The sequence below is a fragment of the Bubalus bubalis genome, chromosome 4, assembly GCF_019923935.1.
Source record: "Bubalus bubalis isolate 160015118507 breed Murrah chromosome 4, NDDB_SH_1, whole genome shotgun sequence".
NCBI classification, from domain to species: domain Eukaryota; kingdom Metazoa; phylum Chordata; class Mammalia; order Artiodactyla; family Bovidae; genus Bubalus; species Bubalus bubalis.
The window spans coordinates 100,487,407-100,775,764 of NC_059160.1; the positions used below are offsets into that span (position 1 = coordinate 100,487,407).

At 40.0% G+C, this 288,358-nt stretch overlaps 1 protein-coding gene, 2 non-coding genes and 1 pseudogene across 9 annotated transcripts; 2 read left to right on the top strand and 2 right to left on the bottom strand.

Annotated features, from left to right (window-relative positions):
* Positions 1-77,814: 77,814 nt before the first annotated feature.
* Positions 77,815-77,932, bottom strand: LOC112584843. Its single transcript, XR_003109238.1, has one exon. It is a non-coding gene; the product is annotated as a 5S ribosomal RNA (ribosomal RNA).
* A 12,457-nt stretch (positions 77,933-90,389) lies between these two features.
* Positions 90,390-225,744, top strand: ATP2B1 (ATPase plasma membrane Ca2+ transporting 1). Of its 7 annotated transcripts, none has more exons than XM_025284346.3 (22): positions 90,390-90,785; positions 152,497-152,924; positions 164,851-165,048; positions 170,544-170,798; positions 170,887-171,012; positions 175,098-175,238; positions 177,677-177,715; positions 178,459-178,620; positions 180,243-180,457; positions 183,491-183,733; positions 185,820-186,061; positions 188,598-188,835; positions 193,575-193,754; positions 194,402-194,489; positions 194,852-194,958; positions 208,923-209,114; positions 209,352-209,565; positions 209,992-210,203; positions 211,622-211,729; positions 213,640-213,822; positions 214,211-214,297; positions 222,463-225,744. In XM_025284346.3, the coding sequence occupies exons 2-22, from the start codon at positions 152,717-152,719 to the stop codon at positions 222,772-222,774; spliced, it is 3,750 nt and encodes a 1,249-aa protein (XP_025140131.1). In that variant the 5' UTR covers positions 90,390-90,785; positions 152,497-152,716; the 3' UTR covers positions 222,775-225,744. The 7 variants fall into 7 exon arrangements, with proteins under 7 accessions (XP_025140131.1, XP_006067086.1, XP_025140134.1 ...); XM_006067024.4 differs by lacking the exon at positions 90,390-90,785 and adding an exon at positions 91,186-91,407; XM_025284349.3 differs by lacking the exon at positions 90,390-90,785 and adding an exon at positions 91,186-91,407 and having other exon boundaries at positions 214,211-214,362; positions 222,463-222,507.
* LOC112584838 lies at positions 195,810-195,942 on the bottom strand. Its single transcript, XR_003109233.1, has one exon. It is a non-coding gene; the product is annotated as a small nucleolar RNA snR80 (small nucleolar RNA).
* Positions 225,745-258,006: 32,262 nt separating the features above from the next.
* On the top strand, positions 258,007-258,384 carry LOC102394826 (annotated as a pseudogene).
* The last annotated feature ends 29,974 nt before the right edge of the window (positions 258,385-288,358 follow it).

Below are 288,358 nucleotides of genomic sequence, written 5' to 3' on the forward strand. Positions count from 1 at the left end.
GAAGTGATATTATGTGCCCAACTTTTGGATTGTGTGTCTATGGAAGTCAATAGGGCAATAGTAAAGGATAATTCAAAACTAGTAATATTTTTCAGAATTATCACAGTCAATATCTACAAATGTTCTATAGGAATCAAACTTTCATTTAACTAACACTGACACTATGTGTATAAGTTGTATAAACATCATATCAGTGCCATCAAGACATAAAATAATGTATTCCATGATGCCTACTGTCCACATTGGCTCAGCATTCTCTGACTTGTATGATACTATACAGAATTATACAACATTGTGCCCTGCATCTTCCCTTTAAGCTCAAAAACATTTTCACCTATTTATGAGAGAAAAAGTGAACGTGTTAGCTGCTCAGTCGCTTCTGACTCTTTGAGACCCCATGGACTGTAGCCCACCAGGCTCTTCTGTCCATGGAATTCTCCAGGTGAGAATACCAGAGTGGGTAGCCATTCCCTTTTCCAGGGGCTCTTCCCAACCCAGGGATTGAATCCATGTCTCTTGCATTGCAGGCAGATTCTTTACTACCTGAGCCACACATCTAAGCAAAGCATTCTTTTGCTGCCCTACAACATATTCCCTTCATATAGCTGACACCCCTGAGCATACAGGTACAAAACCATCATGGCCACATGGCCACTGGTTCTTGCTGGCTCCCAGCTCCTCCCTAAGCAGTAGATAGGCAGAGACAGGCAGCTAGAAAGAAAGTGAGAGGGCAAAGTCACCTGAGTTGACCTTTTGTGTCAAAAGTGCTTCACCTCCCCCACATTCAGCAGAGAGCTCACAGAAAGCATCCTCACGTATGTCTGTGATAAAAGCTGCCTTTGCCTGAGCACTTGCTGTGTGAATGAGGTCACTTTAACAAGCACAGTAGAAGTGATATAATGAAGAGATGTGGGTCTTTTCCTCATTAAGACATCACGTAAAACATAGAATGAGCTATGGTCCCTCCTGAGGAAACTTAGACATTTTAAATTCATAGTTATCATTACACATTCAAAGATAATCAGCAGCAGCAGCCTTACCTTGGATATATTGAGGCACGAAGGGAAAATGGAGCATAGGAAATTGCTTACCTAGTTCACAAAGGTACTGAGAAGCTTAATGCTTGAACTCAAAGCACTTGAACTGAAGACACAAAGCGTTATCTTCTTAGCATGCCATTCTGACAGACGTCCATATGGTCCCATCTTCCACTAATTGGACTTAGATGTTGCATGCATTTGATGATTGTGATAATGGGTGATCTGATTAACAGCCTCTCCGTAGGTCATTTTGTCCACAAATAAAATTGTCTTTATCCTATAGGAGAAAATGTTTCTCAGCTTGAAATAATCTGATTTGCCACCACAGGTTACAAACGATGCCTTGGGCTTGTGGTGTGCAAAAATGTCTTCAAGTCAAGTGCCTGTCTTAAGAGGTTTCTTTAAAAAAGAGAATGGAAGCCTCCATTTGTACCACGTGACACGATCTTATCTGTTGTCTAGACTGTATTACCAATTCAGATCCTCTACTGTTGGGTGAATTGAGTTTAAAGGTAGATAAAGCAAAGCTATAGTTACACTACGTAAACTGATCTGGAAAAAAGAAAATTTAACAGTTTACCTACCATGAGATTGTGCACAGTACTTGTGTTCATTCACTTAGTTCTAGAAATCTTATATAATTCGTACTCAGCACGAGTGTGTGAATTTTGTAATTACTCATAATTAAATTGTGGCTTATTTGAGAACGACAGAGAGTCAAAAGTTCATGAAGTTTGTTATCTACATCTCAGACTGTAAAGTAAATAGGTCAAGTTTTCAGAGTTGCATTTTTTTTCTTCTTTTTTCTTTTTTTTTTACTTTATTTTTTAATTGCAGGACAATTGCTTTACAATGTTGTGTTGGTTTCTGCCATACAACAATGCAAATCAGCCATGATTATACACACATCACCTCCCTCTTGAGCCTCCCTCCACAGAGAGGCATTATTTTAACCCGTCAATAAGAGAAAAAAATTGCAATACCTTGTGACTTTTCAATGTTCTTATTAAACTATTTAATAAAATCTGAAAATGTAAGTTTAAATTGTTCATTGCTTACAAACTAGTTTTCCTTTAAGAACTATATACCGTTCAAGTTTTTCATTCCTACCTTATATTATTGTGAAAGTATTTCTGTTTGAACAATGAGTATTTGGCAATAATCATCTTCCCTAGGGTCATAGCCATTCTGATAAAAGTTTAAGAGATGAATTAAGGTCTCCTTCTCAATAAAGCAGGTATTGATGAAGCTATACATATGTATATGTATGTGGGAGTCAGGCCCTCAGAAAAGGCGATCCATTATCTCTGTGCTATAAGCCAAAGACATATACAGAAACTCACATAACTCTCCCTTCACCCATCCAAAAAGAGGCAAAAAAAAAAAAAAAAAAAAGGAAGAAGATTGATAACTATAGCCTGTTCTATCTCCCTCAGAAGGAAAAATACACAGTACCTTAAAATGAGAAAACGGTAAATTCCTATTACTTCCAACAACTACAAAAGAACTATGGAGTATATTATTTTTGAAAACTATGCATAAATCCAATAAGATTTTTCCAAGAAATGGGCAAATTTCGAAAACTCAATCTAACACAGTTAAAAAGATATAAGATCTTGATGTATATGTAACTATTTGAGGAAAGTTCTTAGATTTTTTTTCCAGTAACAGAGCTGTACCTTTGCTAAAAGCTTTTTGACTTCAATTAGCTGAGTATTTACTTGGAAAGGAATCCCAATACTGAATGGGAAAGGAAAGATTAAAAATGTGGAGGGACAAACACTCATTTCATTCAAAAACCCTTGACCTGTATGTGGTTTCCTAGGGGATCTGGATACTGGTACTATTCATATTTATCTCTCACTGCTTTTCAGAACATAAACTGTAATGTCATTCTTATAAAATTTCCTTACAGCTATGGGAATCTCCATCCTATTTTGCCTCTCAGCTAACTCGGCTTTATTATTTACCATTGGTGGGTCCATAATTCATGAAACGTATCATTCTTTTCAATTCTTCTTATTTTTATCTTTATCTCTTATTCTCAATTTTATTAAAAATTCATTCATCCAACATTGTATTTACAAAGATATCCTCAGGCCTAGTTAACCAGCTGATGCTATTGTGTTGCTGCAAAAGGGAGGTCTTAGAATTTATTTCGTGGAAATGAAGATTGTTTCCCTTCTGGAAGGATCAATCAGTGCAGTCTTTTTGTGTCAAGCTTAATGAAAGTGAAAGGTCCAGTCATTTAAAAATGAATAAACTGAGCTTAGACTCTTAGACAACACCTACTTACCCATGAAAAGAGACCACCATGATCTGGAAACTTAAGAAACTGATTCAAAAATGACTATTTGATATTAGTTTTAATTTTCTACAGTAATCCACCATTCATTACTTTTTAAAATATTCAATCTTATATACTGTGTCCTGTAGGAATGTTGCACCGTTTGGATAAAAAATATAAACGAAGCTATAGTTTCGTCACATTATTCAATTAATATTAGCACTACCAATAAAGAGCCAATGGTGAAAAAGGAGATAAACTTCAGTATCTACTGGTATACTTCTGTTACATTCGCCATCAATTATTTCAGTCTTCATTAATTAGTTATATGAGACACAAACATGTGTTCTTCAAGGAGTTGGTCTCATTATAATTAGATAAGTATGGCTTTGTAGGGATCTACTCAGCATATTATGTAACTCATATACAGGACAGCTTGTATTAACTCTATTATAATTCCAATACATTGTTAAACAGGAATCTCATTGATAGAGAAGTGACAAAGGAATAAAGTTCTCTCAGTGTAAGCACATTTTTGAAACAAAGAGAATGAAAGAATCCTGGGAGAATGTTTGGGATAAAAGAATATCAAGCATGTTGTCATTTTTCATATGCTTTAATAGCTTGGTTATAAATTTAGCTGGACACTAACACAGCTTTAAGGAGAAGGCAATGGCACCCCACTCCAGTACTCTTGCCTGGAAAATCCCATGGACAGAGGAGCCTGGTAGGCTGAAGTCCATGGGGTCGCAAAGAGTCGGACACAACTGAGTGACTTCACTTTCACTTTTCACTTTCAAGCATTGGAGAAGGAAATGGCAACCCACTTCAGAGTTCTTGCCTGGAGAATCCCAGAGACGGCAGAGCCTGTTGGGCTGCAGTCTATGGGGCTGCACAGAGTCGGATACGACTGAAGTGACTTAGCAGCAGCAGCAACACAGCTTTAAATCTGATGACAGGTAATTTTTACTCAGCTCTTAGTGACAAGCTGGAGTCACTGGTCTTTTACACTCTGTATTACATATCAGACATCGGTAAATGAGTTTTTTATTTGTCTAAGTGGCCTTTTAGTTTTCAAACAACTTTAGGATTTGCTCCAATTATTTGCTCCAAATATTGGAATCATTACATTATAAGTGTTATCCAGTTAATTGAAAAGGCAACCATGGTTTTTAATATGTGAATTTAGGGGGAGTGCCATTCAAGGAAATAAGACTTGTAAAACTATTTCTCAAGTCACTTTGAAATCTACAGTCTACCTATAACTTGCACTTAGAACCCTGCCATGGTCAAAATTACAATGGTCCAGACTGCATCATTAGACCTAACATCTTACTGCACTAAAGGGAATGAAACCTTGTCTAAGAGGCTGTGCTGTAAATGGTATCAGCCTCCTGACTTAGGAATCAGCTTCACAGAATTGTCTTCTCTGTCAAGTATGACATACACTAGAGACTGAAATTGATTGGTAGTTTACAGAAGAAAGATATAACCTTCAGATTGGATAACCAAAACTTTCTCAGAAAATCTCTTCTGAAAGTCAAAATCCTTTTATAATCTTAGCAAACAATGATCAGCTGGAAGATTAAGACATTACTAGGTTTTTCCTAGAAGATCAGTTAAAAGGGTGGTTATTTTTCCTGTTTTATCCAATAATAGTTTTTTTTTCCTTTTTTATCCAAAAGATAAAATAGATCATTTTAAAATCATAAATATTTTAACTGTTTTTCACAGAAAAATAATTACGATCGTTCTCTATTTTTAATGTTTTCAAGTACTTATGGAAATTCACATATTTCGGACAATTCAGGTAAAAATTCCTATGTAACCATGTTTAAAAGACCCTGCATCCTGTCCCCAAAGAGAAAATGAAAACAATATCCAAACTTCAATGCAGGAGACCCGGGTTCGATCCCTGGGTCAGGAAGATCCCCCACCTGGAGAAGAGAATGCTACCCACTCCAGTATTTTTGCCTGGAGAATTCCATGGGCAGAGGAGCCCAACAGGCTATAGTCCGTGGGATTGCAAAGAGTCGGACACAACTGAGCAATGAACACTAGGACTACAGTTTACAACTTCCTTCATATTCTGGCTTTTATGTTTGCAATTTCCTTTCATGCTTTATTCCTCCTCACTCACCCTATAGAATCCAGCCACACTGATCTCTCAGCTCTACAACCATATCTAGCCCTCCCCTAGCTTTCCCCTCTTCTTGGAATGCTTATCTTTCCTCTCTTTGAATGGTCGCTTGCTTATCACTCAGGCCTCAGCTTAAATATCACCTTCCCAGTCAGGTCTTTCCCAGTAATTTGTCACAATAGGAACCCTCCTTGTTAGCTCCTATTTGAGGAATAGGGATAGTTCCTTGCTTGTGTTTTTCTTAACACATACCATCATTTGTCATTTGCCTGGTTATTTGACCTCCATCTCATTGCATGCTCCATGGCAAGGGGATCAGAATGTGTAGTTCTATACTGTAATGTGAGTACATATCCCTGTGCCTGCCTTTGGTAAATTCTCAATAAACATTTGTTCAGTAAATTAATTGATGCCCAAGAAGAGGTCATCCTGGAAAATTATTTTATGTCTTTATGTTGGCAAGTCATTTCTTTTTAAACTCTAATGCTGAGAATGCTGCCTCTGTCACCACCATATAAATTAAGTCCTTGCAAAGCAATTCATTCTACAAAGTTATTTTAAAATGTTTTAGGGACTCAGTTCAGTTCAGTCTCTCAGTCGTGTTCGACTCTTTGCAACCCCATGGATGGAAGCACACCAGGCCTCCCTTTCCATCACCAGCTCCCAGAGTTTACTCAAACTCATGTCCATTGAGTTGGTGATGCCATCTAACCATCTCATCCTCTGTCATCCCCTTCTCTTCCCACCTTCAATCTTTCCCAGCATCAGGGTCTTTTCAAATGAGTCACTTCTTTGTATCAGGTGGCCAAAGTGTTGGAGTTTCAGCCTCAACATAAGTCTTTCCAGTGAACACTCAGGACTGATTTCCTTTAGGATGGACTGGTTGGATCGCTTTGCAGTCCAAGGGACTCTCAAGAGTCTTCTCCAACACCACAGTTCAAAAGCATCAATTCTTCGGCACTCAGCTTTCTTTATAGCCCAACTCTCACATCCATACATGACTACTGGGAAAACCATAGCTTTGACTAGACAGACTTTGTTGGTAAAGTAATGTCTCTGCTTTTTAATATGTTATCTAGTTTGGTCATATATTTTCTTCCAAGGAGCAAGCATCTTTTAATTTCATGGCTGCAATCACCATCTGCACTGATTTTGGAGCCCAAAAAATAAAGTCTGCCACTGTTTCCACTGTTTCTCCATCTATTTCCCATGAAGTGATGGGACCAGATGCCATGATCTTTGTTTTCTGAATGCTGAGCTTTAAGCCAACTTTTTCACTCTCCTCTTTCACTCTCATCAAGAGGCTCTTTAGTTCTTCTTCACTTTCTGCCATAAGGGTGGTGTCATCTGCATATGTGAGGTTACTGATATTTCTCCTGGCAGTCTTGATTCCAGCTTGTGTTTCTTCCAGTCCAGCGTTTCTCATGATGTACACTGCATATAAGTTAAATAAGCAGGGTGACAATATACAGCCTTGACATACTCCTTTCCCTCTTTGAAACCAGTCTGTTGTTCCATGTCCAGTTCTAACTGTTGCTTCCTGACCTGCATACAGATTTCTCAAGAGGTAGGTCAGGTAGTGTGGTATTCCCATCTCTTTAAGAATTTTCCTGAGTTTGTTGTGATCCACACAGTCAAAGGCTTTGGCATAGTCAATAAAGCAGAAGTAGATGTTTCTCTGGAACTCTGTTGCTTCTTTGATGATCCAGCAGACGTTGGCAATTTGACCTCTGGTTCCTCTGCCTCTTCTCAATCCAGCTTGAACATCTGAAAGTTCACGGTTCACATACTGTTGAAGCCTGGCTTTAGGGACTACCTATCACCAATAAAATTAAGTTCAAGATCCTTATCCTAACACACAAGGCCTCTAGAACTGGTGTCTAGAGCCCTTCCCAGTGCTGCACTGCCCCCATGCCCTGCTTCCTTCTTCACACTCTGATAACGGCCAGCCGTGCCAAGCCCTATGCCTATGAATGAGCAGGCACTCCACAAGTATTTGCTAAGTCAACTGCTAGCAGTTTCCTGCATACTCCTGCCTGTTTGGGTAGTGTCAGCTGAGACTGGAGAGCTAGTCAGAGACCAGATCTAGAAAGATGTGAATATGACATGTTAGGGATTAAAGCCTTTAAAGCTTTAATGGGAAGCAATGCAAGGGCTCTGATCAGGGGAATGACATAAGGAAGGACTGCTCAGAAAGAAGTAGCATGTGTATCCTTCAGCATTGGCGTAACTTAGCATGTCTTTATGTGATTAGCTCTAAGGGTGATTTAATAGCCCCCCACGAGAGTCAGGGGCAGAGTCTGGAAAATATTTCTAGCTGGTAGTTTCCACTTGAATTGCATCTTGTACACTTTCAGTTCTGTCTTTTATGGAGCATGTAAGTTCTGAGTAACCTCCGAAGTCACTCAAGTAAAAATAAATCAAGAAGGATTGTGTTTTATACTTCACGTCCTTGCGTGTCCTTAGGCAGGAAGAAAGACAGGCTTGGAGGGTCTGTGTCTTTCCCAGTCATTTATCTTGAAAATGTCTGAAGCAACATTGAACTTTCAAGGATTTTAATTAAGGTATATTTTCCCAAGTCGGAGAAGGAAACATAGGGACAAACAAAAACCTCCCTGTTTGGGTACAAGTAGCTCTAAAATTTATATATTATCTCTCAAAGTGTCATATACTGATATAATATTTGCTAATGTTTATGCTGATAATGGCTACACATATTTGAATAAGAAATGCAAGGATAGATTTTATTATCATCATCAAAGAACTCCTCATAAAAAGTTTTTTAAGCATCTTTTGATAACTTTTTGATAATAACTATGCACTAAATTAATCATAAATTGTTTATTTCCTCAGCAGTAAGGATTATTACTTGGTATTTGAGCTCCTTTTTTTAATAGCTTAGGTATTAAAACTTCTCTGTGACTGTCAGCTAGAATCAGTTTTACTCATTTGTCAAAATAATCGAGCTAATTTGACAGCATAAACAAACGTGTGCAAAGAAAAAGGTACATTGTTCTTTAGAGATATCCAGCAGCTATGCAATGACTGGGCATTACATTTCTCATTTTTCAAAAATAAATTCCTATGACTATCATAAAATCTGAATTAAAAATCAGTGCTTTCCAGAACCTCATGAAATAATCTGCAGGTGCTAAACATGCTGATAGCCGCTGAGCTGAGAGCAAAGTTAACATGTCAAAACTGGTTGCATTTTGGAATATTCTAACATCTGGGCCTCAAGTTGGATGTGTATGGATAAACCTCAGCTTCTCACGGCTCAGAAGAGGACGAGTATGAAAAAGAAACAGAGGCAATCAGAAGTTTGCAGGAGCAGGCCAGGCACCATCTGGGCTATGTAGGAGGACTGCTGGGGAAAGGGAACATGATGGCATATGCTATAAAAGTACAGATTGTAAAGAAGGGTAGCACCCTTGTTTTGCAGACAAGTAACTACATTTATGTTGCAAAAGAGCCCTCTAAGACTCAGGAGGAAAAAACCACTCTGGTTTCAGGTTAGCTGTATTGCAATGTTCTCTACTGAAGGATGGGGAGGGGATGGCGATGCATACCAATTATAGCCCAACAGGTATAAATAAGTGTTGATGGGTGTAAATCTCTTTAACAATTGATTAAGAATCTTAGAGGAGGAACCGTGTCTAAAATGTCTCCTGCCTTCCTCACAGAAATGCAATGCTGGGCTCGTGAGAGTGTCAGAAGCTCTGTATTTGAAACTCAGAGCATCTGGGTTTAATTACCATCTGTGCTTTTGTGAGAAAGTCAGCCTCTCAGCCTAACTCCTCATCTGCAAAAGAAAAAAAATAATAATAAGGAAGTGGATGGTTAATTCCAGTCCTGCTTGGGTTTTTTAGGATTTTTGTCAGAGTTAATAGATTAATATGTGTGAAGATGTCACATAAACTGTAAAAAGCTCCACTGCTAGAAGGCAATGATATTATACCTGGAGCAGAAGATCAACAAACAGTTGTTGGTAGACTGGTTTCAAGATTAGGATTTATTCATGACTCATCTATGGAAGGATTCCTTTCCATTTACTTCAGGGCTCTCAACCCCAGCACTGTTGACATTATGAACCAGATAATTCTTTGCTGAAATGTGGAACGTGAGGGGTGGGGATTGCCTGTGCATTGTAGAATGTTGAGAAACCAAACATCACACTATATCTAGCCCTAGATGTCAATAGCGGCCTCCCCTCCCCACTCTTATGAAGTAAGACCAACAAAAACACGTGCACGCTCAGTCGCTTCAGTCACGTCTGACTCTTGGTGACCTTACAGACTGTAGCCCACCAGGCTCGTCTCTCCATGGGTTCTCCAGGCAAGAATACTGGAGTGGGTTGCCATACCCTTCTCCAGGTGATTGTCTCAGCCCAGGGATCAAATCCACATCTCCTGAGTCTCCTGCATTGCAGGCAGATTCTTTACTGACTGAAGCACCTGGGAAGCCCAAAAGTGTCCACAGACATCACTAAATGTTCCCAGGTCGGGGTGGGGTACAGGGGGCCAAACCATCTCACAGCTGAGAACCACTGATTTAACCTAGAGACAAAATCCCATTATTTTCTGAAAAAAAAACATTAATGATAACAGCAGTAGTCATCTGTGATTACTCTGTGGAAGGCACCCAGCTAAACTATTTGCCTATATTAACTTCTTTAATCTTATAACAGCAAGGAGGTTCGAGTAATCCTCATTTTACAGAAGAAGAAATGGAGGCTTAAAGGGTTGAAGCCACTTGCCCAGGTTCAAAATCAGAATAAAGCAGAGCTTGCGTCTGGATGCTGCTCTGTAGGATTTCAGAGTCTTCACTCTTAACCACCCCTCCTGTTCATGCTCACGTGAGATAAGCTGATCAAAACAGCCCCACTCTCTGTTGAACATAAGACAGACTTGCAGAGGTGAAGCTGACAGAAGGATTAAAGCACACAGCTTTCTAAAGGCTGTAGCTGCTTGGTAAATATTATTTATATGAACCATGAAACTAGGCTAGGCATTAAAAAAAAATAGGCATGTCTGAAGAAAAATAGGCAGCAAGTCCTAACATATTCATGCATAATCATCATTTAATTCAATATAAACCATTTTTTATTGAGAAATTGTATTTTCTTTGTAAATATTTATATTTTCTTATTTCAGTGATGTGGAAAGAGATGAAGCTTCCAAAAGTAGGAAGCAACACTGGTAAGGGTAGGTTGATTAAACTACATCTTACTCGATGGATATGAGGGTGGAAAGCCTTCTTATGGGACCAAGAAGCTCAGGGCAAAGGCTGTTGTTCATTAAGCATCTATGTGGGTTTGTTTTGCCAGGTGCTTAGCAAAAGTTAATGCCCTATGACTTAATATCTAGGATCTAGGCTCTTTCAAAATACAGAAGCTGTCGATATTATTCCCAATTCCCAAACCCAAAAATGTAGACAAGGTAAAGTTGACCAATACATATCAAGTCACAGAAATCAAGTGAAGGCAAAAGAAAACTTTAATTACAGAAGGATGTATAACTCAGATCATTCTCCTTGTACTGTCAATCATTAATGTCCCCTGAAATAGTAACCTGAGTAGCAAAGGTATTTAGTTTCTTAAGAGATCCACCCCTCATGGATGGTTCCTTCTCAACTGACCGTTGAACAAGACTGTAACTGCTAATTCACTACAAGGAAACCTGATTGCATTTTCTTCCAACTTCTATTATGCTCCCCTAAATCAACCAGAATTCCTAACTTTACAAGTTGATACACATGTTTATTTCCTCCAAGAATAATCTTGAACTTTATAAATGTGAAGAGAATTTCTTGCTACCAATAACAAGAAACAGTCCAGTGTTCCCATAGGGTCCAGAAGATCTGGTCCTTCCCCAGTCAGAGACCCAAGTCTGAGTATATGCATGAAGGGTGTGGTTACAGTCTTGTTCTCATCTTCCCAGCCAGTATCACACATGTATGGTCAGTTCCCCACGGTCACCCTTGCACTTTTAAGAGATGGTCCTGAGGGGAAGCGCCTGCCTCTGGGCTTGCCCCCAGAAGCCATTCTATTCCTGTTGGTTTCCTTGTGCCCCCTTGCTGCTATTCATCTGATTCAGATGAGCTGTCAGATAATGCAGGTGCCTGAATTCTGTAGGAGATGACTATGTAAGTCAGGATTCTTTCTGTTACAAAGGACAGAAACCCAGCTCAAATTTGTTTAGGAAGAACTGGGAAGTTATTCTCTTTCCTAAATGAAAAAGTTTAGGCATGAACCCTTCCAAAACATGGGCCCAGAGTTTTTAAGTTACAAAGAATGTTTACATTTATTGGATTGCTATTAATAGATAATGGACATCGGTAGGTAGGTAGATAGATAGATAGATAAAGAAGTACACGGATGGGCAGGACAGGTCTTACCTTCATCTTCTAGATGTCATTAAATGATGTGCTCAAGGTCTCTCAGCTAGTAAATTGCACAGCTGATTACTAGTTGACTCCAGTTGCTGTGAATCCTAAACACTGTGTATTTCCCAGCGTAGCCTATCTTGAAAGGATTGTATTAGACAATAGCCTTATCCTCAAGATATCTAATTAATAGCAGAAAAAAAAAAAAAAAAACTGATGCCCTTGAAAGCAGTTTTGTGTGAAAAACCGATTTGTGCTTTACTAGCCATCTATGGGGTCGCACAGAGTCGGACACGACTGAAGCAACTTAGCAGCAGCAGGAGTACTATTTCTTTTCTTTTCATAAGAGGAATTCTACAGGACTGTTTTGTGGAACTTCTAACAGCATGTGCAAAGTAGAAGTGGACTTGCTTTTGTCCCTATCACACTAAACGGACCAGCAGAGGACCATATCACTGTCGTTGGTATGTCACGGTCGTGGTGCCGTTGCCAGCAGCAATCACAAGCACCTTGAGAGTGCTCCTAGCTCGGGCCTGGGGGCCTCTGCAGGGTCTCAGAAGCCAGCACTGCTTTCATGCATCATCATATCCCTGACAGCAAGTGTAATCTTAGTTGAATTAATGGAGAACAAGTCCTGATGGGACATAAAATCTGAAGAATGAGTAGAGGGAAAACGGAACTCTGCAGACTTTACGAGGGCCATGACTGTAGATATTATTCTTTTTTGAGAGCGTAATGAAAATGAATCATTTCTTGAAGTTCCCATTGGTTATAAATGAAGATTACTAATTGATGAAGGACACATATAAGTTACCCTATTGTTGTGGAGCTGTATAAAGTTTCAGCAAAATTAAAATGAAAAAGTACCGCTCCTCCACCTGCACTGTAAATTCCATCCCCCGTCACACCCTAGGGGGCTTTTTGCCATCAAATACCCGCTCTTCACTTGTAGGTTTACTCAATGTAAAATTACAGCCATCGGTCCCAATATTAAAACAATCCTGGCTCATCCTTTTATCCCCCTATAACAACCACATTCTTTCCTTCCATTCAGAAACTAAAGTCTAAACTCATTGTCTCCACTTCTTCATTTCTCATTCATTTTTCATACTGTGACTCGGTTTTCATACCCTCTATTCTGCTAAACTTGTTCTTGCCAGTTTCTGATACCATATACTAATTTCAGTTTCAAAGTATTCTTCTTATCCCTTATCTTATTTGACCTCTCTCTGGCATCTGGCATTATAACTCTGGTCTTAAAACTCTCTCCCTGGAAGACCACATTCCCTCGATTTCCCCTATTTACCCCTTCTCACTGAAAGCATCTCTCTCTTAAATGCTATTATTCCCCAAGGCTGCATTGTCAACAGTCTTTTCTGTCTACATACTCTGTTAGGAAATCTTATATACTCCTATGCCTTCAATGAGTATTGATTTAACATCTCCCAAATCTTGGTCTCCATCAATAAATCCACAAACACTTCAGCTATCCTGCGATTTCAGCATGCCCTAAATCAGTTGCATTGTATTAAATCCCACCAATATTCACATCATTGACTCCCTGTCCCCATGAATACCAGTATTATCTATCCACATTGGAAACTTCAGTCATTCCAGATTATTCTGCCAAATCCTTTCAATTCTACTTTCTAAGTATTTCTTGTATTTGGCCCATTTTCCCCATGCTCACTGCTGCTCTCAAAATATTTCTCCTGGTTATTATGAAAAAGCCTTTTATTTGGTCCACCTGTGTATGATCCACCTACTCACTTGCCCCCATTTCCCTATCACCACTCAATTCATCTCTAAAACAAGCTGTCAAAGGCCATTCTAAAAACCAAATCTGATCATGCCATTTTTGTGCCTAAAATACTTCAATGGTTCCACATTACCTCAAGGATGAAATTTTAACTCTGTAGTATGTCTAGCATATAAGGCCTTTCATTATCTGGCATCTCACAGACATATTGATCTCTATATTTACAGCCCTAGTACAAGATAGGCCTTTGATAAGCACCTACTGAATGAATGAGTGAATGAAAGAATTCTGGAAAAGATATCCTTAGATTTTAAAAAAATGTTATGTTGACTTTATTTATCTTCAACAAATAATAACTTTTATCCAGGGACTTCCTTGGAAGTCCAGTGGTTAAAACATTGTCTTCTGATGCAGAGGGTGCAAGTTTGATCCCTGATCAGGAAGCTAAGATCCCACATGCCTCATGGCCAAAAAAACAAAATATAAAACAGAAGCAATATTGTAACAAATTCAATAAGGCTTTAAAAATAGTCCACATCAAAAAAAAAAACTTTAAAAAATAATTTTTAGTCATATATAAATTCACATAGCTTCTTTATTTTAAAACTTAACATGTATCATCCAAAAAAATAGGGTCTTATTTTGCTTCTTTTTTTTAGGAAATAAATCTTTTAGGGAAAACATCTAATAAGATATTTTAGAATATCCCACAAATATATGAGGAACTCCTGAACTTGTAAATGGGCCATGTTCCAAACATTCTTTTATAACTTGATTCTGTGAAACTTGGAATGCATTTTCTCGTAGAAACAATGTTTTATATATTTTATTTAATTTAGACTTAAATTATTTTAAAATGATTTAAGGTAGTATATAATAAAATGCACATGTCATAAACTATTAGAGTAATGAAAGAAAGTCTATTAACAATATATTTGGCCTATGGAAAGTAATTATATCATAAATCTCATAAGCCTACACTAACCCAAAACCACATAGAAATAACTGAGAATCTTGTCAGCCAATACAATATGAAAGGGAGAAAATTATGAGATTCTTTTTTCTTTTTTGCTTTTTAAACCTTTTTTTAAGTTCTTATTGTCTAAAATGATATATACTAATTCATCAGGAGACTCATTTTCTTTGTACTAAATTCTCAGAAATTTTTCACATGGACACATACAAGGAATGTTTAATAAACTGTTAGGCAAATGTGGTCTAATAGAATAAACAAAAATACTATACATAGAGCTATCATCAGTGAACCTGAGAACATATTTCATTATATTCCTATAAAGGCATTTCTGTAAGCAATTCAAGTAATATATACCCATATCTCTGATGCTATAACTTTATATGGAATCAAATCTGGTCATAGCCAGCATGTATCATTTAGAAGGTGTGTACATGCAACGTCTCATTTAATCTTCACAAAAGCTTTTGTGGTTAGTACAATTACTACCATTCCCATTTTACAGATGAGAAAACTGAGGCAAAGAAGTGCATAACTTGCCCAGTTCACACAGCAACGTTGGTAATATTCCTCCTACCTTTTTTCTCCTTCAAATATTAATGATCTCATTCAAGAATTCAAAAGCAGTTGAATAACAAAATTCTTGAGCTTGAGCTCAAGACTCAAAATTCTTGAGTCTGTTGTCTTTAAGATGAGTTGCACCACTCCTGCCTTTCCAATGTTATCTAACTCTTTTATCCTCTTTCCTCAGTGAATTTTTATAAAGAAGTAGAATGCCTCTTACCAACCAAACGTCTTCCCCACACATTAGGGCTTTGCACTTGGAAAAAACCCCTCTACCTAGAAAATATTTCCCAAAACTCTTTCCATGACTGACGCTTTCATGTAACCAGATCCCAGCAGAAGTCAAACTAGTTCCTCCTTGACCACACAATCTAGAGATGCCTACTCAGATACTCTCTAATGCATCACTAGATTTTATTTTCAGTCTGTTTATTGGCACTTCCTTTATTCTGTTCTCATAACCCCTAGAATTGTGATAACAGAAATATACTGTGAACCATAAATGCAAGGGTCACACTTGTAATTTTGAACTCTCTAGTGGTCACACCAAAATATATATGTATAAAGAAATTTTATTCATTTTAGTAATATATTTTCTCTAACTCAGTATATCTCAAATATTACCATTTCAATAGCAAACAATAAAAAATTTAAAGAAATATTTAACATTCTTTTTTCATGCTAAGTATTCAAAATCCAGGGTTTATTTTATATTGGCAGCACATTGAAATTCAAATGAGCCATATTTCAGGTTCTCAGTAGCCACATTCAAATGTTCACTAGCTTCATGGGGCTGTTGGCTGCCATACTAGACAGAACAATTTAAAATGTAAACTCTTATTCGCAGGTATATCTCTAGAACCTAGATTAGCATAGTAATGTCTGCCCTTTGGGTGCTCATAATGCTATGGAATGAATGAAAGAATGTGGAATATGTGGAATATAAGTGTTCTATAATGCCTATATTCTGTTCGTGCCAAATTTGCCCATGGCAGAGATGACATTGTCTTATATAATTTTAGATGAATGCTAATACCTTGATTCAGCTAGTGAACTGATTGCAGATGTCTGACTTCCATAACTGAACAAGAGTAAATGTATGTTGTTTTTAAGTAATTGAGTTTGTGATAATTTGTTATAGCAGCCATAAGAAACTAAGACACTTATTGATCTGTCAAGCCACCTCATACTAGATATAATTCTCTGATAGCTTGCAAAAATATTTTCATCACGATATCCACTCCTCTCTGTGTCCATACCCCTTTGCCATGTGAATTAGCAGATTCTCTCCTTAAGAGGTACGGTTGGTTTCTTCACACTATCTGTTGCTTTGGCCAGTAGAATGCTGCAGAAGCAACATTCTGCCAGCTCCTAGTCTGGGCCTCAGGAGAGCTTGCGTGCTTTCTTCCTCTCATCCGGAACCCTCTGTATTTCCATGTGAATAAGCCTGGCCTATCCCACTGGATGCAAGAGACAAGGGACCCAGGTGTCCTCCATTGTCCAACCTGACAGTGAACCATCGGCTGAACCTATGAGTGAGGTCATCTTAGGCCAACCAACTCTCGGTTGACCTTCCAACAGCTGACTGTGGACAAACGTGCAATATCCACAGAGATCAAAATAACTGCCTAGCTGAGCCTAGCCCAGATTCCTAGCCTATAGAACTGTGAGCCCCAAAAATTGTTGTTTAAAGCTGCTAACTGTTGGGGTAGCTTGTTATGCAGCAATAAATAACCGATGTACTCCCATAAAGCAAATTCTTTCTACATGTGCTCAACCTTCCCATACAAATTCAGAGAAGGAGTCTGCCAAAAAAAGAACAGTTTGTAGTCTCACTTGGGGACAGTGCCAACTACTCCATTTCTTACTGGAACTCTATAGAGCTAAAATGTTCTACAGAAGCAACATTTCATCATGTTGAGTATCTCAATGAATACTTGGCTAAGACCAACCACTCACCATATATCACAGTAGAGATAATACAAACCTGGAATTTCAAGGTAGATATGAGTATATAACTGATCTAAACATTTGTTAAGTATCTTGTTTCCTGCCAAATACAATTTTGAGTGACATTAAATCCTTTTTTCCCAGTAAAGATGAATTTGTTACAGATATATCTTTGATAACTATAAGAATTAACCTGTTGAATAGGTCAGTTCCATTCAGTTCAGTTCACTTGCTCAGTCGTGTCCACCTCTTTGTGACCCCATGAACTGCAGCATGCCAGGCCTCCCTGTCCATCACTAACTCCCGGAGTTCACTCAAACTCATGTCCATCAAGTAGGTGATGCCATCCAGCCATCTCACCCTCTGTTGTCCCCTTCTCCTCCTGCCCCCAATCCTTCCTAGCATCAGAGACTTTTCCAATGAGTCAACTCTTCGCATGAGGTGGCCAAAGTATTGGAGTTTCAGCTTTAGCATCAGTCCTTCCAATGAACACCCAGGACTGATCTCCTTTAGGATGAACTGGTTGGACCTCCTTGCAGTCCAAGGGACTCTCAAGAGTCTTCTTCAACACCACAGTTCAAAAGCATCAATTCTTCGGCACTCAGCTTTCTTCACAGTCCAACTCTCACATCCATACATGACCACTGGAAAAACCATAGCCTTGACTAGGTGGACCTTTGTGGGCAAAGTAATGTCTCTGCTTTTGAATATGCTATCTAGATTGGTCATAACTTTCCTTCCAAGGAGTGAGCGTCTTTTAATTTCATGGGTGAAATCACAATCTGCAGTGATTTTGGAGCCCAAAAAAAATAAAGTCTGCCACTGTTTCCACTGTTTCCCCATCTATTTCCCATGAAGTGATGGGACCAGATGCCATGATCTTCGTTTTCTGAATGTTGAGCTTTAAGCCAACTTTTTCACTCTCCTCTTTCACTCTCATCAAGAGGCTTTTTAGTTCCTCTTCACTTTCTGCCATAAGGGTGGTGTCATCTGCATATGTGAGGTTGTTGATATTTCTCCCGGCAATCTTGATTCCAGCTTGTGCTTTTTCCAGCCCAGCGTTTCTCATGATGTACTCTGCATAGAAGTTAAATAAGCAGGGTGACAATATACAGCCTTGACGTACTCCTTTTCCTATTTGGAACCAGTCTGTTGTTCCATGTCCAGTTCTAACTGTTGCTTCCTAACCTGCATATAGGTTTCTCAAGACGCAGGTCAGGTGGTCTGGTATTCCCATCTGTTTCAGAATTTTCCACAGTTTATTGTGATCCACACAGTCAAAGGCTTTGACATAGTCAATAAAGCAGAAATAGATGTTTCTCTGGAACTCTCTTGCTTTTTCAATGACCCAGCAGATGTTGGCAATTTGATCTCTGGTTTCTCTGCCTTTTCTAAAACCAGCTTGAACATCTGGAAGTTCACAGTTCACGTATTGCTGAAGCCTGGCTTGGAGAATTTTGAGCATTACTTTACTAGCATGTGAGATGAGTGCAATTGTGCAGTAGTTTGAGCATTCTTTGGCATTGCCTTTCTTTGGGATTAGAATGAAAACTGACGTTTTCCAGTCCCGTGGCCACTGCTGAGTTTTCCAAATTTGCTGGCATATTGAGTGCAGCATTTTCACAGCATCATCTTTCAGGATTTGAAATAGTTCAACTGGAATTCCATCACCTCCACTAGCTTTGTTCGTAGTGATGCTTTCTAAGGCCCACTTGACTTCACATTCCAGGATGTCTGCCTCTAGGTGAGTGATCACACCATACTGATTATCTGGGTCACGAAGATCTTTTTTGTACAATTCTTCTGTGTATTCTTGCCACCTCTTCTTAATATCTTATCGAGCCCATCATTGCATGACACGTTCCCTTGGTATCTCTAAGTTTCTTGAAGAGGTCTCTAGTCTTTCCCATTCTGCTGTTTTCCTCTATTTCTTTGCATTGATCACTGAGGAAGGCTTTCTTATCTCTCCTTGCTATTCTTCAGAACAGTGCATTCAGATGCTTCTATCTTTCCTTTTCTCCTTTGCTTTTCCCTTCTCTTCTTTTCACAGCTATTTGTAAGGCCTCCTCAGACAGCCATTTTTGCTTTTTTGCATTTCTTTTCCATGCAGATAGTCTTGATCTCTGTCTCCTGTACAATGTCATGAACCTCCGTCCATAGTTCATCAGGCACTCTGTCTATTGGATCTAGTCCCTTAAATCTATTTGTCACTTCCACTGGATAATCGTAAGGGATTTGATTTAGGTCATACCTGAATGGTCTAGTGGTTTTCCCTACTTTCTTCAATTTAAGTCTGAATTCAGCAATAAGAAGTTCATGATCTGAGCCACAGTCAGCTCCCGGTCTTGTTTTTGCTGACTGTATAGAGCTTCTCCATCTTTGGCTGCAAAGAATATAATCAATCTGAATTCGTGATGTCCATGTGTAGAGTCTTCTCTTTTGCTGTTGGAAGAGGGTGTTTGCTATGACCAGTGTGTTCTCTTGGCAAAAGTCTGTTAGCCCCTGCTTCATTCCATATTCCAAGGCCAAATTTGCCTGTTACTCCAGGTGTTTCTTGACTTCCTACTTTTGCATTCCAGGCCCCTATAATGAAAAGGACATCTTTTTTGCATGTTTGTTCTAAAAGGTCTTGTAGGTCTTCAAAGAACCATTCAACTTCAGCTTCTTCAGCATTACTGGTCAGGGCATAGACTTGGATTACTGTGATACTGAATGGTTTCCCTTGAAAATGAAGAGATCATTCTGTCGTTTTTGAGACTGCATCCAAGTACTGCATTTCAGACTCTCTTGTTGACCATGATGGCTACTCCATTTCTTCTAAGGGATTCCTGCCCACAGGAGATATAATGGTCATCTGAGTTAAATTCACCTATTCCAGTCCATTTTAGTTTGCTGATTCATAGAATGTCGATGTTCACACTTGCCATCTCCTGTTTGACCACTTCCAGCTTTCCTTGATTCATGGACCTAACATTCTGGGTTCCTGTGCAATATTGTTCCTTACAGCATCAGACCTTGCTTCTATCTCTAGTCACATCCACAACTGGGTGTTGTTTTGCTTTGACTCCATTCCATCATTCTTTCTGGAGTTATTTCTCCACTGATCTCCAGTATGCAGTATGTTTCTGGAAATCAGAGGAAATATTGCCATTTATATTTTTAGTGTTTAGCAGTTAATTAGATTTTAGTTGTAGTTAATTAAGTTCTGGTATGCAGAAACACTCCAGCTTATCTAGTCAGAAACATGACTAATACAGAGGAACAGGTATACACAAAGTTTGAGGAGCAAGATCTAGTCTTAGCTTCCAGAAATGATTCCCAGGTATAACAATGAACCCGTGTGGGAACTGCTGTTTCTCCATCAGAAATCTAGAAAATAGGAAAAATGCAATTGCTCGTTTCAAGAACACACCATCTTAACCATAATCCACACAAAGCAAAATGGATGGTCTATATCCTGCTTCTCAACACTCAAGAAGTTAGGCACAACCACACCTCTTGCAGAAAAACAAATGTTTCACAACCAAACATTTCATAAACAAACTTGTGCAAAGTAACAACAGAAGCACAATAACCTCATTTCTGACTTCCAAAAATTATATTTGGAAAATCCCAAATATAAGGGAAATGGTGAAATGTAGGCATTGACTTCCAGCCACTTCTTTCCAATAATGCGTGATCCATAGGTTGGAGTGATGTTGGGTGAGCCAAAGAAAGGTAATTTTACAATGCTGCTAATTCACTCACAGGCCCCAGATGGGATCATTCACCTCACTAAAGCTAATTAAAAAGTTAATTCCATTAGAAGAACTCCTAAAACCAATCCTCTCAGAAGACATAGCATTTACTGAGAAGTCAATGATTAGTAATAGCTAATAAAACTATACATTTATATATGACTATATATCATATTTGAGGGCTTCCCTGGTAGTTCAGATGGTAAAGAATCTGCCTGCAATGCAGGAGATGTGGGTTCAATACCTGAGTGAGGAAGATCCTCTGGGGAAGGAAATGGCCACCTATTTCAGTATTCTTGCCTGGAGAATCCCATGGACAGAGGAGCCTGACCGTCTACAGTCCATAGGGTCACAAAGACATGACTGAGAGATTAACACTTTCCAAATGTTGTTAGAAATGAAGTGATATGCACATTCTAATGATTTCATCAATAAGAGATTGAATCATCCCTGAAATAAGAACAATGTGTTGGTCCTTAGACTGTCCTCAGACTCACAGCTCTCCCTCTTGCTCTTCTGCTCTGCTCTACGTGCAGAAGGGCTGTTTCACACACTGTTTTTCCCAGACTCCTTTGTCAACTGCTCTTTTGCTGGATGTGGTCAATGAGAAATGCTGAACAGAGGATGGGAAAGGAAGAGAGAAGGGAGGTCATTTCTCCCACTCTGCCTTGAGGATCATCTCTGGCAGCATATATATTTCCTCCTTGACTCCAGCTATCATTAAAAAGCCCATCTTGGTTTCACCTTCCTTTAGATAACCCTGAACACTAGGCTCTGATAATACTACCTCCTCCTTGAGAGTCTCCAGCAGTTGCTAATCTGCATGATGATTTCTGTTTTCCTGATTGGACTCTGGCTGATAAAATTATTGCAATAATTCTTTTGAGTTGATCTGCAGTTTTTTTCCCCCGCCTTGGGGCAAGAGATAGTTGGTACTTGGCCTGTGATTCAAAATCAACTTTAGTGATTGTCTTTTTTTGCCCTAATTTTTATTTACTTCTGGCTGTGCTGGGTCTTCGTTGCTGTTCAGGGACTTTTCACTAGTTGCAGTGAGTGGGGGCTACTCTTCATTGCAGTGTGAAGGCTTCTCTTGTTGCAGAGCACAGGCTCTAGGGTGCATGGGCTTCAGTAGCTGCCGAGTGTGGGCTCAGTACTTGTGGCTCCCAGACCCTAGAGCACAGGCTTAATAGTTGCGGCACATGGGCTCAGTCACTCAGCAGCTTGTGGGATCTTCCCGGACCAGGGATCAAACCTGCACTGGCAGGCGGATTCTTTACCACTGAGCCACAAGGGATATCCAGTGACTGTCTTTTTTTTCAATGTGAGTTTATTAACTTTTCCTAGTGATCTAGTGTGTGTGGATCAAGGATTTCCTTTCACATATGAAACATAATTGGGATAATAAAAGGGTTCTGTAAGTGCTTAGTTAGGAGTCAAAAGCCAGTCTGCCTTCTCTGTTTGTTTCTCAACCTGGTTCTCCATCAGAATAGTATGCTGCTGCTGCTTCTGCTGCTAAGTGGCTTCAGTCGTCTCCGACTGTGTGCGACCCATAGACGGCAGCCCACCAGGCTCCCCCGTCCCTGGGATTCTCCAGGCAAGAACACTGGAGTGGGTTGCCATTTCCTTCTCCAATGCATAAAAGTGAAAAGTGAAAGTGAAGTCGCTCAGTCGTGTCCGACTCCTAGCGACCCCATGGACTGTAGCCTACCAGGCTCCTCTGTCCATGGGATTTTCCAGGCAAGAGTACTGGAGTGGGTTGCCATTGCCTTCAGTATGGAGAGTCTTAAAAATTATTTCCACCAAGGAGATTCTGATTTAAATAATCTAGGATGAACAATTTTTACAGTAATGGTCCCCAGATCAGTGGCATCAGTATTACCTAGGAACTAGTTACAAAAGCAAAATGTGGGTTCTCCCCCCTACCCCATAATGACTGAATCAAAAACTTCTTGAGGTTGGCACAGGAAATCTTTGTTTCAACAAGCCTACCAGGTATTTTGATGTACACTGAACTTTTAACTGCCACTATTCTAAAACTGGTGCTTCTCAAATGGCTCAGTGGGTAATGAACTGCTTATAACACAGATATGGGTTCAATCCCTGGGTCAGGAAGATCCCCTGGAGGAGGGCATGGCAACCCACTCTAGTATTCTTGCCTGGAGAATCCCACAAACAGAGGAGCCTGGTGGGCTACAGTCCATAGGGTCGCAAAGAGTTGGACACGACTGAAGCAACTGAGCATGGGCACGCACATCCTAAAACGACCCGGGTGATGCTGGTGTGCAGTGGAGTTTAAGAACCACTGGTTTGGGAATAAACTATCTATAAGATCATAACTTTAATTAAACATGCAATTATGTAATACCTGCCACGTTTTGGAGTTTCCTGTTGCCCAAGAAAACAACTGAAAGTGAGATTATTAATAACACTTGAAACTATGCAGAAAGATGATGCATTAAAACTAAAAGTTGTAAGAACCACAAACATTCAATCACAGAGAATACAAAAAGGAAAATATATTATGAAATCTCTTCTTTCTGAATTGAAAATAGCTAGCTAGATAGTAAATGTGCTTCAACAATAAGGCTGAAATCCATTGCAGAATGCAGGTCCAATTAACCAACATACATTTCTCCAACTTGTCTTTAATCACACTAATGGCACAAAGTCTTTGCTAGAGATGGTTTTAGATATCATATAATCCAGCATTTTGCAACCAGTAATTCATGGACCCAAGAGCTCACAAAAGTTTTCTGGCAAGGTAGTAGCTGAAGGACGTGAATAACAGTAGCTCCAACTCAAAGTAGCATAACTGGTCAAGCACACAGGCTCACTCATTTTAGGTCCACGGCTAAGGACGGTTTCAGGTGCAGTTTGCCCCAGCTCCATTTCTCTGCCATTCTCTTGGTTTCACTCTCCTCCTTATGTCAATCGACTTTGACTCCAAACTTGATGTCCGTCATTGTAGCAAAACAGCTGCAGCAGTATCAGGCCTCTCATCACATCCCATACCATCCAAAGAGAAAGTGTCACTCCAGATAAACGCTGAAGAATGACAAGGATTCTCTTTTTCTAGAAATCCTTGAAAAATATATTCTGGTTTTCCTTTAGCCCAGGTGGGTTTATGGGACCTAATCCTTGTGGTCCAGAGAATGAACTGGACCTCGATCAGGGCCAAGTCCTAGAGCTAGGGTTGAAGTTGTTTTCTCATGAGACAAATGGAAAACTAAGATACTACTGCCATAGGAAAATGCAATGAATGCCAAGAAGCCTGAAATGGCAAGTGTCTGCCATACATGGGCGAGGGGGAGTGTTTTAAAATTGAAAAGTAAAATAATTGTTCAGATGTTTTCTTTCAAATTAGATGCATCTTAGAGCCTCCAACAGTTTATCAGATGACCATTCATGGCAGCCAGTGGATATCAGAGGGATACTCTCAAGACTCATTCAGTCAGTTTACTATCTAGATTAATACTACTAGTTTAATGCTTTATTTGTTCTTCACCTTAAGATAATTTTTATTCTTAGTTGTGTATTGTATAATTTAGCATCTACAAGGGACTGCTGTTTCAAGACAAAAAGGTATACATATTGATGTGTTGTTCATGTTCACCCGGCACCTTCTGATGATAGAACCACAGTTTTCTTATACGAGGGTACCAACACTTTGGGACTTAGCAGGTGGCTCAGTGGTAAAGAATCCACCTTCCAACTCGAGAGATGCAGGAGACATGGATTCTATCCCTGGGTTGGGAAGATCCCCTGGAGAAGGAAATGACAACCCACTCCAGTATCCTTGCCTGGGAAATCCCATGGACAGAATAGCCTGATGGCTATACAGTCAATGGGGTCACAAAGATTCGGACATGACTGAAAGACTGAGCACAGCACCAGCACCTCTTTCCTAGTGGGCACAGTATAAGCAGGACTAGGGTTTCCCTGGTGGCTCAGTGGTAAAGAACCCTCCTGCCAATGCAGGAGACGCAAGAGATGTGGGTTTGATCCCTGGGTCGGGAAGATTCCCTAGAAAATGAAATGGCAACCCACACCAGTATTCTTGCCCAGGGAAATCCCATGGATAGAGGAGCCTGGCGGGCTACAAAAGAGTCAGACACAATTTAACAGCTAAATAGCAACAACATCAATCACGATGTCCCTCTATCCCATAATCAAGCAGTGAACATGGGACTTGCAACCTTTTCCTGGGACAGGAAAGAATGACAGAGCTGATTCATCTCTGCGATGATACCTTAACACGACGATTAAATTACCTACTGCTCACAAAGCCCAAGAGCTTTCCAGGTTCTTGCTGTTTCTAACCTGGCCCTTGAGCATCCTTGGATGTGTGAGTCACCCGTGGCCTTCCAGTCAATTCTCTTTTTGTTTGAGTTTTTCAAGAATAGGTTTCTATGGTTTGCAACATATAATCCTGAAAAGAAGCATAAAAATGATAATTACGAACATTTCCTTTAAAATGATCAACACTAAATTAATAAATTGCATATCTGATCAAAAAAATTTATACAATGCTTGAATGTACCTCTAGTACTTTAAAAATCATTGTTGAAAGGGAAAACCTAATAACATTTTATCCAATCTGACTTATAATTTTTTAGGTATAAAATCTTTCTAAACTCTCAATGTGTTATTTGTGGATGAGTGGTTGGGAATAGCAGCTTGAAGCCTTCTCTTTTATCTTACCATTTAGAAACAAAAGAAAAAAATTATGAAAATAAGCTAGCTTCTTTTTTAAAGGAAAACTGCTTTAAATGTTAAAATTCTAAGTATAGCTACAAAAGTGGCTTTTTGTCAAGGTTTGATGCATACTAGGCAGTAAAATTTTAGTATATATTTTAATATGTATTTAATCCCCAAAGAAACATGATGTAATATTATTTTTAGTTGATTCACCAGCAGATTATGCTTTTTCTCATACAATAAAATTCAGGAAAACTAAAGAGAATTAAGCTTTTTCTGAATAAGTCATGGGAATGTAATGTACAGAACAACTATAGTTAATGATACTCTATTGTGCATTTGAAAGTTGCTGAGAGAGTTGATCTCAAAAGTCCTCATCACAAGAAAAAAAAATTCTGTAGCTATGTATGGCTATGGATATCCACTATAGTTGTCATGGTGATCATTTTGCAATATATTCAAATATCAAATCATCATGATGTGGTACACCCGAAACTAATAGAATATTGTATTATACCTCAATTATAAAAATAAAATTTAAATGCTTTCTAAAGCCAAATGGTATATTTAAATATATGGTGACTAATGCACAATATATACAAAGCAATATTAAGAAAAAGAATAAAAATGTGGATAGTGCTCTTTGAAGACATACTGATTTGGAAGTCTTCCTTGCCTTTCGAATCTACATTTCACACAGATAATAATTATTTTTAACTTCTAGGCACTTTCTATAGATTATTTATCTCACTGAGAGGTGTTCAAGTCAAAAAGAAAGCTGGGAAACACTGATATACCTCCTTACTTGACAGGAACCAGAGAGGTCACACAGATAACCCTGAGAGGTGAGATACAAGCAGAGTTCCTTGGATTCAGGGCCCATCAGACACTCTTACTTTCTGCCACCACAAATGCACTCTAGCACTTGTAGAAAAGCAAATTCTCATCAGCTTCTAGGCAATGTCTGTAACTTGTCAGTTCCAAAACCATGCACTTCTATGTAATTACATATACGATTGCCTGCGAACCTCCAGATGAAGTTTTGTGTTGAACCCCCACATTTTGAGGCTAAAATCTAGAGCAGTTGCCCAGGATCCACGGCCCATAGGTTGATTTAAGACCTTCTCAATATTGAGTGATATTGCTAAATTAAGATTTCATACATCTGACTTTAGAGATTGAACTTCTAATATTTAAAAGAGGTGTGGAACTGACTGCCCTCCTCTAATTCTCTACTAGAAGTTTGCTGGGACACCAAGGCAGGGAACCAAGAATGGACAGAGACTGTGTCCCTTTGGTTGCTTCTGTCACCCCAACTAGCCACTTTTGAATATTTCTGCTGCCACAGCTGTCTCTGATGAAACTGATACATAAACTTCCAATAATCAGGACCCCATGGCATTGAGAGTAACAAAGAATAATTCCAAGTTCCTAGACAAGACTGTTCCCCTTGTAAAATGGGCTGCCCTGATAAGCAGAGGAAGGGTAGACTTAGAAGGTTGGAGAAGATAACAATATCATACTATTAGTGAAGTGAAAGTCGCTCAGTCCTGTCCGACTCTTTGCGACCCCATGGACTGCATAGTCCATAGAATTCTCCAGGCCAGAATACTAGAGTGGGTAGCCTTTCCCTTCTCCAGGGGATCTTCCCAACTCAGGGATCAAACCCAGGTATCCTGCATTGCAGGCAGATTCTTTACCAGCTGAGCCACAAGGGAAGCCCAAGAATACTGGAGTGGGTAGCCTAGCCCTTTTCCAGTGGATCTTCCCAACCCAGGAATCGGACCAGGGTCTCCTGCATCACATTTGGATTCTATACCAACTGAGCTATGAGGGAAGCCCCAAACTGTTAGAATACCTGTCAAAATTTTATGTTAGCTTCAATAGGAACCTGATCTGACTCCTGTGATATGATGAATGTCATGTGGCTAACAAAAACCTCATTTTAGACCAAGAGTTTCCATGTTCCTCTAGATAAGCCAAGAATCCTAAGCATAAAAAAAAAAATTAAATTAATAAACAGACAAGAAAGTAGAGGAAGAGTTTTAATCAACTGTAGTATCCACCAACTGTAGTACTCCACCCAGTTGATTAGAATTCCTGTCATGTTTTATTTCTGAAAGGATGGCCAAAAGATACATATTTTATCAATTATTTAATTTTATTTTTTTGGTGAGAACATTCAAGTTCTACTCTCTTAGGCGTATTTTTTAATTGTATGATTCAATATATATTCACTGTGTTATATATTAGACTCTCGGCTCTTGCTGATAACTGAAAGTTTGTATCCCTTTACCAACTTTATTCCCCCAGGTCAGATTTATTCCTGACTTTATTTTATTTTATTTTAATTGAAGTAGAGTTGATTTACAATATTGTTAGTTTTTGGTGTACAACAAAGTGATTCAGTTATTTGGTTTTCAGATTCTTTTCCATTATAGGTTATTATAAGATGTTGAATATAGTTCCCTGTGCTATATAGGAAATCCTTATGGTTTATCTCTTTTATATATAGAAGTGTGTATCTGTTCATCCTGTACTCCTAATTTATCCCCCCTTTTCCTTTTTGGTAACTATAGGTTTGTTCTCTATATCTCTAGATTCCACATATAAGTGGATACCATATTATATTTGCCTTTCACTGTCTGACTTACTTCACTTTGTATAATAATCTCTGGGTCCATCCATGTGGTGACTGCAAATGGCATTATTTCATTCTTTTCATGACTAAGTAATATTCCAGTGTGTGTGTGTGAGAGAGAGTGTATGTGTATGTTCAGATACACACATCTTCTTTATCGATTCCTTCTGTTGGTGAACACTTTGAAAAGACACATTTCTTCTTCAGCACTCTGCAAGCAGGTCTAGAATCCAAGTGAATTTTCCCTCACCCCTCTCTTATTCTAAAATTTAGGATTCAGGCCTAATGTTCATCTCTATTTCCCCTCTGATCTGCCTTTCACTTAAATTCCAGACCACTACCACAACAGTGTTTGACCTCCTCGACAGTTTAATCTCTGGGCTTCTGTCAGCATGGAGCCCATAAGAAGTTGCCAGTGTTGCCCTTTTGTGGTTTATCAACCTGACAGTCAGGTCCTTGTGGCATCCCACAAAAATCTACTTAATTGATAATATCCTTGAACTGTGGTAGTAATACCAGTAGATCTCCACTTGCAGAGTTTTAGTTGGAGATACCAATCACACATCTTCTTTGGCCACATGGAAGCATAAATTCAAAATCTTTATAAAAATGTGCCATAGAATCAAATTTAATCTAGATTAGTATCTGACTCCATTGTGTAGTAAACACCATGTGATAAGTAAAATCTCCCAATATTTTTCCTGCTAATGATTGCTGTGTTTCTTTAAGTTTCCTAAGAACTCTTCTTTCCTAAGAAAGCTATGACAACAAAAAGGAAGTGGGGATGGATATGATCACCACAAGATTTGCCATTTTTAGGGCCTTTATATCTTAGTGATGTAGGCACGAAAGTTATGTGTTTAATATTAACTGGACCCACCTGAATCAGGGAATGTCTATGCTTACTTTTTCAGCTCTGAAATTCTGCTCTCTGATCTTTTCCTTTTTTGGCTGTGGTGGGTCTTCCTTGCTGCATGCAGGCTTTCTCTAGTTGCAGGGAACGGGGAGTACCTCTGGTTGTGGTGCGCAAGCTTCTCATGGCAGTGGCTTATCTTGTCGCAGAACACAGGCTCTAGGAGCACTGGCTTCAGTAGTTACGGCGCATGAGCTCAGTAGCTGTGGCTCATGGGATCTAGAGTGCTGGCTCAGTAGGTGTGGTGCACAGGATTAGCTGCTCTGTAGCATGTGGGATTGTCCCGGACCAGGGATCGATCTGGTGTCCCTTGCATTGCAAAGCAGATTCTTAACTGCCGAACCACCAGGGAAGCCCTGCTCTCTGATCTTTGAAGTTAGAGTTTTTGTCAGAGAAAGCAAGAGGATTATTCATTAAGATTGTGGAATGTATGGTAGGCTGAATGTACCACCGGTAATGCAAATGCCATATTAAATGTGAAACCACATTTATGGAAAAGAAAAGGGGAGCTTTCAGGGAGCAAAAATGCACCAGAATATAGAACATGCTTCAGATGTCTAGGAATAGCAGAGTTAAAATGTCTGTATATTAGCAGATGGGGAAAATTACAGAATAATATTTGACAAAAACTTTTATTTCATACTTCTACTATTTGTCCAGTTTCTTCCTTCCTTCCTTCCTTTCTTTCTTTCTCTTCCTTCGTTTCTATAAGATCATATATTAATCTGTTGCTTTTAATATATTCTAGTTCTGTTCATGTTTCCCTTTCTTTGACTCTATGGGTACCAAAAATAGTTTGCCTTTCTGATCACTGAATGGAAACTTTTTTGTGTAAATTCTGAAACCTGGACCCTATGATATTGAATATAGTCTTTCAGGGAGACTGAACTGAAAATCTTCACAAAATTACTTTTCAATTACAATATCCTTCTGTGCAATATGGGATATGATTTCTTATCCAAAGTTTTCAAGTTAATTAATTTGTGAATTTGCTATATTGCATACTCTTTGATCAACATGAATACCAAATAAGTGAAATTATTTACCTAGTCACTTTAGGTTTCCAAAGAGAAAAATCTCTATATATTGTGGGTACGATAACCAGTCCATGCATAATCCATTTTAGCTGATCAGCTGTCGGGCTGACTGCAGGTCTCTCTATCTCAGACAGCCCAGGTAGCACAATGGAAAGGCCCTGGATGAGGAGCCAGAAGCTCAAATATCAGCTCCACAGTGTCCCTGGGAAAATCTCTCAGCCCTTATAACTCTCAGTTTTTTCATCTGTAAAATAGGATAAAAATATCTTCCGGTCTGCCCAGCTGGATTGTTAGAAGAATCAGAGAAGACAGTGCATGTGAAAGCATTTTGCAATGCAAGGCATTTGGGATACAATTTTACTTAACTAGTAGTTGATATTCTCCTGCTTTAAAGCCACATTGTCAGAAAATGAAGCAATTAGTTATGGCAGTTCATATATATCCCAAAGCTAATCTTGACATAAAAACATCAAGTTCAAAGGCTCAAACCATGTGGCCTGTCCTTAAGCCTGAAAATTATTCAATGTTTTGTAAAGCTGAGATCAGTCCATTGGTGGCTCAGGATGGTATCAGCAGCAGGCCAGAGATACTCAGCTTTAGCTGGAGACCAGTTTTATGCTGTCCTCAATATTACAGTGTTTCAGCTACCACATGTTACAACCCTGTGGGCTGGTTGATAAGAAAAATGAGGCAGGATGCAAACACCTGGGGCTCAGCTACCCTAGTGAGGTTAAGTCACTGTTAGGAATTGGGAGGCATTTCAGCAAGGGCTCTCACATTTATTTAAACTGATTTTAGCCTAAAGGTAAACTATTAACCTGCTTAAGGAGCAACTAAATTAGAGTAGCAATGTAGTTTCTCAATTCAGTTATCAGAAGGACCTGGCAGGAACCTTGTCCGTGAATGAAGACATGGCCACTTTGTCACCTAGGTATTCAACCTGGGACAAGTTATTTTTCAGAAAGTGATAGCATCATCTTATGTTTATCTGGTCTTTGGGATTGAAGGGGTATAGCTCTATGAGAACATGACCGGTAGAAACGGAACCAGCTCAAACATTAGCATCATGACAGCAGTCTCACTGCCAGTGGTTAAAATTTCAGCTTTCAGTTTTCAGATATTAAAATAGCAAGAACAGTTTCTACAAATGAACTGATATTTTTCCCTACCTTTGCCACTTCACAACCACATTATATCTGGAAGCCAAGATATGGGACCATGACTTTGAGGGTTTCCATTAGCAGGTTGGTTTGCATGGCTAGATGAAGATGTCTGGGGGAGTCCAAATCTCATTTACCACGAGGCTCCTTTTTATTTTTCCATTCACCTTCTGTATTGTATAACACAACAAAGTTAAATAGCATAGATTCCCAGGTTGAGGGCTAGCAATAGACTAGACCAAGTCTACTAGAGGATGTGCAGTGGAGAAGCAGAAATTTTAATAAAATGCAGGGAGCAGGGGTAGAAAATCTGATGTTTTAATTAGTTCTACCTCTTCCAGGCTTCTGATAGTTGTACAGTTATTTTCTGCTTTATCACCATGAGCTTGTTCAAGTAAAACAGTAATTAATAAAGCTTTAGACTGCCCTTCCCAACAATTAAAAGAAATCTGCAAGCAGAATTATTATATCATTTTATCACAGCCATTTAAAAAAAATAGGGTAATATAATTAGCAAATTGAGACTGACCTGTGACATGTCCAAGCACTTTCTTAACTGATAAATCAGGAAATAAACCAAGCATTTCTGGAGTCCCTCCAAGTACTAATACTCTATGCTTCTATTTCAAATGGCAAAGGGATGCAGACAGCTCTCGAATTAACTGGGATGAAATTAATGTATCTAACATAACTGATAATACTAAAACCTAATTTTATCTATTTATTTTTGGCTCTTCTTTCCCTAAATGTCTTTTTCTCTTCTTCCTGCTTATTTTTTGGTAGCTGCACAAATGGAAATGAAAGGCCAAATGGATGGCATAGACAGAAGAGATGTGGGTCAAAAAATACAAACTTTCAGTCATAGGTAGAGTAAGTTCTGAAGATCAAATGTACAGCATGAGGGCTACTGCTAATAACATGGTATTGCATACTTGGAAGTTGCTGACACTAGATCTTCACCTTTATCACCCCCCCCCCAAAAAAAATACTATGTGAGTGATGAACATGTTTATTTTATTGGTGTTGGTAGTTACTCTGCAACATATATGTGTATCAAATCATCGTGCTGCACACTAATTATATACAATTATATTTGTCAATTAATCAATAAATGTGTGGGTAGGGGGACAAACAGCTGATCTCTCAATAGTAAAGCACTGGCCATTATCCGGATTCCACAAAACCACTTATGAAATTTATTGAAAATTCCTCCTAAATCTATCTTTACTGTAAGTGGATTCGGCCTTAAAATGTTTCAGGTGAGATCCTACCTAGGGTTGCTTGCCTTCTAACCAAAGGATTTATTTAACATTGTTGATGAGTTTTCATGCCCCGCCCCCGCGCCCCCCGCCGCCCATTCACGGAAGAGAGACACAGCATTGACAAGTCTGCTCCGGTCCATTGCGCTACTAGTTGGCCTCCATCCTGACCTAGAAGGAACATCTTCAAAGCTGAACGTTAATTTAGAGTCTGTTCCAGGTCAGTCCTTGGCATCTTTGCTCAGAAGACCTATAAATGCCAACCTCAACAAAAATAAACACAAGCCCATTAGGAAATGGACTAAGACCATTCATCATTTAGCATAAGACAAATAGCACAGCCTATCAAATGATGAACCTACCACTCAAAACTGAGTACAAAATAGCATTTCCAAAATGTTTTAGTAGGTAATATCCTATCAAAAGGTATAGGGTTTACATATGACCAACAAACAAATTAATGTACAATTGAAATAACATAGTAGAAAACTCTAAGTGTAATGATCTTGTGATATAGTCTGAGTTTGGAATGCTTTAAAATAACAAATTGTAATTTCGGGCATTTCACTACAAATTATCCTTCATACCTGGCACAATTTAAGATACAAAGATGCATGTCTGGGTTATGGTGAAATTTTTATTATCATAAAAACAATAAGCTGCAAAACATTAAAACATGACTAGTAATCTACCATCTCAGTTTTTGAAACACTTTCAAATATCTCCATAAATGGAGAGATTTTTAGAGTTATCAAGTAGGTACAGGATTTTCTTGACCAGTAAATTCTTATAGAATGAAGCTAATTTATACTCATTTTTCAATATCTAAAAGAACTACAAATTTAAATTAGCAAACTATATTGTACACTCGTATTGATAAGCATGTCCTTGGTGGTTCATATATAAATATTTTAGATACTTTTTTGCATCCCTTGGAGAACTGGATTAGAGGACACTTTTCTGAGGTCTTTCTTTAACCATAAGGGGCTGGTCCAGATAAAAAGTCTGTCTCATGTGGCTTACAAACCAGGAGACTCCTGTTGTCACCTGGGCAGGTATTGCTTCTGCTATTAGGCATGCTAATACTCCAACACTGAGTAAGTAAAGAGGGAAATGAGGTCAGGACTGGGCAGGGACAAAGCTGGGAGAAACCAACCCAGCTCCAGGGCTGGCGCCCAAGGAGGTAGTCTACAGTCAAATGACCAGTCCAAAAGGGCACAGTGATCCTCCAGCGTGGTTGCAGTCATCAGCACCTGAGATCCACTGAGAAGGTACAGTTTGGCAAAATGAGGATTCAGGCAGCAGGTGGCCTGCCAAGACAGATGCCTCTGTCACCACAGAACCTGTGTCAGTCAAGGTCGTACAGGAATCACACTCAGGTTAGGAAAATTCAAGAAAGTTTAAGTAAGGGACTATTTCAAAAGTTGTAGGATGAAATCAAAAGGGAAAATACAATTCCCCAGTAACTGAAAATGAAAGTGTTAGTCACTCAGTCATGTCTGACTCTTTGTGACCACATGGAATCCACCAGGTTCCTCTGTCCGTGGAATTCTCCAGGCAAGAATACTGGAATGGGTTACCATTCCCTTCTCCAAGGGATCTTCCCTACCCAGAGATCAAACCTGGGTCTCCTGCATTGCAGGCAGATTTTTACCATCTGAGCCACCAGGGAAGCCCCAGTACCTAGCTAGGCTATAACCATCCCTAGCCAGAAGGGGTGAGAAGTGAAAGCAGTTCCTAGAGTCTGAAAACAGAGGACCACCTGAAACAGAGCTCTGACCTTCTGTGGAAGGAGGCAGCGGCTCAAGGTAGCCTCAGAGGGAAGAATCCAGAGATATAAATGTATAAATTCTGGCCAAACCCAGCCAGAACCAAAGGGTGAGGATTGGTAGGTTCATATGGGTCAGTATGGACGAGAGAGGAAGAATGCAAGGTGGAAGAGGGTGGAAAAGAGTCTGGCAGAGCAAACAAAAAAAATAGTGACATAAACAGGATCCCCCCAAATATGTGGGAGTCTAGGGATGAGGGTCCAGCATCCAGAGAAGGGCCAACAGAGGGAAGCAGAATATTACAGCCCTCATCAAAAAAAAAAAAAAATACAGAAATTGAGTCAGAGGACTCCACCCACGTAGGAAGTCAGATGCTAACCATCAAACCAAGTCTGCTGGCACATGCTCTGCCAGAGATGTGGGAGGAGGAGAAAGTCCCCAGGCATGCTGGAGGACTGGCTGCAGAGCAGAAACGCTCATCCTAGATTCAGCTCACTGATGCCTTTAGTACTTTCTGCCTGGATCAGGACTCACAGAAGAACAAGTCAGGATTGAGACTAGTGAAGACCAGCACATGGGCCACTGAGCAAACAGGAAGGAAAAGAAGTATCAAGGCTATCAGAGACTGTATTATAATGGTCCCTGCAGGAAGCAGATGACACATTCAAGTTGGGAAACATAAGGAGAGTTTACAAAGGTGTGGGAAGAACGTAGGAAATCCTGAGAATCTACACGGGATGTGTGCTCCACCTCTGGGCTTGGGACAGCAAGGGGAGGGGGTCGTTACAAAAGCCGTAACTGCAGCCTGAGAGATGCCCCCAGCCTCCAACTGAGGGACATTATAGGCCCTAGGATGGAAGGAGGGTGGCCACCTACGGAGAAGAAATCAAAGGGGCATATCCCTGGACGCACTCTCCACCCTCTTCAGTTCTTCTGCAGGACTCCCCATTGACCAAACCCACTCTGCCACCAGAGGACCAGCTTAACTAGTCCTTATAGGTCAATGTTGTAGGCCGCAAAGAAGGATGCAGAAGGTTGGGACAGGGACACAGCAAAGCTGATAAAAATTATCCAGCACAGGCTGTCATGCCATCCTGGTGACAAATAATGAGGTTCTTCCCATGGGATACTTATCCTTTACAAAGGAAAAATAGTAACTTCACAGTAAAAGATACTAGCAGACTCCACCTTGACTAGATGATCAAGTTAGCATCACCAGATACAGGTCAAAGTGGTATCACGTGCCTCCCTGTATGATTCACTTGGAAGAAATGTGCACCAGAGTCTAATTATGAAGACTCATCAGACTAACCCAGGCCAAGGGGCAGCTTGCAAAACAATTAGTCCATCCACTTCAGAAATGTCAGTGTCATGAAAGGCTAAGAAAGACTGCACAGTCGTTCCTGGTGAAAGGAGACTAAAGAGACAAGGTGGCTGAATGCGGTGCACGACAGTGTTTTCTCCTGCTACAAGGACATTGCAGGACACGCTGTGAATTTTGAATTAGGTCTGTAAATCAGGTAACAGTGTTATATCTGTGTTAATTTCCTGATTTTGACTGTTGTACTGCAGTTATGTAATAAAAAGCCCTTGTTTTTTAAAAATACATAATGAGGTATTGAGGTGTAAAGATGCCCTGTGTCTACCCTCAAACAGTTCAGGGGGGAAAAGGCACAGAGAGAAAGAAAAGACAGAAAATACTATAAAATGGTAAAATGTGGGGAATTCGGGTGATGGATATATAATAGTTCCTTTACTATTTTTACAATTTTTCTTTAAGTAGAAAATTATGTCAAAATGAGGATAAAGATAAAAGTGCTGAGCCCTTGAGCTGGTGCAATAGCGGTGGGGTTAGAGAGAAAGGAACATATACAAGAACAATGTGGGAGGGAACATGGATCTGATTTAAGCGATGAATTATGTGGGAGGAGTCTACAGTGGGCATACACATATGGTTTTGGCCACTGCATAGTACAGAATATCGTCATTTTTGATACTGTTAGCATTAGTTGTTAAGTTGTCTGAATAATATATCAAACGTGCCCTGGCTAAAATTTAAATGTCTATTTCTATAATTAGCTATTTTCATATCAGATTGACACAGTCATTTAAATATTAGTAGATTCAAAACAAGATCCTAAATATTGCCATCATCAATAGTAGTAAGACTTTAATTCTTTCCCCCGGAAGAGCAAGCAATTGCGAATTTACCCAGCCAAAGGGCGAAAGAATGCCCCTGCCAAATCAGTCCCTCTTCTCCAGGGATACAGAGCCTATTAGAGCTCTTTCTGAACATCAGAAGAACATTTAGAATGCAAAATAACTCAGACCTGTGAGAGAGCAGTTACCTGAAACTTATATTGGAAGTCATTTGTAAGAGAGAGCATTCCAAACTCTTCTCCCATGTAAAACACAAAGTTGAGAAAGAAAGACATATGTCTTAAAGGCTTCCATCAATCTCAAGTAGTCGCCAATATGAGAAATTAGCCCCATTTCTCTGATCATCCCATGTGTCCTATCTCAGGGTACAAAGCCCAGTTTTTTAAGGCATAGTCTATTCAACAAATTCAACAAACATGTACCGAACACTTAGCATTACATCAGCTTTCAATCAGCGTCAGATTTACGGGTAGGTATAACCCACACTTGGCAGGAAAAGGAGACTTAGGGGTCTAACTTTTGTGCTGTATTTCTCATAATAGTGTAAGTTTTGTGTGACTAATTGTGATTATGGATTTAGTGCCTAGTGAATATGAGTTTTATCTGTTTTCATTACTCCGAGTCCTAGTGAGATATTTGTTATAACTGAAATACCTCAATATTGATGGATTCTATTGAACAAGCAGCAGCTGGTGCACCCACACTCAACTACTGGGCTTAGAAGGGAATGATATTGAGGTGAAATAGGCAACTGATTACTAATTGATTGTCGTTTTGAGATGCTTCAGGATCCCACAGATTCTGCAAGTAAAGTGAAAGTCGCTCAGTCGTGTCCAACTCTTTGCAACCCCATGGACTTAGAGTCCATGGAATTCTCCAGGCCAGAATACTGGAGTGGGTAGCCTTTCCCTTCTCTAGGGGATCTTCCCAGTCAAGGGCTCAAACCCAGGTTTCCCATATTTCAGGCAGATTCTTTACCAGCTGAGCCACCAGGGAAGCCCAGATTCCGCAAGGTTACCATTAAATCCCATAGGTAACCATTAAATCCCATAGATTCTGCAAGGTTACCATTAAAAATCCCTTCCTTTGGAATAACCACATCTATCAAGGTCTCCTTTAAAATGCAAATACCCTTAAGGTATGTCAATAATACAAAAGGGTAAATCAATTTATTAACTATTATTGAGTCCCTTGGACTGCAAGGAGATCCAACCAGTCCATTCTAAAGGAGATCAGCCCTGGGATTTCTTTGGAAGGAATGATGCTAAAGCTGAAACTCCAGTACTTTGGCCACCTCATGTGAAGAGTTGACTCATTGGAAAAGACCTTGATGCTGGGAGAGATTGGGGGCAGGAGGAGAAGGGGACGACAGAGGATGAGATGGCTGGATGGCATCACTGACTCGATGGACGTGAGTCTGAGTGAACTCTGAGAGTTGGTGATGGACAGGGAGGCCTGGCGTGCTGCGATTCATGGGGTCGCCAAGAGTTGGACACGACTGAGCGACTGAACTGAACTGAACTGATCAAGGATGAGGATAATATAAGGGTATTTTCAGGTGTGAAAGGGGAAGATTTTAAAATGGAGAAAAGGGTGGAGAATAGGGAAGTGCAACGTTATAGAGAAAGAAAAAAAAAAATCTGCCTACTTCACAGCTTTCCCTGGAACTGGCCGCAAAACTAAGGTCGTTGAGTGTATGGTGTGTTTTCTTTAACTTTGTCCAATCGAGAAATTTTTTCCAAGGCTACAATCTACATTCCCCAAATTTTGACGAACACATTGTATCAGAATGAGAGTTGAGGAGCAAGAGTGCAGGAACTTAAATAATAACTAGAATTTCCAGAGCCCATGCTTTTAAATGTGGAAAGTAACATCAAAGTCATAAAATAATCCAGGAAGTTTGTTTATCTTCCCTATTTGCTTACCTTCCTATGACCTGCCATTTCTAGCATTCTCCCTGCCAAAAACAAAGTTTTGTGCTGACCACATAAAAGAGCATCACTGAAATCTACGGCTGTTTGGAAGAATATCTCCAAGCATGGGGCTGAACTTCTTCAATTAATTTTCAAAGAACATTTCCTTCCATCGAGATATGTTTGGGATTTCAGGATTCAAAGCACTGTACCTTAAGCTTCATTTTCAAACTGAGCATCCTCTTTAATTTTTCTCGTCACACAGAGTGTGCACATAGTGGAGAGCTCCCTGGGACCTGTGTCTGATCAGAGCCCACAGTTCAGCAGGAGGGATCTTCCAACCAAGATCTAAAGGTAAACCCCAAGTGTTCTCATGAACACACTCTGGATAATGGCTTATATTTAATCACTTCATGTGCTGCCTCTCTTTCTCTCTGGTAACTTCTATTTTAATTTTCATCTTTAGTGATCAAAAAAAGAGCAAAGAAAAACTTACAATAATTTTTCTTCTAGTTTTTTTTCATTGGATCTACATTTCTAAATTTTTCCCACTCTGTTTCCTAAACCTAACATCATGTTATATGCCAGTTATAACTCGATTTTTAAAATAATTAAAATGTTTTTTAAATTTTAAAAATTTGATAGAATATAATAAAATCCAGAAGGGTCAACTCTCTGGTCAGGCCCCACATATGCAAAATAGCATAATGCTTTCTATCTCACATAGTCATGGTAGCACATGAAGTTATATTACATACGAATCTTGCACAGAATGGACACTTAGTAAATAGTTTTTCAGTCATGTCTGACTCTTTGCAACCCCATGGACTGTAGCTTGCCAAACTCCTCTGTCCCTGGAATTCTCCAAGCAAGAATACTGGAGTGGATAACCATTCCCTTCTCCAACTTAAGTCTGCTGCATTGAAGGCCGATTCTTTACCACTGCCCCACCTGGGAAGCCCAAACAGTAGCTATTATTTTCTAAGACTGGCATTTTAATAGCTGGCAATTCAAGAGCAAGATAGAGCCTGATAATGCTAAGAACATCAATGATAGCAGTTAGCTTATGGATGCTGCTTAATAATTTCTGATGCATTTTATACAATAATCACACAAGTCTGTGAGGTAGATGGATAGTGTGATTATATTAGTTTTTCATTGCTGCATAACAAATGGCCACATATTTACTGAATTAAATGATACAAATATATTATCTTATAGCTCTCCATGTAAGAATTCCAACAGGGGTCTCACCAAGCTAAAATCAAGGTGTCCGTAGGGCTGTGTTTCCTTCTGGAGGCTTTGGGGAGAATTGAATTCCTTGCTTACCCAGGTTGTGAGTGGAATTTAGTTCCTTGCAGTCGTAGGACTAAGGTCCCCATTTCCTTGCTGGTTGTCAACTGACAGCCATTCCAGCTTCCAGAGGCTTCCTGATTGCTCAGCCCATGGCCTCTTCCCTCCATCAAAGCCAGCAATATTAGGATGAGTCCCATTCATTTTTTTCAGGCTTTGCTGGTGGTTCAGACAGTAAAGAATCTACCTGTGATGCAGAAGACCCAGGCTTGATCCTTGGGAGAGATCCCCTGGAGAAGGGAATGGCAAACCACTCCGTATTCTTGCCTGAACAGGGAAGCCTGGCAGGCTACAGTCCATAGGGTCACAAAGCATCAGATATGACTGAAACAACTAACACTTTCAGACTTGCAATCACTTTTTAAATCTTTCCTGCCTCATCTGGCACAACATCTTTCTGATTTCAGTCAGGAAAATGTTTGTTTTAAATGTTTGTGTGATTAGATTGGGCCCACTTGAATACTCCAGGATAACTCTCCATCTCAGAGTCCATGTCTTTAATCACATCTGCAAAGCCCCTTTTATCATGTAACATAGCACATTCACAAGTGCTAGGGATTAAGACATAGACATCTTGGGAGATGGAGAAGGGCATGGCAACCCACTCCAGCATTCTTGCCTGGAGAACTCCATGGACAGAGGAGCCTGGCCAGCTACAGTCCATGGGGTCACAAAGAGCTGAACACAACTGAGTAACTAATACAACAACAACATCTTGGGAGATTCATTAGTTTTCCTCCCACTGTTATCATTATCCACATTTTCAAGAAGAATAATGAAGATCAAAGAGAATAAAAGCCTTGCAAAGAATGCACAATAAGCAGCAAAGAATGGACTCAAATCCCCAAGTTGTTTTACTCCAAACCCAAGTCAATGTTCTTCCAACAGTTTTTTCTCAGAAAGGCAATTTGGCATTTTTTGCTCTTCCATCGTCCCTCCCTCCCACCCACATGTAAACCCACACTTCCATTAACTATATTTAAGGCTGACATTCTTCAGGAATTAATGCATTTTCCAAAGCTTCCAAAAAGAAGCCAAAGTTTAGCTGCATTTCTACTGATTTTGATGTAATTTCTTCCAGGACTTACACCATTGAAAGTATTATTTTGCCAACAATTGGATACTTTCAGCTGGAGCCATAAAGAAAATATATTTTCTGATGGGCTGAGCACTAAAAGAAGTTTATGTCATGGTACATTTAGGTTATCTCACAATTCTTCTCAAAAGATGTACTTAACAATTTGATATGAAATGTTCAACATTCATTTGAGATAGGACTGATCACTTCACATTTCCTAGAAAATAGTATTTCCAGGCTCCTATCTTGTTACTAGAATTTAGAAACATAATTTCAAATTTATTTCCATGTGATTTCAGTTGACCAGTAAGTGTTTATTAAACCCATTAATAAATATGAAATGTTGATAGGCAACTCAAGGGAATATATGATTAAATGGAAAATTGTAGAGCCCCCACTGTAGCCTGAAAACAATCATGTTCCTGAAATCTAAGGCGACTATTCTGACTAGAGTAGAAAATGCTCTTTAAAGAAAGATGAACAGTAAATTCAGGTTGGTTGTATGCAGAAATATAGAGAACCTGGTAAAGCCTGGCCATAATCAGTCATATACAAGAAAAAAAAAAAACTAAAATAAATGTTTTTATTTTTTAAAAATCCTGAAAAATAAAAGTCATCAGTTTATGCAATTTGATGTATTTCTATAAATTACAAAATTAAATCAATAAAACTCATTTGTAAAAAGGCCAGACCATGGAGTAGATGCAAAGCAAAATAGAGACATTAAAATTTTTTAATTTTAATTTAAAATTTAAGACACTTAAATTTTAAGTGAAATTTAAGCAAAATTAGTCTGACAACAGTACCCAATCTGAACTGTAAGTGGAAGAAAATAAGGACCGGTAAAGAGCCAAATGCTTTCCAGCCATCTCAGTCCGTGATAATGAAGGCAGTGTAATTGAATAGTTGACTGGCTCTCAGTTCAGTTCAGTCACTCAGTCATGTCCAACTCTTTGTGACCCCATGAATCTCAGCACGCCAGGCCTCCCTGTCCATCACCAACTCCCGGAGTTCACCCAGATTCATGTCCATCGAGTCGATGATGCCATCCAGCCGTCTCATCCTCTGTCGTCCCCTTCTCCTCCTGCCCTTAATCTCTCCCAGCACCAGGGTCTTTTCCAATGAGTTAACTCTTCACATGAGGTGGCCAAAGTATTGGAGTTTAAGCTTCAGCATCAGTCCTTCCAAAGAACACCCAGGGCTGATCTCCTTTACAATGGTTGGATCTGGTTGGATCTCCTTGCAGTCCAAGGGACTCTCAAGAGTCTTCTCCAACACCACAGTTCAAAAGCATCAATTCCTCGGCACTCAGCTTTCTTCACAGTCCAACTCTCACATCCATATATGACCACAGGAAAAACCATAGCCTTGACTAGACGGACCTTTGTTGGCAAAGTAATGTCTCCGCTTTTTAATATGCTATCTAGGTTGGTCATAACTTTCCTTCCAAGGAGTAAGCGTCTTTTAATTTCATGGCTGCAGTCACCATCTGCAGTGATTTTGGAGCCCCCAGAAAATAAAGTCAGCCACTGTTTACACTTTTACTCATCTATTTCCCATGAAGTGATGGGACCAGATGCCATGATCGTCATCTTCTGAATGTTGAGCTTTAAGCCAACTTTTCCTCTCTCCTCTTTCACTTTCATCAAGAAGCTCTTTAGTTCTTCTTCACTTTCTGCCATAAGGGTGGTGTCATCTGCATATCTGAGGTGATTGATATTTCTCCCGGCAATCTTGATTCCAGCTTGTGCTTCTTCCAGCCCAGTGTTTCTCATGATGTACTCTGCATATAAGTTAAATAAGCAGGGTGACAATAAACAGCCTTGACGAACTCCTTTTCCTATTTGGAATCAGTCTGTTGTTCCATGTCCAGGTCTAACTGTTGTTTCCTGACCTGCATACAGGTTTCTCAAGAGGCAGGTCAAGTGGTCTGGTATTCCCATCTTTTTCAGAACTGTCCACATTTTATTGTGATCCACACAGTCAAAGGCTTTGGCATAGTCAATAAAGCAGAAAATAGATGTTTTTCTGGAACTCTCTTGCTTTTTCGATGATCCAGCAGATGTTGGCAATTTGATCTCTGGTTTCTCTGCCTTTTCTAAAACCAGCTTGAACATCTGGAAGTTCAGGGTTCACGTATTGCTGAAGCCTGGCTTGGAGAATTTTGAGCATTACTTTACTAGCACGTGCTGCTGCTGCTAATTCGCTTCAGTCGTGTCAGACTCTGTGCGACCCCACAGACGGCAGCCCACCAGACTCCCCCATCCCTGGGATTCTCCAGGCAAGAACACTGGAGTGGGTTGCCATTTCCTTCTCCAATGCATGAAAGTGCAAAGTGAAAGTGAAGTCCCTCAGTCATGTCCGACTCTTAGCAACCCCATGAACCACAGCCCACCAGGCTCCTCCATCCATGGGATTTTCCAAGCAGGAGTAGTAGAGTGGGGTGCCATTGCCTCCTCCGACTAGCGTGTGAGATGAGTGCAATTGTGTGGTAGTTTGAGCATTCTTGACTAGCTCTAGAGTCTGACAAATATTGGGCCAAATTCTGGCTTTTTCCTTACCAGCTCTTTGCCTTTGAGCAAGACACTTGATTACTTTAAGACTCCATGTTTTCATCTATAAAATTGAGATGATGATATTATCCAATTCATGGAATTGTCAGGAGAATTAAATGAGCTGCTATATAAGAAGCACATAGCATCCAGCAAGTAGAAAACACCCAGTAACTTTTAACTGCCATTATTATCATGATTATTAACAATGGTGGCAATGAAATAGAAAGAGAAGAGACAAGGGTCATTTTGAAGGCAATATGATTAGGACACAGTAAGTACCCACAGACTTTCAACTTATCACTAACACTTAATTGTTTAGGAAGTTGGTACAACCTAAAATCTGACTCAATCTAGATCTTCACTCCAAATACGTCACCCTAAATCATTTCTGTCTACATAGGGCAAAATATGGTCAGGATTGTACTCTAAAGACCTCCAATTTAACAAGGCTGTCCAACAGAACTTTCTACAGTGAAATAAATGTTCTATATTGGAACTGTGCAATATGATAGACACTAGCCACATGTGGCTATTGAAACATAGAAGTGTGGCTAGTGAAGCTGAAGCTGAATATTTTGGCCATCTGATGCAAAGAGCCAGTTCATTGGAAAAGACCTGATGCTGGGAAAGATTGAGGGCAAGAGGAGAAGCGGGCAACAGAGCATAAGATGGTTGGATGACATCACCAACTCAATGAACATGAATTTGAGCAAGCTCCAGGAGATAATGAAGGATAGGGAAGGCTAGCATGCTACAGTCCATAGCGTAAGTCCATATTCTAGGGTCACAAAGAGTTGGACACGACTTAGCAACTGAACAACAAGTGCAACTAAGGAACTATTTCTTTAAAATTTTAGTTAATTTCATCTTATTAATTAATCAGCAAATTTAATTTTAATTAAAAGTGAATGTCCACATGTGGCTGACAGCTACCTCCCTAGACATGGGCACAGCTGCTATGATAGCCAAGATAGTCTGTGATCAGGATGTGAACCCTTCAGTGCAAATGTACGGGGTGTTGCTGGCTGGTGGCTCTGAGTACAGAGGAGGTGTTCATAAGATGACTCCAAAAGCTGGAGTAGACTAGAACAAAAGCTGAGGCCATGATCGTCTTAGAGCTAGAAAGCCCAACTCTTCACTGTACAATTCAAAGCTAACTATTGAATATGTTTACATTATCCAATAGTTTACATAAATTTGAAGGATGGGTAGAGAAAAGGAAATGAATTAGGAGGTAAGAAAATGAAATGGGGGACACTAAAGACAAAAAGTCCAATTTCCAATCATGAAGAAGTTGGGGTCGACCCGCTCCTCTCAGTCTCTGTGCACAAGTGAAACTCGAGATGGAGGAAGAAACAAGTAGTTTGATTTCACTTCCTTTTTTTTGCCTTCTCCATCTATTTGTCCACTTCACTTCCAATTTTAACCCTTCAGCTAACTGTTTCCCTCCTCTGTCTTCTTCCCTAATAGTGACAGCACAGAAAGTAACACAAACATTCTGGAAAGTTCATTCTGTCTTTCCTAAGAGAAGCAGAGGAAACAGGGTAGGACAGATGGAGAAACTGTGATTCAGTTGAACCAAAGGCCTCAGCTGATCCCTCGGAGGGTGTGCTGGTGGAAGAGCTTGAGTGGCCCCTTCAAAAGGTCATGGATAGTCCTGAACTGAAGCAAAGAGACTAGTCCTTTTAATTTTCCACAGCCCCAGTACCAGATAGTTCCGGAATGCAGGCTGTGCCTGGGGCAAAGGCATAGACTTGAGCAAGGCAGCTTCCCTTTGGCAGAGAAAGAGGGAATTCCTGGAGAGGAAACTGACTATCTCAGCAACCGACACTCCAGGCTGTTGACAGACAGAAAGAGCCCATAAATGTGGGGCAGAGGAGGGAGGCGGCAGGGCCGCAGCCACTGAGGTTGGGTCCCAGTCTTTGCCACCAGGAAGTGAACTGGAACCATCCACTCTGCTGTGGTTGGGTGGGATAGCTTTTAAACCACCCCTGAGGAAAAGGTTTATGTCTCTTTCTTAATGTCTCCAAGGAGCTCTTTCAGAATGTGATATGCCCTTTAACACTGATCAGCAACATTCATAGTTAGGAAGTTCTTTCTGATATCTAACCTAAATCTCTCCTACTTCAATTTCAAACTACTCCCTTTCCATCCTTAATGAATTAGGAAAAATCTGGTAATCACTGTCACTTACCTTATAATTTTCATGTTTAACTTTATCAGAATTTACTAATAACATTCTCTCCTACGTGGCATTTTCTCCCACTTAGCTATTGCCTGCTTTTTAACTCTTGAGAAATATTGTTTAATCTTTTTAGTACATTTTCTAGAGTCTTTATTCCTTTATTTATGGAGCTTCTTTATTCCATAAAGTATGGCAAACTTAATGAGTCTTTAAAACACCATGATTAATGAAGTCTTTGTTCAGACGTTTGGCATATTACAACCTAACATGGGTTAGCTTTCAAATTGCCTTTAACTATCCCAACATTAAAAATGTATATCAGATTGTTTAACCTCAAGGAAGAAGTAATTTTCCCATGAGACCTATTTATAAAGTAGAATAGTATCTTCCCTTATAGGGGAAGCTAAGGTAAACTCTTAAGGACAAGTCTCAAGTACAAAATGTTCTTAATGTTCACTCTCTCCAAAAAATCTTTAAAATAACAAGACTCATTTTGCCTATTAGAATTTGGTTTTGAAAGACAAATATCTTATTATTAGCTCAGTAATCAATACTTGGGAAGTTACTCTTTTTTCTGAGTGCAGTCTCCATAATCCCATTGGCTAATGTGAGTATTTTGTCATGTAATATCTTTCCTGACGTGTACAAAATTAGAAGGAAAAAAATGAATAGAGCTTCCTGACAGATTTTTCTGTTAGTATGTAGACTTCAAAAGAATTACAGGAAAAACAGCTCAAATTTTGTTTTTTAAGGAACATATGGAGAAAACACAAAAAAAGAAAATTCATTTTCTACCTGATATGTCAAAAATAAAGACAATTTAAAACAATTACAGTGGTTTCTATATTCTATTTAAGTGTAAATTTTATATTTATACATGGGAAGTACATCATATATACTTGTATTTGGGGACACAGCCTCCTTAAATGGACCTCTGCCTGATACTTCTATCATCTCCTTCTAAAAGTTGACTACCCACAAATGCATGTCAATTGGAGAGTCTCTTGACACTGTAATTTGGGTCTCCTCTGGCCTGTAGGTATGGTGACTATCACCTCTGCCTCTTGGATTTATAGCCCTTGAAAAAGTGAAAGTCACTCAGTCGTGCCCGACTCTTTGCGACCCCATGGACTATACTGTCCATGGAATTCTCCAGGCCAGAATACTGGAGTGTTTGCCTTTCCTTTCTCCAGGGGATCTTCCCAACCCAGGGATCGAACCCAGGTCTCCCGCATTGCAGGCAGATTCTTTACTAGCTGAGCCACAAGGGAAGCCTATCAGTTCAGTTCAGTTCAGTTCATTCAGTCGCTCAGTCGTGTCCGACTCTTTGTGACCCCATGAATCGCAGCACGCCAGGCCTCCCTGTCCATCACCAACTCGTGGAGTTCACTCAGACTCACGTCCATCGAGTCAGTGATGCCATCCAGCCATCTCATCCTCTGTCGTCCCCTTCTCCTCCTGCCCCCAATCCCTCCCAGTATCAGAGTCTTTTCCAATGAGTCAACTCTTCACATGAGGTGGCCAAAGTACTGGAGTTTCAGCTTTAGCATCATTCCTTCCAAAGAAATCCCAGGGCTGATCTCCTTCAGAATGGACTGGTTGGATCTCCTTGCAGTCCAAGGGACTCTCAAGAGTCTTCTCCAACACCACAGTTCAAATGCATCAATTCTTCAGCGCTCAGCCTTCTTCACAGTCCAACTCTCACATCCATACATGACCACAGGAAAAACCACAGCCTTGACTAGACGAAACTTTGTTGGCAAAGTAATGTCTCTGCTTTTCAATATGCTATCTAGGTTGGACATAACTTTCCTTCCAAGGAGCAAGCGTCTTCTAATTTCATGGCTTGCAGTCACCATCTGCAGTGATTTTGGAGCCCCAAAAAATAAAGTCTGACACTGTTTCCCCTGTTTCCCCATCTATTTCCCATGAAGTGATGGGACCGGAGCCATGATCTTTGTTTTCTGAATGTTGAGCTTTAAGCCAACTTTTTCACTCTCCACTTTCACTTTCATCAAGAGGCTTTTTAGTTCCTCTTCACTTTCTGCCATAAGGGTGGTGTCATCTGCATATCTGAAGGTGATTGATATTTCTCCCAGCAATCTTGATTCCAGCTTGTGTTTCTTCCAGACCAGCGTTTCTCATGATGTACTCTGCATATAAGTTAAATAAGCAGGGTGACAATATACAGCCTTGACGTACTCCTTTTCCTATCTGGAACCAGTCTGTTGTTCCATGTCCAGGTCTAACTGTTGCTTCCTGACCTGCATACAAATTTCTCAAGAGGCAGATCGGGTGGTCTGGTATTCCCATCTCTTTCAGAATTTTCCACAGTTTACTGTGATCCACATAGTCAAAGGATTTGGCATAGTCAATAAAGCAGAAATAGATGTTTTTCTGGAACTCTCTTGCTTTTTCCATGATCCAGCGGATGTTGGCAATTTGATCTCTGGTTCCTCTGCCTTTTCTAAAACCAACTTGAACATCACCTATATCTTCTCCCAATTCTGACTATGAGCCCTGGGTTTACTCCTCTGATGCTGCTGTTCCCACAGGCTGGGAAGAGCAGCTGAGCTGTTTCACAAAATCCCTTTGCACAAAAATATCTTCCCCATTTCTTCTCAGTCATACATTCAGATGTGAAGAATACTTTATATTTGGGTGATAGGTACTGTCTAGGTACTAATTTATTTAATTCCATACTAAACTTATAAGTACTATTGTTACTATTCTACATTTTAGAAAATTAAATTCAGAGAAATTAAATATCTTACCCAAGCCACATACCAGTAAAGGACGGAGACAAAATTTGAATAGGTATTTCTGACCCTCCTGCACAAGTGTTTCCCATTATCCACTGTATATCCCCAGCCATATGTAGGCAGGACAGCTTAGTGGTGCAAAGGGACGGAGGAGTTAAACTGTTAAAAGTGTTTCAAAACCGCTTCTCAGTTTATGACCTACTTGGCATCTCTACACTCCAGGTCCATGATGTGTAAAATGGATATAATATTAATAATAGTGAATAGTTCGTAGAGTTGGTATAAGTATTAAATGTGACTGGGTGTAAGGTAATGGTTAGCATGTAGTTTCATTAAATTCGCTATTATTATGATGTTATTTTTAACACGCACTAAGAAGATCCTGTGCTGTGTGTTTAGTTGCTCAGTCATGTCCGACTCTTTGCGGCCCCATGGACTGTAGCCCGCCAGGTTCCTCTGTCCATGGAATTCTCGAGGCAAGAATACTAGAGTGGGTTGCTATCTCCTTCTCCAAGGCATCTTCCTGACCCAGGGGTTGAACCCATGTGTCCTCTGTATCCTGCACTGCAGGAAGATCTTTTACCCACTGAGCCACCAGGGAAGCCCCAAGAAGGTGCTGGTGGTGGTGGTTTAGTCACTAAGTTGTGTCTGACCCTTTGAGACCCCATGGACTGTAGCCCGCCAGGCTCCTCTGTCCATGGGATTTTCCAGGCAAGGGTACTAGAGTGGGTTGCCATTTCCTTCTCCCAAGAAGATCCTACTGAAAACCAAATGATATAAAAGTGGAAGAGGGGCAGTAATACATTAATTCAACAGCCCATGTGGAGTTTGAAAGCTGGTAACTAGTCACCTAGCAGATCTGTAGGGAAATGGATAAGAGCAGGTGTATTTGACTGTTGGACAAGGTAGATCTCCATCAAGGTAGTGCTATGGTGGACAATGACTGGGAGCAAGGGACACTAGAAGCCCACATTTAAAGTTATATATGTGGGAAAATAATTATAAAACTACTTGGAGTTATATATGGGACCTGTATTAAATCTAAGCCTTAAATTTTTATTATTTCCTAATTTGGTCAAGGTCTGGTGCTTAGTAAAGTCCAGAGAGTGTTTGACAGCATTCCAAATACCCTTTACTCGTTTTGATTTGACTTTCAACTTCTTTACTTAACATTCTCTTTCTTTGTCGGCACCTCAGAGGAGATAGCCTGCCTAAGTAGCAGATTTCATGGCAGCCTTCAACTCTATACTGGTACCAAGATCTTAAAACTCTCTGATCAGCTTATCACACTTTAAGAATAAAGCCTTGGTGGCATGATCAAATGCTGAGATTCCACTGAGAACTTCACCTAGGATTTTAATCTGACTCCCTGTACATGCTAGTTGCAAGCATATAAAAAATTTTTATTGGTTGGTAGTGATTCACTTTCACTTTTTCACTTTCATGCATTGGAGAAGGAAATGGCAACCCACTCCAGTGTTCTTGCCTGGAGAATCCCAGGGGCAGGAGAGCCTGGTGGGCTGACGTCTATGGGGTCACACAGAGTCGGACACGACTGAAGTGACTTAGCAGCAGCAGCAGTGATTCCTTATGTAAAAAATTAAATCATGCAGAGGAAAGGGCCATGAAAGTGACTAAATCTTCAGAAGAAAGATGAAACCATTTATATCTTTACTTTTCCAATTGGTGCACAGTCAGAGGAATTTAGATTCCCAGTAACAGTTCAATAAGCATTCTATTAGTGTAGTAGGAACTTGAATGCCTACTTCATAACACAAAACCAATGGATGTGCACCATATTATTATGAATTCCTCAGTGAATTTTTAGTAATATCTAACATTCATTCTTTTTGTGTCCCTCCAATAAAATAAACCTTAATAGTAAGAATGAGTATGCTATAACAACATGTGTTTTTGTTAGTGTATCAAAAGCACCAACTAACAGTATTTTAATCTAAATTCTATCAATTTATAGTGAACCCTACTTCACTGGTTATTGTTGATTAGTTGCTAAGTTGTGTCCCATTCTTTGTGACCCTATGGACTGTAGCCCACTAGGCTCCTCTGTCCATGGGATTCTTCAGGCAAAAATACTGGAGTGCATTGCCATGATTCACTTCCCAGCCCAAGGATTGAACTTGCATCTCCTGTGGCTCCTGCATTGCTGGCAGATTCTTTACAGCTGAGCCACCAGAGGATCCCAGGGCAAAAAAAAAAAAAAAAAAATGGCCTGGATTCAACAAACCACACAGAATGGGAGTAAAAGAAAAGGTGTGAGTAAAATGGGAGTAAAAGCAAGGTGTGAGATGAATTAAAAGGGCCATCAAAATAATGGAGGCATGGTGAAGCCAGAAAGAAACCAAATACTATTTTGTGGAACCAATATGATTTAAATGCAAAGAGCAAAGGACAGAGGCAATCCCAAGAATTAGAATTACCTGTATGATGATGGCATGTGTGTGTGCATGTGTAGAAATGGAACCTCAAAAAGGCTGAGTAAGGTCACAGTGTTATGGCAGAATGTGATTCAAAGCTAAGTCTTCAGCTTTGAATTTGGTGTACAGCAAAAGGGCATGGTTCTTCTCTAAATACACCATGAACAAAGGAATAGGATCTGCTAGATAGTGTCCTGATAAAAGAGAAAAGATACAAGATACAATAGAAAAAGACATCACTATCTTTAAAGAGTAAAAACACAATAGGAAATAAGAATAATGTTAAGACAAATAATAAGATATAAGCTGGATAAATATATGCTAAAAAGATATATAGGAAAGATGCACTCAGAGTGCGTAGCATTGTTTTTAATATATCATTTGTTAACACAGAGTCCAAAAATTATCTCATATTCTGTGATAATATTAGGAGTACGCCCTGAAGTCAAAAAAAGATTAAGTGATAAGATATTTTAAATCTGAAATTTTAATATTTTCCATATTATTTAGAAATTGAATGTGATGTTTTTCCATCCAAGAGTGTCAAACGTTCTCTACCTCTGTAGACATGTTGTTCTTGAACATTTATCTCAGAACAGAGCCATCATCAACTCACAACTTAGTCATGAAGTTCAAGAACTGAAACCCAGAGACTTGTCCATATAAATGAACGTGTTTAACCTGTGCAGCATGACAGAAATGAAAATGTTTCTTTCTAATGGATGAATCATAGCATAATACAGACCTTCCCACAAAAGAACTTGACACTTTTTAAACATGCAATTTTAAAACCATTTAGTAAGCACAAAAGATTTCAGTTAATGTTAAATTTAGGAGAAGTAATTCACAGTAAAAGTCCTTCGCTGGAATTTGACTCTACATTTCAGCTGTCCTCAACCTTGACCATGTATCAGAATGACTTGCAAAGCTTTATAAAAACACCTGCTGAGTCAGAACCTCCGAAGGTGCAGTCTGGACTTACTTGTCTGGAAAAAAAAAAATTCTACAAGTGACTTAAATGCACAAACAAGATTGAGACTTCTGATATAAGCAATTCATAAACACATAAATGGTTCTTCAGTCACTTTTCTCTGTGGGGAATTAGGATATTGCCATGCAAACCTAAAAACTAAAGTGTTCCCTGACAAGGAGAGTTTGACCACTTCTCAGAAGAGTTACCTCAGTTCCACAGAACAGCTGTAATTCCACAATCTGTGCACCTCCAGGCGATCCCACTTTCAGCAGCTGCGATAAATTCCAAGCATATTTCCAATGCAAACCACCCCAGCCTTTGAATCTAAATCCCTCCAACTCTCTCCTAAACTTTAACTGTGTAAGTGTAGTTCAACTTTCCATTTGCCTGTATTAGTCAGCTAGAATGGTTTAAAGATTTATAGATAGAAAAGCTCACATATGATTCATATTTTACTGTAATCAAATATTAACTGGGTTGCTCATGCTTCCAAGTATTTGTCTACTAGGGACACTTGAAAATGATTATTTTCAATGAATCTGGGCTTTTTTTTTTTTCTTTGAAAAGTGATAGTTGACCTTAATAAATATTTATTGGCATTCTCCTATGGTTGGACATAGTGACATGCACTGGAAATATAATAATGCCCTTAATCTGCTCATATTCTAATAGGAGAGCATTCACTTGACAAATATTTATTGAATGGAAGCAAAGACATATAAGATGTAATCTCTGCATTCTGGGACATCCCAGTTTACATGGAGAGGTAGATTTATACACAGAACTTCCTCTTCCATTTGCTAAGTGTCATGACAAAAGTATTATAAGGTGCTATGTGATCACAAAGGAAAAGCTGTCTATATGGGGAAAGTCAGTACATGCTCTTTAGAGAAAGTGTCATCTACAGTGGAAGAACAAATGGAATTTTCCAGGGGAAAAGAAAGAGTATTCTGAACAAAAGTAGTACATGCAAGTCAGAAATAAGAAAATCATGGCACTCTTATGGAAGAATGACTTCATGGAATATTTAGCCACAAGACTCACCAGCTCTTTCTCCATTGCCATCATTGCTATCATACTTGATGACCGCACCAGAGCTGTAGATAACCATCCAGTTGCCCGTCTCTAAGCTCTTAGTTCCAGTCATCATACAGAAAGGTAAAATGATGGAGAATGGCTGTCTCTGCCACACTGTCTTTGAAATAGGATGTCAGTCTTCTCCTGCCTTTGGACTCAGACTTGAACTAGACCACAAGCTCTCCTGGGTCTCCAGCTTACTGACCACAGCTCTTGGCACCTCTTAGCTTCCATAACCATGTAAGCCAATTTCTTATAATATGCATCTGTACATGTGTGTATTCATGCATAAGTGTGTGTGTGTCTTATGAGTTCTGTTTTTCTATAGGACCCAGACTAATACAATAAGCATCAATAAACAAAATGGATGAATGAATAATGGTATGTATAGTTAAAATATGGTGGGGGAATAAGGATATGAAGCTAAAGAGATATCAATAATAATAATACCACAAATAGATTATGCCTTAATTATGTGCAAGATACTCAGTCAAAAACTTTTTAAGTGAGCAATCTCATTTAATCTTCAAAACACTATGAGATGTGTGTTTTTATTAGCTCCATTTTAGGGAGAAAGTCACTGAAGCTGAGAGAGATGAGGTAAATTTCTAAGGTCACATTATTAAAAATGTTTCGTTTTAATTCATTTCCAAAATAGAAATACTTTTCTTCATTATTTCAGTTCTGTTAAATCAATGAACTAATCAAGCAGCAAGAATGTACTGAGCCCACTATTATGTGCCCTTCGTGATTTCCTCTCAGGAAATGAAGCTGCTGACGCTAAGCGCAGGCATCTCCTTGGCTTCAAGAAACATCAGGTCAAAACTACTCCAAACACATGATGCCTCTGGACAACCTTCCATTTTTCAGTTCTATAACTAGCTACTTGCAATAGAAATAAGTAATTATAAGAGCAAAATAACTACTAATTACAAGCAGCTGTAAATAAGAAAAACTGAGTTCAATGAAGCATATAACCCATGTGTTCCATTTCAGAAATGTGCTGTCCAGGTCATTAGTAACATGGGAATCATTTTTTACTCTAGAAACCAAGAAGTCTGTCCCTGGTAGACTTATAAAATAAAAACACCTTTTTTCCCCCTCACACAGCCATCTAGACCATGAATTAGCCAACTTTCCCCATAAAAGACCACAAAGTAAATATTGTAGGCTTTGTGGGCCATATAGTCTCTATTACACTATTCAACTCTGTAGCTGCAGCATGCCAGACAGCCATAGACAATAAGTAAATTGGCATGCTTAGACATCCAATCAAACCGTATTTCTGAAAATAGATGGTCAGCTGGATTTGGCCTGAAGGTTGTAGATTGCCCAATCCCTGGTCTGCAACATTTGATACCGTATTCCCAGATTAGAAAACATAAGTAGTCTACTCACTCTGATGAAAATTACTAATTGATGAGATCTAATCTGATGAATACTAGTATATATCCAAAAGAATAGGTTGAGAATGGGTAAAATGTAGTAATGTTTACAGGTTTGTGTCTCTACTTGAGCCTAAAGTAAATAAATAACTAATAAAGAACCTGTGTCATTAAAGAATCAGAGCGGTTATCGTTTTAAGACAGGACTCTATCATTTATGTCAACATCATCTTTCATTGGCAGGTTCTTAAACATTAGTGGTTCCTTCACATAAATTCCACTTTATTATGGATATTTATGTATCATAGACAAATCAGATTTGTTATTTACCCCATGATTTGGTGACTTGTAAACTTGTGAACTGAAACATAGAAATCAATTAGATAAAACCACCTGCAATTTAGTTTTTAGGTTATTTCTAAGTGGTACCACAGATTTCAAAGGTAATGACTTAGACATCAGAAAATCTGCATTGGCAGGTGATTTTGAATTTTGAAAGATTACAGGAGAATGTTTTTAAAATTATAATAAAATTATCTGAGTCATAAACCCATTAATATTTAGATTATAATCAAATATTAAATCTTTCAATTTAAAACATCATTTTTAACCACCAAAAAAAAAATCATGTAGCTAAAACTATTTTAATTCCCCTTAAAATTGCATTAATATTAGTAAACAACACTTTTTTTTTTTGCTTTACACATTTTTTATAGATTTATAAAACCTATAGTATTTTGTTAACACTTCAGGTTGAAAATGAGATCTTGTTAACACATTATACTGGGATTTTATTGCTATAGGAACTGAAAGAACCTTCAAAAGCTATCTGGTTTAGGCCTTAACTTTCAGTATAGAGTCGTTAAACTTTAATTTCCAAAGTGAATTCCACAGAATGCAAGTACCACTATTTAAAAATAAAACAACAACAACAACAACAACAACAAAAACACATGCTTTGTGTTGTTTTATTTTATTCAATAAGACGGATAATTTCTAAGTTCAACTAAGTTTAGGAAACTCTTGGTTAATCTTAAACAGGATTCAAAGCTGATCTTCAGAAAATCTATTCTTCTGGAATATAATTTACTCTATTTGCCCTAATTACTACCCTCAGAAGTTTTATGTAAGGCTTGGGTTAGCATTTGGAAGAAAACAGCATTCCTTGTCTGGCAGGGGTAGACCAAGGATGTCCTGGGGGCAGAACAAAAGTCTCTGTCAACTTTTTCTTTCCAAACTATTGAAAGAGATTGACAAGCAGGTTCATGCACTGCCAATAGAGAAGGCCTTCTCTAATCCATGTACATGAGTCTCATTCTTAACTTTGGTTCAGAGACTTGAATAGTAAATCATTACCAATCAACAAAATTATATTTATCAGTTTAAAACTACGCCATATGCTATACTACTGTTATTATTATTTTGAGTTATAAATTAGGAGAGAGTTGCTAGAGCCTGTGGAATTTTTTAAATAAACAACAAAAGTACATTGAGGCAAAAAAAATTTTTTCATCTTTATTTTACATTACAAAGTGGATAGTGACAATAATCTTTGAACAACCAAAGGGCTGTTTGTGGAACAGGTGAGCACATTAGAGAAAAATCATTTGTCTTTCTTGCCATAGTGACAATGCTTTGCGAGTTAAATATACATTTTTTTCAAATATTGTCTCACTCATTTTCATACTTCATAAGCATAACTTCTGTACATAACAACACCTGTCAGTTGATTATCAAGTGCTTACATGAAAACAATAAAAATGTGGTTAGAAACTACCAAAAAAGAGAGAGAGAAAATCTTATTTCTTAACTTTATAAGAGAAAGAGTGTGGTTAACAAAATAGTGTGTTTTAAAGTAACAAATGTCCTGTTGAGACAACTAAGTCCATCAATGGTTGTTTGAGAATATAATGTAATATATTTTTAAAGTCTTATAAAATCAGGTATTATATGAAGAATAAAATAAATAAAATAATAAAGAATAAAATCTTTATTATATGATGAGTTGAACATCATATGCCCTAATTTAAAATTGCCTTATAAATTCTGAAGCCCTCTTTTTATGTAGAAAGGCAGGAGGGACAGATCAACTAGAAGAAAAAAGTAGAGACTGGTCTCTGGGAAGAAGTAAGTTGAAAAAAACAGAAACATCAGAAAGAGACCTTTAAGAAGATTTTAAAAAGAAGGGCATTGGGAGAGACATGAAAGAATAGAAAACAAGAAGAAAGAAAAAGAAGAAAACAGGGCTTCCCTAGTGGTCCAGTGATTAAGAATCCGCCTTGCAGTACAGGGAACACCAGTTCAATCCCTGGACCGGGAAGATCCCACATGTCTGGGAGCACCTAAGCCCATGCACCACACCTAGCATGCATGCCTAGACCCTGTGCCTTACAGCAAGAGAAATCGTGGCAATAAGATGCCTGTGCACCACTAGGAAAAGTAGCCCCCACTCACCGCAACTCGAGAAAGCCTTTGTGCAGCAACGAAGACCAAGAGCAGCTAAAAATAAACATGTTTTTTTTAAAAAGAGAAAAAGAAGGCAAAGAGGATAGTAAAGGAATCAAAATAGATTTCTATCTAATACAATGTGCCTTATTTTTCCTCCACACCCCCCACCAAAAAAAAACTATTTTGAAGAGAAAGATGGCTAAAAATTATATAAAACACAAACTGTAACCACCCAAGAACTGCAGAACTGAAACTTTTCTGTTACCAAATAGCCCTATTGCTTCACAATAATATGCCCTGCCTGGCATTTCTGGAACACAAAGATCAGTCTATCTGCTATTTGATCTGCTATCTGATCCCATGGCTCACTTCCTGCTCCTTCCCTCGGTGCATGCCCCGTGTCCTGAGGAATATACTAGACACGGTTGGCTCAGTACTGGAAGTAAAGCTTTGAGAAAAGGAGTATCTAGGTCCATAGGTAGCACAGGAGGATCGTGGGAATTTTGTAACCATCAATGTAGTAAGTAATTTAGGCAAGTGTCACCAATGGATGCTGAAACCTTGGTCTCAAAGTATTACTCCGCAGACTTACTAATTAAAAGGGGGAAAGCTTATCTTTACAAAGGAGAAATCTGGCAGTCACCATCTTAAACAAGTAACCAAACTAAGCACCACCAACAGGGGAACAACTTGACATTCAGACCTCTGTACTATTCCTGCCCAAAATATTTTAACCTAAACCGAACTATGAGGAAACAATCAAACAAATACAGAATTTAGGACACTCTGCATGACAAGTGACCTGACTTCTCACAAAAGATAATAGCATAAAAGATAAAAAATGAGGAAACTGTTCTGTGAAAAAAGATAAAAGATAGACTACCCAAATGCTATGCATGATCCTAGATTGGTTCCTAGATAGAAAAAAATAGAGCAATAAAAAATAGGGGGACAGTTATAGAAATGTAAATACAGATGATATATTAGGTGATGTCACTGAATCATTATTATTAGTTTTTTAGGTGTGAAAAGATTTATTATGTAGGAGATGTCCTTATTCTTAAGAGATGCAGGCTAAATATACTTGGAGGTGACAGGATGTCTGCAACTTACTTTCAAATAGGTCACCAAAAAACTCTGTGTGTGTGTGTGTGTGAAGACATAAATCAAATGTGGCAAAATATAATTGGTGAACAAGTGTTTGTTGTGCTATTATAAATTGTTCATAGGTTTAAAGCATTTGAAATAAAAAGCTGGACAGCAAGGTGGTGTTAGGAAATTGTGAGCCTTAAAGTCAGAGAGCCTGGAAGCTCAAACTGGTACCTCTCTCTTGGCCGCTCCAGCCCCTTGAGATTGAAAAGGATTACCTCACTGATCTCCTCATAAGATTGCTCTAAAGATGTGTAATGTATATGAAGAGGTGTTTGTAAACTATAAAGCACCCTAGAATTGTCAACTTGCAGTCCAAGGATACAAGACAGGGTGCCGTGCATTTGGATAAGGGAAAAATTACACCTTTGCTTTCTGTAGTCTCTAAGTGAAATTTATCACTTTTTCCAATTATACACATAGGCATGACTTACATGTCTTGCGTCAAGTACAGAGTAAGAGATCAACACATGTTAGCTCTATTATTGCTGCAGTTAATTGTTTCAAATTGCACAAATGAGGGTCATGAAAAGCATGAGTCAGTCATGGGGTTCTTCGAATCTCGCATCCTCTTTTTCTTCCACATCTTAAAGGACGCACCCACTCTGAGCCGATACCCTGTGACAGATGCTGTATCTCTGACTCATGCTTTCCATGGCCCTTTCTGGTGCAGCTTTAGAATGAATTGCACTGAAAACAGAGCTAACTCAGTGCGTTCGAAACTGAACTCCTGGTCTCCCCTCAACCTATCCCCTCTTCCAAAAAATACTGCTCACTCAGAGCACACTTCCATAATGGCACTCCATCTGTCCAGCTACTTAAGTCAAAAATGTTAGAGTCGTCTTGACTTTTCTTTTCTCCACTCACTTCTACTTTTTCAGAATATTCTGTCAGTTTTAACTTTAAAATACATTTTAAAATCTAATCATTTCCCTTCACCTCTACTGCTACTATCCTGGCCCAAACCACCATCATCTCTCACCTAGAGATGATTCAACAGTCTGCTGAGAAGTCTCCTATTTCTTCTCTTGCTCCCTGTGCTATCCATGTAGAATTACCCTTTTACAATGCGTCACACCATGGCATTACTCTCCTGACAACCTTGCGATGGCTCCCATTTCCAAATAAAAACAAAACTCCTTCAAGTGATATCAAGAACTGACCTCCCCTTATGTCTGTGACCACAGCTCCTACCACTCTCCCTCTACCCCACCCACTCACTTTGACCCAGCCACACTGGCCTCCTTGTGGTCCCTTCAACATGCCAAGCATGCTCCCGCCTTAGAACCTGCATACTGACTGTTTTCTAGATATTCATGTGGTTAATTCTATCATCTCCATGTCTCTGCTCAAGTCACCTCCTTAGAAATGCCCATGCAGACAATTTGATGTACAATAGCACCCCACCTTAGGATGTCTAATCTGTCCTTACCCTGTTCTTCTTTTTGTGCCTATAGTACTTATCACCTTTTAACATAGGAGTAATTTAATTACATGTGATCTATCTCTTCCTACTAGATTATAAGCTCCATAGAGGCAAAGATCTTTTTTGTTTATTCATACATTTTTTTTAATTCATGAGTTTGTTACACAATTCATAGATGTTGCCAAGAATGTGGAGAAAAGGGAAACTTTATACACTGTTAGTGAGAATGTACATTGGTACAGCCACTATGGAAAACAGAATGGAGGTTACTCAAAAAACTGAAAATAGCACTACCATATGACCCAGCAGTTCTACTCCTGGGTATACATCTGAAAAAAAAACAAAAACACTGACTCAAAAAGGTACATGCAGCCCAATGTCCATGGCAGCATTATTTACAATTGCCATGGAAGCAACCTGTGTCCATCAACAGATGAACAGATAAAGGAAATGTAGTGTATGTATGCAATGGAATACTGCCCAGCCATAAAAAAGAATGAAATTTTGTCATTTGCAGCACCATGAACAGACTTGGAGGATATTATGCTAAGAAACATAAGTCAAAGAAAGAAAGACATATACTGTATGATATCACTTATATATGAAATCTAAAAAGTAAAATAAAGCAGCGAATATAACAAAAAAGAAACAGACTCATAGATAGAGAACAAACTAGAGATTACCAGTGGGGAAAGGGAAGCAGGGAGGGCACGGTTGAAGTAGGGGATTAGAGGTACAAACCACTATGTATCAAATAGATGATCTACAAGGATATATTATACATCATAAGGAATATAGCTAATATTTTATAATAACTGTGAATAGAATATAACCTTCAAAAATTGTGAATCACTATGTTGTACACCTAAAACTTAAATAACATTGAACATCATTTATACCTCATTTTAAAAATTGTGTGTTTATTTATTTATTTTTATTGGGTTGTTTGTTCAGTTTGTGTGTGTGTGTGTGTGTGATAAACCCCACATAATATAATGCTTACTACGGTAACCGTTTTTTAATGTATAGTTCCGTTATGTTAACTACCTTCGTAGTGTTGTGCAACCATCGCCATACTACCATTTTCAGAACTCTTTTCATCTTGCAAAACTCAAACTCTGTACCCATTAAACAATACCTCCCCACTTCTGTTTGCTCATGCTCTGTAAGTGCCTACCACATAGGTACTTAATAATTTTTTGTGGACTTAATGAATGATTGCATGTCACAAAACTTCAGATGTCATCTCCATGGAAAATATTTCCAAATCTGTGGGCTTCCTTCATAGCTCAGTTGGTAAAGAATCCACCTGCAATGCAGGAGACCCTGGTTCAATTCCAGGATCGGGAAGATCCCCTGGAGAAGGGATAGGCTACCCACTCCAGTATTCTTGGGCTTCCCTTGTGGCTCAGCTGGTAAAGAATCTGCCTGCAATGTGGGAGACCTGGGTTCGATCCCTGGGTTGGGAAGACCCCCTGGAGAAGGGAAAGGCTACCCACTCCAGTACTCTGGCCTGGAGAATGCCATGGACTGTATAGTCCATGGAGTGGCAAAGAGTCAGACAAGACTGAGCGACTTTCACTTTCACTTTCACTTTCAATGAATGATTGCCTGTCACAAAACTTCAGATGTCATCTCCATGGGAAATATTTCCAAATGTTTAACTCAAATAGGCTCTATTTCGAATTCCCCCCATTCTGTCTAAATTATCCTCTTCCTTGTACATAAATTGGACTGTGTGCCTTTTACATCTTTATATTTTCCAACATCATTATCAGATTATCTTAAACAGCAAATGTTTACTATAAGTCTAATAAGTGAATAAATGACTGAATGCCAGAGTCATGGTTGTTGGGCCTCCCACTACTTCAAAACCCAAACACATGTTTTAGCACCTCCTGCCTGGTCCCACATGCGCCAGCGTGTGTTAAAGCTGAGATGTTCTCAGTAGGAAGGAAAGAGGCCGCCAGCTAGAAAACACACAGAACTATATTTTTAATATAGTTAAAACCCTAAAAACCAAGGTTTACCATGGCATACTGATGGCCTGACTTTAAGATGCCAGTGCTTTAAGGACCAGAAGATGAGAAAAGATGGAAAGTGAGGAAGAATTGAGCCAGTATATTTACATTGGGAATTGGGAATTTAAAACAAACAAAAACAGGCTTCCAAGAGTTCTAACTGCTGAAGAATATACCAGCCCCCTTGAGAGAAAAATCGATTTGGAAAGCCTTGGAAACCATGGTTGACACTCTCTCACCCAAAAAGAAAGGGATGATGAACCACCCCATGTAACATAGGAAAGAGGTCAATGTGTTTCGAATCCATCCTGTGATACCTGTTCACAGCGGTGTGGAAGAGAGCATTTTAAGACATATGATTATATCCCTCAACTTGACTTCCTCCCAGGCCCTAGGAAGTGCTGCAGATTCTTTTGGAGAAGTGCCTGTAAATAAGTCAGGCTGATGCTGGGATCGGGAAGCAGAGCTGTGAACAACGGTGAGACGGGATCACCTGCACACCCCTGAGAGAAAGGAGGGGGTGACAGAGCTGTAGTGAGAGGATAGACCCAAGCCAGTAGCAGGTGGAGAATGAGCGTTGGCAACAGGAACAAATCCTAAATGGCCACGGTGGGGAGGGCCTGAGCAAGGAGACATGGGGAGGCTGAGAGGTCCAGGGGCTTAAATAGGTAGAACCCTGGAAGCCCTTTTTTATCCCTCCTGCCCTACAGGGCTATTGTTCCAAGGAAAGCAGAAGCACAATTAGATCAACTCAACTGAATTGTCTCTTCTTTGAACTGAAGTTTGAACCATAAAATGGGTCATAGGAGGTCTGTGCGTCCTAACTCATAGATATTCTGTATTCCAAAATTTCATACTGGTTGAACTTTTTCATCAAACTGTGGGTTAAACCTCTCCATACCATTAGATCTAAAAAGTTGAAACTGACTTCTGATAGCTGTCGAACAAAGTGATACAGTCCCTTCATGTTCCAGACCCTTGTTCCTCATCCAGGGCCTCTATTTTTAAAAGCTTCCCTTGTGACATCTAGATAAAAAGCTGTAGGATTTGGGGGTAAAAGAGTAGGAGGCTATGTGGTGACAGAAAAATGCTTTGACTCTCATAAGCTCCTTCAACGGGCCTCAGCCCAAACTCACAACAGAGATTTGGAGCCTGCACACCATGAAAAACACACATCAGAAAATTCCTCCACCACCTCCTTCTTTCATCTGCTTCAAATTTGAAGATTGCCACCTCTTCTTATTTAGCATCTGATGGTGCATCTTCAAATTGTTACTAATATTTCTAAGAAATTTTTTTCTAGTGTTTCTCCCTTAGCTCCGAAGAGAGTGGCCTACACTTGGGGGGAAAACACCAACCAGGCCCACAGTGTCCTTCCAGGGAAGGAAATAGGAAATCAGACACTAGAGTAATGTTGCAGGATAGAAAAAAAATTGAAATTCAATTTTACTCAGTAATTGAATTCTATGCCACACTCCCTCCAGGGCCTGTGATTCTGAAGAATTTGTCTTCATTTCTAAAGGTTGAAAGAAAGTCTTGAAAGAGGAGATTAGAGATTAGGGATGTAATTAAAGATTGGGTGGACTGGCAATGGAAACTCAAGGTAAAGGTTCCACACTGACAATTTGGGGGGGAAAAAAAATAGTTTTCAAAAAGGGTATCTTCTTGGCCATTTGTTGAAATTTGCATTATTACCAGATAAATGATGTTAGGAAAGATGGTGAGGCAGTGGGGGAGGGGCTAGTCCATATTAATTGCCTTTCCAAGAGCCATTCTTTCTTCTTTTTGTTTAAAGAATCCTGGCTTTATGGCCAGCTTTAGGAATTAATCATAGTCTACACTAGAGGAAGACAATTTTTTTTTTTTTAATAAAAAGCCAGGTAATAAATATTTTGGGGCTTTGCAGTTCATATGATCTCTCACAACCCATTGTACTACAGTTTTGCCACTGTAGTACAAAACAACCGTAGGCAGTATGTATGTGAATGGGTGTGGCTGTGTTCCAATAAAACTTTATTCATAAAAACAGGCATCAGTCTGGGTTTGGTCTAGGACCATAGTTTGTCAAGCCCTTATCTAAGGCAACAAAGCAACTCCAATCCTTTATGCCAGTGATTGATCTTGTTATACGTAAGTGACCTACTTTTGCTGAGTATGAAATATGAGGAAGTGAGTTAAAGAGGTTTCTGAAAAAACATTTCTTTCATAATAAAAGAGAGAGGGTGTAAGAAAAAAGTGTTTTGAGTCCTTCCCTCCTTGTTTTCCTTTGAACACTTGTCTGAGGGCATGATGCTTGAAGTTGCGGGCGCCATCTTGTCCTCATGAGGTGCTAAATTGGAAAATAAAAGCCAACAGCTGAGAGTGGTGGAATGGCAGAAAGGAAAGAGCTAGGATTCTTATTAAATCACTGAACTGCCATTTATCTCCAGATTTCTTGTTGGGAAAACAATATCCTGAGATTAAGTCATTGTAGTCCTAGTTTTCTGTTACTTGCACCTGAAAGCATTCTTAATTGATATATTCACAGAAGCTCAAAATGTAAATGGAATAAGTTTTAATAGTACCTTTAAATTCTTTTGAATATTTGGGATATTTTCTGCCTTTGCATTGGAGCATGAGCTCATACAAAATGAAAATAAGGACTACCCAAAAAAAGTACAGAATTGCCACTGTTGAAGGTGTGGAGATTACACCAGTGCTCTCCATGGAGGAGTCACCATGACTATAAAAGAGGTTATTTTTACATATAAAATCATTTTAGATCAGGTTTTATTAACAAAGGAGAGGAGAGTTTGGGGATATGAATAAAGGCAGCTAATAATGACTGCCACATCAATACAATTACTGAAATTATTATTGATAATTTTGAATTGTCAAATAGAAGTTAAATTATGTGGTTTCTGTTTAAGAATTCAGGGAAGTCCACTAACTATTGTAAAAGTTTTTTGTGTAATTAAACCAAAAAGAGTTTTATGTTCTTCAGAATGCTCAGCATAAGTGGACTCATGTCCCCTTATATTCACTCAGTAGATGTTTACTGATAGTATTATAGTTTTACTTCAACCCTTTCCCTTTCTTTGTGGCCTCCGGGTGTTTCCATATGCTATTTCCTCTAAATGGAACATTCTCCCTTCTAATCCTACCTTCCCATTTCTCAATCTCGCTGACTCTAACTCACTTTCAGGTCTCAGATAAACGTTATTGCCTCAGGAAAACCTTTTTCTAACCCCATATGATTACATTATGTATTTTCATGGCTGCCTGTCATCCACCTATCATTATGCTCATTGTTCTATACTATAATTATTTTCTTGATTATCCATCTTTGTCACTTATATGCTCCACGAGTTCTAAGATAATGTCTGCTTTATACATCAGAATCTAGCAGACTGCCTGCCCCATGTTGCATATATACTTGTTGACTAAAGAAATTAATGAGATGTCATATAAACTGTGAAAAAAGAACGCTAAACACAGACCTAACATAAATGATTAATACTGCAAAGTGGCTAAGGCTACTACCGAGTCATGAACAAGATGCTACAGTATACGGAACAGTGAGTTTAACTCATGTCTTGAAAAATGTGTTGACCAGGTAGAGCATTTCATGCAGAAGAGATAATAGTTACAAAAGACTACTAAAATCCTGAATCAAGGTAATTGTAGTGGGAGGGGGGGACTGGAAATTCAGATATATTTTGAAAGTAGAATCAATATGGTGTGTTGAGAGATTGGTCGAGAATATTGAGGAAACAAGTGTTCAAAATGACTTCTGCCTTTTTACCTGAGGCAACTAGAGTAGTAACAACACCGTTTATTAAGTATGGATTAAAAGAGAAGTACATGTTTGGAAAGCCAAGAAAGTTAGCTAAGCTTAGGATAAACAGAATTTGGGGATTTGGGGAAACTTTTGGGTATAGACAATAAGAAATCAGAAGTTTGAAGTGGAAGACATATTTGAGGGAATCCAAGGAGCACTGGGGTCTTCCCTGGTAGAGAATCCGCCTGCAATGTAGGAGACCTTGGTTCAATTCCTGGGTTGGGAAAATCCCCTGGAGAAGGGATAGGCTACCCTCTCCAGTATTCTTAGGCTTCCCTGGTGGCTCAGTCTGTAAGGAATCTGCCTGCAGTGAAAGAGACCCAGGTTCAATCTTTGGGTAGGGAAGATCACCTGGAGAAGGGAATGGCAACCCACTCCAGTATTCCTGCTTGGAAAATCCCATGAACAGAGGAGACCAGTGGGCTACAGTCCATGGAGTCATAAGAGTCAGACACGGCTGAGCATCTAACACACACATGGAGCACAGAAGATAGTTGAAAACAGGGATCCAAATGAGACCAAGCCCAACTCATCTGTAAAAATATGGCATGATTATACAGCTACAATTGCTTCATCAAAACAAAAACAGCTTCACTTAGACATCCAAAAGAATTGATGCTTCCTTCAGCTGAGTTGCCCCAGGAAGCCCTACATTCATGCTGTCTCTGCTGCTACTACTGCTAAAAATATTTTCAACACTTTTTTTTGGAGCCATCCTTTGAAAAATGAAAAGAGTATTCTTTTGAACATCCTCAGTGATGGCAAATCTTCATTATTTAGTATAACTTTTATGGGGGCGGGGGAGGAAGAAAAACTTCAGGGCTAAGTCTGATGAATAAAGGAAATGAATAATCATATTATTATCTAAGATCATTTTGATTTAAAAAAAGGGAGTAGCAATAGCAAGAAATTTTCTTCTATGACTTATAACTGAATTTTAAAGCAATTTTAATTCAATAAATATTTCTGCAGTGTCTATAGGCTAAGCACTGTGCTCTCTGTGCACAGTATCAAAAAGGAAGCTGCTGATATGTTTTGAGCCATAGCATTTGAGTAAGAAGCATCATTTGAATAAATATTAAGGTCCCCCAGTTGATTCCCTTGAGAGGTATATTACTTAAAGAAGTGTTATATCTTCCTAGCTTCCTCATGGTTGGGCCAAATGCCTCTTTACCATCTTCCAAAACTCTATGTGCATATCTCTTTGATAGCACATTTATATAATATTGTTATCTACATATAACATGTAGGTTTACTTCACAAGAGTATCATTATTTTACTCTTCACTACCATGCCCGACACAGAGCAGTGGTTAATAATTGCTTGCTCATTGAATAGGTAGGTGGATTAATGAGTGAGTGAGTAAGTGAAGCATAATTGAATTTCTGCTCAAATGGCTCAAAAAAGTCTTTCCCCACCAGCTGACCTAAATATCTACACACAGCTATCCCTGTCCGTCTCTGTTTTTATTTGCTTTACTTTTCATCCAGAGTATTTATGTGTATCTGAAATTATGTATGTGCTATCTATTTTTTATTGTCTGTCTCCCTCAGTGGAATGTAGCCTTCATGAGAACAATGGCCTTGCCTGGGTTATTCACAGATGCATCCCCCAAGTGTCTACAACAGCTACTGGCAGAATACTTTCTTTTTAAATAAATAGGTGCATTTTCAGTTATATGTTGTTATGTAATAAATTACCCCAAAATGTAGTGGCTTAAAACAAAAACAATTTTATTATATCTCATGCTTTTGAGGGTCAGGAATTAGGGCAAGGGTCAGTTGGGAGATTCTTCTAGCAACTGAGGACCTTCAGTGATATTCATTTTGGAGGTGGGCTAATCTGGAGGATCCAAGACAGATATGCTCACATTTCTGACTCCTTGGCAGAGATAACTAGAAGGCTGGGCTTCGATGGGCCTGATGACCCAAGGGCCTACATCTGACTGTCCAAGATGGAGTTCTCAAGGCAATCAGGTTTCTTCCTCAGTGGTTGAGAGCTTCTAAATGAACATTCAAAGAGGTATAGGCAAAAGATTCAAGACTTTCTGTTAGTTAGCTTCCCATATCCCACTCCATCTATTCATCAAGCAAGTCACCAAGTCTAGCCTATATTCAAGAGAAGGAGAATTGGACTCCATGTCTCAAAGGGAGGGTTAGCAAAGAATACATGGTCATTTTTTAATCTTCTATGTTGCATGAAGAAAAAATAATGAATATGTAAAATTGGGTAAGGGTCGAAAACATTGATTGCTAGATAAGCCAGCCATAAGTAGCCAAGAGAAAATAAATTACAACCCAGACTTCTTTTCTCTACCCACAGAAAGACCAATTTTTAGCAAACTCCTAGAATATGGGACCTATTAAACACTCTCTATATGTCGGCCACTCAAGTGACTACTTGACACATATTCTTTGACTTGGTCCTCACAAAAACCACACTATGGTGTCAACTATAGTCACCCACATTTTACAGATGGAGAAACTGAGGCACAGATACATCAAGTCGTTGTTTAAGATATTAATACACAATTAGTGAGTGGTAGGAACCCAAGTAGTTCAACTCTAGAGCCTACCTTCTTATCCATTAAGCTATAGTGCTCTCAAGGTAGGCATCATAATATATTGCAAGACTGATATTTCTCCTTAAGAAAGAGGAGGAAGGGCCTATTCAAAGAAAGAGACAAGAATGTGAGCTTTCAAATCAGCTCTTTGTCATAACCCTGGCTCTTCCTAGTAGTAACTGTGCAACTGTGGGCAAGTTATTTCTTAATTACTCATCTGTAAAACTGGGATGATGGTATCTAGTTTGTAGGATACAGTGAAGATGAAAGTGAATATTTCAAAGTGCCTAGAATAGAGTCATCACTTAGAAAGACTTAAAAAGTGTTAGTTCCTTTCTCAAATACCTAATGAGTGCCCTACTTGTAGGGAAAATCAATCCCATTGTGTGTCACAATTTTTTCAGAAGTTTTCCTGGCATAATTAAATATTTATTCTGAAAGAAAAAAAAGATGCTCCAAAAATTTAGACTTATCCTTAGTGGTAAAGAACCCACCTGCCAGTGCAGGAGATGCAAGAGACTTGGGTTCAATCACTGGGTCGGGAAGATTCCCTGGAGGAGGAAATGGTAACCCACTCCAGTATTCTTGCCTGGGGAATCCCATGGACAGAAGAGCCTGGTGGGCTACAGTCCATGGGGTCGCAAAGAGTCGGACACAACTTAGCGACTAAACAACAACAAGCTTCACCAGTTCAGTTTCTGCCCTATCTAGTGTGGATGATAGAATCAATTCTATTAAAATTGACACAGTAGTAACGGCCTGTCAACAACATTGTTCAGTGGTAACAGAAGTCGTTGTAGAAAAGACTTACTTTTTAGTTAGAATGAGCTGTAAAATTAAACTGTAAAGAAAAATGCTCTAGATTTAGTACCTAGTTCCGTGTTCTACTAAGTATCACGGGGGAGAGATGGTGGTATTAGAATATCAGCATTTCTAACTTTCATAATCTTACTACTATGATTAGCATGAATATTTTATTACTGATAGTGTATAGTCATGGTTTGGTAAGAAAACTTTCTTTTCTACAGCTAAAAGCACAAAATTGGTACTTGGCCACTTATAACTGTTATGTATAACAATGCACACTACTATTTTAAGTCTTAAATTAGCTACTTGCCTGAAAAATAACAGAGAATATCAATTGCATTTACCATGCTCAAATTCTGTACTCTCTTAAAAGCGAGGAGAAATAAACTCGAGAGCAAACAGGCAGCCCAAGTATACGGAACATAAGGGCACCATTAGCCTAGGGAAGAAATAGGACAGCTTGTGGTGACGGAAGGAAAAAGCTTGTAACTATCAGAAGAAGGAGGAGGAAAAAGTAGATACAAGTCAAGTGCAGAATATTTCAGCGTTGAGGTGATGACAAATACAAAAGATGGAAACACTCTTGAATTCTAATAATGCTATATTTACAACCACCTCACTTGAAGACCAGAATTGTTGCCTGGAATATATTTCATAATTACCTAAATTATAGAACCAGAGTATGAATCTTAGAATAGAAGGATCACTCTAAAGCAACAGGATATGACAATTACAGAAGAGACACGAGCAGGGAAACAAAGTCTGATTATTCCAATCTTCTTGAAAATACGAAGTTTTTTGTTTGTTTTTTTTTACAAATAAGACCAGCAGAAGCACCGGAATTTTGAAGAGAAAGATTTCAGAGAGGACCTTAAGAGAAATGTGGAAGATCAAGGAGACTGCCTAGACTTTGAGAAATCAGTCTTTGAGCAGGAAACTGTTGACACAGGAATCGAATGTGATAGGCAATTGTTAGGTTGGTGCAGAAGTAATTGCGATTTTTGCATTGTTGAAATTTGCCCTTTGATATTGGAAGGCGTTCTATATAAATGTGGTTATGTTACACATCATTTTAATGTGCTTTTCTCACTTTATGTTTTTTGCTAATGACTTATCACTTGCTGTTTATTTTATATTTATTTTAGACTATGAAAATAACATTAGACAAAAAGTAAATTCGAGTGGTTTTCTTATTTGAGTTCAAAATGAGTTGTTGAGCAGTGAAGACAACTTACAACATCAACAAAGCATTTGGCCCAGGAACTGCTAATGAACATATAGAGCAGCCGTGATTCAAGAAGTTTTGCAAAGGAGACAAGAAACTTTAAGATGAGGAGTGCAGTGACTAGCCATCAGAAGTTGACAAGGAAGCTGATCCTCTTACAACTACGTGAGAAGTTACCCAAGAACTCAACGTTGACCATTCTACGATTTGGCATTTGAAGCAAATCAGAAAGGTGAAAACCTAGATAAGTGGGTGCCTTGTGAACTGACTGAAAAAAAAACATTTCATTTTGAAAAGTCATCTTCTCTTTTTGTACGCAACAACAATGAACCATTTCTCGATTGGACTGTGATGTGCAGCAAAAAGTGGATTGTATATGACAACCAGTGATGACCAACTCAGTGGTTGGATGGAGAATAAGTTCCAAAGTTCTTCCCAAAGCCAAACTTATACCAAAAAAGGTCATGCTCACTGTTCGGTGGTGGTCTACTGCTGGCCTGATCCACTACAGCTTTCTGAATCCTGGCAAAACCATTACATCTGAAAATTATACTCAGCAAATCGATGAGATGCACTGAAAACTGCAATGCCTGCAGTCGGCATTGGTCAACAGAATGGGCCCAATTCTTCTCTACTGCAATGCCCGACCACACATCACACAACCAAGGCTTCAAAAGTTGAACAAACTGGGCTACGAAGTTTTGCCTCATCCTCTACATTCGCCTGACCTCTCACCAACTGACTAACACTTCAAGCATCTTGACAACTTTTTGCAGGGAAAACACTTCCACAACCAGTAGGATGCAGAAAATGCTTTCCCAAAATTTCATCTGAACCAGAAGCCCAGATTTTTATGCTATAATAATAAACACACTTGTTTTTTGTTAGCAAAAATGTGTTGATTGTAATGGTTCCTATTTTGATTAATAAAGATGTGTTTGAGCCTAGTTATAATGATTTGAAATTAACGGTCCGAAACTGTAATTACGTTTGCACCAACCTAATATTAAGCAAAGCTTTTACAGCCAATGTCTTACAAAGGAGACACAAATCTCTGTTAATTGTATAATAAGTGCATTTCTAAAAGCCACCTATGAATTAGCCAGTGGAGGTCAATTAAAGGGATAATGGTCTACTCTTTGCCTATTAAGTTTTTGTTCACCAAATCTGGAAGGCAAGCAAGAAAATCAAAAGAAAGTGGACTCGTGGATGGTATTCAAGCCCTATAGAACTCAATCTTTCTTTATAGTCATGGAAAATTTTGTGTATTATTGCACTGGGAATTTTTGTGATTAGCACACCCATTAAATGAGATACAGTGGAAAAGTGACAGGGGTGGAGGGAAATATGAAAGACACATACTTATCAATGTCCTGAGTCATCATTGTGGCAAGAATATGAATCAGCTGATTGCCACACATCCTGGTTTTTTGTTTTGTTTCTTTTTTTAAAGGCAAGAAGAGAGGTCAAGTGTACACAATAGAAAATAATGAATGACAGTTCAGATCTAGTATTACAGTGGGCAGTTTTGGAAAGAAAGTGTTATAAAGTTGGCAGTTCCTTGGGTGTTCTTTGATTTGAGACTCACCCAAAGGAGTGCCTGTTTTCTAATGAAAAATATGTCTCCTATTTATTGAGGAGTCTAAAATTCACACCATCCTTTATCATTTTAGGTTTATGGAAGGAAAGAAAGACCCTAGGTCTGTTGGGGTGAGGCCAGAGTGGAGCACCAGGAAGGAGTCTGGGCAACAGGAAAATGCTTTGTATTCAATGGAAGACACAGAAAGGGCAGCAGCGGAGAGGAAAAGAAGTCTTAACATCTTACTAATGGAGAAATATCAGTAACCTCAGATATGCAGATGACACCACCCTTATGGCAGAAAGTGAAGAGGAACTAAAAAGCCTCTTGATGAAAGTGAAAGAGGAGAGTGAAAAAGTTGGCTTAAAGCTCAACATTCAGAAAACGAAGATCATGGCATCTGGTCCCATCATTTCATGGGAAATAGATGGGGAAACAGTGGAAACAGTGGCAGACTTTATTTTTGGGGGCTCCAAAATCACTGCAGATGGTGACTGCAGCCATGAAATTAAAAGACGCTTACTCTTTGGAACGAAAGTTATGACCAACCTAGATAGCATATTGAAAAGCAGAGACATTACTTTGCCAACAAAGGTCCATCTAGTCAAGGCTATGGTTTTTCCAGTGGTCATGTATGGATATGAGAGTTGGACTGTGAAGAAAGCTGAGTGCCAAAGAATTGATGGTTTTGAACTGTGGTGTTGGAGAAGACTCTTGAGAGTCCCTTGGACTGCAAGGAGATCCAACCAGTCCATTCTGAAGGAGATCAGCCCTGGGTGTTCTTTGGAAGGAATGATGCTAAAGCTGAAACTCCAGTACTTTGGCCACCTCATGTGAAGAGTTGACTCATTGGAAAAGACTTTGATGCTGGGAGGGATTGGGGGCAGGAGGAAGAGGGGACGACAGAGGATGAGATGGCTGGATGGCATCACCGACTTGATGGACGTGAATTTGAGTGAACTCCGGGAGTTGGGGAAGGATAGAGAGGACTGGCGTGCTGTGATTCATGGGGTCACAAAGAGTCAGACACGACTGAGTGACTGAACTGAACTGAATATTGTCCAAAAATTTGGTCCAAAGGGAATAAGAGTGATATTTTCAATCCTTTTATCTCACTCACTGAATTGGTAATTTTGGCCTCAAATATTTTTGCCACTTACTAAGTTGTGTTTTGTGTATTTATTAGGAAGCTTTTTTTTTTTTTTAAGGAAACACTTGCTCCTTTCCTGATCGTTCCTTTTTAATTACCATTAACGACTATTAATTTTGACAACTTTCAGCTTCAGATGGAGTAAGTGCCTTAATATGGAGATTAAGTATTAAGTATTAAATTGCTAAGTCGTGTCTGACTCTTTGTGACCCCATGGACTGTAGCCCACCAGGGTTCTCTGTCCATGGATTTCCCAGACAAGAATACTGGAGTGGATTGCCATTTCATTCTCTGGGGATCTTCCCAACCCAAGAATAGAACCCAGGTCTCCTGCATTGCAGGCAGACTCTTACTATCTGAGCCATCAAGGAAGCCCAAAGATTTGTATCAAATCCAAAATACATTTTAACCTAAATCTTTGGAGTTTGGTTCAGATAGAATGTTTATAGGAAACATAGGTATATACTACAGAAACTTCTGTATAGATAGAACTTTCAAATATATATGCTATCTCTATCTTTCTTTATCTAGATATATAGAGAAAGAAACAAACAAATGTATATGCTCATTTAGAGCATTAACTTATTATCTCAAGACACTCTATCTAGACAATTAATCTTGTATGGATGTGAGAGCTGGGCAATAAAAAAGGCTGAGAGTCAAAAAACTGATGCCCTTGAACTGTGGTGCTCAAGAGAACCACAAGAGAACTTCTCAAGAGAAGACTCTTGAGAGTCCCTTGGATATCAAGGAGATCAAGCCAGTTGATCCTAAAGGAATCAACCCTGAATATTCATTAGGAGGACTGATGCCGAAGCTGAAGCTCCAGTACTTTGACCATCTTATGTGAGAAGCCGACTCACTGGAAAAGACCCTGATGCTGAGAAAGAATGGAAGTAGGAAGAGAGGGGGATGACAAAGGATGAGATGGTTGGATGGTATCGTCAACTCAACAGACATGAGTTTGAGCAAACTGCAGGAGATAGTGAAGGACAGGGGAGCCTGGCATGCTGCAGTTCACCGAGTCGAAAAGAGTCAGAAACGACTCAGTGACTGAAGGACAACAAGATGAGGAATTATTTACGTGATTATTGGAAAATTACTATGGCCCTCTGTAAGTTACTGAAGAAACAGAAGAAAACCTATAGATTTCATCTTTAGAGAAGTAGTTCATTTAAAATGACTCTCTGATAGTTTAACTTTCTAGTAATACAAATGTAAATAGGACTTTTCTTTGAGTAAAAAGGGTTAGAGATAATGAGATTCCAATCCTCTATTCAATGCAAAAGTCCCCAACAGTTAAAAATGCAGATTTTACTGAAAGGCTTCCCTTTTCCAGAGATGAGGAACTCACTACTTTGTAAGCATAGAATTCCAACCTTAAGCTGAGATAAGTTTGAATTCTTCTTCTCCATTGTCTTTCTACCCCTCCAATTCAGTTAATCTCAGAGTGCTTTAGAGTCCAACTCCTTAATATTTTCCTCAATCTCCATGCCCATCACCACTGCCCTGTTTTACACACTCAACACTTGCAACTGCATTACTGAAATAGCCTAAACTTCCCAAGGAGTTGTCTCCACCCCTTCCAACCATTAATTCATGATGCTATCAGAGTAGCTTTTTAAAACATACATCTGATCCTCTGCTGCTTAAAACCATACTTCTTCAATTTATAGTAAAGACTTTGGTCCCAGCCTACCTTATTCTTCCTCTCCAAACTCATTCCTATATCTAACCTCAGTTCAGTTCATTTCAGTTGCTCAGTCATGTCTGACTCTTTGCAACCCCATGGACTGCAGCACACCAGGCCTCCCTGTCCATCACCAACTCCCAGAGTTTTCTCAAACTCATGCCCATTGAGTTGATGATGCCATCCAGCATCATCCTCATCCTCTGTTGTCCCCTTCTCCTCCTGCCCCCATCTTTCCCAGTATGAGGGCCTTTTCAAAAGAGTCAGTTATTCGCATCAAGTGGTCAAAGGATTGGAGTTTCAGCTTCAGCATCAGTCCTTCCAATGAATACTCAGGACTGATTTACTTTAGGATAGACTGATTGGATCTCCTTGCAGTCCAAGGGACTCTCAAGAGTCTTCTCCAACACCACAGTTCAAAACCATCAATTCTTTGGCACTCAGCTTTCTCCATAGTCCAACTCTCACATCCATACATAACCATTGGAAAAAACCATAGCCTTGACTAGATGGACTTTTGTTGGCAAAGTAATGTCTCTGCTTTTTAATATGCTGTCTAGGTTGGTCATAACTTTCCTTCCAAGGAGTAAGCATCTTTTAATTTCATGGCCGCAATCACCATCTGCAGTGATTTTGGAGCCCAGAAAAATAAAGTCTGATACTGTTTGCACTGTCTCCCCATCTATTTGCCATGAAGTGATGGGACCGGATGCCATGATCTTTGTTTTCTGAATGTTGAGCTTTAAGCTAAGTTTTTCACTCTCCTCTTTCACTTTCATCAAGAGGCTCTTTAGTTCTTCTTCACTTTCTGCCATAAGGGTGATGTCATCTGCATATCTGAGGTGATTGATATTTCTCCCAGCAATCTTGATCCCAGTTTGTGGGTCATCCAGACCAGCGTTTTTCATGATGTACTCTGCATATAAGTTAAATAAGCAGGGTGACAATATACAGCCTTGACGTACTCCTTCCCCTATTTGGAACTAGTCTGTTGTTCCATGTCCAGTTCTAACTGTTGCTTCCTGACCTGCATATAGGTTTCTCAAGAGGCAGGTCAGGTGGTCTGGTATTCCCATCTCTTGAAGAATTTTCCACAGTTTATTGTAATCCACACAGTCAAAGGCTTTGGCATAGTCAATAAAGCAGAAATAGATGTTTCTCTGGAACTCTCTTCCTTTTTCGATGATCCAGGAGATGTTGGCAATTTGACCTCTGGTTCCTGTGCCTTTTCTAAAACCAGCTTGAACATCTGGTAGTTCACGGTTCATGTATTGTTGAAGCCTGGCTTGGAAAATTTTGAGCATTACTTTATTAGAATGTGATATGAGTGCAATTGTGCCGTAGTTTGAGCATTCTCTGGCACTGCCTTTCTTTGAGATTGTAATGAAAACTGACTTTTTCCAGTCCTGTGGCCACTGCTGAGTTTTCCAAATTTGCTGGCATATTGAGTGCAGCACTTTCACAGCATCATCTTTTAGGATTTGGAATAGCTCAACTGGAATTCCATCACCTCCACTAGCTTTGCTCATAGTGATGCTTCCTAAGGCCCACTTGACTTCACATTCCAAGATGTCCGGCTCTAGGTGATTGATCACACCATTGTGATTATGTGGGTCATGAAGATCTTTTTGGATAGTTCTTCTGTATATTCTTGCCGCTTCTTAATACCTTCTGCTTCTGTTAAGTCCATACAATTTCTGTCCTTTATTGAGCCCATCTCAATATGAAATGTTCCCTTGATGTCTCTAATTTTCTTGAAGAGATCTCTAGTCTTTCCCATTCTATTGTTTTCCTCTATTTCTTTGCATTAATCCCTGAGGAAGGCTTTCTTATCTCTCCTTGTTATTCTTTGGAACTCTGCATTCAGATGTTTATATCTTTCCTTTTCTCGTTTACTTTTCGCTTGTCTTCTCTTCACAGCTATTTGTAAGACCTCCTCAGACAGCCATTTTGCTTTTTTGCATTTCTTTTCTATGGGGATGGTCTTGATCCCTGTCTCCTGTATAATATCACGAACCTCCATTCATAGTTCATCAGGCACTCTGTCTATCAAATCTAGTCCCTTAAATCTATTTCTCACTTCCACTGTATAATCATAAGGGATTTGATTTAGGTCATACCTGAATGGTCTCGTGGTTTTCCCTACATTCTTCAATTTAAGTCTGAATTTGGCAATAAGGAGTTCATGATCTGAGCCACAGTCAGCTCCCTGTCTTGTTTTTGCTGGCTGTTTAGAGCTTCTCCATCTTTGGCTGCAAGGAATATAATCATTCTGATTTCGGTGTTGACCATCTGGTGATGTCCATGTGTAGAGTCTTCTCTTGTGTTGTTGGAAGAGGGTGTTTGCTATGACCAGTGCATTCTCTTGTCAAAACTCTATTAGCCTTTGCCCTGTTTCATTCTGTACTCCAAAGCCAAATTTGCCTGTTACTCCAGGTGTTTCTTGACTTTGTACTTCTGCATTCCAATCACCTACAATGAAAAGGACATCTTTTTGGGATGTTAGTTCTAGAATGTCTTGTAGTTCTTCATAGAACCGTTCAACTTCAGCTTCTTCAGCATTACTGGTCAGGGTATAGACTTGGATTACCATGATGTTGAATGGTTTGCCTTGGAATCGAACAAAGATCATTCTGTTGTTTTTGAGATTGCATCCAAGTACTGCATTTCAGACTCTTTTGTTGACTATGATGGCTACCCCATTTCTTCTAAGGGATTCTTGCCTACAGTAGTAGATATAACGGTCATCGAGCTACTTCACTTTCATTTTTCACTTTCATGCATTGGAGAAGGAAATGGCAACCCACTCCAGTGTTCTTGCCTGGAGAATCCCAGGGATGGGGGAGCCTGGTGGGCTGCCGTCTATGGGGTCGCACACAGTCGGACATGACTGAAGCGACTTAGCAGCAGCAGGGACCTAACATTCCAGGTTCCTATGCAATATTGCTCTTTACAGCATCGGACCTTGCTTCCATACCAGTCACTTCCACAACTGTGGATTGTTTTTGGTTTGGGGTGTTTTTGGTTTGGCTCTGTCTCTTCATTCTTTCTGGAGTTATTTCTTCACTGATCTCCAGTAACAGATTGGGCACCTAACCAACCTGGGGAGTTCATCTTTCAGTGTCCTATTTTTGCCTTTTCAAACTGTTCATAGGGTTCTCAAGGCAAGAATACTGAAGTGGTTTGCCATTCCCTTCTCAAGTGGACCACATTTTGTCAGAACTCTCCACCGTGACCTGTCTGTCTTGGGTGGCCCTACATGGCATGCTCATAGTTTCACTGAGTTAGACAAGGCTGTGCTCCATGTGATTAAAGTGATTAGTTTTCTGTGATTGTGGTTTTCAGTCTGTCGGCCCTCTGATGGAGAAGGATAAGAGGCTCATGTAAGCTTCCAGATGGGAGAGACTGACTGAGGGGGAAACTGGGTCTAGTTCTGATGGGTGGGGCATGCTCAGTAAATCATTAATCCAATTTTCTGTTGATGGATGGAGCTGTGTTCCTTTCCTGCTATTTGAAGTGAAGTGAAGTCGCTCAGTTGTGTCTGACTCTTTGCGACCCCATGGACTGTAGCCTACAAGGCTCCTCTGTCCATGGAATTTTCCAGGCAAGAGTACTGGAGTGGGTTGCCATTTCCTTCTCCAGGGGATCTTCTCGGCCCAGGAAATGAACCCGGGTCTCCAGCATTGCAGGCAGACGCTTTACTGTCTGAGCCACCAGGGAAGCCTAAGATTTAAAAAAAAAAAAAAAAAAGCCTACAGCACCAGGCATTCCCAGGTGGCCTCCCATCCAAGTACTAACAGGCCCGACCCTGCTTAGCTTCCGAGATCAGACGAGATCGGGCACGTTCAGGGTGGTATGGCCGTAGACTCCTGCTATTTACCTGGGGCCAAACTATGGTGGAGATAATGAAGATAATGGTGACCTCCTTCAAAAGGTCCCATGCATGTACTGCTACACTCAGTGCCCCCAACCCTCCAGCAGGCCACCACTGACACATGCCTCCACTGGAGACTCCTAGACACTCACAAGCAAGTGAATGTCTATATCTAACCTCAGTTACATCCTGTACTCCAGCACTGTGAATAACCTAATAATTTGTAAAGAGCTAGCATTTCCTCATGCCTCCCTATCTTTCTATGTGTGATTCCTTCTATCTGAAATGTCTCCTCAACCTTCTTATGGCTAAGCTAATTTTTCAAAAATCAGCTTTGATATCATTTCCCCTGTGAAGCTGTCACAGTCTATAGGCATACCTTGCACTCCTCACATTGAATTAGAATTGTTTTTCTTCTTTGGTTTTCCCACTAGATTGTGAGCCTTGTATCTCATCTCCTATGGTACCTATATTACTATTTTTTCCTGTTGTTCAGTCATGTTCAATTCTTTGTGACCCCATGGACTGCAGCTTGCCAGGCTCCTCTGTCCTTCACTATCTCCTGGAATTTGTTCAAATTCCTCTGCATTGTGTCTGTGATACTATCTAACTATCTCATCCTGTGCCGCCCCCTGCTCCTTTTGCTTTCCATCTTTCCCAGCATGGGTGTCTTTTCCATGAGTTGGCTCTAGTACTATTATAGGAACTGAACTATAGCTAGGTACTCAGTTTTGAATGAACATGGGAAATTTTTTCTGTTAAGCCAAAAATTATTTGAAGACAGCTATTATGATATTAAAAAGCAGAGATATTACCTTGCCAACAAACGTCCATCTAGTCAAGGCTATGGTTTTTCCAGTGGTCATGTATGGATGTGAGAGTTGGACTGTGAGGAAAGCTGAGTGCCGAGGAATTGATGCTTTTGAACTGTGGTGTTGAAGAAGACTCTTGAGAGTCCCTTGGACTGCAAGGAGATCCAACCAGTCCATCCTAAAGGAGACCAGTCCTGGGTGTTCATTAGAAGGACTGATGCTGAGGCTGAAACTCCAATACTTTGGCCACATCATGTGAAGAGTTGACTCATTGGAAAAGACCCTGATGCTGGGAGGGATTGGGGGCAGGAGAAAAAGGGGACAACAGAGGATGAGATGGCTGGATGGCATCTCTGACTCGATGCACATGAGTTTGGGGGAACTCTGGGAGTTGGTGATGAACAGGGAGGCCTGGCGTGCTGTGATTCATGGGGTCGCAGAGAGTCAGACACGACTGATGGGCTGAACTGAACTGAACTGAACTGAACTGATTATGACTAAGGGGCTTCCCAGGTGGCATTAGTGGTAAAGAACCCACCTGCCAATCAGGATACATAGGAGACTCAGGCTGGATCCCTGGGTCGGGAAGATCCCTTGGAGAAGGGCACAGCAACCCCTGCAGTATTCTTGCCCAGAGAATCCCACGGACAGGGCAGCTTTGCCGGCTACAGTCCTTAGGGTTGCAAAGAGTCCGACACGACTGAAGCGACTTGGCATGCATGTACATGTCTTAGCTTAAAAAGTTAAGACTGCTGAAAACTCTACCATGCTAATAATTAGCTCTGAAAGACCAATCCTTACAAAAGTCTTTCATTTCTACTTAGAATTATTTAGGAAGGTGTTTGCAGGATCTAGAAAGCAAATCAAATATTTAACCAAAATATGGCGTGAGTGTGCACTCAGTTGCGTTGGACTCTTTGCGACCATCCGCCAGGCTCTTCTGTCCATGGGGATTCCCCAGCAAAAATACTGGAGTGGGTTGCTATGCCCTCCCCCAATGTATCTTCCCCACCCAGGGACTGAACCGGAGTCTCTTATTGGCAGGCGAGTTCTTTACCACTAGTGGAACCTGGGAGACTGGCGCCACCTTCTACATGGAAGAATAAGTCCCTATGGAGCAATGAGAAGAGATACGTGTACCTACTTTTCAAAAAAGGTCAACCTGTTAACAAAATCACCGTCAAACTTTCTGTGCCTTCCCAGTTTGAAAGTAGATATGGCACATGAATACCTGTGGTATTATTTTTCTATACTTAACTGTATTTTTTAAATTGTCAAAATGAAAACTAAAAATAACTTTGAAAAGCTATGCAGAAACTTTCTTTTGCCTTGCCCCACTGCTTGACTTAAATCCTTATCCATCTATTAAAGTTATAAATAAGAGTACGTACTGTATGTGAGGTTTATTTGTTTGTCAATATGAAGTGTCTACTGAGGCTTCTAGTGTATTTTTCAAAATGGTTTTTACCTCTTCCAATGTAAGTACTAAAACTATTTAACTCTTCAGAAGCTATTGTCCCTTTTTTTTTTTTTTTTTAACAGCACTGGAAGAAATGGAGGATAAGTGCTGCTCTCTCCATTTTGGATGAGTGGATGCAGTTGTAAATGCATCACTGTCTGGCTCTGTGTCTTTCTGAATCACTACATCAAGGTCCCTGAAATGGTAACATTTTATGGCCTACAAAAAGTTTCATCATTAACTACCTTCTTATCTTCTATCCTTACTCCCCACGTGTCATGCTCAGTCGTTCGGACGTGTCCAACTCTTTGAGGCCCCATGGACTGGCTCATGGAATTTTCCAAGCAAAAATACTGGCATGGGTTGTCATTTCTTCCTCCAGGGAATTTTCCTGACCAGGGATTGATCCCCGCATCTCCTGCATCAGCAGGCAGATTCTTTACCTCTTGAGTCACCTGGGAAGCCCTACGGCCCATGTATAATAACTTAAATAAGTACAGCTTTCAGAATTTATTGATAAAGTATAATTTTTGTTTACTATTTAGACTTCTAGAGATAAACTTTAAAGCCTAGTTACTAAGATTAATTAGGAGGGAAAGTATTATAATTTAAATTACTTTTGACTTACTTCTTCCAATTACTGATTTATGCTAAGTTGAGAATTGCTACATATTTTGGATATATATCTAACTGTTAGATTCTAGTGTATTTGTGGTTACCAATACGTCTTTTAGAATCTTAGAAACAATCATATAGAATATAAATTTATTTTTAAACATGCTCTCAAGGTATCTAAATCACTATTTTTGGATTGTAGTGTCAGGAGGCAATAGCCTGATTGTTTTGGTTAGAAATTCGTTGTGTGGTTTTTGCATCTATATGGAGGATCTGATAGGCTCCATCTATAATAAGCAGCTTATTCAGTATGTTAATTTTTTAAATGCTGCTCAAAAAAAGAGGCTGCCTTCTTCTGATAAACCCCAGACTTTAATAACATGTCCTCTGAATTAATTCTATAAATGCAGTACTAAAGTTCAGCACAGCGATCTAGGCTGTTTAATTAGCTCACAGCTGCACTGCTGGGATAACATTTCTTGTTGAAGAGTTAGCTTGGTTTTCATTTGGGCTCTGGTTCATAGTTCAGTGGTCATTTGAAGCATTCTTAAAGAATTGCTTGTATTTGCTTTTAAGGAAGACCATATACTCTCTTGCTTGATCATTACTCAGAAACACTTACTAGTAATCTTGTCATGATTACTTTATAGCTGTTGATTTGGCCTTAATATAATAAAGGGTGGCAATCTTCTAGACATAGAAGGAGCCTGTGGGATCAAAAAATTATCTGAGTTACTAGTTAACTAGTATGTAAGTCACACAGAGCCTAAATCTCAAGTGCTTTACTATTTCAAAATTCATTAAGCTTTTAAAATCTCCTTTTTAATGATGAATATTTGTTGTTCAGTCCCTCAATCGTGTCTAACTCTTTGTGACCCCATGGACTACTGCACACCAGGCTTCCCTGTCCTTCACCAACTTCCAGAGCTTGCTCAACCTCATGTCCATTGAGTTGGTGATGTCATCCAACCATCTTGTCCTCTGTCATCCCCTTCTCCTCCCACCTTCAATCTTTCCCAGAATCAGGGTCTTTTCTAAGAGTCAACTCTTCACATCAGGTGGCCAAAGTATTGGAGCTTCAACTTCAGCATCAGTCCTTCCAATGAATATTCAGGGTTGATTTCCTTTAGGATTGACTGGTTGGATTTCCTTTCAGTCCAAAAGACTCTCAAGAGTCTTCTCCAACACCACAGTTTGAGAGTATCAATTCTCCAGTGCTCAGCCTTCTTTATGGTCCAACTCTCACATCCATACATGACTACTGGTGATGAAGAATATAGATTATAAAATTGTAATAAAATCCCTTTTAAGCTGTATTCAATTTGACTGTATTTTCTACATTTCCCAGTGAATTGTATTGTTTGCACATATACTACAAAATATAAAGACAATATAAAATGTGGCAGATTAAATGGGAGTTGAATATAAATACATATTCATTTAATGTCTACTAGAAAACAACTACATGATTTAATTTTATACTTACAGCCACACTAGAAGACTGTCTCCATTTACACAGGGAAGAACCAAAGAATCAGAATAGTTAAGGCACTTGTTCAAAGTCACATAACTGGCAAATTTCAGAACTGGGATTTGAATCCAGGCCTGATTTCCATCAAAACTCAAGCTGTTTCTAAATGTCATACTGCCTCCTCATCAAACCCAAGTTTAAGATTCATCTTTCACATAATATTCAGTTTAATTCTCTTGGCATGAGTTTACACAATGTGTACTATACTGTCACATACTTAGGTATTTCTTTGGAATTATTTTTATTGTTACTTCATGACTTGTTGAGGCTACTGGATGCACATATTCCCTGGGTCCAGACACTATATGTTCTACTTCTTTTTATGCCTCCCAGCAAGAACTACTTTGGACAAATGATACAATCTTTTACACTGGTTTTATCTCTGATTACAGAGATATTTAGTTAAAATAGGACTACCTCAATGAAGAAGGCTGAGTGCCAAAGAATTGATGTTTTCGAATTGTGGTGCTGGAGAAGGCTCTTGAGAGTCCTTCCTTGGAAAGCAAGGAGATCCAACCAGTCAATCCTAAAGGAAATCAACCTTGAATCTTCATTGGAAGGACTGAGGCTGAAGCTGAAGCTCCAATACTTTGGCCACCTAATGCAAAGAGTCGACTCATTGGAAAAGACCCTGGTACTGGGAAAAATTGACAGGAGGAGAAGGGGGCATCAGAGAATGAGATGATTGGATGGCATCACCAACTTAATGGACATGAGTTTGAGCAAAGTCTGGGAGATAGTGAAGGAAAGGGAAGCCTAGCATGCTACAGTCCATGGTGTCACAAAGAGTCAGACATGACTTAGTGACTGAACAACCTCAAAAAACGTTCCCAGGAAGACAGAAGGCCATGTACGCATGCTTTATCAGTAGAATAATGATAGTTCAAAGAGAATTTAACACCCCAAACCAAAATGGTAAAATTTTCATCCTTGTTGGTAGATTATTTAGTGTTGAAGTATTGTTGTAGTCCTATAAATGAGGCACTATTACTTGGGGAAAATAATTTTGCTGTGATAAACTCTTTATTCAATGGTAAAGTGGCTTCATATAGCTTACACTGAAACAAGGAATGTAAGAAATATTTTAAAATTTAAATATAAAAAGTTAGGTGAATTATATAAGAAATGAAATGACAGTGACCAGACATACAACTCAATTCAGGGACTGTGTTATGATGGTAGCAGAACATTAAAAGGGGGCTAGAGTTTGGAACTGGGAAAGCCAGAGAGGCAGACAAAGTGAAAATCTTGACAAGACAAGGTAATCAGCCATCAGAGCATTTTTTTCAAGAAACAGGCATAAGTAAAATTCAAGATGAACCAGGGAGGTGGAAACTAAGCAATAAGCAAGCAGAAGTGAGTATAAATAGATGTGAGAAGTAAGTCTACTCACTGGGTCAGAAACTGGAGAGGCAAGCAGAAGATCATGAGGACACGGTCACTGGAGTTTAAAGAGCTACTGAAAAGAGTATTTACCAGCACGGTTACTGGCAGAGTGTGAGAACCCGGAAGCCATAGATTCCAAAGGAGAAAGGCAAAGCAAAGAGTCAGATCTTGGACTTCTAGGGGCTTCCCCAGTGGCTCAGATGGTAAAGAATCTGCCTGCAATGCGGGAGACCTGAGTTCGTTCCCTGTGTCGGGAAGATCCCCTGGAGAAGGAAAGGGCAACTCACTCCAGTATTCTTGCCTTGAGAATTCCACAGACAGAGGAGCCTGGCAGGCTACAGTCCATGGGGTCAAAAGAGTCGGACACAGTTGTGGTGACTAACACTTTCACTCACTGGACTTCTAGCCTGCAGAATTGTAAGAAAGTAAAGTACCTTAAGTCATCCATCCAGCATGTGGTGTGTTATTATGGCAGCCCTGGCTGACTAATACAGTCCAATTATCAATGCCCATGACCATCCCTACTGAGAACTGCACCAGACTCCCCTGAACTCTTAACAACTGTAACCACAATGGGAAACCCCATCTCTGAGTCATCAGGGAATATTGTGCAAACCTACATTGCTATAAAATTGTATGCTAAATTTGCCTGGGCCTTGGGTAACATTTTATCCTTTGCTCACCCTTCAGTTTCTTTCACCAGCCCATTCCAGTCCTTCCTTAACCTTATTCAGTTCTGGCTTATGACGGTAAACACCTATGACTGTATAATGAATATTAAGATGGCATTTGTGTGCCTGTGGCACCCCTCCTCTAAACTTCAAGTTTTACTTTTCTCACACTCTTTTCTTCTTGCCTTTTTCTTCTACATCAGAGAAAGAGATGCTGCTTTTTCTTTCCAAGGTGACTCCCCTCTGTTTTAGAACCTATCTTATTCTGATCTGCACACTCCCCAGCATTATCAGCTTTCCTCACCATCAAAACCACATATATCAACAAACTGACTTTCTCTGACCTGGTTTTTGATGATTGGTAAATTGGCTTTTTTTTTTTTTCAACATAGCTCACCCTTGAACACATGGGTTTGGGTTCACTTATACGTGGATTTTTTTTTTTTTTTTTTTTTTTGGTACATACATATACTATAGTACTGCTCCATTTGCAGTTGATTGGATCTGAGGATTCAGAACCTCTGGCACAGAAGGAGGGCTGACTCTAAAGTTGTAGGTGGATTTTCAACTTCTGGGAGTGTGGGTGCTCCTTAACAGCTGTGTTGTTCAAGGTTTAACTTTATTTCTACCTGGAAGAAAAAAAAAAGACCCTGAAAGGAGTTCCCTCAGGTCACCAGAATAAAAGAACAAGGCAGTGAATAAACATTTAGAATTCATCATTGGAGAGGTGATAGTTCATTTGTTTATTCATTTCAAACTAATTTTATTTTAATCACCTATTATGTGCCAGATCTTATTAAGCCTGGCATGTAATAAATGTTTAATAAAAGTTTCTTTGTATAAAAAGATAGATTAATTACTATGTCGATGCTAATGCCTCCTAAGAAGGTATTGTCCATGTTTTCCTTCCTTAGTAAGCTGGTAGGATAACTGTCAAGATCAACAAATGATTAATGAATAAATTAATGATTAACATTATCCTTACCCTCAAGGGTCTGAAGTCATGCAAATGGGTAAATTTTATGAAAGTTTGGATAGAAATGCTCAAGTAGAAGAACTTACTGTTGGAAACAGGGAAAGACAAATAAGAACTAATGAAAAACACAATAAGAGATTGTCATGACAAAGGGGGAAACAGAGACTGTGAGGTGCATCAAAGTCACCTAAAGGAACTGCCAAAAATGTAGATCCTGTAGGTCCTCTCCAAACAGTCTGAATCAGAAGCTCTGCCACTCCGGCTCCAGGAACCTGAACTGCTAAGTTCACACAGGTGATTCTGCCCTACATTCTAATATCTTGAGAAACAAAGGAGGAGTTTCAAAGGAAAGGTAGGCAATAAAGAAAAATTATATAAAACCATTGTGGTGCTGGAGAAGACTCTTGAGAGTCCCTTGGACAGCAAGGAGATCCAACCAGTCAATCCTAAAGGAAATCAACCCTGAATATTCATTGGAAAGACTGATGCTGAAGCTCTAATACTTTGGCCACCTGATGGGAAGAGACAACTCACTGAAAAAGACTCTAATGATGGGAATGATTGAGGGCAGGAGAAGGGGGCGGCAGAGGATGAGATGGTTGGATGACATCACCAACTCAATGGACGTGAGTTTGAGTAAACTCCGGGAGATAGTGAAGGACAAGGAAGACTGGTGTGCTGCAGTTTACCGGGGTCACAAAGAATCAGACACAATTTAGTGACTGAACAACAACAACAACAACAACAACATAAGCACTAAATAATCTGAAAAATGTAAAATGTACCACAGATCTGAGAAAATCCTTCTGATTTTCCTATTTTTAGCATAAAAAGATACTGAAGTAAACACAGATCAGGGAGGGTGGAGCAGAAAGCTGTGAGTCTGGACCCTTGATGTCTGTGTTCAACAGCTAAATCAATCATATTATCACCTACCCCTGAACTTTTAGTGTGAGAATAAGTCCCTACTTATTAATTAAATAAAAATGTTTTTTCTTGTTTATAGCACATTCACTTTGTAATAAGGGATAAAGACTACATGCTTACTAATAATAATGACAACATTTATTGAGCATTTAGTACACACCAAATATTCTAAGAGCTGTACATAAACAACTCACCAAACGTCACAACAAGCCTAGATGCACCGTAACTCACCATTACTAATGGAAAAATAAATGAGTTACTCAAGGTGAAATATAACAAAGGTAGAAATCTGTTTCATAGATAATAAAGTGTTAGTCGATCAGTTGTGTCCAACTCTTTGTTACCCATGGACTGTAGCCCACCAGGCTCCTCTGTCCATGAAATTCTCCAAGCAAGAATTACTGGAGTGGGTTGCCATTTACTTCTCCAGGGGATCTTGCCAACCCAGAGATTGAACCTGGGTCTCCTGTATTGCAGGCAGATTCTTTACTACCTGAGCCAGCAGGGAAGCCCATAGATAATACAAGGATAGGAAAATGGACATGGTAAACCTGTTTATTCTCAGTACATTTCCTGGCATTTCTATTGCCCATCTTATTTTGCATTAATTTGAATCTGCTAGACATTTTGTGGCACAAATCAGGTCCAAATCCTCCTGTAGGAAGTCTTCCTCAACATTTAAGTAAGAGCTCCTCCCTCTTTTTTTTGATTCTGTGGAATTTAGATTTAGTGCCATAACCCATGACCTAGATATTACATATGGGGTAGAAAAAAAAAAAAAGCCTTATACCTTGAAGAGTACAGGATGTTAAATAATTCCATCAAATTTTGACATCTAACTGTTCACATTTTTCATCTATAAAAATTTTCCATTCTGTGACTTGAAAATTCTTATTCTAGGGTTACCTGTAATCATCCATGATTTAATTCAGAACTAATAGATAACAGTTCTCTGTTGTTTTCGGCTAAGTAATGTTTCTCTTCATATCTCTCTCTGGTAATTCAGGTTAATGGAAATTTGAGAACACACACAACTACTTTCTATGAAGCATTGAATATTTTTCCTCTCCTGCCTCCGTACACCTGTCAGCTTTCTTTAACAGTCTGTGGTGATTAGAAGTGACACATTCACACATGTATAAATGTGTATTTTGGGAAATGATATGGTTTTAAAAACATGCTGCTGTTGGTATGTCTTTATTTTGTCCCCTTGCTAGATGCATGTGACAGAATTTTCAAGGGAATAAAGATTCAAATGCTTCCATTTACACTTAATTACATTGAGGGTTTTAGAAAATTCTCTCCACGAGTTATACAAGATTAGTTCATACTGAGTTGGTCAACCTATCAGAAAAGATGTCAATAGTTTAGATTTATGCCACTAAATGGAACATTTGGAAAAAACTCTGATGCTGGGAAAGATTGAAAGCAGAAGAGGGTGACACAGGATGAGATGGTTGGATGGCATCACCAGTTCAATGAACATGAACTTGGGCAAACCCTGAGAGATGGTGAGGGACACGGAAGCCTGGCGTGCTGCAATCCATGGGGTCGCCAAGAGTCGGACACGACTTGGCGACTGAACAACAAAATGGAACATACTTTTAACAGTTTGCAAAATACATCATTTTGAATACACAGTCTGTCTTCAAACAATGTTAACATTTCCAATGGTAACTTGCCATAGGATTTAAATATCTTTATATACTGTTTTCACTGTAACTAAAAAAGATATTTAAATTGTATTCAAATAATTTTGCAAAATTAAGTATTTCAACAATAAATTGTATCATTATATTGTTCTTATGTGGTGATATATCTCCGGATCAATTAAACCCATAAAATAAGTGAAGTATAAGATTAAAAGGATATGATTATATCAAACACAGTGGCATCTTGTAAGTAGCTCCATTTTTTACATAAATGCTATTTAAGCAGACCAAAACTCTTGATTTTTAACAATGAAAAATATGCCATTAAGAAGGTTTCATTGCTAAACTTTTGGGAGAAAAAGATGAATTTCCTAATTTAATGTGTACAATTATTTATATATTGCTTTCTACTTGAATGAAAATATAAAAACCAAATAACAGTATAATCATCTTAACTATGACAGTAAAAATATACTATTGCATGTAACTCACATGTCATTAAAATGCATATAAATATGTTCTGGGATAAGGAAATCCTATGGACAGAGGAGCCTGACAGGTTACAGCCCATGGGGTCACAAGAGTCGGACAGGACTTAGCGGCTAAGCCACCAGCCATATATGTATATGAGCCCCATACATGAAAACGCTATTGAAATCATGTTCTAAGGTGAAAATGTTGAGTAACTTTTCACAACCACACACTTTAACAGCATATATTTTATTATCTGCGACTGCAACAAACCCACAAAGTGAACAGATCCTAATTTAATCTATTACCCATATTTCTAGTGCACTATAGTAATGAATCATATATTACTTTAATGTCAAATTCTTGATTAAAGTAGAATACATAATTCAATTTTCTATTGGAGGAAAAGTTGGACAAAAGCCAGTGGTTCTTAAATGTCTCTAAGCTGTTTAGAAAAGTTAATCTGTTCTTCTGTTAAGAAGTTTAGAAATAGTGTCAGGAATGGCTGTTGTACCCACCACCAATTTTTAACAGTGATTAAAGACTGAGAGAAAAAAAAAAGTATCATCATGCCCAGTGCTTATTTTGCATGTCTAGGGCACAGCTCAAAATGTTGGCACTGTTTGACCTGGAAAGATACGTACATTGATAAAATTTTTTCAACAAGGTTAACTTGGGTTTTTTTTTTAAACTTTGCACATATTTAGTTTTTAATCCTTAAAAAATATTTTAAACACTATCAGAGTGAACAAATAGAATAAACTCCTTCGTATCACCTATTTGTTTTTCAGGAAGACGTTACAGACATTACTTTTTCCAGCCCTGGAGTGAGTAGAAAGGAGACTCTGATGAACTTATCTTTCTGCTCTAAGTGGCATTGAAAATAACACTGACATGGTCTCTAAAGCAGCGGCGACAGGTCAGAGGTGATGAGACGAAGACGGAGCAGGATGTCCTAGGTAAGGTACAAGTCTTTACACGTGTGTATGTGTTGTGTAGGAAAGAAAAACCGTTTTATTCTTAAAGAGGTCACTACGGTGATTTTTTATTAACTTGCAAAATCTCTTGAAGGTTGGCGAAAAACATGTTACCTTTCAGCATCTCAATTATCGCAAGTTACCCCGTGTATCACCCCTCGGCCCCCCCCCCCCCCCCCACCGCCCGCGCACCCCCCCAACCCCCGCCCCGCGGCAAAGAAGAGTGCTGGGTCGAGATGCTACAAGTGAACTAAAAGAGCCAACAGCTTGGCATAGGTAGAAAAAGCAAACACCAAACAAAAACGCGGGGATTCTGAGCGCAGACCATCACGGGCCTGTGTGCACCCGCCAAACAACTGGGTTAACCCTTTGGGCGCTGCAGCGGGGATCCCCGGAGTCTACGGGCCCGACCTGCAGGAACAGAGATGGGGCGCCCCGAGCCTGTGCGGGGTACGGGCTATCGTTCCACAAGAAGGGACCGAGTTGGGTGGCACTTTTGTCGTCCGGCGCGTGAGTCACGGCCCAAGACAGGCACTGAGTCCAGTACTGAATGGAGCAGAGAAGCGGCGAGGAAGCCGCTCTAATGTCCGCGGACGCGGGGGTCAACGTAAACCTGTCTTCGCTAGGAGGGCTCACCCTAGCACACCCGCCCGCCCGCCTGGCTCCCGGGGTCGGAGGGGCGCAGGCCCTGGGGTGGCCCCAAGGTGAAGGGTGACCAAGTCAGCCTGCGGCAGTCATCGCTTTCCCAGCGTCCACAGTCGAGGGAGCCGCCCGGAGCCGCGCTGAAACAGCGGCTGTGACTGACGGAGTCACCGCCCCCCGCGTCCGAGCCACCCCCTCTTCCCCCCACTGTCCCCCGTGCCCCCCCTGCCCCGATACGTCATGGAAACACGGACGTCAGAGCCTCTCAGCCAATCGCTGACAGCGACTGGAGGAAAGGGGCGAGCAGGAGGGGGCGGGGGCAGCGGCCGGTCGGGGCGCTCAGCGGAGGAAGAGGGAGAGGGCGCGCAGAGGCGCGAGTCCCCCGCCCCTCACTCCGGCCACCCTTTCCCCGCCGCGCGGCAAGTTCTAATCGCCGGGCGCGTGCTCGTCAGCCGGGAACGCGCTCGCCGGGTCCTCCCCTTAAACGCCCTCTCCGCGACGCTCGACTCCCAGTCTCCGTCCGAGTCGCGCTTCCTCCCGCGCGCGCGCCTGCCCGCCCCCAGGCTCCCCGCGGGCCGCGTCACGTGACCGCGCCTAGCCAAGGCGGCAGCGGCGGCGGCTCGAGCTTCGGCGGCGGCGGCGGCAGTGGCAGCGGCAGCAGCTGCGCCGCCAGCGTGGAGCGGGAGGCAAGAGGGTGTGGAGAGAAGGGAGCGCCAGACTGGAACGGGTGAGCGTCCTCCTCCCCTTGCCTCCCCCGGCAATCCTGCGGGCCACCCGGTGCAAACGGGGCCCCTGCCTGAAGCTTCGCGCAGCCCCCCTCGTGCTCGGTGGTCGGCTCTCCGGGGGCTGCGGGTCCCGCCCCGAGCGGGTCGGGCTGCGCTGTTCGCCGAGAGGGCTGTACCCCCGCCCGCCGCTGCCTTTGCGGACGGCGGCGTGAGGCCGGCGGAGCTGCCCGTGCTGAGCGCGGCGCGCCCTATGTGCGGCTCTGCGGAGCCCGGGAGGCGGGTCCTGCGGGGACGCGGGCGGCCACTCGGCGGCTGCCGGGCTCTGGGCGGGGGCCGGCCCGGGCGCCGCCTCCTCCTCCGCCGCTGCCGCCTCCTCACAGTGCAGCGTGAGTAGGGAGCCCAGGCTGGTGGACGCCGAGCCTCTCGGCTGCGCGGTCACCTCATCCTCGAGGTGCAGCCAACCCTCCGCGTGGCTCCCCGAGTCCTCCGAGCCGCCTGCGGACGAGCCGAGGACCGAGCCCTCGATCTCCGCGCTTCCCGCAGCTCCCACCGTTCTCTCCCCCGACCCTCCTGCATCCTCCCCTTTCTTTCCCCTTCGGAAAATGGTTCCTGCTGCCGGGCGAGGTGAGTCGCGGCCGCCGCCCGCCAGCGGCGGGGGCGGCTGGGCAGGTCACCTGCGGGGGAGGCCGGGCGGAACGCGGAGGTCCGGGCGTCGCGGCGGGGATCCTGACAGCTGGGTGCTCCGCGGACAGCGGCGATTCGGGAGAAGTTGGCGGGGGCGGTCCGCGGGGCCCCTCGCAGGTGGTCTCTCGCTGCGCCCGCCCCGGCAGATCGTAAAGGTGAGCGGGTTCCTCCGCGTGCGCCTCAGCGCCGTGTCCGACTGGGTGTCCCCGCCTAGGGCTCGAGGGACGGGGCTTGGTGGGACTTCGCGTCTACACCCGCAGCTTTTTGTGGCTTCTCCGAGCCTCCTCGGCCGCGCCGTAGCCCATCCTGCGGCCGGCCGCCCCCGCCCCGGCGCCTGGTGACCTTGAGGGCAGCGGTGCCCGGCAGTCTTTCCCCGCGCCCCGGGAGGGTCACCCCTCTCATCCCTGGCTTCGGCCCCACTGGCGCTCCGCGGGCGGAGAGCGGACCCCCGACTAGGGCTAGCTAATTGATGTGTGTCACACCGGACGATGATTCCCCGGGAGTTGGAGAACCGCCTTGCTTTTTTCCCTGCGCCTCCAGTCTGGCCCCCCAGGATATTCATGGTTGCTTTCGTCCGATTCGCGTTCTTAGACTTAGTTTAAAAGAAAGAAAAAAAAATCTTGTTTTCTCCACTCTTTTTGGAAGGGTCGGTAGGAACCGCATTCGCGGGGGTGGGGGGGGGGGTGTGCTCCCTAGATTCCATCCTGTAGGCGAATCCTCTGGCTAGGCTAGTTAGCGACCCCTGGTTCTGCGCCGCGGTCCCTGGCCAGGTTGGTGTCTGTGCGCATTTCATTCACCAGTTTTCTGGCACCTGGCAGATGCCAGGAGTGCGTCTCGGGACTGGCAACGCCGGGAGTGCCCGAATCCTGTGCGGTGCAGTGGTGCCGGGGCGGGCCAGAGGTGCCAGGGGGGTCTTTCAACCAGCGGAAGCCTTGATCCTCCTCTGCAGGCGTAATTGTGCCCTTCCTGGGGTGGGAGCGCAGCAGACAGCCACCTCGGGCCGCTGTTCACGCTACTTTTCTGGGTTTATTAATAATCTAATGGCCCCTGTTGGTATCGATTGCTGTTCGTGATAAATTAGTTCTATGGATTTTTCTTCCTCGGAGTGTAGGTATATGCATCTATTTGGACTGTCTTCTTTTCAACATGGAAGGCTTTGTTGTGTTTAACCTCCCCCACCTGAGGACAGTCTTATTTTAAAATAAAGCTCTTGTTCAGCGTGGGTGTATTTTATAATAAGAAGTACTTGTGAGGCTCTGCTTTGTATGAGGCTCTCCTCGGGCAGAGGGTGTGTAACCCTTTGGATAGTGGCCCACGTGAGTGAATGAGGGGCCTTCACCGCTCGCCCTGCTGCCAGCCTTCTTCCCCAGACTCCCTGCCCTTGTGTGTGGCAGAGGCGGATTGAGGGGAATTAAAGGGATTGGAGGAGAATCTGCTTTTTATACTTGAGCGTTTCATTTGGTCTCCCTGCTCCTCCCCCCCTTTTTTTCTTTTTTTGTCCTGGTGAGTTCAGATTTGAAGTAAATAGAAACATGTTCCTTAAAGGGAGCCTTTGAGAACTTGTATATGAAATAGGCTTATTTAGCCATGATTTCAGGGGGACGTTTTAGTTTCTACCTTGCTTTGCATGAGACAGTTAAATTGCTGTAATTAAGGGTGGATCTCTGTCCTGATTTTGGCTTGGGTGTAACTGCAAAGATCTTTGAAAAGTAACAGTTATTTCCTACCATACAGTCTGCAAAAGTGAGTCACAATCGGGTGAGTTGAGGACAGAGCGCCACCTTTAATTTTAAGATTTCGGCATATTCTTTTATTAAAATGGTGAATATTCAGATTACGCCTTCTTGACTTTTGTTGGAGTTGTTGTCATTACGAGCATCCCCATTTAGATGTGTAAGATGAAACTGTCTTCATTTTTTTGTATTTTGTAATTCTTCACTCCTTTAAGGGGGTTTCTGCAATTGTATGGGAAATCATGGTTTTTTCATTGAAGCCTGGTATTTAATGTAGAACTCTGAGATGAGATGAGAAACTAGATTTGATTTGTGCTTATAAAATAACAGGGACAATAATAGTTTGGATCTGTTTAGGAAAAGAAGGAAAGTAACAGTTTCATTGTAAATAGATATTTAAAACTAGGTGCCACAAATAAGGGTACTCACTAGCATGACAGTGGTTTTATAAATTTTTTTTAGCTTCTGTGCTATTAACAAATACTAAAGTAAATATGCAAAATTATTAACCTTGTTTGAATAAGGTGTAGTAATTCTTTTTTGTTTTTCATCTTCCAACAGCTTGCTTTTTATGGTTTTCGAGTTTTCCAATTACTTGTTTTTAGATAATGCAAACAAGGACTTCAGCAGGCGTACTTAACACTCAAAGTTATTGAAGACCTTATTGGGAAGGGTGGTTTCTGTGTGTGCCTTTTCTCACATGTAGCTCATATAAAAATAAATGGAGTTTTTAATGCTTAGGAAACAAATGCTCTAGTGACAGCTGAATGGATGGGATTTCCTTCCCCACCACTTGCTCCTTCCTGTCTCCCTCCCTCACAAATCAAAAACTTAAGGTACACTGTCTGTTCAGACACGGATACCTTCTGATGATTGTGACTGCAGACGTAACAGAAAAAAGAATTAGCTTTCAAGTAATGAATGAATAAATGTGTGAATATTACTAAATATAGTTTTAATCGCAAGCCACAAGGTTGTCAGCATTCCTATCTGCATTTAATTTTTAATTCAACACTTTGAGCAGTTTCTTCATAGACTACTGTAAAGCATATGTTATTGAGCCCCAGATAGTTTTATTAAGGTAAAAAAATCTGCTTGAGGTGAAAAGTAGTTTATGCTTGTAAGTCTGTGGAATATGGCCCCAGGTTAAAGGACATCATTTGAGCAATTAGGTTGATGTATGTAGAGTAATTATACAGTGTTACTCATATCTTGATAGAATCCTGATTTGGGGGTTAAATATACCGATTTCTTTTGTCTGACAGATACGTTAACTTCATTTTGGGTGCAGCGTTCTCTTACCATGTGAGCTGAATTGTATTGGTTCACAGGTTTTAAGAGGAATGGCCAGTTACAATTATTGGTGGTCTTTTGCAATACTAACCCAAAAGTATGTGAGACTCCTCTTTTTCTTTATGTTTTTACACATATATGCAGTTGAAACTGGTCATTTTCACTTTTTAATTATGAAATTTTGTAATGAATGAGCAAAAAATTAAAGGAGTAAGATCAGGATGCAGAAACTTAAGAATTAAGTTTTTGCACCTTGGTAAGAGTATTTACTTGCCCCATTGTGGGGAATATTTTTTAATAGGTGTCATGATATGTAGAAGGGTACTGTGAGAGTAGCTTATTTTGGAATATATAGAATCTGAGGTAACATGGAAGGAAAATGATACAATACATACGGGAATAATTTTCAAAGAAAAACTTAAAGATTTTTTAGTCTTTATAAATATTTTATACACACACATACACAGTTTTATTGTTAAATTTTTTATTATGGAAATTGTCCAGAATGTGAAAGTAGAATAATATACTTACTGTCCAGTTTTGACAGTTATCAATTCATGGCACATCTAATTTCATTTCTATTTTTAAACAAGAAATAGATCTATTATAAGTGGGGACATAAGACAGATGACTGAATTAAATTCTTATGTTTTTTAATTTATAATTTCTAGGATATATACAATAATGTCCAATATGTAATTGAATCTAAAAGGTCAGTTTTTATGTTCCTTGTTTCTGTAATAGTCTTTTATAGCAGGCACCTAAAGATAGTGTCTCTCAAATTTCACTCCTAATGATAATGCCTTTGAGTTATAAAATGCTTTACAGTATTTTGGAATATATTACATACTATCTCCTCTGATTCTCACAGTCAGTAATTCTGTGAAATGAGCTAAGTAGATAGCTGTACTTTTCTTGTTTTTTAGATAGGTAAAATGATTTCTCTAGGCCCTAAGGTCTTATAATACAGTCAGCAGCTAGATTAACTAGAACTGGACTCTAGGTGGCTTCTAGTTTTTGCTTCATTGCTCTTTCCATTATAAATGTTTATGTAAGTTTGTGAAAGTTATATAAGTTTATGAAAATCAGTTTCCGACCAGAGTAAATTTAATAGTGGAATATAAACAGATTTGTTTGGGTTTAACTTTATAAATTTAATCTTTACTTGTGTTTGGTATAATGTAAGTAAGCAGTTCATACCCTGATTTGCTTAACAGCTGAGTAAATGAATTTGACCATGTTTGAAGTACTATATTTTTAATATTGTGGATTGGATTATTTTTAAGTTAGGAATTTTGTTTTCAAAGACCTGTTAGTCCTTGAAATGATCAGGGTTGTCTTAAATCATGAGTTAAAACTAAAAGAGGCCTATACTGAAAATTTCTTTCAATTACTGCTGTAAATTTTTTCATGCTTTTTTTTTTCTGTCACCGCATGTTTTTTTACCTAAAGCTTTTTGAAATATTAACTTGGTACGTAACGAAGTTTGGTTTTAAAAGGTCCCAAATGAAGAGATTTTCGTTCTGGAAATCCAAAACCTTGTTGGAAATCTCACAAGAAAGGTGGTGGTTCTCTAAAATGTGTGCAAGAGGATCACCTGGGAGAGTTATTGAAAGTGCAGATTCCCTGGCATTGCCCCTGCAGATCTGATTCAGCAGATCTGAGTGGGGCCCAGCAGTCAGCATTTTGAGAAACACTGACGTTGAATTTACATCTAGGTTAAAATTATATTGCATAGTAGAGATGCCTTTATAACTTAGAAGGGTGTTATTGATTTATTTGACTTTGAACATCGGGCTTTCAAGTAGTTTTGACTATTGTAGCCAAGTTTGATTTGTGGGCTTGGTGGGTTTTGTGATAATTGTAAGGTGGGTTTTGTGATAATTGTAAAACCGGTAAATTGAAAATATTTGTGATATCTGTGTGCCTTGTCTTCTTTCAGAAGATCCATCGGTAGTTATTAAGTTACTTACTAAGCACTGTAAAAGCCCCAAGTGGAGAATGTTCTTCTCTTTGTTTTCATGCCCCAGTGTCTGCCATTTCCAAATGAGTTGAAAATGGGGGCCTATTTATGTAAAAATACTGAATGCTATGTCACTACAGTACTGTATATTTATGCTTTAGTCTAGCTCTGATTTTATGTTGAATGGAACATTTATATCAAATGTTCCTTCAAACTAAAAGGACATAAATTGGTGGATAAGTAGTGGTCCTTATTAATATCAGTTAACAAGTAGCTGTTCCTTCAGAAATAGTGTTAGTCCTTTATGATCTTTCAAGAATATTAATGACTCAAGACTAAATAATAATTTACCATTCTGTGCATGAAAACAAAAGTTACTGCTGTTTTACTTAAATGTTAAATAACAATTTATGTAGTTCAGCAATCTGCTGTAAGATTCATTTTATATAACCTGATCTGACTTTTAAACTAATTTTGTCTAATACTATATATCCCCGTATGGATTACTATTGAAGACCAGATTTAAAATGCAATTATTTTTGCTTCATTTATGACACTATAGTAAATAGCCTGTATCTGTTTTTAAAATACATTTTATATTGAACTTAATTGCAAAGCAGGTCCATCTCAAGACTGTGCTGAATATTTTTTTGTTCATTTGTTCCAAAAACTTAAGCTTATTGGCTATGCTTTAGAATATATTTAGGAATCATGGGCTGTAATTAACTAATGATTGTGGAAATTTAAACTAATAAAGATTTCTGGCAGGGAGATCCAGAAAATGTAGGTAACCCTTTTAAAGCTATTTCTTTTATTCTTTTAAAGCAATTTTTATTAAATTTTTCCTAGGACTGTGTTAATTATTCTAAACATTCATATGCAGTTACCTCTTTGGTAAGAATATTATTTAGTATTTCTCAGTTGGGTAACTTTCAACAATATGGCATCTCAATATCTGGGATACCTGCTTTATATTAATATCTTTGTCACTTGGGCCTCTGAAGGAAAAAATGATGGTTTAGTGCTTGCTTACATTGTGAAATCTGAGATTATACTCGCACTGTAAACTGGTATGACTACTGTAAAGATCTGACAAATATAGGACTAAAAGTTGCGTGCTCTGAAAAGTAGATCTTAAAAAGGATTTCACTGTTCAAAAGATGCTTTTTAAATAACTTGATTATTAGCAATGTAGATTTATTGTTCATTGTATTAACTCAGTGAGTTAGTTTGCTCCCAGAAGGATCTTAAGCAGTCTTTTACTCTCAAAATTCTTAGATCTGCTGCTTTATGCTGCTTTAATCTACCTTTGATATTTGTGCCAGAATTTTTTGTTTTGTTTTGTTTTTTACATAGTTTGCCTGCTGTCATTTCTTGACTAAAACTCTCAGTGGTTTCTCATTTTTCCCTTTATCAAGATGAAACTTGGCTCTGAAGGCCTTAGGACACTGATTCTGAGAAATATTAATAGGAGGGGGTTATGGAGGGAGAGGGCCAAAACCGAAATTTGAGTTAGGCTGGTTGATGCAGTTTCCCGTTTGGGACTTTTCCCATACTTTGATACAGTAGTATGGACTGCACCTGTCTAAATGTGTTTAGTATTTTGCTCCCTCATCCCTTTTAGTGAAGCCTCCACCTGTTACTTTTCTAAACTAGTTAGCCAGGATCACCGCTTTGCACAGCTCTAGGGGATGCTGTTCACAGTGTGAATCATGTTTCTGGGAGTTGAGAGCACTGCTTCAGTCCTGTACTGCTGCTTGCTGCGGGCCAGTCAAGTCTGGCAGTCTCTCTATGTATACTGCATATACTGTATCCCTCCTTTTGCTGTGACTTCATCCTGCTTTTCCTCTCCCCTGATAGGACCCTCGATCTCACCTATCTAAATGTTCCCATCCTTTAAAACTCAGCATTCGTCGGCCTTTCCCAGTCATCGCTCAGTAGGTCTGGTTCACATATTTTCCATCTGTTATATATCCTTTTTGTCTTTGGGATAATATGGGACTTCAGGTAAGAACTTGAGTTCTTGAGGATATATAGAGTTTTATCCCACAAATATTCAGTCAGTATTTTTTTTGTGTGTATATTGATTAGAACTTAGACATTGTGTAGCTGACATGAAGGTAAAGTAGATAAGAAGGAAGAATTTTTCTTGGGCAATTTCCAAAGGCTGTTTACCTTTGAAATTTTAACTTTGCTCAGATGAATTCATAGGACAACTTGTTTTACTTCTATATTTCATAGAGTGTTGCTAGGACAATAGAATTTAGCTTCTATGTAGGAAGTCTTTCCCCTTTCTTAGCTAACATTTGTCCTAAAACAACCAGTTTCACTTTTCTTGTAGCTTGTGACATCTTTTCCTTTCATCAGCATTGATGTTCATAAGATGTTTTTGCATCTGCTATCCATTAGCATATTGTGTGATGCAAAAATGCCATAATTCAAAGCATATATTATGTCTAAAGTAAAATATGATACCCTTGTAGTTACTCTTAATTGATAGGAATACCCTTGGAGCCAAGTTTTTAAATGTCAACTTATTGCAGATTCTTACTTTCTGAGAGTTCTTTTTCATGAATTGAGGGTGGACTTTTGGCCCATGACCTGGTGCAGTATCACTGTAGGCATCAGGAAGATGTGTAGATACATGGTTTCTGTTAAGTGCTGGAGCGCAGCATTGTGGATTTTCTTCTAAGTACCTTCCTTAGGTCAAGGCAAGAAAACCTGTCCTTGACTTTGTCATTTCTGTTGAATGCTCATGTAGTACATGGAGTCATAATTTCAAACATCTAGGCAATTAACAATTGAGGTAGATTTGGTGTATAAGCTGTTGTAGTTTTAAATGCTTTAAAAAGTAGCTCTTCATAGATTATTCACTTTCCAGCATTTAGCACCACTGAAACTGTACAGATGTAATGTAGAAAAAAGTATTGTAGAAGGAATTAATTGTTACTCACACAGGGGTGTAGACAGTTTTAGTAGTGAATAAAATTAAAGTTCTGTGAAGGCAAGTCATCAGTGGAATCCGCAGAAGTGAAATAAATGGCTTAGAGAAGGATCTTTTCCTCCTGGGACAGACATGGATGGCATTGCCATGGACTCCATGCTGCTTTGCTTACAGTTATGCAGAAGTTTGTGCGAAATTTTCAGTTCCTCTGCTGTAACACTGTCCTTTTTTTTCTACTTTTACCCCAAATCAAGTGAGTGATGCCTTAGCTACCCTTTTTTGTTTAAAAAGTGAATCACAAACTTGAGGAACTTTACTTTGCACATTCCAGATAATTAGTACTGTGATGAAGAACTGCTCAGTTCAAGGGCAAATACAGGGGGCTGAGAACAAGGAAGGTCAGCAGTGAAATGGGGAAGAGATGCTGGCAAAGTCCAGGAAAAGGAGCACCTCCAGCCTCAGACCTTCTGAATGTCAGGTTTCAGAAAAACAAACGTCAGTCAGTCAACCAGCCCTTTTTTGCATGAAGAGTGGATTTAAATTCACCTGCCCTTAAGCTTAAACTGCACTATAACCTTCTACAACTAACCTTCTAGAACTAACACCCAAAAAGATGTCCTTTTCACTATAGGGGGCTGAAATGCAAAAGTAGGAAGTCAAGAAACACTTGGAGTAACAGGCAGATTCGGCCTTGGAGTACAGAATGAAGCAGGGCAAAGGCTAATAGAGTTTTGACAAGAGAATGCACTGGTCATAGCAAACACCCTCTTCCAACAACACAAGAGAAGACTCTACACATGGACATCACCAGATGGTCAACACCGAAATCAGAATGATTATATTCCTTGCAGCCAAAGATGGAGAAATTCTACACAGGCAGCAAAAATAAGACCGGGAGCTGACTGTGGCTCAGATCATGAGCTCCTTATTGCCAAATTCAGACTTAAATTGAAGAAAGTAGGGAAAACCACGAAAACATTCAGGCATGACTTAAATCAAATCCCTTACAACTATATGGTGGAAATGACAAATAGATCCAAGGGATTAGATCTGATAGAGTGCCTGAAGAACTATGGATGGAAGTTCGTGACCTTGTACAGGAGGCAGCGATCAAGACATTCCCCAAGAAAAAGCAATGCGAAAAGGTAAAATCGTTGTCTGAGGAGGCCTTACAAATAGCTGTGAAGAGAAGAGAAGAGAAAAGCAAAGAAGAAAAGGAAAGATACGCCCATTTGAACACGGAGTTCCAAAGAATAGCAAAGAGAGATAAGAAAGCCTTCTTCAGCCATCAGTGCAAAGAAATAGAGGAAAACAATACAATGGGAAAGACTAGAGATCTCTTCAAGAAGATACCAAGGGAACTCTTCATGCATAGATGGGCACAATAAAGGACAGAAATAGTGTGGACCTAACCGAAGCAGAAGATATTAAGAAGAGATGGCAAGAATATACAGAAGAACTGTACAAAAAAGATCTTCATGACCCAGATAATCATGATGGTGTTATCAGACATCCTGGAATGTGAAGTCAAGTGGGCCTTAGGAAGCATCGCTATGAACAAAGCTAGTGGAGGTGATGGAATTCCAGTTGAGCTATTCCAAATCCTCAAAGATGATGCTGTGAAAGTGCTGCACTCAATATGCCAGCAAATTTGGAAAACTCAGCAGTGGCCACAGAACTGGAAAAGATCAGTTTTCATTCCAATCCCAAAGAAAGGCAATGCCAAAGAATGTTCAAACTACTGCACAAGTTGCAGTCATCTCTCATGCTAGCAAAGTAATGCTCAAAATTCTCCAAGCCAGGCTTCAGCAGTAGGTGAACCGTGAGCTTCCAGATGTTCAAGCTGGATTTAGAAAAGGTAGAGGAACCAGAAGCTAAATTGCCAACATCCGTTGGATCATTGAAAAAGCAAGAGAGTTCCAGGAAAACATCTGCTTTATTGACTGTGCCAAAGCCTTTGGCGGTGTAGATAACTACAAACTGTAGAATATTCTTAAAGAGATGGGATCACCTGATCTGTCTTTTGAGAAATCTGTAGGCAGGTCAAGAAGCAGCAGTTAGAACTGGACATGGAACAACAGACTGGTTCCAAATAGGAAAAGGAGTACGTCAAGGCTGCATATTGTTACCCTGCTTATTTAACTTATACGCAGAGTACATCATGAGAATGCTGGACTGGATGAAGCACAAGCTAGAATCAGGATTGCTGGGACAAATATCAATAACTTCAGATATGCAGGTGACACTACCCTTATGGCAGAAAGCAAAGAAGAACTAGAGAACCTCTTGATGAAAGTGAAAGAGGAGAGTGAAAAAGTTGGCTTAAAACTCAACAGTCAGAAAACTAAGATCATGGCATCTGGTCCCATCACTTCATGGCAAATAGATGTGGAAACAGTGACAGACTTTATTTTTGGGGACTCCAAAATCACTGCAGATGGTGACTGCAGCCATGAAATTAAAAGACACTTGCTCCTTGGAAGAAAAGTTATGACCAACCTAGACAGCATATAAAAAGCAGAGACATTACTTTGCCCACAAAGGTCTGACTAGTCAAAGCTATGTTTTTTCCTGTGGTCATGTATGGATGTGAGAGAAGAAATGTGAATGCTGAAAAATTGATGCTTTTGAATTGGTGTTGGAGAAGACGCTTGAGAGTCCCTTGGATGGCAAGGAGATCCAACTAGTCCAACTAAAGGAAATCAGTCTTGAATATTCATTGGAAGGACTGGTGCTGAAGCTGAAACTCCAATACTTTGACCACCTGATGCGAAGAACTGACTCATTTGAAAAGACCCTGATGCTGGGAAAGATTGAAGGCGGGAGGAGAAGGGGATAACAGAGGATGAGATGGTTGGTTCACATCACTGACTCAGTGGGTATGAGTTTGAGTAAACTCTGGGAGTTGATGATGGACAGGGAGGCCTGGCGTGCTGTAGTCCACTGGGTCTCAGAGTTGGACATGACTGAGCAACTGAACTGACCTGAGATATATTGAACATTGGAACTCACCTGATTCTCTTTGGCCTCTGGACTCTTGCTACATCATTCCTTTTGCCAGGAATGCCTACCTTTCTCAGAGCGTGTATATTCTTTATTTTTTTTTAATTGAATGAATTATAGTTGTTTTACAGTGTCATGTTAGTTTCAGGTGTAAAGCACAGTAATTCAGAAAACTGTCTTATCTGTATATGTATCTATAGTGATATATAGATATGACTGAATTTCCGATTCTTTCCACCTTATAGGTTGTTACAAAATAGTATAATTCCCAGTGATCTATACTCATAAAATAGTGAGTGTAGATCCTCCAGAGGATCTTCTCAACCCAGGGATCAAACACAGGTCTCCTGCATTCCAGGAGGATTATTTATCAGCTTAGCCACCAGGGAAGGCCAAGAATACTGGAGTGGGAGTATACTCTGGAGCCTATCCCTTCTCCAGCAGATCTTCCCGACCTAGGAATTGAACCGGGGTCTCCTGCATTGCAGGTGGATTCTTTACCAGCTGAGTTACCAGGGAAGCCCTATATGTGTGTGTTGTGTGTGTGTGTGTGTGTGTGTGTGTGTGTGTGTGTGTGTAGTGATATATAGATATGACTGAATTTCAGATTCTTCCCCCTTATAGGCTGTCACAAAATAGTGAGTACAGTTTCCTGTGCTGTGTAGTATGTCCTTGAGCCTATGTATCTTCATGGTATTCCTATGTGTGACTAGACCTAAAACTTCTGATTTTGGTTTTTAACTCTGTGATGTTGTTCTTAAGATCTCTCCACATTTGAAGTTGAGTTTCATCATTGCCACTAAAAAGCCAAGTGACCATGGGTACATCACTTGGTTTATTTGTTACCTCCCACAAAAGTACCAAATGCAAAATCAGAGTTCTGTTAACTTTCTTTCCTGGAATTTTGGCTTTTAAAACAATATGTATGTCTACACTAGGTGGTCTTCTCTCTCTGCCTTGTCCCAAATTTTCGATTGTTTTTTAGGTTTGCCACCTAATTTTGCCTTTAACTGATCATTTGATGTCTCATCGGTGATACGCTGTTTCATTCATGGGGACAGTTTAGCTTTTCAATAAGTATATTTATCTGAGACTTCCAGTTACAGAAGTGCCTTGTCGCTGGCATTTAACCCTCTCCCTGCCAGAGTGCACTGAAATGAGAGTGAGTGTGTGTTTTCAGTATTTGTGAAGATCCTCAGGCCCCTTCCCTCACTTTGCTTTCAAGATGCTGACCAGAGTTGAAGTGTCTTCTCTAAGGACTCTGATAAGCTCAAGAGAAAGGACCGAAAGAGTCCTAAACCAACTCTGTGTTTGCGGGAGGGGCTGTCCAAAGAGCCTGTGCCCTGCAGACCACCCTATGGTAGTGTCCCTAGTCAGAAACTCCACATGCGAGTCAGGAACTCCTATTTAACTTATTTGTGTCCTATTGTTTTCCATCAGAATTTTAAAAAAAGAAAATTTGTTACAGCCTTATTGAGGCATAATTGATGTGTAGTCCAGTGCATATATTTAAAATGAAAAACTCGAGTTTTGTTGTATGTGTATTGCAGTGAAACTCCTCCCACAGTCCCATTCATGAACACAGCCATTCCCCTAAACATTTCCTTGTACCTTTTTGTAATCAGCTTCCCTCCCTCTTCCTTTCCCACCACCTTCTTTCTAAAAACAACCACTAATCTGCTTTCTGTTGTTCTAGATTAATTTGAACTTTCTAAGGTTTATGTACATGGAATCACAAGATATGTGCTCCTGGTCTGGCTTTCATTCAGCTTAATTATTGGAAATACATCCATGCTGCATATATTAATAGTTCAACTCTTGTTACTGCTGATACTGTTTATGGTAAAACAAGAATTTTACTGTTCTTTAAAATTCCACCCCCCTCATTGATTGCATGGATATACTGCAGTTTGTTTATCCATTTGCCCATTGATGGACCTTTTGGGTTCCGGTAACTTACGGTGTCTGTTCAGATCTTCAGTCTACTTTTCCATTAGGTTGTGTTATTATTGAGTTGTCATTTCTTGGTATACTCTAAATAAAAGTACTTTGGGAAGCATGGTACTTGTGCTAGGAGTGGAGGCAGGGATGATGTTAAAAGATATCTACACATCTATATCTATAGATCTGTATCTATAGATATAGATAGATATCACCTCAAACTGGAAAAGCAAATGGGAGCGCTGCAGGTATTTTTTGTAGAAGTAGAAGTAGACACTTAAACAAAAGTCACCTGTACCTTTTGCTTCTGAATGGAGAATGGGACAAGGGGGCTGATATTTTTTAAAAGCCTTGTAGACCTGTTTCACACAAACTTTATGCATGTATACGTTTGTTGAAACTAAAAATGAAAACATGAGTGGGATGTTTGTACGTGTGGGTAAGACAGGTCTGTCTCCTGTTGTTCAGTTCTTGAGTCTGCATGCGTGTGTGTGTGCAAAGTCGCTTCAGTTGTGTCCAATTCTGTGCAGCGCTATGGACTGTAACCCGCCAGGCTCCTCTGTCTGTAGGATTCTCCAGGCAAGAATATGGAGTGGGTTGCCATGCCCTCTCCTCCAGGGGATCTTCCTGACCCAGGGATTGAACTCAGGTCTCTTGCATTTCAGACGGGTTCTTTACCACTAGGTATGTCTCCTGTTGTTTTTGAGTCTGCATGCAGTCTTGGGCAACTGAGATGCAGACTTCAGTACTACTTTGGATAAAAGAATTTATTTTCACTAAAGCGTATAAGTAAATAGTATAGACTTGATTGAATACTTGTTTCGGGAAGACAAGTCCACTTAAGTTCCCTGTTCTCTCCTTCAAGTCTTCCTCCACTTTGCAAGTTCACATTTCCCCTCCGTTATTATTAGAACAGTTGGGTGCCTTCTTTGGTTGAGTTTCCCCTGGGTTGTCGCTCAGCACCACCGCTACTCCACAGGCACGCCACGCACCTCATAGAAACATGTGAAGACATTTTTTCCAAATAATATAGCCCTGTACATATAGCCCTGTCCCAGATTAAGAGTTCATGTGATTTCTCCATTTCTTTATCTGGATAAGTATATATTCTTAATGTTAAACTTTCATCCCATGAAATGTTGATTTGTGAGAGACTTCTTTATTAATATGTTAAGGATACCATTCTGCGTGTGTGTCGTAACAGTTTACAACAAAATTCCACCCCCTTCATTAATTTCCCATCTTCTCTTTGAAGAATTTGATATTTGACAGACTTCCTTCCTCCTGCTCTTTCTTTGAAGGAAAACTCTCAAAGGGAGACAGCTGACATCCCTTGAAAGATGCTGGAATTCAGAGGGGAAAAATAAAAAAACCTATGGTTCTGTTGTCAAAGTGCCGTGAAAAATAGACCAGCTCTAAAACACACTAATTACTTTTATTGGATATAGGAAATTTAAAAGTAGTGGATAAAATGAACACTGGTATAGATCCTTTCTTTTTTTTGTTTTTTTTTAGAATTTGTTTACTTGTTTTGGCTGTGCTGGGTCTTTGTTGCTGCACGCAGGCTTTCTCTAGGCGCTGCTCTCTAGCTGTGGTGCATGGGCTTATTGCAGTGTCTTCTGTTGTGGAGCTCAGGCTGTAGGGAACGAGGGCTTCAGTAGTTCAGCACGCAGGCTCAGTAGTTGTGGCTCGCTGGCTTAGTATGGTGTGCAGCACGTGGGAACTTCTCAGCGCAGGGATTGAACTTGTGTCCCCTGTATCGGCAGGCCAATTTTTTTTTTAACCACTGAGCCATCAGGGAAGTCCTGATGTAGCTGCTCTGTATCTGCCAGATACTGTTCCAAGCAACTTGCAGATATTAACCTGTTTCAGTGAGTAGGCTCTGTGGAATTTGGGGTGAGATAGTCTCTGCCAAAAAAGATGAAAAGGGTTATTAATGGTTTTAAAAGAGAACCTTGGAATACAGTGACTTGCATAACTTTTCTACCAGTTTAAAATGTAACAACACTATAATTTTGGGAGAATACAGAAGAATTAAAAATGAAACAAAATCACTGCCTCTGAGAAATAGCCAGCTTTAACATTTTGATTTATTTTTGACCTTTAAAAAAAGTTGTACACCTGTTAGCATGCTTGAGATAATGTAGGTGTAATTTTTTGATTTAAAAAAGTTTATATCATTTTCTCCGGTTCTCAAATTTTTTTCACTAACATCATTTTAATGAAATGATAATTCATCCCACGGCTAGTCCCTTGTTCCTGGATGTTTGGGTTTAAAATTTTTTTCTTATGTTAAATAGTCCTCCAATGAACATCTGGGATTTTTTTTGTTTTTGTAGCTTTTATCTTCATTTATGATTGTTTATTTTGTAATTATTAGGTTTAAGAGATTTCCGTAGTTTGTTATCTTTGATTAACATTTTCTGCTAGCCTCATTTTCGGGAGACTGATTAAGTATTTGGGATTCTCTGTCATTTTCTACTGTGTGTATAAGTTTGTGCCATTCAGCTTCTAGGTCTTTCATTTATTTTCTCTAATTCACATAGCCCTCTTACAGTGTCATAAATTTGTTGTTGTTCTACATGTTTGACCCCTCCATGAGATGTTCACTTTGAGGACGGGGACTTAATCTATCTCTCACCTCTGGCACAGTGCCTTTTACCTGCAATGTTCTTAATGACTCTCGAATGAGCATCTTGTGACATCGAACTCCTGTGAAATGCTTGTTTTGTCTTTCTTTAGAAACTATTACACTTGCAGTGAGAATTTATCACAAGGCACTCATTGTAAGCTGAATAATATGACAGCTGAATCATACTATTGAAGATGAGAAATAGCTTGTCATAACTGTGCTGTATAGGTTTAATTCTTTCTGAAATTGTTCACCCTCCATACTTTTTTTTTAGAGTAAGATAGACTTTACTAAGAGGAGTAGAATATTAAGAAGCCCACAGAAATGGATGTTACCTTTATTATTATTTATTTCATAATGCTGATAAAGTTTTCCTAGAATGCTTCTTACAGATTAATATATCTTTTTTTTAACAGAGGAGGAAATCCTACAAAAGTTTGGCATTAAGCTTTTAAGTGCAAGTGTATGCTGAGTTAATCCAAAAAAGTGGAAGTTCTATGTTTGCATATGAAGTAAAACTTAAATAAAGGTTTAGAAAGGTGTCTTGGCAGGTTCTTCCTGTGACATCGTGGCTGATTTCTTTCTTTTTTTAATGCTCAGTCTTTGAGTGGAAAACTTAAGATTTTGGATAAATAATTTCCTTCAAGAAATAGTTACCTGATCACTGCTAGAGAGTAACGACTGTGACCTGCCGAGAAAGAGAGGCTATTCGGCACAGCTTGCAGTCCGTCGCACTTGGTGTGTCCAGAGTTCCTTCTTGGTTTCTTTTTTGGTGCAGTGATTTATCAGGTGCCGTATGCTTCCAGGGAAACCAGCGTTAAGTGTGTGCACATGTCGCTTTCCTAGTCTGATCTCTTCCTATAATTAATAGGAATACATTGTTCCCAACTATTCTAGAAGAGAGACATTTTGAAGTCAGCTGTCCAACCTTCATCTCAACGGTTTTGCTACCATCGTTTCCTGTTCCTGGAACTCTTGATGGTGATCTCTCTCCTGTCACTACTACTCTTCAAGGATTTTTTTTTTAAGTTGCAGTGAGCTCTGCTTGTATTCTACATTCAACCACAGTAGAGAGCCAGCCTGTCAGTTCGGAGTTGCGTCATGATCTTGGACTTGCCCCTGTAGTCGGTCTCCTTTTTTGATATGTACCCATAGATGAAAACTGAATGTTTCTCCAAGCCCAGGCTGTGTTGGTGAAGGTCTTTGTGCCAAAAAAAGGGAAAACTCCTTTAAGGAGCTTCTTTGGCTCCGTCCCACAAAAGTATTCAGTGCCTGGTAGCCCCAAAAGGCAGGTCTGCAGGGAGTTGAAAGTAACGTTTTGAGTGGTTTTGGGGATCTAGAGAGATTATAATTTAACTTAAAACAGAGAGATTAGAGTTATCAGAAGTCACTACATTATAGCATTGTTGAGGACTTTAGACAGCTACAGAAGTGGGATATGACCAGAGGAAAAATAGGACAGATTATGTAGTTAACTGAATGTAACCTTTTTACATTTAGTTAGTAGATAGACATCATGTATATTTGAATATTCAAAGCAGGCTTTTTTCCTCTTAAGTCCTGCCTCTTAATTACTTAGAAAGGTTAAAGGTGTAAAAGAATTAAACTGTAGTGACAAACCTCTAATGTTGAAGTCGGTAAATAATGGTGGTCTTGTCGTGGAACGCTATTTAGTAGACTGATTGCTGTCTGAAATACCTCTGAAAGGGAGAGGATGAAAGAGGAAGGAGACTAGAAGAGTGAGAGGTGTGGGATAGTTTCTCTGCTAGCCTGAAGGCTGTTGTTTATCTAACTTCCTGAACCATGTAAAACATGTAGAAAACCAGGAAATTGACAGATAGGTTCTCTTAGAAGCCAGGAGTCCAGGCATCAAATCTCTCAGTGCCTCATTCTACTTTAGGTATTTACTTGGTGTTTTTACTAGTATTTTAAATACATTTCTGTAGCATTTTGCTCACTGGTTTTCCACCACACTACAAATGAGAGCAGATTTAGAGAAACTGGAAATGTTGTCCAGAAGAAAGCAGAAATATTACCCCCCAAGTTGAAAATGGACATCTCGATAATTTGTGTTTTAATTTTGTCTTTAACGTAACTCTGAGTGCTAATGCATAAAAAGGAACTGCTGTCCTCTCTTAGTTTGATAATTTTGTGTTTTTTCTGAGAGGTGGCAAATTTTGTTTCCTTTAATTACTTTGCCTAAAAACAGAGAATCTGTATAAACTAGCTTTGGGTTTCATTGTTGCTTCTTAATTATAACTTCTAAAAGACATTTTAAGTAAAAATTGGGATTCAAATTCTCATCAGCTCGTGAAGGGTGGAATTTCCTATTTTATGGACTTAAAATGCTGGGAAGTGGAGAGAATGATTTCTGAAATATATTTAAGCCAGAGAAATATGGCATTTCTAAAATATCTTTTATTATCTTCTGTTTATCTGTCAAGTTCATACTCCTAGATAAGCAGAGTTCTTCAAGGGCTAGGTTTAACTTGGTGGTTGTCTTTGTCTCCAGGACCTAGAATAATACCTAGCACATTGTAGGTTTTTATTTTTTTCCAAAGTAATAATCTTCACTGATTACTTGCTGGTTTAATTATGTTTGAATTTTTCAAATTGTCCAAGATAATTTTGTGGTATGTTGTTGAAAGATTTTTGTGTAAAAATATTTGAAATAAACTTTTCTTTATAAGGATAAACTTCAGTTTATGGCAAATAATCTCACAAGCCGATTCTGCTGCATTTAAATAAGTGCTTTTATCATGAAGAATTTGAATATTATACTGGAAACAATCACAGACTTCAGACCATTGCTTTAGTTAAAGAAAACAGATTTGGCTTACTGGCTTTAATACTCGAGGTCATGAGGATAAAGAATCTGATTTTCTTTGATAGAAGAGGATTGATCGTGTCAGAAGCTTGTTGCAACAGTATCATTTATTCTGCATGGCAGCCCTCCAGATACGAAGACGGAATGATGGTTCCTTTCTCTGGAGCTAGAGAAACAGTCAGTTCACCTGTCCAGATGCTCGGTGGCAGAGAAGATCTGTGGACCCAGCCCTCTCATTCCCCACTCTGCTCCTCTTTCTGCTCTACAGTCTTGAGCCTCTGACATGTCACCAGAAATTTAAAGTAATACCAAGGGTTGGATTTTTTTCCTTTTCCTTTTCTTGGAATTAAAATGTTTTTGGATGATTTTTGGCATGCTTACCTGTTTCCCTAAGGTTTGACAAAAAATGTACAGGAGGCTAGAGATTTGCAGTATTCTGATTAACTCTAAATATCATCTGTGAAAAGCTAAATTTAAATCTAGTTCTGCTTAGGTTGTAGGAAGTTTTTTTTAAACTTTTTTAAAAAGTTTAAAGTGACAACAAAGATTTGATAGTATCTTGATCTTAAGAGGAGAATTTATGTTACCAGAGATATTAGGAAGTAGTAGTTGTTAATGAAATGTGTATGTCTGACAATAAGATCTATAATAGAAAAACATAACACTGGAGATTCAAGAAAGCATTCATGTCAAAATTAATGTGATAAATAGTAAATGATAAAACAGATGTTTGTTAATTTTAACAACCATAATTCTGTTGAATTCATTCCACAAGGTTGAAAATTCATTTGGGTTTAGGATGTTGACATTCTGAATTGATTGAAGTGCTTCTGTGTTATGAAACTCTGCCTTTCATAGACATTTAGCTCTGATAAACAAGTTTCTGTGATATAATTTTTTTAAACCGTGTCCCCATAACTTACAGTGTGTGAGCAATTCACTTGTTAATGAAACTTATCCATAAAATTATTTCTAATAATATATCCTTCAAAAATAATGAAGATTGCCTGTTACTGAGAGTATTTTCTTTTAAAAGTGCCCCAGACTGTAAAAGAAATTTCAGAAGAGGAGTGCTTGAAATGTTTTTAGCAATGACAGCCTTACTAGGATGAACTAAGGTATTAATAATTCTGAATGTAAAAATAGATATTTTTAGGCTATATATTTTGCTATATCAGCTATTTTTTTTATAGTCATGCTACCCAGTCATAATAAGTATCTAGGACAGAATCTAGATTTATTAGCTGCTTAGTAAATGCTTATGGGTTTCCCTTGTGGCTCAGCTGGTAAAGAGTCTGCCTGCAATGCGGGAGACCTGGGTTTGATCCCTGGGTTCGGAAGATCCCCTGGGGAAGGGAAAGGATACCCACTCCAGTATTCTGGCCTAGAGAATTCCATGGACTATACAGTCCTTAGGGTCGCAAAGAGTCGGACACAACTGAGCAACTGTCACAGTTCACACAATGCTTACTGCAAAGAAGCCAACTCTCCAGAAAGTTCATAATTGGAATTTCTATACATTTTATTTTTAAGCTACAGAGTCAAGCAGTCAATGTAATTTTAATTCAAAAAGTGAGTTCCAGGTTTGTCGTGGGATCAATACACAGTCAGTACTGACAATTACAATTTCTGTGTCTGTACTATTCAACCATTTTTCAGTATATAGAAAACACTTGCTAAACTTCCATGTATGTAATGTTGTGTGTATGGTGTAGGATAAGAGATGAAGGTTTGGATTCAAAAGAACTGTCTCCCTAATTGGTTTATGATATATTAGGTATGATAGATGAATGTAAGTATTTATAATTGCAAATTAGAGAATAAATGAGGATTAAGAAGCCATATTGATTTATATAAAATATGGCATGCATTTATACACAATGGAATGCTATTCAGCTATAAAAAAGGATCTCTTACCTTTTATGATGACATGGATAAACTTCAAGGTCATTATGCTGAATAAGTCAGATGAGGAAGACAGATACTATATGGTCTCACTTATGTATGGAATCTAAAAAAAAAAACGTTGAATTGTAGGCAAGAGAAGACTCTTGCGAATGCTTTGGATTGCAAAGAAATCAAACCAGTCAATCCTAAAGGATATCAGCTCAGAGTATTCATTGGAAGGACTGATGCTGATGCTCCAATACTTTGGTCACCTGATGCAAAGAGCCGACTCATTGGAAAAGACCCTGGTGCTGGGAAAGATTGAGGGCAGGAGGAGAAGGGGACAGCAGAGGATGAGTTCAGGGCTTCCCTGGTGTCTCAGTGGTAAAGAATCCGCCTGCCAATAAAGGAGACTCAGGTTTGATTCCTGGGTCAGGAAGACCCCTTGGAGTAGGAAATGGCAAGCCACTCCAGTATTCTTATCTGGAGAATCCCACGGACAGAGGAGCCTGGCGGACAACTGTGTGTGGGGTCGCAAAGAGTTGGACTCAACTGAGCACACGCAATACTCTCAGTATTATTTAAGTGGGGAAGGGACTAGAGGGCTAGATTGGCCACTTTCTTGATCTTACTGTCTGGTAAGTTGGCCGTGGCTAATCATTTATGAGTGGTAGGGACAGGATCATATTTACATCTGACTTAATACCCAGTTTTCAAGCAAGCTCCAGGAGTTGGTGATGAACAGGGAAGCCTGGCGTGCTGTAGTCCGTGGGGTCGCAGGGTCGGACACGACTGAGCGACTGAACTGAACCCAGTTTTCTCTTAGTGTCTATGCGTGCACACACACACTACTTGAAATATGAAACTGTTCCCAGTCATGTGGTTTCATGCTGAGACTGAGCACGAGTATTTGTGCCCTGAAGTACACGTGGTGGAAGTGCCTGTGCCTGGAGAGCGCTCTTAGGCTGGTTAGGCTGTTGATGAATCTGGTTGGTTGGCCGATGTTCATTTGTATAACATGTATAAGAAATGCATGTTTATATTTCTTAATGAAGCGTGCACTCAATGTAGCATTATTTTTCTAAGATTTCCTCTTAGGGTTTATGGCACGTTTTGTGGTGTGCTCCACATCACATTTTATTCAAGGTAAACTGGATAAAATGGGAAATATAGTTGTGATTTTTAAAATCCTTAACTGCAAACTGAAATAAAAGTGGGTGTGCTCGAAAGCATATCCCTTATCTGGTATTCTTGGAGTGAGGGGAAGATAGGGGGTGAGAATTTGAGAAAGGGGTCTAGTCTTTGCTTAGACAAGTAAAGAGTAGACCAAAGTCAAATTAGTATGGATCACAGATATGTGGAGCAGCACCATTTTGTATTTGGAAATAGACTTCCAGCAGATTAAACTGCCTATGCTTCTTACCTTCCAGGGAAGTGGGGTATAAGGCAACCCTTCCTTTATCATCTAAAAAAGGGTGAAAGAGTGACTGGAAGAATGAGTTTTACAGATGCCTAAGGAAACTCCAGACAGTTTTCTTTTAACAATGGCCAGTGTTTTCAGTTCATATCTAAAGAAAAAGAGCATCAGATTATATATTGCGTGAGGTAAAACGGAATGTAAGGGTCTGCTTAAGCTACCATGACAAAATAACCACAGACTGCGTGGATTAAACAACAGAAATTAATGTTTCTCACAGTTGCAGATACTGGAAGTCTCACAGGTGGATGTGTTGGCAAGTTGCATTTCCTCCTGAGGCCTCTCTTCGAGGCTTGTAAGTGGCTGTCTTGCTGTGCCCTTATCTGGCCTTTTCTCTCTGTGTACCTCTCTGATTTCTCTTCGAATAAGAACAGCCAGTCTGTTGGATTGGGCTTCATCTTTTTGATGGCAGGGCTTCCCTCATGCCTCAGACAGTAAAGAATCCACCTGCAATGCAGGAGACCAGGGTTTGATCCCTGGATTGGAAAGATCCTGTGGAGAAAGAAATAGCTATGCTGGGAGAAATATCAATCATCTCAGATACACAGATGACACCACCCTTATGGCAGAAAGCGAAGAACTAAAGAGCCTCTTGATGAAAGTGAAAGAGGAGAGTGAAAAAGTTGGTTTAAAACTCAACTTTCAGAAGATTAAGATCATGGCATCTGGTCCCATCACTTCATGGCAGATAGATGGAGAAACAGTGGAAACAGTGGCCAACTTTATTTTTTGGGGCTCCAAAATCACTGCAGATGGTGACTGCAGCCATGAAATTAAAAGACACTTGCTCCTTGGAAGAAAAGTTATGCCCAACCTAGACAGCATATTAAAAAGCAGAGACATTACTTTGCCAACAAAGGTCTGTCTAGTCAAAGCTATGGTTTTCCCAGTAGTCATGTATGGATGTGAGAGTTGGACTACAAAGAAAGCTGGGAGCTGAAGAATTGATGCTTTTGAACTGTGGTGTTGGAGAAGACTGTTGAGAGTCCCTTCGACTGCAAGGAGATCCAACCAGTCCATCCTAAAGGAAATCAGTCCTGAAGATTCATTGGAAGGACTGATGCTGAGGCTGAAACTCCCAATACTTTGGCCACCTGATATGAAGAAGTGACTCATTTGAAAAGACCCTGATGCTGGGAGATTGAGGGCAAGAGGAGAAGGGGACGACAGAGGATGAGAAGGTTGTATGGCATCACCGACTCAATGGATGTGAGTTTGCGTAAACTGGGAGTTGGTGATGCACAGGGAGGCCCGGTGTGCTGCAGTAGCAAAGTCAGACAAAACTGAGCCATTGAACTGAACTGATGCACTCCAGTGTTCTTGCCTGGAGAATTCCATGGACAGAGGACCCTGGTGGGGTCGCCAAAAGTGGGACATGACTAATCGACTTTCACTTACTTTATGACCATATTTAACACTAATTATCTCTTTTAAAAGCCCTGTCTCCAAAGACAGTCCCCTTTTGGGTTAGGGCTTACACATAAGAATTTTGAGGAGATCCAGTCCAGTGGTAACAGGAAAAACAAAGAAGTTCACTCTTTAAAGTGTGATTTTAGTCCATTAGAAAATGGTTCTTAAATTGTAGCATGCATCAAAATCACCCAGATGCTCATCAGAACTCATTCTTGGGTCCTGCGCATTGACTTAATGGGTCTGGAGTGGGTCTGAGAATTTGCATTTACAGTGAGCTCCAGGGTATGCTTATGCTACTGGTCTGCAGACCTTTGAGATCTCTGAGGCTGTTAGATCTCTCATTTGAATTGAGAGAAGTTGAAGAAGAATACCCCTGAGAGTTCTTGGGGTGAGCGTGACAAATGGACTGCAGTGTAGAGTAGAAGGCTTGGGGGGATGTGGGAGAAATACTGCTCACTGGTCATCAAGTTTGCTCTCAGTAAGTTAAAGAGACATTTGATTGGGTGTTGAAAGCAAGCACTTATTTATGTTGTCTGTTCCGGGAGGAGAGTGGACTCTAGACTTGGTTATTAAGGAGTTTAATTCCTAGAATATTTATCACATCCTTGCAGTCTTTCCTGAAATGCCCCCGTCTTGGGTCAGGGATTCCCTGACCATCCTATTAAATTATATCTATGAAAATACAGACTTTACCCCAAGAAAAGAGGGCAGAGGTAGGTGATAAAGTGAAAAATACAAATTAGATAGAGTGGTCTCTGATGCTTTTGCATTTAATATTTGCTAAACAGACTTTGGGGTTGAAATATAGGCAGTGACTAAAATTGGGTTGTACTTCAGAAGTTCAATTTTGTCGATTTAGAACTTGAAACAAAATTTTTTCATAGAAACAGAACTGTAACAGTGTGTGAAGAAGATCCAAAAATGGAGCTAAGTCACTAGTGCTGTCCTAGCCTGAGGTCTGGGAGTCCCCGTTTCATTAACTGAGGAGCAGGGAAGAGGGAGAGAAGCCAGGTTCCCTTCTCTCAGCCAGTCTCAGATGGACCGAGAGAACAGGAAGTTTTACAGTGTGACCATAAAGCTCCGTATTAGATACTCCAAAATAACCTAGCTTTTCTTTTAAAACATGACTCTTGGTGCGGCTGATTTTGGCTGGGTATTGAAATAGCCCTAAATCATTTTTTTCCTCGTCCTTAGAAGTTTTTATATTTTAAGACATGTATATGTGTGTATATATGTTTCATATACATATACATGTATACACGTATATGTACATATACATATATGAATTCACTATTTCACATATAAATGTGTGTGTATACGTATATGTACATATACATGTATATGTATACGTATATACATATGTATATACGTATACATACACACATATATATATGTGTGTGTGTGAAATAGTGAATTCATACTGATAGCTTCCATACCAGTCCAGCCCACAGGGCTCTTCTTTGCCTTCCCCTGTTCCATCTTTTTCTCTCTCTACTTCTACAGTGAGAAATATAGCTCCTCACATGAACACTTCTTTTGGGAACATCTGCATCCATGCCGCTATGCCAGACAGAGGTACTAAGAAATTTAAGACTTGTTTATAGTCCCCTTTCTTTTAGACAAGAGCTATGAAGTAAAAATAATACTGTGTCTGGAAGTTAACTTGCATTGTGTCCTCAAACACACTTACAGAGTTGTTTTATTCATTTGAAATACAGTTGGGCTCATTTATTTATGTTGTATCCTCTTTCAACTCCCCCAACCATTTTCATTTCAATTTTATATTTTGAGTATGTAGAACACTAATGTGCTTCCAAAACTCCACATGAAAAATGTGTACTGAAGATGAAAGTCGCTCAATTCTGTCCGACTCTTTACGACACCATGGACTATACAGTTCATGGAATTCTCTAGGCCAGAATACTGGAATGAGTAGCCTTTCCCTTCTCCAGGGGATCTTCCCAACCCAAGGTCTCTAGCATTGCAGGCAGATTCTTTACCAGCTGAGCCACAAGGGAAGCCCCAGAATACTGGAGGGATAGCTATCCCTTCTTCAGGGGATCTTCCAGACCCAGGCATCAAACCGGGGTCTCCTGCACTGCAGGCAGATTCTTTACCGACTGAGCTATCAGGAAAGCGTACTCAGAATAGTTGGTTCTTTTCCTTTTCCCTTCTGTCCCTGCTCTTTTTGCAAGTAACCAGTTTCTTTGTTTTCTGCTTTATTCTTTCTGTTTCTTCTCTGAAAAATAAACAGACATGTATCATTTGTTATTTCTCTTTCCTTACACAAAAAGTGGTGTACATAGTCTGCTTTTTTCCCCTACTCTACCTTCTCTGCACATCCCTTCATATAGGCTTGTAGAAGGCTTCTTTGGTTTTTTGTTTTTTATAGCTTCCTAGTATTTTGCCATATATTTTCTGCAATCACTGTCCTGGGTTTGGACATTTTAGGTAGTTTCTAGCATTTTGAAGTTATAAATAATGCTGTAATGAGTGTGCACACGTATTTTTATATTGTTAAGATATACTTCAAAATAAAATTTCTGTGCTGATGTGAAGCATCAGTTAATAGTAATTTTATTAGCTATTGTCTAGTTAAGGACATGCCATGCTCCGGTTATCTCTCTGCTTAATATACTACCTCAAACTTAATTGTGTAACATTCCTTTATTAAGCTTCTAGATTCTAGGTCAGAAATATGGGTAGGGGACTTTATAGTGGCTCATCTCTGCTCCACAGTGTCTGGAGCTTCCACCAGGAGTCTCAGATGGCAGGAAGGGACTAGAACTGTTAGGGACCATACTTCTTTACCCATATCTGGTGCCTGGACTGAAATTGGGTTCAGTTCAGATGGTCAACCAGAATATGTACCCATGCTCTCAGAGTGACCCTGGGCTTATTCACAGAGTTGGCAGCCTGGATTCTGAGAAGGGATACACCTGAGGAGACTGGGCATTCCAAGACAACCAGGGAGAAGCAGCACGGCGGCCGCTCCGGTACTCTGTTGAGTGGGCTGTCCAGATTCAAGGGTAGGGACTTGAACTTCATCTCTCCATGGGAGTGGTGTCCAAAAATTTGCAACTGTTTGACAGCTGCTGCCTGATGCCTTGCGTACATTGCTGGATCATAGTTTTGTTTCCTCAAAGCCTTACTAAACAATACAGCTTCCAGCTTTTGAAGTTTTATTAGCACACATGGTGCGAGATGGTGTTTCACTGTAGATTTAATTTACATTTCTCTTATAAATGACATTGAGCATATTTCCCTGTTTTTAAGGTCTGTTTTTGTATTTTAGTGTATTGTCTGACTTTTTTATAGGATATTTGGTCTTTTTCCCATCAACCTAAAAAATACCTTCAGTGTTTAAGGAAAATTAGCATTGGGACTCTGGCCTCCAAAGTGTTGGTAGAATTACTCGGAAACCTTTGAACCTGGTGCTCTTCTGTAGAGGTTTTTCTTTGGTAATGTTTTCTCTTTATCTTTGCTGTGGTCAGTTTTGATAAGCTGTATTTTCTTAAGAAATTACCCATTTCATCTAGGTTTTAAGATTTATTTTCATGGAGGCCTATAATCTATTTTTTGAAATTTCCTATGCATAGTTTTTTCCTGTTGTCGCTTTATTTTAGTATATTTGTGCATTCTTTCTACTTTGTCAGCCTGTATAACGTGTTCATTCTCTTCTTTTAACTACGTTCTCATCTTTGTCTTAGATCTGTTGTTAAGCATGTTAAAATGCTCACCCTTGAACTTTTCACTGAGAATTCCCCAAGGATCCTTTGATTTGATGAAGTTCATCATCCAGTAAATTCTTCAGGAAGGGCATGTGCATATTAATATTTCTGAGTTTTTGTGAATCCACAACTGTTCTCTTTGGTAGACTTAGTATTTGAGGGGAGGCTTGGCTGCCACAGTCTTAAACGTCTCAAAAATGCTTCTCTGCTCCACTACTGCTTCTTAGTGTTTGGGGTTTTTGTTGGTGGTGCTTGTTTTTGTCATTTTACTAAGAAATATCTTGAAGTAGATTGTTCTAGATCACCTTTCTCAGGTATACAGTGGACCCTTTCAAGGTTCAAGTTTAGATTTTCTCTTATTTCTGGAAAGATTTCTTGAACAATAGTTTTAAATATTCTGTTCCCTTTTTCTTTTCTTAAAGGACTCCAGTTATACAGTGTTGGATCGCTTGCATGTCTTATATTTCATACATTCTTTTCTGACCCTTTCTATTCCTTTCTTATTTTCGTTCTCTTATTTTCCTGCCTTTTCTTCAAATGTCTCTTATTAGATTTTCACTCAAATCCATTCTCTCCAGAGCACTTTATAATTTATTCTTAATTTCAGAAATGGTTTTATCTTTTCTTCTTTGAGATTGATCAATTCCAGTTGCGTTTCTTCCTAGAATTTTGTTCATTTCTGTTTTTAGTTTTTGAATGTTTTATTCTAGTTGATTTTTGGTTTTGTTTTCAGTGTCTTCAGGTACTTGCTTGAGGGTCTTTAATTCAATTTGAAATATCACCTTATAATTTTCTAATGTTTTGTGGGTTTTGTTGTATGATGTCATGTTTTGTGGGGAGCGTGTTCATTGGCTAAAATGTTATTTGCATTTTCTGCTTCTTTCAGTAGCTCTTGATGGAACTGATGTGATTTCCCCTATCTATTCATAGACCTTTTTTTGGACAAGGTTCTTGGTTTATAAGTGCCTTCCATCAAAATAGTAAAGTACTTTTTTTAATGAATCATGGCAGTAGTGCAGAGAATTCGGCAGGAATTTGGTTTTTTTCCTCTTTGGTTTCTTCCGGTTCCTTACATTGCCTTTCTTCACTGTTTTCTCTCTAAGGGCGGCCTCTCTTCTCTTTCAGTCTGCTTCTTCCTCAGAAGTGCTGCTTGTTTGGGCTTGCGTTTTTGTTGCTGTTGTCTTTATGTGTCACCAGTGATGCAAACTACAAAATCACAGTGTTATTTCAGCATTCGATGTTGGACCTCCTTCTCCAGCGGGTGATTTGGCCTGTGCTTCATCTGTGTCCTTAGGTCCCTTCTCTTTTTGCAGAGTCTCAGGTGCCTGTGTTATGTTCCCATAGGTTTGCCAGGGCAATGGGAGCTCTCTTGGATTTTGAGGTAATTTGAAGTTTGTGGTGTTCTGTCTCCTTATTAATACTAGAGAGGTCATGTGTGGTCTTATTTGCGCTCTTCATGTTTCTATGTATTTTGGGAAGAGAGAGATTGGGATTCAGGCTGTTACCATTATCCTCCTGACGCAGAAGTCCCAGAGGTGGTGGTGGTTGTTCAGTCGCTCAGTTGTGTCTGACTCTTTGTAACCCATTGACTGCAGCACGCCAGGCTTTCCTGTCCTTCACTGTCTCCCCAGAGCTTGCTCAAACTCATGTCCATCGAGTCGGTGATGCCATCCAACCATCTCATCCTCTGTCATCCCCTTCCCCTCCAGCCTTCAATCTTTGCTAGCATCAGGGTCTTTTCCAATGAGTCAGCTCTTCACATCAGGTGGCCAGAGTATTGGAGCTTCAGCATCAGTCCTTCCAATGAATATTCAGGACTGATTTCCTTTAGGATGGACTGGTTGGATCTCCTTGCAGTCCAAGGGACTTTCGAGAATCTTCTCCATCACTACAGTAAGCTTTTTAAAATGAAGATTCTCAGATCCTAGTCCTGGAGACTCGGATTCTGTTGGTGTATGTAGGGTGAAGTGAAAGCTGTCTAGATTAGATACAGAGCTAGTTTGGGGAACTGCTTGCCTTAGACCAAGGATTAGCAAGCTTTTTCTGTAAGGGTCAGATACTAATATTTTAGGCGTTCAAGAGCCTCTGCAGTCTTTGTTGCATATTCTGGTTTGTTTTTTTTAACCTTTTCAAACTATTTAAAAAGTCATTCTTACCTTTAGGCCTTAGAAAAACAGGGTAAAGGCAGGTTTGGCCCATAACCTGCCACAGAACATCTTCAGTTGCCTCTTTATGGATTTGGCCTGAGAGCTAGCGTTTACTGACTGATGTTGACTGTTTCCTGAGATCCTGCAACAGTGAATGTTTTCAGTGCCATATTCAGTGCCTTAAGCAGCTTTGGGTCTCCTCGGGTGTGTAAGCCGAGAGACAGGCTGAGCGACAAGCCAGAGAGCACGGAAGGGACAACGTGAAATGGAAAAGGGAAATGTAGGGTTGCCGGCTAACTGCTTCAAGAACGAAAGCACTGCATATGACTCCCATAAACCAGCTCACTTCACAATCCTGCGCTTGGATGGGTGCCTAGCACGTCGACCAGCACAGTGTGTATTACTATGGGATCAGGAGCCTCAGAGTCACAGTTATCCCTCAAGAGTTATTTGTTTAAATTTTAAGGATTTATACCAAATTTACTTTGACTTTTTGCACAGCTGACAATGAACTTTTCTGACCACGTACAGATTCAGTTGCTTCTTAAGGCAATTCTTGATTTCTGTTAGTAAGGCAGGCACAAAATAGCTTTCTATTTCCCAGGACCAGAGGGCATGTTCTTAGTCTTAAAGCTGTTATTCTATTGTCTGTAAATATATTGGAGAAAGTGCATGAATTAGTACTGTGTCGACAGCCACCCTTACCACTTCTGATTCTCCAGCAGTAGTTTTAAACAGGCTTTTATAGCACAATTTTAACGCGAGGAGCAGAGAGATCATTCTGGAAGGTGAAGTAGCATGAATAACAGTATTGTGGAGATATAGAGGTAAGAAAGAGCAAGGCTTAATTAATTAGCAGGCTCGTTATTATTAGTCTTTAGCCATCTCTGAAAGCCATTTACTGACAGGTTCTCTTTCCCCTACTGTTAGAAGACATGAAAGAAAAATGAGAGTGTTAGTCGCTCAGTCGTGTCTAACTCTTTGTGACCCCATGGACTGCAGCCCGCCAGGCTGTTCATGGGATTCTCCAGGCAAGAATACTGGAGTGGGTTGCCATTTCCTTATCCAGGGGATCTTCCAGACCCAGGGTTTGAACCCAGGTCTCCTGCATTGCAGGTGATCCTTTACCAACTGAGCCACCAAGGAAGCCCAAGAAAACATGAAATGGAGGTCAAATTGGCCCCATAAAAGTAAGGTCATTTTAAACTTCAGGAGTCACATAGCTTAATCTTTCTGTAATCCATGAGGAGATGGATTTCTATTGTAAGATCGCTGTGGTTTGAAGCATGGAGTTAAAAAAAAAGGCACTGTGTTAGTCACCTTTATTTTTGGTGACAAGTCATCCTGTTTATCTTCATTATTCACTGCTGCAGTTAGTGTGTAAATGTCTTTCACATGGACTCTTACTTTGTGTAGGAGGAAGGGACAGTTGGTAGGTTAGTGATTTTGCTTGATGCATTGTCCTTGACTCCTCCACTTTTTTGGTGGTATTATGATTTTCATTTCCTTGCCAAACAAGAAAAATGAGCAAAAGCAGTTGGATACCCTGGTGCTGTGGTCCATTTTTCATGGGAGCCAGCATAATCGTAAAATCAGATTGTATCACCTTGTAGTTAATGTTCAAAAGCCTTGCCAGGGCCCACCAGGCCCTCCATATCTGGCCCGCTCCATCTCTCCCGGTTACTCCCAGCCGGCCTCTGCCTCCTCACACACTGTGCACGGGCCACAGTGGGCTTCCTCCTGTCCCTTTGGGACCTTCCTGTTTCCTCCACAGAAGTGCTTCTTGCCTCACATGTTCTTGAGGCTTCTTCCTTGTCACTGTTGAAAGTGAAAGTCCAACTCTTTGCGACCCCATGGACTGTAGCCTGCCAGGCTCCTCCGTCCGTGGGATTCTCCAGGCCAGAATACTGGAGTGGGTAGCCTTTCCCTCCTCCAGGGAATTTTCCCAGCCCAGGGATCGAACCCAGGTCTCCTGCATTGCAGGTGGATTCTTTACCAGCTGAGCCACCAGGGAAGTCCAAGAATACTGGAGTGGGTAGCCTATCCCTTCTCCAGGGAATCTTCCAGACCCAGGAATTGGTACTGTCAAGTCTTACACTCAGCACCACCCCTACCCCATTCCCCATGATGTGTCATCAAGTGCTTTTTAAAACTTAACTGGCCAAGTGTCCTCAGTATCTAAGACTTATTCAGGGAAATGCTCAGGAGACTTTGAAGATCACTGCTGCCCTCCCTGCTTATGTGAAAGTGTTAGTCACTCAGTCGTGTCCGTCGCTTTGAAACATGGACTGTAGTCTGCCAGGCTTCTCTGTCCATGGAATTCTCCAGGCAAGCATACTGGAACAGGTTGCTGTTTCCTTCTCTGGGAATCTTCCTGACCCGGAGATTGAACCTGGGTCTCCCACATTGTAGGCAGATTCTTTATCAACTGAGCCATCAGCAAAGCCTCCAAAGAGCATTATTCAGTGTATTAAGTCACTCAGTCATATCTGACTCTTGGTGACCCCGTGGACTGCAACCCACCAGGCTCCTCTGTCCATGGGATTTCCTAGGCAACAATACTGGAGTAGGTAGCCATTCCCTTCTCCAGGGGATTTTCCCAACCCAGGGATCGAACCCTGGTCTCCCGTGTTGCATTGTACCCTTCTTTTGTAGTGTAATGTTAATGCAGGCAGGCTTTGGGTGTAGCAAACTAAAACTCCTAATATTTTTTGAAGATTTCTCCATTCTGTACTTAAGGCTCCCTCCCCCCTTAGAAAATCTAAATGCAGGGTTTAGTATTTATAATATTTCATGTTTTTCCTTTTCTGTCCTTTTTATTGAACATGTCCCCTGCCATCTGGTATCTGAGATCTCCCTTGGTTGTAGCATTTGAAGATCGTACATCTTTTACGTCTGCCTTTAGGCTTTTGATTAAAAGCATTGGACAGAATGAACATAAAATTTAATTGATGTGATAGACTACTTACTACTGGTAAGCTTAGGAATAGCCACACCTGATTTTCTGGTACTGTAGGGAAGAAGAAATGAACACTGGTGTGGTCTAATACAAGGAGAAATCAGCAAGAGCAGAAAGTGGTGAAGGAACCTGGTGATGTATTTTCAAGAAGTATAAGTGGTACTTGTCCCAGTTCACTTTTCTTTTGAAGATAGTAGGGGAGGACACACAAGAGGGTGTACTTGCTCTGTGTCATTTCAAGTCTTCAAATGAAGAAAGCATCCCTTTCGTTAGAAACTTGGTCCTGTGTTCTTCCATTTAAAGGATGGTGAATCAGATTGTGCCATTAGTGAGTTAGGAGGAGAGTATTTGAAGGACAAATTAATCTCAGTTGGAAACTATTCCTTAAAATGTTCATTAGTGTGCCAGAAAGATTTGGGGAGGGTATAATCACTGCCTCCCACTTACTAGCACACAATTGAAATTAAACTCCTGTGGATAAATCACTCAAAACAGCTGGGCTTTGCATAGGAGTATCGCAGAAGCTGGGCCCTGGATCCCTGAGAAATTCAAGGTGTTTAATAGCCCGCAGGGTGTGTATGCAGTATCATCTGGCAGTGATAAAGAAGGCGTCTGTCTGCTGGTCCTGGTGTTGCTTTCCGGGCACTACTGCTATTGTTAATAGTCAGAATTGTGAAGTCCTTTTTGGACTAGGACTGTGATTGGTTTTTTGGAGCGATAGTGGTTATTTTTTGTTTTTGAGAGAGACTTAGGAAAAAATTTTTGATCCATAATGGATACTGTTTCCTACAGAGTTTTTTTCTAAGGAGAGAAGGTGGTTTGAAACTGTAAAAAAAAAAAAGATACTTTTTTCTTTTGTTTGTGTTCTGTAGTAATAGTAGTAATAATATTGTAGTAGTAATAATAAAAATGGCTGCTTTGTGAATCTGGGAATTATAATTGTTTTAAAAATGTGAATTTAGAAGGGTACTTATCTTGTAAGACTCTGGGAGTCAGAAAATTTTATTTTGTGTTATGAGAAGTGGCCACAACTATAAAAGCCGCATCTGTTGGCAAGTTTAAACCCTTGGACAAGTATCAGTGGTGTCTTCATATAGTAGAGTAGTCCCCGATCTTTGCATACAAACTTTGTTGTCCTTTTAATTAAATAATACCTACAAAAACAGCAGCAATAGAAACACTCCTTTCACTTAAAAACTGAAATATAGGAAATGCTTATTTTTCAGATCTTTTCTAGGAGAACACTATAATTTTCAAATGCAGTTCTAGCTGGCGCTGCCACACAAAGTCTTAACAGAATCTGCTGTCAGTAATTCTGCCAGCCATCAGCTGGGGAAACCATGTCTGTAACTCTTGTGCAGCGCCTTACGTGGTTCTGTGCCATCCAAGGTGAGATACTGTTGAAGATAAATTGAAGACCTTGGGTTCTTCCCTTGAATTTGTCCTCGCAGAGCCTGCGGTGGAGGGGGAGCTTGGCAGGTTCTCTCCATGCCTTCACGTCTTTCCTCTCACAGTGCCCACCTCCAGCTTGGAGTTTGTGTTTTACATGCTGGTTACACACAAACAACAGGTTTTCAACTGCTTTCAAAGCAGACTCCTCTTTCCTACTTACTCTCTCTCCACTGAGCAAACATTGATGACAAGTCTCTGAGGTTGTAAAAACGGTTCTCTGGCCTAAATAGATCTGTTAGATATTCCTGAAGTAGTACTGTTTTCTGAGAACCTTTTATCATTGTGAAGGGAAATAATTATACATAAAAATAAGTTCTAGGTAGTTAGGGCTTTAAGGTAAAAAAGCAATAGTACATCAGTCACTGGTACCAAAACGGACTCTGGGGCAGCCTGGGAAGGACTCTTTTCTTACCTATTTTATTATAGCGGTAACTAATGGTTGAATCAGGGGCTTCCCTGGTGGCTCAGCTAGTAAAGAATCCGCCTACAGTGCGGGAGACCTGGGTTCGATCCCTGGGTTGGGAAGATCCCCTGGAGAAGGGAAAGGCTGCCCACTCCAGTATTCTGGCCTGGAGAGAGTCCATGGACTGTATAGTCCATGCATTTGCAAAGAGTCGGATACAACTGAGCGCCTTTCACTCACTCAGGTTGAATCAGGTAAAATATTTTCATGGTTATGGTCTTGAGTTGTAAGGGCCACCTTTCTGGAATATAGTAAACACTTCATTGCTTCAGTTTTAAGTTACATAAAAGTAATATTGGGGCGGCTACACATTTTATATTTGCATGGCTTTTCTACCATTATAATTAAATAGTGCCGTTTGTTCATTTAGCAAACATTCATGTGCCTACCTTGTCCCAGACCACATACTCCTCTCTGCAGGTAAAAGATGTACCCCTTAGGCTCATTGTTAATAAAGAAAGACCACAAATATTCTCAGAGTTCAGAATAATATATGTAAAAGGATGAATAGTAATGCTGCTTTCAGATACAAGTTTGCCATGGTTCATAATGGATGAGTATTTGGGCTCTGAAAGAGATTTGTTGACGTTTATGTAATATGATTCCCTGTATACAGTTACATGTATGTCTTAACTGTAAAAAGCATTGAGCATAAGCTTAACTAGTAGAATAAGTTGAGGTTTTCCTGTCTGTTTTTAATGAAGAATTCTCTTCTTGGTTTGTATAGATAACACCTTTTCCTTTTTTTAGCTTCTTTGTTTTTTCATAATGTAGTGTAATTCTTTTCACATAATGAGCTTCAGGAAATATTGATGATAATGAAAGTTCCCAATCGCTTCAACATATGACCATTCAGAATTTAAATTCCCAGAGAATTTTAGCGATGTGCTGAATTTCCGAACAGATGAACATCGCAGGTCTGTACCATGCCTCAGTATATTTGTGAATGCATATGCAAAAGCAGGGCAGAGTGGGGAGGAGCAAACCACACTGCTGGGGTGGGAATCCCAGCTCTCCATAACAGCTTTGTGACCTTGGGCACATTATTTAACCTGTTTCACTTCAGTTTCCTCAACTGTGAAATGGAAAGTAATACTGCCAATCTCATAGGGCTGTAGTGTTCCATGCAACACTATGGAAATGTTAATTATTGTTGTAACCATCATCATCATAATCATTCAATTTCATGTAAAACTGTAGCAGTGCTCTCTGTATAGTAAACACTCAAGATTGGGTGGTGTTTTTCTTACTGTTTTTGTCGTCACAGGGAACCTGCTTTTCATTTTACCTTGTGGCCAGAGCTTTCCCCCTCAGCCACCCCTGTGTTCCCTGGAATATCCCAGGTTCCTTTTTTGTTTTCTGGCAGATTTTAAAAGGTTCTAACGAGGCATACTGTTTTGAACCCTGTTAGAGCTTCATGCCCACTTTTTTCTCCTTCCCGAACTATGAATAACTAAAGGTTGAAAAGAATCAACTGATGTATACGTGTCCCAGTTGTCGTTAAATAGCTGCATGTAGTTTAATACACACAGCTAGCAGTTGTAGTGGTTTCATATCTGTATCTTCTCCAGAAGAACGTGAGGTCTGTGGATGGAGATGATTCGGTTTTGTTTCCCCTGTGGCCTCAACACCTAGCACTCAGATGCACCTTGGATGAGGGGACATGTTTGCCTGCCTGTTCTCTCCATGCTGGTGTCACTGAGGGTCTACAGGTCAGTGTAGGGGAGTGAAGACCTTCGCCTCCTCTGAAACCTGATAGAGTAGCAGAGGAGGCACGCAGTTTAGAGAGTTAGAAAAGCCCAGCTTCAGATGCTTGAATAGATGAGGAAACTAGCTGTAAGCTGTCCCCTATCTGTACCTCCTGATTGTAATTTGAAGGGAGTGACGATCGTGTTAGGTGACATTCACTCCGCCACTGTTGTTATTCGTGCCATATTCGTACTATCTACATTTCTCATTTACCCATTTAAAACTTTCTAGTCCTGGCTGGTAGGTATAAGGCCACTGCTGCCTTTTTTAGGGAGATGGTATCCTTGAGCTTCGAGTTAAAATTTGTCATCATAAAGCACAAATTCTGCCTAAGTCTCAGGGAGAAATGGTGAGTGCTTATGAAAGACACATTATTCAAGATGTCACTTTCATTCTCTTTTTAATCCTCATGACAGCCTTGAGGGGTTGAGAGCAACATATCTAATATTTATTTTGTAGACATGATCTATCACTTTTATGACAGGGTCTGGAATTCAGAGTTTAGGAGGGAATAGAAAAGATGGAAATGATGAGGTTGAGAAGGTAAAGGAATTTAGCTACTGACTGGATATTGGGGAGAGAGTGAGAGAGCAGAGGCACTTCTGAACCTAAGTGGTGGATACTCTGACTGAACTAGGAAAGAATAGAACACCGTTTCCTAAAATATTCTGTGAAACACTGGTTCCAGGAGATATTAATAGGTGCTCCATGGAGAGGGAGGGGGGAATAGTAGTTAAAAATAAGTTCAGGAAATGCTACATACATATTCCTCTCTTGTAGATTCACAAAATCGCAAGGTTATTCGAAGTCTGACTAAAGAAGGCTGTTTGCTGTGCTGACCTTTTCGCATCATAGCTATTAACATATTGTGAATTAGCCTTCTCTGGGACACCAGTTCGGAAGTCTGGTCTAGAGGAATTTGGGGATTGGTAATAGGAATGGATTGTGAGGTTTGAGCTTGAGGTTAGGACTAAACCTTAAATTACTATAAGGATTTTGGAGACGAGTGAGAAATGAGGTCTGAAATAGAGTCTTGTAGGTAAATGAAGTGAAAGCAAGAGACAAAACTTGGAAAAGGAAATACTAATATCCAGTTGAAATCCTGAACCTAAGACTATTGAATTGCGTGTGGGTCTTTCAGATAAAGGCACAGTTTTTCAGTACCACAAGTATATACAGATACCATGCTAGGCTCAGTATAATGGGGAGCATAGTAGTGTTTATATGAGAACAGATCTAGAGTCGTAACTGAGTGTTGCTGAGGTCGGAGTAGAGGACCCCAGACTTTCCTGGGATGGGTGGAGAGACAGAAAGTGGATGGGGGAGCCAGTCAGAGAAACAGAAGCAATGCTAAGAGAAAGAAATGTAAAACTGGAAAGTGCTTGTGGAGGGTGAGGGAGGCGTGTTGAACAGGATAGACAGCCAGTGGTGTAGATAAGAAAGGGATATCAGATCATTGAGGCCAGCTCCTCCGTTTTATCCATGAAGAACTGGGAATGAGGAAGGAGAGTGATTGGCTCCGGTTATGTTAGCACAGCACAGTCAGGATTAGAATCTGGACGCTTCTGTTACCTCTTTGTCCCCTGGTGATGTCAAAAGGGAAGGAAATGTTAATGATGATGTTGATGTATCTCGTCTTTTGGGAGAATGAGGACTGGCTGTCCCCCCAGGGGCCATCTCAGGATAGGGTTTATTATATCCCTTAGTAGGTTTACCATGATAAAGAGGCTGAAACTTGCAGGTTCTGAAACTCAGTTGATCTGTACTCTTAATAATCTATTTTTGGGGATCAGGCTCATGTTATCAAAGCCTCATCAGATTCATATAAAATATTAGAATGTCAGTTTATTAATTTACAGTGGGGGGAAAAAATAACTGCCTTGGGAAACAGATTCTCGAGTTCTGGCTAGCACGTTCTCTTTCCCATAGATGATGCCACATGGGAATCCACATTATAATTAGAAGGTTGCTTAGTGAGTATGTAGGCAGAGCAAGTGGTACAATCTTTGGAATGTGTACTGGAGTCAGGCTTCTCTTATGCTCTCAAAGACCAGTTACCTCATCTGGCAGATGGGGTAATAATAATAGTACCTTGTTCATAGCGTGTTGAAAGGGTTAGGTCGGATACATGGTCATTGCTTAGCATAGTTCCTGCCGCATGCATACCATCAATGTTACAGTTCTTCCCAGGTGTTGTTGTTCAGTCACTAAGTTGTGTCCGACTCTTTGTGACCTCATGGACTGCAGCACGCCAGGCTTCCCTGTCTCACCATCTCCCAACTAGGATACAGCTACTACTGGAACCTCATCGTGGCTTAGTATACTCCCCTACGTGTGTGCTAAGTCGCTTCAGTTGTGCCCAACTCTTTGCGACCCCGTGGACCATAGCCCTTCAGGCTTCTCTCTCCGAGGGGTTCTCCAGGTAAGAGTACTGGAGTGGGTTGCCATGCCCTCCTCCAGAGAATATTCCCCTAAACCCTGCTTAAATGATAAAGACCAAGTTTTCTTTTGCTGTTCTGACAGCTGTTCTTTCCTTGTTGTTTTACGGTTGACCAACCCATTTCTGACTCTTACTCTTTCCCCCTCCCACCCATTAAATTAACTCATTCGATTTAGATGATGTCTGATCTTGAGTCCTGGGATCCATTTTAACCTTTTTAGTGTGCTTGATACGGATACTCTGTTCAGTCGATCATATTAGGTTGAACCATATGAAATTGCAGATTTTCTGTTGCTTTTCATATACAAAAATGGCAGGGTCATATGGCTTAATAGAATACCTTGATTTTTAAAGTTAATTCCTTCCAAGTGGTCCCAGTAGTTTCTTTTATGAGAAGCTAAGTCTGTTGATGAATCCAGAAGTCTTTCCTTTAAATGCAGAGGTGTGTGTATACCGGTATACTTCTCTTCCTGTAACGAGGTTCTGAGAAGGTTCTTCTTTTGTATGTCTGCTTGTGTCCTTTGTGTTGTAACACCGTTTTTCCTCTTCTTTTTACATTTACTCTTTTACCTCCTCAGGCCAGCATCAAACATGTGAATGATTATTTGTAATCCCTTGATTGATAATTTACATGGTGCATTTTCTGTTTAAGTTATTAAGCCACTGTCTGCTGCCCATTGTACATTCCGTGTGTTGTGGTTCAGTTGCTCTGACTCGTCAACTCTTTGTGACCCCACGGACTGCAGCACACCAGGCTTCCCTGTCCCTTGCCATCTCCCGGAGCTTGCCCAAACTCATGTCCATTGAGTCGGTGATGCCATCCAACCATCTCATCCTCTGGAGTCCCCTTCTCCTCCTACCTTCAGTCTTCCCCAGCATCAGGGTCTTTTCCAGTGAGTCGGCTCTTTGCATCAGGTGGCCAAAGTATTGGAGCTTCAGCATCAGTCCTTTCAATGAATATTCAGGAATGATTTCCTTTAGGATGGACTGGTTTGATCTCCTTGCCATCCAGGGGACTCTCAAGAGTCTTCTTCAGCACCACCATTCAAAAGCATCAGTTCTTCAGCACGCAGCTTTCTTTATGGTCCAACTCTCACATCTGTACATGACTACTGGTTTTATATCCTAGATCGTGGCCATTAAGTTTAAAATGTTGACAGTTCCACTGAGGATACTGTGGCTCAGTACCAAAGTTGGCAGATTCCTTCATTGCACTAGAATTTCAGCATAATGCTGACTAGATCAAAGTCAGAAGGCCTGATCATTGAAGGCAAATACATCACTTTTATAATGCTCAACTAACATCCACTGGCTTTTAGGAAAAGAAAATGATCTAAAGGCTGCTCTGACAAATTGGCTATTTCTCCCTTGTGGTTTCTGGTTCTTGCCCATTTACAGTATGTGAATTCTAAATGGTGGTAATCATCATACAGACATAGATCTGTGTTTATTCCCTGAATATTGTGTCACAAAGAGTTTTCCAGGTTGGTGTTTAGATTTCCTAGTCATTATTTTTAAGTTTTGAAGAATCTCAGTGGTTAATTATCTAATTTTAATTGTGGCAAGAAAACCTTTTTCTCCCTCTGGGTGTAACTACTGTTTTTCTAAAGTAGATCAACTATTAGAAAATTCTGAATGTGATCCAGGCCTCTCACTTTTTAATTTTTAAATGCTATTGTATGTCATTATATATGAGGACATCACATTCAGATATTGAATTTAATGTCTTCATTTATTTAACAAGTATATATTATGTGCCTTCTATATTAGTAGGCTGACTTAAGTATTATACAGTGTATGCTGCATGTGACAGTTTATTGGAAACTAAAAATGTGTTATAGTGTCAGTGTTACTGCAAATTATTAATTTAACAATTAAGTAGGTATGGCTTCCCAGGTAGTGCTAGTGGTAGAGAACCCACCTGCCAATGCAGAAGACTTCAGTGATGGGGGTTCCATCCCTGAGTGGGGAGGACGCCCTGGAAGAGGGCAGTCCGATACTGGCAATCCACTCCAGTATTCTTGCCTGGAGAATCCATGGACAGAGGAGCCTGGTGGGCTGCAGTCCATGGGGTCGAAAAAGTCGGGCATGTTAACTTTACCTTGAAGGAGAGGTTAGGAGAAAGGTGAAGGAAATAGGCCAGTATTCATTAGGAAAGATGATGCTCAGAGACTTACTTGAAACATGTGCAAAGACAAAGGAGTTAGGGAGTCTGAGAGCAATACTGAAACAAATGGATGAGAGAAGGGATGTTGATTGGGTACATGACCCTACGCTGAGGCCCTCAGCATCCACGTTTCTCCTTTTGAAGACCTCTGCACAAGGGAGATGCCCACAGGCTGAATGCTGCCCAGTGTCTTACCACCATCTGAAAAGACCCCTTCCTTCTGATTGCCTTCTGGTTCCTTCATTTTACTTTTTGCTAGTGCTAAGAAAGGAAATTTCCCACATGGCTCAGTGATAAAGAATCTGCCTGCCAATACAGGAGACACAGGAGATGTGGCTTCCGTCCCTGTGTCTGGGATCCCCCAGAGGAAGAAATGGCAACCCACTCCAGTATTCTTGCCTGGAAAATTCCATGGACAGAGGAACCTGGTGGGCTACAGTCCACGAGATCACAAAGAGTCCGGAGACAACTTAGCGACTGAGCACACAAGAAAGCAAATTAAATATGTTCCGACCTTCTCAAAAGTGATAAAAATCTCTCATTAGTTTTATAAGATGATTTAAAATCATTTGTATTAAGAAATTGTCATAAAGAAATAAAAAGCCAAGAGCTTTTGAAATCTGTATGTTTTTCCCCCTGAGTACTATAATAATCTGAAGTTTTGGTTATTATGTGTATTCTTGTTTGTTTAAACACTCTGTTAGGGGAGTTTGAGGATTCTAATTGCATTGATCGCCCATAATTCAGATTAACTCTTAACCATTTTTATTCTAGTGAATAGTTAAGCAATTTATTAGCCTCTGTAAGAACTATAAAAAGAACAGTAGTTGGGATTCCCTCAGAAAGCTATAGTTGTATTTAAGAAGAAAAGATAAGGTTTCTTTCAAGAAATCTTCCAAAGATACAAGTAGATAGTGTTGTTGTTTCTTTTATCATGGTATCAATTCTTTACTGAGCTACCTCCTTATTCTTCTTTGCTCAGATGTATCCACCCTTCTGTGTTCAACCCCTTCATCCACTTTGCCCCATCCCACCTCAGTCCAGGTGTGTCCCTGACAGTGAAGCCTTTCTCTGATCCACATCCCAATTAACACTCGACGCTTTGTGTGCTCACCAAACCATTCCTGATGCTCTCTACAACAACTCATTGTGTTTGCTTGTTGTTGTTTAGTCACTGAGTCATGTCTGACTCTGCAACTCCATAAACTGCAGCACACCAGGCTTCCTGTCCTTCACCAACTCCCAGAGTTTGCTCAAAGCCATATCCATTGAATCAGTGGTGCCATCCAACCAGCTCATCCACTGCTGCCCCTTCTCTTGCCCTCAATTTTTCCCAGCATCAGGGTCTTTTCCAGTAAGTCCCCTCTTCACATCAAGTGGCCAAAGTATTGGAGCTTCAGTTTCAGTATCAGTCCTTCCAGTGAATATTCAGTTGATTTCCTTTAGCATTGTCTGGCTTGTTCTCCTTGCAGTCCAAGGGACTCTCAAGCCTCTTCTGCACCACAGTTCAAAAGCATCAATTCTTCAGCTCTCAGCCTTCTTCATGGTCCAACTCTCACATCCATACATGACTACTGGAAAAACCATACCTTTGACTAGATGGACCTTTGTCAGCAAAGTGATGTCTCTCTCTCAAACACTGTCTAGGTTTGTCATAGCTTTTCTTCTAAGGAGCAAGTGTCTTTTAATTTCATGGTTGCAGTCACTCTCTGCAGTGGTTTGGAGCCCAAGAAAGTAAAATCTGTCACTGTTTCCACTCTTTCCCCATATATTTGCCATGAAGTGATGGGACCAGATGCCAAGATCTTCATTTTTTGAATGTTGAATTTTAAGCTAGCTTTCTCACTCTCCTCTTTCACCTTCATCAAGAGGCTCTTTAGTTCCTCTTTGCTTTCTGCCATTAATGTGGTATCATCTGCATATCTGAGATTGTTGGTATTTCTCCTGGCAGTCTTGATTCCAGCTTGTTTATTTGTCTTTCTCCCTCATTTAGGCTGTAAACTTCTTGAAGAAATTGCCCTGGATATAGGGCTTTACTCAAGTATCAGTTCAGTTCAGTCGCTCAGGCATGTCCGACTCTTTGAGACCCCATGTACTGCAGCTCGCCAGGATTCCCTGTCCATCACCAACTCCTGACTAGAGTTTACTCAAACTCATGTCCATTGAGTTGGTGATGCCATCCAACCATTTCATCCTCTATCGTCCCCTTCTCCTCTCATCTTCAGTCTTTCCCAGCATCAGGGTCTTTTCAAATGAGTCAGTTCTTCACAACAGGTGGCCAGAGTATTGAAGTTTCATCTTCAGCATCAGGCCTTCCAGTGAATATTCAGGACTGATTTCCTTTAGGATGGACTGGTTGGATCTCCTTGCAGTCCAACAGACTTTCAAGAGCCTTCTCCAGCACCACAGTTCAAAAGCATCAATTCTTCAGCACTCAGCTTTCCTCATAGTCCAACTGTCACATCCATTCATGACTACTGGGAAAACCATAGCTTTGACTAGACAGACCTTTGTTGGCAGAGTAATGTCTCTGCTTTTTAATATGCTGTCTAGGTTGGTCATGACCTTTCTTCCAAGGATCAACTGTCTTTTAATTTTATGACTGCAGTTACCATCTGCAGTGATTTTTGGAGCCCCCCAAAATAAAGTCTGTCACTGTTTCCCCATCTATTTCCCATGAAGTGATGGGACCAGATTCCATGATCTTAGTTTTCTGAATGTTAAGTTTTAAGCCAGCTTTTTCACTCTCCTCTTTCACCCTCATCAAGAGCCTCTTTAGTTCCTTTTTGCTTTCTGCCATAAGGGTGGTGTCATCTCCACATCTGAGGTTATTGATATTTCTCCTGGCAATCTTGATTCCAGCCTGTGCTTCATCCAGCCCACGTTTCTCATGATGTACTCTGCATATAAATTAAAGAAGCAGGGTGACAATATACAGCCTTTACGTACTCCTTTCCTGATTTGGAACCAGTCTGTTGTTCCATGTCCAGTTCTAATTGTTGCTTCCTGACCTGCATACAGATTTCTCAAGAGGCAAGTCAGATGGTCTGGTATTCCCACCTCCTCAAGAATTTTCCACAGTTTATTGCGATCCACCCAGTCAAAGGCTTTGGCATAGTCAATAAAGCAGAAATAGATGTTTTTCTGGAATTCGCTTGCTTTTTCGATGATCCAGCGGATGTTGGCAATTTGACCTCTGGTTCCTGTGCCTTTTTTAAATCCAGCTTGAACATCTGGAAGTTCATGATTCACATACTATTGAAGCCTGGCTTGGAGAATTTTGAGCATTACTTTGCTAGCGTGTGAGATGAGTGCAGTTGTGCAGTAGTTTGAGCATTCTTTGGCATTGCTTTTCTTTGGGATCGATCCGGGTTTGATCCTCCAATCTGCATCGGAGACAGATTCTTTACCATCTGAGCCACCAGGGAAGGCCTTACTCAGGGACTTTAGGAACTTGTTTGGGACCAATAGGAACTTCAGAAAAAACAGATTCAGGAAGATAAGGATGATACTGGTGATTGAGTTTGATTTGCTGCAAGACATTCAAATGTTGAAACAGTTGAAAACATTGGCCTGGGGCTTGATCAAATCCTGCAATATAGATTATGATGTGGTATTTGCTGTTCTGAGAGGCCTATGGAGATATCCCTGGGTGAGAACTTCATTTAAGATATGGTAAAAATGTAAAAAGCCAGGAAATATGTGGGCTGAGAATTGAATAGAGACCTGGGAGAACTAAGTAAGCAAGATAATGGAGAGGAGGGAAGAAATACTGTCAAATGACACAAAAATATATGGGAGGATGAGGACTGAGAAGAAGCCTGAGATTGTTAATCACCACAAGCAGCCAACTCAGGAGTGAAGATGGATCCAGTTTGCTCATCACAATGAGTGATGATCCAGGAAGAAGAACTGAAGATCGACCTTAATCAGAGGATGGACTTACCAGCTGGCACTTATGGTAAAGAAAGTGAAAGTCGCCCAGTCATGTCCAACTCTTTGTGACCCCATGGACTGTAGCCTGCCAGGCTCCTCTTCCTTTGTCCATGGAATGCTCCAGGCCAGAATACTAGACTGGGTAGCTGTTTCCTTCTCCAGGCCATGTTCCTAACCCGCGGATTGAACTCAGGTCACCCACATTGCAGGTGCATGCTTTACCAGCTGAGCCACCAGGGTGAAGAACCCACTTGCCAGTGCAGGGAATGCAAGAGGCATGGGTTCAATCCAGGGTCCAGAAGATTCCCGGGGGTAGGAAACGGCCACCTGCTCTGTCCAGTATTCTTGCTTGTAGACTCTCATGGACGGAGGAGCCTGGCAGGCTACAGTCCATGGGGCCACAGAGAGTTGGATATGACTGAGCAGAGCGACTAAGCACAAAAGGAAAGGCGGAAAAGGAGATCTTGTTTGGCTAGCAAAATCCAGGAGAGGCTCGTTTTGGGAAGAGGAGGAGAGAACAGTCTTATGGGGTGGTATCTGAATATGGAAGTTGAAGGAACCAGTATAAAGTGGTGGTTGGGGCTTGCAGTGGCAGTTCGGGAAATAAGGTCTGGGAGTAGACTTGAGTAGCCTGGAGAGGCAGGAGCAGGAGGAAATTTAGGAGACTCTGAATAGAAAAAGGAACAGGCTCGGATATGGGAGATGTGTGAGTGGATCATATGTAACTGAGAAAAACAAGTTTCTAATGGAACTAAGAACTCAGTTTTTAAAATTTCACCCACCGCTGCTCAGCCAGTTGATACATCTTTTCAGGGGTAGGTAAGTAACCAGATGGGTGTAGGATGAGAATGAAAGCACAGAGGACAGACGAGCAAAACTGCAGTCACTGACCACTGGGAAGTGAGCCTTTTTTAGGAAGGCAAGTATGATTGATTGCCTTTGAGCCTGAAGGTCAGAATGTCTACATAAGATTCCATTCTGTATAAGAGAAATGAAGAGAAGTTGTACCAGAGAGAAAGTCTTGAATATAGAAAAGTTCCCAGTGAGCATGACTTGTAATGTGCAGCTCTACCCTTGAATAGCAGTCACAGAGTACAGATCAAAGTCTTGGAATGAAGGTCAGGAATTGTGTGAAGCCAGAGTTTAAAGGATCATCAGTGTGCTGTGATGGGGTGGTTATGATTCAACACATCCACTAATGTCCTTATTCTTTGCATTTTGGTGAGTGAACTATAAATCAACTTCTTGCCTCACATCATCTTGAAATAACCTTATATTTTAGCCAGATGCCTTGAATGCGTTGCAGAAGTGAGTTTTGATATACTGGACCGTTCTTCAGTATCCGTGGCTGGAAAATGCAAAAGACTGTCAGCTACTATCACACGGTTTAAACAAAAAAATGAGAGAAAGGAGTGGAAAAGGATCTTCTGCCCTTCAATCTGTGTTCCGTTGTTTAAATATTGGAATAAATAGTCCTTGAGATCTAGAAGTTTTAATTAAGAAAACAGACAGCTCATGTTAAATTTACAGATAAGAGTTATGCTTCCTTAAATATTGCCAACTTTATTTTTGTGAGTTTGTTCTGTGACATAATGAGCATCCTGCCTCCTTAAGCAGTTAAGTGTAGGTTCTTGTGAACTGACAGGAGAGAGAAGCTCTTAAGAACTGAGTAGGCTGGTAGAGCAGCTGGTGTGACATTCAAGTGTTCATGTTGCCTTCGAGCTCCTGAACAGAAGGGGAAAAACACGGTTTTAATTTAGAAATCGCTTTCTTGACTATAGCTGAAATGCTCCAAGCCAGTGAGGCTAGAAAAATGATAGAACATTTTGTTCTCATATTTAACTGTAGATATGTGTTCTTGTATTTGTTGGTAAGCAGCGCTGGATTATATAAAATTACTTACTTCTGAGCTTTTCAAAGGCTCAGGGGTGGGGGCAGGTAGGAGAAGGTAGATCTCTGAATTGTAGTTCTCTGTTAAATTTGTTACAGTTTGATATATTTAGTTGTTTAAAATCATTTTACGTAAATTCAGAATAAAGCAGTACGTCTTCATGTTTCTTTGAAGGAAATTGCAGTATTTGTGTAATACATCAGTATATTTGGTATTAAAAATCAAAGTAACACCTATTTTTAGAGTATGGGCTACTTTCAAATGTTCATGCAGATTAAGAATAGCATGATAAATAACTGTGAGTAATTTGTTTCTATTGTTGTTGGGAAATTTGGGGTTAAGGTGGTAATCCAACAGTTTGTTCCTTAATCCAGTTTCAGGGCATACTTATTATCTCTAATAGTGGTTGTCCAGACCAGTAGCGTCACCATCGCCAGAGAAGTTTTTCGAAATGCAAATTCTTCTTACGTCCTATCCTAGATCTACTGAACTGGAGTCAGAGATCGCAGCAGTCTGTGGATTAAGGAGCCCCTCAGGTGATTCTGATGCAGGCTGAGGTTTGAGAAGCACTCATCGGTGGTCAGGACAACCTTCCCCGAGACACAGGCATCATCGGTGTTTGGGGCAAGATGATTCCAACTGGTTTGACCCTAAAGCAAAAATATCTATAGTGAACTTGAAGATCCCTGTGTTGGGGATCATTCACATTACACTTTTATCATATATTCTGCTTAATTAAGGACTTTGATGTCATAAACAAATCATATGTGCTGGAAATGACATATCAAAAGAATAATTGTCTTATAGCTCCAGGGACGGCGGTGAAGCCCTAGTTTAACAGGAACTGTTCTGCTTTGGGCTGACAAAGTTATTTCTTCATAAACTAAAGACTAAGAGGAATGGGACCTGTAGTGGGAACTAGGATAAGGAAACTGGGTGGGTTTGTTTTTTTTTTTTTTTTTTCCACATTTTTACTAAGCCAGAGTGCTGTAGTGTGGGTTCATCATTTTAATTGAACAGTAAAATTCTGAGCTATGCAAGGAAAAAAATGAATCTTGTAAGTGCACATGCAGATAAATTTTTGCTGTTACCTACAAACTGATCTCACGCTTGCTAACTGAAAATAGATGGAAAGAAACAATTATGGTCAGGATTGCAGTGCCACCCAGTCCCTCTCCACTGATTCCCTTGACAGTTAATTCAAGAAGAGGAACAAGCAGTGAAAAAAAGAATTGGCCACCACAGATGGCACCACGGTGGGAACGGGAGTCAAACATCAGAGACATGAAGGCAACAGAACATTTCGAGAGCGAAGTGGTTAGTAATAACAGAGGTTGCCACTAGGTCAGATAAAAGGGACTAAATGTGTCCATTAGATTTAGGAACAAGAGAGGTCAGTGATCACCTTGAAGAGTTGTTTCAGTGTGGCATAGGAGCAGCAGCTAGATAGAAATGGGGTGATCTGTGAGTTGGAGATGAAACAGAAATGGCAGATTTAAGAGGATGACAGCTAGATGTGGGATTGAGGATCATTTTTCCAGTGGACTTTTATGGGTAAGATTATTTCTTTTTTATTTAGATCTAATCACTAACTTTCTTACATATTGATTTGGCATCATTTTAGCATGAGTAATCCTAACAAATTATTTCTCAAATAAATGCATCATTTCTTCTGGGCTTTGTGAAGTATTGAAACTCAGCATTATTACTTGGCAAAGAGTCTAGCACCTGGTTAAGAACCACTGCCATGTAGCAGTCATTGTATAATTTACTTGGAAATCTTAACTTACATTGTCTGAAAGAATTTAAAGGAAAGTTTGTGTATTTGCATACCAAACTACTTTGAAAACTCTTTGAATCTCATGACTTTCTCTTAACAAACTAAACACCTAGCATATTATTTTAAACAGAAGTTTAGAAGGTTTTGTTTTGCTCTGCTGTTTGAATTGGCATTGATTACTTTTCAAATAGATTTTTAGCTAAGGTTCAAAAAAGAATGTCTCTATTCAGTAAACATTGAGCACCTACTATATTCCTGAGAGTGCTGGGGGTTAAAAATAAATGGCACAAATCCTGCCTTGAGTTCACAGATCATTGGGGAAGACAGAGTGGTAAACAAATCATTGCAGCCGTGTTTAAAAGCTGTACTAGAAGAACAAATTAGCGCTCCACTATTCTAATCTACTTGCTTCCCACACTGAGAGATTTGCTAAAGCGGTCATGCTGAATTTATCACTGGCAGCATCTGTAACTTGCCCTTCCAAGTATTGTATTTAGTCTGTCTCTCAAAGACTCTGGTGGATAAGTAACTTGCTGAGAGGAGTAGGGCTAGTTTTTTTCTCAACACAGACACAGCCATGATATTCATGAATTTTGGGGAACTTATAAATCAGGCCTTGTAGATAGTGCTTATTTTCTGCTTGTCAGTTCTCATGAAGCAAATCCTGTTGGGTGGATTTTATCTTGTATATGCGTATCATTCTTTACACACCTGAGGTAAATTGCTTTTCTAAACAAGCTTAATATTTTGTGCAAGTGTGTATGTTTTCTTTAAGCCCCTTAAAATGTGATTAAAGTCAGTTAAGAGTAATATTAAAAGCAAACAGTCCCTTGGTTCTTCACAGTGTTTTAATGGAATAATTTGAATATAACAAAATCCTGTAAAAGAAACTTCCCGCCACTCATGGTCTTGTGATGTCTGTTCCTGCGTATGTATGATATTATATCATCTGCTCTTTCCTCCATTACAGTCATATATTACAATAAGTATTTAACCTGTTCAGCAATATCCAGTAAATTTTTATCATTTCTTACTAAAATTGTTTTAAGTTTTTAAAAACTTCATTTTAGGATATGAGTCAGGTATAATTTTTTTTTTCTGCAGAAGGTGACTATATAAGGAACTTGAAAGAGGGTAGTACTTTTTGTTTAAGATATGAAGATCAAAGATAAATAAATGTTCAGTATGTAGAAAGGATGCTTAGTCACTCAGTTGTGTCCAACACTTTGCCATGGTCTGTAGCCTGCCAGGCTCCTCTGTCCATGGGTTTTTTCAGGCAAGAGTACTGGAATGGATTGCCATTTCCTCTTAAGTTTAATCATAGGTATACAGTCTTCCTCCCTTAGGGAACATTTAAGGTGGGGAGTTTCAGGTTGCTCACCCTGGCTGAGAGTTACTGCTAATATCTGATGGGGTGGGGCAGGGAGGGGCTGGGTGAGGCTGGATTTCTTAATTTATGAAATAGTGCTCACAGTCAATAAAATGCCAATAGGAGCCACAGTGAGAAACAGCTATAAAGATACTGTCCCTCTTCTCATAGCTACCTGTCTACAAAGGAATTTGAGTCAATTTTTATGTTTAAAAAAAAAATGAAAATGGAGATAACTTGAGTCTTCTTTTTTGAAATGCTGCAGTCAAAAACTTCGGTCAATCAAAAGGTGTGTAACAGCTGAGGCAGTAGCGCCCATTTGAGGCACACCGCCAGCTATTTTCTCGATAGTAGCCTCTGTAGAACTTATATGTTGTTATGATTTATCCCATGTTTTAAATTTTGATCTTTTTACCCTTCTTTTAATGGTTTTTGTGAGCATTTAATGCTTGCTTTCTTTCGTTCTTTTTGGCAGTAGATGATGATGAGTATTTGGTTTCATTGCTATAAAATGAACCATCAGATTTGATCTTCAACATGCCTTTCAGTTGTTAAATTCTGATTCTTTGTTATGTAATAATTTTTTTAGCAGAATACTGGCTTTTTAAATTTTGTTCATTGTTGGTATATTGATTTAGAAACTTAAACAATTTTTATCATTAAGTGAATGAAAATTTTCTTGAGAAGATCACTAGTCTTTCCCATTCTATTGTTTTCCTCTATTTCTTTGCATTGTTCACTTAAGGCTTTCTTATCTCTCCTTGCTATTCTCTGGATCTCTGCCTTCAGTTGGGTATATTTTTCCCTTTCTCCTTTGCCTTCACTTCTCTTCTAGTATATATAGTATATGTATAAAATATATGTACAGAATATATATTTGTATAATATATATACAAATTATATATTGCATATACATACATTATTATAGACTATCTCTACAGAATATTATAGTATACATTTATAGATGTATAAGTAAATGTATATATATATATAGAATATATGTACATCTATATCTAATTCAACCTCTTTCTGCAAATACATATATATATGTATACACACACACACACACAACTAGATATATATTTACTAGTGTGTATACATACTAGTGTAGTTCAGCGTAGTGTAATGTAAAAGGTAATTTTCTTACTAAGGAACATGTGTTCCAGTGATCTAGTTAGAAAAATTTGGCAGTGATGTTGGCCATGAGCACAAGTCAAGTCAAGAATGATAAAATGCATATAAAGATATGGAAAATGTAGGGGGAAAGCTAGGTGAGCAGAGAGACATAAGTGATTTATGTAGCTCTGTGGTTCCAAAGGGCTTCCCAGATATCTCATCTGGTAAAGAATCTGCCTGCAATGCAGGAGACCCTGGTTTGATTCCTGGGTTGGGAAGATCCACTGGAGAAGAGATAGGCTACCCCCTCCAGTATTCCTGGGCTTCCCTTGTGGCTCAGCTGGTAAAGAATCCTCTTGCAATGTGGGAGACCTGGTTTCAATCCCTGAGTTGGGAAGATACCCTGGATAAGGGAAAGGCTACTCACTCTAGTATTCTAGCCAAGAGAATTCCATGGACTGTATAGTCCATGGGGTCGCAGAGTCCAACACAACTGAGTGACTTTTTTCACTTTCACTTCATTGTTCAACAAATTATAGTGTTGTTCCCAGGTTAGCAGAATTGATATTTTAGGATTGGTAAATATTCCTATTTGCTGTCTAGTTAGACATCCTTGGCCTTTGCTTGGGATTTAAAATTGAAAAGTGAAAAACCATATTTTACACTACGAAATATCCATGATGTCTTTATTTCAGTTAAAATTAATTCTATTTTTTTAAATTTCTTCACACAATGCTTTGTTATCTAACTCATGGGACACACATTTATCAATTATGCCTTACATCTCTGCAGTTCTTTGAAAAACATTCACATTCAGTTATCTTGTGTGCTCACAACAAATTATAAAGAAGAGTGAGCTAAGAGAGTTAGAAGACAGTGGAGCTTCTGACTAGAAGTCTCATGGCATTTTCAACAGTGTACAAGCACTGAATTCACTTTCTTAAGTAAGCTAATGTATACGAGGATAGAAGATAGAAGAACCTCTGCTAATATTTCACGAATTATATGATTTTGAATAATATTAGAGATTCTTTGAAAATAAGAATTCATAAATATTTACATGAAATAATACATGTAAAGCCTCAAGTTTATGCTTCTGGCAGAGTTGCTTTTATGGCACTAATTCTCAAAGAGTCAATAATTATAAACAATGTAAAATATTGTTTAAGGTATTAGGAAACGTTTTTCTCATACATTTGGAAGTCAAAAGTATGAACTAGATCTCACTGGGGTAAAATCAAGTTCCTGGGGGGCTGTGTTCCTTCCAGGCTCTTGGGGGGAATCCATTTCCTTACTTTTTCAGCCGCTAGAAGTTGGCCACATTTTTGACTTGTGACTTTGTTGTATCTTCAAAGCCAGTAGTATCTGCTTAAGTGTTTCTAAAGATGCTATCCCTCTGGTTATGATTGCTCTCCCTGCTTCTTCCACTTAAAAGGACTTTTGTACATACACTGGGCCTATCAGGAAAATCTTCCCATCTCAATAATCTCAACTGATCAGTAACTTTAATCCCATATGTATCCTTAAATTGCCTTTCCTATATTTCAGGTTCCAGTAATTAGAACATAGACATTTTAGGGGGACTATTCTGCCAACCACACAAGGCCCAGGAAGGCCAAGGAGAGCAGGAAGAAAAGGGAGAGGGTTCAACGTTTGATGGAAGGAAATAAAGGAAGCGAAATTCACATCCCCATGGCTTTTAGTCTAAAAGCAAATCCCAGTCTTTGCTGCATAGGAGGGCCATATGTCAAGCAGGAAGCTGCAGTGATATTGGTCTGCTCAAACAGAGGAAGGAGGTTAGGGCTGTTAAAGTAGCAATAAATCTAGTGGGGAAATCACAGGGGAGGCGGCTACAGATCTTCATATAAACTTTACTCCAGTCTCTCCAATACCTGAACTGCATTTGTGTGAAGGAGACTACAAAGTAACAGATGGAAGTCTGAGATAAGTAATCAGAGATTTTAGGTACTTTCCACTCTAGGGGAGAGGGGGCAGAATTTGGACTTCTGTGGTTTTTCCAGTAGTCATGTATGGATGTGAGAGTTGGACTGTGAAGAAAGTTGAGCACTGAAGAATTGATGCTTTTGAACTGCGGAGAAGTTGTTTTGAACTCCAAGTTGACTTGGAGAAGACTCTTGAGAGTCCCATGGACTGCAAGGAGGTCCAACCAATCCATCCTAAAGGAGATGAGTCCTGGGTGTTCTTTGGAAGGAATGATGCTAAAGCTGAAACTCCAGTACTTTGGCCACCTCATGCGAAGAGTTGACTCATTGGAAAAGACTCTGATGCTGGGAGGGATTGGGGGCAGGAGGAAAAGGGGATGACAGAGGATGAGATGGCTGGATGGCATCACCGACTAGATGGACGTGAGTCTGAGTGAACTCTGGGAGTTGGTGATGGACAGGGAGGCCTGGCGTGCTGTGATTCATGGGGTCGCAAAGAGTCGGACACGACTGAGCAACTGAACTGAATGAAAATAAGCTGTCTTTATCTTTAGAGGGCCCCCTGCCAAACCCCAGATCCATAATTTGTGTTCCTATAGAAGGAGTTGTGGCTTCCCTGGTGGCTTAGTGGGTAAAGTGTCTGCCTGCAATGCAGGAGACCTGGGTTCAATCCCTGGGTCAGGAAGATCCCCTGAAGAAGGAAATGGCAACCCACTCCAGTACTCTTGCCTGGAAAATCCCATGGACAGAGAAGCCTGGTAGACTACAGTCCATGGGATCGCAAAGAGTTGGACACAACTGAGCGACCTCACTTCACTTCTTCAGAAGGAGTCATGGACTAAGAATCTTTGTAAATACCTTTTTTTTTTTTTTTTTTACTTTCATGTTTACTGAGATATGTGATAGATCTAGTAAATAGAAATTTGACCTAACACTTAAGTTACTTTGGTATATGAATGAAAATTTGAAGACATTGAGTTATTTCAGTGTAGATACCGTAAGAGAAATGTTGGAATTTTTTTGCAAAAGAATATATGAAATCAGAAGTAAATTAATCACTGAATTAATTACAGAATTTGTAAGTATTAAAAAATTAAAGACTAAGATTTAGGACTGTAACTTTTTCTGTTAATTTTGGAATTTCATCCTGAGTTGGGAGTGATTTGGAAAAATCAAAATTACTTGGGAATCTTTAGTTGACTTGAAGGACACATTAAGAGATTAATGAAAGTTTAAATGAAAAGATTGGTTTCTAACAAATTTTGATTTATAACCAGTTTGCATAAATCTAAAGTTGAAATTAATGAAATGCCTTTCCTAAGCTGATGACCACAATTAGCAGATCTTCAAATTGGATGTTATGTTTCATACACTGTATACAAAAATAAGTTTTCTCATCTGGGTTATGTTGTCTTTGACCTAATCTTGTCTAAAAGGAATCTTGATTTTTAAAAGCTAAGCAGTTTAGGATCACGGGAATGGAGTGCTGAATAGAAGTTGTGTACATGTATAAAGCGTACTTAACTGCATCAGGACTGATGGTGTTATTTTTTAAAACAGGGATGGACTTTCAAGACTAGTGTATGTGTGTGTGTGTGTGTGTGTGTGTGCGTGCGCGCGTGTGTGTGTAGTCACTCAGCCATGTCCAACTCTTTGCGACCTCATGGACTGTATAGCCCACCAGGCTCCTCTATCCATGGGGATTCTCCAGGCAAGAATACTGGAGTGGGTTGCCGTGCCCTCGTCCAGGGGATCTTCCCAACCCAGAGATCAAACCCAGGTCTCCCGCGTTGCAGGCGGATTCTTGACTGAGTGAGCCACCAGGGAAGCCCTTTAGGATTTGAGTCATCACCAGAACAGCATGGGCTGTCTTCAAGATTTGAACTGTCCTCCATACATTCTTTCAGTATAGCTTCATCAACTCCAAGGGAGTCTAACTCAGCAAGGGACCCTTTATTGGTCAGAGTTCTCCCTCTCCAGAGAAAAGAAAGAACCAAGGGGAAATCTATCTGTATAGTGATTTATCATCTATAGTGATTTATCAGGAGGAATTTGCTCAGGCAGTTACAGTGACTGAGAAGTCCCACAATCTGCCATCTACAAAGTAAAGACTCAGGGAAGCTTGTGGTTTCATTCAGTTTGAAGGTCTGAGAGCCAAGGAAGTCGATGGGTAATTGCCAGCCTGAGGGCCGAAGACTGGACAGTCAGGCAGGGAGTGGGGTACAATTTACCATTTTTTGTTTTGTGTGGGTGCTCACTGGATTGGATGATGCCCACCTACATAAGAAAGAGCGGTCTGCTTCACTTAGTCTACTCATTCACGTGCTAATCTCATCCAGAAATACCCTGGTAGGCATACCCATAAATGTTTGGCCAAATACCTGAGCACCATGGGATCCAGTCAAGTTGACAAAGAATTAATAACTGTTACAGATCTGTTCCAATATGGGATAACTTGTTACTAATAAGTGCTGCCTCTGCCAAAAATCTACCTCTCTGTAACTTTCTTTCATTTCATACTAGTTGTGCCCTCCACTATAGAATACATCTAGTCACTGTTCTACACTGTAAATTTTCAAATGTTTTATGCTGTCCTTATATGAGAAATCTACAATTCAACACAAATGAACATATCTGTGAAACCGATAGACTCACAGACATAGCAAACAGACTTGCGGTTGCCTACACACAAGTGGAAGAGTGGAGAGGGGGAGAGAAGGATTCGGAGTCCGGGGTTAGCAGATGTAAACTATTATACGCAGGATGGATAAGCAACAAGGTCCTACTGTGTAGGACAGGGAACTTTATTCAGTATCCCGGGATAAAACAGAATGGAAATGAATATGAAAAAGAATATATATATATATATATAACTGATTCCTTTTGCTATATAGCAGAAATTAACACAACACTGTAAATCAGCAATACTTCAGTGAAAGTTTTTTAAAAATTTCAAATGTTTGAAAATAGCCATCTTGAGATATTCCTCTCCTAGACTAAATTCTTTCCACAACTGTAATGGACTGGTTTTCTGACGTCTTCAACATTCTCTTTATTATTTTTTACACTGTGCATCTCATGTAATTCATACCTGACCAGTGCAAAATCTAGTTGGCCTGTTGTCCATAATACACATAAAAGTTGGTGCCCCTCTTTTGTTCATTAGTCTTTTTGATGTATTCAGTCATCATATGCTTTATCTGTATAGCAGAGCCTCACCTATATTAGACTTATCATCAGAATTCTATGTTTATTTAGGTTTAGAAATCTTAACAATAAAAATTTGTTTGTTGTTGTTTAGTTGCTAAGTCATGGCCAACTCTTTTGTGGCTGTATGGACATTAGCCCACCAGGGTCCTCTGTCTGTGGGATTTCTCAGGCAAGAATACTGGAATGGGTTACCATTTCCTTCTCCAAGGGATCCTTCTAACCCAGGGGTTGAACTGCATCTCGTGCATTGGCAGGCAGATTCTTTACCACTCAGTCACCAGGGAAGCCCAACAATAAAAATAGCTCACATGCATTTACAATTTACTGTGTGCCAGGCTAAGTTCACATTGTTTTATATATAGTCACACATTTAGGGAGGTGTGTTATGTTGTGTCTGTGTTGTATGATCCTGTAACATTATAAGTGTCTACATGCAAGGCAAAGTAGAAAGGATTTGTTAACTCCCTTTGTTAGTTTTTAATACTCCTGTCATTGCTGCCTAAGACAGCTTGGGAATGGGAGGGGAAAGCACTTACATCATGTTAATTAACATCAAGCCAATGCTTTGAGTAAACTGAACCTCTGTCTTTGAATGTATACAGTTGGGTTTCTTATATGTCATATTTGTACAGTTATGTTTTTGAAATTAAATGTAAGAGATCATACCTTTGTACTAATAGTTAACGTCCCATTCCCACCTGTCTTTCCAGATTCTAATTCTGTCATCTGATAAACTTGCTGAGTTACCTAGCTGCAAGTCATCTATAGATTGGAGAAATATAACTTCTGTGTTTTCACATCACTAATAGAAGCTTAGAACAGTTGGGCATTTGAAACCCAATAATGCATTAAATAACACCTTTCAGGTTGTTCCTCTTATGCTAGTACACTTAGTTATAGTAGATATGTTTTCTTGCCTGCAGGAATCATCATGTTACTGTATAATATTAATAATCACTTTTAGAGGTCAGTGTTTCATCCAACTCCATATTTCATTACCAAATTTATTTAGCTGTCCAGCTATTTCTTTTAGTTTTTCTAATGTGTGGTATTTTTGTTGTCCTCATTATTGTTGAGTCTAAATAATATCATACAGCCATTCTGTGATCCAGAGTCAGGTGACCTTGTGAAAGAAAGCATTGATTTGTAACATTAACAAAACTGTCTGTTTATGAGCTTCACTCAGTGCTAAGACTTCATAGTCATCCTTTTGTTTTCTTTTGGGGTCCTGCCTGCCCATTCACAGTAAAGCTTATGTGTCAGTTGGAATCCATCTCATTCTTTTTGAAGACTGTAGCTATTTTTGCCCAACTTTAGTCTTAAACCATCTGTCTTTTTATGTAATAACTCAAAGATTACCAACAGTGCTTGGATCAGAGACATCATCTAGGGATTCTGGGATAAATTATGTATGGAGATAGGTGTTTTCTTTAAAACCCCCCTCTTGTGGAGCCTCAGCTTCCAAGATTTCTTCTTAAACTTTTCAAATGGAAGATCAGAATCTCTTCATGAACAATGAGAAGCAAAGGAAATGTTCTTTCTGTTGTATCTCAGTTCTAAATAGTGTATCTCTCTCTTGATTGTCATGGTGTAGCTAACAATAAAGAGCAAAGCTTTTTTGTTGTCCTTGGCATTTTTGTCAGTTTACTAGTTAGGTGACTAGAAGAGTGAATAATAGTAGGGAAGAGAAGAAAATAGAAGAGGTTATAGACAATCTAGAAATAGACAACAGTTCAATTTATCATTTGTGGGTTAATCAGTAGTTCAGATAGTCCACTTTGGGAAAGTGGTTCATTTGCATTTGGTAGTTTTCTCTGGACTTCTCTTTCTTTACACAGTAGGGGGAACTGAACATGGTGACATGTACTTTCCAAAGCCCTGAGAGTTGCAAAGTGATAGAAAAACCTCCAAAAGGAGTTTATTGACAAATAACGAAAAGATCACGGTTAGGACAGACTTTAGGTGTTGGTTGACACAAGAGCCCAAATGATCATCCCTTCCTTTTAGACGCGTTCTCAGAGGCTTTCCGCATCTCAGTTTTAAGTTCAGTAAGAAGAAACAAGTCTATTCCAGAGTCACAGTAGAAGCCCTGTTGCCACCTGTTGGCCTTTGTCAAGTCACATGCATGTGACCGAACCCATCATCCTTATGGTCAGGGCAGTATCTGGATATGGGGATGGACCATTGAGAGCTGGGGAAGGGCAGAGGTAGCAGATAACAAATACCACTCTAATGTCTATTGAATTCTCGTTTTATCATATAAATTGGTACATTTGCTGCTGTTTGACTGTTTAACCTACAAACATTTCCATTTCAGCCTGATAAAGATGAAGACTTAAAGCAGAGACAGATAGTATAAGAAACATGACTTTTGATTTGCAAATAGAGGTTTGATTCTAGCTCTGTTATGTATCCTTATTGTTGAGAAATTTAAGGGCCACCCAGTAAACAATACCCTTCTCTCCAGCGTGAATTCTGTCAAGAGAAAAGGCAAATATTGACACGTAGGAATAAAAATACTACTTTTATTACTGACAAAAGCTGAAATGAATGACTTAGGTTTTGTGTGATAACTGAGATTCTAGTATTGAACCCAGAACTAAACAGTTACTTACAACTCCACCCCAGGCATTTTGAAGGATGATACGATTTTCTACCTGGGGGTCTGCCCCTACTTATTCAGACCAGATTGCGGGAGTCTTACAGACATGTTGTTTACAAAGAAGGCAAGGAGGTGAGGAAGCTCCTTGTTCTCTGAAAATCAGTCAAGCAGTTCATTTCAGCTTGATGGTGATAGATGGGTAGGAGGCCAGAACTTGTTGAGGAAAATTTCTCTTTCTGGAAACCAGAGGAATGGTGACATACATGCTTCCAACACACAGACTGATGAATCTTAATTGTTTTATTTCTTAAATAATAATGATTTACTCTAGGATTGGTGTGATGTTCAGATGCCAAGAAATTTTAGGTAGGAAAACACAGAGATCGTAAAACTAACCACCCTCTCCAGCTTTTGAAGTTGAGTTATTATAATAATTGATGTGTGAGTATGAACCCACTTTGCCTAGGGGATGAGTAAAATTAGTAATAATTGGGCAAGCATAAGGATTTGTGAAGTGGGTGGAAGCAGGCAAAGAAAGAAAATGTCTTACAGAATTCATAACTGTCACATCCTTGTAAATTTAAGCCAAGGCCAGCGAACTTTTCCTTCCCCAGGCGTCTTTAAGCAGCGGGTAAAGAGTCAGCACCTTCGTCCGCTCTCCTGTCCAGGGGCCCTCACGTTTTGCTCTCTGACCTAGTAGTGTTGATGTCCCCTGATAGTTTGTTAGAAACAGAAATTGTGGTGCCCGCCTTAGCCGGGCTGAAACTCTGGCAGTGGGGCTGGCAGTCTGTAGTTTAACAAGTCCTCTAGCCAGTTCTGATGGGTATTGAACTGGGAGAAACACGTACCACGATTTTGCAAACATCCCTGTAACAATTCCATTGCTGAAGACTAAATGCACTTGCAAGTAATCTTTTCTAGTTCCTCATCATTAGTGACAGTGAAAGTCACTGAGTCGTGTCCGACTCTTCGCAACCCCATGGACTATACAGGCCAGAACACTGGAGTGGGTCGCCTTTTCCTACTCCAGGGGATCTTCCCAACCCAGGGATCGAACCCTAGTTTCCTGCATTGCAGGTGGATTCTTTACCACCTGAGCCACAAGGGAAGCCCAGTCATTAAGCATTTATTAAATACGGGTTTCCCTTGTAGCTCAGTTGGTAAGGAATCTGCCTGCACTGCAGGAGACCCAGGTTAGATCCCTGGGTCGGGAAGATCCCCTGGAGAAGGAAATGACTACCCATTCCGGTATCCTTGCTTGGAAAATCTCGTGGACAGAGGAGCCTGGTGGGCTGCTGTCCATGGGGTCACAAAGACCTGGACACGACTGAGTGACTAACGCTTACTTACTTAAATATGGGGAATTCTGGGGAGCAGAAGAAATTGAGTAGGTAAAATTGAGCTTAGTCTTGAATGTCCAACAGATATTAACATTAAGCCTGTATTTTCATCATATAGGTTTAGATAGAGTGGCACAGTGGTTATTTAAAAGACTAAATAGAACCTCAAAATGTAGAAGGGATTGGTTATAGGAGATAATAGAATGAGAAAGAAACTAGAGGGTAGTGATTGTAATCTGTGTAGGACACTTGAAGATGGAGGAGAAAAGGGGATGTACAGAAGAGGCTTTTCAAAGGAACGATTAACTGAGCTCAGTTAACTCACTGAAGCTGAGGTGGACAGAATCAAAGATGATTTAAGAGCTGAGGCCCACATGATTAAGATAATGATAGTTGGGAAGGAGCTTTCCAATTAAGGAATAAAGTGAATCCATTGTCAGGCGTGTTAACTTTGTGGTCCTAGTTTAAAAGGACATATATTGAGAAGGAAAAGTTGAGAGCTCGTTTTCAGTTGGTTTAGAGTAAGAGGAGAACTTGAAAGCACATTTGTCCCTTGGTGTTGGCAGGAGATTGGTTCTAGGCCAAAACGGCCCCCAACCTCCCAATACCAAAATCTGCAGATGCTCATGTGGGCCATCTATCTATGGGTTCCACATTTGCCCATTCAGCCAACGGATTGTTGTGAAGAAAATTACAGTAATGTATTCATTCATTCTTGAAATGCTTACTGAATGTCTACCATGGGTCCGGCACAGTTCTAGGTTCTCAGGATATAAAAATGGACCAACCCGTGCCCAGCCTTCGGAACTAATGTTGTGGGTGGAGGGAGACAACAAATAAGTAAATAAATGAACAAAATAATTTCAGGTAATAACTAAGGGCCAGCAAAGAAAATAGAGTAACAGTGAAGAGTGGCTAAGGGGTAGAGGATTTCTTTAGATAGTTAGTCCGTGAGGACCTGAGCTGGCAACATGTGACAGAAACCAGTTGAAAAATGTGAAACAGGTGAAAGATAGTTTTAGGAAGCCAAGAGGTGCTGGCATCACAGAGTGCCCAAGGAGAACTGCAGGAAAGCATGTGAGAAGGTTCGTGGTGCTTTTTGCCTTTTCAGGCACTCTTCCATATGAAAGGTTTGGAGAGAGAGGATAGTGTCTATTTGAAGGAACATGGGCTTAGAGGCATCCTACGTCATTCATGTCAGGCATTTGTTGGCTGTGTAGAAACTCCTCAATTTATCTGAGGCCTATTCTTCCTCAGTAGAGTAAGGAGTAATAACACCTCATGGGATTAAATTGTGATGATTAAGTGAGAGAATGAATTTAAAGCCGCTAATATATTGCTTGTAACACGTGCTTAATGATAACTATTAATAATCTCGATTGGTCATGTGAAATACAGTTTTATTTAATAATGGTGAAATATCATGTCTCTTGATACACAGTTTTATTTAGAAGTTATAGTTTGAACTTTTATCATGCAAAATGTTTTAAGGGGTGCAAGACTGTTATTTTTGCAGTTAAATGATATATTTTGATTAGGGATCTGATGACACTTAAAGTATGCTTATATGCATAACACTCTCAGATGGATTTTACTCACTTTAAATATTTTCTTCTTACAGATATGTACCTCTCATGACTGATAGGAAGAAACTAGTCATGGGCCAAAGGTCAAGATACTTCCCTGGGAAATGCTGCTGATGCTCCTTTACAAAGTCATACAATGAATGTTTGGTTTAAGAAAGATTTTCCTATTTAAGAGATTTTCATCTTGGAAATATATCAAGTGAAAATTATAGAGTTTTTTGGGAAACATTTTCCTCCTAATAAATTATACCTGTAATGGGCGACATGGCAAACAACTCAGTTGCATATGGTGGAGTAAAAAACTCTTTGAAGGAAGCTAATCACGATGGAGACTTTGGAATTACACTCGCAGAGCTTCGGGCCCTCATGGAGCTCAGGTCCACAGACGCATTACGGAAAATACAGGAAAGCTATGGAGACGTCTATGGAATCTGCGCCAGGTTAAAAACATCTCCCAATGAAGGTGAGCTGTATTATGTCCCTTTTTAGTACTTTGTTCAGCAAGTGCTGTGATTGACTCATAAAGAAGCATGCTTAGATTGTCTTAGCTGTTGTTTGATGATGCCATTCTTTTTTAACATTTAAGATGGGCTAGCTGTCAGATTCGGAGAAGGCAATGGCACCCCACTCCAGTACTCTTGCCTGGAAAATCCCGTGGACGGAGGAGCCTGGTGGGCTGCAGTCCATGGGATCGCTGAGGGTCGGACACGACTAAGTGGCTTCACTTTCACTTTTCACTTTCATGCATTGGAGAAGGAAATGGCAACCCACTCCAGAGTTCTTGCCTGGAGAATCCCAGGGACGGCAGAGCCTGGTGGGCTGCTGTCTATGGGGTCGCACAGAGTTGGACACGACTAGAGCAACTTAGCAGCAGCAGCAGCAGCTATCAGATTGGTGTAAAGTAACTTTAGATCAAAAAATAGTATTGCACAGTAATTTATTTTAAGTCGGTGGGAGGAAGGATTTTGTACTGTCACACATGTTGCTGCTTGTTTATTAAAGAGCATGGTTGTCTTTCCACTTGAGCTTTGGAGGGTGGAACCAGACTTGGTAGTTCCCAGGAGATTCTGTAGAAATAAACCCTGCTCACTATCCTTCATTTTGCCAGGCAGCTTAAAATAGTTTTCACTGCCTGTAGCTGATTGAGTTGTTGTTTTTTTTGTTGTTTTTTTTTTTTTTAAAAAAAACAACAAAAAAACCTAAAACTTTAGCAATTTGTTCAGAAGGTACCAGAGCAAATGGAGTAGATTAGATGGCAATTTTTTATTTAGCAGACATTTCCTTTGATTAAAAATAGTTTTCAATCTTAGAATTATATTCAATTTCCGTGTTCAAAGAAGTCTTTGGTTTCATAATTCTTGATTTGTAGTAAATTTATTTTTGAGAAGCAGAAGAATTCCTTATAACTTCATTACATTATAATCTTTGAAGTGTTTTCAAAGGATGACCTTTTTTTATACACTGATCATGTTAAACATGAAATTAAGGTTAGGGAGTTTCAGGATGGCATTTCTGCACACTGCAAAGGAAGCGGCAGGCAAATATATGAAGGTGAGTGTTTGGTGGTTACAGTTTATTTTAGTAAGAATAGGTGGTTAGTAACGTTAAAAGTTTAAAGGATATTAGTATATATCCTTTATATCTTTATGTAGAAAGGAGTATCTGTCTAAAGCCAGTTCTAGAGAAATCATTTTTCCGGAAGCATCTTATGCTGTGCCACTACTTGTGATAAATTTTGGGATCATAGCAAAAAGTTATTTCCAAAATTGTCAAAGAATTTTAAATCATAGCAAAAGATTCTTTGAAGCCTTTATATAATTCTATGTGAATTGCTCATTGTTTTAATGATGGGTACTTACTTTAATTTTTCTGAGGAAGCTGATGTCAATATTCCCATTTCCTTAAAGGGCTTCCTCAGGTCACTTGGAGCATGTTCTTTTTTCTGTAAAGTCTTCCAGATGGTCTGGATCTTTTCCTCAGGTCAGAACCACTGGAAACATCTCAGTTACACCTTAAATATGCTGTACCATTTTAAGAGCTGCTTCAGGGAATCGGAAACAGACACGTGGGCTTGAATCGATGTAATATGACAAAATTGGAGCTTGTTCTTTATACAAGTCTTACTTTAAAGTTTTAGCTAACTTCATATGACTTTAGAGATTTGTATGTTACTTATGCTATTCTCAGTTGGTTGATTCAGTAGTTTAACCATCTGTACTTAACTACATTTAATCTAAAACCTAATCATTGGATGTTTCAGTATCACCAAATTGATCAAAAGCATTAACATTTTTTAAAAACCCTCAGTATAACCGAAAGTGATACTGAACTGTACTTTGAAACCTGCCCTTAACTGCACTTTCCCCAACCATAGCTCTGTGTTTCCCTAGTTAATCAGAACTTTTGTCTTCTCATAACTAAAAATCCCTCCATGGTGTGTTATTTTTAATGGACTTAGTTTCTGTTTAGTTTGCACTGCAGTTGCTTTTCTTCTCTTATTTCAGGCAGCGCTCCTTACACTGATTTTGGTTTAATTAGTGAAGTTTCTTAAATTAACTGAAAAGTTAAACCTAATACATTAGTTTCTAAATTTAGGGGAAGGGAATGATTATGTACCTCTCTTGTGACATGGTGGAAGTTGTGTATAATCTGTAGAAATAGTCAACACTCAAAATTGTGTGTTTTATTGCTGTTTTGTGCTATTAAACAAGTGAATGCTGTATCCGCCTCGTTTACTAGAGCACTCTTGCTCATCTCTCTCCTAGTATAGTGAATTTAATTTTTGTCAAAATTTGTACAGACTTTTGTCTTCTACTCTTTATATATAAGCTTGTCATTGTGAAATATTCTTTTAAAGAATTTTGTAAGCATTATATTTGTACTTACACTCCTTATAAGAATAAATATAAACAACAGCAGCTTTCACAACAATGTCATTTCCAAAGAAATAGTTCTAGTTTAATTTAGAAATAACTCACTCAGAAAGCTAATGAATATTTTGTCACTGATCAACTAGGCAAATAATAACAAGTGACTCATCATTGGGGAGGTTTTATGCCCGAGTGAAATGATCTAGACAATAAGTAGCCTTTTGTTAGTATGATCTGCTTATGATCATGGAAAGTGAGATAGAAATACGATTCTTCAGCGTACAGGAATTTTGTTTAGGTAAAACTGATGCTTATGTGTCCCTTTAGTTGTTTCATTCATTAATTTCTTCATTGATAACATATAATCTTTCAGATCTAGGTCATTGTCGTATGTATTATATAATCCCTAAAAAAAGAATTAGTGTTGGGAGTTGTAAGTGTATAATTAAATTACATTCCAATTTCAGAGATGTTAATACAAGGTAAGAATATGTGTGTTTTAGAGTTGATTTATTGTGTTTATTGGGTATCTTCTATCTGATTGTCACTTTTCTAGGCTCTGGGCATGTGCATGTATGCTAAGTCGCTTCAGTCTTGTCAAACTCTTTGTGACACTGTGGACTGTAGCCCGCCAGGCTCCTCTGTCCATGGGATTCTCCAGGCAAGAATAGTGGAGTGGGTTGCTATTTCTTTCTCCAGGAGATCTTCCCAACTCAGGGATCAAACCAGTATGGTTCTTTACCACTGGCACTACCTGGGAAGCCCTCTGGGCATACATCAATGAATAAAACAAAACTGCCTGCCTTATTTTTCCACCTGGGAGACAAGTTCACAGGACAAATAAATGAGATGTGGGAAGGGAAAAAAAAATGAGATGTATGTTATGTTAGTGACGTATGGCTAAGAGAAAACTGGAGAAGAAAAATCAGAAATAGTAGGGATGTAGATCTTAGATTGCTCTAAAGTCTGGAGGAACAGTTTAAGATGTTAAGAACAACAGAATGGTTTTTGTGCCACCTTGGTAGTTAGCACTAAGAAATATTTACTTATCCTAACAACGACCCTATCCAATTTACAGCCCAAGAACCCACAGCATAGAAAGGTTAAGCAGCTTTGCTGAAGTCTTACAGCCTATAAGCCCAGAGGAAGGACTCAAACCTAGACATTCTAGCTACAGAGACCATGCTTTTAACTGCTATAGTGTACTGCCTGTTGTAAAAGCTCACCTCATTCATTTTGCTTGCAAAAGAGTTGAGATACTGAGAATGGAGTATCTGTGTTCTCTCTTCACAATAGTTTTTTGTTTTGTTTTGTTTTGGATGACAAGAATTACATAATAAAAAAAAATGGGGGTTTATCAGTCAATGTTTAAAATATGCCCTACTTAAGAAGTTGTGTTTCTGTGCTTTCTCATTTGGCCTGCTATCTCACTGCTTGTTTTCTAGCAGACTAGTACTCGACTGAGTTTGAACCTTACTGTTCATGTACTGATCAATAGGAAGTGTTTGAAGCTAGATATGATTTTCATATTAAAAATTTCCTCAGTTTGGTTCAGTTGCTCAGTTGTGTCCGACTCTTTGCAACCCCATGGACTAGTGGTTCTGATTGATCATCTTCACTCTTAAAAGAATTAGAACTATAAATTTCAGGGTAAACTGGAATTGTGACTTATTCATATTTTTAGTTTTATCTGTTACCAAGCACCTAGCTTACAGTCCCCAGACTCCAAGAAAGAACTTTTATGCCAAAACAACCTTGTAACAAAATGACCTAACTGTATAAAATTGTCATTACAGTTTTGTTCTTCTGTATCATTACTGTTTCCTTACATTAACTTTCTCATTTCCTATTCTAAACCTTCTCTCCTGATCTTTTTATGTTTACACTAGCTGTTGGTATCCTTTCCATTTTCATGTGTTCCTTGTGTTATCTATAGTATATTTTTTATTGGATGGTAGAATAGAGTCTAGTAGTAAGATTTACAGAGTGCAGATCTCAGCCCTTGGTATCATTTCTTATTTGTAGCACTGTATTAAGCAAAGGATAAAAATGAATTCATAAAAATTAGACAGGTACTGAATGGTCTTCTGTAAGAGGCATGGCTTTGTGGATTTATAAAGGGTAGGAAAGCAAAAAGAGACACCAGACTTTCTAAGGTGGGGGTTGCTAAAATTAGAAGAGAACAAAGGGAGAGAGAAAAAAAAAAGGAAATAAGGAAAGGAAACAGTGGTAGAGAGAAACAAAAGTAGCGTATGGTAGGAAGCAGGAGAGCCAGCAGCAGTTGTCCCTGGCTGACTGATGTCTCCATAATGTTTCAGATGGCAGTTTCTGTTTGCACTGGCTGTAATGAGGCTGTTGGTCACCTTGTGCTTTGGCCATGTCTTCATGATGTAATATAACAAAACGGGCATTCACACATGGAAATGTATTTTAACTCCCTAAAGACATCAGCCTTCGCCCGGGATAAATCCTTATTGATTTAGAGGCTGCTGCAGGAACACAGTGATTCCCTGATGCGTGTGTTTGGTGATACCAGTCGGCATAGCCATTTTAGGCACTCGACAAGGATCTGCATGGTGGTGATATGCCAGCCACGTATGTTCTAATACTTGTATACAGGTACCAGTGAGGGTGTTCTATTGATGACTCTGTGTGACCTTGTCCTAGACATTTATTCCTGCTATGATAATTACATACCCCAATTTAAAAATATAGAGAATTATACATTTAATACTTGCTCTGGTTACCAGTTTTCATTGCTTATGAGTTTCTTGAAGATAATTGCAATACCGACTCCTCCTCAAATCTTGTAGCATATACATAATTTGGTAAAGTTGTACTCGATAGAGTCTGAAGCAGCATCGCGTTGTTCATTTTTTCAGGTTCAATTTTTTTGAATATAATATTTCCCTCTCAAAGCTTCTCTTCTGCTTTCATAACACTGGACTCTCAAGGTTTGCTTTTTCCTGTCTGACCGGTTTCATCCGCCTCCCGTGCTTTCCTTTCCATGTCGCCTTGGGTTTCCGATCGTGGGGCACTCGCCTCTTCATCTCTGCCCTCTCCCTGGGTGATGCTCTCCGCTTCTAAGACTTCCCATCTGACTCTGACATCTGTGGCGCCAGTCCAGGCTTTTCTCACAGGCTTTGGAGCCAAAAGCTCAGTTGCTAGTAGGCATCTTCATTTCCCCAGCCTCTCCAGACTTTCCCTTCGGAGAGGATACTCCCCCATCCCCCCTCTCTGATGAAACTGTCGCCCACCTTGCTAGGCAGACTTGACTTTGATAGGAGTCTTCGCCTGTTCTTACTCATTGGGTCGACAAGGCATGGAAACGCCGTGACGCCTGCCTCTCAACTCAAGGGTATCTGCTCGTCTACCTCCCCACCACCCTGGTTGAGGCTGCTGTCTTTCTCTCGCATAATTCAGGTAACAGCATACTAACGGGTGTTTTTTCCTGTCTGCCTTCGCACTGCCTGTCACTTTCCTGCTGAAAGCTGGTAGAGGTTTTGCACTCGCACTTAGAAGGAAGTTCAGACTTCTCACTTACATTAACAAATTTCTTTGGGGTCTGGCTCCTGCTTACTTCATCTCATCTCTTGTCTCCCCCTCAGTGTTTGAGGCATAGCAAAATTTTCAGTTTTCTGAAATACTGTTGTGCCAAGCTCATTCTTATTTCCGGTCTTGTGATGTCTTCACCTTAAATATGCTACCTCACCCTTCCTGTGACTGTCTCTTAATCATTCCTGAGATCTCAGGTTTGGTATCTTATATTTCCCTTATCCACCCCAGCTCCCTAAATTTGGATTCCAGCTCCTTTTGCGGGCTTCTGTTAGCATCCTCACCATGCCCATCGTTACTGCTTAACACTCTGGGTTGTGATTAACTGATTGCTTGTCGGTCTGCCCCACCAAACTACGAGTTCCTTGAAGGCAAGTGCCAGAGAAAGGCATCCCGTCTGACTCATTTCCCTTTGTGTGTTTGTGCTTCTCCTTATCTGGCCTGCAGTTGGCATTCAGGAACAAAGTCTGAGTTTGACTTCAGAAAGTGTTTCACTTAAATTTGAGGGGAGTCTCCTTCTTTTTTGAAATTGAGAAGATGATGAGAATATTGATCTGCTTTTCAAAAAGAGTCAACACAGATCTGCACATCCTTTCTCGATCTGCATCTTTTCCTGTGTTGCTGCTGTAGGGTCACTAAGTTGTGCCCAATTCTTTGCGACCCTGTGAACTGTAGCCCACCAGGCTTCTGTGTCCATGGGATTTCCCAGGCAAGAATACTGGAATGGGTTGCCATTTCCTCCTCTAGGGGATCTTCCTGACCCAGGGATCAAACCCGCGTCTCTTGCATTGGCAGGTGGATTCTTGACCTCTGTGCCACTTGGGAAGCTATGTTTTCCTGTGACCCTCACTAAAAGAAGGCATTGCTGTTCCACAGACAGAACACACTTACAAATGCTGACATAATCTCAAGTAGAAGATTTGAGATTAGGATGTGCTGTGTATTAGCCATGGTTTTCAGTTAAATCCACCTGCTTTCTCCATTTCAGTGCTCTTTCCTCTTCATTTTCTAAATTGAGACATGGCTTTATTAGACTCTGTTGGAATGCTACATTTTCTGGTAAAACATCAGTATCTTGATAGCGTTGCATTTTTTCCCATAATCTGTCTCTTTCAAATATACAGACAGTATTCTTGAGCCATTATCTATTCATAGAATGGTGGATCCAGACCCCAAAAGCATAAATTCTGAGGCTACTTTTAAGGGTTTTTAATCTATTTTCGAATCTGTTTCCTCTTTGTGAAGCTAACTGGGCCATTGAAAGGTCAATGCCTTGGCCTCATCCCTGCTCCACTACAATCTATGGAGCCAATAGGTCTAGGCAGAAGAGTTCTCATTCTGTTTATCTGTAATTTTTTCTAAATGATTTGATACCATATTGCATCTGTTTTTAAAGCTAGGACCGTGTAGTCTCATTGCCAGTTTCAACAGGGCTTGCCTTTCTCTTGCCCACACGCTTTGCTTTTCTCCCTCCTCACAGTGGGAATGTCTTCCCATACCTGTAGTAGCCTGACACCCATGCCCTGGCCTCCATTTCCCCTGGCTTCTTCAGAGGTTTGCTCTAGATTAACCATCTCTGTCACCAGTGTGGTCATTTCCATTGCTAAATAACTTGCCTTAATATCTGTCACTCATCTTTAAGAAAGCAGAATGGTTTTATTTATCCATTTTGTAGTAAAGAGCAAAATAAAATAAAGAGGTAAAGCATTAAGGTAAAACGTGGCACTGAGGGCAGCAGCGCTGTATTTTTCCTTCGTGTGCGTGTGTGCAGTCGTGTCCAACTCTGCGCGACCCCATGACCTGTAGCCCACCAGGCTCCTCTGCCCGTGGGATTTTCCAGGCGAGACTGCAGAGGTGGGTTGCCATTTTATTTTCACCTTTACTATGTTTTACCTTGACTGCTTTATTTCTTGTCATTGCATCACACGCCTGGCAGTTACCTGTGCTCACTGTTTCCACTTAACTCATTCCCAGACTTGCTTCCAAGCCGCCTCTCGAAGGTTCCTTATCAAAGTCATCAGCCCCCGTCTAGTGCAGGCCAGTTGTCCCATCTGTCTTCACTTTATTCCACCTTTACAACACCATTTGATAGGATCGCACATCATCCTTTTTAAAAACTGCCTTTCTGTGGTACTCCATGAACATGTGTCTCTGTGTGTGTCCCCCATTTCTTCGCAGTTGCCTTTGGTGTTTTGAGAACCCTCTCTGACCATCAAATGTTGGAGTGCTCCAAGGCTCCCACCTCAGTCTGGCTTCCTTCTTCTCAGTGTACTCTAGCTTTCCAGGGGCTGCCATTAGGCCCATGGCTCCAGAATCATCTGTATAATGAGATTCTCTGGCTCAGATCTCTCCCTGAGTTCTGAATATGGATAACCAGCCATCTACTAGACATTTCCACCTCTTTGTTTAATGGGCATATCATGTTTAAACCTGTAAAGCAGAACCATGAACTCCTGCCTCCCCTTTTCCACCCAGTTCTGCTGTTCCCAAAGCCTGCCTTATCTTGATAAATGTCTCTATCTTCCATCCATGTAGGTGCATGGGCAAAAAAGAATCTAGGTATCGTGCTTTATCAGAGAAGGCAATGGCACCCCACTCCAGTACTCTTGCTTGGAAAATCCCATGGACAGAGGAGCCTGTTAGGCTACAGTCCATGGGGTCGCTAAGAGTCGGACACGACTGAGTGACTTCACTTTCACTTTTCACTTTCATGCATTGGAGAAGGAAATGGCAACCTACTCCAGTGTTCTTGCCTGGAGAATCCCAGGGACGGCGGGGCCTGGTGGGCTGCCGTCTATGGGGTCGCACAGAGTCGGACATGACTGAAGTGACTTAGCATAGCATAGCTTCGTGCTTTATCCCTTTTTTCCCCCCCTTTCATCCTCATCCAGTCCTTCCACAAGTTCTATCTGATTTCCTTACAAGATACCTGGAAGACTCAGGGGCTCTGCCTCTGTTTTTGAAACCCAGAGCCAACCACCACCACCTCATTTTGTACTGTAGAGACCAGTGGTCTCCCAGCTGGTCTTTTCCTCCGCTCGCATGCATGCTCTTCAGTTTGTCCTTCAGTCAGTTTAAATGAGATTCGTTATCACTACCGTCCTTTAAAGCCTTCTAGTGGTTCCCATTGCACTTAGAATAAATGCCAGTCCTCTCTCTATTATTTTAATTCTCTCTCTTTCCCTCCAGTACAGTATAACCTTGCTGAATGTAAGACCTTTTTGTTCACCCTGACTTCTCAGCAAAGTACAACAGTACGTGGGCATAGTAGATATTCAGTAAATATCAGAGAAGGGGTCAGACTGTTGTTGCAAAACTCTTAACTAGGTTCCGTAAGTTTGTTATTTTAAATTAATAGAAATCAGTTGTCTCCAAAATAGAGTTAAAACCTATAGTGTTCAGTTTGTAACTTGTCTTCCTCCTTACTTAATTAACTATTGCCCTGTAGTTTATGATTTATATACTTGGTATGTTCTTTGGTCCTCCCAAACAATCTAGGTTTTACCAATAAATATTAATTCTGCCCATCCCCCATCCCCAGCCCCAAAAGGAGTAAGTGACTTGTACAAGATTTCAGTGGTTAACTGGGACCTAGGTCTTCTAATTCCTAAACCAGATAGCTTTGGTGGTACAGTGTTCTAGGTTATGTACTTGTATGTGTGGTGGGAACATAGAAGAATTGTGCTAATCTTTGGGTCAGTTGCTTTTTTACTTCCTGTATTCCCTCCAAGATAACATTTTAAAGCGATCTTTAGCTCTATGGCTGTTGTTTTCAGCATTAACATAAAATATTGGCCCCTGTTACCAACATAAGTTAAGATTTAATCAATTATTTTTATAGTTACAGTGATGATATTTAAAGCTGAGATGTTGTATGTAATTGATGGTTGACTCTTAAGGGTGAGTTAAACTGATGGAACTAATATCTTCAAACATATTTCTTAGGGAAAAAATGGAGACTAACACAGGGAAGGAACAAGAATCTTTTATTTTTGCTGTAATGGCATTAAAATATAAGACAGAACAAACTTAGCCACTATATAATAATCATCGCTTCATAAAAGAAAGGCTGCTTAATTTGAAAAGCGTTAGGCACATAACTTCAGGACATCTCAAAGCATAGTTCTTTAAAACAAATACATTTCGTCTTGTGGAAAACCTCACTACATTGATTCCCTTAACCCCCAGTTAAAGCATGGATGGCTATTAAGTCTCCGCAGCCAGGATTGGTGAAGGGACTGCGCTCACCTGAAGAAATAGCTTGTGAAGTCTGAGTCCTGCTTTGCAGGTTTCCTCTCATCTGCCTTTCCCCGGTCACTGTCAGCGCAGGCCTTCACCGTCTGTCTTTCCATGGACTCCGACTCAGAGCCTCGAGCCCTCTGGAAGGTTTCAGTTGATGACTTGTCATCAGAAATCTAAGGTGCTTTCCACACTGCCCAGTGTGGACCTGACTTTGTTATGGTTACTAGTGACAACCTTCTCTGGAAGCTTTTTGGTATCTTTAACAAGTAAATAAATAATAATAAACCAAAGTAAATCTTTAAAGCTCTGTATATACATTTCTCATTGTTTATTCTAACGGTGAGCTTGCTTTGTTCTCTCTCTGCTACTCTCTGCCTGCCTCACATCCAGAATCATAGCTAAAGCGAGCCGAGAGCTTTCCAGTGATCTGCTGCTCTCCTGTCTTCCTCCCTGGCTGTTCTCCTAGAATGAGTTCTTGCCAAAAAACAAAGAGTTGAGGTTACTTCATTATAGATTTAAATATATAATGATAAAAGTCATGTCATCCCGGTATCTCTGTCCCCTTCTTCATTGTTCTGAAACTTGGGGAAAATGTCCTTTATCACTGCCGCTTCTGTTTCCCTACCTCCATAGCAATGTAAGCGTGGACATCCTTTGCAGTAGCTAACTGGGATGTATCTAGGCTTGACAGGATCATCAGGATTAGATTAGAGGAGGACTAACTTGGTAGGTGAAGAAAAGGCAAATTTGATCACGCAACTCTCTCTTAACTTTCATAGCTTTCTAATTTTATGCTCTAGGCAGTAAATAGTATTTCCCCACAAAATGTATCTTTTCCTTAACAGTTACAGTCAGTCAATAGCACTGCCTGTTTCTCCTGCTACTGCTAAGTCACTTCAGTCGTGTCCGACTCTGTGAGACCCCATAGATGGCAGCCCACCAGGCTTCCCCATCCCTGGGATTCTCCAGGCAAGAACACTGGAGTGGGTTGCCATTTCCTTCTCCAATGTGTGAAAGTGAAGTCACTCAGTCATGTCTGACTCTTTGCAACCCCATGGACTGCAGCCCACCAGGCTCCTCTGTCCATGGGATTTTCCAGGCAAGAGTACTGGAGTGGGTGGCCATAAATCCTAAAAGTCAAGCTTGAAGAAAAGGTCATCCTAAGTCCCAGTTTTTGTGACTTAAAAATCTTTTATCACTTGAATTAGAACTTTTAGAAGTTTTAAGGCTTATGATAGGTGAACTTTTCATTGTTCAGCAAATAAGAATGAAAGTAAAAGAAACTTGCACTTGTTAACTAAGATGCCATAAACATCTTTATATACTTCCCTACTTATGGGAGAAAAGTACAAGGAAAGATCAGGGAAATGTTTAATTCCAATATAAAACTATCAGACATATCATCTCTGGTTCTCTAGCAGTCTATATAGATGGTATAGATAGTATGAACAAAAAGCAGCAGTTGGGAAATTCTTAATTCAGTTTCTTAATTCAGCCTTATGTTGTCTACTTAAAATATTTTCTTCAAGCACTGCACATGTTTTTTGGTGATTTAAATTACGTACAGTTAGTCTAACTCACAGGAATAAACCATTTTGGTTGGATCTTATGCATTGTGTCCAAATGTAATGAATCTATGAAGTGTAGAGAATGTGTTTTGAATAAAATATTTTCATTTGTAAGTAGAAAAGCCATTTACTAAAATTTCTTTCTTTTTACTAGGTTTAAGTGGAAACCCTGTAGATATAGAAAGAAGAGAAGCAGTATTTGGAAAGAATTTTATACCTCCTAAAAAGCCAAAAACCTTTCTTCAGCTAGTATGGGAAGCATTACAAGATGTCACTTTAATTATATTAGAAATTGCAGCCATAGTATCATTGGGCCTTTCTTTTTATCAACCTCCAGAAGGAGATAATGCACGTAAGTAAATTGGTAGGGGAAAATGTTATGTGTGATGCGAAGTTCAGCTCATTTGCTGACTTAGTATATGATAAAAATAGCAGGCCAGCATTTATTAAGTTTGCTGTATGCTAGATATCATTCTAATAGTGCTTTTTAATAGTTCTTTAAATATATTACCTCAGATAGTTTTCCCAGTAGTCCTGTAAGATAGATCGTGTCATCTGCATTTTACAAGTGAGACACAGAGATTAAATAACTTGCCCACATATGCATATTCTGTGTCTGGCAAGGAGCTAAGCATGTATATAATGTGTTATGTGTCATGGTAGATTTTAAGTTCTTTAGAACACTATTGTGAAATAGTTTTTAATTTGGGGTTTTTTAAAGAACCTTTTGGAAAATCATTATAAAAGCAAAATTTATTCTTTTCCCCAGGCTGTTACTTTCCAAGTACTTTAAATATTGTATATATTTTATTGTTATGTGCATGATTTGGATAATTTCTTTACCGTCTTAGAAATGTTTATGCTACAAAGTATTCTGCTTGAGGTAACTTGGCTTTAACCTGTAGCTGCAGATGATTTTGTTTTTCTCCTATATTTCTATGTCTTTCATTTCTTTTTTAAATTTCTTCTTTTTCTTTAGAGCAAATTATTTTAAATGGATTTTCCTGACAGTACTTTCTATATCTGACAGGAGATCTAGCTTGGTTTTGGTCACCATATTTAAGGAGCTATAGAGTGAACCAGTGGGATTTTATATGTCAGAAGAATGATTCACCAAAATATTTTTGTTTGCGAAAGCTTCATTCATCTGTCTGACAAGTTATAAAGAGTTTTAATAAGTATTTGCTAACTTGGCTTAGGTAATCATTTAAATGAATTCTTCAAAGGTATGCCTAGAGCTCAAGTGAGAGAGAACTTCTTGGAGGTCTGGGGGCAGAGTGGGAGGAGACAACTGGTCACAGAATAAGCAGATTTACCTGAGGCTGAAGTCTGTGCAGATCAGGGTTTCCCAGAGTGGCACTGTTGACATTTTGCACTGGAACATTCATTGTCACCTGTTCCTTGTACCATCGCCGAGCTGAGGCAAGTCAAAACATCTCCAGAGATAGCCAGCATCCTTTAAGGGGGCAGAAGTGCCTGTGGGTGAAAATCTCTGATGTAGATAAAAGAGGATTTAGGCAACATTCTGGGCAATATTGAACCAGATTATTTTTTAAAGTTTTATTTGTTGAATAAATAGTACATACTTTGCTGTTGAAAAATTAGAGGGAAAATGACTTTTCAAAGGAAGTCATATTTACTGAAAATCCCACTGTTTAGAGATTACTGCTATACCATTTTGAGATATATATATATCTTCTGAGATTAAAAAAAATTTTTTTTTTAGTTGTCACTAATGGTACTCATGTATGTGCATGTGTGCACAAGTGGGTGGGTGTGAGGATGTGCAAGTGTGTGTGTGTCTTTTTATCTGGAAAAGGAGGTGATACAGCTGACTTCTTCACTGCTTGGTCTACCCAGCTGTCATTGTAGAATACTGGGAATTGGTGTTCTAGCCTTAAGTGAGTTAGCAGATGATTAAAAACTTTTTACTTGTAACATTTTTTTCCCAGGACTATAAGGAAACTGGAGAAAAATGTTTTCAGTGGGAGTGGGTTGTTTTTTTTTTTATTCATAGAATCTGGACACACCTTTGAATTCAGCCTGCTTCATTTGTACAGTGTAGTGACAGGCCCTTTTTCAAATTTGCTTAAGGAGATAACTGGTGTTATATCCAACTGAGAAGATAATCTAGAGTGGTTGGTGTCTTAGGGCCATTTAAAGAGACTCAAGATCTACCAGAAGGTCTTGATAAACAATCTAAAGATGTTTTTGCTCCGTGTTAAAAGTTTAGTGTTTGCAATTAAAAAAAAATATGCTTTTATATGTATTTCGTGTATCTTTTCATCATATTTAAGACTTAAGAAGTGGTGACTTGCTTAAAAGGAAATCCAGTAATTATAAATCTGTAGTCATAGAAATCCAGATTATCAAAATTTCTTACTAGTGCTGTTTGGTATGAAAATAAGCACTATAACCCAGAAATCTGCAGTCCATACACATAGTGGTTCTCAGACTCTTTGGTCCCAGAACCATTTTACACTCTCAAAGTACTGAGAACTCCAAAGGTTTTGATCATGTGAGTTATAGCAGTAGGTATCTATATTCTAATTTAAAAGTGAGAAATTAAAAAATATCAGTGCATTTAAAAATAATAAATATTGTTAGCATATAATTATACTTACTCTAATTAATGAATGAAGTTTAAAATGAGACAGTGAAGGGTAGTGATATTTTTAATTTCATTGTGCCTAGTTAATGTCTGGCTTTAATTGAAGATAACTGGATTCTCATCAGCTTCTGCAATCACTGTGTTGTGTTTAGCTCATGTAGTTTTGGGCAAGTTTCACTGTACATTCATGAAATATGAGACAAACAGCATCTTAGTAGTATTGTAAAAACAGTTTTCACCTTGAGGATCCCCCTAGAGTTCCTGAACAATACTTTGAGAACTGCTTTTTTGTGCTGTTCATATATGCACTTCACATATGACCCAAGAATCACATAGGGGATTTGAAAATGGTGTATTTGCTCTGTGATAGCATAGGCTGAGTTCAAATGGTAAGTACCTCTCAGGTGAATATATTTACAAGGGAGCGCCTTTAGTAAAATCGGTTTTTATTACTTTATTTATACTTGGACTTTACTGAAAACATTATTACTTTTTCTTCTTTTTTCTATATATAACTGATAAATTACAGTCCTTTCATAACTTTGATTTTAGAGATTAATCTTTCCCTGCAGCTCCCTTAAAAGTTTGTAACGGTTATCAGTAGGAAAAGTATTCAATTTCTAGAAATACTTTACTACTGTCTACTTAGATCATTCTAACTTAGTGTCATATAAAGTAGAACTGTATATGAAATGAAATATGTCACTAACTGCTCTCTTTAGAAATACTCAAATAGTTTACTCAAATAGAAATAGTTTAGTTATAAATACATGTGCATGTGAGATTTAAAGCTGAAAATTAGATAATTCTCTCATAATTCCTTTCCTTTAACCTGTTTCACTATCTTTAAACTTTTTTGGTTATTTACCCTGTAAAGAAAAGATCTGAGTAAATGTCGCCAGACGATACACTTATGTTTTATATATATTTAAAGCTATATATAATGTGAGCATTTTAAAACATATACAAAAAATAGATTTAAAAGATGAAAGTTTTAAATTTTTATATTTAGTAGCCATAAGACATCTTCATTGATAGCATGATTGAATGTACATTATTATATTTTATAATCTTGATTTGGCCTGATTTGGGTCTTAAGTTTGTTTTCTTTCAGAACTTGGTTTTAATGTCTCTCATAGGTTGGAAAAAACTCGTAATGTTGGATAAATTCAAGTAGAAAATTTTAGTGCACTCACTAAATCGTGATAGTTACACCATGATACATCCACCAGTTATGTAAAAGTTTTTTGTTGAAATATGATTGGTAAATTTCATCTTGTAAAGTACTGCATTGTTATGTTTTTAACTAGTAAGAGCAAAGCCCACTGCAGTGCTTTGTTTGGAAGATTATATTTTAGCACTGCCTCCAAGTTGGTCAAAGTGGTCAGTAAAGTGGTCAATATAGTATTTCAGCCTTTCTCTGTTCTTGAGTTCAGATTTGCCAGATAAATCTGACTCAGAAAGCAAATCTCCTATCTTCTGGGCAGGGGTGTAGATAAGAATCAGCTGTCTTTACAGCTTCCGCTATATAAAATGATACCAACCATAGATTCACTTAACTAGTTACTGTATGCAGTGATACATGGTTATTTGTTCAGCTTGAAAATAATCAAAATAGAAGTTTCAGTATTTGAATGGCTAGGCTGGCACATTCAGTAGACCATCTTCCCATCTCTTTTAGAGAACATACTTTATACCCATTGATCACTGAATCCTACTGATGTTCACAGGGAAATTTTTTATGATTGTTCACATCATCCCTTCCATTTCACCCCAGTTGATTTTTCTCCAGTTTCTGTCTTCTCTTTATCTGTCCTACATACCTCTCACCAGCTCATCTTTATTTGGCACCCTTGCACCTCAAGTCCTCTCTTCAGTTATTCTCACTATTCTGGAATATGTGTTAATGATTTCTAATGTTTTGTTTACTTATTATTTTTTTGTGAATAATCCTTTTCCTGTTCTGCATGTCCTAAGAAAACCATTGACTTTCAGAGAGTTTAGCTCAACCCTCAGTAAGAATTAACTTTACATAGGAACACAGAAGAACATGTTCCATCATGTGAGTTTATAAATGACCAAAGTAAGCTTTCAGAAAACAATGCTTATCTTTACTACATGTATGTCTTCTCTGTTTTGTTCTGTTTTATTTCTCAAAGTTTGGTCATGAGCCACTGAATTGATTTTAGACTCACAAATAGACTACAGCCCAAGGTCCAAAAAGAGCACTGTCCTTGTTCTTTCTTCACCGTTACTGACCCTGCAGTTTTGAGCTTTCTTTTTTCCCTCCTCTTGTCTTCTAAACTCTTTTATGCTGACTTTAATCTCTCCCTGCAGTTCTCATCCCTTAAATCTACACGGCTAGCTCCCTTGTATCGTTCAGCTCCTGGATCAAATCTCATGGACACTTCAGAAGGGCCTCTGTTCACTTAACCACGATTAGCCTTCTTTTTTATTTGATAGCACATCATCATATTGTATTTTCCTCATGGCATTTGCAATATCTGAAATTAACTATTTGTGTTTTATTAACTGAATTCTTCATGTACTGTCCACACCTGCCAGTCAGAATATAGGTTCTCTAAGGAGAGAGACCTTATATGTCTTATTCATCATCACATCCTTAGCTTCAAAAACAGGGTAGGTGCTTAAATAGTTGAATTAATGAGCAGCACTTGGCTTAAAATTTTATCTTATGAAAGTTAAGCGTTTATCATACTTCAGCAGTGTTGATATGTCAAATAGGCATGATTCATGGGTAACACATAATACCTAAGTTTCTATATGTGGCTTACCTACTGTATGTTATAATTAATAGCATTAACCATTGGTCGAGGATGAACAAGTTTTAGCTACTGCTCAACCTTCTTTATAAATGTCTTCTCATGTAATCCTTGCAACAACTCTGCAGTAAGTGGTGGTCTCCTAACTTGACAGATGAAGAAACTGAGTCTCAAAAATAAGTAACTTGCTTTAGGTTGAGATTTAATCTTTCCAGTTTCCTCCCTCTTAACTAGCACCTTGTGCTGCCTCCCCATCCTGAAGATGAGACTCTTTGGAGGCAGAGAACTTGAAATTAACAGAGTTAGCATCGTCCTCACTGTGGAATGCTTTGAGTCAATAAGGTGTTCAGAGCTCTACGTAAAATTAACGGAACATATAAGCATCATAATTACATGTCTGTTGCCATCAATTCAGAATCTTTTTTGATAAGCATTTTCTTTCTTTCCAAACAGTTTGTGGAGACGTTTCTGTTGGAGAGGAAGAAGGTGAAGGTGAAACTGGTTGGATTGAAGGAGCGGCAATCCTCTTGTCAGTAGTGTGTGTGGTGTTAGTAACAGCATTTAATGACTGGAGTAAGGAAAAGCAGTTTAGAGGTCTGCAGAGTCGAATTGAACAAGAACAGAAGTTCACAGTCATCAGGGGTGGTCAGGTCATTCAGATACCCGTAGCTGACATTACTGTTGGAGATATTGCTCAAGTGAAATATGGTAAGTAAAACAGGGTAGTCCATGTGACGCATAATGTGATTTTATTGTAATCTTGTTCACAGCTTAGCTTACCATTATTTTGTTTTAGGTGATCTTCTTCCCGCTGATGGCATACTTATTCAAGGCAATGATCTTAAGATTGATGAAAGCTCATTGACTGGTGAATCTGATCATGTTAAGAAGTCTTTAGATAAGGATCCCTTACTTTTATCAGGTATGAATTTCTTTATCACTTTTAACTTTTTCCTCCTCCACGACTGTACACCCGTTGGTAGTTTCCCCAAGAGCCAGTAGTACGAAGAGGATTCTGTAGTTTGTGTTAGCTTCTAGCCTTATAATCCTTAGATACTTTTTTTGTAAGCTGGCAGAGACTTTAGAGATCTTTGAATTCAGAACTGTGTTTTATAAATGAGAAACTCGAGTCCAAAAAACAGAAGACTTGAAAGTCACTGTTAATGTTAGTATAATGATAAAATATAAACTTAATGATCTCTGTTGAATTGATCGGTTTTTCTGTGTCATATTTATTCGTCAGGCCTAGTAAAATATAAAATGAAAGAATGATTATGTGTTTAAAGCAAATTAATGCATTTTTTGTGATGATCTACATAGGACAAGTTTTCTGTTTTTAAAAAGCTCGTAAATTCCTTAAAGTTAGCCTAATCTCACTTCCTCATTTTAACTGCTAAGGAATGAGTCTGAGACATTAACTATTTACCTAAGGTGATATGATTAATAGTAAATAGATCCAGGAATAGCACCACATCTACCAGACAGAGATGAATTTGCACATGGTTAAGACATGTTCTGAAAATGGAAGGGTGTGTATAGGTGAGGGTACTGTCTGAAAAGGAGAAGTATGTGTCTACTTAGAAGGCTCTTGTAACAACTTGACTGTTGATAACTAGACCTGAGGTTAATTGAAAATGAAATGGAAGGGATGAAAAAAATTACAAGCTGCCTTCTAAAATGAAAAGAAACCAAAGTACCACAACTTGTCTCCGAAAGTATGCCAGTTCCTTAACTTTTGTTTTCCAGTTTGCTATCTTAATATTCTAGTATTCTTTATAGAATTTGTAGAATTGCTTGTAAAACATTTGTTTTAGGTATATTTTTAGATTGAGTCACACTAGCGTTTAGAGTAAGAAAATGCTGCCTATTTATCTTTAATTATCATTTTCAGATGTTAATGGAATGATAACATTTCCTACATTATAAGGAGATTTTGCTTACTTAACCGTTTAATAACTTGGCAGCTATGCTTTTTCACGTCGTCTTTGTGAACTTTATGTTCTAATTGGTCGGACATGGTTTTACTCAACCCAAAGTCAAACCTGTGACAAGGGTCAGTTACGTTAGAATCACAGCTATGGAGCACATACCTAAGTTTAACCATTACCTTTTTAAGATTTGTAAATATGTTCCAAAAGGCTCATTGCAAAACATGCCGCCATTAAAAATCACAGTAATTTCATGTATGTACATTTATAAACACCATTATATATAGGGGGAAGGTTTCAGTTGTAATATAGACTTTCATTTCTATGAAAAAACTTGAGATTTGTATATTGTCAGTATCCTGCACTACTAAGACTATTTATACTCCTTTTAAGTTTTTCTTTATCTTGGTGTGCTTGAAATTCATTCCAGATAGAAATATCTTGGCTATATAATGTCCTCTGTCCATGGAATTCTCCAGGCATGAATACTGGAGTAGATTACCATTCCCTTCTCTAAGGGATCTTCCTGACCCAGGGATCAAACCTGGGTCTCCTGCATTGCAGGCAGATTCTTTACCATATGAGTCACAGGGAAGTCCATATATTAAGTTTAATGTTACTTGTTTTACTTATTCCTTGCCATACTTCTAAGAAACTGCATTTCATGTTAACCAAGTAAAATCTGTGATCTTTCCAAAGGAGAGGGAAGCTTGCTGGTCAGACCTAAACCATAGACTGACCAGGCCATGGTGTTTGGTGAACTGAGGCATCTCCTCTTGTGTTTTTGCCACATGTACTTCATGGACTTTGCTGGCTGTACTTGTAGCTTATTCACACAGTGCCTAGCTCTTAGTGTCTTAGGTTGACATCCTGTTAAGGAACCTTGGGCCTTTTCTGTTTTAACAGAGATGGCTGCTAAGTTTTTGGAGATTCAGGTTCTCAACACACCAAGTATATACCAAGAGGGACTCGATAAATTTTCCATGTTTAAGAAAAGACTGAAATAACTTTCTGGAGTCCCTTATCACCGTACGGGTGGGAAAGTTTTTCTACGTTTATTTCCCTCTTCCAAAAATGTACTGAAAACATGAAATGTATTTATTTTTAAATTTATTCTCATGATGCCATCTCTCACTGCTGTTCTTGGCTTTTTAAATTTAGATGGTTAAAAGCAGTTATTCAGTTAGCAGTGGGGATATGACCAAAACAAACACTGTTTACTTTGCCTGAGCCTATTAGTGGCCAACATTTGATTATCTATGGTAAAGATGAACATAACATAAATTGAAATTTGCTAAAAGCTAGAATTGTTAAAAGAAACTGTCTTCTACATTTAGTCCTTGCTCAGTATATTAAAAAGCAGAGACATTACTTTGTCAACAAAGGTCCGTCTAGTCAAGGCTATACTTTTTCCAGTAGTCAGGTATGGATGTGAGAGTTGGACTATAAAGAAAGCTGAGTGCCAAAGAATTGATGCTTTTGAACTGTGGTGTTGGAGAAGACTCTTGAGAGTCCCTTGGACTGCAAGAAGATCCAACCAGTCCATCCTAAAGGAGATCAGTCCTGGGTGTTCATTGGAAGGCCTGATGTTAAAGCTGAAACTCCAATACTTTGGCCACCTGACCACCTGATGTGAAGAGCTGACTCATTGATGCTGGGAAAGATTGGGGGCAGGAGGAGAAGGGGACGACAGAGGATGAGATGGCTGGATGGCATCACTGACTCGATGGACATGAGTTTGAGTGAACTCCGGGAGTTGGTGATGGACAGGGAGGCCTGGCGTGATGCTGTTCATGGAGTCGCAAAGTCAGACACGACAGAGCGACTGAACTGAACTGAACTTGCTCAGTAAATATTGTTTCACTGTCCTTCATTTCTTGTTTCTCTTGCATTTTTGCTGGCATAGAAGCTAATAATTAGTGAAATAGTCAGAATGTAGATTTTTTTAAAGCCAGAAAATCAAAGATTTAAAAATTCATGTGGGATAAATTACTCAGTATTTAATAGCCACATACAAATCCTTAAGTACTATAGTAAGTACACATGCTTCACAATCTTAGTTTGCAAATAACAACTGAAGGTTGATTTGTTAAACAGGATGTTAGTAGGTGCTTCAGACCTGTCCTCCTGAAGTAGGAGATCAAATAAATAAGTCATAACTATAAAGAAGATTTTCAATATTTAAACAAGAGTTTCAGTTTAGAAAGCTACTTAAAATTCACAAAAGTAGTAGAACAGAGAGATGGGAAGCCTTGTAGTGAGTAAAGCAAAGATGCAGAGGTGTGGATGTACAGGTTGGAGAGCTGCAAGCAAGCTTAGCAGTGTTATAAGGAGAATATGCCCTCTGTCCTCTGCCAGGGCTGGATTGAATCTGTCTTGTCAGCTTGCAAGATTATTGTGAGGGACAGAGTCAGAATTCAGTCCGCGTTCCCGTCTCTGCCCACTAGCTTTTTGTAATGGAGTTTTATGTGAGAGTAATGGATGAAAAAATTTGGAAGGTGGATTGGTCTCCGTGTGGAGATTTTGGATTTTATGGAGTAGGCCATGTAGAGTCAGAAGTTTTGGAGCCATGAGAGGCTTGGATAAAATCACATTTGAGGAGGGTTAAACCTTTTTCAGGATGAACTGGAAAGACAGAAGCTTGCTAGGAAGCTGTTGCAGTGATCAAGGTGGGCTGGCATGACAGCCTGAGTTAGGGAGAGGTTGTGGGGCTGTCTTAGGGATACGGCAGTTGTTGCTGTGTAACCCTTTTGGTTCTAAGCATATTTCTTTCTAAGTGATGGCTTTCTCAGAGAAATGTCCCCAATGATAAAAACACAGTTATAATTTAATACTGACCATTCACTGAACCCCTAGATTATACTTGATTCTCATTTTTAGAAAGTGTGCGTGTACTGTTACCCCATCTGTGGACTGGTCATTGAGATGTTACACTTTGCCCCGAATCACGGGATAAATGAGTGGTAGAGTGGGTTTTGAATTCAGATGACATATTACGAACATAAAACCTTAAGCGCAAGAACTTAGGCTTTATTTAATGTCTTACTGGATTTTAAAACCAAATTTTTTATTGTTACAGGTACTCATGTAATGGAAGGCTCTGGAAGAATGGTAGTTACTGCTGTAGGTATAAATTCTCAAACTGGAATTATCTTTACCTTACTTGGAGCTGGAGGTGAAGAGGAAGAGAAGAAAGATGAGAAGAAAAAGGAAAAGAAAAGTAAGAATAGCAATACGCTATACAAATTGGTAATTGGAAATACAGCAGCTGGATTGTAATAACTCACCCAGTAAATATACTCTTTCATCAGGTTTTGATATAGAGTTCTACAAAAAGTTCGTTACCCAATGTAATACTTTCAGGTGTTAGAATTGATAGAAGGGATTTTTTTGTTTTAAGACTTAAGAGTTCATAAAAGGCTTTATAAAGACATCATCCCCTTTACCAGAGTCAGACAAATTCAGCACATCCTTGGACACTTTAAAATCTCCGTCATTTTCATTTGACCAGCAAAGTGAATTAAATTCCCAGTTCCTATTTACTTTTTTTTTTTACTACTTTCATATCAACTCTGATATGTCAGACATATCACATTTTGGCCTTATTGAACTTTTTCATCTTTTTCAAGTTTCCTACTACTTATGTATTATCTTACATTGTTGGCTTTTAGACATAAGATCAAGACTTCACTTTAACACCTAGTATATTTGTCTTGTTATATTCAGCCCATTATTAGCTTATTAAGGTGTTAAAATTTTTATCTTGATCCATTGTATCTACTGTCCCTACATGGGATCTGTTATTAGTAAGCTTGATAACCATAGTTTATCCACAAGGGTCTTATAAGAAGCTCTGTTTGTATAGGGAAATAGTTATCAGAATCACTTCACTGGGCAGTATGTCACTTTTTTAAAAAAGCCTTCCCTACTCTGCTTTTAAGTATTTACTGTACCACCGTTTACTCCAGAGTTTTTCCTTTTAGGGCAACAGCAGTTTACTGAGGTTTAACCACTTAAATTTATTTAATTTTACTTAGGCTAGTAAGCCCATATTTTTCTCACACACATAAGTATTCTGAAATCTTCTAAAATAAATGCTTGGCTTGCTATAATCTACATCATTGCTTTTAATCCTTAGGTTAAATCTTTAGGTTTTATTCTTTGGGCTTTATCTTTAGCTGTGAAATCTTTATTTTAAACAGAAACATATTTGAAAAGCTCTGGCTGCAGGCAAGGGTGGCAGGCCCCACATTCTAGGAGTTTTCCTGTCCCACTCACAGCAGTCCTCCTTATGCCACCTTAAGGTTTCTTAAGGCGGAGTAGAAGTCAATTTAGAAACCATTAGTGGTGATGCCATTTATTGAGTGCTTTATATGCATTATCTCAATAACCTAAGACTATCTTTTTTTTAATGATGAGTAGATTGAGGCTTATGCGGGTTGCATAACTTGCTCCAGATTAAAGATCTTAGTTAGTGTCAGACCAAACCCACTTGTCAAACTCAAGAGTCTGTATTCTTAACCGTATATTATATTGCATCCTAATTTTCAGGATACTAAAGTCAACAGACCTTATTAAAAAGGAAAGGGAAGTTCATATCATGACCTTGTTCTTATTAACTCCAGTTTCTTTTCCAGTAAGCACCATTTTTTCTAAGATCTATTTCTAAGATCTATTATACACCTATTTTTATTAATGCAGTCAAAAGAGTATTCCCAGGAGTTGGCATCTGACTGATTGTCTACCATTTTTGATTCTTAGGGGGTCTGCATGTGTGTAAGTTGCAGGCACCATTCTTTCATCTGTGGACTTTGAGCTCTTCTCCCATTCCCTTGAGTAAATTAATACTATATATTAGTATAATCCAGGGTAATACATTTCTGTTCCCTTCATAATCCGAAATGTGAATGTTTGGGCTCACTCCAGACTTGACCTCATGAAAGTAGCTAGGTATTCTGTTTCCCTTACCTGTCGTGAGTATCTGTTCCTCTTTGACCATATTTGCTCCTTGTTTTGAAGTTTGAAGGTAGCACTCCTTGATGGATAAGTTCACTTTCCTCTTTGTCATTTTTATTATTAATATTATACTGCCAGCTCCAGATACTAGGCCCCTTCCTTCCTTGATTCCTTTTTACTTCAGATGCTCTCATCTTTCTGCATTCTTCTAATCTAAGCTAATTTAGGAATTACCCTTCCTAGTAGTCTTACTGACTGACTTTGTATTTTCATGTTCCAGTTTTACTTGCTTGCCTCTCCTGTTACACAGACCAATTTGCTTCTCTTTCCCATCAAAGCTGTCCTGTGTGCCTGTGGTCTTCCTAGGGCACTCCTTCCCTCTCTACCTGTCTCTTTCCTACATTCTTAGGCTTATATCTATATTTAGTTTGAAAACCTTTGGAGATATTGCAGCATAAAAAAGAGTAAAGTTTTATGGAGAAGTCAACCCAAATGTGATACCCCAAATTATTTTGGAATGTTCCCCCATGGTTAAGACCTAGGGAGAGATTGAGCCATCAGGTCATTCAGGCTTTCTAATCTATACACACACACTCTGTTGTGTAACATTTCTGTTATAGAAATGTGAACTACCTTTGCATAATTTAGCATGGCTGTATTCATTTCTTTTGGAAAGCTTTAATTCCCATTTTGTTCCTACAGATAAGAAACAAGATGGAGCTATTGAGAATCGCAACAAAGGTAAATTCAGGAGGTTAAAAGTACACGTAGCTTATTCTTATTATAGCCAAAACTTTATAGCCAAAACTATTTCTCTTGTGTACTGTATTCATCCAAAAGTAGGATACTTGTAGCAGAGAAAATTAACAACCTGTATTACTTGGGTGTATGTCTCTCTGGTCAGTGCCTGACTCATGCTGCCTTAACGTTTTGATAAGATTTTAATTATGGCATGTGGTAGTAAACTTAGAAAGCTCCAGATGTAGGTAACTTTAAACTTAAACATTTCAGGCATTTTATCATTGATAACTATGTGATTGCTGGCAGAAATGCTTAAGTAACAAAATATATAATGTAAATTTTTTGGCATCTATTTAAGAGTCTGTAAGCATATGTACATTTCTCGTTTGTGTGGTCTCACATGATGTTCTACATTATGGTTATAACTTATTGGGAGGAATTTATGGTGTTTGGAATGACAACACCCAGGAGGAGAGATGATTGGGTATTTAGCTCTTTCAGGACTGTATTTCTTCATCACCTCATCTCTATTTCCTAGCACAGCATTCTCAAATCGGGTACAGTTTCAAAACCTAGTGTCACTATTGTCTTATTTTCTCTGGGTAGGCACAGACATACACACCAAGGTGAATGTTTAAATCTGTGTTTCTGTAAGAAATTGATTCCTGCCCGCCCCCACCCCCACCCCCACACACACCAAATTGCTTTAGAATGTTAACAGTTATATGTGCACTTCAACATAGCAAAAGCCCAGGATGGTGCAGCCATGGAAATGCAGCCTCTGAAGAGTGAAGAAGGTGGAGATGGTGATGAGAAAGACAAAAAGAAAGCAAATTTGCCAAAAAAGGAAAAATCTGTTTTACAGGGGAAACTGACAAAACTAGCTGTTCAGATTGGCAAAGCAGGTATGATATATATAAGCAGATAAGATGTTTTGTTTTAAAATATGCCGACTTGCTATTTAAAAATATCTTTTGACATAAGACTGGAAATCGTTGGCTTTGTGAGTGGAAGGGGAGTTAACAATATTTTCAATTTTATTTATAGTGTACCTTTTGAGTTATTAGAGAGCCTCATAATATTTTGAAACTTGAGAACTGTTACCATCTTTTATGTGGAGGGAGTGTCCTCAGTCAACTTGCGAATAAATAAAGGGTCAGGTTAGGATTAGTGCTTAAGTCTACCCAATTCACAAGCCCATGAGCTCGTATCTGAATTTCTGGGAGCAATAGAGAGGGGGCTTACTCCATACAAATTACCCAGCTATATTTTAATAAAAAGAAATTTCACCACACATCTTCTCATCTTTTTATTGACTATGAAAAAAAAATTGGGTACGTGTTTTTCCAAAAATTGCCGTTTACTTAAATTGAGTGGATTAGTTATAGCATCGCCCTAGTGAGACTGAAGTTATAAATTAGAACCATCACTAGTAAACACCTGTTAATAGAACCACTCTTCAGGGGAAAATAAAACAGTGCTATAGCTAAAATCAGAGCATGCCCTTCAACTGTATCATCTTTATGAAAGAACACAGGTGGCTAAATCAGCATATACTATTCAAATCACGTAGGGGCTTCCCTGCTGGCTCAGTAATGAAGAATTTGCCTGCAATGCAGGAGACTCGGGTTCGATCCCTTGGTCGTGAAGATCCCCTGGAGAAGGAAATGGCAACCTACTCTGGTATTCTGGCCTGTTGGGCTATAGTCTATGGAGTCACAAAAGAGATATAACTTCATGACTAAACAACAGTTCAAGTCACTTACATTGCATCATTCTGTTACTTCCTGGGATTATCTCAGAAAAAGTTAAGATTTTACCTCTGTCCTCAGAAAGCTTATTATCTAGGAGATATTTGCTTTCTATAATATTTAGCCAAATGGTAATACTGAACCATACAGAAATGGATGGATTTAAGGTGGTGATGGTGTTTTAATAAACATCAGATTGGATTATTAGTTCCAGATATGTGGACAGCTTTATTTTGTAATATTCATTTATAAGGAGATTAAACACCCCACAAAATAGAAAGGTAAATGATTTGTAATATGTGATTAACTCTTGGTTTTCTTAGTTAATAAAGCAGCAAGGATAGATGAAAAAATTAATTTCAGTAATTTGTGTTTTTTCATTAAAAAACATAGAGTTGAATATTTAATTCCAGGTCTCCCCATTGATCAGATTCTTAGCAACTTCTCTTTTGTCATTAAGCAGCTTATGCTACACTTTTGGTATTTCCTTGTCATTGCTTGTTATTTGGTCTCAGCTTTAGTAAAAGACCGAAGATACAGTTAAGTCTAGAAAAGAATCATAAACACTTTTTTCCAGTTCTCCTAGTCAGAAGCAGAACTTAAATCTAACAATGTCAAGGGATGAGTTAGGTGCAAAAAAGTAGGTAACAGTTTCTCAGAGAAATTAAATGTCACCAAAGTAGCTATGATTCTTCCAGTGGCTAATACGTAACTGACAATGAGTCGTGTCTGGAATATTTAATGATTACATTTTCCTTCTTTTTGTGTGCTGAAAGGTTTGTTGATGTCTGCCATCACAGTTATCATTCTTGTCTTATATTTTGTAATTGATACCTTCTGGGTTCAGAAGAGACCATGGCTTGCTGAGTGCACACCGATTTACATACAGTATTTTGTGAAGTTCTTCATTATTGGAGTTACGGTTTTAGTGGTGGCAGTACCAGAAGGTCTGCCCCTTGCAGTCACTATCTCACTAGCGTACTCAGTCAAGGTAAGCGGAAAAGACTTATGCACAACTGCCTACCCTTTTCCTTTTGGGTTCTGAAAGTAGGAGACTTCCATACATTTACTCTGTGTCCTTTAGAAATTCTGTTGCTGGTCCCCTCCTCCTCTCCCCAGTTGAAAATCTCTGCATCGAGACCTATACATGCCTGAAAGGGCAGCTTGACACAGAGCTAAGCAGAACTCCACTGGGAAAAGTTCTGGCTTACTTTTCCTCATATGATAGTTAAGATGTCCAGTCGCCTTCTGTTTCCCATCTGTAAAATTGAAGTAAGCGTGTTTGTCATTTGCCTGTGGTACAAGAGCAGAGTGGTTGACCTGACTCCAACAATCTCGGGCCTCCTTGTTGGACCCTCATGACCCCACAGTCCTGCCTTCACATGGTAGGCAGATTCATGTTTCTAAAAAATAATTCAGATCGTTTTTGTTTCTTGTGTAAAAACCTTCCAGTGGCTTCTCATCAGAATGAGATCCAAGATTCCTTACCGTGGCCTGCAGGGCCTGCCCAGTCTGCCCAGTCTCTCTGTCTTCTTGTGCTCATCTCCCACCTCTCTCTCCCCCTCTGGTCCAGCCTCACCAGCCTTCCTGCTGCTTCTCAAAAACTCTAGCCCTCTTCTCACTTTTGGAGCTGTGTGCTCCTTTCTTTGAATCATCAGCTCTCTAACTTTACTCAGCTCTCTTCACGTGTTACTGTCTCTGACCACTCCGTTTACAGTAATACAATCCTTCTGTTCTCAAAGTCGAATGCTGAAAAAATGAGCTTGGATGTTTTTGCTGACTGCTGTTTTACTTAAAGGAATATTCTGTTTGAAGATTATTAATTTTCTTTTTTATCGGTTTTGTATCTTAAATGGTAAAAGCAAATTGGATTTTAAAAGAATTAGCCTGGACAGTTTTTTTGTTTTATTTTTTTTTAATTTTTACATGAACGTTGTGTTCATTTCTGCCATACAACAGCACAAATCAGCCATATTTTTATATATATATATCCCTTCCTTCTGGAGCCGCCCTCCTTAACTCCCATCCTACCCCTCTGGGTCATCACAGAGCACCAGACTGGGCTCCCTGTGTTATATAGCAGTTTCTTTCTAACTATCCACTTTACGCACAATAGTGTACATATGTTGATACTACTTTTCCCACTCGTCCCACTTGCTCTCTCCCCCACTGTGTCTACAAGTTCATTCTCTACATCTGCCTCTCCATTCCTTCCCTGCAAATAGGTTCATCAATACCATTTTTCTAGATTCCATATATATACATTAATATACTATATATATATATATATTCCATATATATGCATTAATATACTATATTTGTTTTTCTCTTTCTGACTTACTTACCCTGTGAAACAGGCTCTGGGCTCATCCACTTCACTAGAACTAACTCAAATTCGTTCTTTTTAATGGCTGAGTAATACTCCATTGTATGTATGTACCACATCTTTATCCATTCATCTGTTGATGGACATCTAGTTTGCTTACATGTCTTCAGCCTGGACAGTTTTGATCTTTCTTGCAAAATGGCTTCACATATAAAATTATACCTAATGAAAGAATGCTGCTTTTGTCAGTTTTCTAATGTTAATTAGTATTTCTTCCTAAGTAGTATTGATGACAGAAAGCAATACAAAGTAATTAATCATAGTTTCTGCTCTAGCACTCTCATCTTCAGTGTTCCCAAGAATTTTCATCAGACTTGTCTTGATAAGGATATTTTTTGGCTTCCTGTTTAAGTTTATATTCAGGCATTTCACATCTTTTGTTTCAAAAATGAAGTAGTGAATGTATCAAAGTAATAGTGAGATACTATCTGTTCATCTACTTGATGTCTTAAAATAATTAGAAAACAATTGAGGGTAATTGTAAGTTTTAGACACATAGGTAAAATCATTTTATCAGTACTGAAATTAGCTCATTTTGAGTACTCATTAGTAATACTGATTTTTCAGTTGATCAAAAAGATATAGGCAGAATTGATTTGCATTCCTTTGACAGAAAATGAGTAGGAGCATTTTGACTATTGTTCTTTAAGCTTTCATTAAATGTTCATTTAGCCCAAACGTTACCACTTTTCTTTTCACTGAGGTGTCGTCCTTATGGCTCCTCTGTTAGTGTTTTGCAAAACTGAACACCTTTTTTTTTTTTTTTACTGCAGAACTTTGTTTTAATCATTAGTATTAACACAGATCACAGTAATCTTCCTTCCCCAAACTTCTTCAAGGAACCAGTTTCTTGCAATATCTTGCATATTAGTAGACACAGAACATACTTTGTAAAATAACTCTTTGCAGTTTTTAACCCATTCCAGTTAATGTTTCAGGAATCAGTTATTAAGCATTTTAGCCTAAATGCCTTTTGGAACTACAGTAATTTTCTTATTTTCTTTAGAAACTATCTTTTTCTTATAAGTAAGAGGAAGGGATGATCCTCAGGATGAGAATGCCAGTGTACCACCATTTGGAGAAGATAAAAGTGACCCTTGCTGGTTTTGATATGTTACCTCAATCTGTCAGAGTCAAAAAGAGGAAAAAAAAATTCAGGCAACTACATACCCACAAAGTCTGTATTTTAACTGATAAAAGCTACTTTTTTCTTATTGACTGATTCAAGAATCTTTTGTTTTCCACTTAACAAGGAGACTTAAACCTTACTTGTAAATACAGTTACATGGCTGTGAGTACAAATTGTCATTGCTCTTAGAATTTGAGGATGCTTCCTAGAAGCTGTTGGAGGCATGTCAGCATGATTTGCTTTCATTTACTAGATTATGTTATGTAGTGGGAAACTGATTGAAGCCACAGAAAGCTAGTACTTTGTTTAGCTTTTTTTTTTTTTTTTTTTTTTTTTGAATAGGCCATTTATATTAAATTCTTCCAGTATTAAATCGGTGCTTTATACTATGTATCCAAGTAAAGTTGGGAGTTATAGTTCTGATTTTAAAGCAGTGTACAATCATTTTGATACAATGAGGTCATTGGTTTTATGTGTAGCTTAACTACCTCTTATTTTTGTCACTGTAGAAAATGATGAAAGATAATAATTTAGTAAGGCATCTGGATGCTTGTGAAACCATGGGAAATGCTACAGCTATTTGTTCAGATAAGACAGGAACATTGACAATGAACCGAATGACGGTTGTTCAAGCCTACATAAATGAAAAACATTATAAAAAGATTCCTGACCCAGAAGCTATCCCACCAAGTATTTTGTCCTATCTTGTAACAGGAATTTCTGTGAATTGTGCTTATACATCAAAAATATTGGTAAGGTTTCTTTAATGATTTATGTATGAAAACTAATTTTTCCATTTGTGATGATTTGACTATATGTAGTTCTTCAGCCCTATCACTGTTATTCATAATTTGAAGAAATGAGCTGTGTTAAGTTTTTAAATAAGATCTGTTGATCAGTGTGTATATTATGTTTACTTGTATTTTTCTTCTATATTTTGAATTTTCTGTGTTTAGAAACTTTTGAGCCGCATAACCAGAATAAGTCCTCAATTTAAAATTTCTACTTCATTCATTTTGTGAAAGACTAGGCTATCTTTCTGTAGAAAGTCAATTTCCTGGAGCAAATTTTGAAACCAGATTTTAACTTACTATGTGTCAAATACGCTTGCTATAGGCTCTGTTTGGTTTCTCAGTAGATTGTACCTATAAGGTGATTCTTAAACCTTTGGCACTAACTGAATAAAGAAACTCTAGACTTGTGGTACCTTAGAATAAAATATTTTTAACTTTGCACATTTAAAAAGTTTTATTTATAACATAAAGAATGAGATTGTTATGTGTTCTAGTGACTTATGGATGAAGACTGTAAACGCAATTAATATTGCCTGAATTGGATTATTGGACTGGAAAGTTATGAGATATTGGTTTTACATCTAGCTCTGTCTTTTACTAGCTGAAAGCCTAAGCTTTACTTTCTTCAATTGTTAAGTGAAGATGGTTTTATCTGCCCTTCATACTGTTGTGATGATTACAGAAGGAGATATTTGCGAAGATACTCTGAAGGAAATAAAGGTTTTATATGTATTTAAGGCAACTATATTTTAATGACTGTACTTTTATTTTAAGCCATAAAAAATGGTAAAGTAGATTTAATTTTGAACTATTTAATATAAACTTTTATGAAAACAAGAGAAAAGGAAGGAAATTAAAATTTATCAAGTCCTATATGTGTCAGGCTGCGTGAATCACAAGCTGGAATTAAGATTTCTGGGAGAAATATTAACAGCCTCAAATATGCAGATGATAGCACTGTAATGGCAGAAAGTGAAGAGGGGCTAAAGAACCTCTTGATGAAGGTGAAAGAGAAGAGTGAAAAAGCTGGCTTAAAACTCAATGTGCAAAACTAAGATACAGTATATGGTCCCATCACTTCATGGCAAATAGAAAGGGAAAAAGTAGAAGCAGTAACAGATTTTATTTTCTTGAACTCCAAAATCACTGCAGATGGTGACTGCAGCCCTGAAATTAAAACACACTGGCTACTTGAAAGGAAAATTATGACAATCCTAGACAGGGTATTAAAAAGCAGAGACATCACTTTGCTGATAAAGGTCCATATAGTCAAAGCTGTGGTTTTTCCAGTAGTCATGTATGGATGTGAAAGTTGGACTATAAATAAAGCTGAGCGCCAAAGAATTGATGCTTTTGAACTATGGTGTTGGAGAGGACTCTTAAGAGTCCCTTGGACTGCAAGCAGATCAAACTAGTCAATCCATCCTAAAGGAAATCAACTCTGAATATTCATAGGAAGGACTGATGCTAAAGCTGAATCTCCAGTATTTTGGCCACCTGATGTGAAGTGCCAACTCACTGGAAAAGACCCTGATGCTGGGAAAGATTGAAGGCAAAAGGAGAAGAGGATGAAAGAGGATGAGATGGTTAGATAGCATCACCAACTCAATAGACATGCATTTGAGCAAAGTCTGGGAGAGAGTATAAAAGACAGGGAAGCCTGGCGTGCTATAGTCCATGGGATTGCAAAGAGTCAAACATGACTTAATGACTGAACAACAGCAGCATGTGTCAGGAACCAACTTTAAACTTTACGTGTCTTACCTCATTTAATTCTCCTGTTGTCCTGATGTTGAAGCCAAAAACTATGGCAGTTGAGTTAACTTGCCAGAAATTCACATAGCTAATAATTGGCAGGGCTGAGAGTGGAATCCACGTCATTTTTGCCCCAGACCTTCTTTCAGCCTTTCTTTTTCTATATTCCTCTTTGAAATGCTGATACTAATAGAGGTTTCCTATATGATTTTGTTTAGAATGTCTTGTTCTGTTTTGCATTCTAAATTAAATTGTATGGTACTAGCTTCTAAACCTTTTTCTCTTATAGCCACCAGAGAAAGAGGGTGGATTACCTCGTCATGTTGGTAATAAAACTGAATGTGCCTTGCTGGGATTTCTTTTGGATTTAAAGCGGGATTATCAGGATGTTAGAAATGAAATACCGGAAGAAGCACTGTACAAAGTCTACACCTTCAATTCTGTCAGAAAGTCCATGAGCACTGTCCTGAAAAATTCAGACGGAAGTTACCGAATATTCAGCAAGGGTGCATCTGAGATAATTCTGAAAAAGTAAGAGTAAAATGCTTAGATGAATAAATTGCTCACTGTGGTCGCTTTATGGAATACCTACTCTGTTGTTATTGTTGATACTTTATTTTTGTGAACATCAGGCATTTTCTAGGACCTTAAGAGTTTATTAGTGTATTTAATGGTATTGATCTTTTGTTCAGGGTATTCTGCCATTCTCATACTCCAGCTTTTATTTCTTAGTATTTTTCTACAGGGAAAATAAGCCCATTATATTCAGTCTGTATGGTTTAACAAAATGAACATTGATATTTGTTCTTAGGGATGTTGAGTCCATTGCTGTATAGGATCACAAAAAATAAAAGCTTCCTGGGAAGAAAAGTTCATGGTCATGTCTTCTATACTGCATTGTAGATAGTGATGAATGAATTATATATTAGTTTTTAGAATAATAAAGCATTAAAACTTGATCTTGAGGCTCTTCCTTTTATATCAGAGTGAGGTTTTATCATACTTAATGCTACTGCATTGTTGTATTTAAATACCTGCTGTCATTTTGGATGGTAATCTTTTTTTCATACTGTCCATATACAGACCAGTGGCCCCAGTTTTGACATCACATGTTTAAATATAATTTTCCTAATGCTTATCTGTTATTACAAGCATTGAAATTATTTTGACCTTTTTTTAATTCCAGTAGAAAACTTTTTTTAAAAATTGAGGCCAGTTCTGGAAAATTAGAACTCACTTGAAATTGCAATATTTAAAATATTTCCATTTTAGTTTGCTTATAAATGGATTATAATCCAATGTTATAATGTGTTCGGCAGATTATAATCCCACAGATTAAGATAAAAACACATAAATGTTAATGTAAAATATGACAAATGCACACAAAATTTTTAAGATGAGAGATCATACTTTGAAGGGTGTAGCATTTAAGACAGGTTTTGGTATGAAGTAAGAACGTGAAGGTGAAGGAGGCCACATTGGAGGGAAGGAGGTGAGAATGTGCAGACCATATTGGGGGAATAGCTAATAGTCACACAGTTCAGCTGAATGGTGATGGGCTTTTGTGACACATAGGACTTCTTTCTTCCCTTTACATGTGCTTGGTTATCTGACTTCCCTCAAGTGTGAGATATCTTGTTTCTGGGGCTTGTTGGAAAGCAGGTAGATGGATGGAGGAGATTTTTGAATCAAAACCAGTCAGGTAGTGGCTCTGTTGCAACTCAGTAGCTTTGAGATCTTCCTTTAGCTTCCATTTTTACTTCACTGAAAAAAGAGAATAATGACTCCTAATTCTAAGACAGTGAGATAAAACAATGCATGCAAAACATCTCACATGGAGTGCACTAAGTAGACAGTATTCTTCTCACAGTGAAATTTACATTTTGTTGTGGAGGCTCTTAAATTCTAGGCTCAGCAGTTAAAACAGTTAAGTAGGCCAGATAATGCAGCTGAAGAATTTTTTTCATCAGGTAGCAGAGGGAGCAAAACTGTGGAATTGATAATTCTTGCATCAGGGAATAAGGTGGGTTGGGAGGAGGGGAAAGGATGGGCTGGAGACTGATATCAATTCAAAGGCTATTAGCTCCAAGTAAGAGCAAGAAGAAGCAGCGGCAATAGGAAGGAGAGGAAATATTCAGAGGACAAGTACATAGGACTTAGGAGCTAATACTATGTAGATGACAAGGGGAAAGGAAGTATTCAAGTATTCAATGTGAGTTTAGACTTCACATTGAAATTATTGGTAGTAATGTTGATATATATTCAATGGTCAGTAAGGAGACAGCCTGTAGTCTCGCCTGCAGTCAGTTTAAAGTACTGGTACAACATCTGAGTGGACTCTTAGGATGGAAAACCAGTCAGAACAGAAGATGGGGATTTGGGAATCACTTTCCTAGAAGCAGGAAGCAGTGGCATCTCCAAGCAGGAAGAACAGGAGAGGCAATGTGAAAAACGTTATGTAGGGAAGTATATACAGTGTAACTTTTATTTACTACATTGTTAAAAGGTTGTAGTTCATTTCACTGAAACTAAAGCTATTTTGGCATTATCTTTCATTCTAATAGAAGGCTTATTTTAACAGTAAGTTACTTTTTTCTTTCATGGTTAAAACAATATAGGTGATAAAACAACATCTCAGGTAAGGGGTTGATTGATTGAACGCGGCTTTTTACTGTAAAAGAAGGACATATTTGGCAGTTTTGTGTTACTTAAGACTAATATCTAAATCTGTACCAAAATGTACAGGTACGTAGTTTATTCTTCTCTGCCACTAGGGGTTTTTGGTGAAATTTTTAAAGCCCTGCATTTCCTAAAGAGAAGTTTTAAGAATATCTCGAGTAACTGATTCAATGAAGAATGATCAAATGAGAACCATAAAAAGAGAACTGTTTTGTAAAGGGGAGAGTGAAAAGTAAATATGGTTGAAGCCTGTAAAAACGCAACATACATAGTTCTCTGAATTCCAGATAATCAGATTACATGATTTCTAGCCCATCCAAGTCACTTAAATGGCATTAACTATTATCTTTGTTAATTATTGATGTTTGGATTCAACATTTCCTTATAGGTGTTTCAAAATCTTGAGTGCTAATGGTGAGGCAAAAGTATTCAGACCAAGGGACCGTGATGATATTGTAAAAACTGTGATTGAACCGATGGCATCAGAAGGCTTGAGAACCATATGTCTTGCATTCAGAGATTTCCCAGCAGGAGAACCAGAACCAGAGTGGGATAATGAAAATGATATTGTCACCGGCCTTACATGCATTGCTGTTGTGGGGATTGAAGATCCTGTGAGACCTGAGGTGGTGAAACGTTCTGTGTTCTGCATGTGCAGAAGGCACTAACTGTAACCGGTTTTCTAGTAAAATTCTTAGCCTTTGTGATTTTCTTTCCAGTGTGAATCCAAGATGAGTGAAATAATAGTACTTGGGATGCATGTGCTGCCTATTTATGGTTTTTAATTCAGTAACTCCTCTTTGGGACCCTCCATGTTTATTTAGCACCATAACCAGTGCCTCGAACTGAGTAGGTTTTTTCCCATTGATACTTATATTAAATTATATAGTAAATACCATTAAGTTATCTGTGTTCATGCTCTGTGGTCCAGCACTGCCAGTAGGACTTTCTGCAACCATGGAATTGTTCTGTGTTGTTCCATATCACAGCCACCAGCCACATGTGACTACTGAGCTTTTGAACTGTGGCTAGTTCAACTGAAAAACTGAATGAAAAAAAATTTTTTTCAATTTAAGCATCTTGCTACCAGCTGGACAGTCCGCAGCTCTAGACTTTGCTTTTCTTCCTTAGTTTCTTTTTTTTTTAAGTTTATTGAGCAATAGCATTTTTTGTTACTGAGACTATACGAGGATACTAGAGACATAAAGATTTTTGACATCTGGTTCCTAGCCTCAAAGAAGTCACTGTCCTGGGTGGAAGTAGACAAACGCATAGTTACAACCAGCATATTAGTACATAGATACATGTGGAAAGCATGTTACCTGAGCACAGAACATGAGCCCCCAGCCTTTTAAAGTAACAACGTGTTTAATGCCTTCTTACCAGGTGCCAGCTATTGTGCTTAGTGCTTAATGTGTATTATTCTACTTAATGTTCACCTCTGAGCTTTAAGTATTGTTACTTACAGAAAGATGAAGAAAAAAATTGAGATTTATAGAAGTTAGCTGTAAACCATAGAGCTGGTATGTTCAAACCTAGCTCTCCTTAAGACATGTGTGCTTAAAAACCACTGTGCTGTATTAACCCTGAGAGGTGTCAAGTCACTGACTTCCCAGAGATTACCTGATGTGAGTCTTATAGGATGAAGAGGTATTAGCTAGACCGAGAGAGAGAGAGGAAAGCGCATTTGAGCAAAGAAGCAACATGAATAAAAAGCACAAAGGCAAAAATAGCTTTTGTTCAGTGACTGTCATCAACTAAGTGCTTCGACACCCAATATGTAGTACCAGGCGCTCATCTAGGAACTGGAAATACTGTAGGAAACACAATAATTATGAAACTTATGCTCTAGAGAGGTAACACAACAGATAAAATGATAGGTACTCAGTGTGCCAAGGGAACACACATTCTGTAAGGAATAAGACTTGGTCCCTGCCATCATAGGCCTTCTAATCTAGTTGGCATGGGGTATGAGGGGGCATCAACTATGACTAGTACAAGTGAAATAAGGGCCATAAAGGATATGCACAGAGTGATACAGATAACAGAGACCCCATGTTAAAGACTTCTGAGGATTTAACATTTAAGTTGAGCTCTGATGGCTAGAAGTGAGCCAACCATGTTAAGTAGCTGCAAGAACAGTATTCCAGGAAAAGGGGACCAAAAATACAGTAGCCTTAAGGCAAGAAAAAAGATAGCACTAAGTCATGTCCGACTCTTGTAATACCATGAACTGGAGCCTGCCAGGTTCCTATGTCCATGGGATTCTCCAGGCAAGAAGACTGGAGTAGGTTGCCATTTCCTTCTCCAGAGGAACTTCCTGACCCAGATATTAAACCCAGGTCTCCCACATTGCAGGCAGATGCTTTGCCGACTGAGCTATGCAGGAAGTATTTAGTTTTTTGATGATAGAAAGGAAGGCGCTGTGTCTGTAAGCCTGAACAAGAAAGGGCAGACGAGATTATCTTTGGCCTTACCAGGCAGTAAGGGCTCTGAATTTTATTCTGAAATGCAGTGGGAAGTCATTGAAGAAATTCAGGCTGGGAAGTGACATGATTCATGTTAAAAATTGTACATGGAGTACTCTGTAAGAAACAGAGAAGTCGACACAGAGAACCTAATGAGATGGTTGCAGTGATCTCAAACAAGAGATGATCATGGCTTAGTACTTCAGTTGTACCAGGGAAGTTGGAAGGAAGTTTGATTTCAAAGGAAATGGAGGTAGAACCACTAGATATTCATATGTTGGATTTGGATATGTGACATTGTGGAGGTGTCTGAAAGAGCCAGTTATATGTCAAGTAGGCATTTGGAACTAGAAGCCTGAAGGTAACGTAGGCAAGAGAATGTCTTGAGGAAAAGGTGTAGCTAGAGACTTAGGACAGAGCTCTCTCTTAGTAACTCTTCTAGAGGAGTAGGAATCACTCTTCAGCTTGCATAACTGAGTGGCTGGTAGATGGTATTACCAATGTAATAAGAGACAAAGCTGCCTAGTTAGAGATCAAGGTAAATTCAGTTTGGAGTTCTAGAGTTTCAGATGCTTGTGAGACATCCAGATAAATCATGTTTGCCAACCTTTGGTCAAAGGAAAACCATTCAGAGTTTTATACATTGATTTATGGCTTAAATCTTATCTAAATAGAATGTTAAATCAGGATTCCTTCAACTTTTGTCCTTTGGAAGATGTATTGCTCATTTTGTGTTCTTGGCACTGAGGTTGATAGGTTTATTTTTTTTTTAACATGAAAGTGGCAATTCATTTCTTCAGTATCGCAAAACGAGATGAGTGCTTTCAGTGAAGTGAGACAGTGTAATAGGAGGTAGCTTTCCAGAGTGCATCTCCTGGACCGTACAGTCCTCATGTAGAGAATCTTGATTAATTAGATACCTGGACTAAATCCAGCTTTATTGCATATGCATAGATGCTTTAAAAAGATATTTGGCTTCTCTTCAGTTTCTCTGTAAAATTGGAGGTAACTTGTGAGTTTTAAGTGGATGCATTTGGTGATTAGTGGACTATTAATAATTTAGTTTGCTCTCTTAAATACCATTTGCCACATAGCTTTAACCAAGACCAACTGTCACTTCCTTAGCCTGCTTTCCTCATTTCTGTTACCTGCATGGCCCTCTGGGTATTTGCATTTGTAACCTCTGTTCTGAAAGGATCGTCATGGGTTTTCTGGTTAGAGAAGAACAGGAAAGGATTTTCTAGGCAAAGGGAACTACAGAAGCAGAGACCCCAAAATTATAGATAGATTAAGTGTATAATAGAAAAATCTTGGAAGCTATTTTTTTTTCTAATTCTTTTCTGAAACACAATCATGATCCTTAAGACTTTTAATGATAATCCCAAATATTCATTATTTTTAAAATTTCCTAAATTGTACCACAAATGTGTATTCAAATCAGAATCACCCAGTGCACACATTAAATCTATTGCCATGCCCCTCAAAGTCTTAATCTAGAGCTCTATAGGTTTCCTCTCTTTTCCATTCTTACAGATTATCTGTCAAAGAACAAATAGTTTTATTTTCTTCTAATCAGCAAATACAGTCATATTTTTGCAGATTATTTGTAGAAAGACGTGTGTCCTGGGGAGTTTTCAACATTCCAGATTTTGCTGAGTGCTTTCCTTCTATTTCCTGTAAACTGGTAGTTAGATCTAGAGTAGGGTTTCCAGATAAAATACAGTACACCCAACTAAATTTTCAGTTTTATCTAAATAATTTTTTTTTAATGTAAGAGTGTCCAGTAGTACAGTATTTGGTCATCTTATATTTTTTTTAATTGAAATGTATCCAATCTACAATACTGTGTTAGTTTCAGGTGTACAGCCAAGTGATTCAGTTACACATTTTTTTCTTTTTTATTCTTTTCCATTATAGGTTGTTACAAGATATTGAATATAGTTCCCTGTGCTATACAGTAAATCCTTGTTTATCTACTAGGAAACTATTCTGAAGCTCAAGTGTGATACTCTATTATACTGAGAACTTTGTGGTTTATAGTATAACAGTTGAGTAATCGTCATGTATTTTTAAGAAAGTATATTAGAAAAAGAACTCTATTGTCAGGTATATCAGGCGTTTTAAAGGGGAAACAAACATAAACACAGGGATGCCAATTAAAAAAAAAGCTATTGTAATAGCTCAGGCAACAAGCATGGTGATGGGAAGTGCAGGGAAGGTTTGAGGTCCAATCTGCAGGCTTCTTTGGCCCTTAAGGATGTAGAGGGTAAGGGAGATGGAGGAGGTCAGATCATCGTTAGGTTTCTATTAGATAGAAAGCATAGTTTTCCTTTTGGACACCTACATTCTGATGTCTGCTTTTCTGTTATGACTAAGAATCCAACTCTCACAATGAGCTGGGAAAAAACATGTAGCTCTGAAAGTAATTAGCACATAGATGGTGGTTGGAGGTTCTAGAATAGGAGAGATGATGACCCTTAAAAAATAAGGAGTTGGGTGGAAAGTGAGTCTCTCTTTACCCCAAGAACACCAACAGCTGGTGTCTGGGCAGTAGAACCCGAAAGGTAGAGAGCCAACCAGGAAAGAATTGCCTATTGGTTGCCGGGGAAAAGGCAGGGGGAAAGGCACTGGGAAAGGCCTTTGGCAAATGAATAATGCAGGCAAGTTAAGTAAATGATAACTGAAAGTGAAACCTAAACTAGGACTGTGGCAGTGGAAAAGGAAAGAAGAGGTTATTGGGCATACTGCAAGAAATATTTAATATCTTGAGACGAAATGAAGGTTGTCATTTGTGGGACTGTGAGGCAATCTATATTTGTTCAGTGGAATTTTTTTTTCCCCATCCTGGAAATACTCTAATTTTCTTTCATGATATGAATTTTTTCCACATTAACCAGGTGCCAGATGCAATAAAGAAATGTCAGAGGGCTGGAATTACTGTGCGGATGGTCACTGGTGATAATATTAATACTGCTCGGGCTATTGCCACCAAATGTGGTATTTTACATCCTGGGGAAGATTTTCTTTGCCTAGAAGGTAAAGATTTCAACAGGAGAATACGAAATGAAAAAGGAGAGGTAAGGGTGTTTTACTTTTTAAGCTGCTATATTTTTAGTATATTAGGAAATTCATTCAACAAATACACTTTGAGTATTCACTGCGTGTTAGGCATCACACCTGGAAAGGCGCAGCCCTCACCCCAAGAAGCAAAACATTATAGGAAATAGAGGGAACAAGTGATAAAGAAATTTGCATTGAAGGGAGTGAGCCGTTCTTTTTTACAGTCCGGGCCCAAGAAATGCAGTCTGTGTAAGCCAGTAAGGGGAAATGATTTTGGACAGGTTGCTATGGAACATATTTTAGGAGGCCCCAAACTCTGCACTACTTATGCTAAGGAGTTTTCATGTTCATAGGCAGTGGGGAGATGGTTAAAATTTGATTTTGTAATGATATGTATAACATTGTTCTCAAACTTGAGTCTGCTCAGAGTGACCTAGAGAGCTTTGTGTAATACATGGATTACTAGGCCCCACCTCACAGTATCTTGATCAGCTAGGCCTTGGATCTTGCTCAGCAATTTCCGTTTCTAACAAGTTCCCAGGAGTTGCTGATACTGCTAGTCTGGTAACCAGCCTTTGAGAACCACTGATACAAATGCTAGATAGCTAATTTGGAATTAGAAAACTAGGCTTGGGCATGTTTTAACTTTGACGAAAATTTATAGATTGAGCAAGAGCGGATAGACAAGATTTGGCCAAAGCTTCGAGTGCTTGCAAGATCATCTCCTACTGACAAACATACACTGGTTAAAGGTGAGTAGGTTTTGCAATTTTCCCACAATTTCTTGATACAGAAATGCATTGTTTCCTGAAATAGTAACAGATACTGAATATTAGATTGAATCATGGATGTCGTCTTTGCCAATAAAATCTAAATACATTTCCCGTTGATACCTTAGGTGGATTGTGTTTATTCTCAGTGAGTAAAATAGGATATAATTGCTAATACAACAGTTTCTGGAGTTGTTCCTTGCCCAGCATCTCAGCAGTTTCCATTTCTCTATGCTTAATTATTTATTTTGAACCTTGAGTCTATAAAACTGGCCAGCCAAGGTATACCCTACAGAATCACGATTAAACAAATTGTTTTTACAGCACAAATACTTCTATTCCAGGTATAATTGACAGCACTGTTTCTGAACAACGCCAGGTGGTAGCTGTCACTGGTGATGGTACAAATGATGGCCCGGCATTAAAGAAAGCTGATGTTGGATTTGCAATGGTAGGCACCCACCTAATTCAAATACTCAGACGTAATTTACTGGCTTGGTTTTCTGTTTGTTTAGTTTCTTTGTTACTAAATTGCTGTTGATTTTAAACACTGTCCCTGTACTCTTGAGGGACAATATGTAAGCCGAAATTGGTTTATAACTCTAATTAGGTTATATAATAACTTTTTTTGATGCTGGAAGAAGACGTCTTTTGAACAGTTATAATAAGATCATACATTTACGTTGTACTCTGTAAAGTACATAAGTGTCTATATCTCATCTAAACCTTATAGTGGTCCTGTTAAATAGGGGACAGGCTTAGGACAGTTAAGCGTATTTAAATTAAGAATAAAATTAGAAATCTTGCACTCAACTGAAAATGTCTTGAGTAACTTTTAAGAATAATCACTTAATATATAATAGATCTAATCTTGTTTGATTGAAAACAATCTGCTTCACCCCACCCAAGTTCTCAATTTATATTTGATTATTTAAAAAGTGGGAGGAAATTTCAACCTTTCATTATTTTCTTTATACTGTAGCCATAGTACTGATGAAGTGTTTACTATAAAATAGATATCATGAAATACACATGCTACATAAATGTTTAATGATTAAAATTAGACTGTTGAATCTTTGAATCCAATCCTAATGTTTCAGTGTCAGAATGAATCTTTGTACTTAACATGACATAGACAATTTAAGTATTTTATTTAATTTTAATTTGATTTATTTAACTTTTGGAATATACAAGTCTGTAATCACAATTCTCAAATACAAAAATACAAAACTGAATTTTCCCCCCTAAATTTGAAGCACACATTTATTGCAAAAAAAATATTCTGGATGATGTGAGGATGTTATTTATCACACTTAATATGAACATTCATAGTCATTGTAGAAATAGAAATATTAATGTGTGTTATGGGATGCTAACCCTGTCTGGGAGAATTTGTGATAGAAGGTATGTGCTTCTAGAGTATGATCAGGCTTTGAATTCTGAAATACAGTCAGGCCCCAGGTGTTTCAGATAAGAGAATATTTATGTATACCAATGTTTGTTTGCATAATTTATCCCCCTGATGTTTTGCTGCTAAAATAGGGGTTTAGCAAAACCATCACCATGGTGGCTGCCTTTGAGCAGAAGTTAGGGAGATGGAAGAAGGAAATGATATGGGTAAAGTACCCTCAACCAGTAGCTGTGAACCCAAGAGTTTCCCACCCTGCCTTGTCCCAAATTCATTATGGTAAGCAGTGTGTTGTTGTGAACCTCTGAAGAGTGGAGAAAAGTAGCTGAGAGGATAAGGAATATTTCAGGGCCGTTGCTTTGGCTGTAAGCAAAACAGGTTAGCTTTGGAAACACAGAATCATTGCTCTTGAGCATTTAGCAGGATCCTTATTTCTGCTCTCATCTGGACAGCTGACCAGGAATGTATTTATGTTCAATGCATTTTAAAATTTAAAAACAAAAAAACTTTCTTCCTAAAACTTAAGTGTTTAAGGCAGATGCTAAGGGCTTTAAATAAAGGCAGGTAAATATAGTATTTCAAACAAAAGCACAATACAGCCGCTAGTCTTGTTTGATTTTTAAGCCGTGAAAGTTTTGTTTTTTTTTTTAATTTTATTTTGTTTTTAAACTTTACATAATTGTATTAGTTTTGCCAAATATCAAAATGAATCCGCCACAGGTATACATGTGTTCCCCATCCTGAACCCTCCACCCTCCTCCCTCCCCATTCCATCCCTCTGGGTTGTCCCAGTGCACCAGCCCCAAGCATCCAGTATTGTGCATCGAACCTGGACTGGCAAGCCATGAAAGTTTTAAGCCCATTTTACCACCTGTTTTTTTAAAGGTAGCATGTCAAAAAAATCTAAATTTATTTTAGATTTTTTTTTTTGTATGGTGGAAGAGTAAGTGCTTAGTGGCTTGGGCTTGAAAGCATTCTTGCTCAAGCTTGAATTTACTTTGTGTATTTGTTCACTTCTTCAATTTAATATTTTAAAACTGACAAAATTATTTATCTTTGGATTTTATTAGAGACCCATGAAAAATTGCTATCGATTAGATCTTTCTAAACCTGTCTCTTATATTTTAGACAAATAATATTTTAAAACACTCTATTCTCTTTCTCTCCTTTTTTCTCTCTCTTTCCCTTTTTCTCTCTCTCTTTCTCTATGTCTGTGTCTATGTATATTTAGCAAATTCAACATTAAAATTTACAACAATAAAATAAAGGGGCTCTAATGTGAGTACATTATTAGCTTGCAAAGAGACCTGGCATTTTCCCCTACTTAGCCACTCCTTTTAGAATTCCTTTAGATGGCAAGTCTCCATGCTGTGTTTAAAATATGATTATATCATTTGTAAAATTATATCGCATTATTCTTATCGAGGGGCTTCCCAGGTGGCACTAGTGGTAAAGAACCCACCAGCCAATGCAGGAGACAGTGGGTTCGATCCCTGGGTTGAAACCATCCCCTGGAGGAGGGCATGGCAACCCACTCCAGTATTCATGCCTGGAAAATCCCTTGGACAGAGGAGCCTGACGGGCTACAGTCCTTGGGGTCACAAAGAGTCGGACACGACTGAAGCAACTTAGCATCCACGCATTCTTACCAAAATTCAGTTAACCACACATCTACAGATATTTCTGTTGTCAAAGCCTGAATGCCATTGTCAGGCGAGTGTATGCTCCTCGGTTCTGTCTCGTCACAACAAAGATTTGGGGTGACGGACAGTAAAGCCCCCCTCAGCGTGTTGCAGCTCTCAGGTCTTAGACAGACCATGTTATAGCTCTTAGGTCTTGAACAGACTATGTTATAGCTCTTAGACAAATCAGTGTTACAGCTCAGTGTTACAGCTCTATTTAGATAATAGCAGGAAAATCCATCTTCGAGGCATGAGGGCATGTCAAGCCAAAGATACGACGAAGAGAAGAGCACCCCAGCACGCAGGAAAGAGAGCGAGTGAGCCCTTTGGCTCCTCTTTTTATATGTTTTTCCCTCCCCCTGGGCCAGCCCTATGCAAATTAGGCCAGCCAGGAGTGCTGTTTGTTCTACCTGAAGTCCTCACTCCAGTCCTCAGACCTTCCTTTGACCTTCCTTTTTTCTATTTTCGCGGGCTTTTCCCTTCCTTGTCTTTTAGCCACCACCAATTTGGACTTCTGTTTTCTATTCTAACTACCTAACATTCTCCCCTCAAGAGATGGGAGGCCCAATTCTTTAGGAATAGGGGCGTCAAGGTCTTTCTGGCTACTTCCTGCTGAACTGGGATGGTGAGGAGTATTGGGCCTCCCCCTCTTGCTAGTCTTAGGCCTCAGAGTCCTTATAGCGGGGTCCATCTAAGGGTGAGGGATATTTTCCATGGTTGGCTGTAGTTTTATATCTTTGTTGAGCTGGCAGTGCATGTTGCAGCTTGTTGACCTGGTGGTGGAGGCTTAGCATCTATGGTCTCAAAATTGGAGACTACTGCATACCCGGCTCTTCTTTTTCCATCTAAGACAAAGCTTCTTCCATCAGTGTACCAGATTTCCTCAGGATTGGTCAGAGGATCTTCTAACAATCCCTCTCGGGATTTTGTCCAGTGGTCCAAGGTTTCTAGACAAGAGTGAAAGGGAAGAGAGCCCTCGGGGGTAGGCAGGAGGGTGGCTGGGTTAAGAACCTCACAAGGGGATATAGTGAGACCTGGATTTTCCATCAGCATTACCTGATATCTGAGGATTCTTTGATCAGACATCCATAAATGGCCTCTCCCATTTAGGAGTTGTTTTACTTGGTGGCTGGTAAAAATAGTTAGTTTGCCCCCAAAGGAGAGTTTTAAAGCATCTTCTATCATGATTGCAATAGCTGCAAGATTTCAAAGGCAGGGGGGCCAGCCTCGGGCGGTTGGATCAAGCCTCTTGGATAAGTAAGCTACAGGCTGGGGCTCAGATACCAACCTTTGAGTTAACACTCCCAAGGCTGCTCCCTCTCTTTCATGGACATAAAGTTGGAATGCTTTTTCTGGGTCTGGCAACCTCAAGGCAGGTGCCTGAGTTAAGGCCTGTTTTAGTGTAGCCTCTGCCTTCTTTTGAGGAGTTCCCCACATTATTGGGATTGAATCATCCCATCCCTTTAAGCTTTCATATAAGGGCTGGGCAATTAGACCATAGTTGGGTATCCAGATTCTACAATACCCAGTTAGCCCCAGGAAAGCTCACAATTGTTTTCGAGTCGTGGGGGAGGGCAACTGGAGGATTCCTTGTACCCGATCAGAGGACAGCCTCCTAGACCCGTGTGTAATCTGAACTCCCAGGTAAGTGACTTTTGTCTCGACCGTCTCTGCCTTAGCACGGGAGACTTTATATCCCCTTTCTGCCAAAAAGTTTAGAACCTGAATTGCATGTTGTTGGGCACTTTCTCATCTGGAGAGCAGATTAGTAGGTCACCTACGTATTGTAATATTTTCCCATTAGGTCCCAGGTCCAGATCTAGGAGATCCCGGCTAAGGGCCTGTCCAAACAGGTGGGGGCTATCTCTAAACCCCTGAGGTAATACTGCCCAAGTCATCTGTTGGTGTTTTTCTCCTGGGGCCTCCCACTCAAAGGCAAAAAGATATCGGGGTTCTTTAGCCAGTGGTATGCAAAAAAATGCATCTTTGAGATCCAGGACTATAAACCACTTGGCCCTGGGTGGGATTTCTCCCAAGATTACATAGGGATTGGGTACTGTGGGTTGGAGGCGGGGACTACAGCTTCATTTATGATCCAGAGATCTTGAACCATTCACCAGATTCCATCCTTTTTCTTTACTGAGAGGATTGAGGTGTTACATGGTGAACTGGTGGGAACCAATAGCCCACAAGCAAGGAATTTACTTATTAAAGTAAATTAATAGTAGTCCCTCCCAAGCCTCTCTTCTAAGGGATACTGTTTCCGGTTAGGAAACCGAGTGGGATCTCGGAGGACAATGATGACCGCTTCAGCTTGGTGGGCTCATCCAGGAATCCCCTGATCCCACCCCTGGGGGTTAATTTTGTCTTCCCCTAGTTTTTGGTCCCTCTCTATTGAAGAAGGTGTAATGGGTTCTTCAGTAGTAACCAGGAGCTGTAGTGCTCCAAGTGCTGAAAAGCTTCCCATCACAAGGGTGGTCCCCAGTTTAGTGAGTATGAAAGTGAAGTCGCTCAGTCGTGTCTGACTCTTTGTGACCCCATGGACTGTAGCCTACCAGGCTCCTCTGTCCATGGGATTTTCCAGGCAATAGTACTGGAGTGGGTTGCCATTTCCTTCGCCAGGAGATCTTCCCAAACCAGGGATTGAACCCGGGTCTCCCGCATTGTAGACAGACACTTTACCATCTGAGCCACCAGGGCAGTATGTCTTCCCAGTGACCACCAGAAACTGGTGGGAAAATATTTGTCCATCCCAGCAACAAAGAAGTGCTGGGGTGAATCTTTTAGTACTTGCTTTTCCTGTAACACCCAGAATGGAACAGGTTTGGGAGGAGAAGGCTCTGGAGTAGGAGATCAAGACAGAGTAGGTAGCCCCTATGTCAACCAAGAAATTCTTGGGCCTACCTGCCACACCAGCTGCACCCTTGGCTCCAGCCCCGTGATGGTTATCTGTGACAGGCGGGCTGGCTGGAGCGGGCCGCTTCAGTCCTCTTGAACCATCGTGAGGGCAGGCTTGGCGCTTGACCTTGAGGCTCTCGGGTCCCGGGGACAGAGTGCCGCCCAATGTCCCAGTTGATGGCATTTGTGGCAAGCCATTCTAGGAGACTTGTCACAGTTTGGACACTCTTTGGCCCAATGCCCGGCCTGTCTACAGATTAGGCATCTGTCTCGTGCCTTGTCCCTCAAGGACTCGGGGTTTGCCATAGGGCTTCTCTGGAGGGCGGCCAGCATCTGGGCATGCCTTATCTCTTTCTTTCTCTCCTTCTCCTGGGCCTTGGCCTCCTTCTCCTGTTCTCTGTTATAAAAGGTATTGGTGGCTGTCTGGACCATCTCATCTAAAGAGGCAGCAGGGTCCTGTTGCTGTAGCTGTTGTAACTTAATTCTGATGTCTGATGCACATTGGGACAGGAATTTGTCCTTTAAAATCACCTGTCCCTCATAAGAATCTTAAGTCCAGATTGGTAAACTTTTGGAGGGCCTCTTCTAGCCTCTCCAGAAAGGGAATGGGGTTCTCGTTGGGCTCCTGAGTTATTGCTGAGACCCGGGCATAACTGATTACTTTTGCTGGGCTGCTTTTAATCCTGCCTTCACACAGATTAGAAAATGATCCCTTTCCCAGATGTGCTCAGTGTCATTATAACTCCAGTTAGGATCGGAGGAGGGGACTGCAGTTTCTCCTACTGGGTATTTATCGCTTGACTTCAGAAGCCCCGTTGCATACCTTCCTTTAAGACCCTTGGATGCTCAGGGTCAGATAAGTTTGACTAAATATGACCATGATGTCCTTCCACATCAAGTCAAAGGCCAAGGTAATATGTTGGAATGTATCTATATATTTGCCTGGGTCATCTGTATAGCTTCGCAGGTCTTGTTTGATCTGTCTTAGTTCTAAGAGGGAGAAGGGCTTATGGACCCAAATTGGTCTGAATTCGCCTCCAGTTCCAACTAAGGGACATACTCGAGCTGGCTTTTGTGGAGGGGGTGCTCCCGGATATGGGGGCACGTTTGGATACAAGGAAGGAGCACCAGACAACTCGGGAGCTGTGGGAGCTGAGCCTTCATGGGCGGGTGGCGGGAAGCAGTGCGGGTTGGTTCCTTTTCTTGGTTGCCTGTGCCTAACACCATTTGCCTAGTGGGCTCACTTTTAGGGCATACAATAATCCTATACTTAAGACAGAGTTCCTTCATATCTATTTTTTTTTTTTTTTTGACCTTCATATCTCTTAATTGGGAGAAGATTTGGACATAGGGGATCTCTGTCCATTTTTCTTGTCTTTTGCAGAATAATTCTAGCTGCAGGATGGTATTGTAATTTAAACTCCCATCCTCAGGCCAGTGTTCCTTGTCCCCCAGTGGATACTGTGGCCACGCAGTGGCACAAAAGAATTTTAAGCGACTCCTACTCAGAGTTAGAGGATCGAACAGCTTCTGGTTATCAAGGATGCATCTCAGGGGCATCTGCCGGGAAGTGGATTGGTTATTCCCCATCTGAAAGACAGTCATGACAGGGAGGAAAACGAAAAGAAAAAACTAACAGTCCTCCTTCAATTTCCATGGGTGTACTTCCTTAGGGGTGAGTCTTTCTGAAGCTTATCCTACCCAGTACTGTTGCAACCTGAGAGCCAAGTGTTCCCAGGTCAGGGTGCAGATCCCCAGGCAGGCTGAGGCATGACAGCCCCCTGGAGATCGACTCCCTGGGCAGGTCAAGGTGTGACGACCTCCTGGGATCCCTGGGACTGGCAAATCCCCGAGCAGGTTTCGAGGACCAGATCCCTAGGCAGGTCAAGGCAGGATGACCTCCTGGGACCCCCAGACTAGAGTTGGGCATCCCCAAAATCTCCAGTGTGACCAGTGCTGAGTAGGATTAAGGGGTTGGATATTATATAGTATTTCCCTCCCAAGGCCAGCTATTTTCTGGTTATCCCTCCAGAAGATTGTAGAGGCAACATTGTGGGCCCGGATGGGGCTGAGGAAAGGAGCGTGAAACAGGAGGAAAGGGGGCAGAGCACAACCTTTGAAAGAATGACATAGCACAAGGGCATAACGTAAACTAATTAAAATCAGTTGGGTCCAACATGACAAGTTCAGTTCAGTTCAGTTCAGTAGCTCATTTGTGTCCGACTCTTTGCGACCCCGTAAATCACAGCACACCAGGCCTCCCTGTCCATCACCACTCCCGGAGTTCCCTCAAACTCAGGTCCATCGAGTCGGTGATACCATCCAGCCATCTTATCCTCTGTCGTCCCCTTCTCCTGCCCCCAATCCCTCCCAGCATCAGAGTCTTTTCCAGTGAGTCAACTCTTCGCATGAGGTGGCCAAAGTACTGGAGTTTCAGCTTCAGCATCATTCCCTCCAAAGAAATCCCAGGGCTGATCTCCTTCAAAATGGACTGGTTGGATCTCCTTGCAGTCCAAGGGACTCTCAAGAGTCTACTCCAACACTACAGTTCAAAAGCATCAATTCTTTGGCGCTCAGCTTTCTTCACAGTCCAACTCTCACATCCATACATGACCACTGGAAAAACCATAGCCTTGACTAGACGGACCTTTGTTGGCAAAGTAATGTCTCTGCTTTTCAATATGCTGTCTAGGTTGGTCATAACTTTCCTTCCAAGGAGTAAGCATCTTTTAATTTCATGGCTGCAGTCACCATCTGCAGTAATTTTGGACCCCAGAGAAATAAAGTCTGACGCTGTTTCCACTGTTTACCCATCTATTTCCCATGAAGTTAAATTCAAGTAAACCTTAATCCCCAATCTGTAAGCCAAAAGACACACCCAGAGTTGGCAGGACAGCTCTAAGGCACTGTCAAAAGAGGGAGGGGTGGGTGGTTCCCCAATGATTGGGATGATCCTCCCACTCATTAGCATATGAGTTCACCCTGACAGCAAAACCTAGCCAGGCTGCATTCCATGGCCCCAGCCCTTGTCCTCGGCAATGGCCCACACCCTGAAGAATGGCTTCTCTCTGAATCCTAACAGATCCACCTCTTACTTATTGCTTTGTCTCTCAATGAATTTTTGCAATGAGACAGAGCCTAAGCTTCATGGGTTTTGGCCAGGCTTGAGTCCCAGGAGAGAGAGAGCTGAAGGACAGGAGGAAAAAGCAGTGGGACAAATGTGCCAAGGGATCCCCTTCGTAGCCTGCCAGAAAGCCTGCTCAATTCCTGACCTGTGCTCACAGTTTTCATTGGCCTGATCCTTGGCACAGAGAAGAGTAAGAACAGAAGAACCCCCATGGGCTTGGGTAACAGCTACTGGGGCTCAGCAGATAGCGCCTTTGGGACATGCTGAGGAGTAGCCTCTCCAGAGTCCCTCAGTTGCACCCAGTGCCTCCCGCCTGTTCGCAGGGGTTCAAGAAAATGAGAAACAAGAGATTGTCAAGGAATTAAGATTTTGTTAGGCATGTCCCTCCAGCCATAGGAGCGGGGACCTCCTACCTTAACCGGAGGTCTTCTGGAATCATGAGACAGAAGCGTGAGCTTTCTGCTGGGTTCATTTTTCGCTGTCCTGGTTTCCAGCACGATGGGCCTCTTGTCAGTTCCCTTGCTCTGGGTTTTCTTCACGTTCCGCTTCTACCATGGGAGCTTTCACTGAGTTGGGCTCCTGCTGTGCTTGGCTTCCCCCTTGCAGGGCCCACGCCGTGGTTGTTTCAGCCAGGTTAAATCTGAGTCACGGCACCACAGATGTCAGGCGAGTGTCTGCTCCTTGGTTCTGTCTTGTCACAACAAAGATTTGGAGTGACGGACATTAAAGCCCTCCTTGGCGTGTCACAGCTCTTGGGTCTTAGACCGTGTTATAGCTCTCAGGTCTCACACAGACTGTGTTATAGCTCTTAGACAAGTCAGTGTTACAGCTCTATTTTATTTAGATAATAGCAGGAAAATCCATCTTCTAGGTGTGAGGGCATGTCGAGCCAAAGGCGCAAAGAGAAGAGCGCCCCAGTGTGCAGCGGGGGGTGGGGGGCGAGAGCGAGCCCTTTGGCTCTTTTTATATGTTTTTTCTCCCCTGGGCCTGCCCTATGCAAATTGGGCTTAGCCAGGAGTGCTGATTATTCTACCTGAAGTCCTCACTCTGGTCCTCGGACCTTCCTTTGACCTTCCTCTGTTCTATTTTCGTGGGCTTTTCCCTTCCTTGTCTTTTAGCCACCGCCATTTTGGACTCCTGTTTTCTATTCTAACTACCTAACGCCATGATGTATTAATATTTCTGAAACCAGGTATGCATCTGTGGTAATAAAATCTTCCCTAAGGTAGTTAAAATATCTTAATTTAAAATACTTTCAAACTTTGGGTTAATAAACATTTGTTTCTTCTCCAAACATTAAGAAGCTGTTTCCAGTAATCTGGTCCAGAGGTGAGTAGTTGCTGCCTCCTAAAGGTTCAGCACATAAGGGAGTAAATCCGTGAAGCACAGTGGCAACAATGAAGAACTAAACACAGCCCAGGGAGTGCCTCCAGGAAGAAGTCCTAGACTCTGCCTCTACAGGCTAAGAGAGGTTTTCTGAAAGAGGTGCCATTTGAACTGAGGGAGGGAGAAAAGTACTGCCAAGAGACTCCCAAGAATTACAAGTAGCCTGACTTCCCTAGAAGAGGGTGTGGTGTTGATGGGTACTAGATGTGAGGATCATAAGGGCTTTGACTATGAAGCTGAGCAATTTGTTCTTTTATCCTGTAGATCAGCAGTTCCCAAGCAGACTTCTGATGTCTGACGACTCTTCGTAGCCCTATGGGCTGTAGCCTGCCAGGCTCCTCTGTCCATGAGATTCTCCAGGCAAGAATACTGAAGTGGGTTGCCAGTATTATTCTTGATATTGGCAACCCTCTCCAGGGAATCTTCCCAACCTAGGGACTGAACCCAGGTCTCCTACATTGTCAAGCGGGTTCTTTACCACTGAGCCACCTGGAAAACCCCAGCATACAGCTTTAAGAAGCTCATAAAAAAGCTGTTTTAAACTCTTTTTGATAGAAAGTTTCCCAAGCTTGTTTCACAATGGAACGAGTTTTTATTTGGACACCAATTAACATCTTAAAGTTGCTTTTTAAATTTCAAAAGATTTTGAACTGGGGAGTGTGAGATTTGCATTTGCTAAAGATGGAGAACGATCAGAGGCAGGGAAATGTGTTGGGTTTAGATGTGTTAAGTATGTTGCACATTAAAAGTAAAATATTCAGATTAGGAGCTAGAAACCAAAATTTTAAATTAAGATTGCTCCTTCATGAACTATTTCAAGAAAAGCTTGATTTGGACTTTGTTTTTGTGTTTATCAAAACAATATTACATAGCTTTTAAAAAGTCAGACAGTTGTATAAGACTTGATAAACTATATCCCCTACCACATATCATTTCTTACAGCTCATTTTTTGACTAAAGAAAAGCAACTATTTTCGCTGTTTCTTTTCCTTAGTTGTTGGCCTCCATGTATCTAAATAGCACAATAACAAGGATTTTTTAAATTTGTTTAATAAAAAGTATCTGTTGATGACTTTTCATTTAGGGAGGTAAGGATTTAGCACTTTGATAGGCACACACAGAGACATCTATAAGCTTTCATGCGCACTTTCTATCCTGTCTTCTTCCATCAGAGTTAGAGATCAGTCAGTATACCATCCTTATTGTGATTGGTTATAGTGACTGGAAATGCTATTCCAAGCTGAGCCATGTGGTCGCTGATAATTACTATTACTTCCTTGCATGACTTTTTGTATTCACTGTACATTTTCTTTTTCAATTCACCTTTTAATCTTTATTTATTTGTTTATTTTCTTATTTTTTTTTAATGTTCTTACCACTAATTCATCAGCATCTTCTCCTTTCATTATTTCAGAGGTGTCAGGCAGTTTTACCGTTCTGCCTTCTTACAAGTACCTCTCCCAGATCTTTTGACATGCTTTAATCTGAACTATTTGCTCAGCCTGCTGCACAGCTGTCTCTTCTTTCTCCATACCTAAGAATTTCCTTTACCCCTCTATTATGTTGCATTTGAATTTCTTAGATTTGCTGTAATTTTCTTTTTAAAAAATTTTTTATTGAAGTATAGTTGATTTACGAAGTTGTGTGATGTCATCGTCTTTTTTGGTTTACTCTCTCATGTAGTAAAGCCATCTTAACAGATTCCTGAGAAAAAGGATTCATGAAAGTTAAACTTTTTCATAACTTTTATGAGTGAAATCTCTCTCTCTTCAAAGACTCCTCCTTGATACTTAGTCCTGCTTGGTATAAAAATCTAGATCGAAAATCACTTCACTCAGAATTTTGGATTTGTACCTTCATTGTTATTCCGTATCATTTTGAATTTTGAACCTCCTTTTGTTTTTCTTTCCGTTTTGGTGGTATGCAAGTCTTTCCTTTGTTCTCATTCCTCTGAAATGTCATGATGTTTTGTCTCAGGGCAACTTTTTTCTGTGAAAACTCATTGTCTTCAATTTTGTGAAATTTTCTTATACTTGTCTTATTTCTTCTCCACTGTTTATTCTTTGTGGAGAATTTGTCCCCCTGATTTTTTAACCTCGTGAGCTTGCCTTATTTTGTCTTTTTTTTTTTTCCTGTCTGCCATACTTTTATCATCTTGCAGGAGTACAGGAGTATTTCCTCAGCTTCTGTTGTATTTTCATATCCAAGAAAATATATTTAATTTCCAAGAGTTGTTTTTGGATCTCTGAGTTCCATATATTTAATTTCCAAGAGTTGTTTTTGGATCTCTGAGCTCTTGTTTCATTGCTGTGCCTTTTGTCATTCTAAGGATTTCTTTTTTTTTTTTTTTTTAATGTCTCCTACATTGACTGGTGAGTTCTTTACCACTAACACCACCTGGTAAACCCAGGTTTTTTTTTTTTTTAATCAGCTTTTGTCTCTCTGTAGAGTCTCTATCTCCCTTTAATTTAGTCTGTGTCTTTCAGGTTAGTGCTTTCATCACATGTCAAAGTGATGATTGGTTGTTTCTGCATATTTTTACCAGTAGGAAGCTGGAAAGCCTGAGGCCTCTACATACGCCTTATCAACCAGAAGCTTCCCAGTAAAGTGATCTGGCTTGGCCATTTTACTTTCTTAGGGTGCCGTGAATTTTCAGTATCTTTCGGTCTCATCTCCTAGGATGATCAGATTTTCAGGAAAGAGTTTTCATATCGGCTGCCTACAGGGCACTCTTGATTTCTGGGAAACAAGTAGGAGAAGAAGAGTACTGTACTCAGCAGTGCGTGGTACCCTTGAGTCTAAAGTTCGCTGTTGGACCCTCTTTGGTCAATTAGCAGGCAGTCTCCTGCCAGGCCAGGGAGTAGCAAAGTGCCCAGTTGTGTGACTTGGGGAGGGCCTCTGGGGCTCCAGTTGCCTTTTCTTTTAATTTTGTTATTAAAATGTAACACGTACAGAAAAGTTTCTCTGTCGTAAGTATGCACTGAATGGATTACCCCAAGTCTACAGACCTGTTCTGTGCAAGGCAAGAAATATGTTCTGTATTCACATATTCCTCACCCACACTCTCTTCTAATTACTGCTATGTCTCTCCACAGAGATAACCAGTATTCTGAAGATTCCCTTTGTCTGTTTTTATACTTTGTACATTAGGATTATATATTACATGTTATTTTTGAGTCCATCTTCCTTTATGCATTATTATTGTGAGATTCATCTGCATGGTTGCATAGAGCTGTGGTTCACTCACTTTTATTAATCCACAACTTATTCATCCATCCCGTTCCCCTGTTGAGAGACCCTGTTATTTTAGTGCGGACCTTCTAAGTACTTCTTCAGTGTCTTCAGTAAACGTAAGAATTTCTCCTGTTTTTATTCATGCCTTCACCTCTTCATCCGGTGCTGCAAGTCCTGAGCCTTACTTAGAAGAGTCCTGGGGTGCAAAAAGGCTGCTACTCTGCTCTCCCTACTGTTGGTTTAGGGTTCAGCTTTCTGGGTCTGTGAGTTTCTTAACTATTTAGTTATCTGCTTTCCAACCTCTTATGATGTATCTCTTTTCCCACTAACTTTTAGCCTTTGTGAGTTTTTATTTTTTAATTTAAAAAAATATTTTATGTGACTTTTGGAAGGAACTTGGGGTAGTACCTGTGTCCATTTCTCTCTCTCCTTTTTTTAACCCAAGTTGAACTTTATTATAAATGTCTCATTTATTATTTTCAGTTTCTACTGAGATGAATGTCTTTCTGGGAGACAGTATCTTAGACTTAACTATATTACCCCGTTTTACAGTAAATGTAAGTCAATAATTATTAAGTATAATAGTAAGTTTTTGTTTGTAAAATACATATTATCCTTTCAAATATTTAAAAGTTGTATTTTAAACATTCAGTCTAATTCACAGAAATTTTCTTTAATAGGGTATCGCTGGAACTGATGTAGCTAAAGAAGCATCTGATATTATTCTCACGGATGACAATTTTACAAGCATTGTTAAAGCAGTTATGTGGGGACGAAATGTCTATGACAGCATCTCAAAATTCCTTCAGTTCCAGCTTACTGTTAATGTAGTAGCAGTGATTGTTGCTTTCACAGGCGCCTGTATTACTCAGGTAGGTTGACAGTTTGTTTATTAAAACTTGCTTATTTTAGAGCACAAATGTATATAACCTGCCTTTTTTAAATATTTAAGTATTTAAATAAGTTCAGGCTTAGCATTTTAGGGTAATTAATATAGAAATGTAATTTTTAACTCCTGTACTTTAAGTTTTTAAATAGAAATGGCTTCCTGGGAATTGCTGAATCCCTGGAAAGTTGTGAGTGTCTGTTAAGAAACCTGTCTTTTCTAGGACTCACCACTTAAGGCTGTGCAGATGCTATGGGTAAATCTCATCATGGACACACTTGCTTCCCTGGCTCTGGCGACCGAACCCCCCACTGAATCTCTCTTGCTTCGGAAACCGTATGGTAGAAATAAGCCTCTCATCTCACGCACAATGATGAAGAATATTTTGGGTCATGCATTCTATCAGCTTGTCGTAGTCTTCACACTCTTGTTTGCTGGTAAGAATTCAACGCCCAGTAACGCTTCGGTTGTTTTGGTTCTGAGCTTATATTGCAGATTTTTCAAGAATGCATGTTATTTTTCTTTCTGGCTCCCCATTGATCTTTAATTTCTTCTGGCAGTGGATGCTTAGTACATTTTGAGAGGCAGTGTGATAGTAGTGGGAAGTAGAGTCCTGATTTCTTATCCTTGGCCCCACCACTAACTTGGATGTGATCTTGAACATGTCACCACAGTTCAGGGGGGCTTCAGTCTCCTTCCATATAAAATAAGAGAGTGGTACTGGAGGATCCCAGGTCCCTCACGACTCTTTCTGTGCTGCTGTTTGACAGCAAACGGTCTGGCTAGGTTTTATTGCATGCTTCCTTAAAATGTCCAGTTATTTTGTATGATAATTACAAAGCAATAATTTTTCATTCTTTCAGGAGAAAAGTTTTTTGATATTGATAGCGGAAGAAATGCTCCTTTGCATGCTCCTCCATCGGAACATTATACTATTGTTTTTAATACCTTTGTACTGATGCAACTTTTCAACGAAATAAATGCACGGAAAATTCACGGTGAAAGAAATGTGTTTGAAGGAATCTTTAATAATGCCATCTTCTGCACAATTGTTTTAGGCACTTTTGTGGTACAGGTGGGTAACTGTAAAAGAGAGTTTCAAATATGATTATTGTGTGGAGATCTTAGGTAAGCAGGTGGCTTATTCCAGAAATTACTCGACCTCAATGTGTGGGCCTTCTGTGTATTGCCTTGACATCAAAGAAGAATTTTAAATATCCCAACTCAAGTGAAAATCGGCCCCATCCTGAAGTTCTCCGTGTGAATGCGTACATTAAACTAGGGTTCCTTCAGGCGCACTGCTGCCTCTGCGGCTGTGACACCGCCCACAGCAGCGTTTGCTCGTGCTCACTGCTTCTGATTATTTATTCTACATTGCTTTTACGAAAACCGTTACAATGTTGATCTTATTGAAGGCCAGTCTTACAGCTAACCACTTCTGAGTCTACCTAGAGTGATTCCTTAATTGCTTCTAGCACTTAATAGCAGTTGTATTTCTACAGTTGAGTTCATTATTAAGTAATAATAGGTTTTGAAATAAGCATTTTAAAATCCACATGATTCTAAATGACTGCATCCTGAGTTGGTTATATGCCAGTTTTATATTTTGTAATATTGTCAAAACAAAGCAGAAGAGAAGTGGAAGACGGGGTATGAACAGTGAGGTTGAAAAGGAATAGAAAGGACTGAATTTTGCCATTTTTATAAAGACATAATAAGGGCAAACTAAGCATCACTTTACATATGGTAAATTTTATGTAATTATGTATTATACCTATATTTTATACCACCTTGGATTCTGTGGTACTCTTCTACGCAAACGACTGTTAGTAGCAGAATCTGGAATCAGAGCAGGTGGGTGAGTGGTGCGTGATCACATCAGGAGGTCAGTAAACACAGTAAGATTTAAAAAGTGAGCTTTTCAAGGCTAGAATCAGACAGTGACAGTGCTAGTTTCAAAATGAAGGTCTAAGAATTTTGAAGCATTTATTCATTCTGTGCCTTGGGCACTGTGGATTCTGAAACCCAAAACTCTCAACTTAATTATTTCTCTGCAAACTGTTTCTGTTTTAGCTTTCAGTTTTTCTGTCAACTTGAGAGGAACTGTTGTTTGCTTAGTTGTTGTATAATAGTTTGTTGAAGTATTTTATTTAAAAGAAATCATTATTCTTGATACACTAAAATGTTAGTTCCTACTTACTATCAAAGTTAGGTGTATTTTATCTGTTTTTAATATATGAGGATTGCAAAAACATAACTTCTTGTCTCTCTACCAAGCAAGTCTGATAACACTTAGTTGTTGGCATAGATTGATATGCCCAGGACAACTGATGGAAGTAAGGTCATTCTTCAGTGCCTTTGTGCTACTCAAAGCATGTCTGGATCAGCTATTTTGTTTGTTCATTACAAGTCCACAATGAGATATAAGGAGCATGGGTCAGAGTGTAAGTCAGCAACTTCACTAAATAAATTTATTCTTGATTATTCCTCCAGATAATAATTGTGCAGTTTGGTGGAAAACCTTTCAGTTGTTCAGAACTTTCAATAGAGCAGTGGCTATGGTCAATATTCCTAGGAATGGGAACGTTACTCTGGGGCCAGGTAAAAAAATCTCATCACTTTTTGTTCAAACCTAAAGTGATTTTTTTTTTTTTTTAATTTCTAGTGTGTATGCTCTTTAATCAATTCTATAACTTGATTCTAAGTAGTTTTCATTCTGGGTCAAGAAAGGATATTCAGAGATTCTTTTTAATGTAATATTTGCTCTAGTATGTCACTTGGTATTAATTATGATTATGCCTATGCAATAAAACACTAATTTCTTACATAGTCTTTTAACTTGTTTTTTAGAACAAGTTTTACAACTGTTACTAAAATGATACATTTATAACTGGTCAGAATGCTAATATCTGTATCTTTTGCTCTATGACCTACTTTGCATTTTCAGAATTAATATTTTAATAAAAATATTATATGCTTTAGCCTTTTTATCATTCTGTTATATAATTTCATAAAAATGTAGCATTAAAAAAATCTTGAGTTTCAGTTGATATGACGAATGTTTCCATAAAACTCCTGGTGTCTGGAAAAATAGGCCACAAAATGACATTTTAGATGATTTGAATTGAATGACTTTAACAGTGTACATATAAAATACACTGCCTCAAAAATGAGATGTCCTTCGTCTTCATGATGGGTAGCTGACTTGCAGATGTATGTCATTGTTTCTTAAAAGATAAGTGATAACAGTGTGTGTGTTCATTTTAAGTCTAAAACTGATAGAGAATCTACTAACATTTTCATAAATGCAGGTTAGCACATGTTACAGTGTGTAGCTGATGTGAACTAATTTATGGTTATTTTGCAAGTCAGACTAAACGTTCAGATTGTACTTAACCTTAACTCAATCTTTACGTGCTTTTTATCTTTTTCTTTTGTTTCTAGGGTTTGAGCTTTCTCTTCTTACTCATTGTAAAGACCTTTTTTAACAGAGATCTTCTTTTAAGTAGGATCTGTACTAGCTCCACATTTTTTTTTTTAACTGTTCTGGTTACTTTATAATGTTCCCTCACAGGCGAAGCCAAACCCCCAGCCTCCCCCCACATCTGGCTATTTTCAAGAAGAGGAAATTCAATATAGTGTAGATGCCTAATAGGCATTAGTAACTGTCTTTGGTTGACATTGTCTATTGATTTTTAGGTGCCATGGTAGAAAGCACTGATGTGTTAAGTCAGGAAACCTAGGGTCTTAGTCACTCCATGAACAAGTCACTTTCTGGGTCTCTGAACCTGTTTCGTCTCTAAAATGAGGTGGTTGAACTAGAAGTTCTCGGAGCAGTTCTGATACTTACTGCATGCCTGTTTCTCCTAACTTCCTTAAGAAATGGCTGTTAACACTTACAAGTTAATACATATTGGTATTGTTCTATCTTTTATGTCTTCTGGGGCATTTGTTCCTGTTTGGTAGCATTCTCAATCAGTGTTAATCCAATTTTAAATAGTTATACTTTATGAAAATAAATACATTGAATAAATCTATTTTCAGTGCAGCCTCGAAGGTTTTCTGAACTTAGTGTGTTTTTTCCTCATTGAATTCTTAAAGCGCTAATGAAATGTAAACTTCTTTTGCATCCTCTAAGATCGATTTTCATTTTATTTGAAATAAATATTAATATGAGTTTAAGTAACTATGTGTATATATATATATATGTATATCAAAGCATGGTTGGATAATTCATGGTCTCAAATGTCTTAAATAAAATTTGCAAATGTTATCAGGTTATTTTCATTCAGGGAAACTTTTGCCCTTCAAACTTAAATCTTTTGTGTAGCTAACAGAAGAATGTTTTTTGTTCTGAGAAAGAAGGCTATGCTGGACAAGATTTCATTGCTTCATTGGTAAAGCTAGTTGGCTCTTGAGTGCAGCTTTTCATTCCTTTTCTGTATTGAAGTTGATCAGTTTCATTGTATTTTGATATGGTTTGTTTCTAAGTTCTCTCCCCTGTGTTGTAGCTTATTTCAACAATTCCAACTAGCCGTTTAAAATTCCTCAAAGAAGCTGGTCATGGCACACAGAAGGAGGAAATACCTGAGGAGGAGTTAGCGGAGGATGTGGAAGAGATTGATCACGCTGAGCGGGAGTTGCGGCGTGGCCAGATCTTGTGGTTTAGAGGTCTGAACAGAATCCAGACACAGGTATGGGCCTGGTGGAGAGGTAGGAGAGACGATGGGAGCGGGAGCCAAGGGCCTTTGGAGCTGGGGAGGAGGTTTGAATGTGCTCCTTCACTTCCTTTCTAGCCTCCCCAACCCGCAGAACTTACTCTTTTGAAAAATAGTACTGGTGCTTGGAACGAGTGCAAGTTTTAACTGACCCCGAAAGAATGTGTCCGTATGCCCCTAAGCTCCTTTTCTCCTAGCTTTTTTTCCACCCCCTTCATCTCCAAATGCTCCTCTTGCCTATTTATCTGCTCTGTAAAAAGTGCCTTTTTCTTTACTTTTTATATGTTGATAGATGGAATGGTCCTTTCTCTTGTTCTCTCTCTCTCTTGCTGAGCAAGCTGTCACAATCTCTGATTCCTTGCAGATGGATGTAGTGAATGCTTTCCAGAGTGGAAGTTCCATTCAGGGGGCACTAAGGCGGCAACCCTCCATCGCCAGCCAGCATCATGATGTAACAAATATTTCTACCCCTACACATGTAGTGTTTTCCTCTTCTACTGCTTCTACTACTGTGGGGTGTGAGTGTGTGTTCCTAAGTGCATGAAATTAACATCTCCTACTTCACACACCTAACGTTTCTCATTTTCTCCTTAATGTTTGAATTCATTGTTCAGGCTTTTCATAAAGCTTTCTTTTCGTAAAGTGGATTGAGACCTCAAAGTGTTGTCCTTGTTGTCGTTTTATTTCTTAGAGGGCTAGATAACAGGTGGAACAATTGCAACCAAAGATCAGACATGAAATCTTTGTCTCTACGCTAACTCTGGTAGTTAATACGGGGAATAAAACTGTAGCTTAGAATTTGTGAAACGACTATAAGTTTTTGAGTATATGCCTTTAAACATATTCCATTCTGCATGACTCCCAAAAGCATGTTATTTGAAACTGATCTAACAGAACCAAGAAATTGTGTTTTTAAAGCTGAAAATGAACGTAGTGCCTTGACTTGTATCTTGATCAGTTTAGAAAGTAAGTTGGTACCCGAAGAAAAGTTCTGAGCATATATATACGCAGGTGTTTGCCTTCTTAGACTTCCCTGGTGGCTCAGACGGTAAAGTATCTGCCTCCAATGTGGGAGACCCAGGTTCGATCCCTGGGTCGGGAAGATCCTCTGGAGAAGGAAATAGCAACCCTCTCCAGTACTCTTGCCTGGAAAATCCCATAGACAGAGGAGTGTGGTAGGCTACAGTCCATGGGGTCGCAAGGAGTCGAACACGACTGAGTGACTTCACTTCACTCACTTGCCTCCTAAGCCTAGACTTTGTGGCTTGCTGTGAATTTTTTATTTATTTTGTTTTGTTTTGAGGTGGAAACCCTGTAGAAGCTTCTAAGTTCTTTGGTATTTATGTGAGTTTTTTTTTTTTCTTTCATTTATACAATCAATTTAAAATTGCTTCCTAGATAAGATATTCTATTGAGTTTTCCAAAGTAGGGAAAATGCACTAAAAATTTTTTTATTCAATTTTTTTTTTAAGTTTACTCAGCTCTCTCACCACTGCCCACCTCCCACCTCTTGCAGCAACCATTTGTTTTTTTAATATCTGTGAGCTTGGTTTTGGAGGGGTTTTTTTATATGTCACATATACATGTAAGAGAAACCATACGGTATGTGTCTTTCTCTGTCTGATTTATTTCATTTAGGATAGTAATACTCTCAGGGTTCATCTGTGTTTTCACAAATGTCCAGAATCCCTTCATTTTTATTGTTAAATACTATTCATGTGTGTGTCCACCATACTTTGTTTATCCATTCATTCATCAGTGAACGCTTAACGCTTGAAATGTTTCCATTTCATCCTAACAGATGTGACGTAATACCTCGTTATGATTCTGACTTGCATGTCTGTGATGATTAGCAATATTGAGCATCTTTTCATGTACCACTTGGCCATTTGTATATATATTTTTGGGAAAATGGCTGTTCAGATCTTTTGACCATATTTTTAATTGGGCTATTTGGGGGTTTTGTTGTTGTTTTGTATAGATTTTGAAATATATATATATTTTGAATATTTGCCCCATATCATATACATAGATTTGCAAATATTTTCTCACATTTTATGAGAACAAAATGTTGCCTTTTCATTTTGGTCATGGTTTTCATTGATGCGTAGAAACTTTTCAGTTTGATGTAATCCCACTTGTTTATTTTTCCTTTTATGCTTTTGGTGTCAGATTCAAAAAATCGTCATCAAAACCTATGTCAAGAAGCCTAGCATCTATGTTTTTTCTAGGAGCTTTATGGTTTCCATGTCTCATGTTAAAGTCGTTATAATTCTGAGTCCATTTTTGTGTGTGATTGTAAGATAGTGGTCCACTGTCATTCTTTTGCATGTGGTTGTCCCACTTTCCTAACACCATCTATTGAAGAGACTGACTTTTCCCATTGTATATTCTTGATTCCTTTGTTGTAAATTAATTGATCACCAATGCATGGGTTTATTTCTGGGGTCTCTGTTCTTGTCCACTGATCTGTATCTCCATTTGTATACAAACTCATGCCAATATCATACTGTTTTAAGTACTGTATCTTTGTAATGCAGTTGAAATCAGGGAGTGTAATGCCTCCAGCTTTGTTTTTATTTCTCAAGATTGCCTTGGCTATTCAGGGTCTTTTGTGATTCCATACAAATTTTAGGATTGTTTGTTCTATTTCTGTGAAAAATGCCATTGGAATTTTGCTAGGGATTACATTGAATCTGTATTGCTTTGGGTAGCATGCACATTTTAACACTATTAATCCTTCCAGCCTATGAATACAGAGTATCTTTTCATTTATTGGTGTCATCTTCAGTTTCTTTTATTAATGTCTTGTAGTTTTCAGTATACAGGTCTTTCACTTCCTTGGTTAAATTTATTCCTAGATACTTTATTCTTTTTAATGCAATTGTAAATGAGATTTGTTTTCTTAATTTCCCTTTCATGTAGTTATTAGTGTAAAGAAATATAACAGATTGTTGCATTTTAGTAAACTCTCCAGAAGTCTTATAACCTTTATCATCCTTACTCTGAATTAGCTTGTTGATTCCATGGTGGATTCTCAGTATATTGGAAACATTAAAGATATAACACACCCACCCCTCATCCATACCCTCCAACTCAGTCGAGATACCTGATTTGGGCAGTGACTTATCTTTTCCATTTGATCTTTAGCCAGTGAGAGACTAAAGAGGAATCTTGGGAAACGTAGTTGTTCAGTCACTCGTGTCCAACTCTTTGCAACCCTACAGACTGCAGCACACCAGGCTTCCCTGTCCCTCACCATCTTCCAGAGTTGGCTCAAGCTCACATCCATTGGGAAACTGGGGAGAGGATAAATTAAGGGAGAAAACAATGCTGTTTTAAAAAAAAAAAAAAAAAGACTGTTCACTCAAGAGTCTGCCTGTTCACTGTTTGCTTAAGTAATTTTCATTTGTTATTTTTGACAGTGTTGCACAGCAGGCAGAATAGGAACTATCCCCATTTTACAGATGTGAAAGCTGACTTAGAGTTTAAATGAGGTGTCCATAGCCAATAAGCAGAGGCAGCATGATGTAGAAGAAAGAGCACCCAGGTGCTGAAAAGACAAACTGACCGTGTAACTTTAGGCATGTTATATCTTTAGGGTGACTGACTTTAGGATGTTACATTTATATACATGGACAGATAGGAATCTTCCTCTTAGAAGTTACTGTGGTGCCACCTGCCTGAATGACATGGAAGAAGCAGCCTTAGGCCTGGGACGGCTGATGTCACTCGCATCCCTCCCTCATCTGGATTCCACATGGTTCCTGGCTTTCAAGGGCATGTTACCACTCATGCCTTCACCTCCTGCTCTTAGTGTTCACTTTGTTGTATTTCATAAACACTGCAAGGCCTACTACGTGCTCTGGAACCTCCCGACTTTGTCCTCTAGGGAGAGAAGCAGATGAGGAGATAGGAATTTCGACATGGTGATGAAACTGTTACAACAGAGTCTTCGCCCTTCCCTGAGATGTCAGGGAAAATTACCTAAGGAAATGACTTGCAAGCTGACCCTTTGATAGAATTTGTTGGTTGAGGAAAGCAGATCCCAGCTGATATAGTTTAAAACTAAAAGAGTAATGAAATGAAGGAGTTGATGAGGCTGGAATGGAAAGCAAGCTTCTATTTATATCCGCAAGAAGGAGCCAAACTGAGACTGAATCCTGATACAGTCCCTCCCCTCCAAACTGAAAAATTGCAAACTGATAGACAAGTTGAAAGGTTAATCCATACAAAATCCCTTTGCCTGGATTTACCACTTCTTAATGTTTTATTATGTCTGCTTTATCTTTATAATATTAATATATACCATTTTATCTAATACACAGTCCATATTTAGATTTCTTCATTTGCCCCCAAAATGTCATATATTACAGCTTTTTTGATCCTGGATCCAAGAAAGGACATTCAATAGTGTATGTTATGACTCTTCTCTCCTTTAACCTGGATCCATTTTCTCTACCTTTATTTTTCATAACATTGATTTTCTTTTTTAAAAATCCAGGCAGATTGTTTTATAAAGTGTCCTACATTCTGAATTTGATTGTTTCCTCTTGATTAGCTTTAAGTTAAACTTTTGACAAGTTTTATCTATTAGGTGGTATAAATTCTGTTGATTTTTATTTCAGCAAAATTTTAAATAGTTGACTTTTTTCACTAGGTGTGGTATCATATTAACTGTATTTCTCTGTATAATTGGGTCCCAGGCTTTATATTAAATATCAAATCAATCACAAGCTCTGTTTTAAGTCTTACACACCCACACCTGCTGCAGACTCTTTTCTGATGCACAACTCTGTATGAAACCTCTGAGTTGCTGGGCACAGGTAGCCAGGGTAATGGTGTTAATTCATTTAATGGAAGGTTTAATTTTATCACTGGGTTCCTGCCCTAGTAGAGAATAATCTTAGGAATATCTATGTCAAACTTTGACTCTTGTTTATAACCTCTTTTTTAAATTGGAGTATAGTTAATTTACAATGTTATATTAGTTTCAGTGGTATAGCAGAGTGATTGTTATACATATATATCCATTCTTTTTCAAATTCTTTTCCATTATAGATTATTATAAGATATTGAATATAGTCCTCTGTGCTATGCAGTAGATACTATCTGGCACTTGACAGAAAATATTTTCCAGCCCCTATTCCAGATAATTAAAACATTAGCTATTACACAGGTCTCACTTTGAGAAAATTCGATGTACAAAGACACAACTTTGAAAAGCAACCTAGAATTTTCTTTCCTTGCAAAGTATCTTTTACTTTACCATTGAAATTATTTAATTTATAGTGCGTATCGTAAAAGTATGATGACAAATTTTGGGAAAAGTCTGTTGTAGAAGGTAAAACACAACTGTCTCCTGTGTACCATGTTTTGGTCAGTAATATTCTTTTCTCCTATCAAAAGTTAGGATTATATTTAAGAAAACGGGTGGTTTAGCATGGTACATGATCTTACTTTGCTAGATTTGATGTAGTGCTTACCTTGGTAATCACTTTCAGTTTCCTAAAATTACTTTAGTATTATAATAATCATTTCAATGTATTGTTTGCCATCTGTGCTTCATGCCTCAGATTTTTTCCTCTCAATAATTTATTCTTTAAATTTTTTTCTTGACATAGGAATTGTTGAATTTTCCTTAAATAGTGTTGTACATAGTAGGTCTTAATTGCTATTAAAAGAATAACATTTAAAGACTGGATTAAATAAACCGTAGGGTTGGATTGTCAAAAATAGGTAATCAGTTTCTGCTTAAACTGATTTCTTTGTGGTATTAAAATAATTTTCTATCTACCTACAGTATAATGCACACAATTGTGCTTTTTCATCACTCAGAATTACTACTGTTCTGTGAGAATTTTACCTATAGAAAGTTATAGAGATGAGAGCAAATGTAACTAGCTCAGTGGCATGCCTTAGGTTGGATGCTTTCTTATTTAATGAGCAGGAAGTGAAATAAATTTGTTTCAGTGACCCCTAGTTAATCTAGATGTTATTTTGTGTGCCTAACATGAGAACTGTTTTTTTGAAAATTATATTGCTTTGGAGCGTTTCTAAGCTTCCCTTGTACTGTGCTGACCTTAATCTTAGGAAGTACGTTATTCTAGTAGAGTTAGTTATAAAGTTAATGTCCATATGTTCTCTTCTTTTATTGACTTGAAAGAACCTGGAGTTGGGAGTCCAGAAACCTTAGCTCTGAGACTTTCTGGCACTAATTTGGAGTGACCTGGCAAGGCAACCACCTGTCTTCAGTTGCTCGGTTGTATTATTTGTAAAGTGGTTGAAATAAACTATCTCAAATATCCTTTCAAGCTTCGATATTCTAGGATAACATAATAAATTTTGTCAGAGAGGGGGAAAAAATTGAAAAACTTCAGTGGAAAGGAATCCGATTTCAGCTGTCACTGCTGCTGCTGCTGCTAAGTCGCTTCAGTTGCGTCCGACTCTCTGAGACCCCATAGACAGCAGCCCACCAGGCTCCTCTGTCCCTGGGATTCTCCAGGCAAGAACACTGGAGTGGGTTGCCATTTCCTTCTCCAATGCATGAAAGTGAAAAGTGAAAGTGAAGTCGCTCAGTCGTGTCCGACTCTTAGCGACCCCATGAACTGGAGCCCACCAGGCTCCTCCGTCCCTGGGATTTTCCAGGCAAGAGTACTGGGGGTGGTGGGGGGGGGGGCATTGCTGTCACAGGTGTGTGTAATTGTATGTACAAATACACTTACTGCCCTCACCTGCTTGTTACTTTTTACACTACCCCTCCTGGAGCTTTGCTAAACTCCCAGATCTGTAACTTACACCCATAACTTTCTTCTGAACTCTGAATATTTTCACTTTGGTTGTTTAACAAATTTAACATGTTTCAAAAATTGATTCATTTTCCCCGTGATTCTTCACTACTGTCCTCTACCCAGACTGGTCAGAACAAAAGAGAGACCTCAACTGCTTCTCGAGCTCCATTAGCAATACCAGCAAACAAGTCCAATAAGCAGCAACTTCAGAGTCATGTTAAGCAGCTCATCACCCACCAGATAGGCTGGCTGGTCCTCCAGTTCGTATTCTCTGTGCATACTGGCCACTGACAGCAGCGAACACGGGAGTGCAGGAATCGCTCCAAAATCTTGATTTCAGTTCCTTTGGTTAAAGTCTCAGAAATGGGGATCTGGAAGAGTCAAACGCATAAGAGTAGAGTAGAATGGGGATTACCAGGGGGAGGGGCAATTGTAAGATGCTGTTCAAGGAGTACAGAGTTTCAGTTATGCAAGATGAATGAGTTCCGGAAGTCTGATGTATAGCACGGTGACTGTAGGTAGCAACGCTACTGTCTACTTGAAATTTGCTAGGAGAGTCCAACCTCAGGTGTTCTCAACACACACAGACAGTAACTATGTGGGCTAGTGAATATGTTAATTAACTGGATTGTAGTGACTGTTTCATGCTGTAAATGTGTATCAAATAGACTTGTATGCCTTAAATATATGCAGTAAAAAAGTAGGCATAAATTGTTACATTTTTACAAAATAAATTGAAATATCTCTGTGAAGAAATTTATTTTTTGAATACCATTGTTTTATGAGATGATTTTGGTGACTTAGGACTTTAGTCATCTTTTTTCCTGAAATGTCAATCTCAGTTATATCTGAATAACTGACATAATAAATAATAATAATCCAATTATTTGGGTTTTTTTTTTAAGTCTTTATGATACTGGATTAATGAGACCCCGTGTCTGTATGTTTAGTAATGTATTTGAGTTGATTACTCATTGACCTCTTTTCTTCCATTTAGCAGAATTCTGAGAAGGAAGATGAATTGTTGGGTCTGTGTGTTTAAGGGTGAAAATGCTTGAACACTTTTTCTTCTCCTTGGGAAATTTTTCATAGAAGAATCTCAGAAAGTTTTTTGTTTTATTTTAAATCTGTTCTTTCTAGTGGAGTGTAGTACATAAAGTTATCTAAGTTTTATTATTATAGAGAAAAACACTAACACTTTATAGACAAATGGCATATACTCAAATATTTATAGCTGTTTAATGGCATTTCATAGATATTTATTTGGGTTTTGTCTTTATTTTTATTTTTTTAATTAAGGGTGTAGTGGGGTAGATGTGAGTTCATTGTGGCATTCAGCTTATATTTGCTTGGCTTTTTCATAGTTGGTGACTCCCTAATTCCTAGCATGATGAGTAGTAACCCTCTGTGCTTGACTTCGTTTAACTTATTTGAATTGTTTTTAAAAATTATATTTCTTTTATTTAAAAAATCAGCTAACGCTTGTGTATGGTTAATTTTATGTTTGTTTTCTCTTTGGTTTTGTTTTCTTAGGGAAAAATATCCTATAAAATGGCTATTAAATTCTTAGCCAGTGACAATGAGATATTCTTAGCATTACTTTGAATTCTATTCCCCTTAATTCTTAGAGTATGTGGTTTTGTTGTTCTGTAGTGTCCTACTAAAATATTCATTTTTTTTACAGTGTATTGCAAGTTCCACTGCATTACATGCAAATATGATTCACTCATCCCTAGCTGTTTGTGGATTCAGACTCATAAATGAACCATTTTTAAATTAAGGTAACAGCGTACTGATATGTTTCTGTGTTTTCTGATATTTACAGATTCGAGTGGTGAATGCATTTCGTAGTTCTTTATATGAAGGGTTAGAAAAACCGGAATCAAGAAGTTCAATTCACAACTTTATGACACATCCTGAGTTTAGGATAGAAGATTCAGAACCTCATATTCCCCTTATTGATGACACTGACGCTGAAGATGATGCTCCTACAAAACGTAACTCCAGTCCTCCACCCTCTCCCAACAAAAATAACAATGCTGTTGACAGCGGGATTTACCTTACAATAGAAATGAACAAGTCTGCTACCTCTTCATCCCCAGGAAGCCCACTACATAGTTTGGAAACATCACTCTGATTGTAAGCTGAATGTTAACACACTAGCTGCATTGTAAAGAAACAAATTGAAACTGGGTCTTTTCACATATTGTGACGGACAAGATAGTATTCTTGTCTCTGGACTTCAACAGAAGACATACTTGTACGAATGTAGATTTATTTTTTTAAAAAAAAAAAGCAAAGCTTTCTGCCAGACTGAGGGTGCTTTTTGGGGGGTGGGAGAAATGAACTGACAGATAAACAGTAACTCAGCATAAGTCGACCTGTGGATCATCAGTAGAACCTAAGAATGGTCCTGAACAGTATATTAGCAAAGTTTTAGTTGATCTCAATCCTTGATGGGAGAGAGGGAGGAATAAAGCTGGGCAAGCAAGCAAAGAGCCCTGGATCATTGAATTGATGCTTTAATTTCTGCTGTTGGCTGTTAATAATTTGGATTATTTATGTTTATAAATGATGCAGATCTGTTTACAAGGTTTGTAGATACTTTTTTTGTTCCTGTTCATAGATGGGACGCTTCCTTATAACTGATGCAGAGATAAAATTAGTCCTTCAAATACTGCTGTATTTTCAGGAAAAAAAAGGAGGGGGGGTGTTTCTATTGAAACTGTACTAAATTTTTGCCTACAATTTACCTTGTTAAATACTGTAGATAAATTGCTAATACTAATAGCCAAATAGATAACACTAATGCTTTGTTTAAAAAAAAACAACAACAAAAAAACAAAACAAAAAAAACATGAGCAGTGGTGTTCTAATGAAGTTATGGCATCTGTCTTAATTAGTTTCTTAAATACATTTACTACTTAATGGTTTTGAAACAACTGTTTAATTTTTAAAATTTTTGAAAACTTGCTAATAACCTTTGTTCAGAATTTAGTAGATTGTTTAATGCAGGACATCAACGACATAATGAAAGATGCTTGAAATGCTTTTGTTATTTCAGGCAAATCAAATTAAATCAAACTATCAAACTACAAGAGAATTTTAGTCCTTTTTGTTTTTGTCTAAACATGTTAGTTCAGTGATGTCTTGGTGAACTGTGAGTGAACTGTATTGATTCTATTTTTTTCTAATAAATCCTTAGAAACCTTCATACAGCATGAGGGCTGTTGGCATTTTGAAAAAGGTTAATAAGTAGAAGCATACATGTTTTCCTTTTGTTTTTGAAACTTGTTTGTAAACATAAATAAATATGCCCTTTTATTAAATAAATACACAGCAATTTTTTTTAAAAAGAACTTTCAGCTTCTTTACTCAGTTCTGCCTATGTGGTGCATCGGTCTGTTCTCTTTAACTGCAATTGGAATAAATTTCAAGATGGTAACAGCCCCATGAGGTACCCTCTTTCATTCCTTGGTGGCAATCTACTAGAAGCAGATTAAGAAAATCATTGCAGTTTGACATGTTCTTCATAGAGTTTATTTAGTTTGCCTAAAATAGTCTCAGAGTTTAAAAAAATAATAATAACGACCGCCATTGTCTCGGATACATTTGTTTTCATTCTTAAGTGGCCAAATAACAAATTAGTTAAAATGATAATGTGAAAAGATGGGAAAGGCCCTAAAAATATATATTTAGATGTATTACTTAACCGTATGCTGGAATGCCTGTCTCTAAGCCAGTTGGATTTTTCAAGTCTTTATTTCTTTGGTCTGCCTTCTCCCCTCTTTGGCCTCTGTCTTTACCATTTAGGAACTGGCACTGTGTTAGGGCCCAGATTTCACCAGATATACAATCCTCAGGCTGTCATAAAGTTTACAAGGACTACTACAACATCTGAAAATGCTGACCCAGCAAAGAAACATTTAGTTGATGGTGCTTGATATTTTTGGTGGGTCGGGGAGAATCTTTTTCTCTCCATCAATCCTTTGCAGTTATCCTCTGCAAGACTTAGAAACACGTTGGCTCTGTCAGCATTTGTAATTGTACATTACTCATCAGGTATTTAGAGTGAATCATACTGTAAAAAGAGGTAGCATGATATGCTGGAAAGCATACGAGGCTAGGAATCAAGACTTGGTTTCTAGTCTGGGTTTTGCTATTAATGTGCTGCATGACCTTGGGAAAATCATCTCCCCTACATGAGGGTGGTGGACTAGACTATCTCAAAGAACCCTTTTCAACTCTAAAAATTTATCCTATCAACTGGAGAGCCTACAAGGCATAGGGAATAGAGAAAAGGGAAGTGTTTTCAGTTTTCTTTTTTATTTTGATTATGCTTAAATATGAATGTAATTACCAAAAGATAGAGAAGTGCATGTGCTTTGGAGGGTTTGTATTGAGCTTTTACAGTATTCATTTTTCAACTCAAGGCAATGGCTTTTTACACCAACTCTAATCCACAAACGGGTCTTATGACATCCATGAAGTAGTAGCAAGACATGCTTAGTGTGTATTTCTCTCTTTGAGACACTGTAATTTCTACCAGAAATTTCCAGAGCATTATGTAAGTAGGAAAAAATGCAAGCAAGCTGTTAAAGATCTTGGATCCCATTATATAGTATGTATAGCTGAAATCAGCATCTGTAATTCAATCACTTTTTCTCTTTTATCCTCTAACCAAAAAATTGTTTAATTTTGCATCCCAAATGTTTTTAATCTTTGTATATTTTTTAAAAATCTTTTTCTCCTCATCATTGCCTTTTTTGTGGTTGTAAATAGACTTACTTGCACTTTGAAGATGAGTTACTCCTTGTCATCTTATAAATATGTGATATGGTAATTTTCATAACAGATGTCAGTTTTGAACCAAGAAATGGCAATTTGTTTATAAGAAAAAAAAAAAAAACTGGCTTCATTTCTGTGAAACTGCTCTTTGAAAATTTCTTTTTACACGTGTAAGCCAACTGAGATACCGTGATGGTGTTGATTTCTTTCAATGATGCTTACCATCTATTTTAGCCACTGAGCCTTTTATTATTTGTCTATTTGTAAAGTTTATTTGTCTTAACTCATTTAATAAATATACTGTTTATCTGTTTCTGAATGGGGACTGACTGAACTTTTTGAATATTTAAGTTAATCTGAACATCATATTTTGAAATTACTTTTTTCTACTTGAAATTTTAAAAATCTATAATTAATGAGAATTCTGTAATGTACTTGAAATGTTATGGTTCTGTTACAGTGAATCAGTGGCCTAATATGCATGATCTTGCCCCTAGAATGAACGTGGGTATGTTGTCCATTCTCTCATGCCCACCGTCTTCAATCTTTGTAGCTCAAGAGTTAATTTCTCCAGTCCAGGGGAAAGTAAAGTTTTGGTTTTAGAAAAGATTATATTTTCACATTAACTGTAAGACCTGATTTTTTCATTAACTAATCCAAACTTGTCAATAGCAATTATCTGAAGTTTATGGTAACAAAATTAGTCAATCTGCCCTCTGCTGGTATTTTTATAATAAATTTTTAACATAAATTAGCAACTTTGAACTACTGAGAAAACTTTGAATGGTTACAAATACTATACTTTTCCATTAGTAAATATTATTCAACTAATGAGTATATGAGTACCATATTTATGAGGAGAGATTTTTTCCACTTTGTCAAGTTCAATTCTGTAAGTGTACTAAGTATAAGGATTGAATTTTGAATGAAATCCCTTTGTAAAATTCACTAAGGAAAGTTTCTGTAAGTTTTTGTTTATTGATTTTTTTTTTCTTGCCTGTGTCTTTAGGGAGCTCCTGTTATACCACAGCTGCTTTCTTTTAACCTCTGCCACTCTGGGACCCTAATGTCCAGATCACACATTGACTTTTACCTTTTCCAGTTCAGTTCAGTTCAGTCACTCAGTCGTGTCCAACTCTTCGCAACCCCATGAATCACAGCACGCCAAGCCTCCCTGTCCATCACCAACTCCCGGAGTTCACTCAGACTCACGTCCATCGAGTCAGTGATGCCATCCAGCCATCTCATCCTCTGTCGTCTCCTTCTCCTCCTGCCCCCAATCCCTCCCAGCATCACAGTCTTTTCCAATGAGTCAGTTCTTCGTATGAGGTGGCCAAAGTACTGGAGTTTCAGCTGTAGCATCATTCCTTCCAAAGAAATCCCAGGCCTGATCTCCTTAGTGTTATATTCACTTGTAGACCACAAAATGTTATTAGTGTAATGATACTACCTACCTAAAAGCAATCTTAGAAAGATCCTTGAAAATTTTTTTCTGTTACAATAGGTATTATAAAAATACCATAAAGGATGTTCCGTGCTGGAAGAGGAGTCTTGGTTGTGTTCCTGTAGTTCTCAGCAGTACATCAGTGCAAAAGGAAATATCCTTCTGTAATTTGTAAGGGTGGTTTTGTCTCAAACTCTCAATAATTTATTTCTCTACTTTTGTCTTAAGAACGACTTCTTTAACATTTTCTTATTCATTAGAAAAATGTTTCTGCTTATAGATGATAATACTAAACATAGACATGTTCAAGCTATATTCTCTGAATTCAGTGTCAGGTTAACATTAATGGTTCCAAAGTAGGAAATTAAAGGAAGAAATAGGCCTATGTGCTTATATAATATCAGTCTTTGGCCCAACTTTCTTAACCCACACTATATCCTAGGAAAACAAGTTTCCAAGTCAGTATTACATGAATCTCGGTGTGGGGGTTCAATGCGGTAAGTTACTAAGATTGTCTTAAGTGAAAGTGAAGTCGCTCAGTTGTGTCTGACTCTTTGCGACCCCATGGACTGTAGCCTACCAGGCTCCTCTGTCCATGGAATTTTCCAGACAATAGTACTGGAGTAGATTGCCATTTCCTTTTCCAGGGGATCTTCCCAACCCAGGGATCGAACCCAGGTCTCCTGCATTGTAGATAGATGCTTTACCGTCTGAGCCACCAGGGAAGTCCGAATTAAATACAAATTTCAAGGGCCACATAGCTTCCAAATTACTTTTTAGATGATTAAATATAGACGCTGATACTTTCCTTACTATTCAAAGGAATCACGTCACATCACGGGTGAATATGTATAGAGTACCTGATTTGTCAATATGCTAAGCAGTTTATGTGGACTGTGTAAGTGATAACCCTGTGTTACTTCTGCCATTTTACATAAGGAGAGACTGAGGCTTAGCAAGTTTAAGTAACTTGTTCTGGGTCACATGGTGAGCTGGAATTGACACTAAACAGATCTTTGCAAGAGCCCAGGCTGGTAGCTATTGGTTTACTGCAGTGCTAACATCTTGTTATCTGGAATCCAGGCCCAGTGCCTAAAAACCTTAACTTTTAAGTGTTTCTTTGTTGTTGTTCTTTTCTGATATCAAATGCATCAGAGTTGGTCTTAAAGATTCTTCACAACCTTCCTGGGTTATGAAGAGACAGGGAAAGAATCACTGATTAAGATGTATAACCCAAGCTTTCCTTATAATCAGACCTCATGTAAGGTAAACTCGGTAGCAGTTGCTTCATTTCCTAAGTAATGTATAGTGAAAATTGATCACTCTGATGAGATAATAGCATTTGTCTTGAAATTTATGAAACTAAAAGGATAGGGTAAATTTCTTGAAGAATTATTCTGTCTTCCAGTTGTATTTTCCTTGGTGAAAATTTTTAATGTTTTAGTATTTAGCCTAAGGGAGTAACCCTATTGCACATTAGATTTCAATAATTTTTAAAATTGCACCCATTATTTCACAGCTGTTTCAATACCATTTTATATTAACATTGTTTATAGTTAGTGAATAGCCATCCTCCCAGTCTGTCAAAAAGAGATACTTGCTGATTTTTATAATCTTTAAGGTAAAATTATCTTACTGATGATAAAATATTTTAAGATTCTTTTTTTTTTTCCCTGTAAGGCTGCTCTTGGAATCATAAAAATTTAACATAAGGCATACTTTAATGAGTAGTTTGAGACGAATGCAAAAATTTTAAAATGTGAACTCAGGGAGAGTTGTGTTATCTGAGGTTAGAACTTCAAATGTAGAATGTTTCTGATGGATCTAGGATTCTGCTCTTTCAACCATAAGCCTACTCTCAGTTGGCTTCACATCCTGCAAGAAGGGTAGCCTGTAAGTATCTAAAATATTTCACTGTCTCACATACAGACTTAGGATGGCACATAGGTCTTAATCTGAAGTGTGGAGGAGAGCATGACAGTGAAACCACGCCGTGTTTCCTGAGTCTGGGACTCAGCTTCTTAAGAACACAACTCTAGTGTCTGTCTCCTACTTCCTCCCTCCCAACAACTGCTCTCCTGCCCTTTATCTACGTCTCCCCTCCAGTCATTTTGTCAACAGATATTTGGTACCTGTCAGGGGAAATTCATGCCATTCTAGACAGGAGAACCAATCAAGGTCCTTCCTCTTGGAGACTATTGTAATGGGTGGGAGACCTATGTCAGGTGATAGGAGACGGTGCTGTGTTACATAGTGTGGTCAGGGAAGCCTCTCAGACGAGGTGACGTTTGAGCAGAGACCTGAAGGAAGTGAAGCAGCCAACTTTGTGGTTGCCTGGAAGACCCTTCCAAGGAAAGCAGCTGGTGCTTGGTAGCTGAGGAACAACAAGTGTGGCTGGAGTAGAGTGAACCAGTGTGACTGGTGGAATATAGCCTGAGAGGTGTAATGCGAGGACTTACCTAACCTGATAAGCCTGGGCAAGAACGTTGGCTCTCAGGCTGAGTGAGATGGGAAGCCAGTGGAGGTTTCTGAGCCAGGTAGTAGCAGGTCCAGCCTTTGAGAGGCTCGTTGCCTGTTCAACAGAGCGAGAGGTTGGAAATTAGAAAACCAGTTAGGGAGCCGTTGCCTTTTTTGGATGCTTTCCATTCCAGCTTAGCTTATTCTGCTTTTGTGGCCCCAAAGCTGTATTTTAGAAGCTTCAGGCTACTAAAAGGTCTTGTGGACCTCTTATTTTGTCATGTTTTACCTTTATGCTTGATCCAGATGACATAAGGCTAGCATTTTTAGTCAACTCACAGAACCTAGATATTTTCCTCATTTGCTTTAGACTATATGCATTTTCCCACATAAATTATAGTACTACGTTTTTACTGTGTTATTCAGAAACATGGTCACAAATAGAATATAATCATTTTTCAGTTGTTCAGTCTCTAAGATTATAATTCCACCTTCTCCAAACTAGCCTTTTTTTCTTTTTTTTTTTCCTTTGTAAAAGCTCTTTACACCTGCTAACTTTATTTTTTATACCAAGCGTGACTGCTAGTCTTGATTCCTTCATCTCCCAGTCTTTTTCAGCTAGTTTCCTGGCTCCATCCTATTGAAGGCACTCCAGTAGGCTGCCTCACACCTGCTCTGTCGCCGACCAAGATGGCTTTGCTTCCTTGACATTTCACACCTCGGTGCACAATCCTGAACCACCTCTAGCTTCATACCTGTTCTCAGCTTCAGAGTGTGCTCACAGTCTTGCTGGTGACCACAGTTCACACTCATTTCCTGGTTTTTCTCACTGATGCTCAAACCAGACTTTAATCCCTTATTCTCTTAAGGGTCATTCTTCTTTGTATGCATTCCATACCTTTTACATTTTTCTCAGGGCAAGGATTCGAGATGTGGTTTGTCTCAGTTTAGAACATACCTTTCTGTTTTACCTCTCACTGTCAACCAATCCTGTATTTATTCACACGTTTCAGCAGACATCTGCCTTGCCTTGTACTTCTACTACTGGTTTGTGGTCCCAAAGAACAAGATTTTACATCTATTTATAGTAAACTGTTGTGCTAGTCCATTCATACCACTTTGACTCCTATTTTGATCATCTAGTTTTATCCCTGACCCTTCTCAATTTAATGCTGCCCAAGACAGTGATTAGCTTTCTTTCTACTCCTTTATGGAAGCCAGTTTCTCGCCAAAACTGAAAGACATAAGACACCTCTGCCAACAACCCTTCACCTTACTTTTCAAAACCACTACCAGGTTGGTATTAATGCCCTTTTAATCCAGTCATTCAACCAATTAGGGGTCACCTAATGAAGTATCCTGTCATCCTACACACAGCCATCAGATCCGAAAGTAAATGTCTTATTGAAATAGCAGCATTTCCTGTTTTGCTACAGATACTTCATCCTTGCTTTCAAGTATTTTGTCAGTTTCTTGATTTTCACTCTTATTGCCCTAATCTATTCCCTCTTTACCTCAAGCCCATATACTTAGGTTTCTTAACCATATGGTCCACATCCCTGTCCTCTCCTCTCCCATCATCAGTCCATCATAACATGTAACCCCAAATCTTTCTAAATTACCACTCTGCCCACATCACCCCTCCTCTCCTCAAAAAATAAACAGCCAGTTTTAAAAAACACTTTGCTGCTGCTGCTAAGTCACTTCAGTCGTGTCCGACTCTGTGCGACCCCATAGACGGCAGCCCACCAGGCTCCCCTGTCCCTGGGATTCTCCAGGGAAGAACACTGGAGTGGGTTACCATTTCCTTCTCTGATGCAGGAAAGTGAAAAGTGAAAGTGAAGTCACGCAGTCGTGCCCGACTCTCTGCGACCCCATGGACTGCAGCCCACCAGGCTCCTCCGTGCATGGGATCCTCCAGGCAAGAGTACTGGAGTGGGTTGCCATAATGCCCCTTAATTGCTCCTTGATAATTCTGGCCTTACGTGGTCACATGCCCGCTCTCCATGCTCTGAGCACATTCTCTATCCGTCTTCTCTCCCCTCTCTTACAGATTCCTCCTTGAAGCTCCATTTTCCTGGCCCCTTTTGTACTTTATACCTCTTTGTAGCGCTTGAACCACCGGACCTCAGCGTCTCAGATGTATTAGGGAGAAATAGGGAAGAGTGTTTTCTTAGAGGAAAAATCAGCTCCCCAGAAGGGGATGTTGAGGCTTAAAGATGGCTGAGGTTTAGGTAGAGGTGATGTGATATCAGAAGAGCATTTCCATAGACGTCACCCCTGCGGTCTGGTTCCAACTCTGCTGTGTGCCAGCTCTTAATACCTTGAGCCCTTATTTTCCTCAACAGAACTGCAACCATTACGATTCTTCCACAGCTCTGGATGTTCAGATGGGCTTGGAGACATGAAAGCACTTTGGCAATTATAAAGGGCAATGCAAGATGGTACTGTTGACTCAACAGCGACAGAAACAATCCTGTGAAGAGCTCTTCCTGTCTCTCCCAATAAATTTGGTTTAAATAGAAAATTTCCGAGTTGAAAAGTGCCCTTAAATCTCAGTTGGTTTATAAACACCCAAGGCTTTGTGAAGAGTACCCTGGAGATTCATCTTGCTAGAAGTCGTAGCGTTTGCTTCCATTTCCTTTTTTCTGTGCTTTTAGTCACTATAAACATTCTACATTTTAAAAAGAAGCAGTTTGCTTGCCTCTTGCACATCTGGAGGTGGAGATCAGATGAGTGTGCTAGAAACCCACTCAATTTTTTTTTTTTTTAAACTATGGTATTTAGCTAAACACCACTGATGGTTTTGGAACCTAGTTTTAATGGCTTTTAAAATCCTAGTCATAACTATTTCTATAATGGGCCATGGGATAAGACCATATTTCCCAAACTTGCTTGTACAGTGGAGTCACCCAGGGAACATTAAAACAGACTGGCCTCCACTCCCCGGGCGTTGTGGTAGAGGCTGTGGCCTGGGTTTCAGGAGTTTTAAAAACTTCCCAGGTGCTCCTACTATGCAGCCAAAGTTTGGAAACTACCGCGGTAAACAGTGAGGCTTTGAGAACTACAATGCTGAAGGACAAGAAGGTATAATGAAGAGGATAAACAGTAATCTTTTTATAAACTTGCCTTCAAGATGTTCAGTACCAGAAGTTCTGTTTACTTGGACAAAATGCATTTAAAAAATCAGGCTCTTTAGTACTTTAAAAAATCAATGTTAGCAAGAGAAAATAAACTGTAGAGGACTATATTTAGATTTGTTTTTAATTTACTGTCATTAAAAACTAACAAAATACATTTTAGTAGGAAGTTAAAACCTCTTTGTCTTATTATTTGAAAAATAGATTATGACCAATTTTAAAATCAATTGTCTTTAATGAAAGGATTTCAAATAAAATGGAAGTTTACTTGTTTCTTAAATTCTAATCTCTATACAGATGCAGTCTCAAAATCAAGCTATATGCCATTTTTAATTTTTTTCTAACATGCTTTTTTTGCATTGTTAAACAGCATATATAGCTTGACAGGAAAACGTCATTTTATGATGAATATTAAATATTATATTAAAATGTTTATCATTCATTATTTGAGTACATGTCTTAAAGATTTTGCATAAAATCACTTTATCTTGTACCTGGAAAAAATTACTAATTGATTTCTTCTATTTATAAGAATAAAAGTTAAATTACTCAGGAAAACAAAAGGTCGGCTCTGATCATCCATTTAACTAATCCATAAAACAGCATTGCACCCCTGGTGGTCTGTCCCTGTGCTTGACTATTCCCAGCAATATTTATTGAACCCCTATTCTGGGTCACTTGCTCTTCTATTTTACCTCAGTATGTCATTACAACTCTGTTCCCCTTTTATAATAAGAGACTTACCTATGGTCACACAGCTAGTTAGCCTCATCTGGGACTGAATCCAGAACTGTTCAGCAGCCAAGCTCATGACCATTACATCAGATGGTAAAGCCTCTTTAGCTTGGATCAGTCACTCCAAAGGCTAGAATAAGGATCATATCAAACCGGTTCTTTGTGGGTTTTTCAGATACCTGAGGAGAAAGCAATGGAACCCTACTCCAGTACTCTTGCCTGGAAAATCCCATGGATGGAGGAGCCTGATGGGCTACAGTCCATGGGGTCGCACAGAGCTGAACATGACTGAGCGACTTCACTTCCACTTTTCACTTTCATGCATTGGAGAAGGAAATGGCAACCTTACTCCGGTGTTCTTGCCTGGAGAATCCCAGGGACGGGGAAGCTGCCATCTATAGGGTCGCACAGAGTCAGACACGACTGAAGCGACTTAGCAGCAGCAGCAGATACCTGAGGCAGCTTGCAGGTCCCTCCACATCTTCACCTTCTCTTCTCCATGCTCACCATTGCCAGTTTCTACAACTGTTCTTCATAGTAGGTTGACCATATGTCTCAGGTTCCCAGGGGTAGTCGGTATACAAACCTGCCATCCCTATGTGATTATTAAGATCTCCTGTCTTTTACTTTCAAAAGTGTTCTAGATGGAATGATAAAAATTATGTTTTAAGTTGTATCATCATCTTGGTCCCTTTTGTCTAAAGTGTCTATATCCTTCTGTGTCTACAGTCGGACAGCTATTATTTTGAAATTGTGGAGTTTGAAATTCTACTGCTTTGACAAGTGGAAAATTGAGAAAAGATGTGGAGCCTTTTTTTTTTTTTTGTCATTGGCATAGATGACAAAGAGACTCCAAAGTACATCCTGTTGGTAGGGGTAACTTGCAAAGTTCAGCATATAAATCTCAATAAATCTCCTAAAGTTTCTAGCTGAGAAGACCACTGTAACCTACTGTGCAATTCTCCACACTGAGCTATCGAGGACAGCTGCTTTCCACCCAAGAGACCAAGTATCGATATAATTTGGGACCTGACTTCTGATTCAGAGGCAAATGCTTAAATGTCTTAAATTTTTCAGAAGCTGATCAGAGGACTTCCTTAAAATTCACAGAAGCCCTATACCATGTGTGTGGGGGGTGGGGTAGGGGTAGGGCAGGTGGTGTGTATCTATGCTCACCAAAGATACAATTACAAATCAGGCATTTCTTCGAGGACAGCATATAATAAAATGACTGATGTATAGGCCATCAATTAATAATTTCAAGTGAATGAAGTCAGGATTTTGCAAAAAGACTTCCCTACTTGATTTTACTAGCAACTCAAGTGTTCAGTAGCAAAGGCTTTTTAATGTATATTATACCACATCTTCATGATAGAATAATAAGGAATCATTAAAAGTCTGAAAAAGGAAGTTTATGTCATATATACTTTTATAGCTGTTTTCATTATGCATTATATTGTAAATAATTACATGTCAGTACTTTAGACTCAGCTCCTTAAAAAAATAAGTTACATGACTTAGGACATGTTATTTGGTCTCTGTGAGCCTTATTTCATCCCAAAATGTTAGGGTAACAGTATATCTACCCATCTCTCAGGATTATTGTAATCATGCTGCTGCTAAGTCACTTCAGTCGTGTACAATTCTGTGCGACCCCATAGACAGCAGCCCACCAGGCTCCTCTGTCCCTGGGATTCTCCAGGCAAGAACACTGGAGTGGGTTGCCATTTCCTTCTCCAATGCATGAAAGTGAAAAGTGAAAGCGAAGTCGCTCAGTCGTGTCCGACTCTTAGCGACCCCATGGACTGCAGCCTTCCAGGCGCCTCCGTCCATGGGATTTTCCAGGCAAGAGTACTGGAGTGGGGTGCCATTGCCTTCTCCAATTGTAATCATAAAAGGAGATTAAATGTCAGAAAGTCCTAGCACAGAGCATAGCATGTAAAAAAACCTCAGTAAATACTCTGTGGGTCATGACAGTAGGAGCTTTCATTAAAGGAGTATTATTAGCAAATTATTTACTGTGTGCTGATCCCAGTACCATAAGGGAGACAAAATAACTCCGATACTGTAAATTTAGTAGTCTGGGAGCCATATTTGATCCATTAGTGTCTTTCATTTGGCCAGAACGGTAATGGTCCAAAAAGGTTTTTGTTTTTCCAATGTTCTTAATTGATTGCCTGCATTGACAATTAGATTTCACTAAAAACATTCACATTATTAGTATCTAGCATAACTAGCCCCTGATTCCCATATGGTAACACTGTCTTGTTGCTTTACCTGCCCTCACTGGTTTGCCACAGCCTCTATCACTCCCTACAGGGCCACACCACGGTCATTTATCAGCATTGGTGGCCCTTTATTCCTGTTTCTTTCAGAGTAAAACTAAGAGCAAAGTGAAACATGTTTATTGCTATCAAGTGTGGAATAAAGTAGGATTGATAAGGATTCACTCTCAAGAATTCTTCTTCTCACTCAGGTCTTTTTCACTCAATATGTGTTACCTACCTGACCCCATAGGTGTTTGTATGGAACCTGTAGCCTCTCATAAAATTCTAGAGCTGTAACAAACCAGCACTTTCGACCAGGTACTCATCTTTTCTTCATTGTATGCGTGAGTTAAGACCCCTCAGAGACAGTGACATGCCCAAGATTTTAGTTAGAAACACATTTGAGGCTGAATCACATGTAGAGTTTTATTTCTCTGTTTTTCAGACTTCTAAACATTTTATCATTTTTGTCTTAATTTTTAAATAATAGAAATTAGTGTCAATTCTCTTCAGAGTAAACAAACTCTCTGATACCTCTTCCCTCTACAAAATACATATGTAATTCATGGCTTTTTAAATGCATATTTTTAGCATTTTTCCAATAATGTTAAGAAGCTTTTTAGTTCAAGAAGCTTTAGTTTTGTTGCAATGCTCATAGTGAATTTTAAAAGACCATTTGAAAAGTGCTTTGCACTGATGGTTTTCCTTTTTTTCAAGAATGGAGAACCTGGACAGAATTTGTTCCTGAAGGCCATGCAACCTTGAAACCTGTATGTGGAGGTGGTTTTGGTGTTGTCAGTTGCAGACGTGGTTTAGCATATCAGGAAGACTGCATTGGCTCTTGACTACCTGTGAAACCAGAAGCCCTGTGAATAATAGATTCATGTCTGTGTCTGTAATTACTTTTAACTATTGATTTCAAGCTTCTCCTAAACATTACAGAATACAAATAACAAACAGCTGAATTAAACCATTTTTCAATACTCTTATATTCTTTTTCTTCCCCTCTCCAGTTTCTGGAAAGGGAAACAGCCCAAAGGAGTTGGAAAGCAGATGACATGGATAATTCACAAATGACTCTATCCTAAATAAGTGAGATATAATTCAGTTCAGTTCAGTTCAGTCGCTCAGTCGTGTCCAACTCTTTGCGACCCCATGAATCGCAGCATGCCAGGCCTCCCTGTCCATCACCAACTCCCGGAGTTCACTCAGACTCACGTCCATCGAATTGCTGATGCCATGAGATATAATTAGGATGTATAAAAACAAAAAGTTCTTTTGAGATTTATGGTGTGATTAATTGAGTTAATTTAAAGATAGAACAAAGCAACACAGCTAGTAATTCCATTAAGAAAACAGCATTCTATATTTTCCCTTGGGAACATTACCTTTTATCATTGGATTTGAAACAGTTTTATATAGGAGATTTTGGATTATATTCATTATGAAACATTCCTAAGCATAAATAGTTTTGGTTTTTATTTCAAAGATTATTAGTATTATTTAGATTATAAGAATAATCTATACTCATTATTAAATAAGGACAGTATCTTATGACAAGAAAAACTACCCTTAACCCCATCACACAGACTTAAAATATGAATGTATATTTAGAAGCTTTTGTTCAGTGAGTTAATACCACAGCTTATGTCTTCAGAACTGTCCACAACTGGAGTTTTAGATATTAAAAAAAAAAAAAAAACTTAGCTGGATTTGAGGAATAGTCTAATGCAACCCCATGATAATTGTTGGAAGTGATGAAGGACACCCTGAAAAAAAAAGTCCACGTCTATGAAGGTGGAAGTCATGACCTATCGATCCTTAGTGACCAGACCAGCAGAGGGATGAAGGCAGAGGACCTTGGTTCACAGTAAGTGCTGTTCCTGAGAAAGAAGACATGAAACAGAAAAGCTGTGTGGTCAGAGGCCTGGCGACTACGCAGTACAGGCCACCTTCCAAGAGGACTGTGGGATGAAACAGCCTTGTTACCATGGACCCAGCCACTCTCCTATGGAACCATCAAAAATTGAGGCAAGGACATACACAGAGAAGCCATTTCTCCATCAGTCAGAGAAGGAGATGGAGGTAGATTTTCAAGAAGTTCAAATGGCATAGTCCCAAGGGCCAAGTGAGGAACACCCAATGGGAGAGCAGACCAGAGCAGAAATAAGCAGTTTGGTTATGCTAATCACTCAAACTGATGTTTTAAATTCTGGTTCAGAAACCTCATTGGGTATCCATCTTATGAAGGGACTGTCCTTGGCAGAAAATGTACCAAGTGAAAAAGACACAATCCCCAGTATCTGAGACTGATACGGCAACAATTATGATAATATGATAAATGCAATAATGATGTCGAACAATATATGTTGGGGTTAGCTCCAACAAAGATGGGAATCCAGGGTTAAAGAATGCTTATCAGAGAAGTCCTCAGGGCAAGATGGAGCTCTGCCAGCCCAGAGAGACAGACAGAGGCAGTCCAGACAGAGAAAGCAGCTGATGCAGCATGCAGAGAAGACAGAGATGTTTTTGCCGTGATCATCTGCAAGTTTGTCAGGTAAGCAATTGTTCTGAATCCACTACCCTTTAAGATTAATTGAATGATGAATGTTTAAAATACAGTAAAAATCTCTATAGAACAGGCTAATGGGAAAGATCTTGATCAGCTAGATTCTTGAAGTTGTGGGCTTGTATTAAACATACCAAGGCGTTCAGACAAGAATGACTGTTGGATAATAAGAATCTTAGACTAACAATGAATAGCTTATAAATGTGTGCTTCTAACATGCGCTGTTCCTTTTCCCTTGCAATCTTGATTATACTAAGAATTTGCTAAACTCACCTTCTTTCACTTGCATCTAAGGCAGAATAAATCCTGAATCAGAATAATAAATATTTACTGTACTATTTTGTGTTTTTTAAAAAAACTTTTTTTTTTGGTTACTGAAAGAACAGTCTACCCTTTAATGAATGGTTTACCTAGTAAATATTTTCTCATGGTTTAATTTGGTGACATAAAGAACAAGAAGGCCTAAAGATAAATATCTTTAAAAATCATACCTTCATTGCCAACTATATAACTTCATGTCAAGATCTAACATAATGAGAAAAAATAAATTCTCTGTGTTATGTCAACATAACCAAGTCCATGACATTTAAATCATCACAAAGCTAAAATTGTTTCCTGATTCTTTTATAGAAGACTTTTTAAAGTATACAGTATATGTTACTGTGTACTCAGTTTTATGGAATGTGGAGGCAGCATCTGATTTAATATTTTCTATTTGGGCTGTTTACTTTGTAGTCAAACATTCTTCAAAAACATTTGCATCTCCCCCCACATTTTCCATCCAAGGCTGTCAGTTCCTGTTTAGAAAGGTTAATGGAGATCTGGAGTCTCTAGGCCTCTGATACAGAAGCAGCTCTTGCTAGCCTTTGAATCTGCTGCCAGGTCTGATTCTACACGTAAATATTTGCCTGAGTGGGTTACATTTTCTTTTTCCACACAAGTAGGGGAAGTTTCATAATGAAACTTATGAAAAAACCTAACTTTGATTTCTGCATAACTTCTTTTGGCTAAATTCTTAGCTGTTGTCAAATTTGCAGACGCCTTCATTACTGCTCATTAAACTTTCAGCCTTCTTGGGAACTGCTGAGTGGACCAGCAGATAATGCAACATATTTGTGGGAGGCCAGCCTGTTTTAATTAACTTGCCTGAATGTCACAGAGAAGGTTGGGTTGAGTGGGCCCCTCCCCATGACCCTTAACTCTTGAAAAGTGATCATCGTCTTAGGAGAGCCAGCTTGGAGCAACTTACTTTGGGATGCTGACGTGTTTCTTTTTTTTTACCTCTTCAGAAAGCAGAGCCTGCTTTGGAATGTGGTGGAAATAACCCACCACAGAAGAAATCATCAGTGGGCCAAAGAACTTGCTGCTAATGTTGGCTTTTTGCCATGGCCTCCTGACTGTGGAAGGAAGAAACTTTGTCTTTTTCCACCACTTCACTTACTCTTTCCAGCTGGAGTTCACCCACCCAATTCAGACCCGAGGAAGGGAGCTGACCAAGCCAGCCCCTAGGCTCACTAGAATATAAAGTAAGCCACAAGGGTGGTTTTAAATTTTCTGGTAGCCACACTATTTTATTTTATTTAAAAAATAAATAAAAATAAACATGAAATTAATAACTTTAACAGTATATTTTTGGGACTTCCCTGGTGATAACTCTGGATGAGACTCTTCCTGACAGCGCAAGGGACATGGATTCTATCGCTGGTGCAGGAAGATCCCACATGCCATGGAGCAACTAAATCTGTGTGCTACAACTACTGAACCCATCCTTTAGAGCCCATGAGCCACAAATACCAAAGCCCCCACACCTAGAGCTGTGCTCCGCAATAAGAGAAGCCACTGTAATGAGACACCCTCGTGCTGCAATGAAGTGTAGCCCCTGCTCGCCGCAACTAGAGAAAGCCCATACAAAACAACACAGACCCAGAGCTGCCAAAAATAAAAATAAATACATTTTTCAAAAATAGTATATTTAAACCTAACATAGCTAAGATATCATTTTAATGTGCAATCATTAGAAAATTTATTAAAAAGATATTTTACTTTTTTTTAACTAAGTCTTCAAAATCTGTTGTTTATTTTATGCTCAGAGCATATTTCAATTCAGACATTAAGTTTCCATTGGAAAAAGATGTTCAGCTATTTAGATTTCATTAAATTAATAACTGAAAAGATAGATTCACAAGTTGTTCTGAACATACTAAAAAAATGTTTTCAGATAACTGAACCAAGTGTCAGTTTTTAAAAATTAATTGAAATTAAAGTATGCCATTTCTTTGGTGCACTAGCCCACATTTCAAGGGCTCAATAGCACATGGAACTGATGACTTCCATACTGACAGCACAGAACTACAGCCTTGCTACTGAAAGTGTGGCCCACACACTAGCATCATCTGGGAGTTTCTTGGAAATGCAGAATCTCGGGCGTCACCCCAGACTTACTGAATCAGAATCTCCAGTTAGCAAGATTTCCCAGTGATTCATATGTAGAACGTAGTTCAGGAAGCACTGATCTATTTAAGACACCAGGAAAACTGGTATTATTGCATCTATTTTATAGAGGTATATTGAGGCTCTTTTTATACCCTTTATACTGTTCATGGGGTTCTCGCAGTAAGAATACTGGAGTGGGTTGTTATTCCCTTGTCTAGTGGACCACATGTTGTCAGAACTCTTCATTACAACCCATCTGTCTTGCGGGTCCCTGCACAGCATGGCTCATAGCTTCATTGAGTTATGCAAGCCCCTTGGCCACGACAAGGCAGTGATCCATGAAGGCCAGGGAGGCCTGACGTGCTGCAGTCCATGGGGTCGCGAAGAGTCAATGACCGAGCGACCGAACAACAGCAACATATTGAGGCTCCGAGAGGTTGCATAACGTGTCTAAAGTCACAGAGCTCATAAGTGTAGGAGCTAAAATTCAGACTCAAAGCTTGCCCGTGTTTAAGCCCACACTCTTTCTAACATTTATCACTCAATGCATGAAACGTGTTACTAATGGCATGAAAAGTAATTTTAAATGGTGCCCAGAAAGCATTCTGAAAAGCACTGAATACAAAGTTTGAAGGTTTGACCCTTTTCTGTCCTCTTTTAAGTTTTCTAATATGGTCAAAGATAAAATCTCTGATTGATGACAATTTGTTTTCAGTACCTAACATTTGCTGTAAATGGGCACACAGCCTCAGAGCTTTCAGTAAAGGAGGTAGCTAGGTCTTCATAGCTTTGTTTGTTCCATTGTATTTATTCTTACTTCTACCATCTATTTATGATGAATGATGCTGTCTTTCCATTTACAGCAGTGATGCATAGACACTTATTTAAGAGAGTGGTTGTAAGTGTGAATGTAGACGGGGCAGAGCTCTGGCCACCTGGGGAAGGAGACACGAGAATGATGATGTGTGGGAAACGCTGAAAGAAGGTGCTTCCCCAGGAGGCATGCCAGCAGCATTTGCAGCCCTAGAGAAGACTGGGAAGCACAAGAATGTTGTGTGTTTTTGTTGTGGGTGCTCCGTCAAAGCACTTAACAAGAGTAATCTCTTCTTTGCGCCTGTGATGGATGTAATTATATTCAATTGATTGGTGGAAAACCCAACATTTCTTACCTCCCAGCTGGAGGTCCTCCTCTTAACCTCCTCAACAAAACCTCCTCCTCTTGACCTCTTCAACCCAACAGCATATCTCTTGGCACCTCTAGTTGAATGCTTTTGTTCCTGGATTTGCATAGAGTGGGTGCCACAAAGAAGCAAAGGCAGCGGCTGCACTCATGGTCCATGGCGGCAGTGATGTCCATGGCAGGACCCAGCAGAGGCAGCAGGGATGTCTGGACTGGGCTCTGACCTGATTCAGGGGCTCAGACTCCCTTAGCACCATCCCCGTTTTCTATGCAGATTTCTCTCCTGGTTTCCTACAGTACCTATGGGCTATGCAGCACCATTCCAAAACAGCCTCTTCCCTTTATGGTAACCAGACTTGGTTTCTGTCTTTTACAAATAAAAACCCTATTAGAATGATATTATTTGATTGTCCACCAAACCCACTAGACAACCAAATCCCTTAGGAATATAGTCTGTATTTGCTTGTTCACATGGCATAATTCCCCGGTTTCAAACAAAGTTGGTGCTTCCCTGGTGGATCAGATGGTAAAGAATCTGCCTGCAATGCAGGAGACCCAGGTTGGTACCTAGGTTGGGAAGATTCTCTCGAGTAAGGGAATGCCTGGAGAATCTCATGGACCGAGGACCCTGGCGGGCTGCAATCCATGGGGTTGCAAAGAGTCAGACACGACTGAGCAATCAAGCATGCAATAGTTATCTGATGAACAAATGAGTGTTAAACATATAGGAGATGCCAATAACCAATGTTGAAAAGTCATACTTTTACTGTCTCAAAACACATTAAGTGCATCCTATGACTTAAGAAAACCTATCTATGAGAATTAAACTTCAAAGATAAATTAATATCTAAATTGAAAGAACTCTTTACTTACAAAATGATTCACCCAAGATTCCTTCTCTGGTTTTTTAAGTGTTGTTTTGTTTTCTAACTATAAACTATTAGAGGAGCTTAGAGCATAAAGGAAAAGTTTAATTTTTGTGCAGTGAATATGCAATGATTTCAATATTAAAGGAAATAAACTATTTTGAAAAATAACATTTTTAGAACGGATGGCAACCTGACATGGCTCTACCATGAAGATCACACGTGTCTGAAATAACAACCTCAATCACAGAATTTTCAGAGAAGAGTATGTGGCATGCTAAATTGCAAAGCTGTGCATACAGTTTACTGACATCATTAAGCTTCACCACAAGCAAGGAGTTACCTAATTTGTGACCTTGTTCCAGATGAAGAAACTGAGATGCAGAAAAGAAACTAATTTGCCTAACAAGCTCAAAGAGCTAATGAAAATCACACAGCTAAAGAGCTAGGATTTAAACTTCAGCCTCACTCCAGGCTTAAAGTTTTAAGCACCATGCTATCCTTGTCGCCTAAGAGATTTGTGGCATGTATTTGTAATAAATATTTGTAATAAAGACCCTTGACTCCATTGTTAATGCTTGACAGTTGGTAGCTTTTTGGTCCCCCTTCTTTTTCTGCTGCACAGCTGGGAAAGCGGTTATGGAAGCTGGGACTTTCCCTCTCTTGGTGCCAACAAAGAAGCTCACTTAACTTCAACCTTACCTCCTAACCACACGTGCACACATACACAAGCCATTCACCCCTTCCTTCTCTCCAAGCATCTTCAGCCCTGTACCCTGCATCCTCATCTTCTATGACCCTGCTCATCATCCCCTTCTCTAACCAGGTGTGGTCTCATTGTAAGGCCTTTGCACTCATTGTTTCCTCTGCATGGACACTCTTCCCACAGATGGCCACACAGCTGACTTCCTCACCTCCTGTGAGTCTTTGATGCCCTTACCACCTGTGACAGCTTGAATCTTCCAAATATGGCCAAGAAAATATCTCATCCTGAGACTCTTCTAACAATATCCCCTTTTCTCTCTCTTCCTAACATACAGCACTGAGGCTCCTTTCCCTTTGAACCTGGATGAAACTTTGTGCCTCACTCAGTCGGCAGACAGAGAATCTGTGACTTGAGGCTATATCACAAAAAGCAATGCAATACCAGGGAAAGGAACCGAGGTTTCTTTTAGAAATTAGAGCATAGGATACAGAAAATCCAAGTGATCCTGCAAACGTCTTATAGTACCAGGAAGTGCTTTAAAAAGTTAAAGAATGAAGGCATGTCAAAGGAACACAAGAGTGAACTAAAGGACCCCCCCAATGCCCAAAGCTGGAATAATCTGAGCAATAAAGGAATGTATTATTGTAGTAATTTTTAAAAATATATTCATTTATTTATTTGGCTGCACTGGATCTTAGTGGTGACACACGGGATCTCCAACCTTCGTTGAGGCATGTGGGATCTTTAGTTGTGGCATATGCACTCTTAACTGTGGCTTGTGGGGTCTTATTCCCTGACCAGGGATCAAACTTGGGCACCCTGCTTTGGGAGCGTGGGATGTTAGTCACTGGACCTGCAGGGAAGTCTTGTAGTATTATAATCCGAAGTATAAAATAAATATATGTGACATAAGTAAGTGAGGAAGGAAAGACAGATATTTCAAAGAAAAGAATTCCAAATGATCCTTGCAGATACTACCTCACCAGGATGTGGAGTTTAGCCTCACCCTCCCTTTTGAGAGTGGGATAGACTTAGTGACTTGCTTCCTAAGAATAGAATATGGGGAGAGGGGGAAATAAAAACTTTGGTAAAACATGGCAAATATGACCTTATCAGGTGATAAAAGTTAATATCACCAGTGATATCACATGGATATTGTATACCTACACATGGGAAAGGCCCTTCCCCTTTGTGGTATTTTTTCCAAAAATCCATCCCCTCAGTCTAGTCATGAGAAAAACATCAGATGAATCCAATTGGAGGGGTGTTCTACAAAGTAACTGACTAGTACCCCTCAAAACTGTCATAGACCCAAGCAGACTAAGGAGACATGAAAATAAATGCAAAGTGGGATCCTAGATTGGATCCCAAAACAGAAAAGAAAAAAAAAATTAAGGACATTATTGAAAAAAATTAGTGAAATCCTGATAAAGTCTAGAGTTTAATGAATTTTAACATGGTAACGTTAGGGGAAAGTGAACCTGGGTGAAGCATGTATAGATACTCTTTACTTTGTTTGCAGTTCAGTTCAGTTCAGTCGCTCAGTCGTGTCCGACTCTTTGCGACCCCATGAATCGCAGCATGCCAGGCCTCCCTGTCCATCACCAACTCCCGGAGTTCACTCAAATTCACATCCATTGAGTCAGTGATGCCACCCAGCCATCTCATCCTCTGACGTGCCCTTTTCCTCCTGCCCCCAATCCCTCCCAGCATCAGAGTCTTTTCCAATGAGTCAACTCTTTGCATGAGGTGGCCAAAGTACTGGAGTTTCAGCTTTAGCATCATTCCTTCCAAAGAACACCCAGGGCTGATCTCCTTTAGAATGGACTGGTTGGATCTCCTTGTAGGCCAACAAAAGTCCGTCTAGTCAAAGCTATGGTTTTTCCAGTGGCCATGTATGGATATGAGTGTTGGACTGTGAAGAAAGCTAACCACTGAAAAATTGGTGCTTTTGAACTGTGGTGTTGGAGAAGACTCTTGAGAGTCCCTTGGACTTTGTTTGCAACTTTTCTGTAAATCTAATGTTATTCCAAGATAAAGTTTGTTTGAAAGTAAGGAGGTGATATAGGTTCATCCAGGCTTCCCTGGTGGCTCAGATGGTAAAGAATCTGCCTGCAATTGCAGGAGACCCAGGTTCCATCCTTGGGTTGGGAAGATCCCCTGGAGGAGGGAATGGCAACCCACTCCAGTATTCTGGCCTGGGAAATCCCATGGACAGAGGAGCCTGGCAGGGCTACAGTCCATAGGGTTGTGAAGAGTCGGACATGACTGAGCAACTAACACTTTAACACTATAGCTTCATCCAGACCTCCCCTCCTTCCTCCACCCCTCCCCTCGCACACCCCCACTTGCTCTTGATTCCAGATGTCAAGGGGTGAGAATGTCCAGTGTCCCTGGGGGCACCTGATACATACCTTCCAGCTGACAATCCTGGGGATAGTTTCGAATGACAGCCAACATCAAGCACCAGACACATGTGTGAGGAAGCCTCTGAGATGATCCCAGCCCCAGCCACTGCTTGACTGCACCCATGGGAGAGGCTGTGTGAGGACGCTTCGCTTCGCTGCCTCAGCCCTCAGAGCCATGAGAGACAATGGTCATGAGAAACCGTTACTGTTTGTGCCACCAAGTTTGGGGTGGTTTATCACACAGATGACAACATTCTCTTTCCCAGGTTAATTATGCTCTGTTCTTTCTCATACTCCATGTAGTAGGGGGGGCAGACTCCAAAAATTGACCTACATGTGCATTTCCAGGGGAAGAGGGGAGAGCTGACTTCTGCTTCAAGCCTTCAGGTCATGCCAAAGGTGGTTTTACCAGACAACCTTGGCTTGGGAAAATAATAAGTGGTTGAGCATCTATTAATCGAGAAGTAATCTGATTCCCATTCTTCTATTTTTGTGTATACAGGGTCCTGAAGAATGAGCTCCAAGACAGAGTGTATGGAGCAGGTAGGGTGGTTGTATAATACACTAAAACTTCTCACCCTTCAGAAGCATAGAGGGGAAAATATCTCCCTGAAGGCTCAGTATCAAGAATTGCTCTGTGTTTCAGAACAACTGATGTGCTTTTGCCTTTTGGACATGGAGAACCACGTGGAGTGATCTTTCATTGGCTGGGACGAATTTCTAAGCTGAGTTGGCAGGCCACTGCTGGCAAGAAGACTGGGACTGCTGTACCATCTATACCCCTGACTTCTGGCTTCATTGCTATTTCCTATTGTATAGGGTTCCCACTTATCCTTTGTGTTGTCTTATAAGTTTTATATTCCTTCTGGAAAGAAGGTATAAATAAAATAAGTACACAAATACTTAATAATGTTAAGTGCCTCTTCCAGAATGAATGCCCCAGATAGGAATTTTCTTGGTCTTTGCATAGTCCTGAGCTTCATTGAGAAGATTAGATGTCTACAGCCCTGTCTGTGCTTCACACTGATGGGTTCTGATAAATAGACCTGTAAGCAGAACCCCCGTTGAACCCCCTTTTCCCTTTGTTGTCCATTTTAAATAAGAACTGGGCTCCAAAACAGTTTCAAGGTGGAGTGGCCCACTTTGACCTGGGCCACAAGTTTGGGTACACTACGGCTGTGAAGACAAAGTATTGGTGTCTTTTGAAATGTGACTCAGCAGGTGCTGTGAGCAGACCCAGTTCAGTTCATAGGAGTAATCACCTGGAGGCTTAAAAGAGAAATGTTTTGTTCACTGAATTGCTAGAGTGAGATCTGTACATTTCTGTAACTCTTGAGACTTTGGTCTCTCCTAAGACAAATATATCATCAGCTTTACCAATCCCATAAGGTAAAAACTCTACTTAGTGGAAAATTCTTGTAATTGTGTCAAGTCTCTTTATGAGAAAAAGAAGAAATCTTGCTTGGGCTGTCAGAATAATGTAAGACAGCTTGTGGTTTTTTTGCCTCGAGTTTGCGTGGGCAGGAAATTTATTCTTTGCTCGGTACATCTTTGAGCTGCATGCAGCTGTGTGAGATCCCAGCTCTTTACAAATTGCTAATAAAGAAGATAATGCCAACATTTGCACTCCACTCAGAAGTCAACCACTGAAGATTTAAATCTAGATTTCTGGATAGAAAACCTTAATCTTTTGAGTCATGTCACTATGCTTTTAAATTCATTTCTGAACACTGCAGTGAACTAAAATTAGAATTTGGAATAAGCTAGAAGCAATGAAACAATTTCCTCATTCATCTAACATGTACTTATTGAATATCTAATCTATGTGTGTGCATTTAGAAATTTTTAAAAAGTGACGACATGGGTTTGTTCTCCAAGTACAAGGATTCTATTAAGTTTTGGCCAAAGAAGAAGAAGCTAATTAATATTTGTTGAGCCTTTACTATGTGTTGGGGACTTGGCCTGGGCTTGTATAACTCTTATGACATAAATATTATGGATCCCATTTTACATGTGAGGATACTGAAGCTATATAACCAGTAAGTCACAAAGTGGGATTTTTAACCTCAGCATAATGGATTCCACAGCCTGCTCTATCCCACTGCCTCCTACAATATAAATTTTCATCTTGATTAGAAAATTTTCTTTTCTTTTACTTTTTAAAAATGTTCTCATATATTTAAATTCATTTAAAGTAGATTTAAGGCCTTCCCTGGTGGTCTGCCTTCCAATGCAAGGGACACGGTTTCCATCCCTGGTCCAGGAAGATTGCACATGCCTCGGTGCAACTAGGCCTGTGTGCTGCCGCTACTGAGCCTTCATGCCCCAACTCTGGAAACCCACATTCTCTAGAGCCCATGTTCTGCAACAGGAGAAGTCACTGCCATGAGAAGCCCACGCACCACAGCTAGAGAGTAGCCCCCACTCCCTGCAGTTAGAGAAAGCCCACATACAGCAATGAAGACCCAGCACAGCCAAAAAGAAATACGTAATAATTATAATTTTAAAAATATGTAGATTTAAATCCATTGAAAGCACAAAGGAGAGATATATGTGTATACATTCTGTGACATAAGCATTTATTTTCAAGTTAATGTGATATTGGATGTGCCTATGGGAAGCAAAGTGAAGTGAACTGAAGCAGTCTCAAGGAGGTGTCTGGTCATCTTGAGTTCATCCCTGCTACCATCCTCCCATCCTTCCCTCTTTCCATCCATCCCATGAATTGAGCTCCTACCACAGTCTAGGCATTGGAATGAAGACATAAAAAGAAATGGACTTCACTCTCAAATAATTTTCAGGTGAGTGAGTGAGTGAAAAGGATACATAAAGTAAGTAACTTAAATGTAATGTATTTCATTAAAAAAAAAAAATACACGGGGTGATGGGGTCTGGGAAGCAGCTATGCACTTGGAGGAGTCAGAAAGTGATTTGAGACTTTCCTTGTAGGAAAGATAAGAGATGAACGGAAGACATTCTGCTTGAATAACAAAGGGACAAGGTTGGATTAACTGAACGGCTACCTTCATAATGACTCCCATGCCAGCAATCCACACTGGAAGATGAGCCTAGTACTTCCCTTTCATGATCCCAGTCCATATCCAGAAGTCAGCTGGGAATAGCATCAGTTTATGTCTCTTCCAGGTTCAAGGAAATCTTTACACTGTACTCTTGGTGCCATTGTTGTTCGGTAGCTAGGTTGTGTCTGACTCTCTGTGACCACGTGAACTGCAGCAGGCCAGGCTCCCCTGTCCTCCACAATCTCCCAGAGTTTGCTCAGATTCATGCCCACTGAGTCGGTGATGCCATCCAACCATCTCATCCTCTGTCGTCCCCTTCTCCTGCCCTCAATCTTTCCCAGCATCAGAGGCTTTCTCAGTGAGTCAGCTCTTCACATCAGGTAGCCAAACTATTGGAGTTTTAGCTTCAGCATCAGTCCTTCCAATGAATTCTCAGGGTTGATTTCCTTTGGGATTGACTGGTTTGATCTCCTTTCAGTCCTTGGGGACCTATTCATTTCTAAATGCAGGCAGGAACATATTTAGAAGTTAGAAAAACCCTCATTCTAAACTATGCCAAGTTTCCCCCCCAGTTCTCAGGGACGCATGCACCACTGAATATGGTAGCTGTGGGAGAAGAGGAGAACTTTGGAGCCTTGCAGTCAGTCTCAAAATCTGTGCTTCTCAAGTACGGTCTGAGGACCTCTGGCTCAGAATCCACTGGGGGATACTCACTGAAAATGAGGTGTTCTAGCCCTTCCCTATGGCTCTGAGTCAGAATCTTTGAGCGTGGGACACAGGAATCCTCATTTAAGCAAAATCTAAAGTTGAATCTGATGCTCTAAAGCCATCCTTGGGAATTCCCTGGTTTTCCAGTCGTTAGGATTTGGCGCTTTCACTGTCAGGGGCAGGAGTTTGACCCCTGGTCAGGGAACTAAGATCCTGTAAGTTGTGCGGCACGGCCAAAAAGCTGGCGGGGGGCATCTTTGACCTGTGTTACTATGGGTCCAGAGCTTCCCCAGAACTAGTATAAAAAGATATTGAAACTGCTCATTACCACCATGTAAAACTGCTTGTTAACCTCTCCCTAAACCCCATCACAAAAGGAATAAAGAAACTCATTATGCGCAAAACATACTAGATGCTGGTGGAGGATAAATAGAATTATATGGGATATAATTCTATATCTCTCCAGGAGCTTGTGTTAGGAAGGAACACCAAGACAGAGCTAGGAGGGCAGGAGATCTACAGGGGGCAATGCTTATGAATGGTAAAGGGATAAAGCAACAGGCACCGTGAGCCTTGGACCAGGATGCAGCTCTGAGACCATCCTGGCTAGCCCAAAGGAGAGCCCCAGCTCACTGACTTGCTGAAGAGGAGTCCCAAGTTAAGCAGAAGTGGACAGGCCCTAGTACCCCTACCACGCTCAGTCGCTGGCCACAGCTATGCCGAGAGAGTGTGTCCTTGCCTCAAACGTTGCACCAAACCCCAAAGTTGTTGCATCTGGAAGCTGTCACCTGACTCCACTCCTTATGTTCTGTATGTTTAGGGTATAAAATGCATTTTTGCTTTCAGTATTTTGAACTCGCGATGGGTTTATCAGGATATAACCGCGTCATAAGTCAAGGAAGATCTGTATAGACAATATTATATCTAATAATATATACATACACCCACCCACACACTCATACATAGACCACAATCTGCCTTTTCCTTTGCATGCAAGTTTTATTTCCTAACAAAGAAGAGAAACCAGAAAACAGGAAAGGCAAGCAGTCAAGTAATGGCACAGTGTCTGTTGTTGAGCTGGTCCAGATTGGATTTTTATCCCTTTTGTGGTTGGCACAGGTTTGTGTGGTTGGGTTTGTATAGATGGCTAGATTCATGTCATAATATGTACAGAAAATGATAGTCTCTATAGGCCACACTGGGGGGTGATGAAAAAGACTGCTCAAGGTTACATGGATGTGTTTGAGCTCTGTCGCTCCAGTCCTACCGGGCTGCCCCAGGGGCCAAGGGGACCAATATCCCCAGTAGCTTCTGTGGTTCATCAGTGCCGCCTGGCGCACTATTAGGAAGCCCTGCTTCTCATTAGGAGATACAAGCTACTTACTCGCCATGCAAAGAACTGCTAAAGGTATGCGTTGACACAGAGGGCAAGGAAACATTCTCCCCGTCTCTTCATTAAACTCAGAGGTGTCTGGGCACCCCAAGGACCGGTAGCATTCAGGAGCATCTGTAGCTGAGATCTTGACTGTAGACGCTGTTTCACAGTGACATCTGCGTGTGAAGAAAAAGAACAGAACAGACGGTGTGGTGACTGAGGCTGACAGACTGGTTTATAAGAAACTATAAGTGAGATATTGCGATTTAGAAGGAACATATATCTGGTCATTCCGATGACTAAAATATATTTCTCATCTATATTTGGTCTTTGTCCCAGGTTCCTGGCTCACAGCTTTCAGAACCCTTGGGATTTCCTGGGTAATGGGAGTTATGGGAGTCTTTTCTCCTTAGTTCTGGAAATCGCTTTAGGACTGTAAAGGTGGAATAGATGCCTTTTTATTTATAACAAGCCCCTTTCCACCACAACTGCGTTTATGTTAATGAGGTGAACTTTGTAAGCACTAAATGTGGAGGCTGGCTGCCAAGGGGATCGAGCATGACTGGAGGGTTGGAACTTTTAGCCCCACCCCCCAACCTCCGGGGAGCATGGGAGCTGGAGATTGCGTTCAGTCATCAATGGCGAATGATGTAATCCATCATGCCAGTGTAATGACGCCTCTCTAAAACCCAAAAGAGTGGGGTTGGGAGGGCTTCTGGGCTGGCGAACACATGGAGATATGGGGAGAGCGTTGCCCTTGAAGAGGACACTATAGCTTCACACGTTTCCCTCATGTCTTGCCCTAGGCATCTCTTTCATCTAGCTGGTCCTGAGTTGTATCCTTTGTAATAAATTGGTTATCTGGTGAATAAATGGGTTTCCTGAGTTTTGTGAGCCACTCCCTCAAATTAATCAAACCCCAGGAGGGAGTCCTGGGACCCTTTGATTCATACTCCATCAATCAGAGGTACAAGTAACAATCTGGATTTGCCATTGGCATCTGAAATAGACCATGGTCTTGTGGGACTGAGCCCTTTACCTACGGAAACTGATGCGGTCTCAGAGTGGATAGAGTCCAGATTGACACCCAGCTGGTGCTGGAGAGTTGTTTGTTGGTGTTATGAGGAAATCCCTCTCCCATCAGGAACTAGTGACCAGGGCCCCTTTAATGAGGCACCCTTTGGGTGACACAAGAAAATATTTGGGGATACTTGAAGCTATTAGAGGAAACTTTTAACCCATGAGAGAGCTGAGTCACAAGAAGTACTTCTCAGGGAGTTGGAAGGGTTAAACGAGATAAGTCATGTGAAGTCTGGTGCACATTAAGTACTCCATAAGTGGTTAAGAGGGGTACATGTTTTGGGTCTTCTGTTAAATCGCTGTGAACAGAAAATAACTGCAACATATTTAAACCAACAAAGAATTGTGTGCATGCATGTGTGTGTGTTTGCACACACAGAATGTGGGATGTGGTGCTGTGGTGTTTATTGTAAAAAAAATAGTTATCTCATGGGGCCTGAGGACTAGAACCTACCTGGCCCTCAAGAGGGACTGGAACCTAAAACTGCAAAACCATTCAGAACTCACGTGATTTCAGTGAGTGAATTTCTCTATGGACCAATTTACTCAGCTTGTCAGTCCACTTGGTGGGTGGAAATGGCACAGCACAACCCGTGCATTCCCCTCCTCTTCAGTCCAGATGGAGAACTCCTTCAGGCATTCTCCCCAGAAGAATATCTGACTGGACTAATTTGGGTGAGGTGTCTAAACATTCTTTGAGTGAACTATGGCCTGGAGCATGGAACCCCGTTGCATGAACACAGATCCTTGGCACCCTGCCTGGGATCAGGGTGAGCAGGTACCCTGCATGTCTCTACCTCAGGACTGATGGAGGTCTCAGTGAGGAAGAGAGAGTGTATGCATCTTAGGACAACTTGAGGAAAGTGTAAGAAAAAGACTACTAACAAGGTGAGCAGGCTGTAGGGAGCAGGAACAAGATAGTACTCAAGCTGGGCTGTCCCCACCCCTAGACCCAACCAGAAAAGAAGGAATGGCTATCAGAACCCAAGGGGAAGTGTGCAGTTCTTCTATGGGAGGCAGCAGCATGAGATGACCCTGCAAGGATGGAGCCTAGAAAATAGGTTCCCTCGCATCACTCACCTCCTTAGTCACTCCGTGGCTGAACCAGGAGGTAAGGGCCTATGGCTTCCACAGGCCTGCCCACCGGGGAGAAGAGCAGGAGGAGAAGGTAGAGATGTGTCTGGAGGGCAAAGGGACATCCTAGGCCCTGATCCTTTTCACATTATTTACTAACAGCAAAGGAAATTACTCCTCTACCTAATATTCAATGGCTCTCTCTAGGAAGCAAACCAGCAAGCTTTCAGCACCGGACCTATCATGGGACCCTAATCACTATAATCCCCTTTTCAATCAAAGTAGACTATTAACCATTCTGTGTGTGTGTGTTAGTCGCTCAGTCATGTCCAACTCTGTGACCCCATGGACTGTAACCCACCAGGGTCCTCTGTCCATGGAATTCTCCAGGCAAGAATACTGGAGTGGATTGCCATTTCCTTCTCCTGGGGATCTTCCTGACCCAGGGCTTGAACCCAGGTTCCTGTATTCCTATATTCCAGCTTCCCTGGTGGCTCAGACGGTAAAGCGTCTGCCTGCAAAGTGGGAGACCTGGGTTCGATCCCTGGGTTGGGAAGATCTCCTGGAGAAGGAAATGGCAACCCACTCCAGTACTCTTGCCTGGAAAATCCCATGGATGGAGGAGCCTGGTAGGCTACAGTCCATGGGGTTGCAAAGAGTTGAACACGACTGAGTGACTTTCACTTTCACTTTTCTGTATTGCAGGCAGATTCTTTATCATCTGAGCCACCAGGGAAGCCCTTTAACCATTCTACTTATTCCAAAGCCCCACTGCTTGCCCTCCACCACATCCCACTTAACCCAAGAAAAAATTCAAACCCCACATACTTCCTAAGGTATTCCATTGAACAATCCCATCTCTGATTTTTCCAAACTCAGTGAGATTTGATGCTAACTCATTTCCTACTTTGTGTTATAACTTTTGTCCAGCTTATGCTCTCTCATTTCTGTATATATATGAAAACATGCAGAGAGCATCACCCATAAAAGAAGCTCAGGAATGTTCGCTAAGTTGTTGAAGAAGGTTTGAAGAGTTTGGCAAATCTCATTTCTTCTGGGATGATGTTTCCTCTCTTAAGATTACATAATGGATTCTTTAAGCTTGAAACTTGGAAATACACAGTTCAACAAGTTAGAACGTTTGTGAAAGGATTTATGTCTGTCTCACAACACTGGCACAGCTCTATTGCCCTTAGGTTACTTTTGAAGAACTTTGATTTATTTTGACTGCATCTGAGAAAGGGTTGAAATTAACTAACACAGGAGTGAATCACTCTCCTATCTTATAGGATATCTCTTATATACTCTCCTATCTCTTATATAGCAATAAGAGATGGACTTTAGATTATTAAAACCCATGTGGGCTGTATCTTGACATGGTATTAACTTAAAATCAAGTCACATGAGATAAAGCTGAAGGTGAGACTGAAAATATACATACAATATTCTGTTTCATACCTTTTAACCTTATTCCAAGAATTCATTTAGGATCTGGAAAACCACCGAGTTTTCCAAGTGGCCACATTAGCATCAGAAAGAAATTCACCCTTTTGAGTCTCATATTCTCAAGTTCACCTTCAAAACTCGTCTTTTTATTTAGAGACTTTTTCCTGCATGTGAAATTACGATTCAAGGCCACACTGTTAAAATAGGGGTCATTAGCCTTTCTTATCTTTTCAACCTACCGTCTTTCCATCCTGCTGCTTCTACTTTGAGCTTGGGATCATTGATCCTCTCTACTGTTTTCTGTTTCCACATTCAGTGAAACGCCACACCACATCTCTCCTGCCTGCTTGCAAAGCATTGAATTTTCCCGACCCTGGGGCTCTTTCGCAAAGCTAAAGAAAACACAAGTAAATCAAGTAGGAGTTCAATGACGAGAATGATAATACCTGCAAAGGTTTGTGAGAAGGATCCAATAAGGTATCACAGGCAAAGCAGCAGCCCCTAGAGGCTCATGATAAATACAAAATAAACACTGACTCTACAGTTCTCTTCGTCATGAGAAAATGGCCTCCCTTTCCAAGATTATTCATCTTTGGGGGCCAGACAAAAAGCTGGGGTGGCTGCAATAAGCGCTGAACCCACCCAACACCTCCTATCTGTGCTTCTGGGCAAGACTTGCATGGTTGATGAAAAAGCAAGTTTGGAAAAGAACATGTCTTGGCTCAGTGAGCTCCTGTTCCTTTGTACAGTGCTCACCTCATGCATAGCCAGCCACACAAAAATGCTTAGGTGTTTCTCATTGACAGATTCCTTCTCTCTCTCAGGGTTCTGAATTCTTAAACTTTTAAGATCAAACTCCAGCTACAGTCCTACACTCTGCCTCTTGGGAGGTAAACAGTGCTTTCATGTCAAAAAGGGAGAAAAAGTTTCACTGGGGAACTACCCCTCTGGCCTTGGCAACTAGTCTTCCTGGAAAAATACCAGATTATGACAGAAAAGCCCAACACTGAATTCCTAGCCAGCAAGACAGTTTTCTTCTTCTCTTTAAATTCTCCAGTTTCCTTCAAGTATACCACTGATCTTATCTTCCCTCTTCCCAAGCCCTAAAATCCTGCAGTGAATGGTAATAATAACAATCAGTTCAGTTCAGTTCAGTTCGGTCATTCAGTCGCATCCGACTCTTTGTGACCCCATGAACTGCAGCACATACACCAATTACACCATGGCCAACTCTTGGCATATGCTGTCCCTTTCAGTTCTCATATTAACTCTGTGATGTAGGTATGACCATTATTTCTGTTTTATAGGTGAACCGCTGAGGTTTGGGAAGTTAATTGCCCAAAGTCAAATTGCTGTTACGTGTTGAAGCCAGAAGTTAAATTCATTTCTGAATGCAAAGCCAGTGCTTTTCATCTCTGTGCCTGATAGGACCTTCTGCATCCTAACCTTCCTTCTCACCTGGCTGGTTTTGATGACATTTTTGGCTATATTCACTTAAGTAGCTTGCTTTTGTCTGTTAGTCTATGACTATGTATATATATATATCTGTTTTTAATTTTTTTTTTTTTTTGGCCACATGACTTGCAGGATCTTTGTTCCCTGACCAGGGATTGAACCAGGGCTCATGGCAGCGAAAGCACCAAGTTCCCTATGATTTTATTTAATGCAGTTTAAAGCTCTACTCAACTCTGGTTCAGATACAAAGAATTTTGCCCTTAATTTTCTCAAAACTTAACTGTCTTTACCCAAATGAAGTGGGCATCTATTTGGATAATAAATTCTGGTTTTTCTTCCTTCTCCACGCAAAATTAGTGAACACATTAGTAAAGCCCTGGACACAAGGCATTAGTCTTGTGGTTCTATTAACTGCTGGGCCCCTGAAAAGAACACCAAATTAATCTGTTGCTCAAGCAAAGCCGAGTTTGCTGCTCATTACAATGAAGGAGAGCCCTGTATTGGCATCATCTTAGGGTGTCTCAGAGTGGAACTTCAAGGATGGGTATTTATAAGGTGAAGGTGAGATTTCCAGCGTGGGAACTTGCTTGTGGCTGGACCAAGCGTGTGACACACAATTAAAGACTGGTGAATTCAGCAAGGTGTAGGTTTTGAAATGACTCTTGGTAAGTAAACAACTCTTTGATAAGCAATCTCGTTTTCCCAGTTGAGCTGTCTAGCCTTCAGATGAATGCATTTTCTGGATGTTTTTGAGACAAATATTTTACAAGCTCTATCTTCTTGGGCAAGAACTTCCCAGTGTAGAAAGCTATGTTAATGGAGTCCTATTTTGTATAGTTGTAAGATTTTCTCAGTTCTTTATGTCTCTTATCTGTAAATGGAGATGATTCTAGCACTTACCTCATAGAGTTATTATGAGGTTTAATGAGTTAATGGAGGTTAAGCACTTAGGAAAAGTACCTGGCATGCAGAAGGTGCAAATACGTATGTATTTATCATCATCTTTCCAACATAGTACACTTTAATTAGTCTTGCCCATGCCAGATTGAGGAGGACTTTCAATCTAAATGGATTTTTAAGGATTTTTTTTCTGATAAAATCAGATTTACAGCAACGATAGTTATCTGACAGCTCCACATTACTTTGCTTTTTAAGCCATTCTGAATCAACAAAATTCATTACATTTGCATATATTGCCCTGACTTTTACCTTTCCTGAATTCTAGATATGTGTTTGCTGTCAGAGATGAAATTCCAATTCCCAAAGTGGAACTTCTCATCTTTAAATGAGTTCTTCCAGCACCCAACTTGGCATTACTAGAGCCACTCCAATGTAGGAGTGAAGACAAATGCAGGTTCTGATTTCTATCCCATCCTCCCATAGGCTCTTGTCAAAGGTCTCAGTCATTAAGCAAATATTAGGTGAATACCTTGTATGTTCCAGGTTCTCTGATTGGTATAGGGAATAAAATGGTAAGCAAAACAGATGTGCAATTTCCCCTCACAAAGCATAGACTCCATGGTAGAGATGGACATCAATCTGGTGTAAAGTTACAATTGCCACAGATGACAGAGACACAGGCACGTCAAAAGGACTGAGACTGCTTGCATACATATCATTGTAACTTGGGACTCAGAACTAAGGCCACCTACATCAACAAGACTGCATGATTTATTCCAGTGATTCCTGCCCAGGGAGCTAAGACTATACACTGGTAAATATCTTTATTGTTTGCTTTAGGAACTTCCTTAAAAAATCAATTTATCTGAACTTCAGCTGCTCAAACAGTCAATGTCTCAGGATAACAGAACTCTTCACTGTATAACTCCTTGCTTCAAGACCCCCAGCTCATTCTCAATTCACTACTTCTAAATGATTAAATAAAGAACTTTGCCTGATCTCAACTGGATCCCCTTAAAACCACTTGAGTCAAGACCTCAAAACTCTATCATATCAGCTCCTGACTTCCCCTTTCTGGGACATTTCTAAGTTTTACTTGAGTGACAGGTTATGCTGGTGGTCTTTTGGAGAGTCTATACTCAATAAATCATGACAAGCTGATAGAGGCTATGAAATCAAAACACGGGGAAAAGAGTGGGTAGCAAGAGACCTGGTCTAGAATAAGAGTGGGGAAGGAGAGCTCAGAAACCTCTAGAGTAAATGATGTTGGAACTGAAAATTCAACACCGAGGAGGAATTAACTAGATAAAGAGTGAAGGAGGACCTCTCTTGCCTCTGCACTTCCAAGATGACCAAGAAAAGAATAATGACCAAAAACAAGAATAATGGTCGGACCAACAAGGGCCTCGGCCACGTGCAGCCTATTCGCTGCACCAGCTGTGCCTGGTGCCTGCCCTAGGATAAGTTTACTAAGAAGTCTTTATTTAGAACATCGTAGTGCTCGCAGCCTTCAGGGACATTTTTGAAGTGAGTGTCTTTGATGCCCATGTGTTCCTAAGCTTCCATTACTGCATGCATTGTGCAATGCATCATAAGGTAGTCAGGAATCTCTCGGAAGCCCCGAAAGACTGAACACCTTTATCCTCGATTTAGACGTCCAGGTGCTACCCCATGTCCTCCTCCAAAGCCCAAGTAAGAATCCAAGTCCTTAAAGATTAAAGAAATACTGGGTTCTCTGAAATGACAATAAAATGGAAATTATACTTAAAAAAAAAAAAACAAAAAACAGAGTGAAGGAGGGAGAGTGTTCCAGGCAAAGGTGTTGAATTGGGAGAGGACTGTATTTTTCTAGAATGGAAAGAAGTCTACAGGGGCTGGAGCAGCAAGGATAGGAGGAAATGGAGGGTAGGAGGAAAGGTCCAAGGGATGGGCGGAACCAGCCAAGTCATAAGGACCCCACACTATGTATTGAAGATTGGAGCTCTTATTTCTGAAAGAAAAGGGCCACGATTGAAGACCTTACAGCAGAAGAGTGATAGGATCTGATGTGACATTTTAAAAAGCTCACTCTGGCTGCTGGGTGGATGGAGTGATTGTAGAGGAGCAAAAGTTAATGAGACATAGTTAAGAACTGCTGTAGAACTCCAAAAAAAAAAAAAAGCTAAGATGGAATTTGTCACCTGTATTGCAATCCAAGTCCATCCTACACTCCCAGTTTAGTTTTTCACCGTAGCCTGCTACCCTAGTCTAACTTAGACCATTCTCCTTTTTTGGCTGAACCACGCTGGCATGTGAGATCTTAGCTTCCTGACTAGGTATTGAACCTGTGCCCCCTGCATTGGAAGGCAGAGTCTTATGCACTGGACTGCCAGAGAAGTTCCTAATCTAGACCATTCTAAATCAACTCTAGGACCTAACTAGTTCTCTGATTTCGGTATCCTGTTCTATAAAATGGGAGAAATAATAACATATATACTTCTCGTTTAACTCAACAAATACTTTTGAGCAATCGTCATATGTCCAACATGTGCTAAGTCCCAGAAATTTACTCATGAGCAAAAGCAAGACAAGACAAACATATCCTGCCCTGCAAAGCCATCAGATCAAGTGAAACAAAGCATATCAAAGCTCTTTGAAAACTGTGAGACTTTAGGTATCATATATATTTTTATTCTCTGTTTATTTGCTATTTTGACACCTGAGGTTTGACAGAAAACAGCAAACTTCTGTAAAGCGATTATGCTTCAATAAAAAGTAAATGAATTTAAAAAAATTAAAAAGCCTTTCTGGAGATAGACTGTTCCTCCTGGAGCTAGCAAACTTAAGAGATAGCCAAGGGCTTCCCAGGTGACTCAAGTGGTAAAGAACCACTGCAGGCTGCAGTCCATGGGGTCACAAAGTTCGAACACAACTTAGTGACTGAGCAGCTCCAAGAACCTGTCTGGGAGCACACCTTTGATATACCAACAAACCAATTACAGCCATCCTCTATTAGGCCTCACACCCCAGCAGACAATATCCCTCTGCCTTAATCATCCTAGGCCAGGTGTCAGGTGACTAGGACTTCTCTGGTGGTTCAGATGGTAAAGAATCCGCCTGCAATGCAGGACATGAGGGTTAAACCCCTGGGTTGGGAAGATCTCCTGGAGAAGGAAATGGCAACCCACTCCAATATTCTTGCCTGGAGAATTCCCACAGACAGAGGAGCCTGCTGGGCTACAGTTTTTGGGGTTGCAAAGAGTTGGACACGACTGAGCGACTGATACTATACTTTAGAGCCCACAGAAACAAGACTGTTTACCCTAGGATGCCTTGACTTTCCCCTAGAAACTGCAAAAAATTTCTAGCCTCAGCCTTCCTCCTTTTTCCTGTCTTCTGCTTGAAGATAAAACCCACATTCTGGTGCTTTTCCTGTGACCCTGTATGGCACCAGTGACTCCAGTCTAGACCCATGAGTATAATAAACTTGGCTTTCTTGTGATCTCCTGTGGCTGCCCTTGACTGACCATCACATAAAAGCACGTAGAAGACTGCATTAACACTTTTAATTGCAAGTAACTAAAACACAAATCAAGCACCATGAATAAAAAGGAAATTTTTTAACTCACGTAGGGGACAGTCTAGGAGTATCCTAGTCTGATGCATATTTGTATCTATGACATCAAAGAATGACCTAAGGGATCCGTATCTTTCTCCATCACTTAGGCTGTTTTCACATCATGGACCAAATGGCCACCAGCAGTGAAAGCATTGTCTCGAGAGAAAGACTCCATCTCTCATGAGAGCCCTAAGAGGAAAGTTCAGGGCAGAAATCTGATTGCGTCTGGTTTAGATCATGTGCCTGCCCATGGTGTCGGTCTTGAGGTAGCATTCTATCAGGGCCTGGATCACATGCGCATTCCTGGTGGAAGTAATTGGGTGAGTCAGTTCTCCTGAGCAATGTTTCTAAGGGTTGGTGTGAGGGAAGATGGGTTCCCTAGTGGGAGGTTTCTGGGCAAAGAACAACCACAGCAACAAGTCCACAACAAAGATGTTGCAGACACACACTAGGATTAATAATTAGGATCTGAATATCTGATGTCTGATAGCCTTTATGAGCCTCAACATAAATAGTAGGCAGGAAGGAAGGAAAATAAGAGAAAGAGCAAAATGGAATAATAATAGCTAGAGGATGACATTATGAGAGCCAGGCTGATGACTTTCCAGATAAAAGAGAGCTGGAGATGTTTTTAGTCTGAGGAAGTTGGACTGAAAGACACTGGAGAGAAAGGGAAAAAATCAGTGGGAAAAGGTCAAGGAGGAGAAAAAAATAGAGAACATAATGAGAGAATTTCAGATTGGAGGAGGGATATCTCAGCTTTTGACACAGGAAAGAAAAAGGTTTTGATGGCTATGGATGTACCATACTTAAAAATCATCTATTTTTTAAAGAAAATTTACTGCTTGAACCATCTCTTATATAGGAGTCATCTTAACATTTTTTCCATAATTTACTTGAAGCACTTTTTAGTGTTATACGAAATAATGGTGCTTCTTATACTCAACACTCACTTAAATTTGATGAAATTTGGTGGGTAATTGTATCAGTAATTGATCATCCCCATGCTCTTCATCAGAGAAGGCAACGGCACCCCACTCCAGTACTCTTGCCTCTAAAATCCCATGGACAGAGGAGCCTGGTGGGCTGCAGTCCATGGGGTCGCTAAGAGTCGGACACGACTGAGCGACTTCACTTTCACTTTTCACTTTCATGCATTGGAGAAGGAAATGGCAACCCACTCCAGTGTCCTGGCTGGAGAATCCCAGGGACGGGGGAGCCTGGTGGGCTGCCGTCTATGGGGTCACACAGAGTTGGACACGACTGAAGCGACTTAGCAGCATGCTCTTCGTATTCTGAGCAGATGAAGTAAGAGATGCAGAGAGGTTGTTTGCCAGCAGGGATGGGGTTGAAATTTAGACAAGGTCAGTTCAGCCCTGGCTCTGAATTGACTGTCGGTTCCATCAGTTACTTCAGAGTCAGGGCTGAACTGATCTCATCTCTATTCAACCCTTCCGAGTGTCTCCGATGGGTATGGAGTTTGATTCTAAAGGCGATTTCACCTTCCTACTGTCTGGTTGGTGCCTCTCCTTTACCCTTGAATATAGAGTATCTTTTTTTTGGTGGGATTCAACATTCTCCTCTCTATGGTTGCTCAGCAGCGAGCTGAAATTTTGAAGTTCTCCCAGAAGATAAGCACACATCCTTCTACTCCATCATCTTACAGTGGCAAACGACCTCTCTATATCTCTTACTTCATCTGCTCAGAGTACGAATAGCATGGGGATGGTCAAACAATTACTGATACAATTACCTACCAAATTTCATCACATCTAAGTGATTACTGATTATCAGAAGCACCATTATTTCATATAACACTAAAAAATGCTTCAATTATGGACAAAAATGTTGACAATTCCTATTTAAAGATTCAAGAAGTAAATTGTCTTTAAAAAAATGACTCTTGGCTCCACCAGTTACTGTGCTTCCCTGGTGGCTCATATGGTAAAGAATCTGCCTGCAATGCAGGAGACTCAGGTTCAGTCCCTGGGTTGGAAAGATCCCCTGGAGAAGGAAATGGCTACCTATTCCTGTATTCTTGCCTGTAGAATTTCATGGACAGAGGAGCCTAGCAGGTTACAGTCCATGGGGTTGTAGAGTCAGACACAACTGAGTGACTAACCCTTTCACTTTCACTTTCCACCAGTTACTAGTGAGATCGTTGGTCAAGTTTTACATCCCTATGCTTCAATTTTCTCATCTATAAAATAGGAGTACCTAAATATGAAAGTTATGACCAACCTAGACAGCATATTAAAAAGCAGAGATATTACTTTGTCAACAAAGGTCCATCTAGTCAAGGCTATGCTTTTTCCAGTAGTCATGTATGGATGTGAGAGTTGGACTATAAAGAAAGCTGCTGCTGCTGCTAAGTCACTTCAGTCGTGTTAGACTCTGTGCGACCCCATAGACGGCAGCCCACCAGGCTCCCCAGTCCCTGGGATTCTCCAGGCAGGAACACTGGAGTGGGTTGCCATTTCCTTCTCCAATGCATGAAAGGGAAAAGTGAAAGTGAAGTCGCTCAGTCGTGTCCGACTCTTCTCAACCCCATGGACTTCAGCCTACCAGTCTCCTCCATCCATGGGATTTCCCAGGCAAGAATACTGGAGTGGGGTGCCATTGGAAGCTGAGCGCCAAAGAATTGATGCTTTTGAACTGTGGTGTTGGAGAAGACTCTTGAGAGTCCCCTTGAACTGCAAGGAGATCCAACCAGTCCATCCTAAAGGAGATCAGTCCTGGATGTTCACTGGAAGGACTGATGCTGAGGCTGAAACTCCAATACTTTGGCCACCTGATGTGAAGAGCTGACTCATTTGAAAAGACCCTGATGCTGGGAAAGACTGAGGGCAGGAGGAGAAGGGGACGACAGAGGATGAGGTGGTTTGGATGGCATCACCGACTCAATGGACGTAGGTTTGGGTGAACTCCGGGAGTTGGTGATGGACAGGGAGGCCTGGCATGCTGCGGTTCATGGAGTCACGAAAAGTTGGACACAACTGAGCAACTGAACTGAACTGAACCTGTATATTTGGAGACTAAATGAATTAAATGTGTGGGAAAAAATTTAACATGTTGCCTGCAGCATAGAGGCTTTGAGTAAAAGTTTGTTGCTGTGTTTTTAATTTTATCTTTGGTGTGGAAGATGTGTGCATGTTTGGAAGGGCTGTGTTTCATTGCTGTGTTTTAATTTTATTTTTGGTTTGGAGATGTGTGCATGTTGGGAAGGGCTGCCATGGCAAGTGGGAGTGAAATTACACACCTCAGATGGGACTTGCATCTTCCAACTGAAGCTGCATGACTCATCTCCGGACTTAATGAAACTCAACTTCTTTATGTTTAAGTGCAGAAGGCATTCCGTGAGAGGCAAAGTGCTAGGTAAGAAGTAGGTTTATTTATATCCTTTGTAAAGAGGTTGCAGGAAATGGGGCTTGAGAGAATGGTCATGTCCCAGGTCTCACAAAGTTCCTTGGCTTCCTGCAGTAAGGAATTCAAGAATGAGCCATAGTAAAGTGAAAACAGAGATGCACACTCCATAGGCAGAACACAGGTCCATTTCAAAAGGCAAGAGCAACCCCCTAGTGTGGGGGTGGTTAATTTTTACCAGCTGGGTTATTTCCTAGGCTAATGAGTGGGAGAATTGTTCCAGGTATTTGGAAGAAGGGGTGAGAATGTGCAGGAATTGGATCACCACCTACTTTTTGGCCTTTTAGTGTTGGCCTCGGAACTTCCATGGCATCTGTAGGTGTGTCATTTAGCATGCTGGTGTGTTACAGTGAGCATGTAACGAGACTCAGGGCCTACTGGAAATCAAATCTGCCATCGTGGGCCTAGTAGATTCTAAGCGGTTTATGTTGTATCCTCAGTAGCTCTGTCTGTCTTTTTATGGTTGTTCCCTGCCCACATCCTTCCTGTCTCAGGAGAGAGAACTAAGAACAAGAGGAGAGCCCATCTGAGAGTTGAAACAGTACATCTACAGCATCACTGTTTGCCCAGGGCTATGAGTACCTCCCACTGATCAGGTGTCGGGTGGCGAAGGCAGGCTGTACCACCTGATGTTTGGCTGAGTGAGGGCAGCAACATGCCACCCATGTCACCACTGCTGCTGGTCCTTTGCTTACCGTTCTCTTGCTGAGAGCACCTTTCCCAAAAGCCGTGCAGCTCCTGCCTCACTTCACTCAGACTCTTCCACCAATGTTATTTCTACAGTGATGCCTCCCTAGTCACCCTCCTGAGACTAACACTCTACCTCATCCTGATTGGTTGTTTTCCTTTTTATTTCTTTTATGCTGACCAGAAAGTGAAGAGGAACTAAAGATCCTCTTGATGAAAATGAAAGAGGAGAGTGAAAAACCTGCCTTAAAACTCAACATTCAAAAAACTAAGATCATGGCATCTGGTCCCATCACTTCACAGCAAATAGATGGGAAAACAATGGAAACAGTGACAGACTTTCTTTTCTTGGGCTCCAGAATCAATACAGATAGTGACTGCAGCCATGAAATTAAAAGACGCTTACTCCTTGGAAGGAAAGTTATGACCAACCTAGACAGCATATTAAAAAGGAAAGGTACTACTTTGCCAACAAAGGTCCATTAGGTCAAAGCTATGGTTTTTCCAGTGGTCATATATGGATGTGAGAGTTGGACTATAAAGAAAGCTGAGCACTGAAGAACTGATGCTTTTGAACTGTGGTGTTGGAGAAGACTCTTGAGAGTCCCTTGGACTGCAAGGAGATCCAACCAGTCAATCCTAAAGGAAATCAGTCTTGAGTATCATTGGAAGGACTGATGCTGAAGCTGAAGCTCCAATAATTTGGCCACCTGATGCGAAGAGTTGACTCATTTGAAAAGACCCTGATGCTGGCAAAGATAGAAGGTGGGAGGAAAGGGGGATGACAGAGGATGAGATGGTTGGATGGCATCATCAACTCAATGGACATGAGTTTGAGCAAGCTCCAGGGGTTGGTGATGGACAGGGAGGCCTGGTATGCTGCAGTCCATGGGGTCATAAAGAGTCAGACATGACTGAGCGATTGAACTGAATTGGACCACTTTTAAGGTCTTTACTGAATTTGTTACAATATTGCTTCTGTTTTATGTTTTGGTTTTTTGGCCACGAGGAATGTGGAATCTTATCTCCCCAGCTAGGACTCAAACCTGCACCCCCTGCATTGGAAGGCAAAATCTCAACTGCTGGACTGCCAGGAAAATTCCAGCTTTAGCATATGATGGCCTTTAGGGGAGGAAAAAAATCCTACTTCCTCTCTTTGAGGTTCTCAGCTGGGGTCCTTGTAACAAAGTGAAGTTGCTCAGTGTGTCCGACTCTTTGTGATCCCATGGACTGTAGCCTACCAGACTCCTCCATCCATGGAATTTTCCAGGCAAGAGTACTGAGCGGGTTTTCTTTCTTCAGGGGATCTTCCCAACCCAGGGATTGAACCCAGGTCTCCCGCATTGGAGGCAGATGCATTACCATCTGAGCCACCAGGGAAGCCTGTAACAAAAGACAGTTTAAAAGACAAAAACAAACAGAAGTTTATTAACATGTGTTTACCTGGACTTCCAGGTGGCACAGTGGTAAAGAATCCATTTGCCAATGCAGGAGAAGGGAGAGATGCAGGTTCTATCCCTGGCTTGGTAAGATCCCTTGGAGAAAGAAATGGCAACCCACTCCAGTATTCTTGCCTGGGAAATTCCATGGACAGAGGAGCCTGGGGGCTACAGTCCATGGGGTCATAAAGAGTTGGACATGAATGAGCGACTAAATAGCTGTAGCAGCAGCGTGCCTCATATACAGAGAGAAACTCTGGAAAGAGTGACTCAGAAGTGGTTTAGAATTTGGACTTAAACATTATCTTCTGCTACAACAAAAGAAGAAAGGTGGGAGGGGAGGTGGCAAGTTAAGGGAAGGTGACTAGGAAAATATAATAAACAAGAGTAAGTCTTGCTTTGCAGAGTGACATCTGCGCCTTCCTTCTCTATGGAGAAGAGGTTTCTGTGATTTAGAGTCCTCTTCTCCCTGGTACAGAGTGAGAGACGCTTTTTACAAATGGAGATTTCTTTTATGAATGGAAATTTTCCTTACAAAAGGGTAATTTCTACTCTGATTTCTTTCTCAAAATAATCAGCTTACAATAATCCTTATGCAAAAGAAGCATATTTGGGGGCAGCATATCCTGGTATCTCATAGCATGTAACATTAGAGCACATTTCAATCTATTTATGTATTTATCGCCTGTCTTCCTGGCAAGGAAAGAGGTGGTGACTTAGTTTTGTTCGCTATCTCTAAGGCCTGGTACAGAACAGACACATAAATAATTGTTGACCAAACAAATGAATAAATGAATGAATGAAAGGTGAGGGAGTGATTCAGGTCATCATCAGAAGTTGAGGTTGCCAGGGAGGGAAACGCAGCCCGCGGTAGCTGATACCCACTTGCTCATTCATTCAAAGCTCTTTCTTGTGCTCCTGTTCTCTACCTACTCTGTTTTTGGTGCTGAAGACCGATCAGTGGAGAAAATAGATACAATTCCTATTCTCTGGAGTTTATGTTCGATACAATTCCTATTCTCTGGAGTTTATGTTCTACTGCCGGAGAGAGAAAATAAGCCTGATCAATAATTAATTATGTGCTGTGTTCAAAAGGGATCTGAGCTACGGAAAAGTGAAGCAGGAAAAGGGGAATCTAGAACACAGGCCAGAGGGCGAGACAGACTGGAAGTTGATCACAGAGAATCTTGGAGCTGCCTGGGTGATGTTTTCCTAGGCAGAAGGTACAGCTAGTGCAAGGGGCCAAGGTAGAAGCAGGTCTGGAGTGTCCAAGTAATAGCCAGTAGGCTGGTGTGCCCGCAGCAGAACAAGGTGGGGGTGCAGGGGCGCCTGGGGATGAGTGGGGTGCCGATGTTGTTCTGGGCGTTGTCAGATATTGTAAGAATCTGGGCTGTGATTTTGAGGAGTGGGAGACACACAGGGTTTTAGGTAGTAGAGTAACAGGATCTGGGCTTCCCAGGTGGCTCAGTCATCAAGAACCCGCCTGGCAATGCAGGAGTTGCAGGAGCCTCAAAAGAAATCTGCAGCAGAGGGCACCTCCTGGGTCCAGAGAGCAAAGTTCCAACTCTGTGTCTGGCCTGAGAGTGCCTGGCAGCAACAGGAGCTGTGTCCTCCAGTCTTTGTGAGTTTGTCCTTCCGGCCTGCAGAGTCGCGCCTTCGCTCACCCCTTCATCTGTTGCGTTATCTCAGTAAGAAGAGAGTCACCCAAATACCATGAGCCCCAACCCAAACCCCAAGGAAGCGCTGTGCTTGAATGTCGGGTCCCATCCCCTCCTAGCACTTGTGAAGAGAACTGCCCCACCCCTGGCCCCGACTTTTTGTGGCCTCATGTGTGCAGGCGTTTATGACCCAAGGGCAGCCCATCCATTGTCTAGGCTGTGACGTTATCGTGGCCCAGTGACATTCTGTAACCCATCAGAACTAGAAAATTCTAAGAGATCTCCCTGTTAGTAGTGGCAACAGGAATCAATGCAGAAGCAGAGGACTCGGTGGGTGGAGAGAGGAAAATGGAGCCAATAAAGGATCGCAGCAGACAGACTGAGAGAGTGCTGGTCCAGGAACGAGGCTGCCTGCCTTCCTGAGCTGTTGACAGAAATAATGCATGGGGATTCCTGCAAGTAGCTCTCACTTTTCCTGAGGTGACTTGAAAACTGACCCAAGCCAAGCTAAAGCATGTTCTCAGTTCATTCCTGATATTTTAAAAACAATACCATCTTCCGCTCCCCAGGGCTCAAGGGGTGTGGCCCCCCTGCCTGTACACTCCCTGTGCTTCTGCTCCGTGAGTGCTGCAGAGCTAGAGCCCAGGTTGGGCCAAGTTCACATCTCCTGACTTCCATCATTAGGATTCTAGATGATGCCTCCTTTTTCTGCTTGTGGTTCAGACCTTGAAAAACATTTAGCCCTCTTTCCTACCAGACATTCTCACTTTATTTTTACTATGACTGCTAACCTCGTCTGGAACTAAGACTCTAAAATAATCCTGGTAGTTAAAGCTCTGTGTAGAGGCATATGCTCAGTCGTGTCCGACTCTCTGCAACCCCATGCACTGTAGCCTGCCAGGCTCCTCTGTCCTTGGCGTTTTCCAGGCAAGAACACTGGAGTGGGTTGTCATGTCCTACTCCAAAGGATCTTCCTGACCCAGGGAGCAAACCTAAGTCTCCTGTGGCTCCTGCGTTGGCCGGTGGATTTTTTACCACTGAGCCACCTGGGAAGCCCCAAGTTAGAGCTACTTTCTACTATTCAACACAATCCAGTAAACACTAGGTGAATATCTATTATATGTTGGGTATTGGGAGCAAGTGTGAGTAAGGCAGGTAAGTCCTCAGGCAGCTTCAGTCTAAAAAAATAAATAACAAATTTGTAGTCTTATTTTGGGCCAGGTGGCATAGTACTGTTGTATATAGAGCTTTGTTTTGAGGAGCATAGAAAAGCAATGGCTTATCCTTCTTGTGAGCTTAAGAACTTGAAGTTGGTCATTTGCTGACCCAGCAAACTCTTGGAACATATTGCTGATTATTGCTGGAAAAGCTGATTAAAACTAAAGCCTGTCTCCTTGTTTCCTGGACTGAATACTTTATACTGAACCTTAATACTTCCATTAGGGTTTGAATGTCATTCTTGTTCCTTTAAACATGGCATCAGGCCAAGTCATTAACTTTCTGATAGCCAGTCCTTTCCCCCGGCTATCTGTTCCAGATCTTCACTGGGTCACTCAAGTTGCATGGATGCTTTGATGGAAATTGGGAATGAATACACATGTAGAATATTAAACCTGAAAGTACTTGGCCTGAACAGTTTTCTACCCTAGATAAGTAGAAAAGGAAAACTGAGTAAAATGATGATTTTCTGCCTGCTTTGTGTCTGTGCAGTCTTCTGGGTTTTCTCCAGTTTTATTTTTAAAGTTAACATACAGTAAAGTTGACTTTTTTGTATGTACTGTCTGGCCTGTAAGTTTTAACATGTACATAAATTTATGGAACCATCACCAAAATCAAGATTCAGAACAGCTCAATCCTGCCCCAAACACCCTCGTGTTGCCCCTTTGCCATCTCACTCTCTCTCCAGCTCCAATCTGTTATTCATCACTATGACTTTGTCCTTTAGAGGCTTTCATATAAATGGAATCATTGAGTAGGTAACCTTTTCAGACTGGTTCCTTCTGCTCAGCTTAATGCCTTTGAGATTTATCAAAGTTGTTGAATGATTCAAAGGCACTTTCATGATATTGAGTAGTGTTCCATTGTGTTGATGCACCATGGGTTGTTTATCCATTCACTAATTGAAGGACATTTAGCTTGTTTCCAAGGTTTGGTGATTATGACTAGAGCCACTATGTAAACACTTATGTACAAAGCTTGTTTGCTTTTGTAAATGTGTTTATCTCTCTATGGTAAATACCCGAGAATAGGATTGCTGGATGTGGTGAGTGAGCAAAGTCAGTCAGACAGGGAAAGACGAATATCATATGATATCGCTTACATGTGGTACAAATGAACTTATTTATAAAACAGAAATAGACTCACAGATGTAGAAACAAACTTATGGTTTCGGGGTGTAAGGGGGGACAAATTGGGAAACTGGGATTGACAAATATACACCACTATATGTAAAATAGATAACTAATAAGGACTACTGTGTAACACAGGACCTCTTCTCAGCACTTTATAATGACCTATATGGGAAAAAAATCTGAAAGAGAATTTGCTGTTGTTTGTTGTTGTTTACTTGCTAAGTTGTTATCCGACTCTTTTGAGACCCCACAGACTGTAGCCCACCAGGCTTCTTTTTCCATGGGATTTCCCAGGCAAGAATATTGAAGTGGATTGCTATTTCCTTCTCCGGGGAATCTTCCAGACCCATGGATCGAACTCACATCTCCTGAATTGGTAAAGATGGGTTCTTTACCACTGAGCCACCTGGGAAGCCCCCCAAAAGAATAAATATATGTTTATTTTTACCTGATACACTTTGCTATATAGCAGAAACCGATGCGACATTGTAAATCAACTCTATGCTAATAAAATTTTTTTTCAAAATTTTTCCAGAGGGCATATACCATTTTACATCCCCACTAACAAAGTACGAGAGTTACAGTTGCTCTGCATCCTTGCTGCCACTTTGTATTTTGGTAATTTTTATTTTAGCCATTCTAATAGATGCGTCGTGGTTATAAGTCGTATTTCCTTAATGGCTAATAACGTTGAACATCTTTTCATGGGCCTTATTGCAATCTTTGCATTCTCCTTGGTAAAGTATCTACTCAAGTCTTTTACCCGTTTTAATATTAGCTTCTTTTATTTTTTTAATTGAAATATAATTGATTTACAACATTGTATTAGTTTCTGATGTATGGCAAAGTGGTTCAGTTATACATATATAAACATATTCTTTTTCATATTCTTTTCTATTATGGTTTACTACAGGACATTGAACATAGTTCCCTGTGCTATTAGATAGGATTTTGTTATCTATTTTCTATATAGTATTAACAGCTTGTATTTGCTAATCCCAAACTTCTAATTTATTCTTCCTCTACCCTCTCTACCCTTTGGTAACAATCCATTTGTTTTCTATGCCTGTGAGTCTCTTTCTGTTTCATAAGTAAGATCACTTGTGTCATACTTTAGATTCCACATGATGGAATCATCTGGAGAAGCAAATGGCAACCCACTGCCTGGAGAATCCCATGGACAGAGGAGCCTGGCAGGCTACAGTCCATCGGATCACAAAGAGTTGGACACGGCTGAGCAACTAAGCACAAAGGTACCATATGATATCTTTCTCTGTCTTAGTTCATTTACTACAATAAATTCTAGGTCCATTCATGTCATAGCAAATGGCATTATTCCGTTCATTTTATGGCTGAGTAGTATTCCATTGTACATAGGTACCACCTCATCTTTATTCATTCGTCTGTCAATGGACATTTGTTTCCGTGTCTTGGCTATTATAAATAGTGTTGCTGTGCACATTGGGGTGTGTGTTTCTTTTTGAATTAGAGTTTTTATATTTCCTGGTTACATGCCCAGAAGTGGGATTGCTGAATCATATGGCAACTCTATTTTTAGTTTTTTAAGATCTCCATAGTGGCTACACCAATTTATATTTACACCAACAGTACAGAAGAGTTCTTTTTTCTCCACACTCTCTCCAGTATTTGTTATCTGTAGACTGTAATGATGGCCATTCTGACTGGTATTTGGTGGTACCTCGTTGCAGTTTTGATTTGCTTTTTTCTAATAATTAGTGATGTTGAGCATCTTTGCACGTGCCTCTTAGAATATGTATGTTTTCTTTGGAGAAATTATTATTCTATATAGTAGATGGAGAAGGAAATGGCAACCCACTCCAGTAGTCTTGCTTAGAAAATCCCATGGATGGAGGAGCCTGGTGTCCATGGGGTCGCAAAGAGTCGGACACAACTGAGCGACTTCACTTTCACTTTTAACTTTCTATACTAGAAGACTATTTAGGTCTTCTGACCATTTTTTGATTGAGTTTTTTTTATTTTTTGTTATTGAGTTGTCTGAGCTGTTTGTATATTCTGGAAATTAAGCCCTTGTTGGCCACATCGTTTGCAAATATTTTTTCCTAATATGTAGGCTATCTTTTCATCTCATTTAGGAAATGAGACTGATGTGTAAAAGCTTATCGGTTTAAGTATATCCCATTTATTTATTTTTGCTTTTCTTTCTATTGCCTTGGGAGACCGACCTAAGTAAACATTGATATGATTTATGTCAGAGTTGGATTGTTTTCTTTTCATTGATATTTGATGGCTCTTTAGGTATTCTGGTTAAATTCCTTTTTTAGAGATACTATTTGCAAATATTTCTTTTGCAAATAGCTTGTCTTTTCATGCTCTTAATGTCTTTTGCATATCAATAATTTTTAACTTTGATGAAGTCCAATTTATCAATTTCTTCTTTTATACTTCATACTTTTGGTATTTGTTAGTTTACTCTTCAGAATGTCGATATGATGAAATTGCCTTGACTGATATTCAACCCTGAACCAGTCTTGTATTCTCAGGATAAATTTCGCTTGGCATTGTATATTATTGTTTTTGCATATTATGGGGCAGACTTGAGTTCATTTCAAGTGATACTAGAGGAGAAAAAGTAATAAACTCACCATTTTGGTCATCTTCTGCAATCTGACTGCTACTATTTACCCTCAGAGCCCTCAGATGCTTCATTTATTGTATGCAGGTTTCGTAGCTACAGTCAGTGGGAGGAAGAGGGTGGAATGAGTCAGTGCGCTCACTCGATTGCACCTAGAATTGAACCTCTTCAATTGTTTTTAAAAGCTCCTAGAAGAGACAAGAGAATGGTGGATGGAATTTCTATTCTAAATTTCCTGCCTAACCAAATGTTTAGACCTATTAATGCTAGGAAGAGGAAAAATGTAAGTGTGGGCGGATGAGGTGGGACTACCGTATAGTCATGTGAAATATTTGAAAGCCAAAAAAAGAAAAGAAAGTCTTTTAAGCTTCACTTTTACAGGCTTATATTTTACCCACCATCTGTGGGAAAGGAAATAAGAAACAAAACACACGAATTAAAATAAGTTTTGGAATCAGCAAAGGACTAAAGAAAGTTTCACTGGGCAAGTTAGTATGGATTCAGGAAAGGAGGAAATACACTATATTTACTGAGGTTTTTTTGTACCATCTCCAAACCAGTACTTGCCAGGAATTTCCCTTTTTCCATTTACCCTGCTTATAAGCCCACCACAAAGAGCAAGGCTTGAGTTTGCCTAAGCCTACGTTTGAGACAGAAATAAAACCCTTTTCCCTCCAAACAGGGGACTGAGCTGTGAGACCTTGAAAGCTTTTCTTATTGCTTATCTTCTTTGTTATTCTTTTACAGCCTTGTGGATCCATAATATCATTACCTTTCCCCCACACAACTGTCTAGTTTTGACTCTCATGTCTATGGAGTGCATGGAGTTAGGTCACAGTAAAGGTCAGCTTCTACACAACGTGCCCCTGTGTTCACTGGTTTCAGTCTGAATATATTAATTCTGGTGTGTGTGTGTGTGTGTGTGTGTGTGTGTGTATTTTGGGAAACTTTGAGTCAGAGCTTAGTCAAGGATAAAAGATCCTGCACTGGGAGACTCCTGACAAAAGAGATAAGGATTTTCTCCATACCCTTTCCTACAAGTGTACTGGACTCCCATCCAGTGACTGGTTTGCTCAGAAACACCATTTCCTCCACTCTTCAAGGGTCAAAGTTGAGAAAAGGATTGCTAGGTATGATTTATAAGATGAAAATGCAGACTATTCATCCCAAATGAGACACTAAATTTATTTTGAAAACCTGCTCTGTTTGCCCGGAGATGACTCTCATGGAAAACAGCCTGGAGCCTCTGCTAAAATGAGGGTTGTTATTACCCAAAGCACTGTCCCTCCTCTCTGCAGCCTAGCAAGAAACGGAATTTAGAGTTTGGGGTAGTGAATTGCTATCAGCCTAACAGAGCAACCTAACCCAGAGTGATCAGATTGCAGGCTTCTCGTGAGCCAGGGACCACGTGTTCTTTACTTTAGCTCTTGCTCAGCGTGATCCTTCCACATGGGGTCATCCACAAAACTATTGAACTAAGTGACATCTCAACAAGATCTGAGAGTTGATTCGTGCATCCACATTTAGTGAGTGGCCTGCTATGAGTGAGACTTTGTTCTAGTTGCATACACTGAAATAAGAAAAATAAACCCCCAAAATCCTGCTTTAAAAAGACTCTTTTAGTGGAAGAGGCAGGAGGTAACCAATGGTCTCAGTCAGCTTGGCCTGCCCTCACAAAATACCGTAGACTGGGTGGCTTCAAGCAACAGAAATTTATTTCTCATGGTTCCAGAAGCTAGAAGTCCAACATCAAAGTATTGGCTAATTTGGTTTCTAGCGAGAGCTCTTTCTGGCTTGCTCATGGCCACCTTATTTCTGTGTCCTCACACAAAGAGAGAGACGAATCTCTGGTGTCTCTTCCTATAAGGACACTATTCCTGTTGGATCAGGGAGCCACTCTTAGGACCTCATTTAACCTTAATTGGTTCTCAATCTACATATAGTATGCTGAGAAGTGGGGCTTCAACATACAAAGTTTAAGGGGATACATCTCAGTTCATATCACCAACCGTCCAACAAATTAATAAAGTGGCAGATAGTGATGAGTGGTATAAAAAGAAAGTGGAAGAGACTAGGACAGCTTGAGATCAAATGATGCTAATAGGCTTCTCTGAGGAGATGACATTAACAGAGGCTTCAGTGAAGAGAGGAAGCAAGCTGCTGAGAGGGGAGATGGCCCAGAGACTCTCCCCTCTCCGGGGATACCAAGAAGAGTGCTTGGTCACAGCAGGTACATGTTACAAAATAAAAAAGAATTGATCAGATAGAGTTGATTAGGGAGAAAGAGCAGCTTGTTTTGAGTGAAGCCGCCTTCAGCCTTTCAGCTCAGTCCCAAGGAGGAAGCACTTTGGCCCATCTGATCCCCACTGTGCCCGGAGGGTACGAAGGGGAGGAAGTCTAAATGTATTTAGAGTATCAAATCTCTCTAATAAAAAGAGCTCAAACCTCAGGAGATTTTAGCCTGTCCCCAGAGCCCTGAAATAACTCATTCAACAATTTGTAATAATTCAGAAGCTCTTATTACTATGTTCCAGGTACTGTGCGATTATTCATGATCATGGCTTGGCATAGAAACTAGTAAAATGCCCTTGGACTTCTTTTCCTGGAAGGTAGTTATTACAGTGGAAAGTCAACCAGCTCTGTTGCAGGCTTAGGATGCCCTAGGACAGAACTGGCTGTTCTTTGTCTATTGCTTGATCCTTCTCTTTGGTTCACTTCTCTATTTTGTGTTCTTTTCCTGGTTATCTCATCTAATCTTATATAGCCTCTGTGCCTATTAATCTGTAATTTACATTTGCATTCACACGTTTATTTTGAACTCTAAACTCATAGACGCTTCACGACCTACTTGATCTCTCTGTTAGCATGTCTGACAGATGTCCCAAACTCATGGTGTCCCAAACCGAACTTGCCATGTTCCTTCCCAGCCCTGCCCTACCCACAGTCTTCCTCAGCTGAGTTGACAACTTCACCTTGCTCAGTCCTGAAACCTCAAAACCACGCTTGACTACTCAAGTCTCATGCCCAATCTTTCAACAAATCCTGTCGGTTCAATCTTCAAAATATACACAAACCCTGACAATGATGTGCATGTCTGCTGCTACCAGCCTGGCCCAGGCACCATCATCGCCATCGCTTTTCCCGTGTGTTATTGCAAAAGTTTCCTGATGGGTCTTCCCGCTGCTACTCTTTTTCTGTTTGTCAATTAAAAAAAAAATTGAAGTATAGTTGATTTACAATGTTTCAAGTATACAGCAAAGTGATTTATAAGCACACACACATATGGGTCTTCAAAGGTGGCAGCAGCGGTAAAGAATCCACCTGCCAATGCAGGAGATGCAGGAGCCGTGTTCAATCCCTGGGTCAGAAAGATCCCTGGAGGAGGAAATAGCAACTCACTCCAGTATTCTTGCCTGGAAAATTCCATGGACAAGGGAGGCTGGTGGGGGCACAGTCCATGGGGTCACAAAGAGTTGATTATGACTAAGCATGCATGGCATACATGTATATATTAATATATATATTATTTTCAGATTCTTTTCTATCAGATTATTACAAAATATGAAAAGCCCTGTGCTATACAGTAGGTCATTATTTTAAAATATTTTTATTGGAGTATAGTTTATTTAAAATGTTGTGTTAGTTTCTGCTGTACAGCAAAGTGAATCAGTTATACATAAATCTACTCTTTTTCAGATTTTTTTCCCCATATAGTCATTACAAAGTATTGTAAAGAGTTCCCTGTGCTATACAGTACAGTAGGTCCTTATTAGTTATCTATTTTATATATAGTAGTGTATAGCCATTAATCTCCAATCCCTAATTTATCCCCACTCCTTCTATGTCTTTGACACTATTCTGTTTTTTAAATAAGTTCATTTTAATCATTTTTTAAGATTTCATATATAGGTGATATCCTACAATATTTATCTTTGTCTGATTTACTTCACTTAGTATGATTATCCCTTAAGTCCACTGATGTTGCTATAAATGGCATTATTTCATTCTTTTTACAGCTAAATAGTATCCCATTGTGTGTGTGCATGTGTGTATATATATATATGTTATGTATGTATATAGCATATATATTATATATATCTTCTTTATCTATTTATCTGTTAATGGACATTTAGGTTGCTTCCATGTCTTAGCTATTGTAAACAGTGCTGCTATGAACATTAGGGTGTATGTATCTTTTCAGATTAGAGTTTTCAGGGGGTTTTTTTTGATATATGCCCAGGAGTGAGACTGCTTGATTATATGGTAACTTGAGTTTTAGTTTTTCAAGGAAACGCCATACCATTCTCCATAGTGGCTGCACCAATTTACATTCCCACCAACGGTGTAGGAGGCTTTCCTTTCACACTACTCTTCCTCCTTTGTCGTCTATTCACAAAAAGCAACTAGATGCTTTCAAAATGTATGTCAGCTCATGACACTCCCTTACTCAGATTCTTGCCCCATTTCATTGAAAGTAAATACCAAAATCATAGAGCAGCTTACAGTTCTCTTTCCTTCCATTAATTCCCTGACCTCACAACTACTCCTTTCCCCTTGACTCACCTTATCCTAATACACTGGTTTCCTTGGCTGGAACTCATCAGGTCCTTTCCTGGCTCATTGTTTCCTCTGCCTGGATTCCTTTCCTCCACCTTTACACATAGGTAGCATCTTCTTTTGGGGCTTCCAAGGTTGCTCAGATGGTGAAAGGATCTGTGTGCAGTGCAGAAGGCACAGGTTCAATCCTTGGGTTGGGAAGATCCCCCGGGGAAGGGAATGGTTACCCACTCCAGTATTCTTGCCTGGAGAATCCCATAGACAGAGGAGCCTGGTGGGCTACAGTCCATGGGGTCACAAAGAGTTGGGCATTTTTACTTAACTATCACCTTCTTAGTAACACCTCCCTGAACATCTTATTGAAAATTTCAACTTCCCTCACAACACTCCCAGTCTGTCTTACACTGCTCGACTCTCTTGAACATCCCATGTCACCATCTGATACATCATGCAGTTTACTTATTATCGGTTGCTAACTGGCTGTGTTCTCTCACTAGGCCATCAGTTCCACAAGGACAAGAATCCTGCCTGTTTTGCTCACTTGTGTAAGCTCACGAGTCTAGAATAATGTCTGCTACTTAGTAGGTACTCAATAAATATTTCTGTTGTGAATTAATTGCTTTTAATGTAGATATGTTGCTCTCCCCACAAAGCTATGGACAATATTTAATGCAATGCTGTGCATCCTAGACCTTCCAGTACATGATTTTGGTGGGTTGGTTAGTTGGAAAAAGGCACTAATTGTATAGCATTTTGCAAAATTGTCTAATCTAATTTCTAGCTCAGGAAAACTTTTGCAAGAATGTCATGATTATATAAAATGCATTTTCTTTTTCCCTTCCTATTGAAGTGTAACAGACATGTACAAGAGTACATCTATCATAAGCACATAGCTTGTTGTAATTTCACAAAATGAAGTTTCCTGTGTAATCAATGCCCAGAAGAAAAAACACACATTATCAGCCTCTAGATGCCCCCTTGTGTTACCTTTCATGGCTTCTGACATCATGGCTTAGCTTAAGCACATTTATTTTAAAGACTCCATATTGGGGCTCCAGCAGTTTTAAGATTGCTTATATATAACTGATCTTATAGAACTGATGTGATTTTTTTCCCCTCACTGGGAAAGAAAACAGAAAAATGAAATGTTTTACAAAGCACATGCAAAAGGAATGTATCAGAAGCTCACATTTCCAAACAGACTTTCTGGCAAAAATCAATTAAGCTCAGTTGTAAGAAGCATCTACTTTTACCTCAGGTACATTTAAGATGGACTAAGAAATACATTGTGTGTCAGAAATATATGTCAAGTGCTAAGTTGTTATTCCTTTATTGCCTTCTTGGCTTGAATATCGATGCTGTTAGGTCTGTAAGAATTTCTCACATAAAGTAAGAAGAAGCTTCCTGAAGTTCCCTTTAAATCCCATTTAAATTTAAGGGCAAAGAACTTGCACGCATGTGGGTGAACTGTTATCCCTTCACATCCCCGGTTCTATTCTCAGCACTTCTCTTTGCTGCAGAAGCAGATGACTCAGATTTCTTGCTGTTTCCCACCTCTCCCTCAAACCCTACCTCTGGCCTCAGGGAACTCCCTCTGACCAAATAATCAGAAGACAGGGGGACTCTGGCCTGATTTAAGGATGTATCTGTCTAGGGTGGCTCTGCAATTCGGAGGGAAATCTCCCTCTGATAGAACTTCAGGCACTGAAGTGATCTGGTTGGTCACTTGACATGAAAAAAAAGGTAAGATGAGTTTTCCTTAAATATACTGTTTCATGGGCAATAGCTAACAGGTGGATGGACTAATCAGGGACTCAGTAATTTTTAAACATCTTGGAAGACTGATGCCAAGATCATCTGCAGGGAAATTATGTCATGGACTCCTAAGAATGGCCACAGTGTTTGAAGCGACTTGAGTCTCACGTAAATGGCCCCCAGAGGACATTCACTGCATGGAAGGCTAAGTAAGGAGGCAGCCAAGATGGCCTATGCCAGGGTCAGTGAACCCCCTCCCCTGGCCATCTGTGCACTTGCATAAATGGCTCAAGTACCAAGTGTCTGTGGGAACTGAGATAGATGCAATACATGGGGACAAAAATGTGCGTTTCCTCTCACCACAGTTCATCTAGTCCCTGTGCCGCAGAGTGTCCAACTTTCTAAACCAGAATTCAACCCTGAGTCCCTATGTGGCACCGTTTCCTAGGAGCATCAGCCACTCAGGTCAATTATTTTGGAGCACTGCAGTTTGGAAGAGGCACTCGTCGTGCTTCCGCCAGCGTTATCATAGGTGGTTGATAGACTGCCTTCTTCACCCCATGGTATCAGGCACATCACTGCCTTTGACTGCGGAACTCAGTTACCATGAAATAACTGTGGTACTGAGAGCTGACATCAAGAAATCCATTGTTTCTTACATCACCTAGAAGCACCTGGCTTGATGGAATGGTGGAGTGTCATACTGAAGTCTCAGTTTTCTTAATTTTAATTTGTATTTTATATTTGAGTATAGTCGATTTACAATGTTGTGCTAGTTTCAAGTGTACAGCAAAGTCACTGTTATCCGTACCCGTATATCCATTCTTTTTCAGATTCTTTTCCCGCATAGGTTATTTCAGGATATTGAGTAGAGCTCAATGAAAAGTGAAAGTGAAAGTCACTCAGTTGTATCTGATTCTTTGTGACCCCATGGACTATCCAGTCCATGGAATTCTCCAGGCCAGAATACTCCAGAAGCCTTTCCCTTCTCCAGGGGATCCTCCCAACCCAGGGATCAAACCCAGGTCTCCTGCACTGCAGGCAGACTCTTTACCAGCTGAGCCACCAGGGAAGCCCTAAGTCCTCATTGATTATCTATTTTATTTATAGTAGTGTGTATATGTTAATCCCAAACTCCTGATTTATCCCTCCCCCCCGACTTCCCTCTTTGGTGGATCAAGTTAGTTTTCTAAATCTGTGTCTGTTTTGTAAATAATTTCATTTGTTGATTTTTAAGATTCATTTGTATCATTATTTTTAGATTCCAGGTATAAGGGATATCATATGGTACTTGTTTTTGACTTATTGAAGGTTTGGTTTATGGAAGGGGGCGGCAAGGGAGACGACCTCGTGTGAGGTTGGAGTGTTGTTCATCAAGTGGTCAGATCAGTGGTCAGTACAAGGTGCTGAGTACATGTCTGTAGGCACCCAGGGCAGAGGCGGAAGTGGCTTCTCTCACTGTTACCCTGAATAACCCTCTTCAAGAAGGTTATCTTCCTGTCCCTGAAACATTTTGTATCTAGTGAGTTTGCAGTCCTTATGCCAAACAGGGAGGCATATTTCCACTGTGCAGCACTGAAAATGCCCCATGGCCATCTCAGGCTGTGCCTGCCATAATTAAGGGCATTGGGTGTTTCTATGGGCCAGTGTGATTGATTCTGTTTAACAGGGAGAAATTGGATTGCTACCAAATGGGGACAGCGCTGTGACTGGAGCCCATGGGATTTATCGTACTCCCTGTGCAGCTGACATGGTCAATGGGAGACCAGAGCAACTCCATAATGACAGAGCGCTAAGTATGATAGCTGGGTCCTGAGGAATTGAAGGGCGGGCTCATTCCTTCAGGTCAGCACTGCCTTCACTGCCAGGGTGTTAGCTGAGAGTCGGGGCATCATGAGCAGAGGGGGCGGGAGAAGGCAGTCAGGATGGTCACGTTAGATCTGCTCAGGCCTGGGGCTGCAGCAGCCGGACTCAGTTGTCCCTGCTTGCTCCTCATCTCCCTCTCCTGGCCACCTTGCGGCCTGCCGGGTCTAGTGTCCAGGAAGCAGCAGGAACGAACTCTGTCATCCCTCAGTGATGACACTTCGAGTTTTCTCATGGCTGCGGACCTGAGCTGCTTTCTCCAGCGGAGGAACGGACTAGAATGGAAGCTGAGTGACAGCAGGGCGGCCTAGCCTGGTTCTTCTTAGGTCTTTTCTCTGTCCTTTCTGGCCAGGCTCTGGGGCCTGGAGTCTGACGGCTACTGAACCAGGCGCCTGGCATGGTTTCCCTGCCCTCTGACCGGAGGCACTGGCAGGAGGCCAGCGGGCAGGAGGCGGGCGAGGTCGGGGATGCATCTGCCTTCCCGGGGTTCCTGCTGGCCGAGGCTCCAGCTCCCAGCCGTGGGTCTCCCTGGGCAGCTCAGCTCTCAGCACACCAGGAGCTGCACCCCTCTCTGGGGGCTGAGAGCTAATCCCTGGGGGTCTCCTTAGATCTTGTCGGCCCCATTAACCCTGCCCACGCCTCTGTAAATAATCCCTCCGCGCAATGCTTTTCAGTTAAACCCCATTGAGGGTGCCATCTGTTTCCTGCTAAGACTTCCAGTGCATAGAACAGGGAAAAATCGCTGAGAAATTGAAATACGATTGGCTGCTGTGAGGAGAAGGGAAATTTAGGGGATATACAGGCCAACACATAACAGCAGGCCAGAATCCATGCCTTTCCACAGACTGAAAAAAAAAAAAAAAAAAAAAGAAACCAGTCATCTCAGCTGGTCTGAGTTCATAGTTTTTTGTTGCTGTTTGTTTTGTTAAGGGTTGTCAGGTAGAAAAAGCCTGTGACATGAATTGGGTTGTGCCTGAGATTGAGGGGATTCCTTCAGCGCTGAGTCAAGGACGGTCTTGGACAGACTGGGAAGCCGAGGGATTACCTTCATCTCAGACTTTGGTCAGGACCTCCGAGTCCTCCCCAGAGGACCCTGCTCAAGGAATATTCCAGGCAAAAGAACACATTTCTAGAATCACGTGCTCTCCCCTCTCAATCCTGTATTGAGACAGACATCTTCTCTGGCTCATGGCATTCTTTCTATTAATCCTACATATAGTCTGAGAAGCCTTCTGACTGTTGGTCTAGGCAGCCAATATCAACTGATCAGAATTGGAATGCTAGCAAGAGCTGTCTGCCGCCTCGGAACTCAGAGCTCTGACCCCCAGACCAACAGCTGAACTGGGTTTCCTTAGAGCCTCCAGAAGACTTTTTTTTCCCCTTATAACCTTGGATCTTGCCAATGTGGCAGACAGTGTGGTCTTTTTGATTCCTTTGGCTCCTCAGGCCAAAAACCTGACCTTGTCTTTCTATCTCTCCACCTACTGTAGAAGCTTCAGAGGCTGAAAGCATGTCGTAAAGACAGCAGCTCATACTTTTGTAATATTAACAACATGCACGGTGCTGTTCTTTCTTTCATTCTGGCTCTGCTGGGTCTTCATTGCTGATCAGGTTTTTCTCCAGCTGCAGAGATCGGGGCTGCTCTCTAGCTGTGGTGTGTGGGCTTCTCATTGTGATAGCTTCTCTTGCTGCAGAGGGCCGTAGGGTGCGCGGGCTTCCGTAGTTGCGGCTCCCAGGCTGGAGAGCACAGGCTCGATAGTTGTTGCTCACGGGCCTAGCTGCTCCACGGCACATGGGTCTTCCCAGATCAGGGATCAAACCCTTGTCTCCCGCATTGACAGGTGGCCTCTCTATCACTGAGCCATCAGGGAAGCTCCCATGGCATTGCTCTTAAGTAGTATTCATCTACTATGTATGTTTTATGGATGAGGAAACAGAGTATTGAGTGACTTAAGTGCCTGGCCCCGCTCAGCCAGGCGGCATGTCGTAGACTCGGGATGCGCCTCTGCTTAAGCAGACTCTGGACTCCCTTAGGTGCTGCACGGTCGTGCTCTCATCTTGCTCACCTGGGGAACCTTGGCGCCTGGTCCAGAGCCTGGCAGGTAGTCAGTTTCAGTCATTATATATGTGCTTAAAATTGTTCAATGACGATAAACCCTAACATAGAAAGCTTCTTCCACTTTCAAGCTCCTTTTCCCTGGACCCTGCCCTGGCTTTATTAGGCTATATGGCTTTATTAGGCTTCTAAGGAAGGGCAACCTTTAGTGGACTAAACCAGCAACCTGGAAGCAAAAAGGAGTAGAGTGGCTCAGCCTTATGTGGGTCCAAATCCGTGCTCTCCCAGTCCCCTGTAAAATGGGAATTTAAGTGGTGTATACCTTGAAGAATTGTACTAAACGCTGTACTAAAACTTGGCCTCCAGTGAATAATGCTTAGTGGCAGCTTTATTTAATTGGTATTATTACAAATCAACCCAAATGTAGCAAATCTAAGTGCAAAGGGAAAATTTCCATTTCTGGGAGCAATTCCTTTCCACTTCTGAGTTCCATCTCCCAGCTGAGGGCTTTTTCCGTGGAATCTATATATTTCTTCTTTAAGCCTCTATTGATGTTTTGTCTCTAGAGCCAGTGAGTGCAAGGAGAGAAATCCTTGAGCTCCCTCTAGAGGCCAGTGTTGCTCCAACTTTGAAATTTTCAATAACGTCCTGGGCCCCCCAGGATGCTTTATGAGATTTTGTTTATTCCTCCAGGGGTTCACCCTCCTTCTGTGCTGACTGTTTCCTGTTTGTCTCTTTAGCTCTACACTCCACCACTTTCCACTCTGCTCTGGACCCCAGGATGCTGACTTGTAATAGACTGCCTTCATAATGTCCCTCACCCACCAACTTCTAGTTTATCCTAACCAATGGAAGTCACCAGCGCTGAGGTCTAGGGTATTATTTCTCCAGGCTCCTCCCAGCCAGGTTTCTAAGAGCAGACAACAACACCCTTCCAGCAAAGGCCACAGCTCCTGTCATTAGACTCTGAGATTTCTGGTCCGTTGGTGTTGGCTCTCCCTGTTCCCCTTCAGACCTAGGGATGGCAATGACTTTGTGTTGTTATTACCTCATAAAACAGCAGGTCTCTTTATGCCTTTATAAAGGGGGACAGGGAATCCTGGCATGCTGCAGTCCATGGGGTCGCAAAGAATCAGACAACTTGGCAATGGAACAACAGCAACACAGCATCTCTCTGTTATTTCCCTTAACCCTTCCCACAGCGTTGTAAATAGTCCCTTTACCAAGCTCTCAATTACCCTATTTGAGAGTGGCTTCTAGCTCCTAACAGTTCTACTCATCCTGTGTCCAGATTCCTCGGGTGACACTCTTACCTCTCCCTCATCTCCCTGGTACCTCGTACGCCAACAAATCAACTCCTTACAGTTTCTATAATATAATGTGCTGTTTAGAGCTCCAGGATTCTTCGATTAATTCACTGATCTGCAGAGCCCTTTCACACTCTGTGTCCAACCACTTTACAGTCCAGTCTCCTCCTGGCCTCTACCCAATCCCTTTTCCTCTTCAGAGGTCATGGCTCAACAGCCGTGTCTTCTATTCAGTCCAGCCTCATCTCCCATGGTGTACATTTTCCCCATCTCACACCCACATCATTTCCATCCTACTTGGTAGCAGCCTTGCATTTTGATTGTGTCTACCTGTTCACTAGCGTTTGTGGAAGGATCCTGGGTAGTTTAATTATGTTCCATTGACTGGATTAATTTATACAAGCCTAATCCAGCCAGAATGTGGCATTTCCCTAGCCACAGGGATTTCTTCGCAGGTGTTCTACTCAGCAGGGAACTGAGAATCTCTGATCCTCCCTTTCAGGAAGTAATGTTCTCCCCTTCAGAAGTGAACCGGGAACATGAAGTTACATCTGCTGCCAGTTGCCTTTTTGTAACCAAGCAGGGTGCTGGGTCTAAGGAAGAAGCCAGCATGGAGAGAGGCAGATCTGAGAGAACCACAGGAAACAGATCTGTGGTCTCGACCACACTGTGCCCACATCTGTTACACAAGCCAGTTTGAGATGCGTTTTCAGTTATTCAAACTAAAAATATCTGCAACATTCATGTTAATAAAAAAGCGGGATTCATAAGGTGCAATTAGAAAACAATTTAATTCTTTTCTTCTTCTGCCCATTCAAACTTACCCAAAGGCCTACTTCTTCCTCTCTGTGTGAAATCTGCAAGGGAGAGGGGGAAGCCCCATGCCTCATCTGTTCTTTCACTGATAATAAAATGCCTTCCAGTACACCCTTAATTCAAAACAGTTTTATTTCAGAAATTAAAGCATCCACCTCCTCTCCCCTTTGGCTTTCCTTGTCGCAGAGTTGCCCGAAGAGTCGGGAAGAAGGGGCGGAGCACACCCAGGTCTGCCTCTCTCCACATCCTGCCTCTTATGTCTGCGAAGAGGGAGTGTTCCAGTTTGCTTTTTTCATTGAAGGGTAAACTCTGCTTTGCTGGAGTGAACGGCTGGATCAGGTGAGAACACGGTTAGTTCAATTTAGGAACCTGCTAGGAGTCTGTTTGGTTATATCCTTAATGCTTACACACATGCTCAGTCGCTTAGTCGTGTCCCACTCTTTGTGACCCCATGGACGGTAGCCCCCCAGCTTTCTCTGCCCATGGAATTCTCCAGGCAAGAATACTGGAGTGGGTTGCTATGCCCTCCTCCAGGGGAGCTTCCCAATCAGGGATTGAACCCAACCCCCCACACCAGCCCCATCTGTCTCTAGCATTGGCAGGCAGATTCTTGACCACTAGCTTCTCTTGGGAAGCCCATATCCTTAATACTTAAGCCAAATCCATTATTGTTACAGCACTGGTGATATCAATGCTGGCATTTCGACCTCCATGTGTCTGAAACCTGTAGGGCTCAACTGCTTCCCCATTTGGGTGGGAAAGAGAAGTCTTATTTGGGGGCTCCCTTAAACACCATCAGAATCTACAGACGTGATTTTTTTCCCCCCAAGTAGTCTGTAAAATTTTCCAAGTCAGTTTACAACTTTTACAGTGTGGGAGAGTTTGACTAAAAGCCTGGATTTCCAGCTTATCAAGTTTAAATAATTTGGTGACACCAGAGCTGTGTTTCCCATGGCAACAACCTCTGAGACTGAGTGGCAGCTGCCCCCTTCAGGTGAGAGGGGCAGGCACTTTCCAGGTCTCTGCAAATTCCCGAAGTTCAGATATACAGCGATTTTATTGTACTGTTTTCAGTGTATGTCTTGTGTAACTCGTGCAATTCAGTTAAGACACGCTGTTGTATCTGGTAACCCTACAGTCTAGCCTGTCTCACTCATTTCTGTTATCTGCTTGGGCCTAGAAGGTAAGTGAGTTTTCTACCTTTGTTCTCATTTTTACTTATATTTTTATTTAAAATATTGTGTGGTTCATAGTAGTATGCTTAATAATGTTTATATCATGAATATATCAGTATAGTCTGAGGACCATAAGTATATTCCATAGAGACTATAAGACTTCCACTAAATCTGGATAAAAAGATGGATTAAAAAGTCATAACCTCTGGCTGAGGTCATCTTGAACATAGAGTACACATTCGTAGTCAAGGGCCAGCCCTGACCTGGAATTCTGGAGCGTTGACTTGTAGGGTTGGCTCCATGATGGTCTAGCTGAACAGTGTGGGAATCAGTGAGCCTTCAGGGATCTTTGGTTTCTCACCTGTAACAGAAAGACATTGAAAGACTTTCCAAGACCCCTACCTAATGTTTTGCAGTTTTCTGTTGTTCTGAGTAGTCATCAGAAAAAGATTAGCATGTGCGTAACTTGACAGCAGAATTTGTCAGCAGCAGCAGCAGGAGAAAAGTCAATTAGTGACTGCATCAGTGATAATAAATCAGGGCACATATGAATAGATTCCTTTTTCATGTCTTCAGGCACTATTTCAGGAACTCCTGATCCAACACAGGATGCAGATGCCTAGAAGAGGACACAGTAGACTTTTTTGGGGAGTTTAAGATGCCATTAACTGATATCCACCATGATTTGGTAAGAGCTACTGAGGGAGAAAACACATAAATGATCACATATCATGCTGAGACATATTGGCTAGGCACATGATGATTATATGATTTTTGTCTTTCATCCTTTTAATGTGATGTATCATATTTATTGATTTGCGTATGTTGAAACATCCTTGCAACCTAAGGTTGTTCATCTTTTTGACTATAGCTATCCTGGTGGTTGTGAAGTAGTATCTCATTGTGGTTTTAATTTATAGTTCTCTAATGATTAGCATCACTACAAACAAAGCTAGTGGAGGTGATGGAATTCCAGTTGAGCTATTTGAAATCTTGAAAGATGATGCTGTGAAAGTGCTGCACTCAATACACCAGCAAATTTGGAAAACTCAACAGTGGCCACAGGACTGGAAACGGTCAGTTTTCATTCCAATCTCAAAGAAAGGCAATGCCAAAGAATGCTCAAACTACTACACAATTGCACTCATCTCACACGCTAGTAATGTAATGCTCAAAATTCTCCAAGCCAGATTTCAACAGTACGTGAACCAAGAACTTCCAGATGTTCAAGCTGGTTTTAGAAAAGGCAGAGGAACCAGACATCAAATTGCCAATATCCGTTGGATTATCAAAAAGGCAACAGAGTTCCAGAAAAACATCTATTTCTGCTCTATTGAGTATACCAAAGCTTTTGACTGTGTGGATCACCACAAACTGTGGAAAATTCTGAAAGAGATGGGAATACTAGACCACCTGACCTGCCTCTTTAGAAATCTGTATGCAGGTCAGGAAGCAACAGTTAGAACTAGACATGGAACAACAGACTGGTTCCCAATAGGAAAAGGAGTAAGTCAAGGCTGTATATTGTCACCCTGCTTATTTAACTTATATGCAGAGTACATCATGAGAAACGTGGGGTGGATGAAGCAGAAGCTGGAATCAAGATTGCCAGGAGAAATATCAATAACCTCAGATACGCAGATAACATCACCCTTATGGCAGAAAGTGATGAAGAACTAAAGAGCCCCTTGATGAAAGTGAAAGAGGAGAGTGAAAAAGTTGGCTTAAAGCTCAACATTCAGAAAACAAAACAAACAAACAAAAAAAGATCATGGCATCTGGCCCCATCACTTCATGGGAAATAGATGGGGAAACAGTGGAAACTGTGACAGACTTTATTTTGGGGGGCTCCAAAATCACTGCAGATGGTGACTTCAGCCATGATATTAAAAGACACTTACTCCTTGGAAGGAAAGTTATGACTAACCTAGAAAGCATATTGAAGAGCAGAGACTTTACTTTGTCAACAAAGGTTTGTCTAGTCAAGGCTATGGTTTTTCCAGTAATCATGTATGTATGTGAGAGTTGGACTATAAAGAAAGCTGAGCACCAAAGAATTGATGCTTTTGAACTGTTGTGTTGGAGAAGACTCTTGAGAGTCCCTTGGATGGCACGGAGATCCAACCAGTCCATTCTAAAGGAAATCAGTCCCAAATCTTCATTGGAAGGACTGATGCTGAAGCTGAAACTCCAGTACTTTGGCCACCTGATGCAAAGAGCTGACTCATTTGAAAAAACCCTGATGCTGGGAAAGATTGAAGGGCAGGAGGAGAAGGAGATGACATAGGATGAGATGGTTGGATGGCATCACTGACTCAATGGACATGAGTTTGAGTAAACTCTGGGAGTTGGTGATGGACAGGGAGGTCTG

Bases quoted from the DNA above. Each gene is read 5' to 3' on its own strand.
- ATP2B1 (XM_025284346.3), top strand. From the start codon at position 152,717: ATGGGCGACATGGCAAACAACTCAGTTGCATATGGTGGAGTAAAAAAC. The intron at 171,013-175,097 runs GTATGAATTTCT...TTATTGTTACAG, and splicing joins GGATCCCTTACTTTTATCAG to GTACTCATGTAATGGAAGGC. The intron at 209,115-209,351 runs GTAGGTTGACAG...TGTCTTTTCTAG, and splicing joins CAGGCGCCTGTATTACTCAG to GACTCACCACTTAAGGCTGT.